This window comes from Ursus arctos, unplaced genomic scaffold, assembly GCF_023065955.2.
Source record: "Ursus arctos isolate Adak ecotype North America unplaced genomic scaffold, UrsArc2.0 scaffold_12, whole genome shotgun sequence".
NCBI classification, from domain to species: Eukaryota; Metazoa; Chordata; class Mammalia; order Carnivora; family Ursidae; genus Ursus; species Ursus arctos.
Window position 1 is genome coordinate 31,783,283 of NW_026622786.1, and position 211,259 is coordinate 31,994,541.

Consider the following 211,259-nt stretch of genomic DNA (forward strand, 5'->3'; position numbering starts at 1 on the left):
AGGAGATAAAGGGGAAAAAAAGGTTTTGCTCATCAAAAGCAATCTGTGGCAATAGACTCAAGCTTAGACAGAGCAGGAGGACCCTGCATGGCCTCCACATGGCTCCACAAAGATCCTTGCCATTCACAAAGAATGGCAGTAAGCCTTCCCAGAGGTATTATTACAACAGAATACCTATGTTTCTCTAACTGGTCCCACCTTAGCTCCAGGCTTCAGAATGAATGTCATATCTTGATAATCATTAAGTCATTGGTTGTCTTGTCAAATTGCCTAATACAAATGTCTGTATATTTCCCCTAAGGGTCCACAGAGATCACACTGAAGAGGGGTATCATCCAAGAGATCCTAGCCTGGAGAGGTGAGCAAGCAGCCTCTAAAAGCATGCTCAGGAAAAACAAATCAAATGTCTAGGAAGGCCTAGAGGAGCTGGGCTGCTGTGAGCCCATAAGTGCAGAAATCCACCGCTGATCATACCCTGGGCACTGGAAAACCACAGGGTTATGTGCTTATGGATGAGAAAGAAGAAAATATTTCTTAATTCCTTCCCTTCTTTCTTTTAGCATTTAGAGAGGCAAGCATGCTGAGAAATTATGGTCACCATCCTAAGTCCTACAGCAGGACATGTGAAAATCTGACTTAGGTAAATAGTACAGAGTAAGCTGAGTTTTAGTGTATCTGCCCCTGTAGAGTGTTCCTTCAAATACTGAAGTAATTCTGCCTGAGTTACTAATTTGCTGCTGTCCCAACCCTCTTAGTGCCCCTTGGCTACCCCAGCCTTTCTTCCCGGGACAGTCCAGATCTCTCCACTAAGGGGTTAATGCCTGCCACTAAGGGCTTCAGTGGGCTTCAGGTCCCTGCTCCTGGCTGTCATGACAAGCTGGTGTTCCTATGGCCTGATGAGACTCTTGAAACCCAAGCATCAGAAGGGGGGGGGGGGAGGGGGAGTATGGAGTTAAGCAAGTGCTAGCCTGGCAGGATATAGGCCAAGATGGCCTTTTCTTTGCAGGCACAAACTGTGTTTAGGTTTCTGCTCTGTGGGGTCACCTGGCTTCCACTAAATTGTCATATCTTTGGGTAATTATCTCATAAACCTATAATCCATGGGAGTGTGCTCTCTTCCCCTCAAACTGTAAACCCTTAAAAAGCCACCAGTCCTCAGACACAAGGGGGCTGACCAAGTACTAAACCAAATAAATTAAGCCCACACCTAGACATAATTTCAGTACTATTGAACTTAAGGATAAGGAGAAAATCCTAAAATGTATCAAAAAGAGACAGAACACATATAAAGGAAAGACAATTAGTTCCTCAGGAGGTTTAAAACAGTAGATGCTAGAAGTCACAAATATCTTCAAAATGCTTAAGAAAAATTAGTCTCAACAAAGCAATCTTTATGGAGCTAAACTAGTCGTTAAGAGAGAGGACAAACAAAAGGTAGTTAACTCTTTACAACCCCTTCCTGAGACACATGTCACCATGTGTAAGACACAGTACGAAGTAAAGCAACTGATAAACTTTTGGTAAATTTGAAAGATAATTGACTATTATTGATAATAATTACTAAAATTTAGGGGATTAAGCTCAAAGTGAATCGGCTCTTTGGGCAACAAATCTTTGATAAAGCAGGAAAAAACATCCGGTGGAAAAAAGACAGTCTCTTCAATAAATGGTACTGGGAAAATTGGACAGCTACATGCAAAAGAATGAGACTTGACCACTCTCTCACACCATACACAAAGATAAACTCCAAATGGATGAAAGACCTCGATGTGAGACAGGAATCCATCAAAATCCTAGAGGAGAACATAGGCAGCAACCTCTAAGACATCGGCCAAAGCAACATTTTTCATGACACATCTCCAAAGGCAAGAGAAACAAAAGATAAAATGAACTTGTGGGACTTCATCAAGATAAAAAGCTTCTGCACAGCCAAGGAAACAGTCAAAAAAACCTAAGAGGCAGCCCACCGAATGGGAGAATATATTTGCAAATGACACTACAGATAAAAGACTGGTATCTAAGATCTACAAAGAACTTCTCAAACTCAATACGTGACAAACAAATAAACAAATCAAAAAATGGGCAGAAGATATGAACAGACACTTTTCCAATGAAGACATACAAATGGCTAACAGACACATGAAAAAATGTTCAAAATCATCAGCCATCAGGGAAATTCAAATCAAAACCACACTAAGATACCACCTTACGCCAGTTAGAATGGCAAAAATTGACAAGGCAAGAAACAACAATTGCTGGAGAGGATGTGGAGAAAGGGGATCCCTCCTACATTGTTCATGGGAATGCAAGTTGGTACAGCCACTGTGGAAAACAGTGTGGAGGTCCCTTAAAAAGTTAAAAATTGAGCTACCCTATGACCCAGCCATTGCACTACTGGGTATTTACCCCAAAGATACAGACGTAGTGAAGAAAAGGGCCATATGCACCCCAATGTTCATAGCAGCATTGTCCACAATAGCTAAATCGTGGAAGGAACCAAGATGCCCTTCAACAGATGACTGGATTAAGAAGTTGTGGTCCATATATATATACAATGGAATATTACTCAGGTATCAGAAAGAACAATTTCACAACATTTGCAGCAACATGGACGGCACTGGAGGAGATAATGCTAAGTGAAATAAGTCAAGCAGAGAAAGACAATTATCATATGATTTCTCTCATCTATGGAGCATAAGAACTAAGAAGATCGGTAGGAGAAGAAAGGGATAAAGAAGGGGGGGTAATCAGAAGGGGGAATGAAGCATGAGAGACTATGGACTATGAGAAACAAACTGAGGGCTTCAGAGGCGTGGGGAGTGGGGGAATGGGATAGACTGGTGATGGGTGGTGGGGAGGGCACGTATTGCATGGTGCACTGGGTGTTATACGCAACTAATGAATCATCGAACTTTACATAAGAAACCAGGGATGTACTGTATGGTGACTAACGTAATATAATTAAAAAAACATTAAAATAAAAAAAATTCAAAGTGAACCTAAAATTGCAACAAATATGAAAATATAAAGGAAATGTTTAGATTAAAAGCATCTTAAGGTCTATATATTGTTCAAATAAATGACAGGTTTTCTTTCTGGATTTTGCTACATTAAGGGCACATATTAAAGAATAGCCAAAGAAAACAATAGAAATGGAATGGATCACTCCCAGCTGTAGAGAGGAAAAGATGGGACAAGTAAAGGTAATATGCTCAATGAAATAGAAGGTAGGTAAGGAATGGGAAAGAAGCATAATATATTTTTGTGACTAAGACAGTAGAAATGAGTCTAGGGGCGCCTGGGTGGCACAGCGGTTAAGCGTCTGCCTTCGGCTCAGGGCGTGATCCCGGCGTTATGGGATCGAGCCCCACGTCAGGCTCCTCCACTATGAGCCTGCTTCTTCCTCTCCCACTCCCCTGCTGTTTTCCCTCTCTCGCTGGCTGTCTCTGTCTCTGTCTAATAAATATATAAAATCTTTAAAAAAAAAAGAAATGAGTCTAAATATGTCAGTAATCACAAAAGTAAAGGGATGACATTTACTATTACCTATAAAAAGTTGGACACTCTCACGTATTTGGAATATTGAAAACTAAACAAATTCCAGCTACTATAAGGTGTTTATAAGAGACACATATGAAACATAATGACATAGAAAGTTGAAAGTTAAAAGAATGGTAAAAATATACTGAGAAAATATTACCTAAAATAAGCCTGCTGTAGCAACATTAGTAAGATATTAAATGGAAATCAAAGCAAAACACAGTAACAGAAAAACCCTATAAAGGCCATTAGATATGCAGAGTAGACAGTCCTTCTGGGTCAGGTGAGTGGGTCCAAGTTAAGAGCCAGGTGTGATGACCAGGACCAGTCATCCAGGACTGATAATAATGATAGGTTTGGGTAATAGAACTTACACCAAGGCCTAAGCCTACTGGACCAATGTGTGTGCCTAGGTGCTTCATACAACAAACCTACAGTCATCTGATGGTCAAGTGACATGGTGCCCTCAACTAGTACAGACCCTAAGCTCTATAAAGATAGCTCTTATTAACTGATAAAAAGGAAAACCTTGCCAGGAACATATTACTGTCATGAACTTGGATGCACTTAATGCTAAACATAAAGAAAAATTTATCCAAAGAATAGCATTCTGTCACATGCTACAACATGGGTGAACCTTGAGGACATTAAGTGAAATAAGTAGGACACAAAAGGACAACTATTGTATAATTCCACTTGTATGTAGTATCTCGAATAGTCAAATTCATAGAGACGGAAAGCAGAATAGATGTTGCCAGGGCTGGGGGGAGGTGAGGATGAGAATTTATTGTTAATGGTTACAATTTGGGATGACAAAAAGATACTGAAAGTAGATAGTGGTGATCATTGCAAAACAATGTGAATGTATTTAATGCCACTAAATTGTACACTTAAAATGGTTAAAATGGTAAAATTTATGTTGTGTATGTTTACCACAATAAAAAAAGAGAAATACTTGTAAAAAATTATCCTATCACAAAGGGAAATTTACAAATCCATTATTATGTTGGAGGTCTTAATATGCCTCACTCAAAAAATATACATTAAGGGGCACCTGGGTGATTCAGTCCGTTAAGTGTCCAACTCTTGATTTCAGCTCAGGTCATGATCTCAGGGTCATGAGATCGAGCCCCATATCAGGCTCCGCACTGAGCATGGAGCCTGCTTGGGATTCTCTCTCTCCCTCTGCCCCTCCCTCCTCCACCCATATGTGTGCGCGCTCGCTCTCTCGCTCTCTCTCTCAAAAAAAGAAAAAGATATATAATTACATACATATGTAGCAAAAAAAAAAACCTACAGAAAAATTGAATAAGCTTATTCCAATACATAGAATCTCACAATCAGCAAAGAGTCTACTTAAAGGAGCAGTTATGAAAGCTGAGCTTATCATGAACAATCTGTGAGGTAGTCACTATTATGTTCTGATTTTACAAGAGGTACAGAGGCTAAGTCACTTGAACAGAGTCACACAACTGAGCTCTAAGTAGAGCTAGGATATGAATCCAGACATTCTGATTCCAGAGCCCAACTTATAACCATAATGTTGAGTAATAGAGGCAAGAACAAAGAGTTAATAAAATAGAAAACTGAGAAACAGTAGAGGTGTTCAACAAATCAAAAGCTGATTCTCTGAGAAGACAAAATTACAAACTGCTTATGAGATCAATCCAAAAACTGAAAAATGAAGAAGGCGTATCCATCATGATAGAAATAAGGAAGACATACTACAGATATAGTAGAGATTCTAAAATATATAAGAGAATACTATCATCAACTTTATGCCAAAAAACTTTTAAAACATAGATGAAATATACGATTTTCTGAAAAGATTGAAATTCCTAAAACTGACTCAAAAGGCTGAAAACTAATAAACCACTGGAATTAAAAATGACTCAGTAGTCAACTTCTACTACTTCTCCCCCAATAAGACACTGGTTTTATAGTTAATGTTCTCCAAACTCTTCAGAAACTACTGTCCCCATCTTATACAATTATTTCATAGAACAGAAAAAGAGGATGATATTTATTAAGAAGACCCAAAGTGAACTTAAATGCAAATGGTGGGATGGGTACTCTATTATTCTTTATACTTTTCTGTATTGTTCAAATATTTCATATTAAAAAAGAGGATATGGAGCTAGCTCATCAAACAGGTATATAGCATATCTTTGATCCAAAATTTAATCATTATCTCTCCATCATTAATTTCTAAGTACTTTTTTTTTAAGTTTCTATTTCCTGTGGGTGGGATCCAAAATATCAGACCAACATGTATCTCAACAACTGTCAGCTTGGAGGTAACTTTCTCCCACAGACACCCTTTCTTTCAGAGAGAAACATAGGGGTTCTCCTCTGGACAGTTTCTGAATCTGTAACTGAGTGAATATGGCACCACTTGAGTTTCCAGGAGAAATTTAAGCAATTCCCACCTTGACAACATTTATGAGGCTCTGACATTCTTCAGACATTAGTCCTGCTTCTTCTACTGGGAATTATTTTTAGAAATAAGTCAACCTAATTCTTTCCCTGTGGGTGCATTCATGTTAAATTTCTTAACCCAGAGAAGAATCTGTCTTGGGGAAGAAGTGACCTATGTAATGCTCTGTTGAAGGCATAGGCTTGGAAAGAGTATGATTAGACTGAGTAATTTCAGCACAAGTTACTAAAGGAAGATTACCTTCTCAGAGTGAAAACCTTATCACACTGTGTTCTTCAAGACTACAAGAGGAATCTAGAAAGGTCACAACACAAGTTTTCCATTTCTTCACTGATCTGAGGGGAAAACTACATTCCAGGAAATACATCAGAAAGTTAACAAAAGTTTAGATGTGGTGAGTAATATTAGAAAGATGGTTTTAATTAGAATCAGGTGATAGGAAAGAGAATTCAACATTAAAGTTCAGCATAAAAATATCTTAATTTGTGAGTTCCAGTAGAATGGCTTACATACTATCTTTGGTTCAGCTGGGTCATTCTAAGGGCTGGAAACTCTCTCATTGAAATACTTTATGAATTTGGAAATGAGTACTTTCTATTGTCACTCAGACTTTCATTCCTAATCCTGGTAATAAATCATTGCACATTATCCTTCAGTGAGGTTCCCCAACTGAAATGATGTTGAAGAATAATAACAGTTTTCTCTACTAAGAACATGCAAAGGGCAAGGGGAATCATATTTAAAATTTACCAGAATTTTTATTTAGAATTAAATTTTTAAAGGAAATATGTAATTTTTGGAAGTAGGCACTTCTTTGCAGAGTAAAGTCACTTTTTATTTTTTCTGGGTTTTGTTTTTTTGTTTTTTTATGTGGAAGGACACTGTTGCTTTGGGGCCACTTAATTACCCTTTTCTAGACACATCGGTACCGTAGGTGGTATTAGCTACGTTGACTGTAAGTCCATGTTTAAAGTCACACTGATCTGTAGTATGCCAGATCATTTTATAATATATAAAATAAGTTACCCTGTAATGTTACTCTTGATCCCCCAGGATAGGCAGTAACTGTGCATTTTTTTTCACATTAATTTCTGTTATTTTTTTACTGTAACTTTAACAAAATGAATTGTCTTTATGATGATTGATCATTTTTCTCAACCTGAGCATCTTTCATTGCCTGCATTTTTATTATATTCTATCATACTTTTTTCTCCACTAATGGTAACCATCAACATTGTACCAGAATTTCCTTGAAGTTTGTTGATTTTTTTTGTTGCCTTGCTAGAGTGTATTGTTATTGCTTCTTTCAATGTTTACATGTAAGATATGCTATTCCAACATGAAAACACTGGAGATATTCTATTTCTTACTTTACCCTTCAACAAATATTTGTTTCATGTCTGTCCACTGTGCAATAGGTTCTGGAAATGTAAAACCTAAATAAGACACTTGAAGCATTCCATCTCTCGCTTATTCCTCCCTTTTTTACCTGGCTAATTCTTCCTTCAAGTTGAATGTTGCAAAGGGGTAGGGTGATGATTGAAAACAGAAGATCAGAGTTGGCATCAAAGAAGTCACTGGGGACCTTTAACAAAAGCATTTTCAGTGAGGTGGGAGGGGACAGAATCCAGACAACAGGTGACACCTGTAAGGAATCAGAGCCAATGAGGACAGTCTCTTCATTTCTGAAGACAACAAAAAGAAAGGAGCAGATACAGCAGCAAAATGGAAGGAAGAGATCACCAAATGAAAAAGGTTGTCTGGGGTCCAGGAGAAATTCAAGTAGGTCCATAAACTTAAAAGCAAAGAGCCACATCATTGGGAGAAATTGAAAATATGAGAAAGAATGAAGATAATTTATGTACAAGACTCCAGGGTCATGTGTGGTGCTTTATGGGCAGAGATTTTTGTCTTAGGAAGCGGAAAGTAATATGACAACAATCAGAATCTAAAAGTGAAGAGGAAGGAAGAATAAGTGAAATGCCTCTTATTTCCATTAAGAAAAATGGAGTAGAATCATGCTCTAAGAGGAAGATAAGCAGAGGCAAAGAGTTCGAGAAGAAGGGCGAAGGTCTGGAACAGTTTCTCTAGGGATGGTGTGTTCCCTTTTAGGCCCCTATATCCATTCTCCATACTGCTCCACCTTGCTCTGTGCCCTGAGAGGCTGGCAGCTATGGATTGCACCAGCCAGTTTCCTAACACTCTTGCTTTTGACTGGTTTCAACCACTGGAAGGAAGGAGAGTTTGGGATATTTATTCCCCACACCTGGTGTCTTTCTACCGGGCCATGAGTTGCCAGTGGCCAGCGGCTGTGAGGAACACAGAGCCACAGTCGTAGTGGGTAGTAGTGCTCTCTCTCTTGCTAGCTCCAAGGTACTTCTCCATCTTTTGGTGTTTTCCCATAACCCTGGGCAGGCAATCTTTTCATTAAACTCTCCTAAAATTGGAGGGTGACATTTGTGTCCTATCTGGGATCCTAAGCGATACAGAATAAAGAGGAAACTGAGTGGAGACAAAAGGATCACCTTAGGCACAGGAGAGGCTAGGAGTTCTGTCATGGTTATTTGTCCTGCTTAACCTTGTTGCTCATGAGAAGTAGATGAAGAGAATGGTGGGACAATGAAGTTTCATTAGAAAGAGTAAATATGGCAAAAGAAGAGGGAGAGGGCTTGAAAGGGCTGGTGAATGGGTCATAGAAGTAATTGCCTTAGACCTAAGAGCTGTGCTTTCCATGTGTATTTTGAGTTTAAGCAAAACAATTTTCTACTGTTTTCTTAAGTCTCTAGAACTGAATCATGATCTCCCTTGAATTTACCTGTACATTCAATGACTCTCCAGAAAATAGGAATACACACACACACACACACACACACACACACACTTTAGGTCGCTTCAGATCTGAAAGTGTTATTGGAATGTTATGGACTGAACAGTGTCCCCCAAAATTCATATGCTGAAGCCCTAATGGCCAATGTGACTATATTTGGAGACAGGGCCTTTAAATAGGCAATTAAGGTTAATTGAAGCCCTAACAGTGGGACCCAATCCAATAGAACCGGCATCCTTAAAAGCACATGCACATAGAAAGGCCATGCTAGGAGACAGCAAGAAGGTGGCCATCTGCAAGCCAAGGAGAGAGGCCTCACCAGAAACCAACTCTGCTGACACCTTGATCTTCGACTTCTAGCCTCCAGAACTGTGAGAAAATAAATTTATGTTTAGGTCCACCAGTCTGTGATGTCCTGCTCTGGCAGCCCAAGCAAACTAATACATATTAATACATCTAGCCTTTTAACATAGAATGGGAGCCACACTTCTTTGAACATGGAACCCAACGATGCATAATACTCCACTCTGCCCACATGTTCTGGCCACTCTCTTCCTCTTTACTGATTCAAGGCCCAGCTCCAATGTCACCTCCTCTGGGCAATCCCCGCCCCACCCCCCCAGCCAGTCTTATCCTCCTTGAGGGAAGCCACTCCTTAGAGATAAGGTCTATCTGGTCTTAGATGATCACCTGTCTTCATTATTCTCTCTCCTAGGGCCAAAGTCTTAAAATTTTGTGAACTCACCCTGCTCTTGGCAATGCTGCGAACAAAGCAAGCACTTGGTAGGTGTTTGTGGACTAATTACTTGTCGTTGGTAATGAGGAGAGAGCTACTTAGTTTCCTGAGTTTCTATACTCAGGACACATCCTGAGAACAGATGAGAACGCAGAGCAAACAGACCATCACAGCCCTGGTTAGTGGCATCGATGTGACCCATAATGTTCAATCGAGACCACCCATCCCTGGCTGGCGAGGGAGCAGATGTGACGAGGCTGTTTCCTTTCACCACAGCTAGCGTTACTCAAGCTGCCAAAAAGCAATAGCCAGTTTGTTCTCATCCCCGAGGCACAGTGGCTTGGAATAACTTGTGCAAATCAGACCAACGAATCCTTAGGCCCCTTGCTAATCTATCATTCTAGACATTGTCTAAACCAACAGAACCCCAGCAAACTATGGCCTGCTCTGAATATGTCTCAATAGTAGCTTTTATGCCTTGACAGCAACAGCAGCTTCCCCCACATGAACCTACCTCATTTAGCAGGCTTCTGTGGCAAATGCTATTAAAGCAATTCCCTTTGAACCTTGCATTTTACTTTTAAAGCCACTGGTGGAGTTAACTCTCCCTTTCTCCTGAAGACTGTATCACCTTTAAAACAAGCTCATCATCCACTAATCCATTTCCAAACCCAGTTCGGGAATCTGGGTTAAGCACAGTATAACAGAGCGAGACTGTGGCTTGATGGAGCAAGAGTTCCTTCTTTATCCTAATTGGCAGAGTCCTCGCGAGGGAAGGCAGAGTACCTGGTTCGAACTCCAATTTGTCTTCCTCACATGAATAATTCATGCGGCCTCCACACGAGCAGCCACTACAGCAGTAGGGGATGGTCCCTCCGTGAATCACTAGCTGAAGCCTGGTCTCAACAAACGGTCCCTGCCCACCCAGCAGGAAGCTTTGGCTTCTGCAAATGTGAGAGTTCTTGCTCAAGGTCAGGCTGATGGCCACTGAATGTTAAGTTACAGTATTGTCAATTTGGTATCAGTGATTCCCAATTTGGTTTATTTAACTAAGGCTGACCTGCCTTGACATTTAACCTTTAAAGGGATGCGGGTTGCTTCCTGGCAATTGAAAATGCCGGTGAACATATGGTAAGAATATGTATATTTGAAGGTTTTATAGGCCTGCATATATCTGAAAATGGAACAGAAACTCAGAGTGATTTTGTGTAAAAAGAGAGAGGGAGAAGGAAAAAGAGCTAGGGAGGGGAGGTGGGAGGGAAAAGAAACAAAGAAATCTGACCACATCACTCCTCTGCTTGAACCTTCCATAGCTCCCATGGCTGTTAGCTCCAAAGTGCTCCACAACTCCTAAGTGACCCTGAAGAATGTGTCTCCTGCCTACCCCTCCAGACTCATTCCACCACTGTACCCCTTGTTTACTGCACTCCAGCCACACTGGCATTTTTGAGTCCGTGAACCTACTCAGGGTCTCCCCGTAGACTTTTCCCTCTACCTCCCTTTGATCCCATCCCCAAGCCTCCACCTGGCTCATCTCTCAGGCGGCAAGCAGGAGGCGGCTATCAGGTTTGAGTGACCTCAGACTGAATGAAATTCATAGATCTCACCCCACACCATTATGTTCCCTGCTGATATACAAGGTCTGTTATCACATAAGCTGCTGTGTCTTTGTGGATTTTACCTCCCTTGTCACTAAATTCTAGATTTGACTATAAGCTCCAAAAATACAGGAACCCCATCTGTCAACTCTGTATTCCCAGCACTTAGCAAAAGTAGCACGAGCGGAAGGATAAATGAATAAATGAACAGATTTATGAATGGGGTTCTGCATAGAGGGAGCTACACCAAGACCCAACTGGAAAATGTGCAGCCCATTGGCTTGTTTGTCCAGTGAGATTCTTTCCCAAGTGGAGGACTGATAGTCTCGCCCGAAGGAATAAACAGATGATAAAATGTGGACATCTCCACCAACCTCCTGCGTCTAGGCTTTAAAGCCTAAAGAGCAGTTCTTGTAGTGAGCTCGACTGAAAGGATCAAGAGAACTGAGACCAAGAAGTCTATCTCTGCCTGATGCCACTGAAGGACACAACCAAATTAGCCAGCCGGCAGAGGTCTCATTAGAACACACCCTGGAAATCCCTCTAGCGGGCCACCCTCAAGAGACCTCTTGGAACCAAAAGACCTACTGGTTATTCTGTGATTACCTCACTAAGCCTCAGCTTCTGTGTTTCTAGAGATGGGTTCGTATTTAGTAGACACTCATTCCATTTCTTCCCTGCGCTTCCCCGGCACTGACTTCTCCCTCCATTAGGCACAGCAGGCACAGTGCCCAGGACGCAGGATACTTTTAGGAACTCACCAAAGTGATTTAACTTCTTTTAAGACCAGAAGAAAATTAATATAATCTAGCCTGTGTTATATTCATCATTAGATCAAGATGTCACACTATGAAGAAAGAGGTCCACAAAGGTTTAAGTGTTCAGGGCCCACTAAAGTCCCCCCGTCCCCCACCCCTTTTCAGAGATCTTCCTCTCCCCTGCACTATCGCCCTCGTTACAGCACTACATTCTTCTTCTTCTTCTTCTTTTTTTAACATTTTACTTATTTGAGAGAGAGAGAGAGAGAGAGAGAGAGAGAGAGAGAGAGAGAAAGCACGGCAGGGAGAGAGGCAGAGGGAGAAGCAGACTCCCCACTGAGTGGGGAGCCCAATGAGGGACTCCATCCCAGGACCCCGGGATCATGACCTGAGCCAAAGGCAGAGAGACGCTTAACTGAGCCATCCAGGTGTCCCACAGCACTGAATTCTTAGCAACCAGTTTTGTGGGTTTTGTTTTGTTTTACAGTTCTGGGCTGTATTTATTGAAAAAAATCTATATGTAAGTGGACGCACACAATTCAAACTTTTCTTGTGCAAGGATCAACTGTACTATGTTGTCCACATGTACATCCAGACAATGGGTCTGTAATGATCGCCATTGTACAACAATGGGGGGTGCTATGTAGGGTATGTGCTCGGCAACCAGTTTTGATTTTGCTCCTGTGGTTTGATTGTCCCAAGACCTTCACTTGGCCCAGGCTGGGCCTCTCAGAGTTGCCTCTACTCAGTACTCATTGTGGCTATAGTTAACTAGTTTGGGGTGCCAGGGGAATATTTGGGGATGGGCCTCTCCCATCTGGCTGAACCAGTTTCTTCCTTATGAATTTAGACTTCCTTCTGAGATCCAGCCAGTCTGACTATTCCCTACCTGAGAGAAGATGAAAATTTGGGAACTGCTATTTCCTGGCATATGGACGTAAAGCAGAGAAAGCCAATCAGAGGGACAATATGCCCCCAAGGGAAGAGAGGACTAAAATCGAAGGTCCCAGACATATCTAATCTCAGGCTGGAGGCTGTTTCTGGGGCTGCTGGCACTCTGTCTCTTGGATTCTCTGAGATATCAGCAGGGTTGAATAGGATAGTGGTTCAGGGCCTGGGGTCAGGAGCTCGGCTGCCAATATGCAAAGTCCAATTGCTGTATTCCAGGTCCATGTCCCTAAGCAAGTTACTTAAGATCCCTATGACTCAATTTCCTCTATCATAAATAGGAACATGTGAGAATCAAGTGAAGTAATCTATTAAAAGTGCTTAGAATACAGAATAGAATACAAGACCAGAAACAGACGCATAAATATATTGTCAATTGGTTGTTTATAATGGTGCAAAGCAATTCAATGGAGATAGTCCTTATGACAAATGATGCTGGAATAATTGGCAATCCACAATCAAAAAAAATTTGACCGTCAACCAATTCTTTGCAACATATACAAAAATTAACTTGAGGGGCTCCTGGGTGGCACGGTCCATTAACCATTTCAACTCTTGGTTTTGGCTCAGGTCATGATCTTGGTCCTGGGATGGAGCACCACATCTGACTGTCCCCAGGGGGGAGTCTGTTACTAAAGTTTCTCTCTCCCTTTTCCTCTGCTCCTCCCCGCCAAGCTCGCTTGCCCTCGCTCTCTCTTGCTTTCTCTGAAATAAATAAATCTTTTAAAAAATTAACTTGAAATGGATCATAGACCTAAATGTAAACCAAAAAACTATAAAACTTCAAGAAGAAAACATAGGAGAAAATTTCTGTGACTTTGGGTTAGGCAAAGATTTATTAGATTGGACCTAAAAACCACAATCCATTATTTAAAAAGTGATTCATTGGACTTCATCAAAATTTAAAACTTCTAGTTTTGGTGGGTGGGTTTTTTTGTTTTTTGTTTTGTTTTTGGTAAGACACCGTTAAGAGAAAGACAAGCCACAGATAGAAAATATTTGCAAAACGCATGTGGGTTAAAGGACTTAGACTATGTAAAGAACTCTCAAAACTCAGTCAAAAGAACACAAAGAACCCAATAAGATTTGAACAGAAACATCACCAAAAGCAGATATATGTATGGCAAATAAGTCCATGAAAAGCTGCTCCCCATCATTACTCATTCGGGAAATGCAAATGGGAGGCACCACGAGGGAGCACAGCACCGCATTCGATCAGCTAGGATAGAGACCCAGAAAGCCCCCAGCTGGTGAGGACCAGGAGCACCTGGAATCCACACACAGCTGAGGGGAATGCAAATCATCCGGCCCCTACAGAACACAGTTTGGCTGTTGCTTCTAAAACTAAATATACACTGAATATAGGACTCCGCAGTCCCACTACTAGATATTTTTACTCAAGAGACATGAAAACATATGTGCACCCCAAACTTATACACAGATATTTGTAGCAGTTTCATTCATCATCATCAAAAACTGGAAACAACCCAGATACCTTTCAACTGGGAAACGCAGAAGCAAACTGTGGCCCATTCATACAACGGAATACTGCTCCGCAATAAAAAGAAACAAACAACTGATGCAGATATCAACATGAATGAATCTGAATGAAAAAAGCCAAACTCAGAAGGCTACATATCTCATGAACCATCAGTATTTTTTTTTTATGTTCAGTTAGCCAACATATAGTAAGTACATCATTAGGTTTTGAGGTAGCGTTCAACGATTCATTAGTGCGCATCACACCCAGTGCTCATCACAGCACGTGCCCTCCCTAATGCCCGTCACCCGGTTACCCCTCCCCCCGCCCCTCCTTCTGTAACCCTCGGTTTGTTTCCCTGGTGTCCAGTGTCTCTCATGGTTTGTCTCCCTTTCTAATTTCTTCCCAGTTTTCCCAAACAAAAGACTGATGGTTCTCCACAGGGGAAGGGAGGGAGAACTATCGGTATTTTGTTTGGGAAAAGGCAAAATATAGGACAGAAAACCCATCAGTAGTTGCCAACGTCTAGGGGTGGGAAGAAGCCTGGATACAATGGGGCATGAGGGAACTTTTGGGGGTGACAGAAATATTCTCTATCTTGCCTGTAATGGGGGGCGACACAACTGTAAGAGTTTGTGAAAACATAGACCTGTACACTACAGCGAATGTGAATGCATGTAAGTTATATCTCAATAAACCTGGGTTTTAAATTTTTAGGGGAAAACAAAGTAACTTCATTTACTTAAATTGGTCTCAGGGGTTTCTGTGACTTACAGTCAAGGGTCCTGAGTGATAACAAACGTCCAGCTCACCGTGCTGCCTCTGCCAGCACCATTAAGGCCTGCATGTTTCAACTAGTTTAGAGGATAACCTGGTAACCAGGGGGGAAAAAAGTCTAATAACAAAGCAGCCCTTATTTGGGGAGCCCAGTCCTCAAAAAGGGGCCACTCTAAATAGTCCATCATTACACCTCCTTTTCCCTGTCTCTCTAAAGCTCTTCAATCCTGTTCTGCTCACCTGGTTTCCCTTCAGTGTGGGTTCCTTAATCTCAGCTCCTTGCCCCTGTGCGAAGACCATCACACTTTATTTAGGTGTCCACTCTAACAAGGCATCCTGCTTGTTGAGACACCTTGAACCTTTTATTTAGCTTCCTTGTGCTTAAGCTCTTACATCGAAGTGGCTTAATATCATCTGTTCTAAGGGCACCTGTGTGGCTCAGTCGGTTAAGCGTATGCCTTTGGCTCAGGTCATAATCCCGGGGTCCTGGGATGGAGCCGCGAGTTGGGCTCCCTGCTCAGCGGGGAGTCTGTTTCTCCCTCTCCCTCTGCCCCTCCCCACACCCGCACCCTGCTCGTGTTTTCTCTCTCAAATCTTTTTTTTTAATATCACCTGTTCTATCTTTCCCCCCAAAAATGAAATTAGGTAATCAATGTAACAATGCCTTGTCACCCATAGACGTAAAGATAGAATCACTTTATGTCTCATTATAGGATTATCTTTCTTTATGCAACCGTTTTTCTCAAATGTTGCTTGTGAATCAAATCCAGATTTAAAAGGCCTGGGGACGCTCAGAGCATAAGGAAATCTCATGGTGGGGAGTTTTGTCAAACAAACCAAATTTGTTATTTGGCCTAACCTCCCCCAAAACCCTTATCCATGGGGATACATTACAAGACCCCCAGTGGATGCCTGAAACCACGGAGAGTACCAAACACAATATATATACTATGTTTTTTCCTATACGTAAATACTTGTGATAAAGTTTAACTTACCAGTTAGGCACAGTAAGAGATTAACAACAACAACTAAAAACAGAACAATTACAACAATATGCTCCAATAAATGTTGTGTGAATATGGCCTCGCTCTCAAAATATCATACTGTACTCACCCTTGTTCTTGTGACGATGTGAGATGATAAAATGCCTGCGTGATGAAGTGAGGTGAAGGACGCAGGCATATGACGTAGCGTCCGACAACTACCGGCCTGACCAGACGTCATAAGAAGTGAGGTGAAGGACGCAGGCATGTGACGTGGCGTCCGACTACTGGCCTGACCAGACGTCATAAGAAGTGAGGTGAAGGACGCAGGCATATGACGTGGCGTCCGACTACTGGCCTGACCAGACGTCATAAGAAGTGAGGGGAAGGACGCAGGCATATGACGTAACGTTGGGCAACTACCAACCTGACCAGATGTCATAAGGAGGACCACCTGCCTCCGGAACACGGCTGACCGCAGGTAACTGAGACCCCAGATAATCGCCGCCGACATTCCCAAACCTCCACACTGAGTTAATTTAGATGAGGAGGAGGAGGACAACACGAAAGCAATCTTAATTCACTTAACATGCTGTCTACGGGTTTTCGAGCCACTTTCACACACCTCTCACCTGATGCTCATCACCACCCCCCGGAGACAGTGATCAGGTATTATTCTCCCCAGCTGCCAGATGAGGAAGCTGAAGCACAGTGGGGTCAATGACTTGCCCAAGGTTATGCAGCTAATGGACCTGGGCTGAAGGCTCAGACAGTCTCAAAACTCTTACCCTTGACCTGTACAAAACAGCCCAAGAACTAAAAGAACCAGGAATCATCTGCAGTCTACAGAAATGCAAATAATTTTCTTTAACCATTCAAGCCCTCAAAACCCTGAAATTCTAAAGCCAAAGCCTCCAAGACATAAAATTCTAAATAAACAGAGGAGACTGCTGACATCTTCAAAGCAGAAAGGCAGTAAATGCAGTATCACCATGATAAAAAATGATTAAATGCTAATCATACCAGCTGAAATATCATCAAATTTTGCATTAACAGCTACAATTAAATAGTAGACTTATTAGCTACATTATGTTTAAGTGCATCCTGCCAGAGTCTTTGTATTTTCCCACCAAACATAAAAAAAGATCTTGAATCAACTTTAAGAGGATGGAAAGAAACAAGATAAAATTATGTCACCTATATACATAGTGGGGGGAAGGAATCTCAAAGACCCTGGAGGAAACAGTTGAGGCCTGCAGTTTCCAATTGTCAATTTGGAGAAGAATATTTTAGGCAGAGGTAGCCTTTCTGCTAATGAGATTCTAGATAAAACTTCTATGTAAATTCAACCTCATCTCCCTCCACCCCACAAAAATATCTATCTAAGAGGGTCTGCAGTGCAGGCATAGTCCTCTGCCGGCAGGAAAATATCCTACTATGAGCTGACCCAAGCTCCCCTGAAATCTGAAAGAGGCCATTTCTTTATTGATCAGATGGGGCCACCTTTCACTTTGTACACAGTCAGCCTTGGATGGATGCATAGAAGTCTTGGGTGGATGACCAAGAATCCCTTCATCCTCTGATTTTTCCCAGCTTCTTCATCTTCAGATCTCCCCCCCTCCTCGGGGTGCCAGTGCTATCTGGGTTTGCCCCACTTGGTCTGGACCACAGAGATCATGATTCTTGCCTCCATTCTGCGGAGGGAGAAGTTAGAGAGGATTCTCAGTTAAAAACTCCTTAAGCTCTCCATAGGCATTGTCTGCGATCTTTCTGCTTCTATGTAAAACCACTGCAAGATAAACAAGACTTCCTCTTGGCGGTACAGACGGTTTCTTACAGCCATCTATACTGGCTTAACAGGCCACGTGTTTTTAAGCTAAAAGTTTTCTTTCTTACCAGGAGTAAAGAGAAGTGATAAAGGGGAAAAAGAAAAACTCACCCTGCCAAATAGACCTAAAAGCAAGTGTACCGTTCCAAACTTTTTTTTTTTTCATAATCTAAACTTTCTATTCCCATCCTTCCTCCATAATAGTCTCTCCCAGTGGAAGAGATGCTTAAAATAAGCATACCTTGTAATTTTCTTCATTATAGACCACAAATAGGTCATTTTCAAAATTGATGTATGTTGCTTATAAAGTCCTCATCAACACCCATTTTATGTTTATTTGTCAAATTCCAATGCCTCGTACAAACAACTATGTGGCCAGAAATGAGGAGGGCTTTGTTGAGGTCTGTGGTTGAACTGCTTTATGGCTGTATTGTTCCGAATGTCCATCAGCAATGCACACTCGCAGGACAATGGGTCACCTTCCAGCCTATGCCTTTGCAGAGTTGCACAGCTCGTAGCAGACTTCAACTTTTGTAAACCTGTTGACATTTATTTGAAAAATTCCAGTTCAAAGGATTCTGAAAATTAAATGTCCCCAAATGTGATATCTTTGTTTAAAATTCTGAAAGGAAAGGGAGCAGGGCATGTGGATGTGCACCAGTTAAGGGTCTGAATTCATACATGGTCTGCAAGAATGGATTCATCTTTTCATTCATTTATTCAGTTATGTGTTATCTGCCCATTATTTGTTGATGGTGTAAAGTCCTGGGATACATTAGTGAATCAAGTTCTTTAAAGAAAACCCAAGTCAAAGATGGGCAATTGTTCACTGGACAGAGGAAATTGATTTCCTTGGGAAAGGGCACTGAGAGATGAATTTAGGGTCTGCCCTCTGAGATGGGCTTCTCCATTGAAATTTGTTGTCAGAGACTCTTCCATCCCATTAAACTCAAAGCCAGTAGCTTGAAGCCAACGGTTCAGAAATATTCTCACCTCTGTGGAGCATGAGAACCACTTCAAGGGCATCAGTTTAAGGGGGATTATGAAGCTGGGGTCTAACCAATTAAAATAGCTTTGGGGGCAGATACCATTTATGCTTTATTCCATAGGATTCTAGACACCTCTCTTGCTGTCTGTGTGGCCCTTAATGGGAACACAACTGGCATGGAGTCACTGGCCATATGTTCTCCAGCTTGCACCATCAGCACTTCTGTGCCATGAAAAAGGTGCTTATGAGAATTGTTAAAGGAAATCTTGAAAAGATAAAGACATTGCAAAAGAATACTCAGTACCTAAGGAGGAATGAAAGGGATCGCAGAATTCATTCCACTGCTCTGGATCCAAATCCCAGCTCCCCTGTTTCTTTTTTTTTTTTTTTTTTTTTTTTTTAAGATTTTATTTATTTATTCAACAGAGATAGAGACAGCCAGCGAGAGAGGGAACACAAGCAGGGGGAGTGCGAGAGGAAGAAGCAGGCTCATAGCGGAGGAGCCTGATGTGGGGCTCGATCCCATAACGCCGGGATCGTGCCCTGAGCCGAAGGCAGACGCTTAACCGCTGTGCCACCCAGGCGCCCCCCCAGCTCCCCTGTTTCTAATTAATAGAACATACCATCCAGACAAGACTTAGGAGAGATGGGAAGCACTTCAATAAGGGATACCTAAAAGGGAGACCAGGCTTTCACCATTTCCTAACCATTGTATCCCTGTTTTCAATTCTGTTTATTCTGCCCCCCCCTTTTTTTTTTTGGTTTAATGAGATTTTTATCTCTGCATTGATTTTATGTTCCCTCATCATTTATTTTTTACTGAGCTCTACCAATTTGTTTTATTTTCTATTGTCTTTTCATCTCCTTTTCATTTTGTGTGTGTGTGTACTTCCTCCTCCCCAAGAGATGTTGCTGCCTATAATATCTTTAAGATTCTTTGTCACATTCATAGAACAATCCCTCTTCTGATTTATGAATGTTTTCTGACTTTTTGCTTACTCCTTCCTCTTTTATTCATATGCATATGGCCTAATGTGTTTCTTTCTGGAGGTAATTCACATTTCTTGGGGCAATTCTATCCGAGGCTATCATTTGCTTGAAGACTTCTGTGAAGAAGGGCAGCCCAGAGCTTTACATGTACTGTATTATCTCAAAAACCTTCTCACCAAATGTGCCCTCGGCCCTGAACACACATTTCTCCTCCTTTCTCTTCAGTAAGGATGTTGATTTGTGCTGCGATCTGGCAAGCACAGTTTCGTCTCTCCTCCACCCTCCCACTGCACACTCGGTTAGCTAGGAGGCTAGGGTGTACTGCAGACGATAAGGGTGGAGCCTCCACCTGACTCCCCTTCAGCTCCCCCCACCCGCTCTTCCGTGGTTGACAACTGGGTCTGCGTAGGGACACACCCGCTGCTTCTCTGGCCACGTTTCTCTAGATCCCAGGAAACTGAATGAAGGATCCTTTGGACCTGAAGACTATAACGTGTACTTTTAGAGAAATCTGACTCTGCTAAAATCTGAGGTTTCTAGGTTCTCAGTCCCCACCCTTAGTGTTAGTCTCAATTTCTCAGAACTGGCCAGATTTTGGTTATAGTGAAGTTTCTGTATTTCATCAAAGATGGAGTTTTCTTTTTTTTTTTTTTTAAGCAGAGGTTTTCTTCTTCTTCTTCTTCTCCTTCTCCTTCTTCTTTTTCAAGCAGAGGTTTTTCATTTTTTCCAGAAAAGTTTTTCCAAAACCTTTTTCAAGGTTTCAAGGAGGCTTGGTGACTGAAAATGATTTAACTTGGATGTTTTTAACTGAAGGCTCTCTCATCACTCCTTGACCCATGGCAAGCTTGCTTCTACCTATAGCTGATCAGACCGCTTTCTCAAAGATCACTACTGACTTCCTGATTGCTAAAAGTCTTTCTTCCTGTCTGTTTTGTTGTTATCACAATTTCTCTTTTTGTGATTGAAGTATAATTCACATACAGGTTATATTAGTTTTAGGTGTACAATGTGATTCAACAATTCTATATATTACTCAGTGCTCGTCGCGGTAAGTGTGCTTTTAATCCCCTTTATCTGTCTCATCCATCCCCCCACCATTTCCCCTCTGTTAACCATCTTCTGTATCCATTCACCCATCGAAGGAAATTTGGGTTGCTTCCATAATTTGGCTACTGTAAATAATGCTGCAATAAACATAGGGGTGCGTATATCTTTTCACTTTATATTTCTTCTGTTATGGCTCCCAAATGCCCATTCTCTTGCTCTTTTTCAGTTTTCCTTCAATTACAGCTATTCTCCCAAGGTTTTTGTTTACATGATCTAATGATCAACTCCATGCATTCCCCAGGCTTAAACTGCCCACTGTACGCTTTACTCCCAAATGTCTCTCATCTGTCCTGACCCTCTCTTGAAGCTCATACCCAGTTCCCAAAGTCTGACACCTGCACATGCGCACACCACGCACCTCATGTATGTTCGAAACCACTATTTTCTAATCGAGTGACTCTCAGAATGTTAATTAGTGTTGTGTAATTTGTCTTAAAGATTCACACATTATTAGTGTCCTAGGGTTGCAATAATAAAGTACCACAAACTGGATGGCTTAAAACAATTCATTCTTTCACAGTTCTGGAGGCTAGAAGTCCAAAATTAAAGTATTGGCAAGACGATGCTCCCTCTGAAGGCTTAGGAAAGAATCCTTCCTTGCCTCTTCCAAGCTTCTAGTGGTTGCCAGTAATTCTTAGCTTCTCTAGGCTTATAGCTGTGTCACCCCAATCTCTGCCTCTGTCATCACACAGCCTTCTTCTCTGTGTCTTTCTCAAAGCCTCCCTCTTCTTACTCTTATAAAGACACCATTCATTGGATATAGCACCCACCCAAATACAGCAATGCCTCATCTTAACTCGATTACATCCACAAAACCTTATTTCCAAGTAAGGTCACATTCACAAGTACTGCGGGTCAGAACTTCAACATATCTTTCAGCGGGACACAACTAACCCACTACCTCATGGCAAAATACATTTTGAAAATGTTGGTTTAAGCAAAATCAGGCAGATTTCATCACTAAAGAACTCCTCAGAGCTTTAACAGGCTAATGCGAATTGTAGGGGTTTTGTTAACGTTAGATTCAGGTGTGCACCATGACTCGCTATCTGTATATACTGCCAAACGATCACAAGTCAGTCAACATCCATCACCACACATACAGACTTGTTTTCCTTGTGATGAGGAATTTTAAGATTTACTTTCTTAGGAACTTTCAAATAAACAATGGAGTAGTATTCACTATAGTCACCATGCTGTACGTTATATCCCCAGGACTTATTTATTTTATAACTGAAAGTTTGTAGCTTTTCACTCCCTTTACCCATTTTGCCTACCAGACACCCCCCACCTTTGGCAACGATCAATCTGTTCTCTATATTTATGAGCTTGGATTTGTGTGTGTTTGTGGTATTTTTTTGGATTCTACCCCTAACTGAGATCATATAGTATGTGTTTTTTTCTGTCTGATTTATTTCATTTAGCATAATGCCCTCAAGTTCCATCCATGCTGTCACAAATGGCAAGATTTCATTCTTTTTTACAGCTGAATAATATTCCATGATGTATATAGGCCACATTTTCTTTATCCCTTCATCCATCAATAAACACTTAGGTTGTCTCCATGTTTTGGCTATTGTAAACAATGCTTCAAAGCACAATGGGGGTGCATTCCAACTGCGTTCAAAACAGCTAAATATGCAGGTCCAAAAAAGGAAGGTACTTTTCCAACTGCGACATTCACTCCGAAGCCCATTCATCTCCTTCAGCATCCCAAAGATCAAGCACGTGTTCTGCTCGGCTATCTGATGCTGCGCTCTAGCTGCACTTCCTGGCAGGTCATCATCCTCACCTGGAAGAGCAGTCCTCTAAGCGACCTCTTGATCATGCTCATACTGTGCCAAAGCTGGGTCCGTGCAGCCAAAGCTGCTCTTGCCTCCAGTGGGGCAAGAGCAGACATGGCAACAAACTCCAACCTAGCCTCTCCAGTTAGTTTTCTAGCAAGCCACAGGAAGGGCTTTTCAAAGTTGTAGTTACTTTTGGCAGAAACATCATAGTACTGAAGGTTCATCTTTCAGCAGAAGACAATAGATTTTGCCCTAAATTTCCTGTCCTTAATGTTCACTTTCTTGCCACACAGCACAAAGGAAATGTTCTCACATACTTGAACCAGATCTCTACGCCAGTTAGGCACATTCTTGTAAGTAACCCTTGATGGTATATCAAACGTGTAATGGCACACTGGACCGGGATGTAATAGCCATCTCTCAGCCCACCAAATTCCTCCTGATCAGCCGTTCCCCATACATTGAACTTAATAGGTCCTCTGTTGGTATGGAACAGAAGAGGATGGACCTCAAAACCCAAGGTAGCTATGTACTTCTCAAGTTCACCAGTCAGATGACATTTCACAAACGTATTTTCCAGTACTACCATCGCCAACCAATAAATTTTGAACTGAACTTGGGGTTCTCCTTGGGCAGTCATTGTGCTGTTGCTTCCAGAAGTGTCTCTGGCCCATCTGATAGAACAGTATTTCATTCTCTTTGATGAAACTGTAAATGGGGTTGTTGGTTTTTTTTTAAGATTTTATTTATTTATTTATTTGACAGAGAGAGCACAAGTAGGGGGAGCATCAGGCAGAGGGATAGGGAGAAGCAGGCTCCTTGCTGAGCAGGGAGCCCGACTGGGGGCTCAATCCCAGGACCCTGGCATCATGACCTGAGGCGAATGCAGACATTTAACCGACTGAGCCACCCAAGTGCCCCGGGATTGTTTTCTTAATTTGTCTTTCTGATAGTTCATTATTAGCAGGTAGAAATGCAACAGATTTCTCTATATTGTTTTTGTATCCTGCAACTTTACCAAATTCATTTATTAGTTTTCAGTTTTGGGGTGGTGTCTTTAGGGTTTTCTATATATAGTATCATGTCATCTGCAAATAGTGACAGTTTTACTTCTTCTTTTCCAGTTGGGATGCATTTTATTTCTTTTCCTTGCCTAACTGCTCTGGCTAGGACTTCCAATACTATATTAAATGAAACTGGCAAAATCGGGCATCCTTGTCTTGTTTCTAATCTTCAAGGACAAGCTTTCAGCTTTTCCCCATTGAGAATAATGTTAGCTGTGGGCTTGTCATATATGGCCTTTATTATGTTAAGGGTTATTTCCTCAATACCCACTTTGCTGAGAGTTATCATAAATGGATGTTCATCAAATGCTTTTTCTGGATCTATTGAAATGGTTATATGATTCTTACCCTCATTTTGTTAATGTTGTGTATCATGTTGATTGATTTGTAGATGTTGAACCATTTTTGAATCCCTAGAATATATCCTACTTTATCACGGTGTTTGATCCTTTTAAGGTATTGTTGAATTTGGTTTGCTAATATTTTGTTGAGGATTGTCTGTATATATGTTCATCAGGGATATTGGCCTATAATTTTCTTCCCTTGTGGTATGTTTGTCTGGTTTTTGTATCAGAATAATGCTGGTCTCATAAAATGAGCTTGGAATTGTTCCTTCCTCTTCAATTTTTTTAAGGAGTTTGAGAAGATTGGTATTAATTCATCTTTGAATGTTTAGTAAAATTCACTAGTAAAGCTGTCTGGTCTTGGACTTTGTTTGTAGGGAGTTCTTAAATTACTGATTCAATCTCCTTACTATTAATTGACATGTTCAGATTTTCTGTTTCTTCATGATTCAGACTTGAAAGGTATGTTTCTACGGATTTATCCATTTCTTCTAGGTTGTCCAATTTGTTGGCATACAATTGTTCGTAATGGTCTCTTATGATCCTTTGTATTTCTGTGGTATCAATTGTAGCATTTTCTCTTTCATTTCTGATCTTATTTCCTCTCTTTTTCTTGGTGAGTCTAACTAAAGGTTTGTCAATTTTGTTTATCTTTTCAAAGAACCAGCTCTTAAGTTCATTGACATTTTCTATTATTTTCTTAGTCTCTTTCATTTCTTTCTGCTCTGAACTTTATTATTTCCTTCTTTCTACTAACTTTGGGCTTCGTTTTTCTTTATAGTTTTTGAATCTCCAAGAATAGTTATCATATAGGCTATCACATAGAGCTTTTCTCAAACCTATATAACCACAAAGCCCTTTTTGGTATAGAGTCCTTCAGAAGGACAGTGTCCCAACAATAGACTTTGTATGTTCATTTACCAGTGTTTTGCAGATTTTCATGTGTGTATGAATCACCTGGAGATGGTGTACGAGTGCAGATCTTGATTCAGTAGATCTGGGATGGAGGTCTGAGATTCTGCCTTTCTTACAAGCTTCCTAGAGTTGTCAGTGCTACTGGTCCTCAAACACACTTTCTAAGCAAGCTTCTAAGCCAAAATCTTTATTTCCACCAATGTTTCTCTTCCTACATTTCCTGTCTTGGTTAATGGTGTCACTATCCGCATAGTCACTCAACTGAAAACTTGGACATCAAATTCCCTTCCCTTCACACCTCCTTCTAACCCCACCTCAAATCCAACTTATTGCCAAGTTCCATTTGTCTCTTGAATCTAGTCCACCATCTCCATCCCCATCGTCTTTGTTCAGGACTTTAGTATCTTTCCATGGATTATGAGTAACCTCTAACATTTCTTCATGTCTTTGATCTTTTCTCTCCAAACTGTTGCCAGACACAGACTTAATGAGGTCAGTCCCTCACTTTAAAATTGACACTGCTGTCCCACAGCCCACCAAATAAAACCCCAACTGCTCAGCATTGAGACAGTCTAGGTCCTGCAAAATCTGATCTTAGGAAATTGTGGAGCTTTATTTCCACTACCAGTTCATGACACAACAAGTGCTGTGATCACATTAGGTCACTCACCTCCCCAGAACACACCACGCATGTTCCCATCTCTGGACCTTTGTTCAAGCTCTTCGCTAGCCAGTATTGTCTTTCTCCTACCTTTTCCACCTAGAGGAATACTCTCATTCTTCCTAGTCTAAATATAATCTCCATTGTTAAATGTCCCCCAATTATAATTAATTTTTACCTCCTTTACATTCTCAAAGATTTTTTAATAATTTTGCTTATAGTTTCTTTAATGTTGCCCTATAACCATTTGTACATGTGTTGTTCTGGCTAGCTCCTTAAGGGCAGTGATCATGCATGGCACATAATAGATGTTTATTTATTCCTTTATCCATTTTTTTAAAAAGGCCATATATATGTAATAAATGAGTAACTAAGCAAATGAGCATACTGGGTGGAGGAGAGTCAAATTGTATGAATTCTTTTCAAAGTAAGGTTGACTCTTAAATAATGTGGGGGCTAGGATTGCCAACACCCTACACAGTCAAAAATCCATGTATAACTTTTTATTCCCCCCAAACTTAACTACTACTAGCATACTGTTGGAGCCTTACCAATAACATAATCAACTAACATGTTTTTTACATTATATGTATTAAATGTGGTATTCTTAAAATGTTAGAGAAAAGAAAATATTGTTAAGAAAATCATAAGGAAGAGAAAATACATTTACAGTACTGTACTGTATTTCTAAAAAAAAGAAGAAGAAGAATATACAGACAGTTCAAATCCATGTTGTCCAAGGGTCACCTCTATAGGCAACAGACCACCTGAATAAAATGCAGATTACCAAAAGCCAATCCTAGTCCTGAATCAGAATTTTGAGGCGACGGGACCATAGAATCTGAATTTTAGCAAGAAATCCAAGTGATTTTTTATTCAGTCTAATGTGTGAGAACCACTGCCTATAATTTAAAAGTAAACAGTTCATTGGTACCAACTTGTGCTCCTAAGGATTTAAAAATATTTGAGATAAAAATTCTCCTGTCAGGGCGCCTGGATGGCTCAGTTGGTTGAGCATCAGACTCTTGGTTTCAACTTGGGTCATAATCTCAGGGTCATGGGATCAAGCCCCTCATGGGGCTCCACCCTCAGCAAATAGTCTGCTTGAGATTCTCCATCTCCCTCTTCCTCTGCCCCTCCCCCCGTCAAATAAATAAGTCATAAAAACAATTCTCCTAGTCAAAGTTGAAAACTCTGTAAAGCGATAAAAAAAGTTAAGATCATATATTTAATGTCAATCAAGAACAAAATAATATAAAGATCTGTTATCTTTTGAGCAAAAAACTTGCTATTGAGCTCATGATAGTTCTTTTTAACATTTTCTGGCCAATGACAATTTAAAGCATGTACATGCTAATTATTTCAGTAAAGCTAGGCTATTCCAGTTGCCACATTTTTCTGAGGCACAAGAATTGTTTTTAAATTCTCCCTTTTTTCTCTGCAGTATTTAAAAGCAACTGATTCCTAAATTACAACTGAGATCACCTACTCTTTGTTACTGGGGATCCACACAAAACTGAAGGCCATCTTTATGAATATAGAGCTAAATGAAAGTTAAATTTGTCACATTCTTTACCATGCTGCACACTTTCAGAGTTTCATTTAAAAAAAAAAATCCACATAATTAGTTTAGCTTTACCAGGAAAAAAATTTTTTTTTGAATGACAAGGTCAGGCTCCTGACCTTTCAGTAAATTAGAGAAGATTGCCATAAATTGCACAATATAATGAAACACCAATTTGCATATTTGCTGCTATATTAAAAGGGATCAGTTTTAGCTCACAAAGCAGAACAAACAAAAACATGCATTTTAATAACTCAAATTACTCCCAGGAAGTGACCCTCAGCAGAAAGCCTGATTATCACTACTTAATTAGAAGCCTTGGAAATCTAAATCCTCCTTTAAATCCTATTCTGGGTACAGTGAAAGATGAAGCCATGAGTTTTGTCTAAGATTCAATATTTACTCTTTACTAATATGTTTGCTGGAGAGACTTCCCAAGCATTATAAAGACATGCGAGAAAAAATTTAATATTCAAAGAAAGAGTGCACAAAACCTGTGTTGGCTTGCAGGTGCAAAGCAATTAACAAGCTGGCATTTACAGTACTTTTAATTAATTAATTAAAAATGCAAAGCTGACTTTCATTTCTTTAAATGTTTGAACACTTTATCCATCAATAATAAAGCACTCCATGCTGCTGCGCAACAGCAGCTGGTAAATGAAAAAAGTTAGTGCAGTGTTAAAGTAAGTGGAGAGAGATCGGGAATTTGCTAGAGCATCTCCATCTCTTCCTTTCCCCCTAGCCCGCCCCCTCCAAGGATATTCTGAAACTTAGTGTCAACTGAGAGGGGAAACGGACTTTTGGCTACTCTGAGTCATAGACTGACAGTGACAATATTTGATGTGACGTGGTAACCTTGAATGGGAATGAAAACAACAAGGCTTGTTACAATTATGCTCCCCATTAAGGACCCGCCGCTCTGTTTCCTTCGGGGAGCAGGGTTGTTTGGAATTGAGGCTACATACCTCCCTCTTATTTATAAAGGTTAAAAACATAATTAACAGAAGGAATTTCAATAATTTGCAAAAGGAGTGGGTAATGGCTTCTAATGGAATGCTGCTGTGACTAATTTTACTGCTGGACGCTGTTCCAACAACGACTTTACTGGTCCCCGTGAACACATTTTTGGCCAGTACATATTTAAAAACAACACCATTAATGGACTTTAATTAAAACATAAATACTACAGTGCTACCTCGGTAGGCATTCACTCAGCTGGAACTAACTGTATTTGCTTAATCTACAATTTTAGATGTATTAGCAAAAATAAATGTTGGTGAATGTAAGAGCCTGATTACATATCTTGGGTAAATTGGTGATAATGAGTCAAGAGACTTTGTGTTCATTCACATATATTAGAATAAGAATCATTATGAAATTAAAGCTAAGATTAATCCTGCTAATGACACCACAGAGCATCTGGGAATAAGATAACCCAGATGTCAGATTCACTGTGCTGCTGTGCTGCTATTTGATAGAGTAACCCTTGAAGTGTTCTTCTAAGGCAGATAGCTGCTACCCCCCCAGTCCCAGCACTTGAAATGCAAATGAGTGACAAGATACTCTAATAATGAGAGCAGATTCTAGCAGTAAAGAAAATGAATAAATTAAAAAAAAACAACCCTCTGCACCACTGATAAGAACAAGCAGCAGGCACCCTGATGTCCTCAATTAGGGTGGATGACATCTGCCGAGCATTTCTCTCTAATAAAGCCCTCACTCGGTATTCCAAAGCACACGATTCTAACACTGTTAACATTTTAATGTCCTGGGCGTGCGTGGTAACATTAATTACAAGATGATTTGGATGACTTCTGAATCTCTTTTATGTCTTCCGCAGAAGAGAACACAGCGTTGCAGCTTTGATATCATAAATAAAATGGGGACGCCTGCCAAGCATGAAAGGTATCCTGAAGTCACTTGCGTCGGCTGTGTTGTCCTGAACCTCCGTAGCCAGGCAAAGAGAATCCTCTGGGCATTTACAGAGGGTCAGTAGCTATGCATTTTAGGGGGAGGCTGTGTGGCTCTCAAGGATTTTTTTTCCTTTATGCTAAAGGTGAACATTTTTGTTGCTGTTTTTAATTCCTAATGAGCTTAAAGTCCAATTAATATTTTTCTAAGCACAGTTTGCCTTCCTAATAGCTATTTTCATGAGCTTTGGCAAATGTCACCAGGGCTTTCTTGTTTGCTGGCTGGAAGATGGGGGCAGTTTCGCCCCTTATTCAACAGACTAACAAACACAAAGCCCTGGTGCTACAGGGGACCCCAGGTGGAGGGGGAGGTTGAGGGGCACAAGAGAAAAGAAATTTGTTGGTTCTCCTACTACATAACTGGCACTATAGCACCATCGTTCCTAAGAAAATACTATTGTTTTCTCTATTACATGGGGAGGAAACTGGGTCAGAGAGAGATCATGTAATTTGTTTGCAAGTTATTAAACATGAAATAAGGAGCAGAATCAGGATTCGAACCTGTGTCTGAGTGAGCTTAACATCCATGATGCCCCTGTCCCTCTTCACTGACCCCATGGCAGTCACTAGGGCTGTTCCCAGAGGCTCCGGGTCTCATCCTTTGGGGCACATGATAAGGTTAGGTTTCCTTGCCTTCCTTTCATAGCTGTGTAGACTTCTTTGACCCATGATATGCAAACAGAAGCTTCAAAAATCATGTGTGGTTCACCCGGTCCCCCCTTCCCCATGAGGAGTCATGGATGTCTCTCAGCCTGGATCTGAGGATGACTTGGAGCAGAGCCCACAGCCAACCTATAATGGACGTGAAGAATGAGCAAGAAATAAATGTTATTTAAGCCCCTGAGACTGTGAAAGTATTGGTTACTGCTGCGTAACCTAGCGTATCCTGACAAATATAATACTAAACATGTACAAACCTGTAAAACCCCAAGTGACCTGAGGAATGGATGAAGAAGGATGGAAAAAATAAAAGTGAGGAGAGATGTGGCTGAAAAGGTGGCCCAAGAACTGTAAGACCTGGGAGGAAAAGATTGCAACATCATTAATCCTAATGGGTTCCTCTTATATGTGCGAATGGCTCCCCCTAGAGTTTTGCAGTGCCCAACCTAGACCATCATGAGCAGGGGCCCTGCCATTTCTAGCCCTGCTACTTTGAGAACGTGGCTCCCCACTTTTTTTTTTACAGATTAAACCGGATTTGCAGGGTGTGCTGGGTATAGAATTCACATTCAGTCAACGAACACGTGCCTAGCCCGAAAAAGGAGCTTGCTCACTCAAAACATCGGGAACAATTCATCAGCACATTTATTAGGACACTTGTCAATGGATCGAAATTAATCGTGATGGCACATTACTGTCACCAGATGCATACAACAAAAGAATGTTATACAGTCACAGAGATGTATAGCCAAACGTGAAGGGAAGAAGAGAGAAGACGCTTTTGGCTTTTCATAATTAACTCGCTGTGGTACTGATTTACCGCTACAACAGAAGGGTTGTCTGAGGGGAGAGAAAATGAGCACAGCGATGAGGCAATGTCTGTGAGAATCCAGCTCCTTTTCTCTCTTGTATCTCTTTCCTACCTCTGTTTGGACCACTTCCATGAAATATCTTAATTCTCTATGCCAACTCAACCCTACTCAAAAGGCCTGCAGTTTGCCAAAATGACAACTGACCAGTAGGTTCAAAGTCCCCAGCCACCAATCAAAAGTTCTCCAGGGTATCACCCAAGGTTCCAGAGCTAGTGAACTGGGTAGCACACTTAGAGAACTTAAGTAGTAGAACTTTCTGGAACAGAGGCAGAATGGATCTCAAGCAGACAAACCACACAAAGCTGCAGGTCCCCTCCCTCACTATCCCTGTGGCACCGTCCAATGGCTGCATTCCTCTGGGGAGGATTAGAGAGGATTCTCGATGAGTGAATCAGCCCCTGGTATCTGGTAGTCCCAAGTTTTGCCTGTCTACTTGCACTCACAAGAATGTTGGTTAGCAAGAGTGAGAATGTCTAAGCTCTTACCTTGATTAGGACTCTAAAACCACGTGTGTAAAGCACCTCAATTTCTTCTAAAGATGTAGGAATAAGGTACATCCACATTCATACTCCAACACAGCAACTCTTCAATGACAGGGATTCAGTCCCAACGCTTATGTTCTAGAAAGTGAGGTAACCCGATACAAATACTCGCGAAGCCTACTCCCTATATCACCATGAACTTTCCCTGCGTTGTGCCTTAGCCTGGGCCACCTCCTTACCAAAAATGCCTTCCACTGGTAGTCGGTGAATACCTACTCGTCCTTCAAGATACAACTCAAGGGTGCTTCTAAAGCCTTCTCAGACCCACTCAACCAGAGGTGTGCACACCCTCCTTTGCCCCACATCTCTCTCACACCACAGAACTCTCTCTCCTGTTGTAATAATGTCACACGTCTCCTTCTCCACTGGACTGCAAGGCCCCTGGGGGGCGAGGTGGGGTGGTCTCCCCAGCCCCCAGCAGGATGCCTGCCACACAGGAGGCACTCGGTACCTACTTACTGAATATGGACAGTGGGAGGCAGATTTAAGATGCTGGGCTATCTTGGAAGATAAATAATACCCTATATTTTCTTATTGGGTGCTTAAGGCCTGGCTCAGCTATTGCTGCCGACAGACATATAGTACTTTTTATCTCCCCTTCCTAAGGCTTTGGCCTCACCTTTGTACCTTCCCAGATACTTTTTTAGTTTTTTAATAAGGTATCCTTAGACGAGCCTCATCCAATTAGCATTATTTTGTGCCCGGCTGTGACAAGATAACTGGAAAATCAATGAAAACAAAGGCTGAACGGCCTGAGTTCTCATGACTGAGTGGGCTCCTAGGTGTCTTTTACACAGAATAATTTATGGAAGCCTCCTTTAAGTACAAGCATTTCCATCTGTTTCACCTTCACTCTTGAGGGGAAATGAAATCGGAAGATATTTAGTCTGTTTCCAACCTAATATTTTTAACCTCTTCTTCTCAGCATTTGGAACTCTCGGTACCACATCTTTGAACAATATCTCAGGGGGAGGAGCTGTGTCTTGTCAACTTGGTGCCAGGCAGCGTGCTAGGGACTTCATGGCTCAGTGAGCTTAGTCTAGTCGGGGAGAAGACAGAAGACGCATTTTAAAAATAAATGCTAAATGGAGATACAATCAGTGCCTGGATGAAAAAACAGAAGGGCAAAGTTGAGGGGACATTTCCACTCAGCCACAAGGAGGACGGAGGAGGAAAGACCGGGCAGACAAGGAAGGGAAAAGAAGAACAAGAGAGTGGAGAAGGAGTCAAGGTGACATGCCACACGTGGAGCTGTGGAAGCCGAGGCTGTGGCGTGAGTTGAGGCAGGAAAGCAGGTGGGTGCCCTGTCAGAGGCAGCCTACATGCCATGCTGAAGACTTTGACTTTGCAAATAATGGGGAGCACCTAAAGTTTGGAAGGAGAGGGTGACATAACTCGAGCTGCATTTTTAAAGGATATTTTTGAAGGATATTGGGGAGGGGAGGCCATTGGAGGTACCATTAGGAAGCTTTTGCAGAAACTCTAAGTCATTGAGGGGTTTTTGTTTGTTTTTTGTTTTTTCTTCTGATGAGAATAAGGACAAATTGTCGGGGGAATGATTTCATTCAACAGAATGAAAGGTAAGAGCTGAATTGGATCTAAATGGCTACAAAAATTAAATCTCAAAAGAGAATTTTAGCCCTTTAGCTTAAAAATGTTGTGAACATTGGGCTTCTCTTCTAGAACATACTCAATGTCAGTGGCAGATGGGGCCCCACAGTTAAGCAAGGCAGAGAGAAGTAAACTGGAAAACCAGGATGCCGTACATTACATGCTTTCACAGAGGTTTGTACATGAGAGGTAGTTGAGATGGCGTCTGGGTGGTTAAGCGTCTGCCTTTGGCGCAGGTCATGATCCCAGGGTCCCAGGATTGAGCCCCATATCAGGCTCTATGCTCAGTGCGGGGTCTGCTTCTCCCTTTCCTACTCCCCCTGCTTGTGTTCCCTCTCTTGCTGTCTCTCTCTCTCTCTCTGTTAAATAAATAAATAAAATCTTCAAAAAAAAAAAAAGGTAATTGAGAAAAGGAAGGACTGGACTACTATGTAGGAAATGGGAAGAGTCCTTTCCCAAAAGCAACTTGAGATGGGTTCTGAAGTATGGGTAGGAGTTCATCACCCAGATAAAGGGAGAAGACAATCATTCTTAATTTAAGGGGGGAGAAAAGACACTATGGCAGAAGTGTCTAATTCAGAGAGAGGAAGGTCATCCTTCCTGACATCAATCCTAAGGTTTATGAAAAATCTCCACCAAAAAATCAGTATTCCTTTAATTAGCGTTCATGAACCTGCCATGCATGAATTTATCTTTACCTCTTTAAAAACTCATTCCTATTTTCACTTCTCGGGATTATGAGCTCAATGCTTATCGTTAACTGCTATTCATTTGACTGAAATTTACTTCATTTCAGTTTCAAGGAATATGTCTACAAGTCTTGCTTTTTCAGGAATTGTTGTCAAGTTTATATCACTTCTATTGATACTCCTCATCCTTCAATATCAGAGAACCTTAATTTTTTTGGTCATATTTATTTATATATGTATTTCTTTTCTCACCCCAGATTCAGGTTCATTTGGACTAATATAGACTCACCCCACCCACTTTAGCCATCTAGAAACTCACTGTAATGAAATACAATACAAATATCTCTGCCACTTCACCCCAGTCACTAGATATTACTCCTTGGTATAATGCCTATTTCTGTATCAGGACATTTTCATCTGTATGTTAGCTTTTCCTTGTTCCTGAAATAACATATCATGTATAGATTCGATCCAAGAATTCTAGAGAAAAAGGGCCCCAAGGACTATATTATATGTGGCATCATAAACTCAAGCTTTTAATTATTTGACCTGCTCCCCAAAATTATTTCCCAATGTTTCTCTAACTATTCTTGACAAGCACACTGCACAGTAACTCTTATTTAACCACAGTTGGTTCTTTACTGTCTCTCTTCTTTCTTTCCTTGGGTAAGAGAGTTCCTTTAATAAAAGTGATTGTCTCAAAGGAAACTTAAATCCCACTGCCTCCCTCCAGTGCTGCACTTAATGCTGTATGTTTAACAACACCTTGGGGATTACACTTAAATCCTGGAAAATCTTTAAGCAGCAACACACTGGCAACAGGAAACTCTCTGTCCCCTGAGATCTCAGGGACAGGGAAGAGCTAGAGAGGTGGGCTGAGAGAGGGTTAGAAGTTACTTGCAGGATAGAGCAGAGATATGTGCTCCCCTCCACACCCAACAGATGGACCAGGCACCCAGGGTCCTCCAAAGGTCTGGGGTTTCGGAATAAACTGAACAGACAGGCTCAGGAAGATCCAACTGGTCTGCGTGGCCATCTACTTCCATCCCTGCCCGCAGTCAAGATCTGATTTATACTCTCCCGAAGCAGAAATTTTTGCCAAGGTTAAAATATCCTCTCCCTAAATGAGATTCACCAGCACGCATACACACGTGCACGCACACACGCGCCCACACCCACACACGCGCACACTATTGCTCAGTCCAGGATTTGATACACTTCTCTTCAGCCTTATTCGTCGCCTGTAACCAAATTTTCCCTGGCTAAAGCTAAAACCCACTTCAGGTTTGCTCTGCCTTCATGGTAGAAGGAAACAGCTGGTCACTCTTTAGCGGGAAAAAATTTGCACACAATACTTCTTTCGATAAAATACGTTTGCATTTTTTTAAAAAAATAAGCCCAGAAGCAACCCCAGAAAGCATCATTATAATTACCTCTTAGACTGAGTCTCATAGAATCAAGGTGCTTTGTTCATCCTTTAAACATCTGTTGGGCACCGACTGCACAAAAACCGTGCTCGGTGTGGCATTATTAGCATTGCATGTTAAATGACTGACATTTATTAAGGCTTTAAAAACATCCGCAACTCTTATTGACTCCTATCACAAATAGGTCACTGACTATTGGCAATGATTCTTTGCACTACAAACAAATATTTAAAAATAAATTAAAAGTTTTTTGGGGGGGTTTGTTTTGTTTTTTGGGTTTTTTTTAGTGATTACACTTTTCATAAAATGCTAGCAGGCACTGCCTGCAATGCTTGATCATACCAGATAAGGAGAACTTTTGTGATACAATGAAAGGAAAGAGTCATTTTCTTCCTTCTTTCAAGACACAGAACCACCTGGTAGTCTGTGTATATTCAGACTCTGCTCTGGCAAGAAAGTTCAAGGGCATAAACAAGGAATAAACCGAATAAGCATTTTGCCTTCAAAAATCCATCTCACGTTTTACCACCTGAAGTACCAAGGCTCAAGAAAAACCAGTTTTGATGGGAAAGAACAAAAGAGCAGATGTGTTGGACTGTATGAGATGAATTCCGTCTAACTGTGGTGGCGCTTGAGAAATGCACCGTCCCACGGTGACATCACCGTGTCGCCCCACGTGCTGACGGAAAGCAGTAGCTCCTCGCATCTCTTCGTTATTCTGTGACGCGTTAGTATCTTCCTGATTTCCTACCCCATGTCAGAGTTTAAGACTTCCTTCAAAGCTCCCTTTTGAACTTAGGTCTAGCTAGGTCCTCTGGCTTTTCTGTCAAATGCACAGAGAAACACTCTGTGTACTTATATTTAGTGTACTTAGGGGTTTAATAAATATGAAAAGTTGTCCAACTGAAAAAAAAATCATTGAAAATTCTCTTTCTAGAGGCATCTGGGTGGCTCAGTTGGTTGAGCAGCTGACTCTTGATTGGGGCTTGGGTCATGATCTTAGGGTCCTGGGATTGAGCCCTGCATTGGGCTCCACACTCAGCACGGAGTCTGCTTGAGATTGTCTCTCTCCCTCTCCCTCTGCCCCTCCCCTGGCTCACAAGTGCACTCCCTCTCTCTCTCAATAAATAAAATCTTTTTAAAAAATTATATTTCTGGGGGGCACCTGGGTGGCGCAGTCGTTAAGCGTCTGTCTTCCGCTCAGGGCGTGATCCCGGCGTTATGGGATCGAGCCCCACATCAGGCTCCTCCGATGGGAGCCTGCTTCTTCCTCTCCCACTCCCCCTGCTTGTGTTCCCTCTCTCGCTGACTGTCTCTCTCTGTCAAATAAATAAATAAAATCTTTAAAAAAAAAAAAAATTATATTTCTGGGGCGCCTGGGTAGCGCAGTCGTTAAAGCACCTGCCTTCGGCTCAGGGCGTGATCCTGGCGTTCCAGGATCGAGTCCCACATCGGGCTCCTCCGCTATGAGCCTGCTTCTTCCTCTCCCACTCCCCCTGCTGTGTTCCCTCTCTCGCTGGCTATCTCTCTGTCACATAAATAAATAAAATCTTAAAAAAAAAATTATATTTCTACATTAAAGAAACATATAATGAGACTTACTATTGCATAATGTTTGCTTTGGTTTTGGACAGTTTATAGTCATTCCCCCACTCTCTTTAAAGCCATGGAAATACAGGCCAGGCTTGCTACTAATCCGAGAGGTTTTGTCCTGTTTGACCTCACAGATAGAACCTTGGTAGAATTTGGCTGCAGTTCCATTTAAAGTACATTGTATTGCTGTTAGCTTTCATATATATATAAAAGGGAGGAAGGGCAGAGACAGAATCGTAGCAGGTGCCACGCCCAGTGCGGAGCCCAACTCAGGACTCCTCTCACAACACTAAGATCATGACCTGAGCTGAAATGAAGAGTCAGACACTCAACCAATTGAGCCACCCAGGCGCCCCTAGCTTTTTAATTTTAAAAGAACAGTTTTCAGAAGAAACTGCATCTTTCTTGCAGACGTTCTAGAGCCCATCTGCTCATCAGTGATTTCCACGCTGGTGCCGATTGCAAAACTTTCACTGTGCCACCATCCAGTCTCTAAAAGATTACAGAGCACCAAGTCTGTCTAGTTGATAAGGGACACCAAGGAACACAAAGATAAGTTGAGTATCAGTCCTCAAGTGGGCCACAGTTCAATATGAAATGCCAAAGAGACTGGATGGCTTCCTAGAGTACAAATGCGTGCAATAGCAAGGCCCACTGACTCAGTTTCCTCAAAAGAAACATCATCTTTCCATCTTTTTGATCCCAGTGTTTTCGATGACTAAGACAATGACTACTTCCAGATGGGGGCCTGTCCCTCACACTCATAAAGCTATTGTTAAATCCTAGGAATCAAAGGGCTAGAAAAAGATGGGATAAGAAGGCTCGTAAGTTCTCTGCTGACTTCAGGATCTTCAGTCCCTGTTCCATCCCATTGCAGCATTACCATTCTAGGTCATGTAGTTTTTAAAACCAAAAGCTACTTGGAATCAAATACAGAAATCTCTGGAGAATAATGAGGACCAGATGGCTCTGATCCTTGGCTTTCTTTGAAAATCTGTTTTCATGATAACTTATCAGCACACCTCCCATTTCTTTGATACAGGGAAATATCAGTGTTCTTTTCCAATACCTGTTTTTCATATGAAAAAAATAAAATGTAGGACACTCAGATGGAAGGAATGAAGACTTACCTTGCCACCGCTGGCACCACTGTCTGCTGCTATTTAGAGAAGACACTTTTTTTATACTTAGATGTCGCCTCAGAAGACAATTAGTATGGGTTGTTATACATTGCTGAACAGCTGGGTGGCTACAAGATATCCATCCCAACCCTGTGCTTACTATATTCAGTAGCAACGGCCCAGCTCCACCCGGATTCATAAATACTAACCTCCAGCAACAGGTAGTCTTGTTCATTTACATTGGGGGACGTTATACCATAGTTTGTCTTGGGGAGAATGACAGCCCAGGACCCACGATTGCTAAAGCTGAGCATGTTGCAGCCGAGATGCGTTTTTCTCTTGTAAAGTCAGGCATCCACTTAAGTCTACATTTCCCACGCTAGCCTTATTAGATGGAGTAAAACTGTGGGCTCTTGATCACACATTTGTTTTGACATTAGAACAGATTCAAAACTGTATTCTGAGTTAAAATCTGCACCTTTCTAGAGATACTCTCTTGGCTCATCATAAAGCATGGACAGAGCCCTTCTCTCCAGGCTGTCTTCCTTTCTTGATGGCCGCAAGTTAGCCTTTCTCAATTGTCCATTAAGATAGACATAACACACCAGTTGTGCTGTAGCGACTTTTGAAGGAGCACATCCTATCCAAAATCCTGGTCAAGAGGAATGATATTTGGAAAGATTTCCTGGAGGAGAGAGTTAATACATTCTTCCAGGATCTCCAAGTTCCACCCCCGGGTGAAGCCAGGTCACAGAGAGCGGGGTGCTTGGACGCAGTGTTTCGACTAGCTGCAGCAAAATGTTTTTCCTGAAATTGCAGTTGGGCAGGGTGTAACTGGCTTGTTTTCAGGGACTGGATGTAAGTAGTGTGGATGCCCTTGAAAGTAAAGATTTGAGAAATATTTGTGTAATAAAATCTCTTGGTCTTGGCAACTGATTGGATGTGGGCTATGAAGAAAGACAGAAAGGAAAATCAAATTTCTCACATGGATTTGTAATGAATGATGGTGCATTTAATATTAATGGATTAAGGCTCAAACGAGGACACTCAGAGTTGGAGGTGCATGTGAGCCATTTAAGGACTCATGTCCAGCACACATTAGAATAAATGGGTCAGAAGTCAGAAAAGAGGTCAGTACTACAGCAGGAGGAGAAAATCTGCACATCAATGGTCTAAGAGACCAGCAAAGGAAGAGGATCCAAGAAAGCCATTTAAAAAAGAAATTTGATGACACATAAACTATACCATCGATATTGCCAAATATGAAATTATTTGACACCAAATTGCATGAAATTGATAATGTACCCATTAAACCTGGAGAAAAAAAAGAGAACCCAGCAACTTCATTGATTGTAGGAATAAGCAAAGACATGATGAATTAGTTCTCACCAAATACAGATATTTTTATTGACTTCTACCTCAACGGGAATATTTCAATGAAAAAGGAAAAAGCCAGATTGTTTAATCAAAAGAAAACTATGATTTCAAAGTGGACACCTGCAATTCACAGGAAAGTATCTGCACAAATACCTAACAAATTAATAGTAATTATCTCTCGGGCTTGTGTGTTAAGAGACTTCCATTTTCTTGTACATTTGTGTAGAAATGTAGAAATTAGAAGTTTTCTAACAATTAAGTATTTTTAAGCAGAAAGAAAGCTTAAAAGAAAACCAAGTGGACACTTCATTGTCTTTCTAATAAGTTTGTATTCTATCTCTGCTGTCTTCTTCAATTCTCAGTACCAACTGAAGGAAAGCTGCTTTCATTTTACCGATCTGTATCTGCCAGACCAGGAGATGCCAAAGAACTCAGGTTTTAGGGGAAAACTGTGACCTCCTGTATAAGAACTAGAACACAGCCTGCCCTTTGGCGGGCCTGCTGCTTCTCTACAGGGGATTGATTACTCAACAGAAATGGAAAGCAGGCTCCTGGTGAAGCCACTATCTGTTACCCACAAGCAACCCTGGCCCCCAAAGTCTGCAAGCCAGGTAGGAATGAAGCTTTCTGTCCATTTCAGCACCCACTTCCTCTCCACCCCAGGCTCTCCAGAGGTCAGACTTTCATGGCTTGCTCTATACTTGCAGCTCCATGGAAACCATATCTGGGACCGAAAGGTCAGCCTACGTGGATTAAGAGGGCATCTGCCCCGGACTTACAAGGGCTGTTACTTCCACATTTGCAGATAGAAACTTACCCCCTGTTGCTCACACTGATGAACCTAATGGTTTCCTGGCATGCCAAGTTCACAGCCATCTGCTCTGTTGGCAGCATGCCCATGTTGAAGGTGGTGAGCTCTGTTCAGACGGGGCGGGCCATGGATAGCCACCAAAGAGAGGACTGGAAAGTAGGCCCAGCAAATGCAGGGACACCTTATTTGCAGGAAGACTTCCCGGTAGCTAACAAAGCCTCATGAAGACCACATGACATACTGCATTACAAGGCAGCAAAGCTACCCACACTGTTGGCATATCATTGAGGCTGCTTTTATTCTGTATCCCTTTTTCTAAGTGGTCATCGAATGTGGAATTGTGAGCTTAGAGTAGGTAAAACCTGGCTGGCTGAACTTCTTCTGAGTGACCAAGCACAAGACAAAGGTTAGAGAACCATGTGTGGGGAACCTTCCCTGAGATAAGCAGATGCAGTTTATTAAACCATCCCCAGAGCTGGATCCTGGCCTCCAGTGAGGCACCATGGGTGGAAAATGGGCTTTTCTATAGGCCTCTTAGATATGGTTGCCATATATATATGTACATATATACATATATATGGCGCATATACATACATATATACATATATATATGGCATAGAACATATATAATATATACAGAGGGAGAAAAACTAAAAACTTATTTATTGTTTACCAAAAATTCCATTTAGATGGTGCCCTGTGTTTTCATCTGCTAGCTCTAATAACCCTACTCTTAGATCAGGCTAAATAGGCAGGGCGGGGGCAAGGAAGCAGACTTAAAGAGATTTGGAACAAGCCTAGGACAGTTGGCAGAAGTAATATCTCAGAATCAGAGCAGCTTAGAGAAATCCTCTTTCATCTGCAAATACTCTCTTACCTATGACTGAAATGTCTTTGATTGAAGGATTTCTATAGTTTAATCTTGTTTTAAGGAACAACAGCATCTCTCAAGCTTTATCGTCTATACACACGCATGTCTAGCCAAACTGTTGTCCCTACTGGTCTTTGCAACCCCACACACAGCCTGGTCACCGCAGCCACCCAGAATGGTCTAACTTCCTCATTGGTACTTACATCAGGTAAGCATAGAGCAAAAAAGAACATTGACATAGGAGCCAGTGTAAGCTGGGTTTGAATCCTAGATTTGCTAGTTAATAACTGTAAGTCCTTGGGCAAGTTTCTTCATCACTCCTTCAACAACAAATTCTAAGATTTTATTTCTTCATCTTCAAAGCATGAGTCATAATCCTGCTCCATTGCAGTATTAGGAGAAGGAAATATGATAATTATACTAAAGGGAATTACCTGAACCATAGCAGTTACTTAAAAACAATAGTTACTATTACTGTTGTTGTCAGTATATTATTCAAGGCTCAGCCCCCAGCCACCAGAACCTAGCAACTGATGGCACCTGGGTCTGAACCTTGACTTTCACTCTTTTTGTCTCTGTCGCTCATAAGCTTAGGCAAGTTATTCTGCAGATCTGTGCCTTAGTTTACCCATAGGTAAAATGAGTACACAGACCATGCCTAGAAAATAGGAAGTGCCGCGTAAGCCTCAGCCATTATTCCTGGCTTTCACGAAGCATGCCCAGATCAGGAAGGCACAATCCCGGTGAATTTCTTAGCACATTACCAGTCCCGTTTGCATTTGGTTCCTAGGATGTATCTCATCCTCTTGACTGTTCTCCTAACAGGAGCTCGTTGAGTGATGACGACGGCAATGAAGGTAAAGCAAACACGCAGAGCACTGAGTAAGCACGCAAGCAAGAACGCCAGGTGATGTGCGGACAGACAGCAGGTTAACTCTATGTACTATGTCTGCTGTGTGCCTGGCACCGTAGTCGGTACCACACACGTTCTCTTTCATTGCATGTCCTATCAACCTTATGAATTAGGCCACTGGTTTTCACTTTTACAGAGGGGGGAAACTCAGTTTAGAGAGTGTCAGTAGCTTACCTTAGCTCAAATAGCCCATAAGGTATTTCAAGATTCATCCTCAGGGGATGAGGAGAAGGAGCCCTTGCATACTGATGTGGGGAATGCAAACTGCTGCAGCAACTGTGCAAAACAGTCGGGAGTTTCATCCAAAAATTGAAAAATAGAATTGCCATTTGATCCAGTAATTCCACTACTGGGTACTAACCCAAAGAATATGAAAACGCTATTTCAAAAAGATATACACGATCCTGTGATTTTTGCAGCACTGTTTACAATAGCTAAAATATGGAAGCAGCCCCCGTGCCCAATGATAGATGAAGGATAAAGAAGAGGTGGTATGTGTATATATGTGTATGTATACACACACGCATACCACCACCACCAGCACGTCCACCACCACCACCCAATATTACTCAGCCATAAAAAAGAATAAAATGTTGCCACTTGCAACAACATGGATGGAACTAGAGAGTATCATGCTAAGTGAAATGTCAGTCAGAGGAAGACAAATACCATAGGATTTCACTCATACGTGGAATTTAAGAAACAAAAATGAACAAAGAAAAAAGAGACAAAGTAGCCAACTCTTAACTACAGAGAACAGGTGGTTAGCAGAGGGGTGGGGGGGGATGGGTGAAATAGATGGAAAAGATTAAGAGTACACCTGTGATGACCACTGAGTAACGTACAGAATTGTTGAATCACTTTATTGTACCCCAGAAACTACTATAACACTGTATATTAATTATACTGGAATTTTAAAAATAAAATTTAAATAAAAATAATTATAAAATTTTAAAAATTAAAAAAAAATTCTTTTAAGGAGGCTCTATACCCAGTGTGGAGCCCAGCACAGGGCTTGAACTTATGACCCCAAGATCAAGAGTCAGACACTTAACTGACTGACCCACCCAGGTGCCCCTTAAAATTTTAAGATTTATCCTCAGGCAACCTGACACAGTACAGCCAATGCTCTAACCTACCCTGCTGTTCCACCATGGACAAATCACTCAAAGGAGCTGAGCCTTAGTTTCCTTAGCCGTGAAAGAAGGGTGGTAATATTAACTCCATATTGCAGTGAGGAAGAAATGAGGTCATTCACATGAGGTGCTTAGCCCAGTACCTGGTCCGTGCTCACCACATACCCAGCAAGTACCAGGTGTTAACAGCAACTTTCATCATCGTAGTTGGGAATGTAGTTTTAGTCGGTCTCTCTCCAGCGTCTGTACTCTTAACTCCTGCCAATCGAACACAGACCTGAAAAACACAGAAGGAAAACCAAAGCCTCTAACGCCAGGAATGATTCAATAACGGTCACTTTTAGGTCTTTCCTGGCATTTCCTAAAGGGGTCTTCATTCTTTTTTTTTTTTTTCTTCACTGTGTAAAGTTTTCATTTTTATTTTAAGCTTTTATTTAAATTCCAGTTAGTCACAACATGCAGTATAGTAGTTTCGGGTGTACAATATAGTGAGTGATTCAGCACCTCCAGACATTGCCCACTGCTCATCACCACAAGCTCCCTCTTAATCCGCATCACCTATCCCCGCCCCCCACCCCCATCATAACCCTCAGTTCATTCTCTATAGTTAAATTCTGTTTCTTGGTTTGCCTCTTTTTCCTTTGCTTGTTTCCTCTTTTTCCTTTGCTTGTTTGTTCCTTAAACTCCACATATGAATGAAATCACATGGTATTTGTCCTTCTCTGACTTATTTCACTTAGCGTAATAGTCTCCAGTTCCATCCATGTCATTGCAAATGACAACATTGCCTTCTTTTTTATGGCTGAGTAATATCCCATTTTATATATAGATATAGGTATATAGACATACCCCCTCTTCTTTATCCGTTCATTAATCGATGGACACATGCACCCCAATGCCTGTAGCAGCAGCATTACCTACAACAGCCAGTTGTGGAAATAGCCCAAGGAGGCTTCACTCTTAACCTACTACATCGGTAGCACATTCCTCTCCAAGAGGTTTGTGCGCACTCCCTCACAGGAAAGGGTGTTTTCCCTGAGAGAGGGGCCTGGGGCTCCTGGGTGGAGAGGGGCTGTACTCAGACTGCCAGGACCAGGACCAAGTCCTGGGTTTACAGTCCTCGTGTCTCCTTCCACATAGGGTGGGCTCCCGCTCTGCAAGAGGTCTGGCCAAATCCTGGGCTGGCTTCTGGCACTGCTTGTTCCCAGCGCAGACCAGAGTCACTCTGTTTGAAGTAACACTTACCTATCCCTCGCCCCAGGTGACAGCTCAGAGTTCGCTACCCCGCCCCCACCTCCCCTGTGCTCCTGGGCCATTTACCAACTCTTTTTTTAACCTGTTTCTTTTTTAATCTGTGAAAACAGGTTAATAACAGTGACTCACAGAGCTAGATTAAAAATCAAAATGAAGCGACGTCTATGAAAATGCCAGGTTTACAGAAGGCATTCAATATTTTATTTATAAACATGTTTATTAATATGTTAATTAAGAAAGCACAGTTCTAATAGCTTTACAAGCATCAGCTATCTGATTCTCATAATAACCCTACTGAAGTAGGATTATTTTCATCCCCCTTTTTTTTAATATTCATTTATTTGAGAGAGAGACAGAGATAACGAGAAAGAGCATGAGCAGTAAGGAGGGAGAGAAGCAGACTCCCCGCTGAGCTGATGTGGGGCTCCATCCCAGGACCGTGGGATCATGACCTGAGCTGAAAGCGGATTTTTAACTGACTGAGCCACCCAGGCATCCCCTCATCCCCCTTTTAAAGACAAAGGGTATGGAGAGCCTAAATAACCTCCCCAAGGAGACACAGCAAGTAAGTGACAGAGGCGAGATTAGAACCCAGGCAGATTTCATACTCTTAACACTACTCTAAGTACTAGTTACTCTTTCTTCCTTTCCATTACTGACATTACTCTTAGATCCCTTAGGCTAAATATGTTGTCCCAACCATGTTTCCCCGTGGTGCCATGTTGGGATCCCAAACCACTACTCCCTCTGGTGATAACCAGGGCAGCTGGAGATGTTAGTCTTGAACAAAGCCCTTCATGATGCTTCTGATCTTCACTGGCCTTCCTTAGAAAAGTATCTGTTCCTAAATTACCTTGTCCAACAATTACAATCTTCAAGAAATTGAGCTTCTACTAACATAGTCATCAGAAGCCCAGTATAGTACCTCAGAGGAGCATTTTTAAAGCTTTTCGATAATTCATCCAAACATAAATTGGAGCAGGAAGAGCAAGCATCTAAATATGATGATCACTTTCACCTAGAAAAACAGGAATAAATTTATATCAAGATTTGAAAGCACAAATTCAATGGCACAATATACGTATGTGTATATGTGCCTACGTGTGTATGTTTATGGATGTAAATGACTATTTGAACAGTTTCTTTTGGCAATAATTCAACACGTTAAAAAAAAACACCTAATGACTATTAAGATAATGCCATTTTCTCCAACATCGGCTTCCGTGGCCAGGCCCCTATTAACAAATAGCAGGTTGCAGTTTGGTAATTGGCCGTCATGTCTAATCTCCATAAAGAGCCGTATATCCCAGATGTCCCCACTGTACACTCAGCTCTATGCTGGAAAATAAGAGGTTTTGTCCCAACACTGACAGAATTATGATGAAGATCAAGAAATGGCTTACTTTCTTGTCCTTGAAAATCAAGGATGAGGCCACCTTTTTGGGTGTTAAATGTCCCGCAGTAGACCAGCCTCTGGGCATGCTCTCTGGAATAATGAAAAAGCATTGTTCCTTGAGCATCATCGAGCATCACATGGGTTATGCTTGAGGCCCAGATCAAAGGAAGGCCATCTCCCAGAAGCAAGGTCCTCCACTGGCAGCTCTTGTAGTCATCCACAACACTTCCGTAGGGCTCACTCTTAAAAATCTAGGTGAGGGGCGCCTGGGTGGCACAGCGGTTAAGCGTCTGCCTTCGGCTCAGGGCGTGATCCCGGCGTTATGGGATCGAGTCCCACATCAGGCTCTTCCGCTATGAGCCTGCTTCTTCCTCTCCCACTCCCCCTCCTTGTGTTCCCTCTCTTGCTGGCTGTCTCTATCTCTGTCGAATAAATAAATAAAATCTTTAAAAAAAAAAAAAAAAAAAAAAAAAAAAAAAAAAAAATCTAGGTGAGGAAAGATAATATAGATAAGACCCACTGGGAAATAAATGTGATTGGAAAGGTTTAAAAAAAAAAGAAAAAAGAAAAGAGAGCTGATAAATCAATAACTCGTGTCTTATTCAGTTACAATAATAAATAGTTAAATATAATAATGTACGTGCATTTAAAAGGCTAGGCAATAGAAGCTCTAGGGTAAGCGTGACTTCCACAAAGTTATAATGTCTATTATCTGTTATAATACCTGCCTAAAAACAATTCGTATTTATTAGTGGAATAAATCCCTAAAATTCCTTTCTAAAGGCTTATCAAACCAGACTGGGTCCCAGCCCAACAAATCGAATTAGAAAGCCATGTAAGGCCGCTAACTGCGTTATTAAAGTGATCTGCTTGGATAGTCCCAGTTCCCCAGGAAATGTTCTGTTTGGACATTTAGTCAAATGCTGCCCTCTAGTGAGAAAACTCTTTAAAAGGCTCCAAAAGGCCCTGGGATTCTAAAGCACTCACGGGCTTCAAACAAGAGACCCAAATCTTACCATCAAGTAGAATCCTCAACTAGAGCCACATTTATGCCAGAAACAACCGCTGCATTTTTACTTTGTGGATACTGCCCAGTTTTCTTTTCAAAATTATGTTATACTGGTAAAACATTAAAATTACAGCCGGATACTTTTACCACTGTGAAATTTAGATGTTTTAGGCTCTTCCGTTTGATAACCTAAGAACAGGAATTGAAAGCTTCATGTGTTTCCTTTAGCTGGTGACACAGCTAAAGAACTTACCTAAAACTAAATGAGAGAGAATATGGCTTCCCACTCTGTCAATAAAACAACACAGAAGTGACGGATATTCCACAGACTGTTTGTATGAATAGGCATTTCTTTACTTCTAGGTGGTTATTTTGCCATAAAAGCCAAGAATTATAATGTTCTTAAACAATACAGGAAAATTGCTATATCCTCAAGTAGACAACTCATCACTTCTAATTCAGTAGGGGGAGAAAAGAAAAATCTCTACTTTCAAACTTTTTCATACAATGTTAATACATTTTATTTATTTAGCAGTAACGAGAAATTAGCATGTTTTAAATTATATGCTACACTTTGTGTAGAGGGCACATTTCTGCCTAAGACATGATATTCCTCCTAGAGCATTCATTCATTCACTCACTCATTCACTCATCTTTTGTGTCTGTTAATGATCTTTTGTGATTACCTACTCTGTACCCATACTCTGGTAGTCACGTGGGATTTAATGATGAAAAGAATGAACATGGTCCTAAAGCATATGGCTCCCACAGCCAAGTGGGGGTAACAAGCATGTAATCAGGGCATGGTGAAATGTTGTCATAAATGCTTAAGATGGGGATAGACACAGGGCTTTCTGGGAGCACACAGGAAAGGGGGGACACCTGATCCAATATCAGAAGCCAGAAATGCTCTGCTCCCCCAAGGAAGTAAGGCTTGAGTTTTGACAAGGTTCCACACCAACTGAACGCCCTCTGAAGGCAGTGCTAGCAAGACAGGCCAATTTCTTTCTGCAGAAGCAATTCCAAGACTGTGACTTTGTGACAGTTTCATGATTTCGCCAATATATCATTCCCAATTAGATATGCAGTGATGACAGTCCCACACTTAGCACTAGCCAAATATTTGAATCCAATCTCTCCATAACTGTAAAGTGAAATATTCTGATCTTAGTAAATTTATTTAACAGAAAATTTTGTTCTCCTTAGTTCTGAACAAGCCACAGAACATTATGCCTCTCTTTTTCTAGAAAAACAAGAAAACTAAATTATTTGGAAATTATGTAATCCTCATGTGCTCCAGTCTAACTGTTATCACCCTATGTGACCATGGGCAAGTCCTACCTCAATGGTCTCACATCCCTTCAGTTCAAATATTCTGTAAGTCCACAAGCAACACTCTATATAAACATTCTTCTTCATCTTCAAGTGCCGCGCTCATTGTTGAGTGCCGTTGACTCTCAGCTCCTCATCCTCCAATGAACCAGTCATTCTGGTGCGTAGGAGAACAATTCTTGCTTGAGAAAGACAATCTTGTCCTTTCGACTTGAATGCTTTAGTCATCACAAAAGAAAATAGAAATTGCAGTTTGGAGGAAAAGTTTATAAAATCCTGGTCCTGGATTTAAAAAAAAAAAATGTCAGCAATATATCAAGAACACATCTCTAGAAAAAGAATTAAGTTAGGGGGGACTTGCTATGTGAAAGACCTTTAATGTTTTCTCTGAACTTGAATACACATGAGGAAAAATTTATCTGGATTTTTTGGCATCTACTAAAATACCTGGTTTTTAGACAGCCATTTTTTAATTTATGTCTTAAAATTAACTGAATGTAGAAAAACTTTAAAACAGAGCTAAAATTGATATACAGACATGGATACAGATATGAATATATGTCAATGAGGGAAACATAGGGTATTCTCAACCCAGACTGTGAGCACAAATTTTAAACTATACTCCATGTTTTGAGGAATGAAAAGCTGTATAAGGGAGGGACAAGGTTTTACACAATGAATTAAGCAGCCTGGATTCTATCTGAGAATATAACCAACTCTAGCCAAGTCATCTAACCGCTCTGTGTGTGAATTTCCTCACTTGTCCTGTCTTACACGTATCCCTGGATTCACGTAAGGATCCCATGAGTTTGTCTTTGTGAATATATATTCAAAATTACAGCAACAACCTAAATATACACCAGTTGGAGAAGGATAAACAAAATGTGTTATAGTCAGACAATGAAATACCACACAAAAAAATTAAAAGAATAATCTGGACATATGTATATTAATATATATATTCATAGGTCATCATAGATAAATCTGTAAAAAGCTATGATGTTAAGTAAAAAGTGCAAGATACAGAATGTTATACCATTTTACTGCTTATATTCTTAAAAAGCACTCAGAACAATAGTATATACTGTTTATGGATTATAGGTTGCAGGTATATATGCAAATATATATACATGCACACACCTTTTCTTTTTAAACTGACAGTGGTTGTCTCTCACCAACAGGAAAAGAAACAAAACTCAAGATTAGGGACACCTGGATGGCACAGTCAGTTAAGTGTCTGACTCTTGGTTTCAGCTCAGGTCGTGATCTCAGGGTCGTGAGATCAAGCCCCATGTCGGGCTCCACGCTCAGTGCAGAATCTGCTTCAGATTCTCTCTCCCTCTCCCTCTGCCCCTTCCACTCATGCTCTCGCTCTAAAATAAATAAATAAATCTTAAAAAAAAAAAAAAAACCCTCACGGTTAGAGGGGACTATAGCCAATCATGTAATTATTTTAAGAGGCTGGAAGCAAATGTGAAAGAGTTAACCATTAGCTCTGAGTGCTGGGAATAAGGCTATATATTCCCCTTGTTCTCCAGGAGTCCTCTATATCTTTTAGATTTCTTTTAAAAAAATTTTTAAGCTGGGGTGCCTGCGTGACTCAGTTGGTTTAAGGGACAACGCCTGGTTTCAGCTCACGTCATGATCTCAGGGTCCTGAGACTGAGCCCCACACTGACCTCCCAGCTCATTGCAGAGACTCTCTCCCTCCCTCTCTGCCCCACCCCCCTCCACTCACAGGCTCTCACTCTCATGCACATACACGCGCTCTCCCTAAAATAAATCTTTCTTTAAAGTTTTTTAAGCTCACAAAATAAATAGCAAGAGTAAAGCACTTTGATAAACAGGTTAAAATAGGGCTGGTGCAATGAGCCACAGATCCCTCCAATCTCTGTTCTATGGTCTTCAGTGGCAGATCAATATATGAGTCGTCTGACTATAAGGTCCCCTACGTTTAATAGGGGATGCAAACAAGTATCTTCATGAACAGATCGGGGGTGCGGGGGCAGTGCAGAGATACAGTCTACTACAAGAACGATGTTGAACACAATTTCAATCCTACGCAACCTGAGGCTTTTCACTTCCTACTCTGTTTTCAAACCTTCAGGTAAAATCAGGGCTTTCATAATTTAAGAAAAGGGGGGATGTCAACCAAATCCCATCATGCTCTTCATGTTCATATCAGCTACAGAGGTTTTCCCCAGTACTCTGGTCCAAACTGAAAAGTATTGACTAGAATCTCTAATTTCAGATTCCCAATCCATGATTCTGTAGCGCGAGCTGGAATATAAGTGATCCGACTTGTTCAGTGGAAGTAGTTTCAGACATAAACAGATTGTTCACAAAAAAACGAAACACAAATAGCTGTTAAGTATTTTTTCAGATGCTTACTTCAACTCATAGTGGGAGACACGGGATTTTAAACTTATATCGAAGTGTCTTCTTTTCTTACCTATCAAATTGGCATACTTTGATAAGGCACTGAATGCATAGTCAGGTGGTAGGGAACTAGGCACTCATCCAACACCGTAAATCAGTACAACCTGCACAGAAGGTAATTTAGCGCTGTCCATCAGAATTACAAATGTACATTTCCTTTGACTAGCAATTACCTATCTAGGAATTTATCCTACAGATTTTTTTGCAAATATATGATACGCCATATATACAAGACTATTCTTGCTGCAGTATTTTTACTGCAAAATATTGGACATACCTTAAATGTTTACCAGTTGAGAACTCTAACTTAATTTTGTTACAATCATAATGGAATATAGTGCTGTCCGGGGGGGGGGGGGAGGAAGAAGGGACTTCTTATGATTTGCTAAGAGAAAGAAACCAAAGTGCAGAGCAATATGTAAAGAACACTACCACTTGTATAAAAGGGGAAAGACAGTCAGAGGCAGGATATTCCTGAAAGAATAAATGAGAAAAATGCTAATATTGGCCACTTTTGGAGAGGAGAACAAAAGTGGACATCTGGATCACAGTGCTGAAAGGTAGACTTTTTACTGTACACTATATTTTTAATTTTGAACCATGTGAATGTGGGTGCGCTACTTTTTTTTAAAAAATAGAAATTTAAAGACACAACCTAATTTCAGCTATAATGGTGGGAGACCTTTGAAAGATGCTTCAATTTTAACAGATGGCTCTAATAAAGGTAAAGAGCATCCTTCCCCCGGCCCCAAAGAAAAAAGAAAAACAGGAAAAGAAGAATTAAATCCCAAGGAAGAGCCAGAAAGGAAAACTTGCTCAGAAGACGGACTCATTTTGTCAGTTCTAGCAAATTATCTCACCTGAAGCTGCCATACAAAAATCAATCTAGATTTTCTTAAAACCATACCCAATGCAAGATGCTCAGCCAACCTCTGTTAAACGAAACCCCAATTCAAATCTGTAACAAAGCTTAAAAATCCAACAGCATCTCTCCCTACCTGGTTTTCAATTTGATTATGAAACTCAGCAGGTGTAACATAAAATACAGAAGTTATTTTCTCTTTTGGCAAAGCAAAAATTCATCTTCTTAGCTCAAAAATACATCAACATGTGTTATGTAGAAGCAACAGCTAAATCTAAACAATGTGAGCCACGCATCTCAACTAGATGAGATCCGGCATCTACAGAGCGGGAGCCACGGAACTGGTCGTCCTAGGGCAACAGGGATGGAATTTTACCTTAAGTAGCCCTGAGGGGAGTTGTTCGTCTTAGCAGATAGTAACCGCTAACCTGCCTCTGGTTATTAGCTTATGCTTTATTTTAGCCCATTAACAGGAAGGCTATGATGAGGTTAAGAAGTTTACAAAAAGACACAATTGTCTCCTTAAACCAGAAACCTCAAAGTGGATATTTCTGTTTTCTGGTATTATATTTGACTACATTTTTATACTGGGGAATCCACTGCTTTTGAAATGTATTATTCTGTCTTGTTGCTATTTTCAATTTCTTCAGATGCACTGCCACTCAGCAATACACTGTCACCAGTACTGGGAATCCAAAAATTATGAGCATGCCTCCCGGTTCCACCTGCTGCCAGGATGCTCCTGGCCGCTCTGCGCTGGGGCTGCTCAGCCACTCCCAGGCTCTGGGAAGACATCTGACGATCTCGTGCTGGATCAGGGCAGCTGAGTTTCTTTCCTGCTCTGAAGAGCAGTCACTTCCCATTGCCCATAAGAAGAAATTGCTCTTTTTTTTGTGAAATTCCAGGCAGAAAACCTTTCCCAGCATCTCCCTGAGAAGAGCTTGGTACAGAAAGGGAATGTTCTAGGAATTAATCAGCACTGACCTGCCAGAATGAACAGGAAAATAAAAAAGAGAGAAGAATTTTATCAACTCCCCTCAGTGTCCCAGAACTCCATATTATATGGAAAATTTTCAAGTCCCAATAAATGACATTTTTCTACAGGTTACAAAATATAATGCCCTAGAAATACAATGACAGTTTCCCATATGGGCTCTCCTTTTAAAAATCTCAAAAGATTTTTAAAAAAAAAAACACCTGCCAAAGGACACCCACACATCCTAAAGGTTACCCACGGAGCTGGCTTCGCGGTAGGCTTTTAGTTAGGATGAAAACGCTGCTTCGTTTTGGCTGGTTTCTCTATGCCACAGGACTTCAAGCACGAGTTTCACAAGCAGCCTTGGCCAGAGCTCACGCACCACCGCTTCCTCACTTGCGTGGACCTCACCGTTTCCCAGACTGAGACACCTGGCAGCCTGGAGCTGCCTGGGGTAATAACTATGACCCTCGCCTTCCTTCTCCTCAAGTTGTGGATTCATTAAAAAGCAAGTGCTGCCTCTCGCTCGAGAAGAGGGTAGGTCCCACACTGAATGCTTCTTGGACTTCGTTACAGATGACAAATATAAATTACATTTACACACACACACGTACACGCACACAGCTGCGCCCTCTGCAAATGCTACAAATGTGCTGTCTGCCCGGGACTGGCGACCCGCACCCATGCCCAGAGACCGGCGGCTCCTCCAGGGTCCACTACCGGGGTCCAATCTGCATCTAAGGAAAAAAATGTCTTCATCACGTTTATTGACGGCACTTGGAGCTTTTCTGTTCCGTTTTGTTTTGATAACATTCTCCCCGGGATTTATAGTTTTCTTGGGGTTCGCTTTTTGAAAGAAGCAAGAGCTCTGTACACAAAATCGCACCCCAATCTGTGCTCGTCCTTCGCCACTTGCCTGGGTTAAAAATGGCCAAACTGACTTTTAATTTGGTTAAATAGAAAAAAAATAAATAAAATGTCCCCAGGTTAAGACCCTGCATTCCAAGTTCCGGCCCAGAGTGAATTTGTATGGCCAAGTTATAAACCCCTGAAAATAGGAAACTAATGCCATGAGGATTTAAAGTAATAGAAAATGTTTCACATAATATAAATCCATAAGCAGTGTATTATATTTAAGTCTTAATATCTACATACTTGGATTATCTTATATCTTGACAATCACACAAAGTAATCTCACTCCCTCGCCCCCTTCCTTTGACTCTGGGTTTCATTCCTATGTATTAACAATGCTCTGGGCCATAAAATACTGTATTAATATTAGTTTGTCACGGCAGACTAAATTTAGAACAACTCATTAATATGAGAGAGTTAAAGGCAGTCAGCCAAGAGTACCAGGGACTATAAGCTCTTAAGGCTGTAAGTTATGCAGATATGCCACTTGAACTGGAGAGGCAGCCATTCTTTTTGTGACTAATAAGAGATTCTATTAGTTCTAAGCTGATTCTAATTCTAATTAAGAAATGTGGGAAAAGGCAATTTTGCTGCTGTAGGTAGAGTTGATGTTCAGCCTTCTAACATCTGGCGTGGCTTTCCGGTCACGGAAGATTGGCGGCACATGCGCGGAATGAATATTCCTCCTGCCATCCACACCCACACTCACAACAACAACAACAACTTGCTGCCGTGTTCATGATGGCAGAGTTGGAATTGAGGTTCCTGGAAGAAGTCTGGTAATCAGTGTTCTTTCAAAACAAACCTTTTGTGGCTCAGAATCATCCCAGTTGTACAAAAAGTTTTGACTTTTTACAAATAAAAAAACCTTTCAAATGGATACTTCTGGACCTGTTATGCCTTTCTTTGGGCTTGTCAAATATTAATTTTTTTTTTAAATTTAGTCCCTTGCTAAGCTACAAATATTCATGTTTAACACCAAGTAGCAGTTCAGGGGCTGACAACTTGGTATGTACCTTTTGAATGATGCATAGAAAGCAGCAGTTAGCACAAAGAAAAAGCCACCAGATTGGTCTCAGGGAAACCCAGTGTCTGAATATTTCATGACTCCTCTAGCACTTAAAGAATAAAAAAACTGGCTACTAGTGTTGGGAGACCAGCATCAGGAAGGTCAGAGCCTGGAAACGAGCAAGAGATCCCAGTCTTGCCTGGGGAAAGTGAAAGGGGATTTAAGCTGCTTAGAGAATTAGAAAAAGAAAAAAAAGAAAGAAATTTCTTTTGCTTTGTTTTGGTATTTTATAAACACCCCAAGTGGCAAGACAAAAGCTGTAAAAGGGTATGCAGTCATCTCTCTCTAGGGGTCCTGATTTCCACGTCTCTAAGGACACCAAAAACTTACCTTCTCTTTTGGGTTATAAGGCTTAGTGTTAAACTTGCCCAAATCACACCTTTCCTGGCATGCTTGTTCACTCTTGTGGGTTCTCTGTCCCAAGAAAACCGATGAAGAGGGAAAGGAGAAGCGATTCAATTACTTGTTTTCCTGGACGTGCTTGCAAACATCTCCCATAGAGGCGAGGGGCAAGTGGGGAAGATGGTATCTTAATTACGTAGATGCCCAGTGACTTGGGACTGAAAAATGTTCCTCCTTTGTGAACTTTTCTGCATTTTACGATGATTTACAGGAAACCAAAATTGAATCCAGGAAAACAAATGAGTAACTCTAACGGAAGGGGGGGGGAAATCGGTACGGTGTTTAAGCAACTGATGACTTCACCTGTCACTGTCTCATTAAGCTCTTAATGAGTTCTTTTCTATTCTTGGTCACATCTGATTTTTTTTTTAATAGAAGTCCCTTTGAACAGCTGGGAGTAAGAATCGCCTTTGATCACTGAATTCTTCTGAATTTTCCGTCAAAACGAGGCCATTTTCATCCTGACTTGGGGTATTTTTATGAGTTTATTTCCCCAAGTACATTCCTGGGCATAGCTTTCCAGGCTGAGAAGAGCCTGAACAATTAATGTATACATTTTTACATAAATGTTTATAAATTTAACAAAGGGAGAGAGCTTTGCCACAAGAAGCCTCAGCTCTTTTGAAGGCGGTTTTCTAATGATGACCCTTGGCGTGTTGGACCACATGGGATTCCTCTGAGAAGAGTCAGATGAAAATTAGTCTATTCTCATTTCAAACAGAATTTTGCTGAAGTCCTGATCAGAGCAGCAGCATGGAGTCCGGGGAGACAACACTCGCTACTTGATTCACTCCGCAGCCTCCCTCTCCTGGTAATTGTTGCAGGAACACATAGTGACAAGGCTCTAGGATGTGAGCGGTCTGGATGTACTCCGGCTGTTACGCTCTGTTTAAAGATTTAAACCATCAGGGTATGATAAGGCTTTTTGATGTTCATTGAACACGGAGCTTGGGTACAGAAGAAGGGGAAAGGGCTTCACCAGAAGGCAATCATCTTTCAGAGCCACAGTAAGACAGAGAGAGGTGGGGAAATCTCAGCCTCAGCATAGACACGGAACAAAGGCAGATGAAAGGGGCCGGGTGAGGAAGGGGCCAGCTCTGGCTGTGAGGCAGAACTCGCTCCATCAGAGTCCGACGCCTTAAAATGCGGGGGAAGCGTTTAGTGTTCCTCTTTCATTAAAACACACTTCTGTTCATGGGGGGAGGGGATGACGCCAGCTGCAAATTTGGGTGGCTTCCATTGACCCCGGATTTAAAAGAGCCTCCCCGTGGCTTATATTCGAAATTATTTAATGAGTATTTATTTTGAGTCAGATGAATGTCGTTTCCAGCACTCACCCCCCGCAAACCTGGAAGAAGACCTTCCTCAAAGTACATTTTGAAGCTCCTCACCGTGTTTTCTTCCCCCAAAGGTAAAACCTGAATATTTGTCTTGAAGAACAAAAAGATCAGGAATGCAAAGGGACAAAGGGTGGCCTCTCCAAAACCCAGCCCCATTTCTTCATGTTTTCTTCTTTGGCAAAATACCAGCTTTTCCACCCTGTTCACGGCCATATCCTGCCATGGTAACCGAGCCTGCACTTGGAGTGTATTAGTTAGACAAGAACCGACACTCTCCCAGCTGTGTCCTGGCCCCTAGCACAGGACTGCATGCACCCAAGTCTGAACAAATGTGGGTTCAATGAATGAATGCATGCATGTATGCCTGCAAAACCCTGGGAAAGGACAGGATAGATTTCTATTTCTTTTCTGTGCCTCCATTGAAGGTTTCAGAAAACTTGTGTATAAAAAAAGCAAAAAGTTCTCTTTTCCCCTGTTGCGTCCTACACCAGCAAACAGCATGGCAAGGCACAGTTGTTGAGTCAGAGATTTGGATTCAGACACACCTGGTACTCAGGGCTGCTTGGCCACTTATCACAAGACTCTGAGAGACTGCTCTCACTTTCCTAAGCTTTATTTTCCCCATCTGCAGGCTAGGAGTATTAAAAAGAGCTCCCTCTCTGGAATTAGAAAATCCATGTAAAACACCTAGCACAATGTTTGGCCTATGGGAAAACTCCCCCTACATTGAACTATTGTTACATATAATTGTTATCAGTAGTACAGCTCTCCAAAACATTTTCAGACATGGTGGCATTGGAAGGGGATTTTAGAAATAGTTCTCAACACAACTTAAATTGAGGAAGTTATCATTACAAACTCTACCGAAGGACTGTTGCCACCCTGTCTCTATAGCGACATGAATAAAATGTGCTGTAACCTGCTGTCCTTCTCTAGTCAGACAATGTGCTCTTGTTTCCACCTCATATAGGTGTTCTGTAATTAGAGCTCAGATCCCCTTCTCTTAGATATCGGCAGGGGGTTAGAAGTGGGTTTGACTAACCCATGCCAGGAAACCTAAGTGGATCCTCCTGCTTGAACCTGGAAAGAGAAAAGCCAGGCAAAATGACATGTACAGTGCTGAACCCATCTCCTCACGAATGTCAGCTCGGCACAACATAGAAATCACTGCTTCGGAGCAGGCAGAAGGAGAGGAGGCCCCAAACTCATTTCTATCCTGTGATGGCCACACCCCACCCGAGCCAAGGGCCCATCCCCAGTGAGCTGTGTCCCAGGAGAAGCTACGAACACCATCACATCTCTGGGAAACGAGCCCTCCCATGTGATCCTCTCAACAACCCTATGAAGAAGTTGTACCTTATAGATGAGAAAATTGAGCTGCCGAATAACGGTATCAAGAAAATGACATTTACTGCCATTTGTATTTTATTTTTCTTTTAACCTTTTGCTCAGCAACCTCCTGGACTGGACTAGGGCACTCATTCTCTCTGAGACTCTATGAATCCCTCAATTCTTCTGGATCTCAGCATCCTCATAGGCTTCACTGTTGGGGGGGGGGCGGGGAGGAGTGGACGGGCTGGTCCGTTCTCGCCCTACAGTCTATGATTCATGCCAGGAGGGCTGAGCTCCTCTAATGACACTGGAATCTCCGTGGAAACTGCACACCTTACGCTGTGATCTTCTTCTCCAATTTCCCCTGGCTGTCCAGCCTCCAATACCGAAAATGGGAGCATGTCAGCCATTATCATTATGGAAAGAGTCGGTTTTACCAGAGCTCAAATCTAAGGGAGCATTATGGCCAAATCACCTGCCCCCTGGTTGAGCCATACGGGAATTACTGTTTCCTTTTCCTTAGCCTGCTCACACGCAGAAAGTCAATCCTCTAAAAACAAATTGATTGATGACATAATTTAATATCTTCATATGATTTCTAGTGGCAGAATCAATCTGCTGCCGGTACAACCATCCAAGGCAAAGGAAAAGAAAAATCGCACCCGTTGCTTTTCTTTTACTGCACTTCTGGGTGCTCTAAGAAAAAACTCTCTCCAGAAAATCAATAAGGCAGATTTTGATTTCAATAAGGGGACTGTGCCCAGCAGTCCCCCATTACAGAATCAAATCCATATGACAACACAAAACAATGAAGAGACCCAACTAGCAAGGGATCCATTTGCTTTGTTTGACTTTGGCTGCCAGGGAATGAGACCACACGACTGGCTGTAATTTAATGCAAACCTTGGCCTATCCTGCTTGTGCATATGACTGACCCCTAGGGCACGACCATCAATTTTCTATTAAAGATCAGAGATTTGACATATCAAAGTCAACATCTGGCTGAATAACTGCAGTAACTTGATAATAATTCTTTTGTGGGTTTCACAGTGGCTTTTCAGTAAAGTATCAGGAAGGTAGCCGATTTCAATCCTGACCTGGCAAGATCTGAATATGAAATAAAGGATTTCAGCTTGATCTCCCCATGATGTGAGGATGAATGTTCTGGTAAATGTTAACTTAGTGCTCTGAGTAGCTCAGTAATAGATGGGTTTAGGCAGTAATAGGTTTAAAATGTCAACTTATTGAATAATAATTTCATGTTGTACAAATACTATGTATAAGAAGGGATTTGTTTTGCAAATTTTGAAATAAATGAATGGATTTATAATGTCCTTGACTGTTTCATTGTTCCGGTCAGAATTTTACAGAAGAATCGAAATTAGTTTTTGCTTTCTCGGATCTTGTTGTTTTCCTGCATTTGTCTCAATTCAGTTTTCATAATTACTGGGTCTCCCCGAATTCTGGTCATTAATGGAGTTCTTCCCTGTTTTGGTGCCCAAAGCCAGGCTGATAGCATTGTTTTCTAGTAAAAATAAAAACTCAATTATCCCTCCCTATGAAATGTTTCATGACACCAATATCATAAAAACCTTTCACCAACCCAGCTGTAAAACACTCAACTGTTGAAAACATAAGAACCGAATAAAATTCTGTTTCCATAACTGAACTCAGCCCTTCAGTCCAATTATAAGCTGACAGCTCTATAAATCCAGGTGGAACACAAGTGTGGGTAAAGCCGGATTGTGATTGGGACACTGAGGACCTGGGGCAAACACCTACACCACAGCCTGTGGAAAAGTTCCCCAGATTCTACAACCAGCCCCATGCCCTACACACACACACACACACACACACACACACACACACACACCCTTCCAACCATTCTGTATAGAGTCAGCATCTTCTCTCAAGGAAATGGAAGATGCCAAAAAACCACCCAGGTAAATTCTCTGAATCCTTCAAGTCTGATTCTTTGGATCCTCAGCCTACCTCAGTTTCCCAGAAAACTCAAGAAGAGAAACCAAAAGGAGCCCACCCTTGCAGCTCACCAGCCTGGCAGCCTAAGGAACTCTTTGTCTAATGCATAAAGGGTGTCTTGATTTCCACAAACCAAAACCTCCACTTGGTAGCTTCTAGATGCTCACTTGGGTGATATCAACATGAAATGGTCCTGGACAGAACTGCTCAACCATCCAGCTCAGCACCTGAACACATCACTCTCTGCCCTGCAGCCACACAGAGACCGTGTCCCAGTCTGGGTTGCCCCAGAAGCTGGCTATAAATAACAAGGATGTGGGTACTTGTAGCTTACTGGGAATGTAAAGAAAACATGGGAAAGGAAGTAAGACGGGGAAGCAGAAGCAGCCAATAAAGGGTGCATCATCAAACCAGTTACTACCCTGGGTAACCGCAACTTAGTCCCAGTGGGGACACACTAACACGGCGTGGGAACAGAAGTATTTACACACCACCTCCCACGTCCGTCATTGGTTGCGGCTGCACCTCAGGGGCGCTTGCTCCTTGGCATTTCCAGCTTACTGTACGGGTAGGCAGAGGGCTTCAGGGGCCAGAAAAAGCCCCCAGGAAAAAAGGGCAGTTACTGGAAGCTTGAGGGTCAGGCACTGTCCACCAAAGTGGAAAGCAAGGAGGGATCAGGGCAGGGTACTGAGCCTCTGCTACGGACACGGGCCTTTTGTTAACTTTTGAAAATTTCCTAACTTATTTTTAAGTTAATACAGCTCATGTAAAACAACAACATATTTAAACACTACGGAAAAGCTCAACTATTTTTTGAAAGACCCGCTTCTTCCCAGCCACTCAGTCCCATTCTCAGGGACAACCACTTTTTTACAGATTGTTTTCTATATATAGAACCTATGTATTTAAACACATACACACCCACAAGAGTTGGATATCCTTTTTTTTGCTACACAAATAAGGTCATAGTGGACACAATTTCCTGTGGCTTGCTCTCTTCAGATAATAATATATCTTGGACATCCCTGAATATTAATATCTCTATATTTGACTCAAACTTTTTAATGGATACTAATATGAATATACTATAATTCATTTAACCTATTCCCACCTGGTAAACATTTAGGTCTTTGTTCCAACTCTTTTGCTATCAAAGATAATGCTGCAACCTTGTCTGCAATATATACATATATATACATACATATATAAGATTATACAATGAACATGATATATACACGATAAATTTCAAGAAGTGAAATTTCTCAAAGAATATACACATTTAAAAATTTTTTTAAAGATTATTTATTTATTTATTTGTCAGAGAGAGAGAGATAGCATACAAGCAGAGGGAGCGACAGGCAGAGGAAGAAGCAAACTCCCCACTGAGCAAGGAGCTCAATGTGGGGCTCCATCCCAGGACCCTGGGATCATGACCTGAGCTGAAGGCAGACACTTAACTGACTGAGCCACCCAGGCACCTCTACACACATTTTAAAATTTGACAAACCGGGGCGCCTGGGTGGCGCAGGCGTTAAGTGTCTGCCTTCGGCTCAGGGCGTGATCCCGGCGTTCTGGGATCGAGCCCCACGTCAGGCTCTTCCGCTGGGAGCCTGCTTCTTCCTCTCCCTCTCCCCCTGCTTGTGTTCCTTCTCTCACTGGCTGTCTCTCTCTGTCAAATAAATAAATAAAATCTTTAAAAAAATAAAAAAATAAAAAAATAAATAAAATTTGACAAACCATGCCAAAGTAATCTCTAAACAACATTTCAGCAATTTACACTTCTACCAAGAGCGCACAAATACACGTTTTTTTCCTTTATCTATATATCAACACTGGAAATGATCACACTTTTTAATCTTCAGCAAATTAATAGGTTAAAATAGTATATCACTGTCCTACTTTGTGCATCTTTTATGAATGAGGTTACTCGATTACATTTCTTTTCAACTTCACATACATCTTTCTAATGCCCTGCTAGCCTTTTCCTTAATGTTTTGTAAGTACTATTTTTAAGAAAATACTTTCCAAGTTTATATTTTGTTTTTATTGTTGTTTATGGCTTTTTTTGCTATATAAAATATGATATATCTGTGTTTTCAAATTCAATATTTTTATGATCCTGGGTTTTTGTTTCATAGTGTGATCTTCCTCAAAATTATTAAAAACAAATTCAGCCATTAGTCCTCTAGAACATTTACAGTGTGATTCTTATATTTAAGTTTTTAATCTTTTTTGTGTAGGGTGTGAAATAGAAATATGGTTTAAAAAATTTTTTTCGATGGTTATCCAGTGGTCTCCAAATAAATCTTTTGCTAAATATATTTTCAGGATTAATTTGAAATATCTCTTTTATCCATAATCAATTACCATATGGATTTAATTCTATTTCTTGAGTATCCATTTTGTTTTAAATGTCATAGATCTATAATATAGTTTATTATCTGGGCACCTGGTGGCTCAGTCATTAAGTGTCTGCCTTTGGCTCAGGTCATGATTCCGGAGTCCCAGGATTGAGCCCCGCCTCAGGCTCCCTTCTCAGCGGGAGGTCTGCTTCTTCCTCTCCCTCTGCTCCTCCCCTGCTCCTGTTCTTTCTCTTTCTTGCTCACTCTCTCTCAAATAATAAAATTTTTTATATATATAGTTTATTATCTGATAAGACTTGTCCTCTCTAATTCCTAGCATTTCTCCTTTTTTTCCCCAAATGAACTGTAGTATTTTGTTAAGATCACAAAAAAGTTTGTATTTTATTGGAATTACTTGAATATCTTGACTCACTTAGAATTGTCATGTTTACAATATTCAGTGTCCTTATAGGATAATAAAATTTCTTTTTCCATTTATTAGTGTTCTTTCGTATCCCTAGAAAGGTTTTGTTGAACTGTGATTTTGTACATCAGAGGCAGAAAGTTAAAAGATAATAATTATTCTCAATTATAGCAAACTATTATGTTCTCTCCCTGAGAAAACTTAAAGTTTTCTTCATGTATTCCCTGCACCTTCCTTGTTCAATTTATTTCTAAGTAGTTAAACACATTCATAGCTTTGGTAAATGAATTGTTTAATCCCATTTTATTTACAACCTTTTAATTGTTTCTGTGTTAGCTATTTATTTTTGTGCGTTAACTACATACATAGCTACCTACTGGATTCTCTTATTAAGCTTAAAGACTATCCACCCTCAGTTTATTATCTTAGGTTTCCAAGATATGTAATTATATCAACTATAAATAATGACTTTTGAAGTCTATTCTAATATTTACAAATTCTTTTTCTTGTCTAATTGCATTTGCTAGTACTTTTAAAATAATGTTAAGCAAGAATAATGATTATCAGCAATTTGTCTTGTTCCTGACTTTAATAAAAATGCTTCTAATATTTAAAGAGCCAAATTCCAATGAAATTAAATTTCTCAAATATACATTTGAGAAATTCATTACTAAGAATGATGCTATTTTAAACTAAAATATGTATCTGTATCACATTAAGGGAGAATCCATCTATTTCAATCACAAAAAGAGTTTAATTCAGGCAAAGATGTTTAATTTTTCAAATTTCTTCTTACTATTTTTTAAATGTCTTTTCTCTCTTGACCTACTTATGTGGTAAATTGTATTAATAGACTTCCTAATAATAAATTATCCTGGTATTTCCTGGATTGAATCAATTTAATCATAATCTTTTGCTGTTACTTGGATTCCACTTGCTGTATTTTATTTAGGAGAATGTTTTTAATTCACTAGTAAAGCTTATGGATTTTTTCCTTTTTTTGTGCTTTCCTTGAAAAATCTTAGGAGAGTGTTATTCTTTTTCTGAAAACTAGCAGAAGGGATAGTTCCCACTTTAAGACTTAATATTAGATCAGCAAAGGAGTCTCTGGAGGCCACATGATTCCTCCTGACATGACCTCAAGTATGAATATGGCCATAGTTCAATCATGTGAAACTATGTAAGTGAGAACTTGGCTCTTAAAACCAGTATCCGAAGGGGGGGAAAAATCTCATATGCTCCTATGCCAAAATGTTGAAAAGGATTTTCCAATTGTCTTGAAATTGAAGCTGAAGCCCAAAGCAGAAAATAACAAATATGCATATAGTAGCTACAAAAACAATACACATCATTGAAATACTTAGTACAAGATAGAAAAACTAGGGCTGTGACACAAATTCAGGCTTATAAGAGAACTCAAGACATCTGAAATGAATATTCAGCCATTGAGGTAAAAAGCAGTCAACTGAGTCAGCAGGTCTGTGGCATTCCCCCAGCTCTCCTCATAGGTGACCTCTCCTAAGCCAAGTGAGAAAGGAGCTTCAGGACAATCTTTTTGTAGAGAATGAGTATTGTTTTCCAGAGGAGACACAGACACATTAACCTTCAACAGAAATGCTGAGCTGCAGGGACTCTCCAGTGTCCCTGGTCAGAGCTGAGCCTGTGGCACTTCCTGGGAGATACTGACAGTGTCCCCAAGGTGAAGAAAAAAACTTGTGTAGACCATAGGGAAAGAAAAGACAATAGCATGGGTGGTTTATCCTTCCAGAATTTGGTGGAACAAGGATGCTGTTTTCCTCTGAACTAAGGGGTCATCTCATTAGCTACTATCTTGAAAGGTTTTTTTGTTTTGTTTTGTTTTTGTTTTTAAGATTTTATTTATTTACTTGACAGAGAGAGACTCAGCGAGACGGAAAAGCAGCAGAGGGAGTGGGAGAAGCAGGCTTCCTGCTAAGCAAAGAGCCCGCTGCAGGGCTCCATCCCAAGACCCTGGGACCATGACCTGAGCTGAAGGCAGATGCTTAACGACAGAGCCACCCAGGAACCCCTATCTTGAAAGGTTTCTATTGAAGGAGGCTACCCGCCAGAGCAGAACAACACCAGCAGAATGAGGCTGGCAATCTACCATCCTAAGCAAGAGCTAAGATTTGTAAGAGCTCAGCTAGAGAATGGATTTCCAACACTGAGTATCAGCGGAGTGCCAGAGATGCCCACGGGGATCTCCAAAGAACCCGCAAAAACTTCCCAGAATGAGAGAGCCAACTTTCAGCTGTCACATGGAAGACACCATAGCCAGATTTCATCTCCACCCATCATGTACCTCATTGCCCTTTTCATTCTCATCTGATCCTTGACCTCACACAGGAAGAGCCAGGAACATAAAGAAGAGTAGATGAGTAAGGCAGAGTAACAGTGAAAGAACAAAACACCACACATCTTTCCCTGCTGGTCTACAGATTTTTGAATGGGGCTGAGGCGTGGTGGGAAGTGGAGGAACCGGAGGAAAGAATAAAGCTGTGGTTTGAAATGGACTGGCCATTTTAATGCCTTAACAGGAAACAACTCTAAAGCTAAAGGTGACTGGAAAAGCTATGTGGTATGTTCAAATTATTGCCACGTTGTGAAGGAAACCCAACAGTTCATATCTGAAGGCAAATGTGAGGCACGTGGCATAGTCGAAATTACCCTTGAACATCTCTCAGGAGGGCTTACGTCAGAGACGGTCACCCTCATCTTTCACGAATTCCAATAGAACAAGTACTTGTTCAAGCACTGGAACAGACTGCAGCTATTTCCCTGAGCACAGATGAAGTAACTGGCGAAGCTGAGCAACCATGTTGTAGGAAAAAATAGGTACCTTTACACACAAGAATCATACCCAGCACAGCAAGATGCTCACACTAGTAGAGACACAGAGACGCCAGGTCTGTGTGAGAGAACAAAAGATAAAAGATGATGGTCTCACAAATACTGTGTATTCGGGACCACGGACTAATTAAATGCAATGGTGAGTGATACCACTTACTTGCCCTAGTTAAATCAATCTCCCCTACCCCACCCCCACCCCTGCATCTAGATAGGTAAGATTCACATGAAATACAATTCCACTTACCTCACTTTGAAAAGACCTGAAGGTCAGCACACCCTTCTCAATGAGTTCCCAGAGAAGCAAGAAGAAAACTATGTAAACAAATGTGTAACAGGTCCTCTGGCAAAAATAAGCTTAAGATCCATGGAGATACAAAGGATACATTCTGGTCTTCCCCTTGAGGAAGACAGACTTCCCGAGAGAGGAAAAGCGGTCTAGCCCAGCCCCACCACACTGAATAGCCAGCACCTACGGCCCACAGCAACAGCTCTTCCTTCTCCATTTACTTGGCAAACTACCACTTAAAATTCATGGTAGCAAAAATAATACCTTTTACTTACAAAAATTTCTATGGCCCTTTCAACGGGTTGGATGAGAAAATCCTCAAAGAGGTTGAGTCTTGCACAAAGACATTAAAGTTGGCAGGTTTGGGAATCCAGACTAGACCCAAGTATGCTGACTGATTCCATGCTCCATACCCCACTGACTCTGAAGTAGAGAGCCATTGATAAAAATTTTTAAAACTTATTTCTCCTGGAATAATATTGTATTGACAGTAACTATCATCAGGTACTGACATAACTATAGATAGCTTTTCGAAAGGAATTTGCAAAGGTTCAAGGATTAGAAGTCCATAAATGGATACTAATAGAAGCATAAGCCTGATGTCAAAGACAACCATATCTATGGGAATTTCAGGTCTTTTTTTCTCCAGCTTTACTGAGGTATAATTGACAAATAAAATTGTAAGATATTTAAAGTATACATCACGATGATTTGACATATACGAGCATTGTGAATGGATTCCTCTCATGTAGTTAATTAACATTCATCACGTCACATACTTATCTTTGTGTGTGTGAGAACATTTAAGTTCTACCCTCTTAGCAAATTTCAATCATACAATACAGTGTTTTCAACTATAGCCACCATGTTATACATTAGATCCTCAGACCTTATTCATCTTATGGATAAAAATCTGTGCCCTTTTACCAATCTCACCTTATTTACATCACTCCCCAGCCTTTGGCAACCATTTCAGGTCTTTATGTATGACTTGATTCTCAGCCCCAGAAACCAAGTTCAGAAGCACTCTGGCAATTCCTTTGCTCTCTTGGAGTTGTTCCTCCTACCACCCCAGATACCACTTCAGCCCACTGACTTCCTGTATGCTTTACAGTACACTTGAATAACAAGATCCTGGGTTAGGATTCTTTGGTTAGTACAGAAGTAGTATAGTGTGACAAGGCTCTCACCTGGAAGTTAGGAAGCTTGGATTCTAGCACAGGCTCAGCCTTAGACTAATCAAGTGATCCATGCAACTCCTTGGGGCCTTGGTTTCACCGTCTTTGAAACTGAATTAATAAGCCCCAACTAATGGGGCCTGGGTGGCTCAGTTGGTTAAGCATCTGACACTTGGTTTCAGATCGGGTCCTGATCTCATGGGTCATGGGATTGAGCCTGGCATAGAGAACCACATCAAGCTCCATGCTCAGCAGGGAGTCTGCTTGAGATTCTCTCCCACTGCCCCGTCCCCCCACCCCAGTTGCACATACACATTCTCTCTCTCTCTCTCAAATAAATCAATCTTTTTAAAAAATTGGATTGTTTAAAAATAAATAAGCCCCAACTAAGATTATAAGGGTCTCTGAAATCCAAATATCCCACTGCTATCTTCAAGGACTTGACCCACTGATATCTTCAAGGTCTTTATCTGCTGTCTTCAGGGATACAATTAGGAATCTGACCAGGACTGTATCAGCCTGAGAGCAACATTTCATTACAGGCCCAGTCAGCAGTGCCATAGAAAGACACCCTTTTTCTCCTCAGCTGATAATTGGTAGAAAGAGCACTAGAAACCAGATTTTCTGACCCTACATCAATTCCTCTGCCCACTCTCCTCCAAACCCCTTAGCATGGCATATAAGGGCCCCACTGATTGACCTTGATGGTCGTGTCTTGTTTTCCCAATCTGCATAATTTCAAGTTATACTTTTTGGCCTCCATACCTTGTCTCATTCTCTTCTTACCACTCATGCCTTTTCTAGCTCATTGCTTATGAATGTCTAATGAAACCCTGTTTGTTCTTTATAGCTCAACTCAAATGACAGTTCTTTCATGAAATCTTTCCTGATAGTCTCGAGGATGGGCTCTCTCTCTTCATTTTTTACTTCTTACCACATGTTGCTTTGTGCCACAATTGAGTGCCAATAGACTGCAAACTCCTTGAAGTCCTTGGGTCCACCCCAGTACCCAAAAGAAAGCCTTCCACAAATAGTTTCAGTTCCAAGAACACACGGCAACAATCAAGACAGACTAGGCTATGCCAGAATAAAAAACACAAACCCCAACATATCACTGGTTTTATCTAACACAGAGTTATCAGAATCTCACACTAACTGTCAAATGTAAGTTATTAAGGGAGCTCTGTCAGGAACCAAGGCAGATGGAGGGTCTATCTCAACAAGAGCTTCTATGATCCGTAAGGCAAGGGGCATGAACGTAGAGAATCAATTAAGCGCTGGCTCTTAAATCTCCCACCCAGAGGTAACCCATGCCATTTCTTCTGACATTTCATACATTAAACCAAGTCATATGGCCATGCTTACCTTTAGGGGAGGGTAGAGAAGTCTCACCCTTCATTGTGTTTGCAAGAAAGAAGAAAATCAGAATATGGATGAACATCTTAATGACACCACCACACATACCATGTTCTATCTGACCCTTGACTTCGACCCACCTTGTGGTCTGTGCCTGGGACATTCTGCCCACCCTGTTTGTCCCTTTGTCTGAATAATTTCTTCTCATCCAGATATTTCCACTTAGAGTTCCTCTAAAGACTTTGTTGACCATAACTTCAACTTAAAACCACCACACCACCAAACCTGGATAGAGTGTCCTTCTAATGTGCCCCAATAGCACCTATAATTTTAAGAGATCATGATCAGACCATATTGTAGTTTGGCTTTTTACTTGCCTCTTTCCCACTAGACCAGGGATTGGCAAACTACAGTCCAAGAGTAAATCCAGTCTGCCACTGTTTGTTTTGTTTTTTTAAAAATAAAGTTTTATTGGAATACCATCATGCCCAATCACCTACACATTGGCCATGGCTGCTTTTACCCTACAGCAGAGGCATTGTAACAGAGACGACCAGGCCCCCAAACCTAAGATATTTACTATCTGGCCCTTTAAGAAAAGAACTGTCAACCCCTGTAATGGACTGTAAGCCCCTTGAGAACAGGGTTATATTCTCAGCACCTTCTGTATCCCAGCCCCTAGCAGAAAAATTGGTTCATACTAGACATCCAATAAATGTTGTTTAAATAAAGAGTAGGCTCATGAGTGTTCACTGATAATCAAGAACAAAGGACAAAGAAACAGGGAACAGAGAGCATCAGAACTTTAAATTTAGCAAAATAAACCCTCTAGATTCTCTGTTCCAGCTACACATCCTAACACTTTTTAGAAAATGAGTAAACACTAGGAACCAACATTAATCTTCTAAGTGTCAAGGCAACTAGAATCTGCCACAGCCCAGTTAGAACAAATTAAGCAACTGTGACACTTACGAAATGCTTTAAAATTACAAAATTACTAAATCCACATCCATTTGCTCTGCAGAATATTTCATTCTCTTTGATTAACAAATCCGACTTAAATGAGGTGCAGACCTTTTCACACAGTATTGTACAGCCTTCAAAAGTACCACAACTGGTACGAATTGCCTCCAAGCTGAGTGTCTATGAGGTAATGTCGGGACACTGGCTCAGAGCTTCCAGAAGTAAACACACGGTATCTGGGCCGTGGTGATTTTACAGTGCATGAAAAAAAGAATTCTTAAAATGCAAGCAAATCTGGAAAGTACAACATCCCAGCTTGTTTATAACAGCAATTTCAGCTAGTACAGATCCACAATTTATTTGCAAACAGATTAATTAATGTTTCAGCAGCTGTTTGCAGCCAGTCTGTGATCTCGCTGAGCACAGATGACACTTCTTTCCTCTCCTATTCCGTAGGGGCGATTTTAGCAATGCTTAGATTAGGTTTCTACGGTATCAGCCCACATGATAAAATCAGTTGAGTCCCGAAGCAGGCCGACTGGCTTTACAAGATCCCCAGGCCGCCTCGTCTCCGGTGGGTCCCCCATGCCACCTTCCCTGGGCTTCCTTTTAATTATGGCCCCAAAATGCCAGTTTGCAAACAGATCTGAAAGATCAAAACCTGACATTTTTTAAAATTGTTTTCTCCTTCCGCTCTTAGGTCCCTCAGGGTTGGTATTCAGCAATGTGTACCACCGGGTGTAATAAAAGCAAAAGCTTGAATATTTTTCCGTAACCTGACAGAGAATAAACAAATGGGAGAACAAATGTTGAAGAGCCCCCGAGTGCGGCGCTGCAGAAGCTAGGTGGCTCGCTTCTGACGGAGCGGGGCAGCGCCTCTGAGTCTGTTTCTCTTCTTGAAGGAAAAAGAAACAGAGAACACAAGACAAAATCCCCAAAGCCTCACTAGGCTAAATTTCCTTATTCTCCTTTGAACAGACTACACAGCTTTTGTTGACTAATTGAGATCAATTCCAGTTGTAAATCGCCTAGCTATCCTACAGCTTTAATTAAGCTACCAGAGGGAGCTGTTTATCAATTAACACTTGTTACAAATTATTAGTAATTATATGGACTTTGTGTATATACCATAGCCTGCAAGACCAAAACTGCTTCCCAGTTGTTCGGGAAGCAAATTGAACAGCTAATGGGCTATTTGGGTGAAGGCACCAGTCATCACGATAATTACAGACCTCCTTTTTTGGCAGAAAGATTTAAGGTAAGTTCCAGCACCACCGGCAGCGCTTGAATACACACCGTAAACACGTCTTTCACCAAGGCTTTGCCAGGTCGCACTCGCTAGTGGACTTTCTGAGATGGACTTCAGGTCTGTATTTACTTTGTGAGTAACAAACATAATGAAGATGGGAGCGTAAGGTAAAAGTTGATAATGTATTCAAGCATTAAAGCTACCTTTGCAGTATGCACTGCATTCTGTGATAATTTTAATTGGCTTAATTGAGATGCGCAAGCCTGATTAATGTTTAATTCCTTTATATTAAAAAAAAAAGAGTCAAGTAGTTCGACATTTCTTCAATTATGTTAGATCTTTCTAGACTTCAAAGGAATGTTACATTAGACAGCCAGATACAGGGCGAACTGATTAAAGAATAAAGACTGCTCATTATAATCTAAGAGTACAAAATTGGTTTGTGTAGCCTTTGAAAGTCAAAATTATGAGCTAAAACTTGAGCTACAGTAATTAACCCAATTTATAGTCATTCTTGCTTATCTATTTGCTTATGATTAGTAATTTAAAATGATCCATGGGATTGATTTACAGATCTAAAACCCATTCAGGGACCCAAAACGTGTTGTTCGTGATTCTTAAAAATGTTGGAGGAATAGATTTAGTAGCATTAGTAAACATCTATCAGTCAGGGAAAAGCACCAGCATGAAAAGACTTGATGGTCAACTTCATTATTCCAAATGCAAAAAATACTAAAATATTTGTATAATGTAATCTACTTGCAAAAATACTAAAATATTTGTATAGTGTAATCTACTATACATTTGTATAATGTAATAACTTGCACTTTCTGTGGCTCTCTTGAAAAACAAAGACAATGTAAAAATTGTGGATTTCTTAAGGTGATCAACTCTTAATTTCTCTGATAAGTGTGTTTTTTTAAAAAGGAATACAGATGAAATTTGAATATACAGTGGCATTCATTTAATGATGTGCACCAAGACTACTTCTATGGGAGTCACTCCTCTCTCATGTGCATTTTTCAAAATGTTCTAAATTCACCTCAGGACATGGGATCACAGCAGGCTTCGGGAAAAGTTGGGGCAGGAACCCTTAGGGAATCAGGAGATAACAGGTATGTATAGCTATCAGAAAAAAACATTGAGAGTGATTAGCACATTTGCTGAATTTTAACCATCTCCACCACCTCACTGATAGAGGGATATGAAAACCCAAAGTCTTCCATTTGAGCAGGGACACATAGCAATTTGGGGCAGAGGAAATGGAACTCACACTTCTTTTATCTACAGAAAATACAAACCACTTCATTACAACTGAGTCCAGGGACTCCGAGCAGATCACAATTCCTTGGACTTTTATGATATTATGGCTCTATGTATGAGTGAATGAGTGTGTAACGGCATTTCCTAAAGTAGATTTCATGGGCTACAAATTTACCTAGATGCTCCAAGAAAAGGAGATTCTGCAGACAAATAAGTTGGGAAATCTTGCACTAGATCCTTCTCTTGTAATCGCAGTGCCTGTTAGTATATTAAATGCTCTACATATTTCACTAAAGAACATTTTTAATTGAATATCAATTAATATTAGCCAACATTCTCAGCCCACAGTGGTGTAATGATATGTATTTAAACAGAATAGTGATGCTTGCTTTTCCCAAAGTAGTTTTGATCACATATGTCCCAATAAATAAACTTTTCCCATCCCACCTGACTCCCTGACGGCACAAGACCACATGCCACATTAGAAAGCAGGAAGGCTTTATTCTCCCATTTTTTCTGTCCACTTACATTGACCTATACTTGGTATTCTATGTAGCACTTGTGCTAGACTTCACAAATTTAACATAGATGTGTGAAATGTGTCCAGGAATTGGGGAGGAAAGGGTGACTCATTTTTAAAGTTGGTGAAAATATGAGTCCTAGACATTTTTTAAGGGCTAACCACACACAAAATAGTAATTCCTTTCCTGTTGCCCTGTGAACTGAATAAGCAAAAGCTAAGGCCCTACAAAGAGAAATGATATAGGTGTGTGTGTGTGTGCGTGTGTGTGTGTGTGTGTGTGTGTGTGTGTATACACATATGCCCTAGTCATATCTGCTGACAGAGACTAGAAGAAATGGCATCTCAATGTTGATGAACATCCCTAGCACCCAGATCTTGGTCTCTAAGTGCCATTCTTCACCAAAGGGAATTAGGGCTCCATGAAGAAACACTTAGTTCCAGGCCTGGGGTAGGATATGTACAAGGCAAGTCTAGAACATCTTGCTATACCAGGGAGTGAGGAGCATTCCAAGACTAGTAAGGACATGTTCGAAGGACACAGAAGTCAGCTTCAAAGGGCTCCCTGCTAGCTAAATCTGGGTCGATTTGAACATCAAAATAGAGTAACGAATTATAAACCATAGAATACAAGAGTATGTGAAACCATACAAATATCAAACAGAAGGGAAAGCTTTTCTTTCTTTTCTGGGGGGAGGGGTGGGGGAAGGGGGAAAGCTTTTCTTTAAAGTAAAATGCCAACTAATAAACATAGAAGGAATAATGAAATCAAAGTCCCCATTTGACAACTACCATGGTAATACTTGTTTCAGGAAAGAATCATTAATGATACTAAAATTAGTGGGCTCTACTTTGATGAGAAAAAAAGATATCTGCATAGTCTCAAAGTATTTCCCCATAAGATACTTATTAACAAAGGAGAAATAGTAACTTTATGGTGGAGAAATCTGACCAACTAATCAAAATGGACATTACCATTCATGAGATGTTACCATTAATGTATCTGACATCAAGTGCCTCCCAATATGATGTACTGAGAGGGGGACAACATTATTTCGGTCATTTTCCTGTCTAAAATGTATAATTGGAATCTAATTATGAGGAAATTCCAAACAAACTCAAAATGAGGGACTTTCAAAAAAAAAAATGACTAGCTTGTACTCTCAAAAATATCAAAGTCATGACAAAGAAAAACTATTCCAGATTGAAGAAAACTAAAAAGTCATGACAACTAAATGCAACTAGTAATCTTGGATTGGATCTTGAACCAGATTTTTCTTCTTTTTGCCATAAAGGACGTTAATAGGATAACTGACAAAATTTGAATAGGGTTTCTTGATTACATAATAATACTGTATCCATGTTAATTTCCTGATTTTGAATTATAGGATAGTTAAGTAAGATAGTAGCATTGTTTTTAGGAAATACACACTGAAATACGTAAGTGTGAAGTTGCATGTCTGTGACTTACTTTCACATGATTCAGAAAAACGTGGGGGGGGGTGTGCATGCCCACATGCACCTGGAAAGACAATGAAGAAACATATGGTAAAAATGTTAACATTTGAAGAATCTAGATGAAGGATATGTAAAAATGTACTGTTTTTACAATTTTTCTATAAATCTGAAATTATTTCAAAATTCCAAATGAAATAAAGGCGGAAAAATTTACAGTCTTGACAAGGGAATGCTGGGAAAGAAGCCCTGAGATTTGTGTGCTCAGCCAGCTACATGCAAGGCTGTTCAGTTGGATTCTGTGGGGATGTGTCCCCTGCTATTTGAAGGTTGTCCTAGCTGCTGGCCTCTAAAGCCATCTTCTCCTCTGCTCTCCCAATCTCGCCCGCCCCCCAAGCCCAGGTCCAAGTGACTGTGACAGCACCTCAACCCTACAAATAACGCTGCGCTTTCTTCAAAAAATACTTATTTATAGGTATGTGCACCCAGGGCCACACGGCAATCCCAACTGCTACTTGTGAGGCAAGGAAAATGAAGGCAGTATAAAACTGCGGGTGAGCGTAGAGCAAAGGTCTTAGACTAATGGCTAGAAAGAAAAAGGAAAGTCTTTGAGACTACCCTAAAGCCAAAAAATTACTCTCTCCCTTTCAGAAGGCCACTGTACTCTACAATGTGTCTTATCACAGCAACAGCAGGCTGGGAAAACAGGCAGACAAAAGGAAACTGCAGGAAGGATACAAGATGGCAGTTGCACGGAGTAGCTAAGAACACGGGCACAGAAAAAAGGGGGGGGCACCAAAAAAATTAGAAATGGCAAAGTTTTGCCATTGGGATCCTTGAGTGTTCGGCGAAATAAGCTAACAATATCAGGGAATTAATTATGGAGACATCTGCTAAAAGCAAATTGCGGTGATAGCACAGACTTCTGGGATTGAAGAGTCTCCAGCTCCCTCCCCTTCCCACTTGTGTCCTCATAGACTGAGTTACACACACTTACTTACACACACACACACACACACACCACTGACTGAGAATACAGATTTTGTGAGGTATTAAGCCTTTGTAAGTACTCTGCATATTTACGGTTTATTATATATTTTCCTGTCGGTGAATCTCTTTCTCCAACTGGGTAAGGGCAGAACATTGCGTATTAAGCAGAGATCCCCAGAATCATAAGGAAGGAATAACAATATGATCCCTAAGACTTGTGCCAAGACCTCAAGGAAAGGTGCAGCTGGAATGAGAGTAACATCGGTGTGTTAAAAACACGTATGAATCAGAATCAAATTGCATTTAACCAGGGGAAATTTAGGGCTACCGAGCAGCTAGAAGAAGAAAATTTCTCCTTAAAAGTGGTTTCTTGTTCTGGTTTTGCTCCTAGACCTTTGTAAGGCCTTGAATGAGTCATCAAAGCACTCTAGGCTTCAACTCCTCTGGCCACTGCATGGAGAACTGTATACAGAAGGACAAGAGAAGGGGCAGGCCAGTTGGGAGTCTGTTGCTCCCATGCAGGTGAGGACTAACAGCAGCGTGGGCCAGAGTGGTGACGGTGCAGGTGTAAGTGCGGGAGCTGAACCGGAGTCTGCTCGCTCCGGGGAGCCTATGCATGTATCTGTAGCACCTTCTTCAACTAAAGGCAAGAGGAAAATCAAGCCTATCTTAGGCTCTCTAAGCTGTTAATATCATCTGATTCATTCACTCAGCATCTGGTAGTAGGACTTACTGTACCAGGGGCCAAGACCTGTGGTAGCTGATAGGACCCGTACTGTGGTGAACAAGAGAGAGGTCATCTCTGCACCCAAGGAGCTCACAGCCCAGCTGCGCACAGAGACAAGCAAATCAGCAACTACAGCACAGCAGGAGAAAGCTGTGGCGGGGGAGTTCAGCACTTGGGATCACAAATGAGGTCCAAGCAACTTGATCCTGGGAGAATCAGAGAAGACGTGCTGGAAGAGGTGGCATGTAGGCAGAGATCTAAAGAATGGAAATGAATTACCCGGTAAAGAGAAGTGGGCAGGAGACGGGAAGGGAAGATTCATGGACGGACAGAAGAGCAGGTGTAAAGTTTCCGAGAAGAGACAGATGGCAAAGTGCAGGAGCCAAAGGTAGTCTGGGGTGGAGAGGAGGGGTGAGGAGGCAGCGGCCTTATAACTCAAATTCAGGAGTTGGGTCTGTATCCCGAAGGCAAGAAGTAGGGCCTGAAAAGTCTCAGCAAGAAAGTAACAATGACTTGTTCATTTAACAAATACTGACTGGGCATCTCCCATGTGGCAAAGAGAGTTCTAAATGCTGGGGAATTTGCAGCTACAAATGATCAGATTTCCGCACAGAACAATTATTTTGACTACCAAAGAGAGAACTGGGTATAGAAGAGCAGGGAGAGAGAAAGCGGCAGCATTTAAGAATTATTTCTGTTCGTCAGACAAGGACCAACACAGCCACCCCTCGTTTCATCGTGCTTCGCTTTATTGCGCTGAGCAGATCCTTTTCAACAAATTGAAGGTTTGTGGCAATTCTGTGTCAAGGAAGTCTGTCCTCTCCATTTTCCCAAAAGCATTTGCTCATTTCATGTCTCTGTGTCACATTTTAGTAATTCCTGCAAGATTTCAAACTTTTCATCATTATCGTATTTGCTCTGGTCATCTGTGATCAGTGATCAGAACTTGCTCAAGTTCAGATGATGGTGAGCATTTTCTAAGCAAGAGAGGATGCTTTAAGGTATGTACTTTTTTAGACATAATGCTACTGCACACTTAACAGACTGTAATGTAGTGTAAACATAACTTATATGCACTGGGAAACCAAAAAAAATGCATTTGACTCGCTTTATTACGATATTGGCGTTATTAAAGTGGTCTGGGCCGGAACCGGCAAGACCTCCGAGGTATGCCTGTAGTAACTTGGGCCAGGGTGGCGACAGTGTAAGTGACCACGTGGAAAGCTTGGATTGCCCTAGCCAGGAGTTTTTACCGCTGTGCCTAGCCACGGGATAAGGGAGTTTGGTGATAAATAGCATTTAGTGTGCTACACACTTCATCCTGGAGGAGGGCAGACCCTTCAAGCCTCCTTGGGAAGCATTAAATGATTGCTTTGTCATCGAGCACTTTGTCGGGTATTTTACTAGATTTGTCCGTCCTTACCCAGACAAACCATTGTGAAAAGTACATGAAATCAGAAAGAAAATCAGTCAGCCAGCATCACCAGCCTCCCTCCCCCATGTACAAAAGTAAATACAACTCAGAAAAATGTCTGCTACACATAACCTTTTTCTAAGTCACTGGAAATATTGTTGGCGGCTGCTGGTGACAACTTATTTCATTACATTCTAATGATGTAAGCTGCTCCCTCAGGATGATTTAGCTTGCTGCAGACAAAATGCTTATTGCTTCTTTCCTCGTGTAGAACACAGATGATTGCTGAGCCCAACAGTCAGGATTTCAAGCTAACCTCACAGACCAGCGGCATTCTAGGGAGAACAGAGGAGGTTTAACAGGAATGCCTTTCAAAGTCCAAATACCGCCACGTCGCATTCTACACGTGCAGGCTGTTAATCCGGGTGTCGTTCTCAAGCCTGGGATTTGGGAAGCGCAGGGACTTTCCTGGCATGGTTCCAACTCTTCTCCAGCCAGAACTGGGTAATCAATACGTTCATTAGCTTGGGATGCCGTGGGTGCCAGGTGGGAGTACACACCCGCACAGAGCCCGCACGCTGCCCCCGGCCGGCGGGAAGCCTCAAGGTGGTGATTTCTAAAGATCTGCCAGGGACCCAGTGCTTCAGAATTTTCTGAGGTGACTGTTAAAAACATGGATTTGTTGGACCTACTGGAGACCAACGGAGTCAGAACCTCTGGGAGTATGACCCGGGCATCTGGACATTTAACAAGATCCCGGAGGGTGTGCGACACGCAGACGGGTTTGTCGGCATCTTTAAGGGACCACCTGAGTGAGCCCAGGTATGTTGAGCTAGTCCGTGTAGCCCACAGAAACAAAAGCACCCTGCTCGGAGGTGTTCGCCAGACACCGTGTTTAAGCACCTCTCAGGACTCTGGTTCCAGCTTGGGCCTTGCACTCCAGAACTGCTCTCCTGTTGCTTCCATCTGTGGGAACCCAGGCAACTCAGCCTTTTTCGGCCTCCGTTTTCTCAATACAAAAGAGGGATAATATCACAACTGACTGGATTGTTACAGGAATTTGAAGAGTTAATAGACAAGTACCTGACACATACCAAGCAACCGGTATCTATTAGCTATTTTTTAATTTTTTCTGGCTTTCTTCAGGTCTCACCTCTCCTTTCTTACTGGACAACCCTATCTTTGGTTTCTCCTCTACGCCCCATTCATCCTCCTCCACCCCACCCTCAAATTTGCAAACCTCCAGATTCTGAATGGGAGCTTGCCCACAGGCTCCAATCCTACCCTGACTGGCCTCCATAGAGCCACAAAACACGATCTGACGCCTGTGGGGCAGGGATCTTCCCGAGTGTCACCCTGACCCAGGGAGCCTGAATGGTCTGGCACTCAAGACAAGAGGAAATGCAAGGTGACACTCTTTACCTGCCCTGGTACACAGGAACCTCAGAATCTTTCCTGTGGCCAGCCCAGCACTGAGCTAACTGCTAACACAAGGGGGGACAGCCATGGGATTAATAAGTACCACTGATTAATAACCACATCTGGGCCAGGCTCTATGTTACAGGCTTCATACAAAAGCACCGAGATAGGGGCGCCTGGGTGGCGCAGCGGTTAAGCGTCTGCCTTCGGCTCAGGGCGTGATCCCGGCGTTCTGGGATCGAGCCTCACATCAGGCTCCTCCGCTATGAGCCTGCTTCTTCCTCTCCCACTCCCCCTGCTTGTGTTCCCTCTCTCGCTGGCTGTCTCTATCTCTGTCGAATGAATAAATAAAATCTTTAAAAAAAAAAAAAAGCACCGAGATATATACTGCTCTTCCCAATTTATATTTGAAAAAACTGAGGCTTGGAGAGTTTATGAAATTTGTCCAAATTCACAGAGGTCGCAGCCAGGATGCTAAAATATGTAGCCAGATTCCAGCATTTTTTTTTTTTAACTATTATACTAGGAATCTCCCAAAGAGTTTAGAATACACACACACACACTTTTTTTTTTTAAAGAGCTTGGAATATATATATATGTGTGTATATATATGTGTGTGTATAATATATATATGTGTGTGTATATATATTTTTTAAATCGGAAATTACTTGGCATTCCACATGGAAACGTTGCTGCCTCAGACCAATATTAGCCCAAGTCACATCTGCTTACCTGTGAGAGATAATGTGCTGTGAGATTAATACCAGAAAAGTGAGATATAGGTGGATGATTTGGGGTGAAGGTACTTAAACTCTCTGAACCCCATTTTTCTTCATCAGTAAAACAGGGAAAATAATACCTACCTCTCATGGTTGTATATGAAGATTAAGTTAGGTAATAAATGTAGAAATGCCTTAATGTTGTATATTACAACTGTTAGCAGCTACAATGATTCACTCCACTAATATTTATTCACCACTATGTTCTAACCGATGGAGATGTAATTGTGAAGTAGACACAGCTGTGCCTGTCAATGTGGTGTTTAGTCTTGTAAAAAGACAATCAGAAAATAAAGTAGTGGGGTGCCTGGGTGGCTCGGTCAGTTAAGCATCCGACTCTTGATTTTGGCTCAGGTCACGATCTCAGGGTCATGAGATTGAGTCCTATGACAGGCTCTGCGCTGGTTATGGAGCCTGCTTGAGATTCTCTCTCACTCTCCCCCTCTCTCTGCCCCTCCCCTCACCCTACAAAGACAAGGACAAGGAAAAGGAGAAAGTGCTGAAACAGAGAATGTACTTGACACAATGAGGACACGTAGGTAGAGTGCCAACTTCTGACCTCTAGCGGTGAGGAGGGCTTCTTGGAAAAGGGGAAACCTACATCAGGACCTGGAATGCACTAGGGAAAGAAAGTGGGAAGAGATGATGGGAAGGTAAAGGATAGACAGAGATGTCTACTAGCATTTTGGTTGGATGTTGGTGCCTTTTCCTCGTGTAAGAAACATTGAAAGAAATCATATTTGGAAGAAATGATAATAAGTTGTTTTAGATATGATGAGCCTGTGGCTAGAGAGAGCTGTCCACTAGGCAGCTGGATAAGAGGATCTGGAGCTCAAGAGGTTGATTTTGCACGAAGCTATAGATTTGGAAGTCATTAGCATGTCCATAATACTTGAGAGCATAAAAGTGATGCAGAGTAAGAAGAAACGAGATGGTCTAGTGCAGGTAGAAAAAGAAGCTTTAGGCTTTGGATTCTCCTCTTTCCTGCTTTCACATGGACCTTATTCCATCAACTGTCCTACCCTCTTTTACTTGTTTTGTTAACCTCTCCTTTGCTACTTATTCTTCCCACGGGCAATTAAATGTGCTAAGTCTCTATTATCAAAAAAACAAATAGCTTTTTTCTCCCCCTAACTCTCTCTAGTTTTGGTCCCATTTACCCCCTCTCCTTCAGAGCTGAACTTCTCTAAAGTGAAATCTACAGTGGGAATCTCCAGGTCCCCCCTTGCCATTCACTTCTCAACCCACTCCAGTCCGGCTGCTGCCCTGTCTCTCTAGCGAAGTGCTCCTACCAAGGCCCCTAAGAGCCTCTTCGTGGCTAAATCCCAAAGATACATCTTCGCCTTTATCTTACTCGACATTTCCATGGTTTTAGAGATTGGAAATTCTCCCTCTTGTTTGGAAGGCACTCATGCCCTGGCTCCCTTAACATAACACTTCCCTGCCTGTCCTCTCCCCTCTGCTCTCCCGTTCTGTCCCTGCTGTGGCCTCTTCCTCCTCCATGCCTCTCAGATCATGCTATTCCTCAGGATGCTTTCTGGGGCCCTTTTCTTATTGCACAAACACATTCCCTCACTTTCCCACAACCTGGTATTTGAATCCATGCCCATGTTACTAGCTAGGATAGACAGAACCCCAACTTTTTAACAGATGATAAGGGAAAAAGGATGGCAGAAGCCATGGGTAATTTTCTACATGCGGTTGCAAAAAATTACACCTATGTGATGTTTTTTATTTTCTCTGATAGGCAGAGGCATCTGTTGAACATGTGGGAGAAGGTGGTAGGTCCGAGAACATTCAGAAAGAAGTCTCGAAATAGTTGCTTGGAGGATTGGAAAGAAGGTTAAGTAGGGAAACAAATGGATAATGGAGAGATGTTGAGTTTCTAGTTACAGCTGGGAAGGGTGGTTTTTAAAGGTCTCTGATCTGCCTGTGACTTTCTCTAGCAATCTAACTACAAGCATGAAGAAGGCCACAAGTGGTTTGATCCAAGGTGGAATTTTCCACATGGGCTCTACAGAGCCTACAAAAGGATAATAAAGGAGTTAAAGATAACTGCAAGAGAGTGGCAAAGTGTTGATCTGTGGAGGTCTACTCTGAGAAAAGAGAAAAGTTTAAATAGGAGGGGTCAGAGAATGAAATTCTTGGTAAGTCTGGGGATGCCTGCCTGGCTTAGTAAGAAGAGCATGCAACTCTTGATCTCAGGGTCATGAGTTTGAGCCCCATGTTGGGTATAGAGATTACTTAAATAGGGGCATCTGGGTGGCTCAGTCAGTTAAGCATCTGCCTTCAGCTTGGGTTTGATCCTGGGGTCCTGGGATCGAGTCCCGCATCAGGCTCCTTGCTCAGTGGGGAGCCTGCTTCTCCCTCTGCCCCTCCTCCACTTGTGTGTGCTCTCTCTGACAAATAAAACATTTAAATAAATAAAACTTAAAAAAAAGAAAATCTTGATAAGTTCGAAGGAATAGCTGTGACTGACCATAACTGAACAAGCAAACTGGGAAGACTGGTGGGTCTGGTCAGAGAGCAGGATCATGAATTTTATTGTATCAGAGTTGGTACAGCTGAGATGATGACAAAGCCCAGAATATAGCCACAGTAGTGGTTGAAGATGAACACAGAGGATGGTCATTGGAGATGAAAGTTAAGTTTATACCTGTGTAGGGGCCCAATTAAAATGATGGTTCTGCAAACTCATCATTGCCCAACTCAGAAGTATTGTAGGCTCCTTCTGTGCTCTTTCCTGAAGCATTTCTATTATTGCCCTTATTCCACTCTGTTCTACTTAGCATGGTCTCTGTTTATCCTCTGCTTGTCTGTGAGCTCTTCAAGGAAAGGTGTCAGATTGTCTTCTTCCCACCCACCACAGTACACAAGGTCAATTAGCAAACAATGTTAAATGAATGAATAATTAGTAAAAAATTATTTCAATGCGACTTCATAGCATGTGCCCCTTTCTCTAATTCCTGGCATATTTCACTGTTTTTATCCATAAATAAAGATAACTATGCATTTCTTGTGTATTCATTGCTCCTTTTCACTGACATTTTTTTTCTAAATAACTTATTTTCTAAAGCTTTAGAGATGGAACCATGATCTTTATTTTTCCCTCAAATAATATTCCTTTATCACTTTTCCTCACATCAAAGCCATGCCAAGGGTTTGGATACTGTGGAAATGCAATCTTCAGATCAATCCTTCCTTGATATAGAATCATTATTTCATTTCATGAATGATTTACTAGTTGCCTACCATATGTCAGGCAGGTCTGTAACAAGGCTCTGGGGATGGAATAGTGAACAAGACGATTATTTCCCTCAGTAGGATGTAGAGACAGGTGAGGAACCGGAAGATGGCCCAGCAATGGCCGTATCAGTCAAGATATGTTGCAGTAACCAACAGTCCCCAAAATCTCCATGGCTGAAAGGCTACAAAGGTATCTCTCTCCATCATGTGTCTCCATGGCAGATGTCGTCCACATCGAGCTTCACCATTGTACCTCTGTTATCAACACACCTTTCAGAATTGCTACAGCAGAGGAAAAGAGAAGGATGTGAGCACAGGATAACTGTCAATCCGCTCACAAATCAACCAAATCAAACCATGTGGCCACACCTAACTTCAAGAAGGTGAGAAGGTGTAATTCTCTCAGCTGCTCAGAAGTAAAGAATCGGCTACATTAAACAGTGGAAGCAGCACTGCCACAGAGTCAACGCAGAAGCACAGAGGCTGTGGAAGAGCGCTAGGGTATTATCAGAGTCCTCAGGAGTCTTGAGGAATCATGGAAGGCTTAATGGAGGACATAACGGTTAAGCAGACACGCAAAAGATAAATCAGAATTTAATAAGATGAACAGATGGCAAAGGGAAGCAGAAGGAACCATTTATATAAAGAAAGCAAAGGAAGTCTATCCCCTCTCCTGGTCCTGCTTGTGCTACAAAAGTGGCAGCCAACGACATGGATGTAAATAGCGAGGTAAGAAGAATCAGGGCTGGAGGAATCCATAACAAGCCCTAGACACACACACACACACACACACACACACACACACACACTCTCTCTCTCTCTCTCTCTCATACAATCACATATAAAAAATGGAGATATGTAGAATGGCTAAAATCAAAAACAGAAGAATCAAGTGTTGGTAAGAATGTGGAGAAAAAAAGGCACCCTCATGCACTGTGAGTGAGAATGCAAACTGGTATGGCTACTGTGGAAAACAGTATGGAGGCTCCTCAAAAAGTTGAAAATAGAGCTACCCTGGGGCTCCTGGCTGGCTTAGTCAGTACAGCATACAACCCTTGATCTTGGGGTCCTGAGTTCAAGCCCCACATTTGTGTAGAGTTTACTTAAAAAATAGAATTACCCTATGATCCAGTAATCACACTAGTGAGTATTTACCCAAAGAATACAAAAACACTAATTCAAAGGGAGGTATGCACCCCTATGTTTATACCAGCATTATTTACAATAGCCAAAATATGGAAGTAGCCCAAGTATCCAGCAATTGATGACTGCATAGAGAAGGTGTGGTGTGTGTGTGTGTATACACACACACAACAGAATATTACTCAACCATACAAAAGAATGAAATCTCGCCATTTGCAATGACATGCATGGATCTAGAGAGCATAATGCTAAGTGAAATGTCAGTCAGAGAAAGAAACACCATATGATTTCACTCCTATGTGGAATTTAGGAAACAAATGAACAAAGGAAGAGAGAAACAAACCGAAAAGCAGACTCTTAACCACAGAGCGCAAACACAGAGTTACCAGAGGGGAGACGGATGGGGGATGGATGAAATAGTTCGTGAAGGGGATTAAGAGTACATTTACCGTGATGAGCACTGAGTAATGTATAGAACTGTTAAATCACTTTATTGTACATCTGAAACTAATATAACAATATGTTTACTGGAATTAAAATTTAAAAAATTTTTAATGGAGAGGTAGAGAGAGGTGCCACTGGAGTTTTGATGATGAAGCCTTCCCTCACAACCCTCTAGGGACAAAAACACCATGATGTGCAAAGGAATTCCAAAGTCTCAGAACAAAGCTCTGTGGAGTCCACTGACAGGGACAAAGCTACTTCCCTAGCAATAGGGTCTAAGAGAAGTAACGAGATGGTTATACACCCCAGCCTATTTCTCCTGATACTCCCCACCCTCAGAGCATCCTCTCCTGTACTCTTATGCCAGCTTCAAATGGTTACTCTGAGGATCCAACAGCGCAAAGCTCATAGATGCTTAGCACGTAGTAGGATCTCGATGAAGTCAGCTCGTGCTCTAGCCCACACTGAATTAGGCACTCTTCTTAACCTATCTACTTTCAAACCTCCCTGGTTGGTAAGAACTATCATCTCCATTTTACAGATGAGAAAACTGTGAATGACAGTATAATATCCCCAAGGGTACACCGCTAATAGTGACAGGAACCAAGAATTAAAGCTAGGATGGTCTTTAAATTAAATGCTGCTTAAATGGTGTTTAAGTTACTACCAACAGAAGTAGAACTGCCGAGTTCATTTAAAATGAGGAGGAGACTATATTTGACTGAAATTTTCTTTATACAGGTATATACACATAAAGCATTAAGCAAGTATAAACCGTGAGCCAATCATAAAGCCCAATCAACACTGTGTAGGGATGGTGACCCTCTGGCACAGACATCAAAGAGACATGGCTCAAGTCTTCCAGTTAAATTTTTAAGTGTCCTTCTCATAATTCTATGACCCCTCCAAATTTTCATAGTTGGCTGGAAGCAACTCAACTCTCAGAATCACATATCTCTTTCACTCATCTGAACACACTTGTTAGTGCAGATTAGAACTTGTTAAAGATTAATTCTTAAAGCATCCTCAAGCTTCTTTTCCAACAAAGGAAACATCAATTATAGGCTCACACATAAACTTTGCCCCTTTCTTGAATACTTGCTGCCCTTTATAAATCTTAGATTTCTTCCCCTTGAGTATTTGTTCAAAGGAGAGATTTTATTGCCTCCAGGGGTTGTTAAACTGATTGCAATACTGCCTATTTAGAGCAGTTCAGTGGGAATTACGCTGGTTCAATGCTGTCAGACCTAGAATATAGCTGTCAAATAGCATTACGAGTAAAACACCCTTGATAAGAAATAATGACCAAATGTCAATCTGCTTTTCACTACCCTTACTACAGACTTCTGCCACACACACAAAAAAAGCAATGTTTTACACATTATAGTAATAGCACATTTTCTGATATTTCAGTTAAAATTCTAGCAGTGTTTTCAAGGACAAAAAAAAATAGTTCCAAATGCAATATAGGCTCAAAAATTGATGGAGGCATTTTTTTTTTCCTTTTAATGAAGTACTTGGCAACCTGTTTCAAAACTAACAAACTTTATTAATGCAAGTTAATGTGATGCATCTTAAACCATTTTTATATGTCAACTATATTACAATTTAAAAAGAAATTGAAGTTTCATCATTCATTCGTCCCACTGACATTTGTTGAATTTCTAGGAGTGTGGCATTGTGCTGGACGGTTATCAGGGGGCACACATAAAGTTCCTTATAAGCCACTTTAATGGGTCTAGATTTAATCCTGTCAGCAACTGGGAATAAATGATCAGATTTGATATTTAGAAAGACAGTTTGGTTATAGTATCATTCTCTCTCTTCTCTGTTCTTTTTCTTCAGAGCACTGATTATAATTCATAATCACAGAGGTTTATTCCCATCTTCCCACTAAATTATAAATCTATGAAATCTGGGATGTCTACTTTATTATTATATACACAGAGCCCAGTACAGTTACTGGTATAGAAACCATCTGGTAATTATTTGCATGATAAAGTGAATAAACACATGCATTGCAAGGGTTTGACTCTGTATTTTTAAAAGATCAGTAAGACTTTTGTAGTTTATGGACAGTTCATGGGAACCTAAAATAAGGCAGTGATATTGTGGCAAAATAAGACTTGAATATATGTTTAATATATATGTAGATGACATAGAAAAGTGTCTAGAATAACTCAGAAATTTCTAATTTGACTTAATGAATACTATGTTCAAATCAAAAAAGAAGTATATAAGAGGAAATGACCATTTATCAGCTATGTCCTGAGGAAATATGTCTACATTTTAGGTAGTATAGAAGATGCAGTAGATACAAATAAGACATCGTATATAACCCCCTAAAAAGGTGTTTATTATATAATTTTAAAGTAATTTTGGGGGCACCTGGGTGGCTCAGTTAAGCATCTGACTTTGGTTCAGGTCATGATCTTGGAGTCCTGGGATCAAGCCCTGCAATGGGCTTCCCACTCAGTGGGGAGTCTGACTCTCCCTCTCCCTCTGCCCCTCCCCCTGCTTGTGCTCTCTCAAATAAACAAAATCTTTAAAAAAAACAAAATAAAAAATAAAATAACTTTAAAAGTACAAAGAACTTACTGATTTAGTGATTTAATCCATTTAATCAACTAATGATCCAGTATCCCACTGATTAACAATTAATCCTTCCCCCTGTGACTCCACCCCCACTTCCATCCTCTCCATCAAGGAAAATTATTTTTAATCTGAAAGAATAGAGTATCAGTTCACTAATAAATTGTCAAATCATTTCCTTTACTGAAAAAGGTTATTATGTCAGTACAATTGAAGAATATCATAATGTCCTAGATCTCAGAAAGATACTTGATTTGGTTTCCCAAACATTATTCACTTCCCCTTCATCCATTCTTTACTATACATGTCATTCCACTCCTCAGAAACCTTTAATGGATCCCCCACTGAATTTAAAGTTATACTCAAATTCAGTAGCTTTTCAATCCTAGCTTTGAATCCTACCTGCCTTTCTAATTTATTTCACATATATGACCAGTGTCACCCTAGGAGCCAGTTTTGGTTTTTCCCCATCACAAGAAAATTAGTCTTATTACACTGTGATCATGTTTTTTGTCTTTGACCAAAGAATAGACTGGTTGCTGTTTCACAGACCTATTTCTCAAGGGCCTTTACTATTTCTAAAAACCAAATTTATCCCCCTACCCCTGTCCAAGAGGAAGATTTTTTCATTACTGAAAAATGTTGCAGTGATGGTTAATTTTATGTGTCAACTTGAGTAATATAATTACCAACAACAAAAAGTGCAACAGGCTCCAGAGGAAATTCTAAAGGAGGTGTTCTATAAATAACATTAAGGATAACCTCATTAGAACAGCGCTCTACATTTCCGAGATGACCATTTGGAAGGGACTTACATGTACCGAAGGTTCTTTTTCAGCTGCTAAAACACTGGTTTCTTTTCTTCAGAGTTCCCGCTAGATTCTTAAAGGCTTTATTTTCCTTTTTAACAAAGCTTTTATTAAACATAGATGGTTGGTTCCAGTTTGACTCATCCTTCTTTTTCTCATTTCAATTAATATTTACATTATTTAAGGTACTTTTCAAATAGTTGAAACACAAATAAAAAAAATCGATATATTAAGCAAAAGATTTTAATGTGTTCAATCTTCCCTATAAACAAATAAACCAGAATGGTATTATGAGTCTTAGAGTTTTTTCAACAGGACATTAACAAATAAAAATTTTTTAAAGATTTCACTTACTTGAGAGTGCACATGCACAGAGGGAGAGGGAGAAGCAGACCCCCCCAAGCAGGGAGCCCGATGCCCAGGACCCTGGGATCATGACCTGAGCTGAAGGCAAACGCTTAACTGACTGAGCTTCCCAGGCGCCCCAAATTGTTTCTAACTCTGATGTCACTGTTGAATTTATTTTCCAAAGTTAAAACTCTAAAATAATTAAGTATTCTTAACTTGTTTGTGTTTTATGACGTTTAATCTGAAGAATATTTTCAAATAAGAAAAATACTTTTAACTGCAAAATAAGATGTTAAAATATAGGAAACTTTGCTGTATGTTAATGGAAATGCTATTCTCTTGAAGAAAGAATGTCAGCCTTCCATCATGTTTCCTAGCCTCTCTTGAACATTCTACATAACTGAGAAGAAAAACAATACAGAACTGAAATGAGGGCATGAGACATAAAAATCTCAAAGGTTTTTAAAAATAGAAGGTTTTAAATATAATTTAGACAAAGAATGTTATTGTTGTTTAAGCAAATTACTTTCATCCTCACAGGAAATGAAATGCATAGCTTAAAAAAAAAAAAAAAAAAGATCTGGGTCAGTCTCTTTAACTGCACTCCTGAGTTCCACTCACAGTTGTTCCCAGCTGTATGTCTCTTTCCTCACTCTGAGTGTGTTGGGTCCATTAGAACGGAACGGTTTGGGTTTAAGTTTATTTAAGTAATCTCTACACCCAACATGGAGCTGGAACTCATGACCTGGAGATCAAGAGTTGCATGCTCTACCGACTGAGCCAGCCAGGTGCCCCACAACTGTACGGTTTCTGACCACCAGATCCCCAAGATCTGCTCTGCAATCTTTTTCTAATCTCTGGTCAAAAACCTTCCCATGCTCCACATCTTTATATTTTCAAGCAAAAAGCCTGTAAAATGACCCCTGCCCTAACATTCTTGTAAGATGGGGGAGTGGGGGGTGAAAAGTGGGGAAGGAAACCATCAGGCATTGAAAGCCCTTGTTTCCTCTCTCCCCTAGTTTTTATAAATTTCAGCCCATCCTCCCCATCAACTCTGAGGCTGATCCTTCCATGTTCTCCCTTCCATTCCATCCTACTTAGTCTGGGACCTTATGGCCTCAATTACCCTTCCTCCTCTCCTAACCTCTCCCCCAGTATTGCCCTTTCCACCAGATCCTTTGCTTTGGTTTATGTAGACATTCAGGTTTTCCTTCTTGATCCTGTTACTCCCTCTACCTATCTTCTTTCTCTTTACTGCCAGAGAAATAGTTTTCATGTCCTCAACTGGATTCGCTTCTCAGTTCATCACAACTGCGTTTCTGCCTCCACCTTCAGCCCTAATGCAGCACCTCTCCAAGATCACTCCTGTAATGGAGCCAGATCTAGGGTCCCCTTGCAGTTGCCATCTCGTCTGACCTTACTTTAATATCTGACCCACAGAGGATTCCTCTTCTCCCAGAATTTCTGAACCTTATTTTTGTGCCCCTCTGACGGTCTGCTAAAGCCTATGGACTATTCAGAATATCGTCCCTAGAGACATAAAATGAAATAGTTGGAATTACAAAGGAAAGCAATTTATTGAAATACAGCTAAAAAATGTTTTCATTTGTGACACAGTAATATGTGTACTGCTTCATTAAAGCATTAAATGAGAAGTCAGTGGATCTAATAACTACCATAATCTCAAAGTAGCAATGAGACATCTGCAACAACTTAATATGGCACAAAGACACCTGTAATGCCTATTAATGAAATTTACAGGTACTAAAAATACTATGATGGTTCGTTACCTATATTTATAATAAATTCTATTTGATTTATAGCTTTACATTTCATATTTAGGCCTTAAATCCATCTTGAGTTCAATTTTGTATTTGACGTGAAACAGAGATTCAACTGTATTAGAGATACGGTTGGTGAGAAAGCAAGCCAAGGCTTCAATATTGCTAAACACGCTGTAGTAGAATCTACATCATCTATCCATCTCCCAATCCAATTTGTGATGCTATCATACATCCATGCATCTATCTGCCCTGTTTTTTGTTGTTTTTGTTCCTTTTTTACATTGGTCTGTTCTTATGTGTGAACCACATGATTTATCATAAAATAGCTTTGCACATGTCCCTTCTCTTTGTTATTCTTTTTCAAAAACTGGTAATTATTCATGACTTCCATGTAAATTTTAAACATTTGAGTTCTTGAAAAAATCCTATTAGAATTCTTATCAGAATTACACACATTTATACATTAATAAAGAGGGAATTTGGTACCTTTATAATGTCATCCCATCCATGAACATGTTTAATTACTCCATATGTTGTGATTTTTTTATGTTCCTTAATTTAGTTTAATTTTTTTCTCTTTAAAGGGCCTACATATTAATTCCTAGATACTTTATAGTTTTAGTTGCTATTGTGAATAACATCTTCTTTTCAATCATATTTTCTAGTTAGTTATTATTTACATAGAGGAGCACTTTTGATTTTTTTTAAACTCCTCTTGTATCCAGTAACATTGTTGAACTCTCTCATTAGTTCTTATGTTTGACTACTAAAATGCTGCTAGATTTCCTCTATTAACAAGTATATTATCCACAAGTGGTGACTGATAGGTCTGTTCAATTTTTTTGCCTCATTTCTTTTCCTTATCTTAGTCTATTGGTTAGAATCTCCAATACAATGTTGAATAGTATAGTAATAAGGGATATCTTGTATTTTCCCGAATTTAAAAATTCATCTTTGTTAAGTATAATATTTGTTGAAGATTTCTGAAATATGTTCTTTATTGTATCATATCCATTCTATTGACAGTTTTCTGAGACTTCTCTTAAGATTTTATTTATTTATTTGAGAGAGAGAAAGACAAGGGGCACCTGGTGACTCAGTCATTAAGCGTCTGCCTTCGGCTCACGGCGTGATCCCAGGGTCCAGGGATCAAGCCCCGCATCAGGCTCCCTGCTCTGCTGGGAGCCTGCTTCTTCCTCTCCCACTCCCCCTGCTTGTTTCTCCTCTCTCACTGGTTGTCTCTCAGTCAAATAAATAAATAAAATCTTAAAAAAAAAAAAAGAAAAAGAGCGAGAGAGCGAGAACACGAGCTGGGCAGAGGGGCAGAGGGAGAGGGGGAGGGAGAAGCAGGTTCCGCACTGAGCAGGGAGCCTGACCTCAGCTCAATCCCAGGACCCCAAGATCATGACCTGAACCAAAGGCAGAAGCTTAACCAACTGAGCCATCCAGGCACCCCCCAGTTTTCCGAGATTTTTAAGAACAGATGTTTAGGGGTACCTGGGTAGCTCGGTCGGTTAAGCAACTGACTTGATTTCAGCTCAGGTCATGATCTCAGGGTCATGAGATGGGAGCCCCGAGTCAGGTTCTGTGCTGGGCATAGGGCCTGCGTAAGGTTGATTCTCACCCTCTCCCTCTGCTCCTCTCCCTCTCCCCACTCTTTAAAAAAAAAAAAAAAAAAAGATGGATTTAAATTATCATGTAATTTTTCTCTTTAGTTTCTTAATGTAGTGAATTACTCCAATAGATTTTCAGGTATTAAGCTATCTTTGCATTCCATAGATAAATCCTATTTGATCATGATGTATTCTTTTGAAGTATAAGGTCAGATTTTTGTCAGCTCATATTCATCTAGGATGTTCTTTATAGTTTTAAAACATGTCTGGAAGTCAAATGGAGTTACCCTTTTCTTCTTCTCTTGCACTATCTTTATCTGGTTTTCAAAACAATGCTAATTTAACCCCATAAAATAAATTGAATACTTTAAAATAATTGTGATTTGTGAAATTCACCTCAATTTGTAAAAAATGATTTTGGCAGTTGTCCTTTGTTTTCTATTTCCTTTCATAACTTGTATACCATAGAGCTGTCCTCTCCTTGAAAAACTGATAGAACTCATTTATAAAACTACCTGGGCATAGGACTTTTTCTCTGGGGGAAAGATCTTTGATTATCATTTCCAATTCCTTAGTGGTCTTTGGCTTATTCAAATTTTCTATTTGACATTCTATATTATTCCAGAAATTCTGTTTAGTTTTTTCCTTGGTTTTCAACTTTTTGGTGAATATGGGTCATAATATTCTTTAACAGTTTTCTAATATCTTTAGTTTCTGCAATAGTTTCTCCTTTACACCCTGTATTTGCCTCTTCTGTTTTATCACCTCATCTATAAAATGGAGATAATAGTACCTACCTCATAGGATTGTTGAGAGGACAAAATGAATAGACATAAAAAGTTTAGAACAATATGCAAGCACTAACAAGTGTAACAATACACTAAGCACTGTTAGCAGTAGTTGTAATTGTCCAGCTTATTGATATTTTCAGAGAACAATTTTTGGATTTATCTTCTCCAGTTTGGTGAGATTCTATTATTTATTAATTTTGTCCCTCAGTTTTGTGTTTTTTAAAGTATCTGTCCTTCTGATTATTTTTTCTTGCTGTATTTGACTTCTCTTTTTTCCAAGTTCTTGAGCTGAATAGTTTATTAATTATATTTTCTCTTCTGTTCTATTACAGTTGTACAGTTCTTTCTAAATCCTTTTTTGGTTATGTCTGGTAAATTACACTATGTAGTCTTTTCATTGTCTTTCACTTATACGTATTTCCTAAACTTCTTTATGATTACCTCCTTCTCAATGATTTTTTAACTTAAAAAAATGTTTCCTTATTTTAGTGCATTATGATCAGAGAACATGGTCTGAATGGTATTGATGATTTGGACTTTACTATATATCAAACACGTCTCAAAGTTTTTAAATATCCCATTTTTGTTAAAAAATAATTTGTACTCTGTTGAGAGTAAGGTTATATTGTTTACATGTGAATATATATAGATTAGTTCAAGGCTATTAATATATTATTTATACCAGCTATCTGTTTTGTCTTTCTTATTACCTAGACACTGTGGTTTGGGTGGGTAGGGGGCAATATAGAGACTTCTGACTTTTGTTACCTGCTCTTATGCCTTGCCGGGCTCACGTACAACTCTAATTTATTTCCCTACTCCTACCAGTAGCTGATCTGGTGATGCAATTTTCTTTTCATGACAGGGATGGTCATGACCTATTCAAGGCAATGGGGAGGAGAAAAACAACAACAAAAAACGGCACAACTGGGGCGCCTGGGTGGCACAGCAGTTGCGCGTCTGCCTTCAGCTCAGGGCGTGATCCCAGCGTTATGGGATCGAGCCCCACATCAGGCTCTTCCGCTATGAGCCTGCTTCTTCCTCTCCCACTCCCCCTGCTTGTGCTCCCTCTCTCGCTGGCTGTCTCTCTGTTGAATAAATAAAATATTTAAAAACAACAACAACAACAAAAAAAAACGGCACAACTGAAAAGTTTTCCTCTGCCTATTCCAAGTCATTGGCATACAGCCCTCTTTCACTCTGGGCCACCACTGCTTTCGTATTCTCTCTCTGCAGAGATTTCTCACTATTTTTATGTGTTCTCTCAGATCCAACAACCCTCTTCATGATCCCTCACAGCTTCCGTAATGAGTTCAGGAGAGGGAGAAATAGCTCATGTTACTTTACCACTATTTTTTCTTAATTATAGAGTATAATCATCTCTTAAAGAAAAAAAAAAAAGGAAGAGAGCACATAACAATAGGATTCATATATAACATTATGCAGAGCCACTGGCCTTACAGGGCCATGGAATGGCCTCTTAGAGATGCAAGTGAAGGGATTACACTTCCACTTGTATAGAAAGCTGGAAAGAGCATCACTACTACCTGGAAAAAAAAAATTCCAGATAAAGGACAAAATCCTAACTTTTCTTAAACCTACTAAAACTAAAATCCCATGGCAACCAAGAAGCCTGAAATATAAGGAAAAACAGGACTTTCTAAGGAGATAAAAACAAATGCTGGCTCACTTGTGGCAAAGCATAGGAGGAGAGAATTAAGGTACCATATAAGAATGTAAGTAGAATTCAACTAAAATTTTTAACGAATTGTTAGGCTGAGCATACACTAGTGTGAGTGTGTAGAATTACTGATCTCTGCAGAAACAGAGTTTCTCTTCTCTGACATCTATTATGTGCATACAACAGGTTAAGGGCAGGGCAGAAGTCCAGGAAAATCTTCCTTCGGTGATGCAGGCTAGGAAGACAGACAGACAGACACAGACACAGACACATACACACACAGATACACAATCCTAAGCACATCATATTCCAACTGCTAAAAACCAAAAAAAGGGCAAAATGTAGAAGAGAAAGCTGCAGAAAAAAAGACAAAATATACTAAGGAAAAAAGATATGAATTATAGCAGACTGTTTGTCATAAACTATATAACTCAGAAGACAACATGGTGACATCTTTAAAATACTGAAAAGGAAAAAAACAAAACACTCTATACCCAGTGGGAAGAGCTTTCTAACAAAAGCTGAGAGAATTCACTGGCAGCAGACCTGCACTATAAGAAATCTTTTAAAAAGTTCTTCAGTAATAAGAAATAGGACATCAGAAACTTGAATTCACACAATGAAATTACATCTCCAGAAATGATTAAAATAAAGAAATGTAAAAGATAATTTTCTCATTTTAATAGTATTAGAAGTAATTGACTAAATTTAAAATAGTAATAATGAATTAAGGGTTTATGGCAAAAAATAAAATATAGGACAATAACTGCATAGAAGGTTGGAAGGAAAGAGGGACAGATAAGGAGTGTGCTGTTGTAAGGTTCTCATGCAGTAGGTGAAGCAGGATGAAATTATTTGAAGGTAGATTATTTCAACATGTACATTGTAAACACCTGGATGCCAACAAGGAAATCTTTAAAAGAAGTATAAATAGTAAGTCCAACGATGGAGTCAAAATGAACTTTTTTAAAAATACTCAATGCAAAGGCAGATGGCAAAAAAGGAGGAGTAAAGATAATGGGACAAAAACCCACTAGCAAAATTTTATGTGGTTGAAATGATACATACATTATTACATTAAATGTAAAGTACATAACTACATCTTTTTAAAAACAGAGATTACCAAACAATATAAAAAAGCAAAACCCAACTGCATGCTGTCTAAAGAAACTCACTTTAAACCTAAAAATTCAAACAGGTTAGGGGCACCTGGGTGACTCAGTTGGTTGAGTATCCAGCTCTTGATTTCAGCTCAGGTCATGATCTCAGGGTCCTGGGATTGAGCCCCATGTTGGGCTCCAAGCTTGGCTGGGAATCTTTGTGAAGATTCTCTCTCTACCCACCCCCCCACCATGCACGTGCACGCACACACACACACACACACACACACACACACACACGGGTGCTCTCTACCTCTTTCCCTCTAAAATAAATATTTTTTAAAAGTACAAACAGATTAAACGTATAGGATGAAACTATATATATCTTGCAAAATAATGATTAAAAGAAGGCTTAGAGTGGCTATACTAAGATCAGACAGAATGCAAGACAAGAAATATTACAAGGAATAAACAAGGACATTACATGATAAAAGAGTCAATTTACTAAGAAAAAAATTCTCAATGTTTACATACCTAACAGCTGAGCTTTAAAACACATAAGCAAAAACTTATAGACGTGAAAGGACAGATATATCCACAATTATAGATGATGATTTCAACGCTACAGACTTCAGGAACTAAAAAAATGAAAAACAGGCACTCAGTAAGTTTACAGGAGACCTGAACAAAAGTATTAACCAACTTTACATAATTAACACCCAACACCAGCAGAACACCCATTCTTTTAAGTGCACGTAGACCATGTGCCAAGAAATATTCCAGGCTATAAATCACACTCCCCAAATTTAAAATAATTGGAATGACATGAAGAATGTTCATTGGCAGGGACAGAATTAAATTAGACTCAGAACCAGAAATATATTTTTAAAATTTCCCTAAATATTTGGAAATTAAATAATGCACTTCCAAATAACCCATTGGTCAAAGAGAAAGTCAAAAATGTAATTAGAAAATATTAATTAAATGAAAATGAAAACACAACATAAAAAAAATTTATAAGATGTAACTAATACAATGCATAAAGAGAAAGGTATGGCATTAAATGCCTTTATTAAGAAAAATGGGTCTCAAATCAATGATCTAAGTTTCAATCTTAAGAAACAAGAAAAAGTGCAGGGGCGCCTGGGTGGCACAGCGGTTAAGCGTCTGCCTTCAGCTCAGGGTGTGATCTTGGCGTTATGGGATCAAGCCCCACATCAGGCTCCTCTGCTATGAGCCTGCTTCTTCCTCTCCCACTCCCCCTGCTTGTGTTCCCTCTCTCGCTGGCTGTCTCTCTTTCTGTCTAATAAATAAATTTAAAAAAAAATCTTAAAAAAAGAAAAGAAACAAGAAAAAGTGCAGACTAAACCCAAAGCAAGCAGGAGAAAAGAAATAATAAGGATAAGAGCAGAAACCAATAATTTTGAAAATAGAAAAAAAGAATAAAGCAATGAGGCAAAAAGCTAGTTCTTTGAAAGTATCAATAAAATGGGTAACGCTACAGCCAGACTGATTCAGAAAAAAATGAGAGAAGATGCAAATTACCAGTATCAGAAATAGAACAGAGGATATCACTACGGATCATACAGTCATAGGATAAGTGAATATTACAAACTTACGGCCATTTGACAAAAAAAGATGAAATGGACAGAGTCCTTAAAAGACACAAACTACCAAAGCTTACTCAAAAAGAAATAGATAATTTGAATTTTCTGACCATCTCCCAAAGAAAATAAATTTGTAGTTTAAACTTTCTACAAAGAAAACCACGGGCCCAGATGGTTTTACTGGCAAAAATTTCTCAAACTTTTAAGAAACAGTATCAAAAATGTCAATTCTACACAAACTCTTCCAAAAACAGAAGAGAAACGAGCTCTTCCTGTCTCATTTTAAAAGCTACCCATTACCCTGATACCCAAACCAGGCAAAGACATTACAACAAACCATTATCTTTCATGCACATAGACACAATAATCTTCACTAAATATTAGCAAATTAAATCCAGCGGTACATTCGTAAAATAAACACAGCATAACCAAATAGAGATTATCCCAGGAATGCAAAACTAGTTACACATTTGAAAAAAAATCAAAGAATGTAATTCATCCTATCAAAAGACTAAAGAAGAAACTGTTGTGATCATCTCAGTAGCAGAAAAAAAAAAAACCGATAAAATTCAATGACCATTCACCATAAAACCCTTCCGCAAACCAGAAACAGATGAGAAACTCCTCACTCTACTAAAGGGCATCTACGAAACACCTGTAGCTTACCTCATCCGTAATGGTCAAAGACCAAATGCTTTCAGCAGTGCAGCGGGCGGGCCCCTGGATCTGTGTCCTGCCTCAACAGAGCTCCGACAGAAGGGCCCCAGGACCCCGTCCTCCAGCCTCCCACCACCTGCAACCTCTTTTCCAGTCCCAACCCTGAGAACCATCTTCTCGGCCACCCTCTGGGCCCGGGTCCAGCGAACACAGGTGTTCTGCACTGAGCTCCTGAAAGTGGATCAACCACGAGCCCCCAGACTGGTCAGAACGACTCCCCCCAGGTGGAGTCCACCCTGCCGTCCACCGCCCGGTCAACACGCTGCCGGGGCTCCCGCACCCACCTCTCTCCGGGCTTCTCTTTCCACCGCCAGGTCGAGGCTCTGCGGGGAGGCCCGCTTCTCCAGCGCCGGCCGAGGCGAAGCCATTCGACTTCTCTGGAAGATGCAAAACCAGCGCGGCGGCCGGCCTCTTCCTGGACGTGCAGAAGCAGAAGCCGTCTCAAGTCCAGCGGCGTCGAGCCCCGGACGCCACGCAAGCCGCCAGCCGCCTGGAGCGGACCCTGAACCCGGGCCTTTATCTGCCCGCCCGGGTTCCGCCCGCGCAGGCGCCCATCTCCCCGGCTTCCGGCAGAACGGCGCCTGGGTGCGCAGGTGAAGCTCATCCAGAAGATGGCGACCACCTGGCTCACGTGGCAGGGGGTGGGCCGGGCGGGCCTCTCTTCCAAACGCCCATCCTCCAGCACGGTGAGGAGCCTCCAGAACCCAGCAGGCTTTGAGGGGCCCCTCTGGCACCCTCCTGGTGTCAGGGCCTCCGGCTGAGGGTATCCCTGCAGCCGCTAGGCAGCTTGTTGACCACCCTGGAGCCCCCCAAGCCTGGACCAAGTAGAAACAATAAAGCTTTTTGCCAGGAAAAAAAAATTTTTTTAAAAGAATGAAACTAAACCACTACCATACACCATGTACAAAAATTAACTCAAAATGGATTAACGACTTGAACATAAAACCTGAACCCATAAAACTCCTAGAAGAAAAATGGGTGGTAAGCTCTTTGACATCGGTTTTGGCCTTGATTTTTTGGATTTGACATCAAAAGCAAAATTAACAAAAGCAAAAATAAACAAGTGGGACTACATCAAACTAAAATCTTCTGCACAGCAAAGGAAACCATCAACAAAATGAAAAGACAACCTAATGAAAGGGAGAAAATATTTGCTAATCATGAATCTGATAAAAGGTTAATATCCAAAATGTATTTCAAAATGCATACAATTCAGTAGCAATTTCCCTAAGATTGTTAAATTACAATTTTCCTAAGTCCTTTCCAACTGTATGATTCCAGTTGTAAAAGTAAAAAACCCCAAACAATCCAATTTGTTAAAATGGTCAGAAGATTTTAATAGGTATTTTTCCAAAGAAAATACACAGATGGCCAACAGGCACACAAAAGGGTACTCAACATCATTAATCATTAGGGAAATGCAAATCAGAATGACAATATCAGCTCACACCTGTTAGAATAGCTATTATTAAAAAGAAATAACAAATGTTGGCAAGGATATGGAGAGAGGGAACTTTTGTGCACTGTTGGTGGGAATGTAAATTGGTGCAGCCACTACAGAAAACGGTATGGAGGTTCCTCAAAAAAATTAAAAGTAGAACTACTATGATCCAGCAATTTCACTTCTGAATATTTATTCAAAGGAAATGAAATCACTAACACGAAAGATATCTGCAACCACATGTTCACTGCAGCATTGTTTACAATAACCAAGACATGGAAACAACCTCAATGTCCACAGATGGATAAGTGAAAAAAGAAAATCTGAAATATATCTACAATGGAATATTACTCAGCCATAAAAAGAAGGTAATCCTTCTATTTGCCACAACATGGATGGCCCTTGAGGACATTATGCTAAGTGAAATAAATCAGATGAAGGAAGACAAATACTGTACGATTTCACTTATTGTGGAATCTATAACCAAGAAAAGAACAAAAACTAAGAAACAAAATTTAAAAAAAACAAGCTCAGAGCAGATTGGTGGTTGTCAGACGGGGGAGGTTGGGCAAAGTAGGTGAAGGGGGTGACAAATTACAAGCTTCCAGTTATAAAGTAAATAAGTCATGGGAATGTGACATACAGCATGGCAGCTATAGTTAATAATACTTGGTTGCATATTTGAAAGTTACTAAAAGAGCAAAACTTAGAATTTACCATCACAGGAAAAAAAACGTGTAACTGTGTGGTGATGGATTTAACTATATTTACTGTAGCGATCATTTCACAATATATGCATATATTAAATCATTGTGTTGCATACCTGAAGATAATGTAATGTTATATATCAATTATACCTCAAATTAAAAAAAGAATCAAAGAAACGCCTGTCTATCCATAGCACCTTCTGCCAAAATTCTTAGTTTCCAGATCTGATTCTACCATTTGACCTTATGTTACTACCCTCTCTATGCCTGTTTCTTCATTTTTAAAATAGGATAATAATAGTGTTTACTTCATAGGGGGGCTGTGGGAATGAAATGAGTTAAGAAATGTAAAGAGCTATCAGTTACACCTGGGCTATCATAAGCACTCAATAAATGTTGCATATTATTGGCATATTATCAAATGAAATAGTTAGAACAGCAAAAGGGCCCCGGGTTGGAGTCGGAAGACCTGGGCTCTAAATCCAGGTCCAGAATTAACTCACTGTGTGACCTTAGAAGTCACTTCACTTTTCTTCATCTTCATTTCCTCATGTATAAAATGAGACTATTAAACTACAATTTCCCTACGTCCTTTCCAACTGTATGACTCCAGTTGTATCATGTTCTGAATTCTGCATTAAAGGGAAGTTAAAATAGACATATATTAAGTGGGAATCAAGTTTTTTGTTCCGTGAGCATTTACCAAAGCAGTGTGCAAAGATAAATCAAGACACATTTCACAGCAGGGGAATTCACAAGGCAGTGCACAGACTAAGTGTGGTGAGCAGCGCTGGACCTGGGGTTTACCTCAAAAGAATAAAATCTGGGAGCTTATTCTGTGGGCATTTGTTTCCTAATTTAATTATACTGCATATTGTACCACTCTCAGTGAAACAAGATAAATGTCAACTTTTATTTCCTCTGTCCAGAGGCATGAGAATGTAGATACAATGCACAATTATAACAGAAACAGCACACCCTTCTTCCAAGTATGTAGAGTAGGGATCAAGGAAGAGTTACGACGTGGTTTTGGACAGGATGAAATAGTCACCCTGCCCTTATACTCAACTTCCACACTGAGAGCTTTCTTCCTTTAGCTAGAGCATTGAACACCTATTAAAACGCAATTGACGCTGAGAAGGGCTGCAGTCATTTACTTCTTAATATGAATGGGTTTAGTTAGGGGCGCCTGGGTGGTGCGGCTGGTGAAACAGCTGCCTCCTGGTTTTGGCTTGGGTCATGGTCTCAGGGTTGTGAGACTGGGCTCCACACTTAGCGTGGAGTCTGCTTAAGACTCTCGTTCCCTCTCCCTCTGCCCCACCCCCACAACACACACTCTCTCTAGTTGTCTCTAAAATAAATAATAAATCTTTAAATATATATATATATATGAGTTTTGTCAGTTCTTTCTCCTAAAAAAAGGAAAAGAAGAAAGCATGAAGACAGAGTTTCCCCCTCCCAGCAGAGGGGAAAGGGAAGGTGGGGAGACAACTGGAAAAGTGCTCTAATCTTTTCCCATTCATAGTTCATTGAAATAATATTTAATTAAGTTATGTAATTATAATTACAAATAAGCAGAGTTAGGAACAAGAATAGGGACCCGCTGGAACCACACACCTTACAAGAGAAGCCAGTGTCCGTGGGAACACTGGAGAGCAGCCAGGTGACAGGAGGGCCGAGCCAGCCGTGGGCATTAGATGGCAAGAGCTGGTTTGGTCTAGAGCTTCTGTTGTACTTCGCAATCTGCTTAGGGCTGGGTCTGTCTACTACTATCAAACTCCACCCCTGCTCATTCAGAATTCACTGTTGCACTAAACCCAGATAGGTAAGTGTCATCATCTTGTTGAGCCATGCTACGGCAAGTACGTCCACCGTGTGCTACATGCTGCGTGCTGTTAGTTGCTCTGTATACTTATTTTCTTCTTTGGTCACAGCACAACACAATCCTATAATGGAGGCATTATTATTCCATTCTACAAATGAGGGTCATAGACAGGTTAAGTCATTTTCCCGAAGGCTGAACAGCTGTGAAGAGGCAGAACCAGGATTCAAATCCATGTCCAACAACTCCAAAGCCTAAGCTCCTAGTTATGAGATTTTGCTGAACTTTGTATGCATTACTGTGAAATACTGCCAACACCATCTATGCACCTTTCGTTAGTTGAAAATCTGTGGAGCCCTGAAGGTCAGGCCCTGTGCTGTGTGTGGGGAATATGGACAGGAGCACAGCCCTATTCCTGACGAAACCGGAATCCAATAAAGAGTAAAGTATAGTCAGATCCCCTGGTCTCAAATGCTAACTCTACTTCTACCTGGTGTGTCAACTTCAGGGAAGTCAATGCCTTTCAACTTCCTATTCCCTGCATGTGAAAGACCAGGAGAGCTCCTACCACCCAGGGTTGTTGGATGGAACCATGAGACAAATACATTAATAGCATAGTGCCCAGAAAACACAGTGGACACACATTAAACATTAGCTAATATGATCACTGGTGCTGACGTTGTGAACAGGCAGGGTCATGAGAGGTAACCACAAAGAATGATTCCACTGGTCATTTAAAATTTCTGCAGAAGGGGAAGTACTTCTGCTGGCCCTGGACAAAATCTCAGACATCATCACAACATTCTGAAGATTTCTAGGTAATAAGATTATTAGGGTCACTTTAAGGCATAAAAACTGTGTTAATTCAGAAATCAGAATGTCCAGTCCTATGTAAGAACTACGACTCGAAGCGGGTTTAACGTTCAGTCATCTCTGGGAGGGTTTTGCTGAGGGCTGACAGCGTTCCTAGTGAAAAAGACAGGCCTTGTATTCTCCCTCTTCCCCAAGGTGCCTCCCAGACCTCAGCATTTCTTCCCTCCCCCAGCTTGTCACTAGGTTTCTCACCCTGCCAGAGGCAAAGAAAGGGGGATGGAGGAGTGGTAAAAAGCAGCCGGAAAGTTCTAATTGGAGGATTCTCTTTGGGGCCAATTTCTTGCGTTTGGACACTGCTTTGCTTTGGGTGTTTAAAGATGATGCTTTCTAACAATTGGATGGATTGTTCAAAGCCTCCCCCACAGAAGAATTTTTTTAGTTATATTTGATTACTTTTGCTTTGTCAAAGGTAATGCATTTTGCTCTGGCTGGGCCCCTCCTTTCTCCCCAGCTGTCCTGGAGGGGAACCTCCAGGCAGCAATCATGGGGAAGATTGAAAATGACCCCGGACTGGTTCAGCCTCTCATGTCTCACCCAAACTTGCTCCTGCCATCAGAGTAGTGAATGACCTGTCTTTACCTTTTACCATTTCCAGGCAAGACCACAAAAGGAGTCATGTCTCCCTAACTGCCAGAGACACCATCTCCACAGAGTGCTTGTGCCGCCCTTCCTTGGCTCGGGGTGAAGGTAGAAGCACCCTCCCCGCTCCTCCTGGTGGACACGGAGGACTCACAGTGGAACACTTTCGAAAGAAATCCTCCTCTCAAAACTTTCCTTATCTCCACTCTCTTGATCCTTCCATATCCACCATGTGCGTGGGTTTGTTTGTTTGTTTTCCAGAGTCACGAAACTCATGGAAATTTCCATCTTTGGATGACACATCTCAGTTTGAAATTTTTTACGTATTGCCTCCGGGTGCCTCAATCAAAACTTCCAACTTAAAATTGTTACATTATTTTTGTTATCATCTTGATCGAAATATAAAGCAGCTATCACAGTGGGGTAAGTGCTGTAATGCAAACGTAAGTACAAAGTGCTATAGCAAAACGGAGGACGGATAAGCAGATTTCATCTCGGATCGGGAGAAGCCAAACATGGAAAGCTTCACAGAGGCGGTGACACACAAGTTGAGGCTTCAAGGATCCACTTGTTCATTTAGCATTTATTTATTGAGCTGCTATTATGTTTTAAACAGTATTCTGGGTGCTTGGGATCTATCAGTGAGGCAAACAAAGATCCCTGCTCTCACAGAGCTTATATTCTATAAGGATGGGAGAACAGACAATGCATAATAAATAAACTACACAACTTGAGAGAAAGAGATAAATTCTATGAGGGAAAAAAAAGAGTAGGGCAGGAAAAAGGCATTCATGAAACAGAAAAATGGAAGGACGTTCCAAGGGAGGAAACAGTATGAAGAAAGGCCTGGAGGTTTAAAGGACGTGGCGTAATCAAAGCACTGAAGACAGTGTGGCACCAGTGGGGTTTGGGGTGATACGAAAGCGTGCATGCCAGTCCCTGCCACAGGCTCACCCCCACGCAGCCCCTGGCACTGAGCACCCAGCTCTCTGCACACTGTCCCCACCTGGCTGCAGAGGCCCATGAGAGGTGGTACTTTTGTACTTATTCCCATGGTCCATGCCTGACATCCAGAAAGAGAAGTATCAGTAAAAAGCCTGGGGGAAAAACCTGTATATTAAGAGAAATTTTATGAAAAATTCCATATGGCATCAAGGTGAAAAGGCTTTGGTGCCTCTTCAGCAGCAACAACAAAATGGTCAAGCACCTGTTCCATCGCGGGCATGGGCTGGTGCTGCAGACGCGGCGGCAGACGGTAGACCTGGTGCTTGCCCATGTCACAACGCAGAGCACAGAGAAGCAGCCCTGCAGCTCAGCACGGTGCCGGCGGGACTGGCACACGGGAGGTCCACGGTAGGACCCACTGTTCCGGGATCAGCGGTCCACCTGCTGGAAGACAGCAGAGCCCAGCACTAAAACAGAAATGAGAAGCTTCTGTGCCCCTGCTTCACGGTGGAGACAGGAGGTGGAGGCTGAGAGGTACATGACAGAGATTGGAAAGCGCTCAGGGGTACAGCAGTCGTGCAATAGGTCAAAAACCAAAGAAGTATGAGTTATGTTTGTGAATGGGGCTCCACTTCCCAGCCTTATCCCAAGGCAACCTGCCTTGAGGAAACTAGCCAACAGCAGCAACGAGGGCTGGGGGCTATATTTACCATGACTCTAATAGTAAACGGATCTTAAAGAATGCTGCTGGGACAGGCCTAATTTCTTTTCTTTAAATACAAACCGTAGTCTCCAGGGTCGAGTTAGATGTCAGGCTAAAAATTCCCCATTACAAGTCCAACACCAAGCCTTCCACTGAAATAGCATCAGACCATCACTAGCAAAGAAGTTCTTAATAACCTTTCTTTAAAAGGAGTTGATATAATTAGCTTGGAGGCACACTCCCCCGAACTCGGGCTTCAGATCCATATGCTGTACCCAAAGACAGCAATTTTGGAATCAAATTATGTTCTCCAACTTCTAAAAAGGGGATATGGTTTCATTAACAAAAAAGATACACGTTGCGGGGGGGGGGGGAACAACCTTTCTCCTGAAGTTGTGGCCAGACTCTCTTTTGAAAAGTGGGACTCTGCTGCCCCCTGCCTTCCACTATAAGAATTGCTTAGGATAAAATTGGAAGTCACTTAATCATGGAAGGACGTATCTTTGTCTCTCTCTCCCTCTCTCTCTCTCTCTCTCTCTCTCTCTCTCTCTCTCACACACACACACACACACACACACACCCCAAAACTTAAGGGTTCCAAAAACATCTTCTGTCATCTCGGCCCCACTATTATCTAAACACTGGTCACCTAGACACAGTGACAAACACAGTGAGGCCCTGCATGAACCTGCCCGTCTGTGCTCTTCTGGAATAATCCTGACTCCAGCCATCACGTCCATGCTAAAGGGGAATCATCAACTCTTCCCACCCAAGCTTTATTCACATCTGGATATCCCACAATGCCTCCCAACTCAAAATGACTGAAGTCAAACGCCATTTTTCCCTCACAAACCAGCTGATACGAGGATTTCCTCCAGCAAATTTGATTTCTTTTAACGGCACCACTATTCTCCAGTCACCCAGGTCAAAAAATCTTATCCCGTCCTTGATTCCCCCCTCCCAGGACCCCCACACCAAATGAACTGCAGGTACTGTCTTCCCCTAGTAACACCTTTCAAACCCACTGCCTCCTGTCCATTGTCACCCTGGGTTAGGCGCTCGTTGGGCCACAGCTATTTCTATCTGGAATGTTACACTAACCTAACTGCAGGCTTTTCCGCATGCTAATACAACTTTAAATTGCTGGCAGATTTGTCTTCCCGAAGTCCAGCTCTGCTCATGTCACTCTACCACCTCCCGCTTGCCTCGAAATAACACCCAACCCCCTCACTCTGGCATGGTCTGTCCATCTGCCACCAATGGCTTCTGCTACCATGTTCCAGTGCCTGACACACGAGCTGCTCCCTGGAGACGGCTGCGGGTTTCCTCTGCCTTGCTCCCGATAAGTCTTCCCTAACAGCTTTTCCTCCACCACTTCCACTATCCTAGTTCTTCCCATCCACACCATTTGTATCTCTCAAGTCCTAGGTCAAATGCCACTTTTCCCACAGAGCTTTCCCTAATTCCTTCAACTGGAGCACATCTCTGTCTGAAGTCCAATCATATTCCATGTGTTCCTTTCTTCAGTTCATATGAGCAAATATTTATAGTGTTCCTCTTGTGTACAGGAACATACTATGTCTTGGCACATTGGGGCAAACAAAAACAGACATGACACGTCCCTGGGTATCTTACAGTCTAATATTTACCACTTTCCAACTTGTGTTCTCTTTCTGTGCATCTTATTTTCCCTCCTAGACTGAAAATTTTATAAGTACAGCATCAATGTTTCCATATTCCATTCACTTTTTTTTTTAAAGATTTTATATATTCATTTGAGTGAGAGAGAAAGCACAAGAAGGGGGAGGGTCAGAGGGAGATGCAGACTCCCCGCTGAGCAGACAGCCTGATGTGGGACGCAATCCAGGGACTCCAGGATCATGACCTGAGCCGAAGGCAGACGCTCAACCGACTGAGCCACCCAGGTGCCTGTTCCATGCACTCTTTCTGCCTCTCTCACACATAGTATATAAGAGAGTGTATTGTATGTGTTTTATTATTCAATAAGTATTTGGATAAGTTATAAAAGTATTAAATGTTCCTAGATGGCTGAATTTCAGGGTCATCATTCACTCCCCAAGTTCAAGAAATGGATTAACTCAAACTCTGGGAGTCTAACAACTTCTATGGATTCCCTGATTTAAAAAATATTCATTTACACTGTACTCAGAACAGATTTAAGTTACAAGCTTTGGAATCCAAGAGAACTAGACATGAATTATGGCTCTGCTCTTTACCTGTTTAGCTGTGTGAACTGGGGTGTGATGGGTCCAGGGGCTTTACTTAACTGCTCTGAGTCTCAGCACCCTTCTCTAAGGTTCGGTGAGGATGAAGTAATAAAATAAAGGCAAGGCAACTAGCACAATCTCTGACATGTCAATATTGTCAATATGTCGACAAATTGAGGTTATTATCATTATTTATCACAACTGCTTTCTTCTAAATCATAGCATATCAAAACTATTCCCCAGAGTTCGTTGGAGAACTGACTCAGCAGTCTTTGCCAACACTCTTCTTCCTTGCTATCTTCCACTATAGACAATTAGGGATGGCCAAGGGACCCAGTTCTGACCAAAGAGAGATAAGCAGAAGACTGTTGGAGAATTTCCAGGAAAATACTTGCTTTCCCAATAACAGAGACAGATATGCCTGGGGACTGCCTGCCCCTCTATCCCTCTTGCAGCTTAAAATGTAGATACATTGGAGCTGCAACAACATCTTGAGATAATGAGGGAAAGGCCAAAAGGACCAAGACACTAACTCAGATGACACTGAGCAGCTGAACCAATATCAGCAGTTATCAAACTCCAGAATCCTTGTTATATGAGAAAAGTAAACCTATTTGTTTAAGCCAGCATAAATTGGCTTTTGTTACTTGCAGCCAAACGTCTAACACCTAGTCAATCTCCTAAAGCAGTTTAGGGTATACATAAGAGAATACTATAAAAGGTAAATTAATAATAGTTATGTTCTTCAAAGAATCTTCAATGCATAAAAGGCTAATAATTTATCAAAACTTTGTATAGGAGGGGTTCTACCTTAAAGTCCACAAGGGATTCAAATTAAACTAAGCATCATCCTGAAACAAACTCATCCTGAGGGAAGAAGCTACGAGGACCCAGTAAGAAAATCGTAATTGTCAAGGAAGATTTCTGAATGTTTATCACTCAGCTATGTCTCCTGCTCTAGTCTCTATTGGTTCTATCTAAATAGAGAACTAGGAGTGAAAATGGAAAGATCTGTATAACCATTTGGATTACCATTCAGCAAATATTCAATCCCCTTCACCTCCACTGTAGGTGGTAGATTTCCTTGCCCTTTGACTTTGGTCTTGACCACGTATCGTGTCTCAATCAATATGTCTGAAAACACAACAGAGCAGAAGTTTGAAATATGGTGGCGTGATTGGGCTGGCCTATTTTGCACATCTGCTTTTCACGGTGAACATGATGCAGGCAGCCACTGATCCAAAGAGAATGAGAATTTGAAGCAAGCCTGATCATATCTGCAGCTTGACATCAAACCTAACTGAGCCCAGCCAAGATAGGCCCAATCCCAGCCAAATTGCAGGCACATGAGAAGAAACAAATGAATATATGTATATAGCTATATGCCAAATGAATATATATATATAGCTATATGCCACTGAGTTTCAGAGTATGCAGCATTAGGATAAAAATGACCAAAAATGTATCTCTAATAAAGCTCCATAAGAAACAGGTGCACAAGTTTCCCTGCTTTGGATCACTCCAAAAAGTCGTTTTCAACTGGAAGCGATGTTGCCCTTAAGAAAACAGTTGGCAACATCTAGAGACATTTTGGTTGTCTTAAATTGGGGAGGGGTGTTACTGGCATCTGGTGGGCAGAGGCCAGGGCTGCTGCTAAACACCCTACAATTCGCAGGACAGCCCCCACAATGAGTTATCCCACCCAAAATGCCAATAGTGTCAAAGTTAAGTGTGTCCTAATGCAATTTGATACAAATAAGGATGAGACATCTTTTCCCATTTTGCCACATACCTCTGCTCAGCCATTTGTGGCATCACTTATTGATTAACTAGGTTAATAAGTATTTACTGAGTGTCCATCACTATTCTGTTTGCCAAGGATCCAGGGCTGAATTAAAAGAAAACATTCCTGTTCTCATGAGGCTTACATTCTAATAAAGGAGACAAGTAAGTGATAAATAGACAAATACAATGATTTTTGATAGGGGTGGGTAGTCGAAGGGTAATGAAATAAAGAATGACTGCATGGGAAGTCAAGTCTGAGAAAGCTGCAGTTTAACATACCTGAAGGATGGAAGAGACTCAGTCATGCAGTGGTTTGCGAAAAGAACATTCTGGGCAGAGAAAGCAACAAACACAATGGCCATGAGACAGAAGCAAGTGTGCTGTACCAGAGGAGCAGAAAAAAGGCCAGCGTACCTGCGGCATAATGAGTAATGCAGGAGATGAGGTCGAAAGACATTTGCAGGATCACCTACAGTATTGCTGGCATGGTACCAACTGTAGGTTCAAATGAAGTTTTTAGTGATGTCATGCAGAGGGGGACCTCGCTGTCTGGCAGGGACCATATGCAATGTGAGAAAATATTCATGAACATATGTGGGACACTCTTTGGCACATGTGGAAAGCTGGAGTGGGGAGGGTGGGAACTTTACAGGGAAACAAAAAAGAGTAAGTTAGCGAGCAGATGGGGTGAGAGCAGGAGGATCTGAACTATTTTTGTTGCTATATCCCATCAGCATCCATAGAGAGCTGATGGACCCTAATCAAACTCAGGGATACATTTGTAACTAGGGGAGAAAGAAAGTTATTCAACACTTTTTTCCCATGCAAAATCTTGTGCTTTCTTGGAATGCTGCCTCTCTAGGTTCCTGCAGGCCCTTTGTTATTAAGAGACCTTTAAAAGCAGCACTGCCTCCTCATTACTTCCTAATGATAATGCCACTACTGTTGACCCCAAATTTCCTCCTCTGGTGTTTTAGAGCATGGCAAAAGCTGTAAGAAAGAATTCAGGCTCTCTGAAGCAGAAGGCAAAGCCATGATCAGGCCATGATTCTGTGCCATGTATCTATAGGCAAAGCCAAGAATCAGGCCATGATTCTACTGTGCCATGTATCTATAGGAGGTTTCTAGACCCTACATAATTTTCATTTATTTGGAAACCATTGATGTCAGACATGAATGCACAGGCCATTCCTGGATCATAATGGTCTCTTAATCATCTGTAAAATTCCTAAGGACAAGGATTATGTCTGTTTTGTTTATAACTGTGTCCTCAGCTCCCAGCATTATTGTTTGGCACGTAGTAAGCACCCAATAAATATTGGGTGAATGATGATTCATGAATAAAGTCACAGGCTTATAACAATTAGACAGATAACACAAAGCAAAATAAAATAGCTGCACACATCTATTTTTTAAAAGGCCTGTCATTTTATAGATATATACTGCCAAGAGAAAAATAACTGTAACATCCATTCATACATCCAGTTCAAAAGTGCATCTACCATGTGCCATCCACTGTTCCAGATGCTGAAGGTAGAAAAAAAGAGGAGGATACAGAACTTTCTGGGAAGCAGAGGCCTCTGGCATAGAATGGAGAAAGAAACATCTACAGCATGGTTTACTGGTGAAGAGAGGGAGAAAAGGTCAAGAAAGCCCAGGAATAATTCCTAGAAGAATGAAGTTGAATCTAAGGTGGCTTTTTTTTTTTTTTAATCCTAGTATTATCAAGCAGATCCTTTAGAGTTCCATTTCACACCCAACTGCCTTTAACTTTAATATATCTCGATCAGTGGTTCTCAACTGGGTGAGATTTTGCCTCCCAGGGACATTTGCTAATGTCTAGAAACATTCTGAGAGAATTAGGAAGTGCCATGCAAATAAAAACATGAGTACAGTTGACCCTTGAACAACACAGGGGTTAGGACTGCCAATCCCCCATGCAGTCAAAAATCTATGTGTAACTTTTGCTTCCCTCAAAAGTTAACTACGATAGCCTATGGCTGACCAGAAGCCTTACTGGTAACACAATTAACACATATTTTGTATGCTATATTATATATTCTTACAATAAAGTAAGCTAGAGAAAAGAAAATGTTAACGAAGTCATAGGGAAAATACATTTACAATATTGTACTGTATTTATTTTAAAAATCTGCATGTAAGTGGACCTGCACAATTCAAACATATTGCTAAAGAGTCAATTGTGTATCATTTATTCCAGGTTTTTCTAATGCAATTAATATGATAATAGGAATCATTTAATAGCTAACTTAACTGTAAGTCCATACAGCACAAATAGTAAAATAGTCAATTAAGGGCGCCTGGGTGGCTCAGTCAGTTGAGTGTCCAACTCTTGATTTTTGGCTCAGGTCATGATCTCAGGGTCCTGGGATCCAGTCAGCTCCTCGGTCAGGGTGGAGTTCCTTGAGGATTCTCCCCTCCCCCTCTCCCTCTGTCACTCCCGTTTGCATGCTCTCTCAAATAAAAATCTTTAATGAAAAAAAATCAATTAAATTTTTGTGATGACTATCAATAAAACACTTAAGTCTCATGTACAATTCAAATATTTATATTAATCAGTCATATTCTTAGCATTACACATCAAATGCAGGGTCTCAGGAACACACTGCCTCATTAGAATTCCAAATTGAAGAATGTCATACTTACATAGAAATTTGGATTCTTTTACAGTTTTTAGCTCTAGGATAGAAAAGGCTTAGCCCATTCCTTTTGAGTTTAAAATTACAGGCGTATGTTCAGCCTCCTTTAGCTGGATTCGTCTGTTCCCTATAGGAAGTTTATAACTAGTAAAAGGAGTTTTATGCAGAATACAAATTGGGAGTATTACATGACGACCTCTTGAGGACACTGAGTTGTGCAAACAACATCACTTTATCTGACGTAGTAGCTTTAGATTGGTCTATGTGTTCACCCTAGGGTTGTCTAGAATTACAGATCAGGGACATCACTGTCATACCCCAGCTGCTGCAGAAAGCTACTGGAAGAAAAGGAGATTTATGAGTATTTTGGTTGTACTGAACCAAGGATACAGGAGCTATACAACTGGGAGCCTGGTGGCTCTAAATTGTAGGCATTATGCAAAAAGAAAATGCAGAGTTGGGTGTCAAGGGAGTCCTCCAGGAGCAATAGGACATCTTTGTAAAATCTCTAAAGAATGAATTTAACAGTTATTAAAGCCCACCACCCTGTTGTTGCAGGCACTGAACTTTATATTACAAGAAGAGATGCACGGGATTTTCAGAAAACATCTGTCATTTAACAGTGATAGTGACCTCAGCACCGACAAGCAATCCAAATCCCAGTTGAGGAGAGTTATTTACCTCTTTGTGGTGGCTGAGTGTGCAGCTCTAACATTAGCAGGTTATTTAATATCCTGGTCAGGTGAGCAGCTCTGACGCTGAAGGAAAGAGTTGTTTGGAATAACTGATTAATTAGTTCTGTTATATGAGACGCTCATGAATTATCTCCCTTTCATTGTTTTAAATTACCAGGTTGTGATTTTGTTAATGTTGACCAAAGGCCTGTGCAAACCTTACAGAGAAGAGTAAATGTAATCTTTAAAACACATCGTGAAAGATCAAGACTTACGTTGAAATGAATGTGAAAAAAAAAACACACCTAGATTTCTGTATTAATTTTACCAAAGACTTACCAGGTCAGTACTCCCATTTCTCTTTTATTTCTACTTAAAAATAAACAAATAAATGTGCAGTGATATATTTAGGTAACAGTAAAAAAACTAAAATTTAAATGTTGAGAGCTAACTAAGCATTTCAGGGCAGTGCTACGTATTTAATTTTTGCAACAATCGTGCAAGTAAGGTAACATTACTTTCATTTTGTTGATAAGAAAACTGAGGCTTTTTTTCATTTAAATGTTTTTCCCAAGATGGACAGATGGACAGAACTAGAAAATGATACAGCAAGGGTAGGGGGTGGGCAACAGCAGGGAAGGAAGAGCTGTTGAATTCCAGGGCTAATAAGTCATGTTACACTATGCTGCCACAAGAAATGACATTTTTATTCGTGTCAGACACAGGAATATTAAAATCCATCACTTGAAAGGGAAAGCATTAATACTGTAAGTTGATCATGAGCTCCCCCTATGCTCCCTGCCCATATATCCAATTGCTTGATAGCACCATTTCAGTACCCCACAGGCAATGCCAACTTAACACGCCCCCAAACTGATTTATCCTCTTCCTCACCTACACCTGCTATTCCTATTTCACCTACCTCAAAGAACAGTGTCACCATCTACCCAGCTGCAACGAAAAATGGATTAGAAAGAAATACACAAAACTGTTAATGGTGCTATTATCTGGGCAATTGTACTCTAGGTATTTTTATTTTATTCTTTATATTTCTCTGTATTTTCCAGATTCTTTTTAAACATTTACATTATAAATATGACACATGATTATATCCTTAGTATTTAAAAAACAAAAGAGAAAAACAGAAATAAGCAGTTAAAAAAACACTTTCACAATGAAACTTCCCTCCTCACATGTAAACACTATGTATCGTTTCCAACTTTTCTTCTATGTAAATATATTACTGTCATTTTTATGCATTTCTATACAAATATATAGTTTGGAGTTTATACATATATATTTCTTCCAAGTAAAATTCTAATACATACATTATACCTCCTCTTTTCCTCTGAACAGTATGTCTTGGAGATTTTCCCACGTCAAAACATACAGATCTCTCTTATTGTCTCCAATGGCTATACAGTATTGGGAGTATTGTAATGACTTCACATTTTAATCATTCCCTTGTTGCTGAATATTTAGGTTCCCAGTTTCTCATTATTACAAATGCTCAAAGACTGTTCTTCTATAGTCTTGTTTAAGCATTTCTTAGACACACTTTTCCCTCACCCCGTTTTATCATCCGTCAGGCTGGACTGCTTCTAACAATTGATGGTATCTTACTGTTGCTATCAGCCAGGTGGTATTTGTTGTGTTAAAAACCTTCGACACCTTCTGGTAAAAGTAAAGAAGTACTAGCCTCAATACATTTTAGATGAGGTGAAGTAAGTTATCTTTGTACTCATGCACATTTCAGGCATTTGTGACCTCAAGCAAATAAATGGCTATTTATAGGTGGAATGGCTGGATCAAACAGTCTGTGCATTTTAAATTCTGCTAGTTACTTCCAAATTGCCCTCCAAATAAGGTGAAACAATTTATTCAGCCATCAACCTTGCGGAAGAGGGATTTTTTCACCAGAAGTGGCTATTATAAGTCTTTGAATGTTTATTAACATAATGGCTGATAAATGGAAGCTCTTTATTGACTTAATCTTTGGTCTCTTGTACATATTGCAAATATTCTTCCCTTTTACTACTCTTCTTTCAACCTTGCTTAAGAGAGTCTTTCACCCTACAGCCATTTCTTTTATGTACATTTGTCAATATTTCTCCCTATGTCTGCCGGAGCTTATATCTTACTGAGAAAAAACCAAAACTATAAGTTTCTTACATTTTAATACTTGTGTAAGAGTTTTTAATACATTTTAATACTTGTGTAGGGTGTTTACCTTTATCGCTTTAATCCACTTGAAATTTATTTTTGTGCATAGTATGACATAGGTAGGTCTTTTCCCAGTGTGACTATTCTGTCTCTAAACCATTTTTAGGCTACTTTATATTTTATCCATGATTCAAAATTATACCTTCATCATATACTATATATTTATATAATATTGATTTTCTTTAATGTTTCACTTATCTGTTTATCTACTTACTTTTGATATATTGGTGTTTTACATTTCTAGTAAGAAGCAAACTGAATTTTCATTGTTTTTGTTTTTATTTGCATATGAACTTCTGAACCAGTTTAAATGGCATACACTGCTATGTATACCCATTTTCCCCTTTCCTAAAATAGAACCCCTGCTTTTTAGCTGGAAAGATGTCCTACCGAATAAACACAACTCCCCGCCTTCTTGGCAGGTGCATTCATGTGGCTGTTGTAAGCAATGGAAATAATGTACAAACACAGGTGCAATTTCTGGGACCTGTTCCTACTGTGAAGGTGTGTGACTTCTAACAACACTAATTCTAAGTAACAAAATCGTATTGGAAATGTAACTAATTTATAAATTCATTTGAGGATAATTAACATCTGGACAATATTCAGTTTTTACACAAACAGGAACATAGAATGTTTACTATTCATTCAGGCGTTTTATACCCTTTATTAAAATGTATAGTTTTCAGGGAGCTTGCGTGGCTCAATTAAGTATCTGCTCAGGTCATGATCTCCGGGTCCTGGGATCGAGCCTGTATAGGGCTTTCTGCTCAGCAGAGAGTCTGCTTCTCTCTCTCTCTCTCTCTGCCCCTCCCCACTGCTCGTTCGCTCTCTCAAATAAAATCTTTTTTAAAAAAATGTGTAGTTTTCCTCATATGGATCTTGTGCTTTTCCCATAAAGATTGCACCTAAATAATACACAGTTTACATTTTTATTGCAAATAAGTTTTAAAGTCACATTTCTAATTGGCCATGCTAGTCTATAGAAAGCTACAGATTTTCTTATGTTGAATGATTAAACAAAAGTACTTTTTATTATTTCTAATCGTTTTTCTTTTTCTTTTTTTGAGAATGAGTGCACACAGGTGCGTGCACGCCCCCTGGGGGCAGGGGGGAGTGGCAGGCAGAGGCAGAGGGAGAGAATCTTAAGCAGGCTCCATGCCCAGTACAGAACCCCCCAAACCAGGGCTCCATCTCACGATCCTGAGATCACGACCTGAGTGGAAATGAAGAGTCAGATGCTTAACCCACTGAGCCACCCAGGTGCCCCATCTCTAATAGTTTTTCAATTAATTCTCTTGGTTGCACTATCTCCACATCACACTGCCTGAAATAAAGACTCTTCTCTCTCCTAATATACCTATTTCTTGTCGTTAAGTGATTGTAGAGACAACAGGCTTGTTCCTGTCTCAAATGTGGATGTTTGCTGAAGGTTTCCGGTAGACATCTCAGCCAAGTTAAATAGCTTTCTTTCTATTCCTAGCCTCACAAGATTTAAATCTGGATTGTGTTAAATTTTAGGAAATGTTTTTCCAGCATCTGTTGAGATTATGTGATTTTTTTTATCATTTCATCTGCCTTTTTTTAATTACAGTAATAAATTTCCTAATGTATTGAGTTACATTAATAGATTATGCTCTATGCTCTGGATAAACCCTACCTCGTCATGACACATACACTCCTGGATTTAATTTGCTAATGTTTTTTCAGTGATTACATCTGCTCCTGAGTGAGATGGGTCTATAGTTATCTTTCATTATGGAATAAGGGTTCTGCTAGCCTCAGAAACCAAACTGAAGAGGTATTTCAGATTTCTGTATAATCTGGAAGAGCTTAAATAAAATAGGAATTCTTCCTTAAATTTTCCTAAGTTGCTGTTTCATTTTAAACGTAAGCATTACACGGACCATGCTTACTTTTATATCTGATTAGATTTTATTAATTGATTGCTATCCACTTGTTAATTTCTAACTTATTGCACTGTGATAACAGGACACAACCTATATGTAATTTCTTTGTGGCTTGCTTCATGGTCATTTTTCATGGTATTTGAAAAGAAATACTCTAATTATTAAGCTTTTTAATTACTTGGTTCAAAAACCAGTGTCCTCATATTTGAACTCTTCAGCCAATAATTTCTGAAAGGGCTGTGTTCAAATACTAAGCTCTGATTGCAAATTTGCCAGTTTCTCCTCAAGTCTTTCATTATAATTTGATACCATGTTGTTGTGCATAGCTTTGTGACAGTTAATTTCTGGATCCTTCCATGTTCTTGATTTTCTAAAATGTTTTTATTGTGCCCTCTTTCTTAAAATGACAGTTTGACTCAAGATAGAATTCTAAGTTCAAAATAATTTTCCCACGCAACTTTAAAAATAACAGTATCTTCTAGCATCCCAATGTACAGATGACATATCTGAGACCAATGTGATTCTTTTCCCTTACAGGTAAATTGTTTCTCCTTAAGGAATTTTGAGATTGTTTTCATTATCCTGGGATTATAGAAATTTTATCAGGATATATTTTAAGTGCTTGTCTCTCTCTTCATTTTCCTCAATACTTCAGACTTTTAGTATGTGGTCAGTCTTTCATCAGAAAAAAATTTCTTCCTATTATTTACTTCTTTTCTTCACTTTTTCTGTTCTTAACTTCTGGACCTCCTATGCATACATACATATATTCATTGATTCAAAAATATTTACTGAGCATTTACAATGCACCCAGCATTGTGACAGATAAAGGACTTTCAATGCTAAATTCTCTATACGTATGGCTCCTAACCTCATGAAGTTTCATTTTAAATGGATGGTGTTTACCTGGATCTTCTGTCTCAACTTTTCTCATGATTTCCATCTTCTGACCTTTTCTTATAAGATTCTGGAAGTACCCATGAAGCTTAAAATTCTAGCTCAATAATAACTATTTCCAAGATACTTCTTTCTCACTACAGCTTGCATTTTTTAAAATTAGTGCAATAACCTCTAAAATTCTTTGGAGATTACAATGATATATAATGCTATATCTAAGCATTATATATAAAAATACTTAGTATAATTACCACTAATTATTATTACATAAAATACGAAATTTACTTTAGTATTTACTAAAATATTTTAAAGTTTAAAGGTTTGTTTTTTTTAACCTGCATTATATCCCCAGGATTATTTCTGCTTGTTAAGTATACTGTTTACCTTTCATGTTGCTCTCTTCCTTAAATGTCTGTTGCTTCTGCGTTGATTATTATGGGTAAATGAGAACTGAACCTAGGGGTCAGCAAACGTTTTCTGTAAAGGGCCAGTTAGTAAGTATTTTAGGTTTTGGAAGCCACATTAGGTATCGGTCACATATTCTTTATTTTTTTTTTGTTATGTTTTCTACAACCCTTTAAAAATGTAAAATCCATATGAAAACAGGCAGTGGGAGGCTTGCAGATGGTGGTCTGCAAAACTACTAGATCTGTTGGTGTTGCTACCTAGAGTTTATTTTCTCAATTTGATGAAATTCCCTGGCAGATTTTGATTACAAGAAACCTGGCATTTTAATTGTGTGAGGGAGGAGGAGGGTGGAATCAGTTGGAAAAATGGAAAATGGACAGCCACCAGGTTTTAGAAAACCACTGTTTTCTAATTATGAGGAATCAAAGCCCCTTGTGGTATCCACAAAACATCTAAGGCATTACCACACTTTGACAGCTGCTATATATATATATGCTCTGGGAGTCTACCACATCAGAAGTTTCACTCTAACTGGCAAACAGCAAGCTGTGTTATGGCTTTAGATTGGAGGAGTATCATGGACCATGATTCCTAACCAGGGACTAGCATAACTAGTCAGTCCTTCAATAACATGGCTTACCATACTACAGTCACCCACTCTGACAGCTGCCTCTAAAAATGGAGGTATGGGCACCTGGGTGGCTCAGTCAGTTAAACGTATAAGTCTTGATTTCAGCTCAGGTCATGATCTCCACTCAGGTCATGATCTCAGGGTTGTTAGGGCCAGCCCCGCATCAGGCTCCATGACCAAGTTCCCTCTCTCCCTCTCTCTATGCTCCTCCCTTCTCTGCTCTAAAATAAATAAACAAACAAATAAATAAATAAGAATGGGGGTGCTTCCTTAACTTTCATCTCTATGTGGACTGTGGCTCTCTGTTTCACCAAGATCTGGTTCCTTATTTTGTATCTTCTAGAAATGCTTCACAGCAACCTTGGTATCTTTCCAGTGTGGTAATGAATTTATTTTTATTACTGTAATTTTTTATCATTGTATAGTTTCTGTAATTTTAATAGGACTTAGAAGATAATGACTGGAATCCAGTATGTCATTTGGATCTGGACCTCTCCCAAAATTCATAATCTCTATTTATCTAATAACTAAGCTGCTTTACAGTTGTTCCCTTCTACACTCTCCGTCACCAAGAAGGCCATCTCTTTTTTTTTTTTCAAAGATTTTATTTACTTATTTGAAAGAGACAGCCAGCGAGAGAGGGAACACAAGCAAGGGGAGTGGGAGAGGAAGAAGCAGGCTCCCAGCAGAGGAGCCTGACGTGGGGCTCGATCCCAGAACGCCGGGATCACGCCCTGAGCCGAAGGCAGACGCTTAACAACTGCACCACCCAGGCGCCCCAAGAAGGCCATCTCTTATCACCAGCAATCCTGCCTCACCCCTACCTCAAACACAGTCTTTTAAAAAAATTTTAAACAAAAACTAGGAAAATCAGGAGAAGGGGAAGGGGGAATGCACGAAGAGACTAGCATGACCGCTTCTGAGGAGGCCCAATCTGGTGGCAGCACGGACTGAATTTACCACACCCAAGCGTCCACCCCCAGGCTTGAGTGCTCCCTGATTTTGCTGCATACCAAACAGAGAACCAGCCATCTGGGTAGGAACTATCAAATAAAGTCACACTGTTAATTTAAAATACGAACTGTAACAGTCACATGGACTAAAACACTTCTGCCTACATGACTACTCCATTTTCTGTCCATCAGAACTACCACGGATTCCAAACTGTAATCAAAAGTCTGTCATTAATGCCTCTGAAATGTATGCTCAAAAATGGTGAAAGTAGTAAATTTTATGATATGTGTATTTTACATATACATAAAGTTTGTATTCACAGTAAGGACAACTTGGTAGGCAAAGTAAATGTCAAATAATATAAGTCTGATAATAAGATAATCTAATACCAACTACTTCTAAATAACAACAATCTTGCCAATAAAAAGAGAATTCTCAAACACATGCTAACATGCATTACCAACATTTGCCTTTGTAGTTCTTTTTTTCTATATGTCCATGACTTTTGGGATACAAATTGCTGCAGAAATTTTGTCATTTTCACCTCATTCTTAGAAAGGATTAACAGTTTTTTAGATATGCTATATAATACTATACCATTATAAAATATAGTATTATATTATAAAATACAAGTATATTTTATAATATGCTATAGTATAGTAATATAAAATATAATATCTAGATTTTGTAACACAGATTATAGTTAAATCTTGGCAACTCTAGGAACCATTCTGCCTCCTGAAGCGTATCATAAATTCAAATGTTTACAGGCACAGGCAGTTAATATAAATATATTAAAGACTGAGATACAAGGCTGAAGAAGCAGGCAAGAACAGAGAACTTACAGAACCACATAGGCCATATTAAAAGAATCTGGAAGTTACACTGACATGTATAAAAAGCCGATAAAGGATTTCACTTCAAGTAGGGGAATGATATGAGAGAGCTTGTTATACGGGAAAACTGTTAGTTCTATTATTAGAACTTCAACTTGTAAGAATTACATAACCTAATGAGAGAAAAACAACAAAAACAAGAATAAGGTCCAATTTTCTGACTCCCAGAAATTTGTAACAGGTCATTCCAATGCTTTCGTAAAACATCATGAGAATTCCCCAAACCTGTGCCTGTTGACTAAAGGGCAGAAGCTCCTGCTTTGATACAGAAGTTGCAGACACTAGAAATTTGAGGCCACTCTAAGTGTTCTTGAAATGCAATCACTGACCACTACCAACAGAATCACTTAGGTATCTATTAAAATACATCATCTGCAAAGAATATGGTCTAGTAAATCTGGGGTACATGGGCCCCAAATCCTTACTTTTACAAAAATTTAAAACTACTGCCCTTATGTCTCCTTAGAAGAGCCTCATCTTAACATTTAAGGTGACCTAAAGGATAAAGAGTCCAAAAAAAGCTAACAGGTACAGATTACAGAAAGTGCAAAGGTCTGGACATAGGGAAGAGCTTCATTTAAAAACTAACAGAAGGCCACCATGGCCAGTGAGAAGAACAGCATGATATAAAGCAGGAATGCTAGTCCAGGCCTGATTACCATGAGTAAGTGCACAGATACAAAAAGAAACAGAAGGCTAGTATTATCTTAATTATATTTTTAGAAGATTATACTTCTGTATGGAAAACTGAATCTAGCAGGGCAAAACTAGAAACAAGATTAGTTAATAAACTACTTTAATAGTCTAGGAAAGAGATGATGGGGACTTGAACTGGGATTGGTAGCAGGAAACATGGAAGAGGGGACAGATAAATTTTGGAAGTAGAAAACACAGACTTTCTGATAGACTGGAGGTGGGAGGTAATAAAAAGGAAAGAATATAGGACGGTCCCTAGGTATCTGGCTTAAACAACTGTGTAAGTTTTAAATAAATTTCTTTGGTTATTATTAATTACATGTTTAGATTTTTAATAAACAATAGTTGGATAACAAGTTGAAAGGTTATTAAAGACATCATATAAATTCTTATCACAAAAGTACTGAAAATATAAACTCTAAGGATCACAAAAATTAATCTGCCTGCAAATTAAACTGCCTATCTACAAATTATCTAAACAGGATATACATAAATTTGAACTTCTGAAGTAAGTACAATAACAAAATACACTTTATTAATAATACCTTGCAAATAAGCTAGTCTGGATAAAGGTTTTTACATGTTTCCCACAAAAAATTACTATTTAGATGTTCTTTATCTCTTATTCTAAAACATTTATGGGGCACCTGGCTGGCTCAGTAAAGCATCAAACTCCTGATCTTGGGGTTTTGAGTGTGAGCCCCATGCTGGGTATAGAGATTACTTAAAATCTTTTTTAAAATTAAATAAATAAATAAAGTGTTTACTTATGTTATACAGACTCTTGCTACAGGATTCTTTCCAGAAGTTTCAAATTTCAAATTACTAGGGACATTCTTTAAAAAAAAAAAAAAAAAAACACTCTAATTAGTACCAAAAGAACCCACTAATTATAATCCAAAGGGATCTGTTCTCCTTTTACCTTACCCCTACACAAATATTTTTAAATAAAGGAGAAACTAAATAAATAAACAAGTGAGAAACTAGACCATTGATCAAGTCCTATTATTCTTAAAATTTTTAACTCCTGAGCACAAATGCTTTCTGAAGTCTATTTAAGCAAATACAGACTCAGCTAGGATCCAAATTTCTCCAGTCCTCAACTAACCTTCTCTTATTTGTCCCTGAACCCTGTAAGTGGATACAAAGGATTTAAAGCTTAAAGATAAGCAAATCTAGCCCACAACAATGAACCCATATTGCACCCCCCGAAATGTATTTGTAAAAGCTTTGTTGTATGCAAAAAGAAATTACCTGTGAAATTCTACAAATGCCTATACATTCAGGTACTTAATGCTTTAAAATTACTTAATATTCCCATATACTCATCCATTCAATGTGTCAAAATTTTGGGAAGCTAATTTATTTCACTGAGAGTCCCCCTCTCAAAAGAGGCCAGAGTAAAGATTCAAAGAAATAAGAGCACTACTTTTCAGTAACATAGATGGTCATTTGAAAATAGACCGTCAATCTCATCTTCTCTTTTTCAGTATGTAAGCCTACAAACTACAAAAAGCTTAAAAAAAAAAAAAGAAAAAAAGAAATATTCAAGAGAGAAATCCTTCTTTTTTAGAAAAGTGATAGTTTGCTTCTTGGTTCTTCAGCTAAAAACAGACATGACAAAAGAACTAACACAACTATAAAAAATTATTTGTATCCAAATGTATTTTCAAGAAGATTTCAAGATCTGACATAGGCACAAAGAAAAGGAAGGAACTGAAACAAGTATAAACAAGTCAGTTATAGACTGACCTCAACTTGAAATATGTTAAAAAATATTTTAGTAGTACTTTTAAAAATGATCGAATTTTTTCTTTAATTCGACTCTTGTCAATCATCTTGATATACTGTGAGCTAAACTACATTAAGACAAAAACCTTAAATACTCATTTAATTGATGAATTGTTTCATTTAAAATTGTTAATCCAGGGAAAGAGTTTTTGTAAAAATCGTTTTATTGCTACAAAGGGAAACATGGTCACAAAAAGCCTTTAAGCGTATCTTAACGCAAATTACTATTCAATGTCCAATGCCGTAAAAAAATACACAGAGCACAAAATACTTGCCCAATTTATCTCTTCTAGGGTAAGTATTCAAAACATTAATGCACACTTGAATATATACTCCCAACAGCAGCATTTAAGTTCAAATGATTAGAGTAGATATACTAACAATACACATCTGTTATCCTTAACACCAATAAAGTAATAAAAAGTAAGCTTAAAAATTATACAAACAATTTATCTAATCTAAGTTTGGTAGCTATAAAAACTAAACTAAAATAGTCTTACCTTCATTTTATTAAACAAATGCCAAACATTTAGAAATTATATAAAACAAATTTGAATGTGTGGAATGCATGCAACATGGGTGTTAATTCTCATATTTTAAACTATTAAAATTCTTACCCTTTTCCATATTAGGAGAGAAATTTAAAGCTTCTTTTCAATCTAATACCTTATATTTAATTTTCTTCAGGTTGGTCAACAGGGAAGTCAACAGGCTCTTCCTTTGCTTCTTCTTCCTCTACTTCCTCTCCTTCCCCCACTGCCTCTCCTTCCCCCACTGCCTCTCCTTCCCCCACTGCCTCTCCTTCCCCCACTCCCTCTACCTCCCCTGCTTCTTCTGTGTCTTCCACTCCCTCTACTACTCCTCCTTCTCCCCCTTCCTCTGCTTCCTCCACTTCTTCTACTTCCTCTACCTCCCCCACTTCCTCTTCTTCTTCCTCCTCCTCCTCCTCTTCTTCAATAGGTTCATCAATCTTTTCTTCCTCTTCCTCATCTCCTTCTATCTGTTGATCTTGAGAATGATCTTGAATTTCAAAAGGATTCTCACCCTAAAAAGCCATGAGGAAAAACAGCTTTTAAAATCAGTACATTCATTTTTGTTATAAGTGAAATTTTTATTTGCTGTAACATTAAAAATAAATACAATTTGAAGCTTTTTATTTTGACTCATGAAAAATCCACTACGTATTTGCTCAGTACCTACTTCATACCAAGGTGATAAATTACTTAAGTCACTACTTTACATTCCATAAACCGCAACACTTAAAGGCCACATTTTCCTAACTGAATTTCTAAAATCATATACATATGACAAAAGCAAATATGTGGGTTTTGGTAGAAACAAAGTAGATAAAGCAAAGATTTATGTTCTCCTAAATTACACCAGGATTCAATGTACTACTGTGGTAGGATCTCTTTAAAAAACACTCAAATGGGGGGCGCCTGGGTGGCACAGCGGTTAAGCGTCTGCCTTCGGCTCAGGGCGTGATCCCGGCGTTATAGGATCGAGCCCCACATCAGGCTCCTCCACTATGAGCCTGCTTCTTCCTCTCCCACTCCCCCTGCTTGTGTTCCCTCTCTCACTGGCTGTCTCTATCTCTGTCAAATAAATAAATAAAATCTTTAAAAAAAAAAAAAAAATTAAAAAACACTCAAATGGGGCGCCTGGGTGGCTCAGTCATTAAGTGTCTGCCTTTGGCTCAGGGCGTGATCCCGGTGTTCTGGGATCGAGCCCCATATCAGGCTCCTATGCTGGGAGCCTGCTTCTTCCTCTCCCATCCCCCCTGCTTGTGTTCCCTCTCTTGCTGGCTGTCTCTCTGTCAAATAAATAAATAAAAATCTTAAAAAATAAATACATAAATAAATAAAAAACACTCAAATGAAAATCAAGTCTTGTTAAAAATGCAAATGAATGAAAATCAGGTACCTATTAGCTATGCCTTACTTTTACTTTTAAAAAGTAGCTAAGTCTTTAATTCACTATGGGCACCGAGGTGGCTCAGTTGGTTAAGCGTCTGCCTTGGGCTCAGGTCATGATCTCAGGGTCCTGGGATCAACTCCTTGCTCAGCGGGGAGTCTGCTTCTCCCTCTCCCACTGCCTCTACCCCTGCTCGTGCTCTCTTTCTCTCTCAAATAAATAAAATCTTTAAAAAAAAAAAAAAACTGTAATTCACTAACATTCACAGATACAACTTTTTTATATTAATTTATATAGATACTTGAATTATGTGTTTGGATTAAGTCTCATACACTAGACCATATCAGAAGGCTATATTAATATAGTAAGAAATGAAGAGGCAATGAAGGTTATTAACCAAAAAGGTATAAGCCTGGTGCTATATTTCAAGACCCATCAGGTAGGAATCCACAGGATAAACTGAAGTCCTAAGAGAAGAAATACTAGTGACGGGGTTACTCTACTAAGCCAGGAAAGGAAAGTGTAAAAGATGTAGCGGCACCATTAACAGAATATGTAAATTAGGATAGGGAAAGTGGAAGAAGCAGATGTATGCTGTATATAATTAGAATTTAAGATGTCTAAATGTCTAAGAGGCAGCTAGAAATTCACAACTCAGAAGAGAGTTCAAAGTAAGACACTGAGATTTGTGAACTGTTTGCACACAGTGAATAGTGAGGCCAGGGAAATAAGTAGAATAAAAGGGCCAGGGAAGTAAGCAGAATAAAAGGGCTGATGATCAAAACCCAATGAAAATGCCTATACATAGGGACAGAAGTTAGGGGGAAAAATACTCAGTGCAGGAGGAAACCCAGGATAGTAAAATATTATCTGGCAAAACAAAGTTTCAAGAATATAAGTGACAGATTAACAGTGTCAAATAATGCCAACAGGTAATACTAGAAAAGAACTGAAAAAGGTCACTAGAGTTGATAATTATCAAAGTTGAGTGTGGGTACTTGAGGGATTTATTACACTATCCACTTCCATATGTTTAAAATAGTAAATAATAAAATGTTAAAAAAAATGTATTTGAAAATTAAGTCACCAGTTATCTGAGGGCAGTTCCCAAAGTACGATGTAAGTGGAAGCTAGACAGCAAGGACTGGCCAAGAACAAGTCTTCGTAATGTCCTCTAAGCTCTCAAAACCCACAGGCCCAAGTCCCACAATCTGAGACTTTAATTTAGTCAAGTGCTAGAGCTCTTGCTAAAAACACAAGTTCCTGAATCAATTTCAGACCTCTTGAATGAAAATTTTCCAGGGGAGAGATCTGGTAACCTGCACATTTAAGAAGCATTTCACTAGATACTAATCAGAGAAGTTTGGGAAACTCTAATTCAGAAGGCCTACAAGAGGGCCTAGGCAGCTTTCTGTTTGACTTAAGCTTCACAAGGAATTCTAATTACATAATTCCAATTGAGAACTACCAGGTTAAAGAGAGGAAGTGAAGAGCACAACTCAAGGTAAACTACCTTTCTAAATACGGTAATAAGAGAAAAGATAAGATGGGAACAGGCAGAGTAGGAAAAGTCATTTTTAGCTTAGGGAACTTATAAGCATGTCTGTTTGTAGAAAAATAAAATAAAAAACAGAGAAGAGGTAAGATACAAGCAAGGAGAGAGAAACTAATGAAGCAAGAATATAGGTGAAAGGCAAAAAGGGGCTATCTTTCTTCACAGATAACCATAAAGGTGAGAGTAAGGTACATAAATCTAATGCAGGAAGGAGAAAACTTACAGTTCATGTCTAATGTTCTCAATCTTCCTAAAGCAAAAGAAGTGGTAACAACATGGTAAGTAAAGGGAGTAGGGATGAAATCTAGATATGTTAAGAGTGGAAAAGCTTTGAAACAGCCACTGTAGGAAGGAGATTAAACTGATTGGTAATAGACAAAATTACTGCGAACTGCAGTGAAAATCTAGAACAGACAGTACTGGTATAATTCCATGACATTTGTAGCAAGACAGTTAATAAAGCTAACCATAGGGGAACCTGGGTGGCTCAGTGGGTTAAGTGTCTGCCTTCGGCTCAGGTCATGATCTCCAGGTCCTGGGATGGAGCCCTGCGTCAGGCTTCCTGCTCAGTGGGGAGTCTGCTTCTTCCTCTGCCTCCCCCCACCCCCGCCTTGTGCACGCTCTCTCTCTCTCAAATAAATAAAATCTTTAACAACAAGAACAACAAAAAGCTAACCATAGATGGCATAGTGCTGGGAACTGCTAAGTGGTAGGTAAGTGAGGAATTTTAGAAGGGCAGCACTGCATTGTTATAAGGCCTGACCATGAGTATCCACACCAGGGCGTGAAGACAGAACAAGGTGATACAGTTGGAAAAACAGGGGAAATTGATGAACTGATTATTTTCATGGGACAATGATTAAAAAAGATATTTTGTCAGACTGAGAACACTTAAAGGTGAAAGAGTTTTAAGTGATGACCAGAGCTGACCATGGGCAGAGAATGTTCTGGGGGAATAACAGCAGGGAACAGAGCAGATAGGAAAGCTGAACAAAGGGTATCACTGAGTTCCGTGACACCAGTGCTTCTTGAATTTTAGCATATTTATGAATCAACTGGGATCTTATTCAAATGAAACTGCATTTCTAATGAACTCCCAGGAGATGCTAATATTGTTGGTCTGTGGATCACATTCACAGTAAAAAAAATTCTAGAAGACTTCTCAGTTCAGGTACTTTCTTTCACAATATGCACATGAGCAAGACATTCCCACCAGTGATGTCTCTCACTCCATGAAGTAACTGTCAAGTGTAGCTTGGAAAGTCTACATAGAAACTCACAATTGTATTCATCTCTCATTAAATATTACTTTCATGCATCAATAGAAACTATTGGGGCGCCTGGGTGGCACAGCAGTTAAGCGTCTGCCTTCCGCTCAGGGCATGATCCCAGAGTCCTGGGATCGAGCCCCATACCGGGCTCCTCCGCTGGGAGCCTGCTTCTTCCTCTCCCACTCCCCCGGCCTGTGTTCCCTCTCTCACTGGCTATCTCTCTCTCTAATAAATAAATCTTTAAAAAAAAAAAAAAAGAAAGAAAGAAATTATTAACTTTTCAAAAGTTTGTGATATAGCAAGGATAAAAATCTAATTTTTCCTAATTTAGCAATGATGCTCTTACCTTTTTGATGCCATATCTCCCAAAAAATTGAATTTCAATTAGGGCTGCAGTCACTATTTTTTTTGTTGTTGTTGTTGGACTGCATTACTCTGTTACAATTTCTGCATTCACCTTTTAAAAATGGTGCCAAGAAATGTAGTAAAAGTGACAAATATGACAAATCAGAAAATAGGACCCTCAGGAACAAGCTGAAAGAACTGAGATTTATTCAGCTTGTAAGTCACTTGGTTGAGGTAGAATAAGTTAATGGTCGTTAAATATATATATATATATATCAGGCTTCTTCACTGAGTACCTGTTAATCGCTACAATAGCCAAGATAAACAAAACTTCTCTAATCTTGATTATAAAATCAAGATTAAGTTATAAATGTAAATAATAGACTTACAAATTTTCAACATAACAGCTCTCTTCAGTGTAGAATGATTTTAAATGAGGTTTTACAAAGACTCATTAAGCTAACCTCTAAAATGTTATTTCTGTTAATTTCCTAAATAATAGTAAATTCTTATTTGTACAGTAAGTATATATAATATGCAAAGAATTTTATGTAAAGAAGGATTACCTATAATAGCACGTGGCTAAAAATTCTTAGAAGCAGTGTGCCAGGTGTACCTAATTGTTCACATCTGTGTTTACTAACATTCAGGGTAAACCTCTTCTGGACTCCTGATTCCATGAGGGAGCTTTTTCTGAAGCAGCCTATCTGACCTCCTGTTTCCCCTCCAACTTTTATCCAAGGAAGAACAACTTATCCAATTAGTATGCTTGGAAGAAGACACTGGGCATGTACAACTCAGTCCTTTCTGGGTCCCCTCTTTTGGGTCTTCCTAGCAACAGAAAAGGTGCATTCTAGCCTGTTGGAGGCCATGTGGTAAATTAGGGGGAGCCTACTGCCTATCTAGCTGAACCAGTAACAGAGGCTGGGGAAAGGTAAGTTTATCTAACTTAGAAATGAAATACAAAAGATCCACAGTAACTACACATGTAAGACAAATCCCCCAAGTCGTCCTTTCTTAAAAATCAAGAATAGGGGCACATGGGTGGCTCAGTCAGTTAAGCATCTGCCTTCCGCTCAGCTCATGACACTGGGGTCCTGAGATCGGGGCCTGTGTTGGGCTCCCTGCTCAGCGGGGAGTCTGCTTCTCCCTCTCCATCTGCCCCCCAACTCGTACTCTCTCTAACTCAAATAAATAAATAAAATCTTTAAAAATAAAAAATAAAATAAAAATCAAGAATAAAGCTGACATTTTGATCTATCAGACTCCTGCATATCTCTCAAATGATCCAGAGTGAGAAAGGGACAAGAGAGGAATGGCTCATTGTTCCCTCACCCAACAAATCCCAACAATTAGGAAAAAAGATGTTTCACTTATATGCAAGATATTAAGTAAAATTCTTCCTAATGTTGCACTATATTTAGACATCATAGTTACTATGTCACCATTTAATTATAAAGATACTACAATATAAGCTAAAAAGGCTTTGCCCTAAAATCTTACCTTAACAAAACGTTCATATCGCGCCTTCACTATCGGATTATTTAAAATGCTTGTAGCAGTCAAGACACTTTCTCTTTTTATTTGCTCCTTATAAGCCTATGAAAAATAGAACATACTGAGGTAACTGAAAACCATACCATGAAAATATTTCTATAATTAAAACAACACTGTATGCTCAAATTCTTGGATTTAAATTATTTACTTTCTCGCAAATTAAGCTATAAAGCAACAACAGCTACCGTGACCACAATCTAAATTATCCATGGATTAAAACAATGGAGATTCAACCAGCCAATCAGACTCATTAAAAAACACCCAGTCACCAAATACGATTCATCTAGATCTACTAGATAACTGCTTTCTCTCCTTCCCACTCCACATGCACTTCGCCCTGCTCCAACTCTTCCAACTACTAATTTTCATGCTATCAAAATTTCATACTGCTAGAGTAATTAGTCGTCCTCTGGACGGTAGTTAGCATTAGACTATATTATCCAAAGGAGGAAAGGCAATAATATAGAATGTCTAGTTGCCAAAAAGGTGTCAGGGGAATTTCAAAAGAGAAGAGAAAGCACAAAGATTTTTAAAAGATTATATGTGCTTAAAGTGGCTAACAAAGTCTGAGTTAAATGAGGATCACATCAATACAAAATATGAATTTAAGACTCAGTCATGCTCTACTTAAAACTTAAGTCTTTAGGGGCGCCTAGGAGGCTCAGTCTGTTAAGTGGCATCAAGAGTCGTCTTGACTTCAGCTGAGGTCATGGGGCTGAGCCCCAGGTCAGGTTCCACTCTCAGTGGAGAGTCTGCTTCAGGATTCTCTTTCCCACTGCCCCTTCCCCCCTGCTCGCTTGTGCACACACGCAGATGCGCACACGCACACTCTCGCTCTCTCTCTCTCTAAATAAATCTAAAAAAATAAATAAAACTTAAGTCTTTAACACTTGAATTTTTACATTTGCTTCTCAAACAAGCTAGTTTCCCACAATATAAACTTATTTGAAATAAACTGGACTAAATGAAATCAACCAATGTAAGAGCAGAAATATGCCAATCAAAAAGAAAACAGTACATCTTTCCTAGCATAAGTAAATTCTACTCAGAAATGTAACAATAGATAGTAACTGATAATACTAGTTTATTTTTCCCAGACATCAGAAAAACATACGTTATAATCAAATCTTTTCTTGCTTTTTTGACTTCACACACACACACACACACACACACACTCTCTCTCTCTCTCTCTTTCCTCATAGAACTGTTTTGTACCAACTTAAGTGTTCATAAAAGAACAATTCAACAGCAATGATTTTCTGAAGGCTTACACTATGTAAGCTTACACTACATAATGCTTATACCAGTCAGGTACCATTTTAAGTGTTTTTTATACTTTAACTAACTTAATCTTTAAACAGTCATGTAAGAGTAGAATGATTATGCATCCCCATTTTATAGATAAGGAAGCTTAGACAGAGAAAAGTTAATTTACTTGCTTACCACACTTACATACTGAACCAGAATTCAAACCCAGGAATTCTTGCTCCAGAGTCCAATCTTAACCACCATGCTTAACTACTAGGATACACTGCCTCTCTAGGTATCTTTAGTTTTTTACACATGAGATTAATAGGGCTGTATACAAGCAGGGAGGTGTGAAACAACCGCCTTTAAAGGACAATAAAGGATTGATGAATAATTCAATGACTTCATTAAGATAAATCAAAACTTACCTGTTTCCCTTTGATATGGTCAGGAGATTTTAAGTGCTGCTGCACTGAACTATGTAAAGCAGGGATATACACACTGCACGCACTGCAGTGAACAGTCTCTACTTTCATCATGTGATCATCTGCAGTAACACCTACAAAAGAAAGCCAGTTATTAATAAGAAAAGTAATGATTTACATATTCTTATTTCTGACAAAAGAAGTTTTTATTATTTTGTTTCCATGGTTATTTATAACCCCTTCTTCCCAAAAAAGGATCAAAGTATGTAGGTTATGTTGACTTTTTCTACCACATCTCATAAATCTGCACATATAGATCAAAAATATGGATAACAGATAAAATTAGAAAGTATAATTACATTGTATTTCCTAATCATGTTATACAATCATGTTCTGAGGCCTAGAAGGCCATCCCCCAAAAACATAGTATAAAAGAAAACAAATGTTGATTTTGTAGTAAAAAAAACAAAAAAAGAAGAATTTCCATAATAAATGTGGGTGCGAAGGGATAGGAAAAAAGATGCCAAGACTGGATTCACAAGAAACAAAATACATGCTGGATCTTGAAAACTGTGATCAAGATTTATTACAGGTAAAGGTATAAATATATGCAAGGGAAAGGTGCGAGGAAATTGCACTTTATGGGAATTGCAAGTAATTCAGTATGGCTGGGGCACTGAGAATAAAGAAAGGACAAAAGAGAGAAAAAGAGCGGGGCCTATACCATGGAGATCTTTGTATGCCAGGCATATAGGAATTTGAAATTTATCCTGTAGAGGATGGGGAACCAGCTAAAATTCTTGAAGTAATAAAAATCATGCAGGAGAATTAGAGATAAGAAAGATTAGGAGTAAGGAAACTGGTTAAGAAAATAAAAATTGCCAAGAGAACAGATAGAGATTTGAACAAAGGTAATATTTAAAGAGGTAAAGCAGCAGACCTGGAAGATATTTAAAAGACAGAAGTGATAAGATACAATGTTACAGATATAGTAAAGTAAAATTACTTAGGACTAACTTCATACTTCTGGCTTGGTGGTGGGGCCACCTTCCAAGGTAAATAAAAGACAGGTCAACAGGGTTTTTGTTTTGTTTTCTTTATGGGGTGGAGGATGCTCAAAGAGTATACCAATTTTTTCTGACGCACGCATTTTGTGAGACTGCTAAAGAGAGACGTCAATAGGCAGTTGGATGTTCGAGACTAGGGTTCACGAGAGGTCTGTGCTAGGGATATAATGTATAAGTAATCAAATAGAGGTGTTAGTTGAAGCTCTGCAAATAGATGAATCATGAGGAAGGAATACAAAAAGAGAAGATAATGGAACTAAGGAAGAAGAGAGGGAAATACCGACTTCTAAAAGCCTCGAAGAGAAAGGAAACCACAAGTAAACAACAGCAAGGGAATAAAGAACATCAGGACAGTGATATACCACAGAATCCAGGGGAGGAAGCAGATTCACAAAGAACAGTAAAAAATGCTGTAGAAGTAAGATAATGATTCAGAAGACCCTACTGAAGCTGGTGTCAGAAATCTCTATCACAGCAGTTTCAGGAGACCAGTGATCTACTGTGGAGAAATAGTAACGGGCAATGAATAAACCGATCAGTGTGGACTATGCTTAAAGAAGCACAGCTGTTCAAGAAGAAAAGCAAGTTTTAGAGGAACTAGTGTCTTTTTTTCTTTTTCTTTGTTTCTTTGGAGTTGTTTTTTTTTTCTTTTCTAAAGATAAAAGCGTAGGCTTCAGAAACAGAATCAAAAAAGAAAGAAAGACTAAAAAACAGAAGAGTTCACTATTTAAGCAGAAGTCCTTAAAGAGATGAGAAGGAATAAGACAGAAAGAAGACAGATGGAAGAATTCATTTCCATCTAGAGGAAAAGCTGATTTTTCTTGTAACTGAAGTGACAGACATAATGGTAGTGATAAACTTGTAAGCGTAAGAAGAGGAAGTCAAAGAGTTCATCTCTAATAACCTCACGCCTACCACATTTGACTATGTACTCCATCACTCCAGCAGGCATCATTTACACTGAAATACAGTATGGTATGTAAAAAAACACATGTAAATTTCTAAAATAATTTGTTTAAATACTTACCTTCCATAACATCTTTTTCAATTATTTTAACTACTTCTGTTTGATTATTTGTCTGTTGCTTACGAATAGATGTTTTCTTGAATTTATTCACCATACATTCCTATAAAACAAAATAGGAAGAAACCCAAAAAGTTTTTCAGTGAGCACTGAGAATATGCTTAGCACCAAACTCAGCCTACAGAAGATGATATCTGTTATGTAAGAACTAATACCTATTCTCAAGGAGCTTACAATTCAGTAAAAGACTATCATAAAATACAAAGAAATTACTAAGACACTTATAAAAAGTTTTTGCTTTCAAAATGTATTTTATATCAACAATAGCCACACTATGGAAAGAGCCCAAATGTCCACTGACTGATGAATGGATAAAGATGTGGTATATACATACAGTGTAATATTACTCAGCCATCAAAAAGAATGAAATCATGCCATTTGCCATGATGTGGATGGAGCTTTATGCTAAGCAAAATAAGCCAGTCAGAAAAGACAAATACAACAGATTCCTTTCACTCACATGTGGAATTAAATTAAATTTGGAAACAAAACAGATGAACATAGAAAAAGGAAGGGAAAAGAAAGAGAGAGAGGGAAACAAACCAAGAGAGACTCAAAAATGTAGAACAAACTGAGGGTTGACGGTTGGAGGTGGGTGGGGGATTGGGCTAGATGGGGGATGGGTACTAAGGAGGGCACTTATGATGAGCACTGGGTGTTATATGTATCACTGAATCACTGAATTCTACTCCTTAAACCAATACTGCATTGTATTTAAACTAACTAGAATTTAAATAAAAATTTATAAAGAAAAAAATGTATTTTAGGCATAAAGAACAAGAGAAATCAAAGAGAGCTAGAAGAGTTAAGAGATCTCAAGGCAGTTGAGTACTTAAGTCCTAAATGACAACTAGGAACCAGTTTAAGGAATGAAATTACAGAAAGAAATGTTTGTAAAGGGACACAATTCTGCAAGGATATGAAGGAATGATCATTGTATTTCTAACCCCGTAACAATTCCATGCTTTTGTCCAAATTAACTGTACGTACAATTAGCAATCCAGCTCTAGTCCCTTCTTCAAGCATCCCTGGCCCCAACTATCCTCCCCTTCTCCAAACCCCACTGCCTACACTCTCACTCCTGGCCCTTCAACTTAACTGTGCCATCTGTGGATATATGAGCATGATCTCTTTCCAATTACTGTTAGTTCACAGAGGGTGGTATCTGTGTCTTCGGTCCCTGCACAGCACCCTTTGTTAAGGATTCAATAAAATCTGTTGACTGGTGAACGCACATTGATTATATAAAGGACACCAAACAGACACCCACTCTCTGGCTCTGAATTCAGACTGCCACTACACTGCTCTGAGCATGATCTTTCATGATAAAAAGGAGTTGTGATGAGGATCAAATGAAACAATGAATGAAAGCACCCAGCACAGCACAAGGTACAGAGTAGACGCTCAGTGAATGATAGCTGATTCTGCATCAATAAACAGTTGTTAATGGAATTCTTTTCCTGACACCTCTGCTAGAAACTAACATGAAAAACATAAAATGTTCTCTCAAATTACAAATCTAAAATATATTACAGAGGAATTCACGTCTAATGCTGGGCTAATTTTTTTTAAGAACTCTTTAAGTAAACAGTAAACTAAATTTTTAGAAATTTAAAATGGGGAAGAGATGGGAAACTGAAAAAGTAAAAAATTAAAATATTGGATAAAGTGCTTCTCACTTTAAAAGCAACTACTTACATGCAAAAACTCCATAACTACTTTATCAAATTTGGTTTGTTTCTGAATATGATCTAGTGTTTCCTGATGTGAAGAACTTTCCAGATGTAGTTCAATATCTTTTTCTTCAAACGTCCGGAATTTACAAAATGAACATGTGAATGCCATTCTATAAAGAAAAAAAGAAGTTTTTCTTTAACAATTACCTTATTTACTCAGAGTTCATAAGACCATACCAATAAAACTAATTTTACCAGCATAAATGATTTCCTTTATTCCATTTTATGGTTGATGTAAATGTAGCTGAAGTCAGAAAAACCAGTATTTCTTTAAATACCTATTTGGACAACACTGTTACTATACCACTTTGCATTTCTGGCCCACCCTGGAGCTTCTGGGTACAAACAATGGAATCAGTGGATCTACTTAATCTAGTCCTAAGCTATCCATTTTAAGCCTAGACTAGTTAGAAAGCCAAAGCAAACTTCAAAAAATACAAAGTTCCAAACTTCCACTACTTATGTTCTGTTCCACTCTTGAGCTTGCAATCCACCAAGGCAGTATCAACAAAAGCAGGTGGATCACCAGACAACCACAATTCACTCCCCTGGAGCTCTTGGGTGAGCAAAAGCCTGCCCTCTAAGGACCACTTCAGGATGACTGATAAGCCTGGACGAGACAAATTTAGAAGCTCAGGAGCCACTCCAATATGAATTTCCCCTTTTCCTCACATAAAGTGTTCCTGTCTTATGTATTTTTGTTATTTCCTTTTCCTTGAATTATGACAACAGTTTCTTAACTGGTTTGTCTCCAGTCTTCATTTTCCAATTAATTCTTTATACCACTATTATATTTATTTTCCTGGTTAAGATTATGGGATCTGGAGCCTGCTGCTTGGTTTATATCCCAGTCCTCTTGTGTGATTTTGGGCAAATTACTTAACTTCTCTGGACCTTAGTTTCCTGATCTTAATGAGATGAGAACCCTTACAGAAGTATTGTAAGGATTAAAAAAAATTAATATACAGAAAGCCCTTAGGACAGTTCCTGGCACATAGTAATAATTCAATCAATAATTGTCACTTCCTAAAGGAGGTAACAGTACTTCATTGCTCAAAAGACTTACCGGCTTCATGGACTTAAGCCTCAAAAACCAAGTCAAAATATTTTCAGTTGCCATTTAAGAAAGTTTTTAATCTCTCCTGTATCTTTTTGGCTTTACCCACTAAATACCTTTAACAGTATCTGGCACATAGTATGTCTTCACTGTTTAAATTAGATTACACTTTTCAACCCCCAGTAGACTCATTTTCAATCTACACAGCTTTCCATTTCTTGAATATCAATGAAACATCCTGCTTCTTTGCTTTGACCTCGAGCCATGCCCTCTACCTGGGCTGCCTAACAGCTCCCACTGCAATCTTACCCCCCCCAAGTCAGTTCAAATACCACCTCCATCCATTTCCCTGATTTTCCTGCACTCCTACTGAGAAGTCATCTCCTGTACGACACTTTGTACTTCTCTTTTGGCACTCTTCCCCATATACTGTTGTCTATACCTGTCACACCCTGTCCTGATCCCCCCAGGTTCCCTTCTTCTTTATTATATTGAAAGCATTCAAAGAGCCAAAAAGAACGTATCATAAGAATAGTTATTTACTGTCAATCTCTTACCCTCCTACCTCAAAATAAAACTGCTCTGATAAATTAAAATAATTTTAGACTATTTTAAATGATTCTTATACTAAAATGACAATTTAATTAAACTGACATTATTTGGCTTATATCCTCAGATTTATATTTAGTTATGGAGAAAACAGCTAAATCAAAGTTCAGTTCTTTCATTTTCTCCAAGTCACACATTTATTATATTAACATGGATATAGCCTATCCAAAGCTACAATTTTTAAAGGGGGAAGTATTCATAGGGTAAATAGAAAAATCAATCTTATAATGTAAAACATCTCCAGAGTCCTACACACCTGAAACAGAGTTCATTTCAGTTTGTTTCTACCCCTGTCAAAAGAAGGAATTCTATCCAAAGTGGCAGAGATACTCATAAGGACCAAAACTAGCTGCCTCTTAAAACTAGAACTCCTTTTCATGAGTTAATTCTTAATAAGCTTAATCTTGTTTACAAATTATGAGTAACAAATCAGAAAGAACATAAGAAAAGGTTTTTGAAGCTGGGCACAAACATTATACAAGTACAGTTGACCCTTGAACAACAGCAGTTTGAAATGCACAGGTTCCTTTTATGCAGATTTTTTTACAGCACAGTTCTGTAAACGTATTTTCTCTCTCTTAGGATTTTCTTAGTATTTTCTTTTCTCTAGCTTTATTTTAACAGACTATATAATACCTGTAACATACAAAATATGTGTTAAATCAACTGTTTTATGTTATCAGTAAGGCTTCTAGTCAACAGATGGCTATTAGCAGTTTTGTGGGAATCCAAAGTTAAACATGGATTTGTGACTGTGTGGAGGGTTGCGGCCCTTAACCCCCATGTTGTTTATGGGCCAACTGTAATACCAAGCTCGCTAAAATCAAAGACAGTATAAGCAAACAAAAAAATCTGGGAATTCAGATGCCAGTGAATTTTCTTTTACTACATTTTTCATAAATAAATTCAACATATATACTAAAACCAAGCAGTAACAAGAAATATCCTGTTTTATATGGAAGAAAACAGACAATTTAAAAAATATCTCCATGGAAAGGTCTGCAGATGCTGCTTTTTAAAATTAATTTATTAATTAATTTATTTATTTTTAAAGATTTTATTTATTTATTTGACAGAGACAGAGATAGCCAGCGAGAGAGGGAACACAGGCAGGGGGAGTGGGAGAGGAAGAACCAGGCTCCCAGCATAGGAGCCCGATGTGGGGCTTGATCCCAGGAACCCGGGATCACGCCCTGAGCCGAAGGCAGATGCTTAACAACTGCGCCACCCAGGCGCCCCACAGATGCTGCTTTTAAAATGTTATCTTCTTTTTTTTTTTTTTTTTTTAAGATTTTATTTATTTATTTGACATAGATAGAGACAGCCAGCGAGAGAGGGAACACAAGCAGGGGGAGTGGGAGAGGAAGAAGCAGGCTCCTAGCAGAAGAGCCTGATGTGGGGCTCGATCCCAGATCGCCGGGATCATGCCCTGAGCCGAAGGCAGACGCTTAACCGCTGTGCCACCCAGGCGCCCCTAAAATGTTATCTTCTGAACTAACATAAAGACACCTAGAAAATTCACTGATGTATAATATTCATTCCCCTCATGCTACACAAGACAAATTAACTTTTAAAGGGCAAAACTGGGGTGACTGGGTGGCTGTTGGTGAAGCATCTGCCTTCAGCTCAGGTCATGATCCTGGGGTCCTGGGATCGAGCCCCGTGTCAGGCTCCCTGCTCAATGGAGAGCCCCCTTCTTGCACTCTCTCTCTAACTCGTTCTCTATCTCAAATAAATAAAAATTGTTTAAAAAAAAAAAAGAGCAAAACTATATTCTGAATAGAAAATACATTGAATTTATTTTTAAATTCTATAATCTTTATTTTCCTAGCATAAGCAGTAATTTCAGAGAAAGATGATGAAAAAAATATCAATTACTGTCCTTCAAAAAATTTTTCTTTTAGACTTTTCCATGCATATTTTATATATTGTATATATCACTTTTTCTACTTTGCCTGCATATTCTCCATGTTACTACAGGCTTTATAACCTTCATTTTCGACAATGGCCTAAGAGCCCATAATAGGAAGTGTCAAAACTTACATATACTTGACCACTTGCTATTGCTGGTATTTGTTTCACGTTTGGAGCTATTATAAACAATTCTGTAATGGGCATCTTTTTAGATTAAACTTTTATACTTTTATATTATTTTCTTGGAGAGATCAGTGACTATAAAAAAAATTCTAGACATTTTTAAACACTGCTAAATTGGGGGCACCTGGGTGGCTCAGTCAGTTAAGCTTCTGACTCTTGATTCTGGCTCCTGTCAGGCTCTCAGGGCTGTGAGATGGAGCCCCACACGGGGCTCGGTGCTGGGCGTGGAGCCTACTTAAGATTCTCTCTCCTTCTCCCTCTGCCCCTCCCTTCCCCCCTCCTTCTCTCTCTCTCAAAATAAACAAACAAATAAATAACCTGCTAAATTGCTTCCCAGTAATTATAACCTATTTGGTTACCAGCAAATTATAATAGTGTGCTTTGACTATATCCTTGTTAGTAAGTCAATGTTTCTTTTCTCCTAACAAAATGCCATGCTATTATTTAAATTTCCAGTTTATCTTACAGTGAGTTTCAACATTTTCCCAAAAATTAACTAGCTGTTGTTCCTTCAACCAATCAGGTACTGGGCATCTTGTTTTCCTCCTTTTTAAAAATTATTGGTCAGGGGTACCTGGGTGGTTCAGTCAGTTAAGCATCAGACTCTTTGATTTCAGCTCAGGTTGTGATCTCAGGACCCTGAGATCAAGCCCCGGATCAGGCTCCTTGGTGAGTGTGGAATCTGCTTAAGATTCTCTCTCTCCGGGGCGCCTGGGTGGCACAGCGGTTAAGCGCCTGCCTTCGGCTCAGGGCGTGATCCCGGCGTTATGGGATCAAGCCCCACATCAGGCTCTTCAGGTATGAGCCTGCTTCTTCCTCTCCCGCTCCCCCTGCTTGTGTTCCCTCTCTCGCTGGCTGTCTCTATCTCTGTCAAATAAATAAATAAATAAATAAATAAAGATTCTCTCTCTCCCTCTGCCTTTCCCCCTATACTCTCTCTCCTTCTCTCTCAAAAAAAAAAATACTGGTTAGGCGATATTTATCTTAGACATTAATCATTTCTTGTGTTTATAATATTTTCTAAGTCTGTTTGCTTTCAAGTTTTATATTTTTATTTAAACTAATGTGGTCATTATTTCCTTTGTAATTTATTCTATAACTTTTAAGCCTGGGGAGGGGGGAACTTCTGCAGTGATTATTTATAAATATTCTATTTTAATTTCCTGTTATTTTCCATTTTGTAGGTTCTTTAATCCACCTGGATTCATCTTCAATGGTATAAGAGGATCTAAACTATTTCTCTTCTTATTGTTCAGCTGTTCAAGCAATCCCTCCCCCCTTTTTTAAAGCAATTCCCCTTTTGTTTGTAACCTCTTCTTTACTATTTATTATATTCTTACATATAACACATGTATTTACAAGTTAATAATTCTATTATACCAATAACCTTTTTCTAGTGCCACATATTTTTAACTATGACAGCTTTCTAATGTTTCAATTATCTAGAAAAGCTAGTACCTACTCATTTACTCTTCTTTTACAGAATCTTCTTTGGAATCAAGATTGACAACACCTGTTACATTTCTAAATATTTAGTTTTCCTATCCAAGAATATCACTATGTCTCCATGTATTCAAATCTCAAGACTTTGTGGTTTTCTTCATGTTAATGACATGTATTTCTTTTTAAGAATACTGAATTTCCAGGTATTTTTTATTTTTGGATTACCATTATGAATGGAATCTTTTTTCTTATATTTTCTAAGTAGTGAATGCATATAATACCAAAAATCTTTGATCAAACATTTTCATTTGACCCTTATGAATTTTTTCACATGCCAACTGATGTATTTGCATTTTCTAGGAAACTGTTTTTAATGAGACCAATTTTCAGACTCTACTAAACACAAACCTGTATCCATCTCCGTACTTCTCACTGTTTTTTTCTCTTCTGCGCCTTTGTTTCTCTCGCCGAGCCTCAATTCGTCGCTTTTCTTCTTCCTCATTTTTAGGATCAGTTTTTGCTAGGATATCAGCAAAAGTCAAAACTAAAAATCATTTTTCCATTCTCCCTTTTCAGTTTGCACTTCATAAAGTATAGACATGCAAGGTTTATTTGATCACAATCTAAATTGAACTCACCAGAAAAATCAGAGTTTGAGACTAACCAGTATTTCTCAAACTTCACTCATTTGAATACCATCATCATGAATTCAGTACTTTTAGATAATTTTTTTCTGGTTCATATGACAAACTACATGGTAATTACAATTGTAGAAGTTAAACCTGTGAATCACCTGGTATAGTACTAATCAGTCATGAACATCAAAATTACCCAAAGATACTTTTTAAAAATGCACATGCCCTGGGGCGCCTAGATGGCTCATCAGTTAAGCCTCCAACTCCTGGTTTCAGCTCAGGTCAGGATCTCAGGGTTTGGACACGGAGCCCGTCCGTGCTCAGCGAGGAGTCTGCTTGAGATTCTTTCCCCCTCCCTCTCCCTGCCCCTCTGTTCCTCCAACTTGCACACACTCTCTCAGATATACAAACAAACAAATAAACAAACAAATAGATCTTTAAAAATGCACATGCCCTGGTCTACCTCTCTTCCCTAAATCCTTATTTAGGATGGAATCAGGGGCTTCTCACATGATTTTGATTCAGAGTTTTGTCTTGGGTGTTAAATTTGTTGTTGGGAGCTACTGTTGAGGATATAGTATTGTCCCATTACACAGAATCCCCTTTAGAGGACAAAGGGAAGAAATTTTTCATGGTTCCTGGTACCAGGAGATGGTGTGTTTCTTCTGGAAAATTAATTTGCTTTTAATCTTGCAGACATGACAACTCTTAGAGATAGTCACATTTCCAACTTTACATTGTTGAGAAAAAATCAAGAGCCAACCTGAAAATGAAATTCAGAAAACCATTTCATTCACGTTAACATCAACAATACTAGATACTCAGGAATAAATTTAACAAAAAAGAAGTGTAGAACTTATACCTCAAAAACTACAAAACATTGTTGAAAGAAGTTAAAGAAGATCTAAGTAAATGGAAAAACTACATAAGTGGTTCATAGATCTGCAGACTTAACATTGTTCAGATGGTTATACTCCCCAAACTGATCTATAGATTTAGCACAATCCCTGTCAGAATTCCACCTGACTTCTTTGCAAAATCTGACAAGCTGGTTCTAAAGTTCACAGGAAATTGTAAGGGATCTAAAACAGTGGAAACAATCCTAAAAAGAAAAACAAAATAGAAGCACTCACACTCATGATTTCAAAACTCACTACAAAGCCACGGTAACAAGACCTTGTTGTACTGGCACAAAGACAGACATATAGATCAGAACAGAACTGAGAGTCCAGAAATAAATTCATAAAACTATGGTCATCTGGTTTTTAGCAGGGATGCCAAAATTATTCATTTGGGAGAGAACAGTCTTTTCAACAAATGGTGCTGGGCAACACGATAGCCACATGCAAATGTGAAAGTGCAAGACCTAAAGGTAAGAGCTATAATTATAAAAGTATACCTTCATGACTTTGGAATTTGGCAAGGAATTCTTAGATAGAAAACCAAAAGAACTGAGCCACAAAAGAAAAAATAGATAAATTGGCCTTTATCAAAATTAAAAACTTTTGTGCTTCAAAGGATACCATCAGAAGAGTGAAAAGGCAACACAGAGTGACAGATGATATTTACGAATCACACAGATGAAAAGGGAACTATGTCTAGAATATATAAAGAATTTTTGCAACTCAATAAAAAGACAAATAGCCCAACTGAAAAGTGAGCAAAGCCTCTAAACAGGCATTTTTCCAAGAAAAATATAGGAATAAACCAATAAACACAAGAAAAAAAATGCCCTACCATTAGTTATCAGGGAATTGTAAATCAAGACCATAATGAGATATCTATCACTTCATACTACCTGCACGGCTAGAATCATAAAGACAGATAAGTCTTTAGTGAGGATACAGAGAAATCAGAACTCTCATACACTGCTAGTGGGAATGTTAAATGGTGCAGCTGCTTTGGAAAACATGTTGCTCCTCAAATGATTACACAATTACCATATGATTCAGCAATTCTTCTCTTGAATATATACCTAGGATATATAAAATGAAAACACGAGTTCACATAGAAACTTATATACAGATGTTTATAGCAGCGCTATTCATTGTAGCCAAAAGGTAGAAGCAACCCAAATACATATCAATGAATGAATGGATAAAGAAAATGTGGTATGTTCATATAGTGGAATATTTCCAGCCATAAAATGGAATGAAGTACTGATACATGCTATAACTTGGATGAACCTTGGAAGATTATGCTAAGTGAAAGAAGCCTGTCACAAAAGTCCACATTCTACATGACTTTTTTTCATATGAAAGTCTAGAATACAGAAATAGATAAAGATAGAAAGTAAGTTAGTGGTTGCTCTGGGCTGTGGTGTGTGTAGGGAATAATGCCTAAAGGGTACCAAGTCTCTGTGAGGTGATGAAAATGTTCTCAAATTGATTATGGTGATATTTGCATGTATCTGTGAATACACTAAAAACCAATGGGTTGTTGCACACTGTATATGGGTGAATTGTAGAGTATGTGAATCAGTAAAGTTTTTTTATAAAAAAAGTTCAGAGGCAGATTACTCTGTTACTCATCTATGTTGTTGTATTTTATTTTTTAACTGTGTAATGTATCTCTACATGAAATCAAGTACATTTGACCAAATTAGATGAAGCCAAGGATATACCTTGACTAAGCTAAGGAAGCTAAGGAAGTCTTTTCAGCATTCTTTGGTGAAAACATAGAGCAGCAAAATATTATACACCAAATATACTGCCTATTTTTATTTGTACACTGAATTACTTTTTGGTTTTTTTTTGTATTTATTTTTGCCTTGATGACTGAGAAATGCTGAGTCTTTCCAAGTAAGGTGAAGTGTGAGTCTTTCTATTTTGTTTTTCTTTTTAGGATTGTTTCCACTGTTTTAGATCCCTTACAATTTCCTGTGAACTTTAGAACCAGCTTGTCAGTTTTTGCAAAGAAGTCAGGTGGAATTCTGACAGGGATTGTGCTAAATCTATAGATCAGTTTGGGGAGTATAACCATCTGAACAATGTTAAGTCTGCAGATCTATGAACCACTTATGTAGTTTTTCCATTTACTTAGATCTTCTTTAACTTCTTTCAACAATGTTTTGTAGTTTTTGAGGTATAAGTTCTACACTTCTTTTTTGTTAAATTTATTCCTGAGTATCTAGTATTGTTGATGTTAACGTGAATGAAATGGTTTTCTGAATTTCATTTTCAGGTTGGCTCTTGATTTTTTCTCAACAATGTAAAGTTGGAAATGTGACTATCTCTAAGAGTTGTCATGTCTGCAAGATTAAAAGCAAATTAATTTTCCAGAAGAAACACACCATCTCCTGGTACCAGGAACCATGAAAAATTTCTTCCCTTTGTCCTCTAAAGGGGATTCTGTGTAATGGGACAATACTATATCCTCAACAGTAGCTCCCAACAACAAATTTAACACCCAAGACAAAACTCTGAATCAAAATCATGTGAGAAGCCCCTGATTCCATCCTAAATAAGGATTTAGGGAAGAGAGGTAGACCAGGGCATGTGCATTTTTAAAAAGTATCTCTGGGTAATTTCAATGTTTGTGACCAACTAATAACTACACCAGGATTCACAAATCTAATTTCTACAGTTGTAATTACTATGCAATTTGTCATATGAACATGAAAAAATTATCTAAAAGCACTAAATTTTTAAAAAATTGGAAGTACCTTAAGCCATAGAAATTATGTTTTCTTACTTACTGGGTGATTTGCTGAGGCTCATCTTCTCCACAGGTTTTGCTAGCTTGGGTTTCTTGATAAAGGTTCCACCAGGCTTATTGAATGGTTGCATCATTTTTCTCTTTATTCCTCTTGCAGCAGCAACTGTCACATTGGTGGGTTTGTTTTGATAGTCAACAACAATTCCAGGTCTATGAATGCTTCCAAAATCACTCATATGCTGCAAATTTGTGAAATCAAGAAATATTAGCATAACATCCAAAGATAAAATAGGAATTCACACAAATTTTACGTGTTATCTATCTAATAATTTTCACCTGAAGACTCCCCAGAATGTAACTTAATTTTACATGTCCACTCTGAATAACCACATGGAAAAGCTTTGTCAATTATTACATGAACTCAAATCCAGTGAATTAGTATTTTTATTTCCAGTAGAACAAATATGGGTATTTCCTATTTTTTTATTTGTACCATTCAAAATTACTTGAGAGCATAAACAACATATGTGCCTATCAGAATATTACCACTTGTACAACTCTCTGACAACTCCTCTTCAGAGTTCCTAATTGATGTTTTCCCATGAAAAGACCTTAAAAGACATCTTTATTTCACTAAAACCTGGCTTAAAAACTAAGATGCATAAAGAAGACCATATCTGAAGTCTGAAGTAAAAAAGATCCAGAAATCATTTAGGATTTCTCCCTGTTGAAAAAGGGAATGAGAAGGCGAGATGGAACATTAGTATGAAATAGGAGAGTTAAAGCATAACCATGCATCAACTTCCAGGACACACTTCAGATAAAGAATTACATCTGACGTTCCATTCACATTCTTACCTAGAGAAACATATTCTGACCCAGAAGCCCAAGAAGCGAAAGTTTACAGACGAAGAGTCATGCAACCAAACGACTCTTGTGTCCCTTCCTCTTCTCTTGCCATTAACAAAATCCACTACACCAAGAGGCCACATGTCCACAGAAATTTATTCTGCTAATCTTACTTTTAGAAGATAAAGATTGAGGAGTAATCTGAAGAGAAGGATCCAATGGGAATTGTACAAGTGAAGATTAAAAAAGAAAGTCCTGTTGGTTCATCTACTTCATTAACAGGAGGAAAGAAAGAAAAGTCCATTCAGACTAGAATGGTGAACACAAGGTACAGGAATGCCTGTTTTTCTATTGTGAAAACAAAATTAATATTTGAAGTCTCATTAAGAAAAAAATCATTCGCCTAAAGTAGTATACAGCATGGAAAATGTTAAGCATTTCTCAAATTTTCAAACTGGAATTGATTTTCAAATTCAAAACCCAAACCTTATTACCCCAACAATTTTCAATTGACCTACAGTCACTAATTATGGTGGAATAGCAACATATCAGTTGCTTACATTTATGTATTATGCTTAGGAACCCCTAGCTAACCTAGTAGACTTGAATAGATTAGTGTTACCAGGTAATTTATAGAGTCACATTAGAAATATCTTCATTAATTATCCATTAAAGGTGCAATGCATTTTACATAAGTAAAGGGTAACTGTTATAAATGCAAAATTTCTACACAAAAATGACAAACTACACTCATGTACCAAAGGCTAATGAACAGTTAAAAACGTGTGCCCTACTACATATTTTTATCAGAAGTACTTTCCTCTGCAAAGAGAATATTAAGAGTAACTGACTTTAAAAAAGAAAAAAAAAACATTTCTTACATTAAAGCAAAGATACAATACCCTTCATATGACCAAACTACAAAACTCCACAATCTACGTACACTTACTAGGTAAAATTTCATGTCAGTCAAGTTACCTAAGAACGTAAGTCATTATCTTTATACTATGTCCTGAAATAAAACACCTGAAGACTAGTATATTTACTCATGTGAGCAAAGATTTACAAAATATTACTTCCTAGGAAGAAGCCAGACATGTTTGTACAGGTAGGAACTTATTTCTCAATAGTAAAAACTAGTGACACAAGGGAAAAACAGAACACCCAGCAATAGGACATATTGCAAGAGAGTGAGTTAGTAATTACACTGACCACAAATCATTCTACAATCTATTAAACATATCAACTTCTTCACCATGTAAACATGGCTAAGCTACCCTCATCTATCACCAACTTTTAGTCCCTTTGTGTTTAATGTGAAATATGGAGCTCTAAAGAAATTCTATGTGCTAGAGTTAGCAGCAAAGTAAAACATTTTATCATACATTGCACCTTTAACCTACTCAAAAACTCCAAAGGGTTCAGTTACCTTTTACAATAATCCAAGAACTGTCCCACCAGCAAAACTGCTAGTGTTTACAAGGAAAAATGCAACTCCTTTTAACCCCTTTTAGACCAAAACCTAATATCCTCACCTTTTTAATAAAGGGAGATTTGACAAAACTTATGAACAATCATCTCACTCTGCCACTTATTTTCTGAAGTGCTGGAAAAACTTTTACAGGCAACCTAAAAATTATGCTTATGATTGAGCTTTTGCTTCAAAATACACTGGGATGAACAGTGTTTATTCTACATGAAAACCATGGTCTTGAAAGGGTTTAAAAGAGTGACTAGTGAAAAGAATCTGAAAAGATTCTGTTGTACTTACTCCTCGGCCTCGGCCTCTGCCTGTTGATGGTCCTCCAAAAGCATCATAGTTTCTGCTTCCAAACGTACTTTCAGGATAAGCAGGCGTTCCTCTCCCCCGAGAGCCTACAGGTGCAGGCTTCATATGGGGTGAAGAAAAACTGCTGTAGGAAGAGTAATTCTCTCTTCCTCTGTCCTCCATAAACCCAGGCCTCAATTTTGAACGGGAGTAAGGTGCTTCCCAGCTAGACCCGCCCTGGTTTCTACCTCCGAAAGAGTCAAGGCTATTCCGGTAGGAGCTCTCAAATCGACCACCATAACTACCTCCGAAGCGGCTTTGTTCGGGTTCATTAAAACCATAGCCAGATCTGTACAGATCTCGCCCACCCAGAGAAGACCTGGAGTCGTAAGACTCATAAGGTCCAAACCTGGAAAAGTTGCACAGTGAGGGAAAAAACAAAAGTAAGCTTACTAATGTTAGACAATTCAAAAGACAAATTATCAGATGACATTTATCAACTAAAATTCATTTATACCATACTGGTTTGCACAGTTCTACTTTTATTCACACCTGATTAGGGCTGGGCAGTTCAACATGAGACCAGATAGAAAGCTATCTGTGTCAGTTTTTAAATATGAATTGAGTCAAGTAAACCTTAGCTTAAAAATCTGCTTTGTAGCAGCTTTTCTATTTTATTAAAAAGATTTGTCTGTTGGTATTTAAGCCCAGCCCTAGTCTTGGAAAAAGTCATTTACTAAAGTTCACAAACTACTCAAACTTTCTTTGAATCCATCCCTAGTATTGGAAAATACCAAATATTTACAATATTTTGGCTTTTAATAGGGACGAAAATTGAAGACTACACCGATAAAAGCTATTTGTGACACAAAAGAGATCCTTTTGTACCCCCGATAATCTATATCACAAAATTGCTTCATTGTGTCTATAGCAATCAAAATTTGGAGAATTATTTCTGGTTACGAAATTTAATATCCTGCCCAACTTTGGGTAAGGTCAATAATCAATCCTCAGTCACTTTCCATTTGTAGACTAGCAAATCTAACAAATCTAGAGGATAAGCACATAAAATAGAACATAAAAGTAAAAGACCACCAACATATACCCTCTGCATATAAATTATCAAGGCAGATGAGAAAGAATACATTTTATGTCTTCAATTATTTAAAAAAATTCTTTCCTGGCAGGAAATTATCACATAAAACTACTCTAAAAAAGGGGAGCACACAGTCTCCTCAAGGTTTTAATAGAGTCAACAGAAGAAACAAATCATCTTACTTCTCACAAATCCAAAGCATGGATTACAAAAGTTGCTTGGTATCTTACAACATAGTTTTATAAAGGCCCACAATTACACATGAGATAAACGATAACATCTACAGAGTTTATGCACAACACATTTACAATGCAATAGGGCAATAACGGATATATTAAAACATTTAAATGTGTTACATTACTTCAATTATTTACAGATCACTAAATAGAATGCACTATTTACTTCTGAATCCTGGTAACCATATAAAAATTATTCCTCTTTCCAACTCTTTTTAAAACATCTATCACATAAGCAAAATTGTATCTGTTCATTTTTGTGATTTTCCTCTACTGTAAACCATAGTGGCACACTTGAAGCAGAAAGAAGGAAAGTAAAGCATCATTCAGTCCATCCTTAAGGAATCCAGATCCTTCAACTTATGAAGAAGGAGGATAGTTTCAAATGTTACCTGACTAGTTATACTTAGTACAAATATCTGTGCCTCAAAAGGTATACCCCCTTAGCCTGAAATGTAGTCAACCCTAAAGCCTATACTAGTTCAACTAGGGTTAAGCTTTACACAGTATCAGCAGTGAAATATAAAAAGTCTAAACTCTAGTGCATTAAAATAAGCGAAGGTATGGTATTCAAGGCTTTGATACAATGCTCCTAGCTTAAGAGCACAGTGTTTTTGGTGTAAGTAGTATCTGCCAATAAATAACCTAGACATGAACTTAAAGAACATTTTATTATTACAATATGCTCTTACAACTTACTCTAAAATTAAAAGAATAACTATCTTAAATGTTTCTCAGAAACTGAATGTTGCTAGACTGGTTCAGTTAAACCCATTCCAGTCAAAGACTGCTTTGCTGCTTTACAGAACCCCCCACATTAGAAAAGATACTTTTAAAACTCATAAAGACAAAAACTTCACAAATAATATTTCCAATAACATTTTTATATCATTTGTTGAGAACATTCTGAATGATAAGGAGTTAAAAGTAAAAGAAGTAAAAAAAAAAAAAATTCGCTACTGAAGACAGAAAATCTTACTCTATTATATTGAAATGAAAATAGCTACTTGAAGTTTTCCTAAAATAATGTCTGTCAGTGACCCTGAGATAATTTTTAGAACCATTAACTGACACCATTAAACACTTAAGGTGACTATTCAATACCAAATAGTGAAGTTCAAGTATCATAACATGCCTAAGGAATACTTAAAATATCCAGAATCTTATAGTCATCTAATTATTTGGCCAAGTGATTAAGCAATTTACCTGCTACCCCCACCACCACCACTGTGATTGTCCATGCCATATGACTGGTTTAGGTAGGAGTCCATGGATCTTTGACCCCCATAGGATCCATGGCCATAGTCACGATCCATCCCTATAAAGAGTTTAAAAAGAAAAAAATTAAATGATGCTCACCTTTACTGGCACCCAAAAGAAGAATTTTTAGATAAATATCCTTGAATGTCAGACCTCCATAAGATCCGGGGCCATAATCACGATCCATTCCTAAAACAGAGTCAATAACAAAAGGTCAGTAAAATATACCATTCTCTTTGGGAATCTTTGCATAAAACACGAGATACTCATATCAGTTATCTGAGAGAATAATTCATCACTAACATTTAAGCTAAATTCACACTAGACATGGAAGGAAAAAACTCACAGAGGATAATCTACTGAAAAATTAGATTTGTTAAGAAAACTAAATTAAAAAAAAAGATTATCAACTAAAAAGTTCTATGTTAGAATTATTTTCAATTTAGCCAATATTTATTTGACTAGAGTACTCCTTTAAGGTACTGTATAAGGAATGACATAGTATGTAATCAATAATAAATAATTTCTACTCTCAAGAAAAGTCAGCATTCAATAATGTCAAGAAGAAAAATTTTTGTTTTAAGTATAGTTTTTGCATCTAACTATCCTCAAAATGTCTAAAAACCCAGAAGTAGCCACTTTTTCAACTACCCTGATTTCAATCTGTTCATATATTAACTGAAATAGTCATTTTAAAAAGTAAAATCATGGAGTAGGGGGCCAATCTGTGGTACTATCCCTGTAAATAATAATAACTCAATAAGCATTTAAATCCTCAAATACTCTGAGTAAATGGAATGAATGTGAACTCTAGCAACGCAAAACACCAAAAAAAAATTCTAATACATTAAGGGTACTGAGTATATTTTATCACACTGCAATTCCACCTATATCCCAACCTCTGACATGAAAAATACAAAAGAAGTAATAAAATGAATTTACTACGATTATAAAAATGAAAAAATTTTAAAACCATTTAGAATGTATCCTATAAAGTCCTTTAAAAATCTTCATTACCACCCTCCCCAAATTTTATGCACTAATAAATACAAGAGTATACACAGAGCAAATACCTTAATTTATATTTTTTTAACACTAAATTTTAATTACAATCACTTAAATATTTCTGGTCCTAACAACAACAATAATAATAATGACAATAGCAACAACTTCACAAAAAGACCACTCAGAATCTTGCAACTTTAAAGCTGGAAGCAACCTAAAGGATAAAATTCAATCTTCTTATTTTATAGATTAGAGAGCTAAAATCCAAACAAATGAAATGACTTTCCCAAAGCTCAGTAAGTATCCACCCCTCTAGCTTTATGCTGTTGCTTTTACGTGAAATGCTCTCCTCTAAAACCCCAAACATCTGTTCTTGAAATCTCATCTTTTAAAGTCCATTTCAAATACTGACCCTTTCAAGAACACTTTCAATGATACTGTCTCAGTTGATGATTATCTCTTTCTTCTAAACATCTACAAGTCTGTATCTCTTCTGTGGTGCTTATGATACTTTGCCTTACATTCTGCAACTTGTGACCTCATCTTAAATGTAATCTTAAATGTACACTAGTCTTGTGGTCAGGGTCTGATTTTTATTAATTTTGTATATACCCCAGAGCTACAGTTCTCAAGGAATAGTCTGTTCACCACTGGGAGTTGCCAGGACCCTTTCAGGGATCCACAAGACCAAACTATTTTCATAAATAATACTACAACATTATTTGCCTTTTTCACAGGTTGACATTTGCACCGAAAAAGCACTGGTGGGTAAAACTGGTTATGCCACAGAGCAAATCAAGGCAGTGGCACCAAGCTGTACCAGCAGCCATTGCAGTCCTCAACACTGCACACTTGCAGTAAAAAATAATAAAATAGAGTGCCAACTCCACTTAAAAATGTCCTTGATGAAGCAGTAAGAATTACTAGTTTTATTAAATCGTCACCTTTGAGTACATTTTCTTTCTGATATTCTCTGTAGTGAAATAGGAAATACACATAAAGAAAGTAATTTTGCTGCATACCAAAGTACCACAGTTTTCTCCAGGAAAAGCCACTGTGCAAGTACTTGATTAACTGAATTAGACACTTTTACAAGGAAGACTATTTTTACTAGAAAGACAGACCAAATTCAAAAACTAAGGTCGTCAGACTTAAGCATTTGGCAGACATTTTCTCAAAAATGAACACAGTAAAACTGTCAGTTCAAGGAAAACAAGTAACAGTACGTACTGCCAATAATAAAATTTGAGCTTTCAAGTGAAATTTAGAATTTTATAGAACTTGTATGTACCAGTATGTATAACAGAGAACAAAAAGTTTATCAATATACAAAAAGTACTAATGAGCTCTTACATTGTTTTCATACTAAGACTTCTTATGAGGTATGTAATTTACATTTACAGCACATCTCAATTCCAACTATCCACATTGCAAGTACTCAACAGTTACATGCGGCTAGTGGACCACATTAGACAACACAGTTCTAAACTAATAAAATAGTCAATTATTTGTCTTCAGAGTTGGTAACTTACACTTATGCTGTATTAGATAGAGGGCAATTTTGAAATTAATATAAAAATTTGAAAATTAAAAGCCTTCTTCTAAGCCTCATATTAAAAATAATCTTAAGGGGTGGCTCAGGTGGTTCAGCCGGTTAAGCATACAACTCCTGGTTTCACCTCAGGTCATGATCTCAGTATCATGAGATTGAGACCTACCCTGGACTCTGCGCTCAGCATGGAGTCTGCTTGGGATTCTCTCTCCCTCTGCCCTTACGCTTCCCCCTGTTTGTGCACACTCTCTCTAAACAAATAAACAAATAAATGAATAAAATCTTTTTAAAAAATAATTAATAATAATAATCTTAAGAGTTAGGCTCAGGCACACAAAGTAAAAAAGTCTTATATTTTGTTATTTCTGCTAGTTTCAATTCTGAGCTCACAGAGGCTGCATTTGGATACTAAATCCTTCTGTTTTTTATTCTGTGTGTTTTTATTTAACTATGGAGTCATAAATCACTAATATTTATTGAACACCCAACCTTTTTTATGCTATGTAATCAGTTTGATTATAGGAATATAGATTCTATGACTGCTTATATATAAACAATATTCTTCCAGGTTACCAAATGAACTTAAAAATCACTTTAAAAATAAAACTCTAAGAATATAACATTATATCTTTACTATTAACATTAAATGAAACTAATTCATTCAAAAATAAAACTGACCTAATATTTTAAATCAAATCTATTGTTTTGATCACCCTATCATACAAATAAGCTCAACTAATGTTAAAACTCAGTTACAATTAAATCACAGGGAAGGAGCTGAGGAGTATAATGGGAAAAAAACACCTGACTAAGGATCAAAATAATACATTGTCTGACACTAAGTCCTGAACGGACCACTTTTCACCATATCCACACTACCAGCATCCTGCTACAGGCCACCAGCATCTCTCACTTACATTACTACAACAGCCTCCTAACTGGCTTTCCTGCTTTCACTTTCCTCCCTGTTTATTCTGAAGAAAATAGCCAAAATAATTCTGTTAAAGTTTAAGTTTAAATCATGTTCAATGCTCAGTAACTTCCAATGGCTTCTTCTCATCTTACTCAAAGTAAAAGCCAAAGCCTTAAATAATCTGTAAGGCCCTACACAGTCTCTCTGAACCAAGGACAATTTTGCTCTCCAGGGGACATTTTACAATGTCTGAAAGCACTTTTGGTCAAAACCAAAAGGCGGGTGCTCCTCACATCTAGCACAAAGGCCAAGGACGCAGCTAAACACTCTAAAATGCACAAGACGTCCCCCACAACAGAGAATTATCTATTCCAAAATGCCAATACTGCTTAAGTTGAGAAATACTGCCCTATATAATCCACACCATCACTTCTTAACTTCATCAGCTACTATTCCCCCTTATCACTCCCCTCCAGGTATACTAGGCCCCTTGCTATCCCTAGAATACAGTAAGTATATACCATTTTGGCACCTGCTGCTCCCTCTGCCTGGAATGCTCTTCTTCTGTACCTGTACTTTTCAATCCCTCCACTCTTTCAGGTCTTTATTTCCTACTGTCTCTTAGATATAAACAAATTATCTTTGATTTTCAATGCCTCTGGCTACAACTCTCACCACTCTAACCTTAAGACTGTTCAGCAAAAAAATCATCTGGTCTAGAAAAACCTCTTCTTAAGTCTAGGGGCACCTGGGTGGCTCAGTTAGTTAAGCATCCAGGTCTTGATCTCAGGGTCCTGAGTTCAAGCCCCGTGTTGGGCTCCACACTGGGCATAGAGCCTACTTACAAAAAAACCAAAAAAACAAAACAAAAAAAAAAAACAAACAAACAAAAAACAACAAAAAAAAACATTCCTCTTAAGTCTCTCTGAACCACAATGCACTCAACCCTACCTTTATTCCTGCTTTCCCTCTATTTGGAATGCTCTCCCTTTTTGGTCTGCTATTTATATAAGAAGTTATTATGAAGCAGGAAGGAAACATGGAAACACTGGAAATACAACTTCCTTCCAAGAAATGGTATGGAGGAAATTTGGAACTTGACAGGTTTTCCAGTACTTTTTACATCATCTCAGTCACTGGAAAATACAACGTTAACAATGAATTGTATTGTTGGCTTCATTTGGTAACTACACATCTTTTATTTTCTAAAGCCTACAGCATTCTTCCTCTAGATAGCCCCATGGCTTGCATCCTCACCTCCTCAAATCTGAGCTCAAATTTTACCTCCTTAATAAGTCCCTCCCCAACACATACACACACTACCACCAACACCACCACCACTACCACCACCGCCCCGCCCCTCTGCTGTTTTTCTCCTAACCAATTATTACCATCTAACATACAATATATGTTACTTCTTTATCTTGTTTACTTTCCATTTCATCCCACTAGATTGTATGTTCCCCTGAAGGGCAAGGATATTTGTTCACTGCTATATTGCCAGCTCCTAGAGTAGTATCTGATATACAGCGTTCACTCAAGAAATATTTGTTAAATGAAGTCAAATTATATCTCTGAAATTAATTCTTATTTATAAAATGTAGATAACCTAGACCTCAAAATAATGTAAAATAATGATCTTTAACCAGCACTGCATTCCAAAATCATTCAGAGTACTTTTTCATAACATGCACAACCAGGGACCACTTGTCTAAAATTAAGATTCAAGAGGACTAGAGTATGACCTGAACAGATATACTCTGAAAAAGCTCTCCAGGGGAATCTAACAATCACAATGTTGGAACTTAACATTAAGAGGAAAAAATGAAAGTCATAACATTAGTAAAACATTAATCCAAAAAAATATATGCACCCCCATGTTCACTACAGCTTTATTTACAATAGCTAGACAGGGATTCAACCTAAGTGTCCACTGAAGAATGAAAAGATAAAGAAGATGGGGTATAGATATACAATGGAATAGGACTCAGCCATAAAAAGGAATGGAATCTTACCATTTGCAACAACAATGATGGACCCTGAGGGCATTATGCTAGGTGAAATAAGTTACAAAGAAAAACAAATACTGAATGATTTCACATGTATGTGGAATCTAAATAAAACAAAACAAACAAAAAAAAACAAGTTTATTGATACAGAGAACAAATTGGTGGTCACTAGAGGGGAGGGTAGAGGTGGGCAAAGGGAATCAAGAGGTACAAACGTTCAGCTATAAAAAAACAAGTCATGGGGATATAATGTATAGCATGATGACTATACATTAAGAAAACAAACTTCTGGCCTGGTATGATCCTGCATTTCAAAGTCCTACATTTAGACATTAAGTCCAACTCTCTGATAAACACTACTAGAAACTGAAGCCTTCTATCATTCCAAATCTCTCTCTTTGGTGAAAGTATTAGTCCTACTCACTCCAGTTTAAAATCTTGGACTCATTTTTTTTCGTCCTTCTCAATTTTCTACTCACTACTAGTCAGCTTGCAAATTCTGCTATTTTTCTCTAGAAACATCTTAATATTTTAAAAATTACTACTGTCAGGTGCCTGCGTGGCTCAGTCAATCATCTGCCTTTGGCTCAGGTCACTGTCCTGGGTTCCTGGGATCTAGCCCTGAGTCAGGCTCCCTGCTCAGTGGGGAGTCTGCTCTTCCCTCTCCCTCTGCCCCTCTCCCCGACTTGTACTCTCTTGCTTGCTTGCTCTCTCTCAAGTACATAAATAAAATCTTTAAAAAAATTTTAATTTTGTCATCTCCCAAGTTCAGGGTCTTTAAATCCTAACACTTAAATTTATGAAATGGTTTTTTAGCTAATTTTCCAGTTTTCTTTTTTTTTTTTTTTTAAGATTTTATTTTTAAGTAATCTCTACGCCAAATGTGGGGCTTGAACCTACAACCCCAAGAGCAAGAGTCGCATGCTCTACCAACTGATCGAGCCAGCCAGGCACTCCTAACTTTCCAGTTTTCAATCTACCTAAGTGTGGATGCAAATCAAACTTCCTTTGCTAATTTTATTACATCACTCTCCAATCCAAATTTGGCAGCTGGGTGGCTCAGTTGGTTAAGCGTCTGCCTTGGGCTTGGGTCCTGATCTCCGGGTCTTGGGATGGAGCCCCACATCCACTGGGTTCCCAGCTCAGTGGGGAGTCTGCTTCTCCCTCTTCTTTTACCTCCCCCCCATTTGTGCTCTCTCTCAATCTCAAATGAATAAATAAAATCTTTAAAAAAAAAAACCAAAAAACAAAGACAAAAAAAAACCCTGTATTCTCCAGGGGGCCTGGCTGGCTCAGTTGGTAGAGCGTGAGACTCTTGATCTCGGGGTTGTAGGTCCCAGCCCCAGGTTGGGTGTAGAGATCACTTAAAAATAAAAGCTTAAAAAAAAAAAAACTATATTCTTTAACATTCAATATATACTGACTACTTCCTATACCTTGAGTCTTTTATCCCACATCCAATACAAAGTTTCTCTAAACTCTTAGACATGATACAAATAAATTAACTGGATAGTAATTATTCTCATAAAATGGCACAGCTTTATTTAGTAGTACATTTGCTTCAGTTTTATTTTATGAATACATTATATTCTGTACAATAGTTGAATTTTCCATTTCTCTGGCAATCAGGATATTTACTTCCCCTCTGGGGTCCTTTTTTAACCTCAGTGAATTGTTCCACATTCTTTTTTGTTATCATCCTATCTGGCAGAGTCTTAACTTCAATAACTATCAAAACAATATCCAATTGTATTCTGCATACCTCTTACGATTTTATCTAGCTCTGTAGTCACAACTCTAATATCATGCTTAAGTCAATAAATAATCAGGCTCCTTCTTGTGCTCCTCTAGACAGCTCTTTATATACAAACACATTTCGACACATTAAAGCAAATGACCTCAAAAACAAGGTCAAAATGCATTACATTAGAAGGACTATAAAACCAAGCCAATAATCCACTTAATCTACATTATTCAATACCAAAGCCTCTCATTCAGCAAAAATAACTCAGCTAGTTTCTTATAACTCATCATGCAGAATGTAGTCAAGGCCTTCTGGAATAAATTAAAGGCCTTTTGGAATAAATTAAAGGAATCATAATTCAAATAAAACAAAGAGTCAAACTAATCTGAATAGCCCTAACTTTTTCTGATCCCAAATTCCCTAATCCCAATACTACACATAGTATGACAACATTAACACAGAGCAATGATACATTAAGAGACAACACAATGACTGAAACAAGGTAGAACTGGCTTTTTACACTGTTACTTTATGTGCACAAACTGAAATGCATTCCTTTAACATATTTAAGAATAAATGAAAGAGGATACTCACCATTAAAGCCCTGATAAGTATTTCTGCAAGCAGAGTGTGTGTAATCTATGAAGACACATTTAACAGAAAGAAATTAGTGCAATATTTGCAAAAATCTGAAGTTACTCATCTATTCAAATCAAACACAATTTTTAAAAATGCCATTAACTCACTTATCTGCAAAAATGGGGTATAAATAATTACAAATATTTCATATAGGGAAACACAGATCTCTTTCTCTTCACTAACTCCCCAAGAGGCAGGTTTATCATCCAAATTACAATAATGTAAAAAATCAGCTTATAACACCTGATATATAATAACTGCCAAAAGAGGAATCCAGTACTGATTTATACAGGGTAACAAAGGGAAGGCAGATAGATTAAATTATGTATCAAATATTGCAAAAAGGGCCATCTGAGTATTGATTCTATGTAACATATAATTATTTCAAAGTTAATATAGTTCTTGTACCTATTTGCTCTCTAAGGTTTCAAGACCTTATTGGAGAATGCATATGCACATATGTATGTGTGTGCCTGCGCTATATCTATCCAGGATATGCCATCACCAAAAACCATATTGGCGATTTCCGTCAAAACTGACTTGGCAATCGTTAAATTATTAATTTTATTAACAAATACTAAAAGAAAGGAAGTTAATATAGTGGTCACTCAGATACAACAGTATCCAGCTACACTACATCAGATTAGATTCAGATACATTGTTAGTCAAATTCCACTCCCAAATATAGAAGTATAGAGGAAGCAAGAGGGGGAGTATTTTCTCGCTGACACTGTTTATAATTTTATTACTGACACGGTTGGAATTGTAGGCACATGGTGACAATAAAAAGCAAACATACTAAGTTTTATTATTGTTGTTTCAATTCTCTACAGAAAATGGATTCGGGGGGGGGGGGGGTTACACCACTCCCATTGTTCCCTCCCCCCACCTAGGAAGCTTTTGCTGTACCCTGGGTGTTGGTACTGTCATCAAACTTTACCATGAAACCACCATAATATATATTTTTTTAAGTTTCATTCCCAGCTTTGGCACTTCAAATATTCATAGTTTAAAGGTATCTGTATCAAAACAAGTCGAAGTCCAACCAAAACAAACAAAAACATCAGAGTGTGCTACTCTTAAGAGCTGAACTTCCTATTTCAAAGTAATTTAAAAGGATCCACAAAAGGGTTATTCTAGTACCCTTTCATATACTTAGATTTGGCAGCTGTAATTCTTTGTGGCATGAAATCAAATCCAAGATCAAAAGATCATCTAGTCAGACTCACATGCTGAGATCACACTACATACAATGTTAAAGAAAACTGGGTTTTGGTTGGGTTTGGGACTTCAACTAGTTAGTGAGTCTGTTTTATTAGAAACGTCTAGCTACTCAGGATTAAGTCCAGTTTAATCACTCAAACCCTAATGCTGTCATTAGGGACGCATTTTATCTTGACACCAATTCCTATGAAAGTTAGGCAAGATTTGAAGACAAGGTGAAGACCAAATTAATTTTACTTTGTGAGCCCGTGAAAATGGTTTAAAGAACTAGCGTCAGAGACAACTGAAAGGTATTGCTGAAATACAGTTTATTTAAACGGTAAGTCCAACCCAGGCGGCTGGCACAGAACTGAATCTGAAGGGCATGTGATGCTGTGCCAGAATTCTGACTAACTTAAGTCCCATCCATACAAAATACAGAGGAAAAATGCTTTGCTTCGCAGAAGTATTTCAAATTAGGCATTAATGTCCAGGTAATTTTGGTGGGTAAACATCTAGTTTGCTAATCAGTAATAATTTAGTTTTCACTCTGTACAGATATCTACCTATACTTGTCACTTACTGACGCCCTTTAAACTCAGCTTAAACTAAGACAAACATCACTGTGAACAAGCCTCTGAAAATTGGTAAGAAGCAACCTGGTAGAGAGGATTTACTAAACGGACGCGCTGGGTCGCCGCCCTGTGGGGCGAATGCGAGACGAGGCAGGGGAGGCCCCACTCGCCCCTCTGCCCGACACCGAGGAGTTGGAGGCGTCGGGGCAATTTCCACGCACCGCGGCCGGGGCGAGTCCGGAGCGCGAGTCCGGGGCCCGAGTCCGGAGGCCTTGGCGCTCTGGGCGCGCCCTTCCCCGCACCGAGGCCGGCACGAACTCCCAGGTCCCCGGCGGCAGCGGGCGCCGGGCGGGAGCGACAGGGCGCGCGGGTCCCCACACGGGCCGATTCCGGGCACTGGGCCCGCGGCGGGCGGGCGGCCTCCGGGCCCGCAGAACAAAGCCCACACGGCCATCTTGAGACCGTAAACAGACCCCCGGGGCGGCCACCCCGCCTCCCGCCCGCCGCGGCGACCAGCCAGAGGCTCTGCTTACCGTCCTCGAAGTCCATGGCGGAGGCTCGGAGCTCACAAGCTCGGCGGCGCTGGGTTGAGCTGTGGCCGGCGGCGAACACCCGCGACCCGCGGTTCCACACCACCAGTCCGCGCGACCGAAAGCGGCGCTACCGGCCCGGGAGCCGCAGGCCACAGTGAGGCTGAGGGGCGGGGCCGGCCGGCGCTGCCAGCCGCCGCAGCGCGGCCTGCGATTGGTTGGCGCGGGGTGGTGGGCGGGCCCTCGGGTGGGGGCGGGAAGCAGGTCTGCTGTCACGCTCCGGGGTGCTGACCCTTTTGGAGCAGCGGAGGAGGAAGGAAGGTGGAAAAAGGAGCGCTAAAGACTGACTAGGGTCATGGGAAAGCGAACTGGGTGTTCGGGAAATTCTGTCTGCGGTCCGCCATGTTTGATCCTGGCAAAGCGAAAGGATCGGGTTGGAATACCTTCCTCTTGCCCAAACTAATAAACCACGTGCCGACCTTTTGCTTTTTATTGGCTGGTGACGACAGTACAGAAAATGTTAAAGTACTTATGGACTTTTTTGCTGCGGAGACGCAGAAGTCCCGGACGATTTTTACAGCTGTGTGAGCCGAGGAGAACAGATTGCTGAATAGGAAATAATTATGGGAATGATCCAAGACAAGCTATTACCAATTTCTGAATTTTAAAGTGCAAAATAAAAGGGCTGTAAAAGTTCAAAGACAGGGAAAATTTGTGGCAGAAGTTCATCCAGAACTTGAAGAATGACCATGCACAAACACCCACACATACTGGTATTGTATTATTGCCACTTTGGAAGTAGTGTTGGGGAAGTGGGCAAAATTATTCACCCCACAAGGCAATATGGAAAAAGACAATTGTTTGTTCCTTCTGATCCTGCAGCAGCTTAACTCCAGGTTATTTTTATTTTATTTATTTATTTATTTATTTATTTATTTATTTATTTATTTTTAGTAGAGCAAATGGTGCCAACAATGAGTCGATCACAGGATAGGAAACAGTGAATCAAAACCATTTTCTCTTCTTTGGGGTCCGATTAGTTGCTGGAAGCAAGTTCCAAGGCAGCAGCCTGTGGAAATAGGACTGGAGGAAAAATTCATGGATACACTCTGTGTATTACCGGAGCCCCAAATCTTGACAGGGCATTGTTTCTGCGTCATCACTTTCCTTCTCCACCCCGATTGATTCACCCAGTTCTCCACCCTTGTTTTCTTCTTTTTCCCCCCTCTCCTATACATGTTTTCTATTCACCTGAGCTGAACATGTTGAAAACTGAACTCATTATTTCCCTCCTCAAACCTGCTCATCCTCCTTTATTCTTTCATCTCTGTTAGTGGTGTCATGAGCAACCACCCACTAATCCTAGCTGGAATCCTACACGATTCATCTAGACAAGACACAGGCCTCTCCCATCCTCCCTCTCCGGTCCACACTGAAGTCTTTCATCTGCATATTACCTCTTAAAATTTCTTAAACTTGTTTCCTTCTCTCCATTCCCACTGAACTACCTGCGGTACCTCTCCCAAACTATCACTGTAGCTTCCTAAATAATTTCTCTGCCCATTGGCCTTGACCTTCTCAGGCTTCTCAGGGCTGCAGTGTTCTAAACAGTAATCTGAACACTTCATCATGCATCTCTATTACGGATTGGGTCAGGGCAAAGCTCCGTAACCTAGACCATGTGCGGCAGGATCCGGCCGCTGCCTAACCTGCCATCTTCCTGCAGTTCTCCCTCCTCCTCTCCCATCCTTCTCCCTTTTGAGCAATTTTAAGTCCCAAAACATCCCTACGCTTTTTCATGCCGCTAAACTTTTATTTATGCTTTTCTCTCTGCTTGGTATACCGCCCAGTGAATCCTACTCATTCTCAAAACATAGCTCAAGATTTACTTCCACTAAGAAACACTCCCACATCCCATCCCCACACCCGAGGCCAGCACTTCTCAAATATGAATGTGCACATGATTCACCTAGCAATCTCCTTAAAACTCAGATTCACATTCAGTCAGTCTGGGTTAGAGCCCGAGAGTATGTGTTTCTCACAGGTTTTCCGGGAGCTGCTGCTGCTGCTGGTCAAACCATCCTTGGAGTAGCAAGGCCTCGAGCTCACCTCTGTTAGAGCACTATCTCCCTTGCATTAAACAGTCTGTTTGGCTTTATGTCTACCCACATGAAAAGCCCTTTGAGATTAGAACCAAGTCTTCTTTGTATCCTAAGTGCTGAGCACATATGTTTACCAAGTCAAACTGAGCTCTCTTGACAGTTTTTAACTTTTTTTTTCTTGGCATCATAGCAAAGAAATGGTTTGTAACCTGTGGTATTCAGGTCTTGTCATGAGTATAATGATGTAAGTAATTGGGTCACTATTTGTGTTTGTGTATTATGTACATATGTGTGCACATGCATGTGTGTATGTGCATACACACACACACACACACACACACACACACACACACTACTTTCTCTCCTGAAAGAGAACACTACCAGCCATGAAACTGCTAACTCTAGAAGAAATCTGGCCTCAGCACAAATGCATGGAGAGCCAGAATACACAGATATCTTCTCTCCTTCCTTCCTCTTTTCCAAAGAGGACGTTTCTGACTGAGGCGGCAATACCTGAGTCACCCCACGAGACCTGAGACACCTTGCAATACCTGACAGTCCATCGAGTCATCCCTAGATTCCTGTATTGAGCAAATATTGATTAAGCACCAACCATGTGCCAAACGTCATTTTCTTCCTTCATTGTTCTCTCTCCTATTCCCCAGAAACCAGCCAGGCTACTGGGCCTGTTCCCACTTGCTTAGGCTTAGATTCTTACCCTGAGGGGCCAGTATTTTGTACAAAGTCCTAGGCCATTCCATTCTCCATTCGTTTCGCAATAGGCAGCAAGTTAGTCAATGCCAGACCAGCAAAGCCTATTGGAAACGAGAAGAGAATATGGTTTTTTTAAGTGCAGAGATTAAAAGGATATATGGGCTGAGGCCAAGAGAAGCCTGCAGGGAGAAGGAGAAAATGGGGGGCTATACCTAAGACCTCACCCTGAGGGAGTTGTCAGAGAAGCCCCACCATCCCCTTCCCCAGAACCTGAGAAGAGCTGGGTGAGTGGACCCCCTGAAGAACCATGGGCCTCTGTTCCTTGTCTCCAAAGCCCCCCCCCCCACATACCTTCTGCTCCAGCAACACGGGACCATCTGCTGCTCCCCAGACAAGTCATGCATTTTCAAACCCTTGCTCACCTTCTTCTCTCTGCTTCTATTGTGTTCCCTCTCCTCCTGTGCCATTCTTCAAGGTTCAATAATCATGTGGCCTCTTTTTAAACCTCTCCCTAAGCTCTTAGTTAGAAGCCCCTTCCCTCTATGTCACCTTAATAGCGGTTAGCACCACTGGATTCTTGTTGTAGTGAGTGAGTTAGTTAGTTACAGCTGTGTCTAGCTCTTTGCTCAGACTCTTTGCAGACCCTTCTTTGTACCCTTTTTATGTGGCCGGTAGGTAGCACATTGGCACTGTATATTGAGGAGAAGGAAAAAAAATCACCACTGAAGAAAAGACCTATGAGACTGAACTGAAATGCCCAGAGCTTCATCTGCAAAAAACCACAGCATCCCATGATTATTTTGGAGAGTGACAGTAGGGTTACAAAGGGGAGTCCTAATTGCACAATGCTTTCCTAATTTGCTCCAAATCACTCTTTCTTACTCCCCATGTTCTTTAGGGAATTCATAAATACTTAGGGAGGTCAAGAACTAACAATGACTATCTTAAAGCAAAGCAGCCAAACTTAACGTAAACAAAGTAATTTCTGCTAAGGGCTCTGAGGACTTCTCAAAGGAGAGCTGGTTACAGAACCATAGCAATTGAAAGCTGCTGAAAACAGCTGGTGATGACAGCACCGAATGGATGTGTTTTATACATATGAGAAAATGTCTGTCTCTGACTTTAATACGGAACTTCAAAAAGATTCAGGTGTCTCTAAAAGCTAAAAGGAATAGCAATTAAAATAATAAACTTTCATGAAGCCCTATATATTAATAAATGTTCCAAAGCACTTTACATATATTAACTCATTTTGTCTGCCTAAGAGTCCTATGATGTAGGTAGTACTGTCACCCCCACTTTACTGATAAGGAAACTGAGACCCAGAAAGGTAAAGGTACTTGCCCAAGGTCACACTACTGAAAAAGAGAGAAGAACCAAGATTGAAACCCAAGCAGCCTGGCTCCAGAGCCCACACGTGCATCTCCATCATGCTCTGGAGCAGCTATTGTGTGCCAAGTATTCTGATGGGTGTTTTTACATGCCTTAGTTCCCATCCGTCCAATAAGCTAGGTTATATCTTTTCCAAATGAGGGAAGTTAAAGAGAAAATTAAGTTACTTGTTCAAGACTGCACGACGAGTGATTGCTGGTTCCACATTCATGACAGATATTATGTAGTCATGCTTAGGTCTAGTGCCATATAGAGCCAACCTGTAGACCCAATATCATCATCAAGGTGCTCAGGTTTTAAAAAGAGAGATTTTGGGGCACCTGGGTGGCGCAGTCGTTTAACATCTGCCTTCGGCTCAGGGCGTGATCCCAGCGTTCTGGGATCGAACCCCACATCGGGCTCCTCTGCTGGGAGCCTGCTTCTTCCTCTCCCACTCCCCCTGCTTGTGTTCTCTCTCTCGCTGGCTGTCTCTGTCAAATAAATAAATAAAATCTTTTTAAAAAAATAAAAATAAAATAAAAAAGAGAGATTTTGACAATCTACAGATCATCTTGCATAATTGTACATAATGCAGTCAAAGAGAGTATGTAGCAAAGAAGTGATCATGAATGCTTTAGAGATTCCCCCTCTGTCCTGTGCTTTAGGCTTTCCTCAGATTCGAAAAACTCAATTAGTTTCATATGTATTTCCTTCCCCAAAAAGCAAAGTAAAATTCCAAATGCAAAATGCTTTCAAAATGTAATAGTGTGGGGTGACTGGGTGGCTCAGTCGGTTAAGCAACCCATTCTCTATTTCGGTTCAGGTCATGATCTCAGAGTTGTGAGATCGAGCCCCACATTGGGCTCCACACTGGGCATGGAGCCTGCTTAAGATTCTCTCTCTCCCTCTCCCTCTGCCCCTTCTCCCACCTCTCTCTTTCCCTCCCTCTATTAAAAAAAAAAACCTGCAAAATGTAAGAGTTACCTTCCTTCCTTAGGTATGTATTATATAAAGTATACATTTCTAGAAAATGAGGTTTATTCCCTTCCAGGGGCTCAATTAAGCCTCTGAATTATTGACACTCATTTTATCTTCTTAATGTGTTTAGTCCACCATAAATTTTAATTTTCTAAGTAAATTGAGAGCAAGCTGTCTGTGGCATCTGTCAACCCCAATGACTGCCAGAATTGGTTTGGTAAATCTGCCCTGCTGGGAAGGTGTCCCCTTTCTTCCTGGCTCTGCTACATGTGTCTCTCCCAAAGCTGCATGCTTTGTTGAAGAGGGTGATTTTCCTAGAGAGAGGAGAAGGATGTACACGAGTCAAGTTCTCCTATTGGACTGTCCAGGGCTCAGCAAGTAGGCTATCCCACCTGGCTGTGACACTCCCACTACATAATGAGCCACCTGAAGGTGAAGATATCATCTTTGTGTCCGCAGCCTGCTTGCACCGTACCTGGCATATGGTAGACTCTAAGATGTTGTTGGATGAATAAGAAGGAAACATACCCACAGTGAGCTCCTGTATTTAAATAGCTTCAATTCTACATTAGGGAAACAGATGTAAATAAAAATACAAACAAACAGAATTCAAACGTACAGATACAATTTAACCCCCCTTCTTTAGGGTCCTTAGCCAACACCTAGAAACAGGAAAAGGGCACAGTCCTAGAAGACCCAGTAGAGGGCACCACACACCAAATATAGTCAAGGTTTGACTACAGAAATGGAGCATGTATCTTTCTATCTAGTTCCTGCTGGTCTGAAATGTTCTAAAGGGACGTGGGGTAGAGAATATTCCTGGGGGCCTGTTCTCTGAAAGTACCTGAATTTCTATTCTGAGTCACTTGTGGATATGAATTTCCCTGTTTGTCTCATTTCAGATTTTGTTTTTAGAGATGATCTTTTAAATCATAGAACAGTGGAAAATGCTTATTATAATGGTAAACTTGAAAAACAAGACACAAAATTGTATACGGAATCTGATAACAGCAATGCCAATAATTTTTTAAAAGACAAAGCATAGAGATAAAATGGAAAGAAAAATTGTAAAACATGAACAGTGAGTCTTTTTGCGATAACTTTTTACGTACTCACAGGCATGCATACTTACTCTTCTATATTCTCCAAATTTCTTTAGCACTTTTAAAAAAAAGATTTATTGAGGGGCACCTGGGTGTCTCAGTCGTTAAGCGTCTGCCTTCAGCTCAGGGCGTGATCCCAGGATCCTAGGATCGAGCCCCACATCGGGCTCCCTGCTCCGCTGGGAGCCTGCTTCTTCCTCTCCCACTCCCCTGCTTGTGTTCCCTCTCTCACTGGCTGTCTCTCTCTTTCTCTGTGTCAAATAAATAAAATCTTAAAAAAAAAAAAAAGGAAAAAAAAGATTTATTTATTTATTTGGGGGGAAGGAGCAGAGGGAGAGGGAGAGAGAGAATTCTCAGCAGACTCTGCACTGAGCACGGAGCCCAGTGTGGGGTTTGATCTCAACACCCTAAGATCACAACCTGAGCCAAAACCAAGATTTGGACACTTACCGACTGAGTCACTGGGCGCCCCTTTAGCACTTTTATAATGTAAAATATGTATTTGATACAAAACAGGATGTAACATCTATTAACAATTAGTTCTCTTTAGCTAAATACTGTATTTCATTTTCTTTGTAGATATAATTATTGTTGAGAATAAGGGAAGGTGCTTCGGTCGGCCATTTAAGTCAGTGGTTCTCAAGACTGGCTCTACTCTAGAATCATCCAGGGCGATTTTAATAAGTGCCAGTATTTAGGCTTCACTTTGGAGACTCTTATTTAATGATAAACCTAAAACCGTTACCACTGTTGATTTTCAAGACACTTACAAGTGATGCTATTGGAATAAGTTCTCTTCTGTTTCAGTAACTTGTACGTATTGAGAAGATGTCAAGTTTTGAAAAGGAACTTTAGAGATTGAATAACCACACATTAACCAATCGATCCCTGTGTGGGAAATGGTGTAGCAACTACATCTGAATTGGGGCTGGTATAGACATTTGCACATCTTTCGGCTCTAAAAGCTGGCTTGGTTCCAGTATTCCCTGTAAATACCCTGCAGCCCTTGGGAGGTAATTAACTAATGACAGTAAAGGGCTTTTAAACTGAAACATGTTGTATAAATGCTAAACACAGGAAACACACAGAGGATTTCCACTGACTGCCAATACTTTTCAACCAGAGACAGTTGATGCATCTTTCAGCCAATTTCCCTTTTGCAACTGAAATCTTCCTAACCCTTATTTCAAGGGAAACAAAAGGAGTCTTTTTTTTGTAATGCCTTTCCTACAACTCAAAGACCTAAGAAGATTACCCCTTTACTTTCTCAGAAGTAAGGTTCCTGCCTCAACAAAACACCACGTGGTAGCGTGGTTTGTGTGAATGGCTGGTAGGTTTGGATCACCAAAGGTGGGTTAGCAAAAGGGATCATATGAGGTGGTCTAGTACGAGTCCTGGCAGCACCCTATACATCATCTTTGGTTTTAAAGAAAACAATTTGTGCACATGGTAACAAATGCAATAGTGTAAAAGAACTTCCAATGAAAAGTGACAGCCTTTCTTCTCCTCCTTGCTTAGCTTGGAAAGGTGAAACTCTGGTTTCATCCGGGGTTGAGATCATTTGGCATTTCCTTCCATTGTACTCTATTATCTCTCTTCTTAGATTACCAACTTTAGTGAATATCAATTGATTCCACAGTTTGAAAATAAGCATGTATCTCATACTATCCTTATCTTCCTAAAGTTCAATAGCAATGATAGCTTTCTATTTCCTCTATTAGAACTACATTTTCATGTTTTCAAATAAGGACTCAAATTTCTATTTCTTTTAATAGAGTATCTGTGCATTTCCTCTTCTATAAAATGAAGGTATTGCCCCCCCTTCCCATTTGCTCCACTTTTTCTCTGCCTTTCATTGTTGTCAGCACCACTTTACCACCAACAAAATTGTTAATATTTACATTCTGTACTGCAATCGCAAAATGTCTACAGGTTGACTTTAGAAGTTAAAAGCCTGCATACTTTCTTCCAAAGAGTGACAGTGTGAATGGGGGAGCGGGTAACTTTACATTGGAGATACCCAGCAAACACTACCTCAGCCAGGTTATCAAGGTCAATAAGAGTGATAAGTTGATAAGTCATGTTGATAGTATGTGCCCTTGGTTTGATGTGACAAAAATGGCACTTGACCTTCGTGGTGTTTCCTGCAAAACCCATAACCCCAATTTAATCATAAGGAAAACATTAGACAAACCCCAAATGAGGGACATTCTACAAAATACCTGACCAGTACTCCTCAAGCCTATCAAGGTCATCAGAAACAAGGAGAGCCAGAAAAACTATTATAGCCAAATGGGGCCTAAGGAGACAGGATGACTAAATGTAATAGGAATAGAAGACATTAAGCAAAAACTAAAGAAATCTGATAAAACATGAACTTTAGTTTCTGATAATGTATCAATATTCATTCACTAATTAAATGGATAATACTTACATAAAATGCTAATAATAGAGGAACTCTCTACTATCTTTACATTTTTTCTATAAACCTAAAACTTTTAAAAAATAAAGTTTATTAAAATATAAAATAATGGTAACAAGTCAATATGCTGCATATATTTTATGATCGAATGAACATTGTTCAATATTAATATGCTAGGATGACATTTTCCATGAACCCAGTGTTATAACCCCTGGATCTCTCAAATTAGGCTATTTCTAGCATCAAGGTCAAATGGATTGCCTTTTCTTACACTCTGTTAACTGCTTATATTCATGTTTGGATGTAGTTTGCTTCATGTGTGGCCTGTGACTTCATTGTTCAGAATTTGCTTTTTCTCAAGTTTCTAACTGCCATTTTATCTTGTATATTCTAGCCTGTGGTACTTTCTGCCTAATCCAACCATAATCCTCCCCTTTCACTTTTTATCTTTCAGACATTTTTTTAAAAATCTCCATTGGCTTCTATCCCTTCCCCTCACACACTGTTTTTATACTTGTTTATTTTTATCCCAGGGGAGTCTTAGCAGGGAGGGAAGGGCACATAGGCTCACTCTCCCGTCTTGAAAGAGAAGCTTACTTCGCTTTTTGTACAGTTTCATCCACAGTCGTGACAAAGAACGAACTAGCTGAGATCAGGCTTAAAGAAAGGAAAGTAGCTTCTTCTCCGAGAAAACACCAAATGGATGGCACTGGTGCTGCGGGAAGGCCCCGGAGGGCCTGGGGACCCTGGAACGGGCAGTAGCAGCATCCCGGCTGGGGTTTCCATCATGGAGGGTCCCTCAGCGGGGCCGAGGCCAGGGCTGCAGAGCTGGCAGAGGCAAGACTGAGGACGAGGAGTGGATCCCTGCCACCAAGGTGGGCCACCTGGTCAAGTCCCTGGAGGAGATCCGTCTCTTCTTCCTCCCCAACAAGGAATCTGAGATCACTACTTTTTTCCTGGGGGTATCCCTCTAGGACAAGGTTTTGAAGATGATGCCGGTGTGAAAGCAGCTCTGTGCTGGCCAGCGGACCGGGTTCAAGGCATTCGTGGCCATTGGAGATCACAATGGATACCTCTAGGTGTTAAGTGCTCCAAGGAAGTAGCCACTGCCATCCATGGGGCCATCCTCCTGGCCAAGCTTTCCGTCATCCCTGTGCAGCAAGGCTACTGGGGGAACAAGACGGGCAAGCCCCACACTGTCCCATACAAGGTGACCAGCTGCTGTGGCTCTGTGCTAGTGCGCCTCATCCCTGCCCCCAGAGGGATTGCCTCAGCCCTGTGATGGAGAAGCTACTGATGATGGCCGGTAGTGACGACTGCTACACCTTGGCCAGGGGCTGCACTGACACCCTGGGCAACTTTGCCAAGGCCACTTTTTTTTTTTAAAGATTTTATTTATTTATTTGACAGAGATAGAGACAGCCAGCGAGAGAGGGAACACAAGCAGGGGGAGTGGGAGAGGAAGAAGCAGGCTCAAAGGGGAGGAGCCTGATGTGGGGCTTGATCCCAGAACACCGGGATCACGCCCTGAGCCGAAGGCAGACGCTTAACCACTGTGTCACCCAGGCATCCCAAGGCCACTTTTGATGACATTTCCAAGACCTACAGCTATCTCACCCCTGACCTCTGGAAAGAGACTGTGTTCACCGAGTCTCTCTAGCAGGAATTCATTGACCATCTTAGAGAGACCCACACCAGAGTCTCCATGCAGAGGACCCTGGGTCCCACTGTGGCCTCCAAAGTTTTATACAAGAAAAATAAAGTGGGGCACCTGGGTGGCTCAGTTGGTTAAGCATCTGCCTTCGGCTCAGGTCATGATCCGAGAGTCCTGGGATGGAGTCCATATCAGGCTCCCAGCTCCGTGGGGAGTCTACTTCTCCGTCTACCCCTCCTCCCGGCCTGTGCTCTCTCACTCTCTCAAATAAATAAAATCTTTAAAAAAAGAAAAAGAAAGTGAATTAAAGCCTGTTAAAAAGAAAGGAAGGAGGGAAGGAAGGAAGGAAGGAAAGCATATGGAGTCATACTCTGGCCAATATGTAGTCCTTAAGGAGAAATAAGTAGTGCATTCAATCAATCAGTGGCCTTCCTGCCACCAGATCTTTCTAGAAGCATATTATTCTGACCAATCAGTCCTCATACTTGTTTTTAAAGAAACCTATGAGTGTAGAAAAGTGAGTTCTTGTATAAAGAAGGTGCCTGGCTCTTTTTAAACAGACCCCTAAGAAAAGTACATGCTGCTTTGCATTGTCTTGGATGAAGGAAGTGCAAAGCTGTGCCAAAGAATTACGAGAGATCCCCAGCGTCAGGTCTTAAAAGGCATTTGAAGATCATCTAGCTCCAATCCAAACCTTGACTCTTCAGATGAGGACAAGAGGGTACTTCTCCAAGGTCACTTCACTAACAAGTGGGAGCAATAAGACTAGAAAAAGGGTAAGGTTAACCCGAGGAGCTTTCTGACCCACACCGCATGCTGAGTGTTGAATAGCTGTGTTCCACTCACTTCTCTACAATTTCCTCCCCTCCAACCACATCCTTTCAGGAACTCTAAAAAGAGGTATGGAGACAAGGGCAGGATGGAGTAGGAGGATAAGAGGGCTGTAGCTGGGAAGGGGTCTGTGCCGTTTTTTTCCAGGGATCTGCTTGCCCTGGCTGGGATCAGTGGACAAAATTACTAACTCTGGGAACTCATCCTTCTTCCCCCACTCCCTCTCTTACTCCAAACCTGCCTGGGAGAGGGAGAATACAGATGGCATGGTTTCACTCTAGCTGTTTTGACAAAATATGTGCCCTGGCCCTAGAAACGAACGACGCTCTCACAGAAGGTAGTAGATGTCCTATTTACATAGTACACCATTCCCCCCAAAGTTGTTTTATGACCAAAATATTCCCACTGATACAAATTATTAAGGGAAGAAAGGTCAAAATTTAGTGATGTTTCATTCAGTAATTAATGTAAGACAAAGGAATTTTTTTTCCAAATCACTTAATTTCTTTGGTGTGGTGGGGTTTTTTGGTTTTTTTTTTTGGTTTTTGTTTTTTTTGGTTTTTGTTTTTTTTTGGTTTTTGTTTTTTTCGCTTCAGGAAACTGAAGAGGAGAAAGAAAAATGTTCATGGTACACTTGACTTTATTTAATTTTTAAAGCACAAAGTAATGAGGAAGAGGTCTTACTGCATGTCCTATAATTGTCTTCTGCAGCTCTGCTCAGACATTTTCCCCCAGGACCACCACTAGCATACATGTGGGGGAGGAAACTGCCGAGCCTAATGCAAAGCCATATTCATCACCAACACTCATGGTGCTACATGCCACACCACCACTCCGAGCCCCGCGCTGAAACTGCACCACCCTTCCTAGAAGTCAGCCCTGCGATGCACGGAGACCTCACGTCTGCATGGCTCCACTAATTCTCATTAATTTTTCTGAAAATGCAGGACAGCTGTGACTCAGCAAAATTTCTTATTTCTGAGGGACAGCCTTCGTCTCCCCTAGCAACTTCTCTCTAGCTTTCCAGATTCTTGTCCTTTGAGCTATACCTTGCCAGAGAGTTAGAAGGTTCAATACCAGAATCGTCTAATTTTTTACTTAAGAATATTGGCAAGTGTGAGTTTAAACATGAAGTCTCTACACGGAAAAAATTCACTTTGAGGTTGAAATGAAACATTCAAAAATCTCAAAAAGGTTCACCCTCAAAACCAACAAATGCCTAAATAAGGATGATGAGACAGCCCTATAAAAGCTATTTAAAAAATAAAAATATATGGTTGAGATGTAATAGCTGGTTATTATAGGCCTATTAATAGCATCAAACAAGCTATTAATAGGGGTTAAATGTTGGTGTTAAAATATATTGGGGGACATGTTGGGAAATCAGAATATAGATCGGGTAGTAAATAATCTCAGAGTACAACAATTCTGTTACATTGCTAAGTTAATTGCATGATCGACACATAATACATCTCTTTTAATGCACCAAAGAAAACTCGCAGTGTGAGCACAGGGTGGGTGGTAGTTGAAGCGTACAGGCGCGGGGGCGCCTGGCTGGTGCAGTCAGGTAAGCCTCTGACTCCTGGTTTCAGCTCAGCTCCTGATCCCAGGGTTGTGGGACTGAGCCCTGAGTCAGGCTCCATGCTCAGCGCTGAGTCTGCTTAAGACTCTCTCTCCCACTGCCCTTCTTGCCCCTCCAAAATAAATAAGTCTCTTTAAAAAAAAATTAAGCATATTGGCACATATATAGTTGGAGTCTGGATCCTAGCTCTCCATTCCGTTCAGTGAACTTGAGAACTTATCTATAAAGTGGGAATAGCAATGGTGACCAACTCATAGGGCCATTGTTGTAAGAACTAAATGAAAGAATCATTTAGCACATAGTGCCTGATAGTAGTAAGCACTCGATATATGCTTTCATTTTAACTCTTGACAGACTTTTATAGATTACTCATTTAGGGAAAAGGTATTCTGGTATAAATGGTCAGCAGAGATCTAATGTATTCCTTTCTCTCTACATTTCCCAATTTAGTTTCTTTAAAAGGGAAAAGGAGCTTAAGATGACTTTCAGAGTCACTGCATGAGGACACATAAATATGGCAAATTCTGTTATCCAAGGCAATAAGAAAAAGGGGTGCTTTTTAAATCCATTACTCTAATTAACACACAGTTGATACTTTCCAAGGAATTGAAATATTGTATGCACTCAGTACAAAACTGCACTAACCACTACTTAATCTCATTTTTTTTTTGTCGGTTTCTTTTTTTTACATTTCAAAAAATAATTCATGGACTTTATTAAAATTTAAATATTTTGCTCTTTGGAAAATACCATTAAGAAAAGAAAAAGGCAAGCCACAGATTGGGAGAAAATATTTGCAATGCACACCTCTGACAAAGCAGTTGTGTCTAGAATGTAAAGAACTCTCACACTGCAGTAATAAGAAGACAACCTGATTTTTTTTAAATGGGCAACATATTTCAACAAGTGCCTCCTAAAATCATATATACAAATAGCCAAAAGGTTATGAAAAGATTCTCCACACCATTCATCACCAGGAAAATAGAAATTAAAGTGATAATGATGTACCATGGTTTATCCAATACAATGGCTCTACTAGAAAGACTAACAAGTCAAATATTGAGACAAATGTAGAGTAGCTGGAACTTTCCTATACTACTGGTAGGAATGTAAAATGGTACAAACTACTTTGGAAAACAGTTTAGGCAGTTTCTTAAAAAGCTCATACCCAACAGAAATAAAAATATATGTCTACACAAAGACTTGTACACAAATGTTCATAGCAACTCTATTCATAATAGCCCCGAATTGGAAAGAATCCACATTTTCCTCAGCAGTTGAATAAACAAATTGCGGTATACCCATACAATGGACTAGTACTCAGCAATACACTGGAATGAACTACTGATGCAGGCAAGTGTGTGGAAGAATTTCAAATACATGTGAAGTGGAAGAAGCCAGACTCAAAGAAGCACATACTATCTAATTCCACTCACATGAAGTGATAGAAAATGTAAGTTACTCTATAGTAACAGAAAGCAGAACAACTGTTGCCTGGGGCCAGGAGGGGAGGTGACTGGAAAGGGGCATGAGGAATTGTTGAGGTGATGGAAACACTGTATATCTTAACTGTGGTATCAGTTACATGGTTGGACACTTTTGTCAAAACTCAGGGAACTGTACACTCTAATGGCTTCAGTTCATTGTATTAAACTATATTTCAATTAAGTTAATTTTTAGGGGCACCTGGGTGGCTCAGTTGTTAAGCATCTGCCTTCGGCTCAGGGCGTGATCCCGGAGTCCTGGGATCGAGCCCCATATCGGGCTCCTCCACGGGGAGCCTACTTCTTCCTCTCCCACTTCCCCTGCTTGTGTTCCCTCTCTCACTGGCTCTCTCTCTCTCTGTCAAATAAATAAATAAAATAAAATCTTTAAAAAAAGTTAATTTTTAAAAGAAGCACTAATACAATGTATCTTTAAAAAATAATCAGAGGAGCACCTGGATGGTGCAGTTGGTTAAGCATCTGACTCTTGGTTTCGGCTCAGGTTGTGATCTCTGCGTCATGAAATCAGGACTGTGCCAGGCTCTATGCTCAGTGTGGAGTCGGCTTGAGATTCTCTCTCCCTCTCTCTCTGCCCCTCCTGCTTGCTCTCTCTCTCTCTCTGTCTAAAATAAATAAATAAATCTTAAAAAAATAATCAGAGCACTGCTAAAATATCGTTGCAGAACTAGTTATAATAGCAAAGAATAGGAAGCAACCTAAGTATTCACTAAGAGATATATAGTAAAATCGATTACAATCATGGGGTGCCTGGGTGGCTCAGTTGGTTAAGCATCTAGGTTCAGCTCAGTTCATGATCCCAGCGTCCTGGGATTGAGCCTGACGTTGGGCTCCCTGCTCAGTGGGGGTCTGCTTCTCCAACTCTTCCTCTGTGCATTCGCTCTCTCTCAAGTAAGTAAATAAGAAAATCAATTATGATGATTCTGTACTACTACTTAATGCGGTGTAGCCATTAAAAAGATTGAAGGGGCGCCTGGGTGGCTCAGTCAGTTTAGCATCTGACTCTTGATTTCAGCTCAGGTCATGATGTCAGGGTCGTGAGATCAAGCCCCACCCCAGGTTCTGCACTGGGTGTGCAGACTGCTTGGGATTCCCCTCCCTCCCCCTCTAAAAAAATATTGAAGTAGTTCTATGTTTAATATAGTTGTTTATGACATATAAAATAAGAAGGTAGGTTACTCAACAGTATGCACAATATGCTCTTATTTGCATAAATATATTCTATATACATGTGTATATTCATATGCATAAAATTTCCAAGGGACCTATACTAGTCTATTGAGTGTTTATCTGGGGGATTAACCATGGGGTGAGACATTTACAAAGGGGTTTTCCACTTTCCCATTTTTCAATGTGGAATCTTTACAATAAGCCAGTTTTATATGCATCATCAGCAGAAACAGTAGTGATATTTCCATCCGGAAAAATAAACGGCAGCTGGAGATGGCCAGGAACCTTCCAGGCATCATTAGAAACACCAATCATTTTGTCCTCTCCAAGTGGGGAAATGCTGAATAATGGGGATTTCTAACTAGATACCAGTAAGCATGGCTTTACTGTATGTTGGGAAGGAAAACATTCTGTTCCATTCTTCCATTAACCAGCTGAAGAAAGTGTGTCAATTGAATTTGTGGAAGGGAAAACATGATTCTCAAACATGGCAAGGTGGGAGGCTTGCATCCTAATCACTTCAACTATCTTCCCAAGAGAATCGGTCAACATCTTCTAGTCTGGGCAACAAACTGAGAGCACCTGGCTCTGCCACCCCTTATGACGATACTCTCTGAGGGTAAAACCGATAAAGATCAGAGCACTACAGCACAGCTTTCTTTGCAGATCCTTGGAATCTTCTTGAGGAAATGAAAATTTTGACAACCCTAAATGCTCAGACGAAACATCCAAGATTCCCCTTACATAACAGGCAACGTCAGGGCAATCCCAAGAAATACAGCTCAGCGCAGCATTGTTCTCGGAAGAGACTTTCAAAATACTGTCGTCTACATGTGTCTTCTCGACTCTGCAATTAAATATTCACTTACTGCTTCCCATAGTTCCCCAAGTCTAGACACTATAATTATCATGACAATTTCTCCAATGTCCTAATTAACAGAGAACAGAAAGCCCTGGGAGAAGAAAACAAGGACCCCAGGACTTCGATTCAGCAGTCAGATCTGCCAATGCCAATGAGGGAATTAGCCAAATATAGAGGAGAATGATTCATCTCTTTCCTCACTCCCCTATCTCCCCTTGTTTGCCCTTCCTGTATGCTGCTCAAAGGAACATATCCAAACTTTGCTTCCACTTTTCCTGCTTCCCTATTTAATCTTCCTGCCCCAGGAGGCCCTGCACTGGCCCATCTCAGCCAGCAGAATTCAGTAGACATTCCAGCTTGCAGTGTTTTGGAAAGCTTGGTGTTTATGAATAATTTGAATGTTTCCTATATGCTTCAGTACATTTTTATGTGAGCACCTGAATGTGAGCAACTTGAGCCTACGTGAACGGGGCCTAGGTTTCCAATCCAGCACAGGAGGGCTGTTCAAGAAGGATCCTGGCAGGCGGTTCTCCCTACCTTCCCTCCTGTGCTTTAAGGAGGGATCCAGTGAGCTCAGCAAGTAAAGCCACTGGACTTGGCAGGAACACGCACTCATTCAGCTACCTTGGCAGTGAGTCAGGGAGTTCCAGGGGTGCCCAGATGCAGCTCTGGCCAAGGTTGGGGCCGCTTTTCATACAAAGGGCTGGATACTTACTGGCATCTACAGGATGTTTGGTTATGAGCCCAAATTCCCCAGTTCTGTGGGCTGAACCTTGCAGCCCTTCTGGGGAACTCACACCCAATATCATATGACTTCTGCCTATTCACTGTCACCTCTCTCTTTTCAGCTTGGATATTTTAATTTCCTGTTTACTCTATTTCTGGTATTTAAAGAAATTTGGAGAGGTCAGTGGCAAAAAAGGGACCATCAGGGGTGCCTGGCGGGCTCAGTCAGTGAAATGTGTGACTCTTGATCTCAGGGTTGTGGGCCCCATGTTGGGTATAGAAATGACTTAAAAATATTTTTTTAAAAAGGGAGGGGGGACCTTAAATAAAGGAGAAGAGAGGCTTTGAAGAGATAGAAGAGGGTTCTCTAAGGGTGCCTGAGTGGCTCAGTTAAGCATCTGCCTTCGGCTCAGGTCATGATCTCAGGGTCCTGGGATCGAACCCCATGTCAGGCTCTCTGATCAGCCTAATTCTTCCTCTCCCCCTGCCGGATGCTCCCCCTGCTTGTGCTCTCTCTGTTTCCCAAATAAACAAATTTAAAAATCTTTTAAAAAAAGAGGGCTCTCGGGGTGCCTGGGTGGCACAGCGGTTAAGCGTCTGCCTTCGGCTCAGGGCGTGATCCCGGCGTTATGGGATCGAGCCCCGCATCAGGCTCCTCCGCTATGAGCCTGCTTCTTCCTCTCCCACTCCCCCTGCTTGTGTTCCCTCTCTCGCTGGCTGTCTCTGTCTAATAAATAAATAAAATCTTAAAAAAAATAAACGAATAAATAAATAATTTTAAAAAAAAGAGGGCTCTCTATTCTCTGTCAATCGTTTTACACACACACACACACACACACACACACACGTGTGCGTGTGCACTTACAAACACACATATACCAAGCACCCAGAGCCTTGTGAGACCCTGAGGACCAGGACTGTGGCTAGCTACCCCTGAACACCTCTTAACTCAGGGCAGCAGGGCATTCCTGATGACCCCAACCTCCCCACACTCCCCACTCCTTACATGCTTCCTGTCACTGTTCTCTTTACAGATGAACCGTTAGCCTTTCTAAGAAGCCAAAATGGGTCACAATGGCTCTTTCTGATAATAATGTCATGAATACAATATTTAACAATTTACCAAGCCCTTCCACCTATATGCTATCCTGTTCAAGCTTCACCATAATCCTGTGAAACAGGTTTCATTATTATTCCCTATTTACAGAAAAGGAAATCTGAGTGCAAATCTAGCCCAGCAAAGTAGGCATGTGATGGCACTGGGACTTGGTCTAAATGCAAGTCCCAGAGACTGTGATATCTGCCGCTTGCTTCTGGCATACACTGCCCTGCCCCCAGCCCCCCAGATCAGGAAAGTCAGATTGGGCTGATGCCTGTGCATCAGTGATCACTGAGGGGACTAGAGGTGGGCACTGGCCTGAGGCGGCCTGTCCATCAGCCGGCTAATGGCCCAAGAAGATGCCTTGGGCCAAGAGCACTACCCAAAGGGACAATGTGATTAAGCAAAGTCATTTGGACTAGCTCTTTCTGGCATTTGGATTGAAGAATTGGCCCATTAATACATAGAGAAAAAGAGAGCAGACATATCTTAGAAGAAAGGCAGAGAGATCACAAAAGGGGGAAGGTCCATACGGTGAGAGAGACAAAGGGAAGAGCCAGGCCCTTGCACTGCCCTGACCCCTGATCAGCTTTCTGGTTCCAGTTCTCTATCTGCAATAAATTCTCTTTCCTAGATGGGCTCGGTATTTCTCTGCTTCTTGAAACCAAAAGAAGCCTTCCACTTTCCACCTTGTAGTGTTGCTTGCCTACTATCCCAAAGCAGTGGGATACCTGACAGGTACCCAAAAGGAGGGGGGGTGGGGCAAATGGGTCTTTCAAATCCCACTGTGAGAGGTGGATGGTCTTTTTTCCAGATTCTCTGCTGTTCTGCTTTCCCTCTGCCCACAGGGCAATGATCTGGCCAAGTCAATCAACACAGTTCACTGCAATGTCTCCAGTTCAACTGGTAAGCAGACAACACAACACAACACACCACTGAATCCAGGTGGCTGGTCTGGTTCTTTGAAGATCAACTTCACAAAGATCAAAACTTCTGAATCAGAGAAAGTAATCTATGATAAGGTAAACATGTAGTTTTGATTTACAACTCTGAGACTGTGTTCCAAGGAGAAAGATTCTTATAAACAAAAGGGCACATTTTTTTTCAGTAAGAAAATACTTTAGAAATTATACTGCAGAGCAATGTGATTGCCTTAGAAAATCTGTCTTGTAAATACCTCCCTGTAACTAAAAGATGTAATATTTGGAGGCAGGGAGATGTCTGGAGGATTTTCTACCTCAAGGAAAGACTTCCCTCAGGAGAATATATTTCCAGTCATCTAGATCTTACAAAAGGGAAGATAATCTGATAGACTACCCAAAACTAGTCTTTGTACTCTTGCCTTTCTTTCTTTCTCTTCAATTTTTCCTTTTCTATTTCTTCTTCAGTGGTAATTTTTTTAAAAGTTAACATGCATCATTTTTATTGTGTTTAGACTTTAGGGAGGCGCCACTCCCTGACTACTTTGTGCCTGTTTTAACACGAAACTTAGCACTAGAATATAAGTGCCCCAGGGGTTAAATCAGGGCACTTCAAAAGGCAGCTGGCTCTGCTGACCGGAGTACAATTGTCTAAACGATAGGATTCAGCTTGTGTTTGTGGTAATACCTACAACATCCCAACCAGGTATATCCTGACGTGAACCAGACTGTAGAAAACATCTACAATCTTTCAAAACTAAGGTAAAAATGTTCAAGCCCCCGTTTGTGGTTACCAGGGAGACAGGGCAATGGGTAAATCAGTTAGGGATGTGTTTAGTAGCAAATAAGAACAACGGGCGGGGGGGGGGGGAGACACCTAAAACACTGGAGAATTAAAGACTCAGTAGCCTATCAAGCAGTTAAGTCAGGGTATAAGCAGGGCTGACATAAGCCACAAGAGAACCAGGCCCTTTCTGCAACATCCTTAGCAAGTGGCTTTCCTCCCTGTGATCACAGGATGGCTGTTGTGCTTCCAGTTCACACGCTTAGATTCAAGGCAAGAAGAAGAAAAGAGGCATGAATGAGGACAAAGGAAAAAACAAGTGCCAGGTGAATCTGTCCTTTTAAAAAAGTTCTTCCCTTGGGGCATCCCTGGGTGGCTCAGTCAGTTAAGCACCTGACCCTTGATCTCAGCTCAGGTCTTGATCTCAGGATCAGGAGTTCAAGCCCCACACTGGGCTCCACACTGGGTGAGGAGCCAACTTAAAAAAAAAAAATTCTTCCCTTGGGGCGCCTGGCTGGCTCAGCCAGTGGAGCATGCATGCGACTCTTGATCTTAGGGTTGTAAGCTCAAGGCCCATGTTGGGGAGAGTACTTAAAAACAAAATCTTTATGGAAAAGAAAAAAATAATAAAAAATAATGAAGAAGTTCTTCCTGAAAGCTTACGCAGTAATTTTTGTTTATTGGCTGGAACTGGGCCATATGACCAACCATTCCAGCAAGGGAATCTGGGTAAATAAATGTTTGTTTTCTGCCTTGTATAGCAGAGGGCAATAGGAAAAAGGCTTTCTGTAGGTCAACCCCAATGTCTGCCACAAAAGGTATAGTAGAGGAAAGGAAGTGCCCTAAAGTCACCCACCGAGATGGGAATTTCAACTAGGCTTACCCTCTAAGGTGAATGTCCCTTTTAAGACTGAAAATAGTTCTCCGGTTAGCGCCCAGTGTTCTATCTGAACGACTTGTGTATGACCAGGCAGACAAAAGATGCCTTCTCAGAAGGTCTACAGAGAGAAAGGTACTGTGTGAATCGGAGATGGTCTGACTGAAGAAAGTTTGCACACCTCTGCTTGGCTAACTGCTACCTGATTCTTCAAGTTCCAGTAAGTATAGCAATTCCTCCAGAAGGCCTACCTTGATTTCTTATACTGAGTGATATGCTTCGCTAAATGGCCCCAGATAACCTTGAAGTCATGTCTCTTAACATCTCTCTCTCTCTCTCGTTTGTAAGGCTTGTTTGATGTCTTCTTTTCCCACTAGCCATGGAAGTTCTAAGAGGATAGAGTCCATATCTGTCATGTTCATTGATAATTCCCAAGCACTTAGCACATCTAGCATATAATAGATGCTCGGTAAATTTTTATTGCATGGAATTAAACTGTCTGGCTCTCCCACTAATATGTTGTGCTCCTCTGTAAGTTATCACATTTATAATGATATAGTTATTTGTGTGATTATTTAAGTAAACTCTATCCCTAACATGGGGCTTGAACTCATAACCCTGAGATCAAGAATCACGTGCTCTACCAACTGAGCCAGGCAGCCACCCCATGTGATTATTTGTTTAAAATCTGTTTGCCCACTAACCTATTAGCCCTATGAGAAGAAGGAGTAAGTGAGTTTGATTCACTGATATATCTCCAGCATCTTTCATATTGCCTGGTGTACAGGTATGGGTATATTTGTTCCATAAAAACTTGTTGAATGAATGAATGAATCAATGAATACTTTAGTTAAGATGTGCAACTTCTCTGACCCTCAGTTTCCTAATCTGTAATAACTACTCATAAGTTACTATGATGATTAAGTACCTGGCGTATATAGAACCCAAAAATATTAATTCCTTTTCTCCCCATTGTGAACCCATAGCCTGAATCTCCAGGGTTTGCCCTGAGGATGAAAAAAGGAGAACATGGAATTCAAGGAACTTATCTGGGATTTGGCTCCAGGAACTTTAATCTGCAAGAAGTCTGTGATGGGAGGAAGAGGGCGTGTAAGTCTGTTAGGACTGCCTATCAGATTGTGTGTCTTAAAGAGAGAAATTTGTTTCCTTCTAGTTCTATAGACTAGAAGTCCAAGATCAAGGTTTCAGCAGCACTGGTTTCTTCTGAGGGTTCTCTCCTTGGCTTGTAGCCGGCTGCCTTCTCTCTGTGTCTTCATGTGGTCTTCTCTCTGTGCATGTCTGTGTCCTAACCTCCTCTTCTTATAAGGACACCTGTCACATTGGATTAAGGTCCATCCCAATGATGTCATTTAACCTTAATTACCACTTCAAGGACCCTATCTACAAATACAGTCACATTCTGAGTGCTAGGGGTTAGGGCTTCAACATATGAAAACTCAGGGAGAACACAGTTCAGCCCACAACCGGGAGCAATGGAAAATCTACAACTACTCTTCTCTCAATTCTAAAAATATCTCATACACAATCCTCCGGTGGAGGTAAATAAGTTTTAAAATGCAGGAAACCTTAACCTTAAGACAAATTGCTTCATGAAGCGGAATGCTTTCCGACTAACCGTGTGCCGTCAGTGACACAGGTGAGAGAGGAGGTGCAAGAACGAGAAATAAGTAATTTCACTCGCAAGTTGCTACTGGGAAGGGCAAAGGTATGTAGGCCAAGGGATAAGGATAAATACAATTCATGAGACATTTACTATGTGTCATGCTAAGAATGAGTGACATTAGTCCATTTCTTCTATATATCCCTAACAATAACACAATGCAGCAGATTTATTATCATTACCCTCATTTTACCATGAAGGAAGCGTAAACACAGGATGATTAGGTCAGAGCAAGGTCCAAATCAAAGTTGGTCTGAGGCCAGAGCCCACACTGTTACTGTCTGGGGACAGTTTTCAACATGAGGACATAGAGAGCACAAGAATAGGAGTGCCAAAAAGAGGTAAGAGGGCAGCAAAACCAAACTTCTCCTGCTCTATGATTCTCCAAGAATAAAAATTATAATTGTGTGCATTAATTTGGCCAAGTGTGCTGGAGGCTGCCATACTAGGAATATAGATGCCAAATGCCCTGGGATTTACCCTCCCACCCCAACACACCAGCCCAGTTTTGGAGGTGGGACTCTTATCTATGCAGGAAGGGCTGGACTCAGCCCTGGGTGTTACCCATTCTGGACAGCCTGTGGAAACAGATCCTGTTCTTAAACTCCTCCATGACTCAGGGCTTTCTCTAGGGCATGGTTCTCCACCCCACCAGATCGAATACTCCTTTCTTACAACAAATCTTTTGTAACCCTTCCTTTGCCTTCATGGAATTAAATTCTTAGATAAGATAACCTACCCACACATAATTTCAGGGGGAAAAAATAATAACACTATCTAGGGTGACCAACAGTCCTGGTTTACTTGGAACTGCAGAACTTTCTGGGACACTGGGTTTTCAGCACTAATTCTTAATTATAATATATAAGAGAAATAAAGTAATTAAAAATAAATTAACATGCATCAGAAGCCTTTGCTTGGGCCATGTTCCATTAGAATACCCACTGAATAGTCATTGCTTACCCTTGCTTACAATGAATGAGTTAAGAAATAAGAGAATGCTTTTTATGCATCTCTGTTAACAGAAAAGTTGGATTCTCATTCTTAGAAAGGTTTAATTTTAATTTCATTGCAAAGTGTCAGATCTCCTATGTTACCTTATTTGCACGTGACAGTTACAAATGCAGCCTGATACAGTTGTATCATTCTGGTGACTCAAATCCCATGAGTAGCATTGTGGTGGGTATTGTGATTTTCTGAAATGGTGAGCATTTCTTGATAAAGTTCCAAATAAATTAAGTAGGATCTTCCCTTTGTTCGTTGGTGACTGAATTCCTAAATGCTTCTCCCACACCAACCAATTCTCCAGCACCACCTGGTTATCCTGCCGTTCCATTCCATTCCGACACTAACTGGAGTTAGCACAGACCTCCTAGGTGAAGGGCTCAGTCCCACAACATCCCTCCCCTCCTGGAGATGCTAATCACCGATAGTAAGTGCCCAGGTTATCCATACTTCTGTCTGAGTTGGCTCCAAATCAGAGGTTCACCAAGAACCCCTCCTTGGATTAGATAATTTTCCAGAACAGCTCACAGAACTCAGAGAAACACTCCCTTATGTTTACTAGTTTATTATATAGTTAAGGACATGATAAAGGATATCGATGAACAGCCAGATAAAGAAATGGGAAGGGAGTGGAGTTTCCATGTGCTCTCAGGACACACAACTCTACACAGTACCTCCATGTGTTAATCAACCTGGAAGATCTCTGAACCCTGTATTTGGGGGGTATTCACGTAGGCTTCAGCACATAGGCATGATTAATCATTAACTCAATCTCCAGGCCTTCTCCCCTTCCCAGAAGTCAGGGAATGGAGCTGAGAGTCCCAAGCTTCTAATCGTGTGTGACCAGCCCCCATCCTAAAGCTATCCAGAAACCCACCAAGAGTCACCTCATTAGAACAAAAGGCACTCCTATCACCTGAGAAATCCCAAGGAATTTGGGAGTTCTGTATGAGAAACCAACATCAAAGTTCAAATATTAGAACCAAAGATGTTCCTAGTGCTTTTAACACTTAGAAAATTACAAAGGTTTTATGAGCTCTGTGCAAGGAACAGGGGGCTGAGACAGATGATAGATAGATGATAGATAGATGATAGATAGATAGATAGATAGATAGATAGATGATAGAGATAATTTTACATTTCATTTATGTGTATAAAATGGGATTAGAACCTAGGTTTGAAGATTATAAACAGGTTTTTCACCTACATGAACCTTGATCTGGTGTTATATTTGAGAATCACGTGTGTTGAGGGACAATTCTCTGTTGTATGGGACATCTTACTTATCGAAACATGTCTCTCCTCCCTGGTCCCTGCCTACTAAGTGCTAGTAGAGCTCAGTCATAAATTTCCAAATTGCCCCAATTAAGACCCACTTCTCTAGGATGCCATCATAGAGGTGAGGGAACCCCAAGTGCTAACAGAACGAATGATCTACCTGGAGACTTGAGAGAATAGCTACCTTGCGGGGATTATAATTAATTAAAATGAGATACAATATGGAAGTGCACAGCACAATGCCTGGTCCATAATAACCACTCAACAAATGGTAATCATCCCAACTTTATCAGATTTCTTCAACAACCCAAACCTACTCCAGTCTGAGAGCCTTAGAATTTCTACTCCCTCTGCCTGGAATTCTCTTTCCCAGTCTGGCTCCTAATCATTTACATCTTAGCTCAGAAGGTCCCTTATCAGAGAACCTTTCATAGCTACTTATCTAAAGTAATAAACTTCATCCCTTCTCATAGCCTATCACATGACCTTGTTTATTTCATTCACAGCGATGGTCATGGTCTGAAATTACCAAGTTCATTTGTCCACCTGTTTATTGACTCTTTATTCCCAGGGGACTTGTCTGTCTCACTCACTGGTCTGTCACCAGCCTCTAGAGGTGGGCCAGGTACAGAATAAGGCCCCCAGTAAACACTGACTTGAGTGACTAGTGTGATTCTTAAACCAACATAGATGTGGCTTCAACTTAAAACTGATCTAGTTGAACAGATCTTAGAATGAGAAGGCTGCTTGTAAGCTCTTCCAATCTAGCCTCTGGAGGAAGGAGAACCCTTCATAGCATGGACAAGTTAAGAGCAGACCACAATAAATCAATCACCAAGCAGCTGAGCATAAGAGTTGGGTAAATAACTGCTCACATACTTAGCCTCAAATACCCAGGAACATGATGTCTTTTCATTCCCCAGAGGGATCTGAGCAACTTATTTACAAAGAAGTGAAATAGGAGTAGAGCTGGAGCGAAGGGCTAAGAAGGTGGTTACCTAGTCCATGGCGGTGCAAAGAAGTGTTAAAAAGACTGCCAGGAAAATGCAGAGGCCAGAAATGTCCATCTGGAGGACCAGTCAAGCACCCAAGCCTGCCTTAAAGCCAGGAGCTATGGAGACCTTGTCTACCATAGACTTTGAGAAGCCCCTAGAGAACTCAAATTTATGAATAAATACATACGGGGCACTTTCTATATGCAAATCAAAGGATGGGAATTAAATAACCATTTCTAGCTGATCTTGTTCCTGGATTTTTCTCTGAGGAGATTGGAGGGCCCTGTTTTTCCTGATGATTGGATCCCTGGATCTTTGCAGACTCTGGGTTACCAAAGGGCTACCGCTTGAGAGAAAAGTCTAATCGAACAGGCTGCAGAGTGTCTTAATCCTCTCCAACTTTGTTTTTCTTTCCCCCCCATAAGGATTTAGATGCAGAGAATATCATTGTGGGAATAGGCACAGGAAAGAGCAAGAAGTTCAGCATCAGATGGACACAGGTTTGAAAACCACCAACCAATGATTATTAACAAAGACCCTAGGTAATTTACATAACTTGCCTGCGCTTCAGTTTCCCCCTTTTAAAATGAAGTTAATAATACTTCTGCTACAGGCTCATGGACGGACTAAGTAAAATTGCCATGTATATAAAATGTTTAGCACACCTTTTGGAGGCTGCATGCCAAGTATTTACTTCCTCACCCTTAAGTGGGAGGGTGACAATTACTTCCAAGTGGGGGAACATGATGAGGGTTTATGTAGAAAATAGCGAAGCAGAGACAGGAAGGAGGATATAAGTGACTAACAGGAAGAGTCACAGTTGAGTTATCAAGTGGGCTAAAATTACCTCGGTTCATAATCGGTAGTAAGGGGCCCCAGTACAGCTCAGTGACTCGGCCTGGGTTTTATATTCAGAAAACCTGGCTTCTTGTCCCAGCTCTGCTGCTTGCCAGTGAGCCGGCACAAGGCACTTCACTTCTCAGGCTCTTACAGGTAAAATGGCATTAATAATCTCTGGCTTATTGTGAAAATATACTGAGATATAGGACGGAAGTCACCTGGCTCCCAGCGAGACTCTTATACTCGTAGTAGCTGTCCTTAACCAGCGGAGAGCTGCTGAGCCAGTGTCTGAACAGGCAGGACCAATGAACTTGAACTTCATTTATCTATTAGCATTTCAGCCAGGATAGGCCAGATTATGCTGTGGTTAGAAGTAACCCTAAAATTTCAGTGACTTAAATATGAAGTTTCTTTCTTGCTTTCTTTCTTTTTAAGTAGACTCCACACCCAACATAAGGCTCAAACTCATGACCCTGAGATCAAGAGTCACACGCTCTACGGACTGAGCCTGCCAGGCACCCTGACGATTTTTCTTTTTTCTTTTTTCTTTTCTTTTCTTTTCTTTTCTTTTCTTTTCTTTTCTTTTCTTTTCTTTTCTTTTCCTTTCTTTAAGACTTTATTTATTTATTTGTCAGAGAGAGAAAATAAGAGCGAGAGCAAGAGAGAACACAAGCTGGGGGACTGGCAGGCAGAGAGAGAAGCAGACTCTCCACTGAGCCGGGAGCCCAATGCGGAACTCGATCCCAGGACCCTGGGATCATGACCTGAGCAGAAGGCAGACGCTTAATGACTGAGCCATCCAGGCATCCCTGAAGATTTTCTTTCTTTCTCTTTCTTTCTTTCTGTCTGCCTTCCTTCCTTCCTTTCTTTCTTTTTTAAAGATTTTATTTATTTATTTGACAGAGAGAGAGAGACAGCAAGAGAGGGAACACAAACAGGGGAAGTGGGAGAGGGAGAACCAGGCTTCCCACTGAGCAGGGAGCCCAACTCGGGACTCAATCCCAGGACCCTGGGATCATGACCTGAGCTGAAGGCAGACACTAAACGACTGAGCCACCCAGGCGTCCCTGAAGATTATTTCTTACTCACCCTATTTTCTAGCATGGTCAGGTGGGGGTTCTCCTCCACACCATTGTCATCTTCACTCCAGGCCCCAGGCTGACAAAGCAGCCACTAGCAGGAACATTACTGGTTGCCATGACAAGAAAAAGATAAGACAGGGAAGCATCCTGACTTTCAAAGTTTCCACTCACACTTCACTGGCCAAAGCAAGGCACATGGTGATACCTTCAAGTGGGTGGGAAAGTACAACCCACCATATGTCAGGAAGGAAAGGGAACAAGAATATTTGTGAACAGCCTTAATGACTACTGTAGTTAGGGAGCAAAGACTTCAGAACGATTTAATTATCTCTTTTCCCAGAGAAAGACTTGCCATGAATTAGCTTGTCGAGAATTGGCACGTTACCAAGGATATGTTTTTCTTTTCTTGATGAAAATAAATTATTAGCAAATAATCTTGCTGAGTTGTTGCACTTTTTGCAATATTTTTGGTTGCTATGCCCACTGCTGGGGTTAACTACATTAATTTCTGAAGTCTTCTTTATTGTAGTCAAGAAGATGGCCTTTTAGTCACCCATGGATCTCTTCGTCTCTCCCGTGTAGTAAAGGGGTAGCTTCTTTATGTTCTTTCTAATCACATTTGAAACCCCAAATTTCTGACAGCATCAAAAACATTGAACACTCTGTCAGAAACCATGGATTTGACATGACCTATGTTTGTATGTGTATTTCCCACTAAGAGTTGGTTCTCTTGAGACCCAGAAGTGTGAGAAACTCATGCTTCCCTCCCACTTGGTAACACGCAGGTGTTTCTCAGATCCTTCTTCTCTAGGAAGTCTTCCTAAAACACAGGAGGTGTCTGGGTTCTCTACTGCTGTATAACCAATGACCCCAATACTTAGTGGTGTAGAAGAACAATAAACATTCATATTTCCCACAATTTTTGTGAGTCATAAATTCTGATGCAGCAGAGCTGTAAGTTTGGAATCGAGTTCTGCTGGGAAGTTGGAGTTAAGATGTCAGCCAGGGCTTATTCCAAGGCTAAAGGTCTGCTTCCAAGACTGAGCCAAAGCTCCACTTGCAAGTGACTTCCAAGACTCACTCAGATGGCTGGAAAGCTGGTGTTGGCTGTTGACAGGAGGTCCCAATTCTTCCCTGTACATGGCCTCTCCACAAAGCTGTTTGGGGTCCCTTCCCCTCAGTAAGTGAGCCAAGAGAGGCAAAGACTGAAGCTGCAATATTTTTTTATGACTGAAACTCAAACTCACACACTGTCACTTCCACATACAGGGTAACATGGGAGGGCATTACACGGTGTGACTACAGGAGGCAAGGATTATCGGATGCTGTCTTGGAGGCTGGCTATCACAGGAAGTAACGCAAGAATTCTTTTAATTCACTTGACGTTTACTCCAAATATAAAAATAAAAATTACAAGATAAGTTCTATGAAGGCTAAGACTTTTTTCTGTTTGTTGTCCTTACCCCTTTGGACATGATCTAACATAAGAGGTTCTCAATAAATGTTGGTGTAATGAGTAGGTAAGACAAAAAATCAGGAAAACTTTTGCTTAAAGTCTCTCAGTAAAACATCATAAGTACTATATTTTTTTGGTTTCAAGGAAGGCAGACAAATGCTTGGGGTGTGTGATACACGACGCCTTATCACAATGTAGATACCAAATAAACACTGAGAAAATAAGACCTACCAACTCCAAGTTGGTCCAAACTCATCAACTTTTAGAAGCATGAGTTCATCAGGAAGGCAATGTAGCACTTCTAATAGACTTGAAGGTAAAATCAGGAGAAGTCAGATGAGAACCAGTCTTTTAACCCCCTGGGCCTCAGTCTCCCTACTTACAACAGCAGAAGTTTGGACCAAATGATATCAAAGGCACTTCCAGCATGAACATTCTGACATTACTTGACCTCAATTTAAATTTCACTATACATTTAAAGCTAGGCCTATAAGAAACTATTTCTGATCAACTTTATTGATCAGATAGTTCTTCCATATATGCGTGGTTTGAGGCTAAAATGTGTACATAGGTCTGGGTTTGCTTAAGGTTTGCAGGGTCAATTATTAAGTCTATTTGTATAAAAATTTCAGAAGCTTCCTGGGAAAGAATTTACTCTAATGGAAGTGAGAGTTTGGTCCAAAAACCAATCTCTTAAAAATTGGAAGGGAAAGGTGATTATAGAATCAGCCCCCTGTCTACCTAGCAAATTATCTAATTTTTTAGCATGTACTCACTCACAACCATGTACCCAAGACATGGGCCGAAATTAAAATAGATGCATTAAAATCTGCAGCAGGTTTTTCATGTATCACGTAAAGCTGAACACAGTACTCTAAGAGTGGTCGGCCCACAAAGGAAGAGAATGCAAACATTCCTTCATCTGGGGCTTTAGAAAGTTAGAATTTTATTTGGGGGGGGTGTGCATTTTGTCACCTTTTGATTCACAGTGCGTTGACAATAATGAAAACTTCACATAATGTTGTAGTCACCACATCTTCACCTGGACTTTGTATTAAACATCGCTTGGTAGAATCATCCCATTGTTGTGAGTCCAGGTGTCCTCGGATCCTGCTTTCTGCTACTTAGCCGTGGTGGGGCTTCAGTTAACATCCCCAAACCCCTCCTTCTCCTCCCTCCTGTTTGATCTCTTGCTGGATTGACCATAAGCCACAGGCGTCCACTGGCATAGTTCACTCAAGTCAGCCACCACAGAGAGCAGAGTGGACAGTGGAGAATGGATCTGGAGGAACAAGGGCAGAATATTCAGCACAAGTGGTCTTTTCTGGGTCATTAATGAAAATGTAGGAACGTCCAGGACCATGAATGGAAATCCTGTGCACAGCCACTAGAAATGTTTCATTTGATATTCATCTATTAATCTGAAACACACAGTCCGTATGGTGTAATATCACAAGGAATATTCTTTTTTTGGTGTATTTTTTTAATTTTAATTTTAATTTTAAGTAGGCTCCCCATCCAGCATGGGGCTTGAACTCATGAGCCCAAGATCGAGAGTCACATGCTCCACCCACTGAGCCGGCCAGGTGTCCGTGACAAGGAATATTCTTAACACACTAATACCTCCTCCTCCAAGTACTATTTTTTTCAAGTTTTATTAAGATATAGTTAATATCATACAATTCACCCATTTAGTGTATAAATCAATGGATTTTGATCTATTCACAGTTACGCAACCACCACAACAATTTTAGAACATTTTCATCTCCCCAAAAGAAACTGCATATTTGTTATCATTCACCCTTTATTCTTCCTCCAGCACCCCCAGCCCCTGGCAACCACTAATCTCCGTTCTGTCTCTACAGATCTGCCTATTCTGGACATTTCACAAAAATAGAAGTAGACAAAATGTGGTCTTTTGGCTCCTTTCACTAAGCACACTGGTCTCCAGGCTCGTCCATGCTGCAGTATATATCAGGGCTTCATTTCTTTTTATTGCCAAATGATAGCTGTGAATGTCCATGTGCAAGGTTTTGTGTGGACATACATTTTCATTTCTCTTGGGTATACGCCCGGAGGTAGAATTGCTCTACTCCTATGGATCATATGGTAACTCTGCGTTTCACCTTTTCAGGAACTGCCAGACTGCTTTCCAAAGTGGCTGCACCATTTTACATTTCTACAAGTGGTGTGCCGTGTTTCCATTTGTCCATATCCTTGCCAACGCCGGTTATTCATCATTTTCATGATAGCCATCCTCGTGTGTGTGTAGTATCTCCTTGTAGTTGGAGTTTGCATTTCTCTGATTGTTAAAGATGCCAAGCATCTCCATGTGCTTGTTTGTTGTTGGCGTATCTTCTTTAAAGATATGTCCATTTGGGGCACCTGGCTGGCTCAGTCAGAGGAGCGTGAGACTCTTGATCTCGAGGTCATGAGTTCAAGCCCCATGTTGGGTGTAGAGATTGTTTAAATAAATAAAGCTTTAAAAAAAGAAAGAAATGTCCATTCAGGTCTGCAGGCCATTTTTAAAAATTAGGTTATGTGATTTTTATTATTGAATTGTAAGTGTTCTTTACATATTTCAGATATATGTCTCTTACTGTATATATGGTTTGCAAAACTTCTCTCCCATGGTGTGGGTTGTCATTTCACTTCCTTGATGGTGTCCTTTGAAGCACAAAGTTTTTAATTTTGATGATATCCAATCTATCTTTTTTTTTTTCGTGTGCTTTTGGAGTTGTATTTTAGTGCTGTTTTGAAAGCTACTTTTTCTTAGCTTCCTGCTCAGTTTTAGAAAAATAGTTCTGATTTCCCTTTCCTGCTTTGAGTTACTTAGAATAGTAGAAGTTAATATTTACTAAGCACTTACTATGTGCCAGGTTTTTGGTAAGAGTTTGGACAGCTTAGGTAACCAGCCCAGGAACCCAGGGCTAGTAGGGATTAATCCAATCTGATTCTGGAGCCCACACTTCACTGTCCTAGTGAACGTATCTTCCTCATCTTGACATTTGTTTCATTTTCACAGGAGGAAAACAGTGTATCTGCTGTTGGTGTTGGACGAGTTACTCTGTCCATGTTCTTTGTTCCTTTCCCTTCCCTGAGGTGAGTACTCCGCCTCACCCTTCCTAGGACTGCCAGAATCTACAAAGTGTCCAACACACACACACACTTGTCCAAAAAGGCAAAACAACACCCTCGTTCACGACACAGAATAGCAAGGCCCTGATGCCACAACTGTTGCTGCCCCTACTCTTTTCTTTGGTTGTGATAGTGTCTAGGACCTGACGTCCAGGAGCAGCTCTGACACTCCTTGGAAGTGAATTCCACTCTGGGGTTGCCTTGGAACTCACACGGACAGCCCCGAAGTCTAAAACAGGCCAACTCTTAATACAATCAAGGTTCATCACGTGGAGCAATAAATGAGAGAAGCCAGTCAGAGGAGCCTCTCAGTTCTTCCTTTCATTTCACAATATTGCTGTTTAGACTTCCACTTTAGGCTTTCTAAATAAATGAGGTCAGAAGTATGTAACAGGAGGCCACAGGCTTCTTCCCCCACACCCTGCCCCCTTTCCCACTGTATCCGATTGCCTATGGAAGCCATTCGGATCTTCAGAACGTCTCTCAGACTCAGCCTTGCTCTCCTACTTCATCCTGCTTGCCACTGCACCTGTTCAGGTCCTTCTGCTTTCTTCGGTGAACTAACTGGACTCATTTCACAGTCTCTTCTTCAATCTAATTGAGTTGAAATAAATCAACCCTTCATGGTTGTCTTCCTCCGTGGCTTATGAGGTCTTTAAGGTCAGAGACCAAAAAGAATTAATTTCCCCAGAATTAAGCTTAGGGTCTGCCATCTAAAGGCATTTAATTAGCCTGGGTGGCTCAGTCGGTTAAGCGTCTGCCTTCAGCTCAGATCATGATCCCAGGGTCCTGGGATCGAGCCCCATGTTGAGCACTCTGCTCAGCAGGGAGCCTGCTTCTCCCTCTCCCTCTGTGGCTCCCCCTACTTGCACTCTCTCTCTCTAATAAATAAATAAATAAATAAAATCTTAAAAAAAGGAAAGGCCTTTAATTAGCATTTATAGAAGGAATACTCAGTGCTATAATATACCCAGCACCTATAGTAACAATTAAATGTCACATGAACCAGGTGTTTCAGGAACCCTTCCTGCCCTGCTATGAAGTGCATGGGCTTTGTTAACATTTGAGGGGGAGACCAAGCGAAAGTAGGCATGTCATCTCACCTAATTTGGTGTGTGTGTGTGGGGGGGTCATCTGCTGGCTGGTAAGCTCCTCTTTATCTTAGTTACGGAGGAGAGTCTGGACTGTGTCCCCGTTAGACTCATCTCTACCCAAGTCCACTAAGTGATCAGGAAATTTTCTGTGTTTCCTAAACACATTGACATGCAATGTCCTGAGCCTAAACACCCCCTGAACACTGACGAAGGAGTAACCAAAAAAGTTAAGCACTGCAAAATCATTCCTAGTAGGAGAAGTAAGAGTGATATCCTGTCTTAGTAACCAGCTCGCTATGACCTTGTGGGGAAAGCTGGAGATGAGCAGCTAGAACAAGGGCTCACACTGAGCCTTCAGGACCTGTACCATACGGATGCTGCATCTCCCCAGGCCTCTGTCACCCTCCTCACATCCTCTAAGTTGCCTAGGTAACACCCCCATCGCTTTGCCACAGAAAACTGCCCCATTCCTTACAAGAGGAAGTGCTCCCAAGTTGCTGCTGTCTCTTCTTAAGTGCAAAATTGATGCCTTGGGCTTCAGCTGGATGTTTAATGAAAGACCTCCTGTGCCCAGCCCGCTGCTAGCTTTCAAGTAGGAGAAACGTGGGCTGGTCCCGCAGCGGAGCACATGGGGTGCCTCGGATGCCTCTCGTTCTTAGGCAGCGAGGGCTGCGGGCAGAAGCAAGTTTCATCGTGAATTACCTAAGGACAGATGACTCTCCGTGGTCAGTATTACTCATCTTCCAAAGATAATGCTGGCCAGTAACACAGGAGCAAAGTATTTTTCAGCCACTAATATGTTTTCACCTGGCCCGCTGATGAAAACTTTTGGCATTATTGCAGTAAAGTAGTTTTTGTTTCCTTCCTAGATTTATTTCATCACAAAGGTCCCTTGTTAGTTGAGGATGTTTGTTTACTTCCTATGATAGAATTTGTTGATCCCCAAATCTCTCCCCAGATGGAGCGGGGGCGGGGAGGATCTCTCCTTATCCTGCCACAGCAGTAAATAAAAACTTAAAAGTTCGCCTGTAGAAGTAGCAAGATAATTGCAAAGGGAATGTTTATGGATTCAGGGCCTTGATCTATAAAGTGTCCTTAAGAAACTGACATCTTCAATTTCAAAGGAAATTGAGAGATTCCTAACCAACATGTGTCTTTTTGCCCAGGGGCTAGACTCTCAACTTGTCCCCCTCCATTTCCAGCTCACTATCTGCAAGATGAAAGGAACCAATCTAAGATTTCTAGAAGATTCTTGGAATTCAGCGTAATTCAATTACCATTAACATCTACTGAGTATCTGCTATGTGTAGTATTAGGTGGTAAAAATGCAATTTTGTACCACTCAGGTAGAGATTCCCATGGTTTCTATAACCTGCTTTGAGAAATTGTGCTAGAACAAAGGTTGACACAAACACTATTATTTCTTTTGCTTTGTCAACCTAGCAGCAAAGGAAGAAAACATTTTCCCAAAATGATTTATCCTAAAAACCCTGAGCCCTACAGGGGATTCTCATGGGATAGGTCACTGGGGTTTACGGAAAAGCATTCCAAATTCCTTCTATGCTTTCTTTCAGTAGTGACTTCACTTAACCTTGACAGTGACAAAGAAACTTCTTCAAGGAAAAATAACTTTAAAAGGAAAAAAAAAGGATTTGAACAATAATTCAATCTTAAACATTCTTCTAGCAGGAAATATGAGTATATTAGTGGTACCAGAAGAATGTGTTAAAAGAGGCTCAACTGGAAAAAGAAAGCATATTTTTTTCTTAAACTCTTTCAAATGACAGAAATTATTCATGGGAACCCAAAAGGGAGCAATCTCTGAGGGTAAAACACTGCTATTTCACTGGTGGGTCTTTAGAAATACCCTAACTTTCCATCCATCCCTGTTCTAAGAAATCAACTTCCATTGGAAAATTCCAGGCTTAGGCAAAAGAATCTATTTAACTTACATTATAATGCAAAACATTTTTTGCCAGAAAACTTCCATCACCTATCAGGGTAGCTGCTTCTTCTCTCTCTCTTTTTTAAATGATACATTACCAAATGATTCTAAATTCTCAGAAGCAAGACTGTACTTTCAGGCATCATTTCTATAGTTTGTTACTAGAGAAGTTTCTCTGAACATGGAGAGCACTGGAAACCATGAGAAGAGAGGCAGTGTTCTCTCCTGAGGGTGAAACTGGCTCTTAGTGTTGCTTCTGCCACTGCCATTTGTCACTGATGAACTTTCTCCTCTTCCTTTATGAGAGAGAAGAGGAGAGTGGCTCTGTGAGAGAGAGAGACCCCTGAGTGGCTAAGAAAGAAAGAAGGAAGGAAGGAAGGAAGGAAGGAAGGAAGGAAAGAGAGGGAGGGAGGGAGGAAGAAAGGAAAGAAGAAAAAAAAGAAAAGAGGAAAGGAAAGGAAAAGAAAGGAACGAAAAGGAAAAGGAAGGAAGAGAGAGAGAAGGGAGGGAGGGAAGGAATTCTCAGTTGCATTTGCCCTTCCACCCTGATTCTAATGTCAGATTCTAAATGAAATTTACACCAGTAAACATACAAACAGAGGCTTTAGAAGTAAGAATCATTCTAGATTATTTTCCCTTTTCCATTTACCGAAAATACAAGATTTGATTTTTTTGCTATTGCTTTGGTTTTACATCTCAGGACATGGTGTCACCTGCTATTTATTGATCAAAACATAAATCCGATTGACCTCCTTAATTCCCTTTCCCAGCTCCCCTATATCTGATTCACACACTTGTCCTGTCGGCTCTGCCACATTATCACCATCCAAGCTGTCTGCTGCTCTTGATGTCCGTTGCTGCTCTCCTGGTCCAAGCCACCAACATCTCACACAAGGAGTACCACTCTGGCTTCCTAAAATCTCTTCTCTTTCCACTCTTGCTCCCCTAAAATTCATTATTCACATAGTTATCAGGTTACTTCTCAAGAGCTTAAATCTAATCATGTTACTTGATGCGGTAAACAGAAGCAGAAGAAAAATTAAGTTTCCTTACTACCTACAGCCCATTGACAAGTCCTTGAAACAACAGGCAGAATGACATTCCTCTAGCAACTTAACTGCCTCGATGTTGATACTTTGCTAAGGGTAAAAGGCAATCTTAGCCTGACCCCAGGATCCTGTAAGTCTACTTTAACATACAAAAATTCCTTTAGAAACTTCCTTTACCTCTACCCCGCCAACCAAGATATATGTTGGCAATCATCCCCCAACCATATGGCCCACCGATATACACCTGAAGGGTCTCATGTCTCAGGTTTTATTAGACAGTAATAAATGACCTTTCCCCAACAATAGCTAGTCCCCTCAAGGTCCTGGAAACCTTGTTTCCAAAATTCCTTAGAGACTTACACTATCCCTAACCCCCTTCCAACTTGAAAGTATGTAATGGGCCACTCCTCATGACCCCAGTACTGGTCTTTCTGCCCACGGGTCCTGCCCCTGTGCTTTAATAAAACCATCTTTTTGCACCAAATACGTCTCAAGAATTCTTTCTTGGCCATCGGCTGCGAACCCTAACATCTTTCCTACGTCATTACTCTTACCCCCTTGACATCTTCTGTGCCTTCCATCACACTAAAATAAACTGAAACTTTCTGGCCCAGAAGGCCCTGCATGATTTGGCCTACTTCTTTGACCTTCTTGCATATTCCTCATCCCTTACTCACTGCTCCTAGTGTCTATCAAACAGTATTTCTCTAACCCAAACATTAAACTTTTTCTCATCTCAGCACCTACGCAATTGCTGTTTTCTCTTTCTGGAGCTCTCTTTAGATTCTTCTTATTGTCTTTTCTAACCCACGAGTGCTCCATGGACTAACCCCATAGGAATCACTTGGGACCTTAGAAGAAATGTGAACCCAGGCACAACCGCTCACCTACTAAATTATAATCTGCACTTATACAATACCACCACTTGATTCATATGCAAATTATAGTTTGAGAAGGCCCAGTTTATTTATTTACTTTTTTAAAGATTTTATTTATTTATTTGACAGAGAGAGACAGCCAGTGAGAGAGCGAACACAAGCAGGGGGAGTGGGAGAGGAAGAAGCAGTCTCCCAGCAGAGAAGCCTGATGTGGGGCTCAATCCCAGAACGCCGGGATCATGCCCTGAGCCGAAGGCAGACGGTTAATGACTGCGCCACCCAGGCGCCCCGAGAAGGTCTAGTTTAGATCTCAATGCAATTATTACCTTCTCTGAAAGGCATCACTGACCCTCAATCCAAATTAGCTTCCCAAATCACTCTTTATTACACCATGTATTTGTTTTTTTCTGATGGCAGTTAACTTTATTTTTTTAAAGATTCATTTATTTATTTTAGAGAGAGAGTGGGGGGAGGGAGGGGCAGAGAGAGAGAAAGAGAGAATCCCAAGCAGACTCCCCACTGAGCACAGAGCCCAACGTGGGGCTCGATCCCATGACCCCGAGATCATGACCTGAGCTAAACCAAGAGTCAGATGCTTAGCTGACTGAGCCACCCAGGTGCCCTGGCAGTTACCTTTAGATGAAAATATTTATTAACTAATATCTTTATTGGTTTTTCCCCACCAGAGTGTAAGCTCTGTGAAAGCAGGGGCCATATTTATGTTGTCCACTACTGTCTTCCCACCTATCCTATCTCATCAATACATATTTGATAGATAAATGGATATTCAAATACAACTTTAATCTTAATGATCAAAGAGATGGTGAAACAGAAGGGAGGGAAGGAAGGGGGACGGAAGGATGGAGGGAGGAAAGGAGGGGTGGGAAGGAGGAGAGAAGGAGGTAGGGAAAGAGGGAGGAAAGAGGGAAGGAGAGAAAGATGGCTGGCCTTGGAAGATGACAGGGTAATAAATGAAATGGATTATAAAGGACTGCAGAGGTAAATAAGAGAAGATCACGGCGGGCTCCCCAGTGTGGTGTCAATTACGCTATTATTATCATTTCTCATCTTCTAGAGCTTGTAGAACACTGAAGATGGAAGCTTTATACTTCCTACTGTACTGCCAGGAATATATCGCCAATTAGGAGCTATTAAGAAGGAAAAAGTAAGTTAACAACATGTGTGTTGTGCAAAACCTCAGTCCTGCATTTCTCCTTTATTCTCACATGACTACCATGCTCATGACGTCTCTGATACCAGATGTGCAGAGTTTGGGGTTTTCCATATCAAGCAATTCTGTGACACCAGCTGGGTATCCTACAAATTAACTCAATTCAGACATCCACCTGCAGAAGACATCAGATCAGGTGAAGGGCTCAGTCCCATGAGACTGCCCCCATTTCAAATGACGATTTAAGTAGTAGGTCACCACGTTACCCATAACTTCTGTTTGACATGGCTACAATCAGAGGTTCCCGTGACTTCCACCCCCGTAGATTTGATTATTTGCTAGAACAGCTTACAGAACTCACAGAAATATATACATTTACCAGTCTATTAAAAGATGTGATAGAGGATACACATGAACAGCCAGATGAAGATATACATAGGATAAAGTCGGGAAGAGTTCCCAGGGCTTCACCCTCCCAATAGGTAAAGGTGTTCACCAACATAGAAGGTTCCCAAAGCCCATACTATTGAGACTTTATGGAGACTTCCTCATGGTCAATTGTTAACTCCATTTCTACTGAGAGTCAGATTGGGTAATTAGACATCAGAAGTTTGTGCCTTGCAAATAGTAGGCAATCAATACCTATGTACTGAATGAATTAAGAAAAGAATGGTTCCCTTTCCTCATCTCTTTCAGGATGGGTAACTCTATAAACAAATGTTAACACTCTCCTGGCCACAGATGGAGACTGTGTGGTGAGAATAATGGCGAGCACAGGTGGAAGGGAGTGTGTTACAGCTCCTCCAGCAAACCGTCCTTCCCCTTGGTGAGCAAGGGCCATGAAGCCCTGCTCTAAGAGTGCAAGCGCTGGGTCTGCCTCGCTGGCTCAGTCAGTAGAGCGTGTGCCTCTTCATCTTGGGGTTCTAAGTTCGGGCCCCACGTTGAGTGTAGAGGCTACTTAAAACCAGTATTTAAAAAAAAAAAAAAAAAAAAGGAAAGCAAGAGATATACAGTCCCACCACGCTGCTTTAATGCTCTGCGATTGCCTTCTGAGGGTTGTGTTTTTTTAAAGATTTTATTTATTTATGTGACAGAGAGACAGCCAGCGAGAGACGGAACACAGCAGGGGAGTGGGAGAGGAAGAAGCAGGCTCCCAGCGGAGGAGCCCGATGTGGGACTTGATCCCGGAACGCCAGGATCACGCCCTGAGCCGAAGGCAGACGCTTAACGACTGCGCTACCCAGGCGCCCCACCTTCTGAGGTTTTTAATAATTGTGTCTTTGAGCTTGGATTTTACACACTGATGGGACCAGGAGCACGTGTGTGAATAGAGGAAACAGGTACAACATGAGTGTCTACGCTTCCTTGCTGATCCGTTTGCATGTCACAGTCTTGATGACCCATGAGCGCAGAATTACCATGGATCCCCAGGGTGCCTGGGAGATCAGTACTACCCAAGCAAGGACAAGGTGACTGAGCTGGTGGGCATTCAGAGCCCTGAGGGCACTTGCTCTCCAGTTGAACCAGAACTTGATTTGAATGCAGAAAGAAAGTAATGGTGCTCTAAATGTAAATAATGTCAGTTATTTAGCAAATGACTGAAGAGCCCTATCATAGCCTTTCTTATTCATGTTATTTCCCTGAATTAGCCAACCACATATGCAAAATATGATAACATAGAAAGAAAGGGAAAAATGAAAACCCAAAGTTCCTCCTCTTTTCTTTTCTTACTCACCAGTAACCAAAGGTAGAGTGTTGATAGTGTGTGTGTCATCTGGTGAAATCAAAACAGTTGAGTTCGTATTGTCTGGCACTTCCACTGTTCTGGTTAGCACCATACCTGCATGTGTGTCTGCGCCACGAAATACAGATTGTGTGATTTCACTATTTGGCATATAAGTTTAATAATATTCTTATATTGGTATTTAGAATGTCCAGTGAAGGGGGTGGGCAAAATGGGTGAAGGGAAGTGGGAGACACAGGCTTCCAGTTATGAATGAAGAAGTCACGGGGATGAAAGGCACAGCACAGGGAATAGAGTCACTGGTACTGGAATAGCGTTGTCTGGGGACAGATGGGAGCTACACTTAAGGTGAGCACAACATAACGTACAGACTTGTCAAATCACTCTGTTGGACACTTGAAAGTAATGTAATATGTATGTCAACTATACACCAATTGAAAAAAGAAAGCAAAAAGGACATTGCATAATATAAAGATGAACGGTAAATTTTATGATAAAAATCTAAAATTTTAATTTTTACTTAGGATGACATTAAGTAGCAAATAAAAAACACCATCACAAGTCAAGAGAAAGAATGAGGCAGAAAGGAGAAAACTTCCTATTTCAAAAATGACTGCTTTTACTCTAACCTCTAACTTGCTTCTAGCTACGGTTGGCAAGCTATCTCTCAACCGGCTTTTCTTAAAGGAGATGAGCCTTCTTCTCTACCCCCTAAAGCCACCACGGACTATTTTGAATATACACAGTTGAGTATTATCTCCACCTGCTGTGATTTCCCTTTGATGCGAAGATGTACTCATTAACCAAACCTTCTCTGGATGGACTAGCAGCTCAACGCTTGAAAGGCAATTGTTTTCTCTTCCCTACAGACTAAACCAAGGCTTGTCCAGACCAGAACCACCTGGCAACCACTGGTTGGACACGCAGATTTAAAGTTTAACTTTACACAAACAGTGCAGTGCCGTCCAGGGCAAGGTCCACAGAGACAGGCCCTGACACCCTTGCCTTTTAGCGTCTTGATGGCTCTGGATCATGGAGACCTTTAGGTTTTGGCCTCCACAGGGAGATTTCAAAGAGATAATGCTTCTTGTCCCTGAAAGACCTCATGGTCTCTAGCCAGTTGGGTAACCAAAACCATTTACCCTACAGAGCTCCTCAAGCACAAAGTGCCGGAGAGGGAAATATGCGAGGCAGAGGGTGCGTTTCTCAACTGCACCTGAAAGGGTGCATGATGGCTGGTGGAAAGCCTGGCATGGGAAGTCAGCCCTGGGACCTGGGGCGAGCCACCCTCCATCATCTAGGCCTTTCTCCCCTCATTTCTAAGGTGGGAGCGATGATACTTACACCGCCTGCCTCCTGAGGTTGTTGTGAAAAGTAAAATGGGATACTTTTATGGGAAAGTGCTTTTTTTTTTAATGGTAGAAGCGTGTCCACAGTCCTAAAGCTGTTAAAGATGAAGGGTGTGGAAAACATTTCAAATGAATGTTTTCAGTGACTTAAATGATTACAAGGCACCCACCATTGGTCAGGTTCCATTTTAGGTGATAGATACAGCAGTGAACAAAAATGGGCAAATATCTCTCTGTATTTCAAATTTGTTGTTTGTTCAGCAGGGATAATAGCTGAGAAAAAACTCCACTGAGTGGAGTGGCAACTTATCACAGGATCACTTGGCAGATTGCTCCGGTCATGACAGCTGACCAATCATACTGTTATGTGTCCACATCCTCTTGCAATGGGCCGTGCTGTCCCTGACTGGTTCATCAGGAACCCAGGCCCTGAGGGGCCTCGAAGCTTCCATTCCTGACCTTAGTCCAACATTTGTGCTGGACTAGAGACCATAAAAGAATGAGATTTCCCTGAAGAGAGAGGTCCTGTACCAGCAGCACTGGGGCCTGGGCAGGCGGGGAAGGCAATGGCACACCCCTTGGGCTCAGTCAGATGACTGCAGCTCTTCAATGACCCCAGCGGACCCGGCTGACCCACAGAATTGTGAGAAGTCATACCCTGCATTTTTAAGTGGAGGCCAGAGAAGGCCTCTCTGAGAAGGCAACAGGTAAACAAGAGTAGAAGCAGGAGGATGTTATACATGGATGTTTGTGTCTTCCCCCAAACTCCTGTGGTGAAGCCCTATCCCCCACTGTGGCTGTGTTTGCAGATGGGGCCTCGAAGGAAGTTGCTGAGGCTAACTGAGGTTGTGCGCATGCACCAAGGAAAGGCTATGTGAGGACACAGCAAGAAGGCGGTTGTCTGCAGGCCAGGAAGAGAGTTCTCAGTAGAAACCAAATTGGCTAGAACTTTGATCTTGCACTCACATCCTCCAGAGCTGTGAGAAAATACATCTCTGTTGTTTAAGTCACCCAGTCTATGGTATTTTGTTACGGCAGTCCAAGCTGACTAAGACAGAAGCCACGCAGATATCTGGGAGAGAACATTCCAGCAGAAGCAACAGCTGGCGTAAAGGTGCTGAAACGCAGGCAAACTGAACACCGTAATGCTGGAGCATAGGAAATAGGGCCCGAATTGGAGGTCCCCGGGGTCAGAGAAGAAGGGGTATGCACATCAGTAGGCCCCTGAAAGGCTTTGTCTTTTACTTGAAGTTAAAAGGAAAGTCTGCAGAGGTTGGAGGGATGGAGTGATATGTTTTCAAAGGACATGCATTTCTGTAATATTTGACTTTTATGTAACAATGAACATGTGTTACTTTTGTAATCAGAAAAAAAGACACCAGACCACTTAGAAGACTCCATGAGAATGAGCTAACGAGTACAAGCTGTGTCCTTGAATGCCAACATGTGGGTACAGAGGAAAGCAGCGAGAGGCAGAGAGAGAGAAAAGGGGGAGGGATGATTACAGCTGATGAGAAGTGCCAGTCTCATCAGGCCACTGGCCTTGGATTTTTTGAGGACTTGTCCTGTTCTCTGACTGTTCTCCCACTGGGAACTGCCCCCTCTGGAATGGTGCTGAACAAAAGAGGGGGGCAGGGCGCAGAGGGTGGGGCAAGAACAGAGAATAAAGCAAGGAGTAAATTCTTCCTCGAGAGGGATCCAGTACATCTGATCTACCCCAGGACTTAGCACATTGCCCCACTTCTATAGGGTAAGAGCTAGATGATCTCTTAAAGAAATGAATGAACAGACCTGAGCAGTTTTCCTGCACCTCACTCTCCCATTCCTACCTCCTCTTCTTTGTTAGTACAACTGAATTCTAAAGAGGATCTTTCAATCAGAGTGGGTGTAGTGGAGGGTGGATTGTTGACATAATAAAATGAAGGCTTAAGCCCTGCATATACCTCATGATCTATGTCTAGTTTAAAAAAATGTAACAAATTGAGCTGAACCTTCAAGTAAGGTTGAGATCTCACAGGGATAACACTTTACATCTCATCATCATTTTATCTAAGTGTGGACTGGGACTGGCAGAGTTAAAAATGCAATGGAAAGACTGTATGAGTTGCGTTATCTTGCAAGACCTCCATTCACTTTTTTTCCTTCTTTGGCTGGCAGAGGGATAGATGAATAGACAAAGATGCCCGATGCCCTGGACAGAGAGTACTTTTTAAATGAGCACCCTGTTTAAAGTGCAAATGTGCTTTGCTATAAGCAACAGATGCGTTTGCTAAACATTACTTATAACCCACTTCTTTTTCTGAGCTCCAGAGGAGTTAACTCTGCTGAACAGAAGGAAAGATTCTTTGTGTTTTGTGAATGATCACCCCTTAGTCATTTGTTCTGTAATTTGGCATTTCATGGGTCAGGTATTTTATAAAATTTTCGAAGGAAGCAGTGACCAATTATTTCTGATTATGGAGATAATTTTTTATCTTCTTGAATAGATTAGAAAAATTTGAACATGTTCAGTCCCAACGATCAGTCTTAGTGCAAGTTTCAAGTTAATGAAAAAGAAATACAAAATACTGATCAGCCCAGTGAAGAATGGGTACCAGAATATGCCATCCTAAAATATGCCACTTTGGCGTAAGGAATATTTTGAGCTGAAGGCAATTGAGAAGAAGCAGATTTAAAAAAAGCTCTCGGCCCACGCCTATTTGCCTAAAAGTAGGATGTAAAGGTACCCTGTCTCTTTTCTCTACCAGGAAGGACAGAAGTTAATCACTGGAGACAACTCTAGATCCTTATCAGCTCAGAGATAGCACCAGAGAAATCTACAAAACAATCTTCACTAGCTAAAATTACCCCTTACCTACCATTAATTTCCTTGTACATTTGTCTTTCCACAATTTGCCACCCCTAGAAGCTCAAAGTCCTTTTGTTTCTTTGACACTTCACTAAAAATGTATTGTTCTGTTGTTAAAATGCTATACAATCAACAAAACAAAAAGACAACATACTGTTTGGGAGATGACATTTGCAAATGACATATCTGATAAAGGGGTTAATAAACAAAATATATAAAGAACTTAAACAACTCACAGCAAAGAAATCCAAATAATATAATTAAAAAATGGGAAGAAGACACGAGCAGACATTTCTCCAAAGAAGACACACAGATGGCCAACACACACATGAAAAGATGCTCTATATCACTCATCATTAGGGAAATACGAATCAAAACCACAATGAGATAACACCTCACACCTGCCAGAATGGCTAAAATAAAAAACTGAAGAAATGATAAGTATTGGAGAGGATGTGGGGGGAAAAGGAATCCTCAAGCACTGTTGGTGGGAATACAAACTGCTGCAGCCACTATGAAAATAGTATGGCGGTTTCTCAAAAAATTAACAAGAGTTACCGTGTGATCCAGTAATTCCACTACTGGGTATTTACCCAAAGAATATGAAAACACTATTTTGAAAAGATATATGCACCCCTATTTTTATTGCAGCATTATTTATAATAGCCAAATTATGAAAGCAACTCATGTGTCCATCAGTAGATGAATGGATAAAGATGTGATACATACATACACAATGGAATATTACTCAGCCATAAAAAAGAATGAAATCTTGCCATTTGCAACGACATGGATGGACCTAGAGGTTATAATGCTAAGTGAAACAAGTCAGTCAGAGAAAGATAAATACCATGTGATTTCAGCCATATGTGGAATTTAGGAAACTAAACAAATGAACAAAAGAGACAAACAAAGGGGTGGCTGGCTTAGTCTGTAGAGCATGCGACTCTTGATCTGGGGATCATGAGTTCAAACCCCACACTGGGTGTATAGCTTACTTAAAAAAAAGAGAGAGAGAAAAGAGATGGGGCGCTTGGGTGGCTCATTCGGTTGAGCATCTGACTCTTAGTTTCAGCTCAGGTCATGATCTCAGGGTTGTGGGATTAAGCCCTGAGTTGGGCTCCCCACTCAGCAGGGAGTGTGCTTGAGATTCTCTCCTTCTCCCTCCGCCCCCCTCCCCGCTCACGTGGTCTCTCTCCCTCTCTCAAATAAATAAATAAATCTTTAAAAAAAGAGAGAGACAAATCAACAACAACAACAACAAAACCAGACTAAAATATAGAGAACAAACTGGTGGTTAGCAGATGGGAGGTGGGTAAGGGGGGGATGGGTGAAATACATGAAGGGGGTTAAGAGTACACCTATCACGATGAGCCCTGAGTAACATATGGAATTGTTGAATCACTATTGTGCACCTGAAACACTGTATGTTAATTACACAGGAATTTTTAAAAGATGCAATGCCAACCCAATTCTATCTATCCCTTTGAGTTACTCACCTCTGGGTGCTCCTGTGTATACGTCCTATGCGCTTGTTAACAGACATCTGTTTGATTTCCTCTTGTTAATGTCTTTTGTCAGTCTAACTTTCAGGGCCAGCTCAATGAACCTAAGATGGGTAGAGGGAAAACAATGTTTTGTCCTCCCCTATATCAGCAACCAATTCCTTATCCTTTATGCAATTAAAATAGTTAACATTCCTGATTGAGGACCCAATAAATTAGCCCAAGACACAATTCCTTGCAGCTATTCTTCAGAAATCTGTCTTCAGGCCTTTGGCCAGATGGCTCATTGGGTCTGACCCAAGTTTAGAGAACTACTTAGAAACATTCATAACCAACCAAAGAGGGTTCCTAATAATACACAGTCTGGTTACTCTGATTTGCTGAGCAAAATAAACAAGTTAATGAATGTATGAAAAGCTGCTTGTGAGACATTAAGTCCTCAATGACTTGCCTTTGCTGACTTTTGAAAGGAAAGAAAGCCACAATCCGTTCCTATCTGGGCAGTGTCCATTTTCTCAGCTCTAGCATAATAACACATTTGAACAGCTTTATTTTCCAGATTTTTTTTTTTTTCTTGCTTATGGACATATCCTCCAAATATTTTAGAACCTTCATTAATGAAAACCATTTAAATGTATTAAGCACTCAACATGCTAGATACCATCCTAAGTGCTTCATATGTGTTAACTCAGTGAATCCATACAATGCCATGAGCTGAATACTACCATTAACCCCATTTCACAGATGAGGAAGCAAAAGCACACCCATGTGACGTAACTTGCCTCCAAGGCAGTTCAGACTAGCTGGAGCTCTCCCCACTGCACTCTGCAGCTTCTCAGTCCCACGGACAAAGAGCAAGTGGTTGAACTATTGGCAGAAGGCTCTATTTATAAACAGGGAATTAAGCCTGAGGCCAAGAATTAACTTAATTTCCTACAATTAGGAGAGTGACTAAGTTCCAGCACCTAAGGATTCAGCAGGAGTCGTTAACGGACTACCTCTTGCAATCTTCCCCAAAGCAACCGCACCAGTCCTGATGCACCGTCACTGAGCACACGCGGTATTTCCCATGTCTTTAGCTCTGGCTGCTGGAAGAACTGAGGCCATACTTAGAATGTGTCATTGGGCTAATTTTATTCTGTAAATAATAGAATAACTGTTTACAATATTTTAAAACATCCCCACCTTTTTCCAGGCCTCCTCTGAGCTCCTTCTGATTGCGCCATCTGCATACTTTCTTGGTCACCGCTGACTCTAATTTTAGTCCTGGTGAATGAGAAGATTCTTCTGCTTCTATTGTCTGAATAGCTGTTTTATCTTTTAAGAGCTCTCCTCACCTTTACAAGGGGCCAAACATACAGAACACACATGTGGTTTTCAAATGACAATTCCTGTTTTGGTTAAAATTTACTCCCGGCAACCTGAGCCCACTTTAGGTAAGATATTAGAATAAACTACTATGGATAAGGAACAATTAGAAAGGATAAGAAAGGCCAAGGGAAAACAACAACAGCAACAGTCTGGAGGCTTTGAAATGTAAATCTAAAGGGGGGTGGGTTACAGGGGTACCAGCAGGGGTGGGAATGTTAGCTTCCTCAACTTTACACATTCTTTCTTTCTTCTAAGCAATTTCTTCCAGTAAAACTGGTTCTTTCTCCCCAGGGACCACAAATATCTGATTCTTGTCCTAGCCCAGATGGTGGAGTACAGTGACCGTCAACAGAAGAAAGAGATCCAGTAAAAATAAAGGTCAGGAGATGCAGGCGCAGGGTGCCGCCTGGGTTGGTAACAGCTTGAGAATCTGTCTGAAATGCCATGCTGGAAGGAAAAGTCACATCTGTCTGGAGGGCCCAGCAAATGTTACAGTGTTTTCCTGCACCCACCTTTCTGGACCTGTTGCATGCCACTCTTCACATTTACTCTGCATCACATAGTTAAGACAGAGCTGTCTCATTTCTGAGTAAAAGACCATGAGTAAAGACGGTCATGCCTTGAACATTCAGTGAGGGGAAATAATTACATTACCTTGGGTGGACTGCCCTTTCATGACTGTCAGCCGAACAGAGGAAACAAGTCGTAACGCTAAGGACAGATGCTGAGACACATCAAGACCCTCTATTACTAAAGAATGAAGGAAAACCTTAGCTTGGGGCAGATTTACATAACCAGATGTCAACGCAGCTTTCACAACCTCTTTCGAATTGCTGACGGGAGCACCAGACATGTGCTGTGTCGTTTGGTGAGAGAGCAGAGCTCTGTTTGTGGGCACGCTTGAGTTTGAGGCTGGTGTCTGCTGCTTACAATGTGGAACCAGTTAGCCTGTCCGAGTCCATTTGTTTATCTCTTCAGTGGGGATGATGCCTTTCTCTGAGTGTCTGGTGAGGGTGGAATGAGATAAGGTATGCACATTACCTAACAGTGCCCCAGTCTCCTGCTGGCTAGGTGACCCAGGGCAGGTTGTCTGACCTCCCAGTTTCCTCATCTGTCAAATGGGGATATCCAGACCTGCCAGGTTTGCTGTGACAAGTAAGTCAAAGTCAAGTGCCCGGCTAGTATACAGTCCGAGCTATTATTGCTACTTATATGGCCCAATCCACACTCAAAGCTCTTCTTCCACCTTCAGAAATGGACACCCGAAACACCTAATCTCCTGCATAACAGCGGTTACTTAGAACTGTTAAGTGGAAGCTGTAATCTTGAGTATGCATCAGCTACTTCTCAGGCAGGAATGAAAATACTGATGTGGACTCAATTTTCTGCCTAGTGTGATGAGAAATTAATAGCAAACTGTGTTTGCTCACCGTTTATCTCCAGGGAGCTCTGGGCACAGTGCTGACAGAATCTTCACAACATCCTGGCGAAGAGGAGATGATGACTGATTTAATCACCATCTTCAAGACGATGAAGGATGAAGGATTGTCATCTGGCTGGTGACCAGCTGTTTCCACCACAACCCAAGCCAGATAAAGAGCCGGCAGGCCTAAGTCATAGGAAAGATTTGGGTTAAACCCCTGGAGATACATCTTGAAGAGGTTTCCATCTAGGCAGTGCTTCGTTTCAAAGTACTGATTTATGTGGCTACTATTGAATTATAGTTTCCCAGTGGCAAATTGAAAACATAGATTTCTTTACAGTATATACACAGCTTGGCTTAACACCTGGGTGAGTCCTTTGGGCGGGTCTTCCCCTGAAACGACTCCAGCCAATTTCCATGCCAGGCTATTTGGCAGTTTCCCAGGGACATTCTGGAAAGGCTCAAATGAGCAGGTTATCCCATGGTTGAGTGAGCTTTAAGCAGCTAACCCAGACCCAGCCTGAAGGTGAAACAATGCAATGGGGTAGTTTAGCTATCTGGGTTTGTGGTAGGGTGTCTGTCACCTGAGCACAGGCGCATATGTCGTTAGAGTGGTTATAGGACCTACAAAAACCTCAGACTCCTGAGAGAATATGTAGTCCCACCACCTCTTCAATCAGTCAACAAAAGCAATATGACTATCACATCGCCTTCCTATGGTTGCCACGGTGATATGAACGGAATGGTTGACGGCAGAAGCAAAAGGGAGGCATGGAAGTTACCGTAAGCTCAAGCACCAGCAAAACCCCAACTCCTCCCCAGTGAGAGCCCAGCGAGAGGCTGATGGGAGAGGCAGATCCCAATGGTGGTAGAAACACTAGTCACCAGCACCGTCTGTTTCCCAGCTCCTGATGATGACTGGCTTGTTAGTGATAGGTGTTCTCTTTAGGACAATGCTTCTCAAGTTTTACCATCCCTATAAATTACCTGGGTATCGTTTTGTTAAAATAGACATTTTTATTTCATCGGTCTGGGTAACTATCTGAGACTCTGCATTTCTGAGAAGCTCCCTGCACAGCAGTTTGAGCAGCAAAGTCTTCAGGACTTGCATGTATGAGAACCCCCTAATGAACGGGGGCTTCAACAAGACAAGAGTTTACTCCTTTATGTAACCCAGCTCTTGAAGTTGCCCGGGGCCTAGTCTTCTGCTCTAGTGCTGGGCCATACCTGGTGTGTTGCTCTGGGTCTGCAGTCCACACGGTACCCACTTCTAAAACCTGCAATTTAACCGGCAGCAATGGGGAAGGGGATGGCATGCCCTTCCCTTTAAGGGCCCAATCCAGAAATTGCACATTTCCCTTCCATTCCCATTCTTTGGGCTAGAATTTAGTCGCACGGCCACATCTAGACCCAAGTAAGTCAGGACATATTTTAGTTTATGCATATTTTATGCTGTGTTCCCAGGTGTGCATTGAAAAGTCCATACCAAGGAAGGAGAGAAAGCATAGTAGGGGACGCTGGCAGTCTCTGTCACAGTTGGGGATGAAAATAATAGCGACACTGGAATGTTACTGAGTACTTACTCTCTGGCAGGCACGGCACCTTAGATGAATCACCTCGTTCAACCGTCACAAAAAAACCCCATTGGTAGGTACTATTGCTATTCCCACTTACAGATAAAGAAACTGAGGCTTAGGGAGGTTAAGTAGCTTGCTACCGCCAGAATTCAAATCCAGGCACTGGGGCGCCTGGGTGGCACAGCGTTTAGGCACCTGCCTTCGGCTCAGGGCATGATCCTGGCGTTCCGGGATCGAGCCCCACATCAGGCTCCTCCGCTATGAGCCTGCTTCTTCCTCTCCCACTCCTCCTGCTTGTGTTCCCTCTCTCGCTGGCTGTCTCTATCTCTGTCAAATAAATAAATAAAATCTTTAAAAAAAAAAAAAAAAAAAACAAATCCAGGCACTGTCACTCCAGAGTAGGGAAAGGACTGATGACAGAAACAGCAGGTGTGCCCAGGCAGTTTCAACCCTCGGAGGTCCCCCAGCAGCGGGAGGGTGGTGGGTTGTGAGTCTATGAGATGAAACCCTGCAGGACTGACTACACAGAAAATCTTGTGCATTCCACCAAGAAAGACAATGCTTACCTGGGACAATTTATACATCGTATTTCCAGAGGCAGAAGGATGAAGACATTCTCCTTCAGAGCTTTAAGATTTGTGAACCAAGGAGCTTATTATTTCCCTGGTGGCAGCGACATGGTTGTCACCTCAGGCTACCTGTCTTGAGAGGCGATGGTCTGTGCCCCTCCTGTGGTGCAAACCCCCCCCTCCCCCGCCCCTGCAGCTGTCGCTACCCTGAATACCTGGTGCGTTTGTCCTAGGAGAGTCACAGCTGGCCAGGACCAGATGGGACCACTTCTTGTGTCAGTCACAAGTTAGAGGACATTTGGAAAACTGTTTTCCAAAGTTCTCCCCCCTCCTTCTCCTTTTCATGAAAAGGGCTTTTTGTTAGTACAGCCTTTGTTTGGGGATTCAGTTGATAAAGGGACCATTTTATTGGGATGAATTACTGACGCAAGTGCTGCCAGAAATCCTAGCGAGAGGCCAGCACTCTGGCTTTTATTCAGCAAGGTGAATGGAAACAGCTACTGGGCATCGGTATCAAGGGCACTTTGGAGTTCACTGCCATCAGCAACTTCAGTTTAGTTGCTAGTTGAGTTTAGCGGAGACAGTCAGAGAAAGTGCTAGCAATAAAATATTTACCCTTTATATATAAAAAATGTCAAATGGGCAGGAACTGTTGGCCAGGGCTTATATAGAATGAACTCTTTCTACCTATTATTAAAATTGCTAAATCTCCACTACAAAGACTGGGGTCCCTGTAACAACTTCAGCTCATTCTTCTGAATCCCTGGAAAAGTCACTTTTCCGTTGAGCCAAATGAAAGCTGGGGGAAAAAAAGTCAAACAGCCAAAAGTAAACCTCAGACTTTGTGGGATTCACACAGACATGGAACATTTAAAGGTTCTTTAAATTAATTGTCTTCAGATGGTGCTCAGAGGACTTTGGAAAAAGATATGAAAATACTAGTAAGCCGAAATGTGTACATCCGAACTTGTTTCTCTCCCATGTCTGGTGCATGCAGTGCCAACGTAAACTTGTGAAGACACATGGACTGATAGTATATTTCTCCATAATCTCATCTGCTGTTTTGTTGAGACTCCAAGACCCAGTATATTTAAAGTCTGCTAGATGAATCAGCATTTCTTGAGCAACCTCTTTTAAAAGATTGCTATTTGCAAACAGTGGCAAGGAATGAGGCACTTAAATCAATTGACCGTGAACTCTTCAGAGTTCAAGGAAATCATTAAGGGCTGATAAAGTCAATACAAGTTTGGGTAAGAGAAAAGGTCCCCCTTGATGTTGTCTGAAGGCATGTAACACCAATCAGTTCTAGGTGACTGAACCCCAAGTATTGATTAGGAAACGGGTGCCCACAGGCAAGTGCCAGCTGTCCAGCTTGGGAGTGTCACACAGACTGGCTCCTGCAGATCTCACTGAAAAACAAGATGAGCAGTGGGGATCCTGCCATCTATGCCCTGCAAAAACAACACGCACTTGTTTTAAGAAAGGAAGACAAGTTTCCTAGTCTGTAAAGCAAGAATCATAAGATCTGGCCTGTTTATCTCACAAGCAAGATAATGAAGCATCCTTTTTAAAAAAAGATTTTATTTATTTGAGAGAGGGAGAGAGAGATTACAAGCAGGGGGAGCGGCGGAGGGAGGGGGAGAAGCAGATTCCCCGCTGAGCAGGGAGCCTGATGCGGAGCTCGATCCCAGGACCCCGGGATCATGACACGAGCCCAAGGCAGACACTTAACCAACAGAGCCACCCAGGCGCCCCTGAAGCATCCTTCGAAAAATGCTGTACCCATATCTGATGGTGGCATTATTGTGCAGTGAGAACAGTGCCCTATGTGGCTGGTGGGAAGGAACCATCTAGAAGTGTTTACAGGCAGAATTTATAGGCGCAAAACTTCCCTGAAGCTCCTCTTCAAGTGTGCCCCCTCCCAGCCATAGTTCATTCACACAGATTCTGTACACCTTCCAGATTACAATTATAATTAATCATTTGTATAATTCGCATTACTAATATTCTCTCCCCTACTTTGCCAACAGTTCCTGCCCATTTGACATTGTTTATATATAAAAGGGAAAGTCTTATATTTTATTGCTAGCACTTTCTCTGACTGCCTCCCCTAAACTCAAAGTCAACCAGCAACTAAGCTCGAAGTTGCTGATGGCGGTGAACTCTGATGGCAGCAAAGTTCCAGTAGCCAAGGATTCTGATTCATTCCATCAGTAAATTCCCAGTTCCCTGGACAGCCTAGGCACAGACTAGGTGCATAATCAGTACTACTGAATACATCAGTGAATGCTGAAGAGAAATGGAAGGTGTGTACGTAAGTCAATTTG

At 40.4% G+C, this 211,259-nt stretch overlaps 1 protein-coding gene, 1 long non-coding RNA gene, 1 other non-coding gene and 2 pseudogenes across 3 annotated transcripts; 2 read left to right on the forward strand and 3 right to left on the reverse strand.

Moving 5' to 3' along the window:
• Positions 1–19,271: 19,271 nt before the first annotated feature.
• Positions 19,272–108,814, reverse strand: LOC125282878 (uncharacterized; annotated as a pseudogene).
• A 2,932-nt stretch (positions 108,815–111,746) lies between these two features.
• Positions 111,747–158,425, reverse strand: ZNF326 (zinc finger protein 326). Its single transcript, XM_026497638.4, has 12 exons — positions 158,241–158,425; positions 155,885–155,929; positions 148,221–148,256; positions 148,014–148,125; positions 145,479–145,884; positions 142,899–143,097; positions 138,975–139,086; positions 133,323–133,470; positions 131,568–131,667; positions 129,477–129,607; positions 127,747–127,842; positions 111,747–122,203 (listed from the first exon to the last, which is right to left on the reverse strand). The coding sequence occupies exons 1-12, from the start codon at positions 158,254–158,256 to the stop codon at positions 121,832–121,834; spliced, it is 1,773 nt and encodes a 590-aa protein (XP_026353423.2). The 5' UTR covers positions 158,257–158,425; the 3' UTR covers positions 111,747–121,831.
• LOC113254313 (40S ribosomal protein S2-like) lies at positions 158,255–184,399 on the forward strand (annotated as a pseudogene).
• A 545-nt stretch (positions 184,400–184,944) lies between these two features.
• Positions 184,945–208,696, reverse strand: LOC130543434 (uncharacterized). Its single transcript, XR_008958785.1, has 4 exons — positions 206,794–208,696; positions 205,178–205,329; positions 203,987–204,096; positions 184,945–189,751 (listed from the first exon to the last, which is right to left on the reverse strand). It is a non-coding gene; the product is annotated as an uncharacterized LOC130543434 (long non-coding RNA).
• Positions 193,572–193,783, forward strand: LOC113254842 (small nucleolar RNA U3). The gene has a single exon (XR_003315965.1). It is a non-coding gene; the product is annotated as a small nucleolar RNA U3 (small nucleolar RNA).
• Positions 208,697–211,259: the final 2,563 nt, after the last annotated feature.

Bases quoted from the DNA above. Each gene is read 5' to 3' on its own strand.
- ZNF326 (XM_026497638.4), bottom strand. The intron at 139,087-142,898 runs GTAAGTAAGAAA...CTGATATCCTAG, and splicing joins GAGCCTCAGCAAATCACCCA to CAAAAACTGATCCTAAAAAT. The intron at 131,668-133,322 runs GTAAGTAGTTGC...TTTGTTTTATAG, and splicing joins TAGTTATGGAGTTTTTGCAT to GAATGTATGGTGAATAAATT.